The sequence below is a fragment of the Mustela putorius genome, unplaced genomic scaffold (genome assembly GCF_011764305.1).
Source record: "Mustela putorius furo isolate JIRA1106 unplaced genomic scaffold, ASM1176430v1.1 tig00000596_pilon_pilon_pilon, whole genome shotgun sequence".
Classification (NCBI taxonomy): domain Eukaryota; kingdom Metazoa; phylum Chordata; class Mammalia; order Carnivora; family Mustelidae; genus Mustela; species Mustela putorius.
The window spans coordinates 13,545,573-13,810,928 of NW_025421428.1; the positions used below are offsets into that span (position 1 = coordinate 13,545,573).

The window sequence follows — 265,356 nt, forward strand, 5'->3', positions numbered from 1 at the left end:
CTCCGCCCCCATCTCTGCAGACCATCCTCCGCGTGTGCCCAGCCCCCCGTTCTGAGCAGCCGAGAGCTCACAGAACACAACACACAGGATCCTTCTGTTGCAGGAATTCTCTGCCTTTAGTGCCCGCAGCTCTTGGTCCCGCAGCTTCTGAGAATGACGAGGCAGACCTGATGAAGAGTGGTGGACACCAAAGCAAAGTAGATTGAGCAAGCGTGTAAACCTCCCAGAGGCGGGGGCTCTGAGGGGGCTGCCCCTAGAGTTTCTAACTTTAGGGGGTTTTATGAGCTCTTGTGTAAAACTATCTTAAGCAGTCAGGGCTTGCAGAGTCCTGCCATTCGGGCTTTGGTCACATATCTGTCCCCTGTTAGGTTAATGTCAATGTGTTGATGGTCCTTTTTTGCTGACATCTGGTGGCTTATGTCTTAACTGCCCCCTGCCTGTGATAGGGACAAATGCCTTGTGGTTAATTGCCTTAGTTCAGGATGTTTTGCTGAAGTCATTTCTGCAAAGGTATAAAGCAGAATGTTAGTTAGGTCCTGTCTAAGCCGTAAAATGGGATGTTAGCGCTGCTTGATCTTAGCCATCCTGACTCCATATTTTCTTGTTGTGGACTCTGGCCTGACGACCTACCTGTCCAGCTCCCTCCTAACACTTCCTTCAGAAATCACGATGAAGAAAGTAGTTCTTGAGATTGAAGAAAAACAATTGGAGCTTCCCCATTTCTTTCATCTTTGGTTCAGTTTCTCTCTCTCCCTCTTGTCCACTGTTCTCGTGGCTCGGAGCACGCTGCCCTGCACACCCCCTGGCCTCTGGTCCACACAGTTTGCACTCTTTGGTCTTCTGTGAAATGACGATTCGGGACTAGCCCCCCGGGCCGTGTCCAGCCAGAGTCACCTGCAGACAGTGCTCCGCGGGGCTCCGTGGCTGGCCTGGCGCATCCCTACTGCCTTCCTTACTTGAAGTGGAGTGTCACGGGGGACTCCGCGCAGGACACTCTGCCTGTGGTTGCTGCCTGGCACCCTCTCTTGTTACGCTGAGAATGTTTCCCTCTAGTCTTGCTTAATGAAAACTAGTTTTTCCCGCTAAATCAGGAGTGGATTTTGAGTTGGGTCAAATCTTTTTGTAGTCTACTGTGAGAATCATATAATTTCTCTCTTTATTATTAATGTGCATGACTTGTAAATGCAAAATCCTTATTTCTGGGCTTCATTCCCCTCACAGATCTGGAACTGGCCCTACTCGGTGGTGATGCATCACTCTGCCATTTTGGTTTCTTCTTCCTTCTGTCCGTAGTCACCCGGAGGACCCATCTAAGGGGGTCGTTTGGGGTCTTCTCAGCAGACTGTGCTATCGTGGTCCAGATGGTCTGGGAGACTGAATTCAGAATGTTATTTTCTATGCTCTGGGATATCTGAATCATCTCGAGGTTTCTTTTTGCTCAGAAAGCCCGTGGAGCCTACTGTCACCGATGGCGCTAACACCTGGTGGGCTCTTCTGGTTCCTTCTGTGGCACATGAGTTCCTTCTAGAGTCGCATTCCGGTGTTCTACTTCCTGAGTCAAGTGTGATCATTTATATTCTCTCGGAGGATTGTCTACCTCACGTTGATTTTCAGATTTGTTGGCAAAAAGAACAGGATTTAAGCTTTACAGTAACGTTCAATCTCTGTAATCTAAAATCATGCTGTCTTATCGCTAATGCTGTTTCTTTGTGCTTTCTTTCTCCACCTTTCTGATCTTTTTACGTGAGTTTCCAGGATTATCTGCTTTATTTTATTTGTTGAAAGAAGCCTCTACCCTGTTGTTGGTTGGTTCGTCCACATTGTCATTCCTTTCTAAACAGTCTGCTTTATTTTCTCTTTAACTCAGAATTATTTAAAAGAAATTTTAAAACTTCCAAGAGTCGGTTGTGATTCCTGTTGCAATCTTTTAGTTGTGTGTTTCTGGATGTATAGTTTCACAGCAAGCATAGAGCAAGTGCATAATTTTAACTCTGGGGAGTGTGTTGAGCTTCTTTTATGGCTTACTGGTGGATCGTTCGAAACGTTGTTGTGGGCATTTGCAAAGAATGGAGGCAAAATGGTACAAGCGCTCCGGAGAATGACTGGCACTTTCTGGGCAAGTTCACACACACCCACCCTGGAAACCCTCAGTTCCACTCCCCCGTATTTGCCCAAGAGACCTGAAAACACATGTCCGCACAAAGACTTGTATAGGAATGTTTCGATCGGCTTTCTTGATAAAGCCCCAGACCGGAGACAATTCGGATGTCCACCAAGAGAAGGGCAGGCAAGCGAAGTGGGACGTTCCCTGACTGGAGAACTCCTCAGCTCAGAGACGCAATGGGTCGCACGCGCTTGAGGAACGCAGATGAGTCTCCAGGACGCCACGCTGAGTGGGAGACCAGACCCGGGAGGGCACAGGCAGTCGGATTCCACGGGCCCTAGCCAAGCGGGGGCGATACCCCTCTGTGGTGACTGATCCCAGACAGGGGCTGCCACGGAGGGAGGTGGCGGTGCTCGTCTGGACACGGGGCACCAGGGGACTTCATGGAGGGGACGGGTGTTTTTCATGCAGGGATAGGCGGTGGAGGGTGTACACAACGGCCGGGCAGATTTCGTGTGTTACGGATGTGGATGAGATGCCAGATAAGAGGACCAGGACTCTCCGCGTGTGTCAGGCACAGCACACTCGGTGGTGGGGTTGCATTAGCGTCTGAGGACTGTCGTAGCCAAGCACCAGAGCCGAGTGGCTGAAAACAACGGAAATTTGCTCTCTCCAGTCCTGGAGGCTGGAAGTCTGGGATGCCGGTGCCGGCAGAGCCTCGGTCCTTCTGAGATTCGGGGTAGAAGAAGCCTCCCTGCCTCTCCCAGCACCCGGCGGTGGCCGCCCGCCCTCAGCCTTCCTGGGCTCGCAGCTTCCCTGCTCCGTCTCTCTGCGGCTGCCGTCCTCTGCGCTTCTCTCCCCTGCTGGTGAGCCCATCAGTCATCCTGGGTCATGAGCGACTCGACTCCGCTATGACCTCACGTTAATTTGTGTCTTGACTGCACCCACAAAGCCCCTAGTCCACTTCGAGTCGTGTTCACGGGTGCCAGGGGTTAGGACATCAAGCTGTATTTTGTGGGGGGCATTACTCGACCCGTAACATGGGTTCAATCAGCCTTTCTGTTCCAATGCTCTGTGTCTACTGCCTCTTTGCTTCAATGGGTTTTATGTCTTCAGAGCAGTCTGAGACGCCCAGAAGGACTGAGCACACCGGACATTTCGCCGGCTGCGCCCCTCCCTCCAGCACAACTTTTCCTAGCGCTGACCTCCTGTCTTCGTGTGGGGCACTTGTCATATTCGACATGGGAGACACTCTCGGTGCGCTCACGTTACATGAAGTCCGTGGTTTCCATGAGGGGTCCCTCTTGGTGTTGTACACCCCATGGGTTTGGGTGCCAGACGGCATCAGACAGAGGAGTTTCACTGCCCCCCAGGATCCCAGGTGCTCTGCCTGTCCCTCCCTCCTCCCCAGCCAGGGAGGTGATTGATGAGCTCTGAGCTCTTCAGGTCTCCCGAGCTATGCCTTTTCCAGAAAACCACAGATTTTATTTATGTATCGGAAAGGGGAGGACCAGAGGGAGAGAGAATCTCAAGCAGACGCCCCGCGGAGTACAGAGCCCATGTGGAGATCCAGACCTGAGCCCCCCAGGCGCCCCACACACCTGATTTTCTTGATGGACCTTCTCCTATAATATTCTGGCTCCTTGCTAATGTTTTTCAAGCTGTCAGGTAGTTATTTTTCTTTAAAATGCATGTCACACGATCGACGCCTCTTTATCTCCTACCAGGACAATCGAAGCTCTTCACACTTGGGATCATCCATACATTTCGGGCTTACACTTGCCATCCTAGATCCTGATTTCTGTTCGCATCAATTGTTGAGCTTTCTAGTTCCATCAAACTAATCATTCTGCTGTGACCCTTTGTGTGCTCCCCTGCACTCACCGTGACTTTCTTTTCCCCTGCCTCGCTATTAAAGGCACCGGCCGCCATCTCTTCTGTCCCCGCTTTTTCTCATTGTGTGTTCCTCCTGCGATGACACTTGTGAGTCTGGGGTCACCCTTTGGTGGCATTTGGGTATTTTAGCATCTCGTCTGCTTGCCGCAGCAGCCTCCAGATGACCAGCGACCCTGTCCCCCTGTGTCCGAGTCGCGTTGGTGTCCCAGTTTCCCTCGCGAGCCACAGCTGGAGGGCTGCTCCTTTGCATGTTCCCTTCTTGCCTTAGAGCTGGGGAAGGGGGGGCCGCTGGGGACACAGCACAGACCAGCTGAGGCTGTGTGCAGCTGTCCCTACAGTACTGGAGAGCCTTAGGGAGGTGTCGTCTGCTAAAGCCAGGGGGAATGTCATCATCTGCCTGGAGACAGGGAGGGGACAGGGGCAGAGAGTGAGAAAGAGGAGCGTCAGGCCCAGAACCCTGGGCTTCCGGAGGGCTCTGCTCCCTGACGGAGCACAGGGGAGGTGACATTCTGGTAGGAAAGATCCTGGCTGAGCTGAGTAGCGCGGGGAATAAGGAATCAGGGAGTTCTGGGACTGAGCAAGGCAGGAGGGCAGGTGAGTCCTCCTCCCTCAGGTGTGCCTCCGCTCCCTGAGTCGCAGCTTCCTCACCTGTGGCAGGAGAATCCCAGGAGCTCCTACCACATTGCTCTGCAGACTGGGAGGAAGCCTCTGGAACAGTGCTCTGGAGAGGAGTGGGCTATGGTGGTTATCCTGCCCGTCCTCAGAATGTCCCTTCCTGCAACCCCCACCCCCCCACACACACACACAAGAGGGACACCATGTCACGGCCCAGACTTCTTGGGGCGCAGCCGCTTAGGCACCTAGGGGCACTCAGTCAGCATCCATAGGCCACGGAGGGGTCCTACGATCTGGGAGATGGGGAACCCACGTTGGGTGGGATCGCAGGGGGCTGCCAGGGGTGGGGGGTAGCGTTCTGCGGGCGGAGGGCGGCACGGTCCCGCCCACGCCTGGTTCCACCATGACGGTGGTGGGCGGAGCAGGGGTCTGGGCTCTGAGTTCCACCTGGGACCGGGCTTGGTGCTCACAGACAGGGCCAGGGGCGGGGCCGAGATCAGGGGCGGGGCGGGGCGGGGTCGAGCCCGGGGGCGGGGCCGGGCTTGCTGGGACCGGCCTGGACCGTGCGGGTCTGGGAACGCCCGCCTCTCCACCCGGTGGGTCGTCCGGGACCAAGGGTTTCCTCTCCAGGCCCTGGTTCTTGCTCCCCTCGCTCCGTCGGGCGGTGGGGAGTCGGGCCCACCGCAGCCGCCCCCGTCCGCGCCCGGGAAGCCGAGGGGAAGGTCGCGGAGAGGCAGGGGCCCTGCCGGCGGCAAAAGGATGCGAGGAGGTCGCCAGGGTCGCGGGGCCGAGGCCGAGACGCCGCGGACACTGGCCGGTCACTGGCGTCCGCCGGAGCCCGAGGGGCCGTGGTCTGGATGTGGAGCAGCGCGCCCGAGGCCGGGCAGGGGCTCCCATAGCCTCGGGCCGCGACGGGCAGTCGGGAGCTTCCCCGGACCAGGCAGGCTGGGCGTCCCCGAGGTCCGAGGTCCGGATCCCGGTCCCTCGGAGATTGGGGCCCCTGCGAGCGGCCCTCTGCACCCGCCGCTGCCTCTCCCTGCACTAGGGTGCTCAGGCCGCGCGAGCGTCCCTGCGGCCAGGGCGTGGTGGGCCGACGGCCAGGCGGTGCGGTGGGGGCCGCCCCCGCAGTGCTCTGAGGTCCAGGACTGCGCGTGTCTCCGCCCTGGGCCGACAGGTGTTTGAGGGTGAGGGGGAGCATCGCAGAGAGCAGCACCCCCCCAGCATGGGGGACAAGGGCGCGGCCCTGGAGCATGTCTGGGTGTAGCTGTCATGGGTTGTGGTGCTCAGGCTCGCTGTGCCCCCAAATACTCCCCCCTCATTAGTGTTTACTGTGAGCCAGGGCTCTGCTCCTGCCCCTGACCCTCAGGAAAGCTGGGTGGTGAGTGGGCCTCTCATTTACTGGTGGAAAACTGGTTGAGGGAGCTCTGGGTCACCCTCTGGGTCACAAGGCAGGAAGGACCCCCCCCCAGTGGACCCCGGGGTCCAGGTCCTTTCAGCAGCAGCTCCTGCCTCCTGCTTGTGCCCTCAGCCTCCTTTATGGCCCTTTGTCCCTTTTCTCCTCCAAAAATGCATTCACACGGGCGCCCGGGGGGCTCCGTGGGTTACGCCGCTGCCTTCGGCTCAGGTCATGATCTCAGGGTCCTGGGATCGAGTCCCGCATCGGGCTCTCTGCTCAGCGGGGAGCCTGCTTCCTCCTCTCTCTCTCTGCCTACTTGTGATCTCTCTCTGTCAAATAAATAAATAAAATCTTTTAAAAAAAAATGGATTCACGGCATTGATACAGCAAACCACACGGGAATAGTCATGACCCACGTACACCCCTGGGGTGGGGGCTGCAGTCAGGGCGAGGACTTCACGCATCTGCCCACGAGGTCCTCATGCCCCAGGAACTTGCTGTGGAACCCAAAGCAAAAGAAATAGAGAAAAAAAAAATCAAACTTCCTTACAACTTACACCCATTGACAAGTCCTTAGGACAGGCAGAGCGACCTTCCTCTGGGACCTGAGCCGCCCCAGTGGACATGTTCGCTAGAGGCGGAAGGCAGCCTTAGTTTGACACTAGCCCGACCCCCAGGATGCTGTAAAAGTCCCCTTGGAGATATGTGTTGTCGGTCATCCCCTAAGCATATGACCCGAGGATGTACATCTGAAGGGTCTCACGACAGGTTTTACTGGACCCGAGGCGGTGAGCTCTTCCTAGCCGGAGCTCGTCCCTCCAGGTCCTGGGAACCTTGCTTCCAAATTCCTTACAGACTCACCCTCGTCCTAAGGTGCCCCTCACCTAAAACTATAGAATCAGTCTCTCCTCGTGACCACAGTGCAGCTCTTTCTGCCCTCGGGGCCTGTCCCCGAGCTTTAATAAAACTACCTTTCTTGAGCCTACGACATCTCAAGAACTCTTTCCAGACCGTTCACCCCAGAACCCCATTTCGCAGTGTCCTGCGCTGTCCAGGTTGACCTCAGGCTGCAGGGACCAGCGTGCTACCTGCTCTGGGACTCTTGAGGACCAAGGGCTCTGCTGCTGGTCCCCACAGCCCTGTGGTTCCCGCCACTTCTGGCTCATGACTGACCCCATGCAGACCTGAAGACTGAGTTCAGGTCTTTTTGAGAACGCTGGGGAACGATCCCCCTTCTCGGATTCCCTACAGCCCTTATCCCTTTACTCCACCAGTGTTTTTAAAGACTTGGTAAGTACCAGAAGGCCTGGGACTGGGAGGGACAGCTGCCACAGGGAGCCAGGTGAGAAGGTGACCTTGGAGACATGAATGGAGAGCCCCCCGGGGTGTGAAGATGAGGGAGGCAGGCGTGCCAAGAGAGGACCAGTTTGGGGGACGGCTCCCCCGTGATCAGCTGGGCATGTGAGGGGAGAGCGGGAGGGCAAGGGGCTGAGCGAGGGAGCCAGTCTGAGAGAGAGAGGCAGGAAGGGGACCTGGAGGGCCGTGGAGAGGGCGGGCAAGGCGGCAGGCGGTCAGCCGGGTGTGGGGCGACCAGGCTGCTTTGTGGGCGGCTCCCACGACGTCCTCAGCTCCTTCACCCTCAGACCCTGCACCCTGGAGCACAGACAGTGCCGTGCCCCGGAGTCCTGGGAAATGGCAGGGCTCCGGCTCCGGCGCTCCTCTCCTGCGGCGGTCTCAGGGAGCAGTGGGGTCGCTCAGAATTACAAGCCTGACCTCCACTCCGTCTGGACTGGGCCTGCCTCTGAATAACCTAGGGTTTCTCTTCCCGGAGCTCAGAGGCCAGCGTTCTGTTGATGGCACTTACTGTATCTTTTAAAGAATTATTTGTTTGAGGGGGGGAAGGGCAGAAAGGGAGGGAGAGAAAATCCTCAGCAGACTCCTGCTGAGCCCATGACCTGAGCTGAGACCAAGAGTTGGACGCGTAACCTACTGAGTCATCCAGGAGCCCCAGGATGACCTTATTGTCATAGCTTTATCAGGGTGTCATTTGCACGCCATAACTAGCACCTCTTCGAACGGCGCTGCTCCCTCATTTGTAGGCAGTTCACAGAGCTGTGTCCTGAATCGTGGAATGTTCCCCAGAATTCCCCGGTGCCCACCTGCTCCAACACTCCCTGTTCCAACCCACCCCAGGCGACCACTTTCTGTCCCTGGAGCTTCCCCTTTCCTGGACTTTTCATATCGATGGAGTCTTCGACCACGTGACCTGTCGCAGCTGCCTCCTCTGTCTGTGAGAGCGTGTTTTCAAGGTCCCGCCGTGCCGGAGCGGGCTCCCCATGCTTGTTTTCTTGCTGAGTCATTCCACTGTATGGACGCACCATGGACGCACCAAGACGAGGACTCGTCTTCTTTGTTGAATTTTAAGAATTCCTTAATTTGGGATACCTGGTCCTCATTAGAGGGCTGGTTTGCAAATGTTTTTTTTTTTTTCCTCATTTGTTGCCTGTCTTTGAATTTTCATCATGAGGTTTTTGACTGCAAAAGTTTGAATTTTTATGAACTCTATGTATTCTCTGTGCTTCGGTGTCATGTGTAAGAAATCTCTGCTTGCCCCGGTGACAGAAATGTAGTCCTTTGTTTTCTTCTAAAAGCTTTCCGGGGGCACTTGGTTGGCTCATTAGGGTAAGTGTCTGCCTTCGGGTCAGGTCATGATCTCGGGGTCCTGGGATGGGGCCCCAGGCTGGGCTCCCTGCTCGGTGGGGAGCCTGCGTCTCCCTCGGCCTCGGCCCCTCCTCCCACTTGTGCTCTCTCCACCCCCCCCCCCAATGAAGAAATAAAACTGTCGTGCCCTCGGGCGGTCTCGCTGGCTTGTGCTCGTCCTAGCCTCCTGTACCAGCTGTTGTCTCGTGATCCCACCCCTCACTGACCGCGTCCCTCACGACACTGAAGTAGGATTTTGGAAACTCCAAGTGCAGCCGTTGAGTGGACACTTGCCCCTTCAGCCGTGGCGGCGCTCGCCCGTGTGCTCTGGGGCCAGGCTGCAGGGCGCGAGCGTGTTTGCGGTGGTCGCGTCTTCGGTGCCGTCCTCTAGTGCTCGTTTGGGCAAGGGCATTCAGACTGCAAGGTAGGGGCGGGCTCGGGGGAAAGAGGCCCTAGGGAGGCCCGCCGAACTCCGGGATCCGTGGGGAACCCCGGGCCATGTGCTGGGAACACGGAGCCGCCCGCCCTCTCCCTGTGAGCAGGAGGGAAGCCAGTCGTGGATCAGGTCGTCCCGATTCGATTCCGGCAGAAGGCTCCAGCCACCTGCCAGCAGGAGGCAGCCTCGATGGGAGCCGACATGCAGCCCACAGGAGGGAAGTGGGCAGGCTGCCAGGAGCAGAGTGGAGGGACCCGGGTCCCTCTGCTGCTTCGCAGGAAAAACAAAATGCTGCTCCCTTTGCACTGTGGCCTTCCTCCTGATAACACTAGTCTTGGTCCTCTTTGGGCAAGAAACGTGTGCCGCCGTCTGGACCTTCCAAGCAGCAACGGCAGAGCTGTCCCCCACCCCAGCGCCCCCACAGTGGTGACACAGCCTGATGAGCTGTCCCTCCGCCCCGACCCTCGCACTGAGGCCCCCCTTGTGAGTGAGCTGTCCTTCCCACTTACATATGGGGAGCCATGTGCTGGGGAGTGCGGAAGGCCAGCGGGCCTGCCATGCTCTTAGCTTCCACATAGAGAAGGTTCTAGAACTATGGAGTAAAGGCCCATGGCTGGAGGATGGGGACATGGCCAGGATTTGCTCCCTGGAGCAGCCTCGGCTGCACTGTCCACATATAGGGTCCCACTTTGGCCACCGCGGGAGGTCACACGGCGCTGTCCACAGTGACAGCCCTCCTGCCACCCCGTGGGTGTGATTTGTCACCCCTGCGCTGGGGTTAATTCCTCCTGGTCCCGCCCAAGCCCCGGCAGCTGCGCCAGGCACACTGGGCTCCCCGCACGGGCCCCAGCTCCTGCTTCTCTGGGGATGGGTGCACAGCCCTCCCAGGTCCCCCCTCCTCAGCAGTGGCCTGTGATGGCTCTTTCCACAGCCCTGGCTTCCCGAGCCTCAGAAGCATGATTCTAGGGATCAGACGAGCAGGGGCCAGGTAAGTGGGGTGAGGGCAGGGTCACAGCCCGGGGCACTGGCTGTGAGCTGGGGGACAGGGGCTGCTGGGCAGGCTCACGCTGCACCTGGGCAATGCGTCGCTGACCGGGGCCTCATCCTCTTCCCCTCGGGGCTGCCCAGAGCAGCCAGGCTGCTTCTGTGGACTTGACGGGGTCACCTGGGTGGGTCTGACCCCCACCCGTCTGGTTTTAGCTTCAACCTCTCTTCTGATGTCCCACCTTCTGGCTCGGGGCTCACCTGTGTGTCCCACAATGACCCCCAGCTCCTGGCCAGCTGCTGCTCTCAAGACCCAGATTTAGTGAAAGGTGTCACCTCCCCCCGCCGCAGCAGGACGCCTGGCAATCTTCCCTGCGTCCTCCCCCTCCCCCCACACTGCTGGGAACAAGTCTTCCTCTCCTGCCTCTCCCTACCTCCCTGTTCCCACAGAGTAGCTCTGCGGGCTCCCTGCCCTGCTCTAGGTGAGGCTCCCTCATCTTTCAGGCAGTTTCCATGCTGTCTCCCTGGCCCCCGCTGCACAGAGCCCATTCTCCTCCTGGAGCCGCAGCGGTTCCCCGGAACATAACCTAGGAGCCCCTCTGTGCTCTGCTCCCGCCCGCCCGTCCTCTCCAGCTCACCTCTCCCACCGCGGCCCTCCACCCTGTGTCCCACCCAGGGGGCTGCGGCCGTCCTGCACGCACTGTACAGGCCCGACTCCGAGGTTTTGCATGCACTGTGCCCTCTGCCAGGACCACTCCCTCTCCCCTGCTTCCTGTCTGTCTTGTGCCCCTTGTGTCGGCCAACGGCTGTGGGTCACAGCCAGCCAGTTTGTGCAGTGACACACATGGTCACTGTCGGGCTGGCGGAAAGGGCTACTTAAGATGGCGAAAGTCCCCGCCACCAGACCTGAACTCGGAGAACAAAGACTCAAGCAGGAATCTGAGACCCCCGCCCCAGGCTCCTGTGGACCAATGGGACCCCGACGAGCAGGCGAGATATCCGAATAAAGGAAACTTGCCAAAAGACCCCCGAGTCCCCCCCAAGACCCCTTAAAAGCCCCCTCCTCCCTGCCCTGGGCGCGACTTCCCCACTCTGCTTTCCTGAGTTGTGGAACCTCGCCCGCGGGTGCCCACCTCCTCCCGGCGCAGCTTTCCTGGCTCCCCTTCACCTGGGCCCTGAAACTTCACCGGAGAGAACCTTTAATAAACCTTGCCTTAGGGACGCTTGGGTGGCTCAGTGGGTTAAAGCCTCTGCCTTCGGCTCAGGTCATGATCCCAGGGTCCTGGGATTGAGCCCAACATCTGACTCTCTGCTCAGCAGGAAGCCTGTCCCCCCCACCCCCCACCCCGCTCTCTCTACCTGCCTCTCTGCCTACTTGTGATCTCTGTCTGTCAAATAAATAAATAAAATCTAATAAATAAATAAATAAATAAACCTTGCCCTACACCCACTTCGCCTGGTGTTGTGTTTATCTCGCCGGAAAAACTTTACAGTCATTGCCCTCAGGGGCCGCACACAAGAACACAGACATGACAAAGTTAGTTCAGAAAAGCCACTAAGTCAAGGGTAGCAACTACAAGGAGCAGCAATCATGAAGCCTGGCGTGGGGAAGGTCTGGTTTCAGGATGCTTTCACTATAATAGTACCGTCGCAGCCTGGACTTGTCAATGGAGTCAAATCCTGTGCCTGAGGGTCAGAAAGCTCCTACATGTTCCGCCTGCCTCTCTGTGGCTCCCCCAGCCGTGCACTGCCCTGTGCTGCTTCCCAGCAGAGGTCGGTTTTACCCAAGGCCAGGAAGACGGGGTGGGTTTTCCCCCACCCAGCTCCCCACCAGTGCTGCAGGAGAGGAGAAAGTTTTCCTCCACCCTCTTAAGTCCCTTCTCTGGGTCTGGAAATGGACAAAAACAGGTGAACAGGTGAAAAGCAGGCAAAGCGTCTTGATTAATTTGTGGGAGCCTCACTCCCAAGACCATGGAGATCAGGAGAGGTGTCTACCTTTTAGACAAAGAAGCAATGGACATGTGAAGAATGGACAAACATTAGGCTTTAGTTGAGGGCTGGTAAATGGCACAGAAGTAACTAGGAGATAAGGGTGAATTTCAGCAGGTTTGTGCATACAGCCTTGGGGGCCCTATATTCCTTGGCTCTGGTGACAGCACTGTCCTCCCTGTGGTCCAGGGATTAAAGATCCTCATGGGACATTCTGACCTGCTTCCGGATAGACGGGCTGATGGCTGGGGATCACAGGGAACTTCCTGCCTGTGCTCTCTGCAAAAGTTCGTTCAACTTCTGTATTTCATGTATTAAGGTGCCATATTTGGAGTTGTGTGTCCTGCCCCTCACTGGCCTGCTGCTGTACTCAGTCTCTTTCTAGTATCCAGAAGATTGAATGTGCTGCTGCGGAGACCTCCCAGCCCTGGGCCAGGCCCTTGTCCAGGGAGGCACCTGCCTCAAGAGAAGGGTTGCCCACGACTTCCCACGCAGGTGTCCCATGCTAAGGGCGGCTGCCCTTCTCTGGAGAGCGGGTGGGAGGGTGCAGGTTGTATTTCAAGATATTGACTTCATTTCCCGAAAATGACTACCCAGTATCGCGATCATATAGGAGAGCCACCTTAGTGTTTTCGGGAAGGTCCATTCTTTTCCCAGAGTGGTCTTACCAACCAAAGTCACTTCCGGACGGTTTACATATAAACAAGAGATTATTCAAGAAGCTCTGCAGCAGAGAACATGAGGTGAACATTTTCAAGACCTCAGAGCGGCAGAGATTTCCCAAAATCAAAGTATAGTAACCATAGGAAGAAGCCAGTCCCTTACCAACGACTGAAATGAAGAACGGATTTTCCTTCTTCCAGTTCTGGATAGTGCACAGATCTGGGGCTCGATCCCCCCTTAGGCAGTTGGAAGGTGGACCTCCCAGGAAAACTGTCCCTGAGATGGCATGACGGCCTGGCCCTCCCTGCTCACGAGAAGGAGAACCCGCCCAAACGGGCAGCAGCCAGGAAGGAGGAGCCTTGTGCCCGCAGGGATGGCGAGCCGGGCTGGTGCTTCCATCCCTGGACGGATCCGGCAGCTCCATTTCCCGCTCAGAGCCTGGAGGACCCACGGCCGCCACGTGAGATCTTCCTGTGCCGAGGAAGGCGTTGTGCCCTCGGCCTCCTGGCTCACGGGAGCACAGCTGGGGATGACCCCACCCTCGCAGCCCCCATCCGCCAGGGGTGCTGGGGTCCCGTCCACGCTGTCCCGTCCACATCTTCGTCCATGTTCTCTGCACAGGAGATGCACGGAGGGCAGGAGAGGGAGCCGTGGGTGGAGAGCCGGCGTGGCAAGTGTGGCACACGCTAGGAGGCCCCTTGAGTGGATAGGGGCCCAATGTCGGGGCCGAGACCCCTGTTCCCGCGGGGACACCCCGGCCTGACCCCAGACACCACACGGCTGCTTCCTCCTGGGCCCGCACACACCAGGGCAAGGCAGAGAGCTGGAAGACACACCACACACGGCCAATGCATCGCTCACCACCCAAGGCCAGAGAAAGCTTTCCCCGGCCTCCGGTCCCAACCAGGCTCCACGTCACTGGGTCCCACAACAACACAGACCAAAAGCATGCAAGCCGGGGGTGGGGGATGGCGGCAGATAGGCACGGGGGGAGCATGCGTCAGGGATGCGGGAGCTCCCGGGGGAGGCTTCTGGCCCAGGAAACCCTCTGGAGGCAGCGCAGGTCCTCCTACCCCCCAGACCGGCAGGTGTCTGGCCCGGGGACCAGCAGCCCTGGGGAGAACGGGAGGACACGGAGGTCCAGGGCAGGTCCCCGGAGAGAAGGGGACGGGCACCCCTGTCTGGGACAACGGTGGGCAGCGCCCTTCCCAGGCCGCAGGGGCACCCAGCACCTAGCAGTGCTCGACCTGGGACTCAGCCCGGAAACTCCGGCGCGGCGGCTCACGCCCGAAGGGAGAGAGCACGGAGAGACAGTGGGGCCAGCTGGGAATGGAACCGCGCTCATGCCCAAGGACATGGATGCCATCCTCGGTCCCGTCCTCAGGAGAGCGCGTCCTGGAGCTCCTGTCCCAGCGTCGTCCGGGGCACGGGACGCGGGAAGCCCCTCCTGAGACGCCCTCCTGCCCCCCTGCTCCTGGGAACACTCAGAATGGTGGGAGGCGGCGGCGGACAGGATCCAGGATGACAGAGGGCCCAGGAGAAGGAAGGGCAGGACGGGGAGGCACAGATGCACGTGCCCGGAGCCACCGTCCAGGGTCCGGGCTGGGACGCCCTCGGACCTCCCTCCAAGCAGGACTCCTGATGGATGCGCCGCACTTCTGTGCGTTCCCGGCCTCCCTCCCAGATTCCGTCCGTCCGTCCGTCCGTCAGTCCGTCCGTCCCGCCCTCCAGACCTTCCTCTTCTTTCCCTCCCTCCTCCCCTCCCCCTCCCCCAGCCCGACTCCCTCCCCCCTCCCTCGCCAGCAGAGGATCTGGGCCCCCAGCTGGGAACTGAGCACGGCGGCTTCATCCGGGAGCAGCCCCCAACCACGGGCTCCCTGTCCCCGTGGCACTCACGGTCACTGTGGGAGCTGACGGGGGACAGTGCTCAGGCTGAGCAGCGGGATGGGCACCAGGAATCCGCTCCGGACCACGGGGCCGGCCGCACCCAGAGTGACAGAACGAGGCTTCGCCCTGCCTCGGGACACAGCGAGTCCTGAAAAGGGAGGCAAAGTCAGGATCGGCTCGACCTGACGCCCTGGGAGTCCTCCTGGCCCCCGGCCCTGGTTCCTCGATGCAACAAAGAGTGCCTCAGGCAGTGTGGACTGGGGGTTTGGGACACAACTGTTCGGCCCCAGGGACGGCTTCGCGGCCAACATCCCCAGGGCCTCTGAGTTTCCCCACGGGCCTCGGAGGTCCTCTGAGCCTTGCGTCGCCCTCCTTGGGAAGCTCTGTCCGGTCGTCTTGCTGTCTCCTGCCTCTTCTGGGAACCTTCAGGGGCCTCCCCCGCCACGGCCGCCCTCGCCAGGACTCCCCTTGCCCCGTGGCGGGACGCCTGCCTCCGGCGCTGGGCCCCCCACAAGCCCGGAGCACTGTGCGAGGCCTGTGCGCTCGCTCGGGGATCCCGAGGCATCTCCCGTGCAGGGCCCTGCACCTCCCTGCGCTGGGTGTCCTCGGACCACCCTGGGAGGCCCGCCGGTGCCCGTAGCACAGGCAGGGAAGCGCGAGGCCAGAAGGTCCAGACGACCTGCTCCCGGTCCCAGCGCGTGCAGCCTGGGCCGAGGGTGCCCCCCAGCAGAGGGGGGCCTGGGCCCGGGGAGCCTGAGGGAGGACGTGGCACAATGAGCCCGAAGGAGGGGAGGGAGCGCCGTGGGGGCCTTGACCTCAGGCCCACTGGGAGACCACGTCCCACCCGCACCGCTCTGTCCCCAGGGCAGGGGGTCGTCAGGATGTCCAGGCTCCCAGGCTGCATGGCTGGCAGCCGCCGGCTGGCACGGGAGGAGGCACGGCTGGGGGAGGAGAGAGCCCTCCGCGGGGAGGAGGGGGCAGGCGCTCCCCCAGCAGCAGGTGCACGAGGGCGTGCGGCGCACGGGCATCCACGGGACGGCAGAGCCGCGCCACACCAAGTGCCCCAAGGCCGAGGCCCAGACCCTCTACAGCATTGGCCACCACACCCTCTTGTCTCCACCGACACCCCCACTGTTCTGTGTCTTGGCCGCCGCACCCTCTTGTCTCCACCGACACCCCCACTGTTCTGTGTCTTGGCCGCCGCACCCTCTTGTCTCCACCGACACCCCCACTGTTCTGTGTCTTGGCCACTTGCTGTCTTTGGACTTGACCTTCGATCCTGCCTTGTCGGAGCGGCTACCCTGCGTGGACTGAGGTGCTAAACAAGGGACAGAGAGAGCTGGGGGGGATCCATGACATCCCTCAGCCAGGGAGGGACCCAGCGTCCACCAGGCCCCAGCTCCCCCGTGGCTCAGCCTGGAGTCCTGCCCCGGCTTCCTCGGAAGCAGGAACCCCCAGCCCCGTGAGTGTGCGCCCCACTCGCCACGCCGGCTGTCCACCCACGGCTCCCTCTCCTGCCCTCCGTGCATCTCCTCTGCAGAGAACAAGGGCGAAGATGTGGACGGGGCAGCGTGGACGGGACCCCAGCACCCCCGGCGGATGGGGGCTACGAGGGGGGGTCATCCCCAGCTGCGCTCCTGGGAGCCGGGAGCCCGAGGACACAACGCCTTCCTCTGGGAAGCCTCAGAGCTCCTCAGGGAGCCTGATGGCTGGCCTCCTGCCCCACTTAGCTTGGGGGGGTAGTCGCTGGCCCCCACTGAGCTGGCTCCACCTCCTGCCTTGTCCCTCCTTGAAGGCGACTGATTCTCTTGCTGTCGAGGTCCCTGGTCTACCACTGAACTATTCCTTGAACTCCCCCAGATCAGGAATCTGGTCCAGCCCAGGGGCAGGGAAGGGGAAAGTCGACCCCTAGAAGAAGAGGGGGCTTGCTTGGGCCCCAGCTGTGAATCCAAGGGCATAACCTCAGGGTCCAGGTCTACATCTCCTCGGCCCCAAGACGTGGGAAGTCTTTGTCAACAGCCTCACGTGGCTGGTCCCCTGTGAGGGCCTACCTGCTCCGCACCGTGGGGACAGCAGCTCCCCGCGGTCAGGCAGGTGTGCTGAGCCCCTCTGAGGTGGATTTTTATCCGCAGCCTCTGAAGCTACTTCCCTGGGTCTGCCCCATTCCTGGCAGATCAGTCAATGGCCCCACTGGGAAGGCGGGCACCACCTTGAGCCTGGGGATAGGGACACTACACCCCCCAGGCTCGAGTCAGGTCACCAGGGCAAGTCCATGACCAGGCAACGTGAGTGTGGGTTCGCGGCCGGACTCTGTGAGTCTGGTTCCCTCCAAGGATCCTGCAGGTAAGGGCTCCTTCGTGCAAGCCCGGCTCCTGCCCACAGCCTGGGCCACGTTTAGAGCCCCGGGGGGACATGTGAGGACAGCCCGTGTTTGTGCCGTGGGCAGTGCTGCGACAGAGCCACTCGTGCTGACCACGAGCCCTGGGCAGCGAGGCTCTGGCTGGTGATTTCAGTCCCGTCTCCAGGAACTGGAGGAGGATTCTGGGCCGAACCTATGCCCGTCTCAGTCCCTGCTTACGGGACCCAATGCCTCTCTCAAGACGGCCTGGGGAAAGGGTCACCCAGGCCTCAGGACGATCCAAGGGCCTTGGGGAGCTCTCTGGAGGAAGGAAGTTCCGCCTGCTGCAGGCCCTGTACCCCTGGGCTCTCATGACCCCCCCCCCATGGCAATCCTGAAAGCTGATCTGTCCCCAGCCCCACTTTCCAGGGGCTCCGAGGAGCCAGACCACTTGCCTGTAGCCGTGCCTCACATGCTCACGGGTCACCTGGGTCCCATGGCCTCACTGCTCGGCTCCTGCTCAGGGACCTGGGGTCGGGCACTGACTGCTGGGTCTGACCTTGTCGTCCCCCTCAGAGCCGCATCCTCTAAGGGACGCACGGGAGGATCCAGCCCGACTGGCGTAGCCTCGCGACCATCCACTGCACATACGTGTCTCCCCTTCCACTTCTCTGGTTGGAGGGGGCTCCCCAGTAGCCTGCAAGTTGGCGTGCACTGCCCCTTGACTCCACGGGAGAGCGGCCCGGTGTCAGGGCTGTGTCTGTGCCGAGGGGGGTGGCAGCAGAGAGGAGCTGTCATCCGCGGTGACGCGCAGCCTGAGAGGGAGCCGGGGGTGTCCCTCGGTGGGCCCAGGAGAGCCCGTAAGGCTGCTGCACGCACGCACGGTCACATTCATCCCGAGGACGGGTCCCTGCCCCACTCTGCGCCGCACACGCACACACACCTTGATGTCCTTGGTCCCTCCTGCCGGCTGTCCCCACCCTCTGTCATCTCATCCGCTTACTTCTTGATAGCAAACACGTTCGTCCGATGGCGGCGTTCTGTGGCCGGAGCTGCTCATTCAGGATGTCAGCGTCGGAGCTCCCTTTCCAGACGACGGGGGCAGCCACGGGGTCAGGACAGGGACATCGTTCCTCCTGCACCCCAGGAGGCAGCCTGTGAGCCGGCTGGAGGGTCAACACACCAAGGACCCCGGTGCCCGCCGCCCCGACCCGGGACACCCCCGCCCCCGCCCCCACCCCTTCAGGAAACCACAGGGACGCCCGCCTTCCAGAAGGACTTTACACCTGCAAGAAACCAATGAGATGCAAACCCATACTCAGCCCTGTGCAGCCCTCCCCGCTCTCAGCCAGCCCGGACCCTGCAGGACCTGAGTGGGAGCTGGGCTTCCCCGGCAGGGAGGGGGGAGGCCCCCTCCCTCGGTCTCTGGTGGGGACGGGGACCGAAAGCGGGAAGCGCCGCCCGGAGAGGGACCAAAGCACAGGGAATGATCTTCGGGCCCCGAATCCAGATCTCGGCAGCAGGGACAGGAGCACGATCCACAATGCACGCGCCGGCCGAGTTTTCAACAAACCCGTCCTCAGCGTCTGCCTTGAATTTCCGTGAGTTTCTGGAAGGGAGGTGACGGGAGGGAACACATCCAGTAAATTTACTCACGAGGGGTCAGCACCTTGGGCCAGGGGAAAGCATCCTGAAAAACACACAGCGGGACGTGGCTTTGCAGGAGGAGGCGGCGCCCCGTGGGGCTGGAGAGCTGATGCTGGGGACCAAGCTTCTGGGTCCTTCCAGGAGGAGCCGACCCCACGGGCTGCACCCCCGTGTGTCCCACACACATGTCCAAGCGGAGGCTGACCAGCGGCTGCGCTCACACCGCGTCTCATCCTGAGGCCCCATCACGGGGGTCCCGCCCCGGGCGCTACACACAACCGGCCTTGGTCTCGTGGGGCTCATGAATCTCGTCCCCGTGCACACAGGTTCACAGCAGCAGCTTCTCAGAGGCTGACGGGGGGAAGCAGCCCAAACGTCCATCAACAAACAAACGAGACGCCGTCTGTCCACACAATGGAATACGATTCAGCCATAAAAAGGAATGAAGTCCAGGGGCACCTGGGCGGCTCAGTGGGTTAAGCCTCTGTCTTCTGTACAGGTCATGATCCCAGGGTCCTGGTATCGAGCCCCGCATCGGGCTCTCTGCTCAGTGGGGAGCCTGCTCCCCCCCCTCTCTCTGCCTACCTTTCTGCCTGCTTGTAACCTCCCTGTCAAATAAATAAATAAAATATTAAAAAAAAAAAAAAAGGAATGAAGTCCTGATAGATGCTACAGGAAAGGAATCTCGAAAAACCGGGCTCGGTGAGAGAAATGAGACCGAAGGTCCGCATTCTGTAGTCCCACTTCTGTGACGCGTCCGGAGGTGGTCACTCGTGGGGAGGAGCGCAGGCTGGTGGGTGCTGGGGTGGGAGGGAGGAGGGAGGGGGAGGGGCTGCTTAATGGGCTCGGGGTCTTTCTGGGGGTCACAAGAACGTCCTGCAGCAAGAGAAGGATGGCAGCCACGCGACAGCGTCAACGCGCTCGAAGCCACGGAGTCAGGTGCTTCAAACGTTCGGTTTTCTGTTATATGAATTCCATCCTAACTACACCTATTTATTTATTTTTTTTAAAGATTTTATTTATTTATTTGACAGAGAGAGATCACAAGTAGGCAGAGAGGCAGGCAGAGAGAGAGGAGGAAGCAGGCTCCCCGCTGAGCAGAGAGCCCGATGCGGGGCTCGATCCCAGGACCCTGAGATCATGACCTGAGCCGAAGGCAGCGGCTTAACCCACTGAGCCACCCAGGCACCCCTCTAATTTACTTTTTATTTCTTGTCTTTTAACCTAAGTAATTAAATCAGTTTACTCCTGGGGTGCCTGGGTGGCTCAGTGGGTTAAGTGTCTGCCTTCAGCTCAGTTCATGATCCCGTGGTCCTGGGATTGAGCCCCACTTGGGCTTCCCTGCCTGCGGGGAGTCTGCTTCTCTCTCCCCCTCTGCCCCTCCACCCTGCTCATGCTCTCTCTCTCTTAAATAAATACAATCTTTAAAAAAAAAAAATCAGCTCATTTCTCTGAGCTCAGCCCAACTCCAACGCCCCGTCCGCTTGCTTTCCTCCCAGTTCCTGAGCGACCTTTGACAATTACTTGAGGACAACAGTTTTTATTGTATTATTATTATTATTTGCAACAACTGAAGAAAGTTAATGTTGCCTGTGGTGCTGTTCTTTTGTTTAGGATATTAAGATTTATTCTATAGTGAGTTAATATTCGTGGACATTTCTAATTGCGACCACCCTGAGTATTTGAAAATTTGTAGCACCCACTCTCGGTATACGTCACACTGCATGGGTGACCCTGTCCCTTTAGGGGTCGGGATTACTGTGTCCAGCTGATCTGAATGAAGAGACATGAAGAGCTTGAAGGCCATTCAGCCCATCTCCTCTTGCGTTTTGCATGATACACTCTTCGGTGGACAGTCGCTGGGAATGCCGCTTGTTGTCATAGGAAGCTGTCTTACACTGCTTCAATTTTACTGCTGTGATGACCTATTTTTCTCCCATTCTGAGCTTGTCTGACATATTTTAGAATTATTTTATTTTTAAGTGACTTCCACACCCAGTGGGGGCTCGAACTCACAACCCTGAGATCAGGAGTCACATGCTCCACGGACTGAGCCAGCCGGGCACCCCTGGCCTGCTATTTTTCAATCCTTCTGTTGACTCACTATTGCTTCTGCAAGGTCATTTTTCTACTTTGGGCTTCCTTTACAGAGGTGATTGGCTTTTGCGTGTTTTTTTATTCTTGAAGAAATATTTGAGCAAATTCACTGGCACATGTTCTTCAAGTGCACCTGTCCCTGGCTCTCTCCTTTGCACCGGGTGGTATCTCTACACAGATCTCACGCAAATTCCCACGTGGAAACTCATGATAGAGTAAGGTTCTTCCCCGCACGGGTCACGGAAGCAGGATGAGACAGGATTATCTTTCAGAGCAACAGGATTTTCCTTATAACCGAGGGCTGGGTGTGTAGCTTCAGCTTTTACACCCCCGAGTCGGAGAGAACAGGAAGATGTGAGTCTCGGAGCAATGTCGCTGTCACCCCACCCCCACAGAGGTGCTCCAGCCAGGTGGTTGAGTCTTTGTCCCCATGCCGCACTCCGCTTCCCAGGCCCAAACTCCCACACGGGCTCCAGCTGCCATGCTGCCCCTCATATTCCCGGAGCTGACACAGGCTTTGCATCTGCCTCTCGGAGCGGGGACTTACGGATCCTCCCAGAGAGTGACGACCAAGGACATCGGCTCCTCACTGCATTTTGCTCCCGTTCGATTCCTGCTGGCTTCTGCGCTGTCAGGGGCTGTGTGGGTCGGGACGCCAATGCCTCCTACTTACAACAAGATCGTCTTGTTTTCTGCTTTTATTTTCCTCGCTGGCTTTGGTGCCTTCAGAAAGAAGAAATACCAGCTTCGTGCTGACTTCTTCAGGGTGGACGTGCCCTAATCTCTTAATCCCCTTACCGCTCAGCCCCACAGACTTGTCATCCACAGCTTGCCACGGACAGCCAAGCCTGATGTAGAAATTTGCGCCAAGAGCGCTGGCCGCCAGCCTCTGCTCAGGAGGCATCATCCTCTTCAAAGCATCCTGGCCCTCCCCCTGAACCCTGAGCAGGTTGCATTTCGGTGCCCACTGGAAGTTGGGTGCAGCCGCGGGACTGGTTTGGGCCAGTGAAATGGGAGAACATGTGGCGCTTGCAGACAAAAGCTTTCAGATCCCACGTGGAGTCTGCCTGTTTTCTTAACTGGTGAACTTTACCAGTTGAGCAGACCAGTTTCAGGTTCCCTGCAAAAGCACGAGGAGCCGGCTTCCTCATCGCTACATCCATCTTGCCTTCCTATCTCTAGACCTGCAAGCGGAGTCGGACCCCAGCAGGCCCCGAGTACCCAATTACAAGGTCAAAACAGGAAGGTCGAACTCACTAAGGGAACAGAAACATTTGCTACTTTATACTGGGAAAAAAAAATCAGCAAAGTATGTGGGAACTGATCCTGGAAGTGCTTGGCCAAAAGGACAGATGCAACCCCAGACTGGCTGGCGCGTGCGACCCGACCAAGGTCCGACGTGCTAGCTAGGGAACTAGGACGGATTCAGTGCTCGCCTCTGCTGCCCACACAAAGCCTGGAGTCCACTGAGGTCTGCACTAAGGTAAGTGAAGCTCCCAGACATCCCCGGGAACAACAGAAAGGTCAGATCCCCATGGAGAGGTAGATGCGGAGGAGCCCGGTCGTGTCACCTGCTCACCCACCCAACAGATGGTCACGGGAGGATCAGGAAGACACACCTTTGCCACATGCAGAGCTCAGACGCCTTGGAAAAGCAGCATGGTGGTTCCTCTCTGAAGCTGGAACGCTGCTGTGAGGCCATAACTCAGCTCCCAGGGCCAACGCAGGTGTCTGTCACGACCCAACAGCAGAGAACATGCAGCGAACTTTTATTTCCACAGGCCACGTATGCAAGGTTCCCATGACTTCCTGCCAGACTAGAGCGGTGAGCTGGATGAGACGACCCACTGGGGTCTGCGGATCCTCAGTCCCCCATCCCCAGGTCTGGCCAACAGACGCCTCACTTGGGCTACCAGATTGGTCACAGCCCCTCTCTGAATTTCTGAACATGCATTAGTTCAACTCCTGGGGCCCCAAATAGGAGGGACGGCCGGCTTCCTTCTTCCCAGCCTCACCCAAAGAACCAGTGCCAACGGGCGACTCCTGCTGACCTAAAAACCACCAGTACTTTGCCCCCAAAATATCTTTATTTGGGAATAGCAGAGAACTACAAATCGGGACGTGCAAGCTATAACACAACCACCATGAAGTCCAACAAAGGAGGATGCCACAAGGGGCTGTCCTGACCTGAATTCCCCCGGGCAGGAGCAGGACTTCAGGGCGAGGGCAGGTCCTCACCGGCTGAGCCGCTGGGCTGGTGGATTTCTCGTCGGAGATGCAATGTCCCTCCTTCCCTGTTGGGTCCATCGTCATGATTCCCTCTTGAGGTTACATCTCCTGGGGTTTGTGACAACAGTTCTCCCTGGAACCTAAACGCGCATCTCCGGCAATCACCCCTGGACTCTAACAACTAAACCCTGCTGCAGCCGACATCATGCCTGGGAGGGCACTGGTTCCTTGAGACAGAGCTTGCTTCATGGACCAGGCGGTGAGTTCTCGTTGCTGCCCTAGATGTGGGTGGCCAGCCGGCCGCTTGTGTCCAGACACAGCACTCTGGGTCCTTAGATCAGCTCCCAGCCCGCATCTAGATCTCCCCGATCCACTGGAGTTCCACTGGTGTTTCTCGGCCTGAGAGAGGCACCACATAGCCTCTGCCTTTGTTTGTGGGCAGATTTCCCCTGGGAGACTCGCAGCTCCGTCACTGGGGGCGTCAGCACCCCCGATGGAGGCGTCAGAGCCCCTCCATCCTGCCCTGACCTACCTTAGCCTCTGCGGGGCTGTGGATCCTCAAGTCCGCTCTGGCCAGGATGGCCACGCCAGCCTTTCCGTTACCGTCGATGTACTGGAGCTCCGCCAAACAGTTAGGAATGGCTTTACTGAGGAATGACTCATGAGCCACGAACCCCCGGTCTTGCGTGTCTGCAGTGGCTCTGCTCCCCTGCAGGGGTGTGTGGAATCCCTCCGCCTCCGTGGGCGGCGCGCATCGCCCTGCCGGGTCCTGGCTCCCAGCGGTCCTTGTCTGCTGCCTGCTCCGGCAAGACACCCTCCACCCGCCCCGGCTCCCCCTTCCTCCCGGACGGCGCACCCCGCTCGTCCTCTGGCCACCAGCGTTCTCTCCACCGAACACTTATTTATTTCAGAGAAACAGCACGGGCAGGGAGAACCGAGCGAGAGCAGGAGAGATTGTGAGCAGACGCCACGCTGACGGGGGAGCCTGATGGGGCCTTGATCCGAGAGCCCTGAGGTCCGGACCTGAGCCAAAGTGAGAGTGGGGGGCGCCTGAGCCACGGAGCCACCCGGGGGCCCCCAGCGGGCATCACGGTCTTAACACTTCCCGTGTGGCTGTTCGCCTTTAGCTCTGACTTCGCTGCTCTTGCAGAGACTCAGGACGGCGCCCTCCCAGTCCCAGCCACGCCGGTCCCACCCTCTGCCCGTGGCGAGGCCGGTGCCAGCCTGGACTTGGGCTGCAGCAGCTCTGAGCTTCCTCCCTTCCAGGGGGGCTTTGGACGGACACGGACAGTCCCCAAGGCCACACTTTCCCGGCTCCTGTCCACACGGCAGGGGAAGGAGGAGCCAGGGAAGAGCCCCTCAACGCTCGCACCCTCCACGCCTCGCCACCCCCCAGACTTGCGGGCAGCTTTGCGGCCTCCCAAGAGAAGGCGGGAACCTGACCCGGTCAGCCCCTTCCAGGCTCGGAAGGACCCAGGCCTCTGTTCTCCCCCTAGCCCTCCCCCGTGGGGGGGTGCTAAGCCTTCCCAACCAGCTTGTGGGGGAGCCCACGGAGCCCCCGACCGCCGAGGAGCGCAGACGAGCTCCCGCCGCCGGCCCACGAGCTGGGAGGGCAGCCCCCGGGCCGCAGACTCATGCCAGGCCGGCCCGTTCCAGGTCCTGGGGCAGGATGCGGCCCTTCCTGCGGGCCTTGTCCAGGCGCCGCTGGGCCCGGGCCACCCTCTTCTTGCGCAGGTTCCGCCGCCTCTTGTCCTGCCGCTGCTGCATCTTCTCCACCACGTGGGCCGAGCGCTTCTCCCACCTGCGCTGCCGCTGCGCGCGCCGCTTCTCCTTGCGTCTCAGGGCCTCCTGCAGCCGCTGCTCGTCGTCCCGGATGCGCACGCCCTCCGCCTTGTACAGCAGGTTGGTCCACTGCATCTTGCTCTCCAGCTCCCGCGCCTTCCCCTCGTCCCGGCCCCGCAGCTCCTCCAGCCGAGCCTGCCTGGCCTGCAGGCGCTCCAGCAGCTGCCGGTAGTTCCTGCCCGTCAGCGGCGCCAGGTTCCCCTTCAGCTTCTGCCTCTTCTCCTTCCGGCGCTGGACCCTGCTGGCCGCCTGCTCCACAGTCACCTCCACCTCGGAAGGAAAGGTTGCGATCCCAGTGAATTACAGCTTTACAGTGCCTTTCCCGTGACCGCTCACAAGCACCCCGTGGGCAGGGACTGGTCACGCTCTGCCGTACGACCCCACTTTGCAGACGGGCAGCTGCGGCCAGAAGCCACCCAACCAGGCCCGGGCAGAGCCTAGGTGCCCCCACGCCACGGCTGCGTCCGGCCCTCACCTTATTGAAGAGCAGCCCCGCCGGCACGCCCTCTGGCAGCGGTTCTTGGGGCAGCTCACAGGGCAGATCGGCAGCCTCCGCCGCCTCCGCAGCCTCCGCCGCCTTCTCCTTTGCTCTCAACTCCTTTCGCTTCCTCTTCCTCCGGTCCCGCTCCTGCTTCCTCCGCCGTCTTTTCTCCAAAGCAGCAAGAGACAGCGCCGTGGTGTGGCCCTGGAAGAGGCAACCAAAACTCACGTGGAAGGTCCTCCCAATTTGGGGGGCCCTGCTGTGGGGCGTGGAATCAGAGCAGGAAAGCAAGCGAGGAGACTGCTGCACAGGACAAGGTCCCCACTGACTTCCGTGTCCCCTGTGAAATTATCCATCACTCAGAACACGAGGGACCCTCAAAGGACACTAAGACCCCTGAGTAAGAACCACAGCTTCCCGTCCCCAGGCACATGGTACCAGGGCACTCTCCAAACACGGTTATTGTCTCTTCCTCACGGTCCCACAGGAAACACGTCCTGCATCATTTCACAGACGAGAACAGACCTAGCGCAAGCCACCAACTCGAAAGTGGCATCAGGTCAAAATGACTCTGCCCGTGCTGACCGCGGCACCATTCTGCTAGTGGCCTATCTGACCTCTGTTCTCTCATCAATGGACTCTTCCTTCTGCAGGCTGACAAGGGAGCCCTACACGAGCCGATGTAGACCTGCACGCGGGGCCAGGCCTGGCGCTTGGACCACCCCTTAGGAACGATCCCTGGGCTTGTCGCAGGACAGATGCACAAAGAAGCTGGAGGACCATCCACGCACAGCAAGAGGTCCAGGGCATGTCCCCAGGAAAGGGCAGCTGGAGGCTGACTGAGAAGACTACACTGCGAGCAGAAAGAGGCCAAGCTGGTGCAGCTCTGACGCTCCTGTCGAGGTCACCTGAGCTCAGGCCCTCGGCGACCTCACAGGCTGTCGTGGTGCTGCGGGAACGGAGGCGCCGCCTGGGGCTCAGCAAAGGCAGCTTCCCTGAGAGAAGAGGTCGGGCCTCCCTCCGAGAGCACAAGGAATCTGTAGCCGGCACAGACCGTACAAGGCGGGTGGCCGTGGAACAGAAGCTCCCGGAGATGATGCAAACCATAGCTGATCTCTTGCCTAACAAAGCTGCCAAGACCCTGGCAGGATCTGCTGCAGGGGTGGGAAGAGCAGCTGAGGTCCCTCCCGCAGCCCCACAATGGCTGGCAGAGCTGGAGGGACAACCCCATAGAGCACCAAGGCACCTTCTCCTCCAGGCAGAGCAAGGAAAGCAGCGCGGTCAACACTGCCCCCTGCACCCCAGCAGCCTCCCTGCTCACCTGGCCCCGAGCCTCCCGGATTTTCTCATGGAGCCGCTGCCGCACCACATCCAGGGCAAACAAAGAGTCAGGCTCTGCGACCAGGGTTTCTGCAAGGAGAGGCAGGGAGCTGAGAAGAAACGCCTCCCTGACCATCCCGTCCATTCTCCCAAGGCCCAGCTTTGAAGACTGAGCCTCCTCACGCTGCCCACCGCAACCCACCCTCCCCGCCCCGCCCCCAAACCTCCAGGGCCCATCCACCTACAGGGCAGTCCAGTAAAGTCCACTCCACTTCCTCAGGCTGGACTGGCCCCCAGGCCGTCCTCCAGGACAGAACACCCTCGTGCAGTGTGACAAAACACTTCCTACAGGTCAAGCCAAACCCATCTCTCATTTCTTCCCACCTCTGCAGCCTCGGCTTCCCTGCGTCTCTTCACAGGTCGGCTCTCGTGACTCCCCTTCAGACACCTGCAGGCCGTGAGGCTCTGCAGGGCAAGCTGCTCCAGGTTTGGGACGTGACCCTGACCCTCACCAGGCCCAGTTGCCAAATGGCCAGGAACCACGATGTACTTCTGGGGGTCTCATCCACCCACGGAGCCCCTGGGGTCTGTCCTGAGAGCTCCCTCTGTATAAAGTCTCAAGCTACTCCAGTGTGCCTAGCACCACGTTTTCTTAGGATCATAGAGGACCGCACAATCACCTGAAGTCAGCTGGCCCTGCTCCCCATCCCCGTGTGCTGGGGACCGCGTGGAGGGGAAGGCCTCTCCCTCCTCACATACTGCTGGCTTTCTGGCCCTGGAAGGTGCTGGAGATTTTTCCCCTAGAGCCTGGGTCTTCAGCTCCACGGCCTTTTCCCGCTCCTGGGACTTCTTCTGTGCTTTCCTCCTCTTCTTTTTTGGGGGCCCAGCAGCTTCTGAGCCTCGAGTTCTGCCGGCTGAAACACAAAGTTAAAAAGCACTGCAGCCTCAACCTTCGTGACCGACTCTACTGGCAGGAAAGGTCTTGCAAAACCTCTCATCCCTAAAGAAGGCTGACAGTGAACCAGGAAGGAGGACCCACCCTGATCTGCAGAGCTCAGACCCACCAACCCTAGAAAGCAAACTGGCCACACATCTCCAAACCCTGAACAACGTCCACACGTGTCCCTGCAGTCTGCTCGTGAGAATCCATCTGGATACGCACAAAGACGGCCTCAGAACATCATCGGATGCTGTCTGGGGAGAAACTGGGGGAACCTAAATACCTAAATACAGCTGCAAGAGCTGGCCGAGGCCGGCCGCGTGACAAGGTGCTGTGCGGCCATCTAAAACGGCGACGCCGGGTTCACTTTAACATCAAGTAAGGTTGCCGTTTACACAGATAAAGTGACTGCACGAAGGGGAGCGTCCTAATCCGTAACTGCGCTCATTAAATAAACACTAAAAAACATAAACCTAAACTATAACCAGCTGCTGAAAAGAGAAACTCAATTTTTTAAAAATTACCTTCTCGACCCTTTTACTTTTTTGGTTTCTCAGATTTCATTTGTTTACTTGAGAAAGTGAGCGAGCGGGCCGGAGCCAGGGGGAGACGCGGAGGCTAAGCTGGCGGCCAGGGGCGCGACTGGCTCCCAGGACGCTGAGATCGTGACCGGAGCCAAGCGCAGGTGCGTCCCCGGCTGCGCCACCCAGGCGCGCCCCAGCTCCGTGGTCAGCCCTGTGCACCGGACACGCGCCGGCGCCGCAGGAGGACAGAGGCTCCCTGCCAGCCCCCGCCACTCGCCTCCCCCCGGCCCGGGCAGCACCCCCGGCCCGCCAGCCTGTGTCAGCTGCGGAGGAGCGACTTCCCGCCGCGGCCCGGAGGCCTCCCGGCGCCCTGCTCGTCCCTACGCGGCCCGCTCGAGCGGGCACCTCCTCCACGCCCCGCAGGAGCTGCCCGCCGGGGAGCAGGCGGAGCGGGGTCCCCCGGAACCCCCGGCCGATGCCCACGGCAAGCGGGGAGGCAGCGGCAACGGAGACCGCCCTCGTCTGCCTTCCCGGGACCTTACGGGCGTGTCCCCCGCGTCCACACGCCGGCCCAACGCAGGGCTGCGGGGTAGCGTGCGCGGCACCCCCGCCCCAGCCCTCCCCGGCGCGAGCCCGGGCGGCGCGTTACCGGACGTGCGCCTCTGCGGCTCCGGGCTGGGCTGGCGGCAGATCTTCCTGGCCAGGCCCTGCAGGTAGGCGTCCTTGGCCAGCAGCGAGGCCATGGCCGCGCCCTCCGCGTCCCTCCCCGGCGGCGCACGCGCTTCCCGCGACCGCGCGACTCCCCGCAGAGCGCCTCGCGCCGCGTCCCCCACGTCGGAAACCGCGCGCTGCGCAGGCGCTGCCGGCCGAGCGCCGAGCCGCCGGCGCGCGGTGCTCGATTAGCCAGGCCTGGCCCCGCCGGAAGAGGGGTCCGGGGCGGGGCGCAAGGCCTCGTGGGCCCTGCGCGCGGCCGGGGCGGGAGCCGGAGCCCCCGCTCGCCACCCCCGCCGCGGACCCTGCAGGCGCTCGGCACCTGGGGGCGACAGGCCGGCCGGCCGCGGTCCAGGCCTCTGGGACTCGGTCCCCCAGCGGAAGCGGGCGACAGCTGGCGACGCCCCCCATCCCCGTCCCTCTGCGCGCCTGGCTTCGCCGGTTAAATCTGGCGGCGCTGGGACGCGGCGGGCCGCCCCGACGCCCTGTGCGGGGCGCGGTGTCCGCGGCGAGCCGGCGTCCCGGGGGCGCCGGGCAGCACGAGCACGAGCCCGGCGGGAGTCGGGGTGGCCCGCGCTCCGGAGGAGGCCCGGGAGCGAGGGCGCTCGGGGACGGCGCACCGGGCGTCGCTGCGGACAGTCCGCGCCGAGACGTCACCCGCGGGGTGGGGTTCGCCTGCAGCTCCGCTCCGGTGGCCCGCGGGCCTGGGCTCCTGCCGCTCGGGGCGCTCCGAGCTCAGCCTCTGCCGCGCGTTCCGCCCTAAAACTCGGAAATAAGTAAACACCCGGGAGGGGAGGGGAGGGGAGGGCCAGGAAGGGTCAGCAGCCCAGCCTGGAGACCCCTGCGCCGTACTTACGTCGTGGCGGGGACGGGCTGTGACAGCTGGGAGCCGGGCGGGAGCCGGGCCGGGCCGGGCTTGGGTCTATAGATCAGCGCCCCAAAGCCGTTTGAAAAGGCTTCCGAGAAGTTCGGTTGGAAGCACCAAGGATCGGACTTTCTGCCGCTCCTGGGTCACGGGCCGCCGTGTGAGGAGCGGCTGGCTTCGTCGTCGTCCCGCTGGGCTTTCGGCGGACCCAGCCGCGTGTCCGGCTCACTCTCGAGCCGCCAGCACCTTCTCTGGCGCCGTCGGTTCTGACCGTCAAGGCCAGTCGCGCGAGGGACACAGATGGGGGCGGCGGGGTGGTGACGGCTGCTCCTTCCCGTCCCAAGTCCGGGCTTCTCTTCTCCGTCACCATCTCGGGGAGGTCTTGGACGCTCTCCTGAGGGCTGCCCTGGACAGGGAGTGGTGGATGCAGCGGAGTAGCCACAGGGCCGGGAGAAGAAAGCCGGTTCCGAGTGCAAATCTGCATGGATGGGCCTTGATTGCCAGTTCCCTTCTCTGCGAGGCTTGTCTGGAGGTGATCTGCCAGCTGCTCTGCCTCTTCCTGAAATCCTGTCCTCTCTCCCACGAGTCTGGGAACCCCAGATGACAGGCCTTCCTCCTACCCACCTGCTCCCTGCTCCTCGCTTCCCTTTCCCGCCAACTCTTCCTGCACAGTGACCCTGCTCCGGGCTTCTGACTTGGTACTAATGACCCCCCTGAACTCAGACGCATCTCCATGGGTAACCCCGCCTCCCCCCACAGCCTTCTCTCTGTTAGGGCCACTCCAGGCGACAGGCCTGGAAGCCACCCTGCCTCCCCTCATTCCCCACATCCAGGCCTTGAGCAAACCCTTTTGGCTCTCCCTTAAAAAGTATACCCCGGGGGCACCTGGGTGGCTCAGTTGTTAAGTGGCTTCCTTCCGCTTGATCCTGGGGTCCTGGGATCGAGCTGTGCATCGGCTCCCTGCTCGGTGCGAAGCCTGCTTCTCCCTCTCCCACTCCCCCTGCTTGTGTTCCCTCTCTCACTGTGTCTCTCAGTCAAATAAAATCTTTAAAAAGATTTTTTTTTCAAAGTATACCCTGGGGTTGGGGGGGCTCCGTAGGCCGGGCAGGTGTTGGTGTGTACTTTCTTCTGGCCCCGAATCTTCCTCTCTCTGCCCCCCCCCCCCGTTCGTGCACTCTCTAAAATGGATAGATCTTATTTCTTTACTTACTTTTTAAGATTTTATTTATCTGACAGAGAGAGCACAAGTAAGGAGAGAGGCAGGCAGAGAGGGAGAAACAGGCTCTCTGCTGAGCAGGGAACCTGATGCGGGGCTCAATCCCCAACCCTGGAATCATGACCCGAGCCGAAGGCAGATGCTTAACCAACTGAGCCACGCAGGTGCCATGATAGATCTTTTTTCAATAAATAAATAGCATATCCAGAAGTGTACTTGATGCACTCCAGGCCACCACCCTGATCCTGTTCCGGATTTCAAAAGACTAGAAGAAACAGCAAGTAAATGCAAGCACAATAAAGACGAGTATAAAAAGACGTTTGGAGAGCAACCGGGGAAGTCAGTATGTGTCACGATCCCAGATGACATTGTGGGATGATTGTTCCGGTTGGGCCCAACGCTGGCCTTGGGCCATGGAGAGCGTCGGTTTTCTCAGGCAAGCGGGCAGGTGTTCAGAGGGGCGGTGCCACGAGGCCTGCAGCTGCCGTTCGTGGGGTTTACAAACGAGAGCGCAGATGAAGGTGCAGAAGGGGAGTCCAGAAAAGCAGCCGTGTGGGTGTTCTTTATACCTTCGCCAGGGCTTTGAACGGTCTCAGAGTAAGACTCGTGGGACACAAAGGTGCTACGACTGAGACTACCTAGGCTTTAGGGACGAGGAGGCCACTGCAGACCCTAACACATGGAGCTTGGCCCGGGTCATGGAGACAAAACCTGCCCGAAGCAGGCTCCAGGGGAGCTGCAAACAGCCCATTTCTCCAGTGCATTCTGCTGCCAGGGCCACGGGCTGGAGCGGAAGAGGTGGTGGCGGAGAGCTGCCTCACTTTAGGAAGGGGGAGACCACTTCATTTTCCAACGGGAACAGCGGCCCGGGCCCAGGAGAGCGTCACACCGGTGGTGCAGAGATCCCGCTGCTCGGGTGTTTGGAAACTGAAGACCTGAAACCCCAGCACCAGGTTTGGTCCTCTCCTTCCAGCCTCTTCCCCACAGGGGCTTCACTGGCTGTAAGCCCTGTGTCCTTCGTTAGTGATAATACAAGTTTTTTCTGCAATTAAGGTGTTTTGGGAAGAGATCATTACCTAGTTTCTCAATAGGAAAACAACTTCCCCAGGCCACCCCAGAAAACCAGGACTAGAGCCAGGGCTGGGCCCCGGGCCCATGCTCCAACCTGCACGATGCCTCTTCTTGGCTATGGGGGTGGGGTGATGTGTCTCAGGGACCCAGCATAATTCAGCTTGTGTCCTTGAGACATTTGGAGGCTGTCACCTCCCCACATACCAGCTGAGGAGCTCAGGCCTGCTGGTGACGGCACAGGGTTGAAGTCCCGGTTCTGGTGTGATTCCCCACCACTGAGCCTTGTGTGAGGCACGGGGCCCAGCACTCCGTGGGTTGAGTCCTGATTTCTGCCGCTTCATTCCCCAGCTCTGCGACTGCAGACACAGCGCTTCAGCCCCTTTGAACTCCCCTGCTCGGCCCAGTAGCGCAGCACACTACAGCACTGACTGGGTAGGATGAGGACGACAGCCAGAGATATGGGCACCTGGACTTCCTGACGTGCAGTAATGGCAGTGGCTTTTCAATCACCAAATATTAAGGACCTTCCGGGTCTCCGGCAGTTCTAGGCCATGGCAATGCAGTGACGGTCCCACACGGACCACATCCCTACCCAAGCCCAAGGCTGTGCCATCAGAGCCCAGAGCTGCTCTCCCAGGAGCCAGCGGGAAGCTAAGGGTGGCCCCAGGGTGGGCCAGGACTCACAAGAGAGCGCCAACCGATGCACACGGGCAGAGCTGTTTTTATTCAACTGTCTTATTACAAAACTATCAAAACACATATGGCAGAAATTAGGAAGGTCCCAGTCCTGGCTTCCACAAAAGCGGGCAGGCTGATCTCTCCCTGCCACCACAGCCCCTGGGGACAGTAAGCTAGTGCAGGGACCCTGAGGACAAGGCAGTGGGTGTGGCGGCTCTGCACAGGAGGCCTGCCCTGGGAGGGAGAGTCTGGACTTGGCCAATATGGTCCACTCTGAGTGCCTCCCTACAGCTCTTAAGTAGCAGCACATCCTCCTGGCCCACTCCTGGGGCCCACAGGACTGTCCAGGAACTTTCTGCCCAGCAGGCCAGGAGGGTCATGAACAGAGGTGGCCACTCGGGAGGTGGGCCACCTTGGAAACGGCAGGGGGAGGGCGGGTGGCAGTCCCTGGGCCAAAGCTCCCAAGGAGCCCACCGCAGCTCCCCAACGGGAAGCAAGGCTAAAAGAAGCAAAATTGTGGTGAGCCTGGAGGGAACCCCAGACCTCAGAACCTAGGGGTGCAGAGAGGGGACACTGGGAGGCTCAGGCGTGCTCCGTGGGGCCAGGGCCGCTGGCATGGGAGTGGGCAGGGGCCGCAGCCTGCAGGGGGCCAGCGCTGGGCTCCGGGGACGCCAGCACCGGGGCCGAGAGGCCATCGGCGGAGTCTGTGTCGAGGTCCAGCCTCCAGTACGCTTCGCACAGAGGCCGGCCGTTAGCTTCGCAAAGACTTGAGCTTTTCCACCACCAGAAACCCAGGGAGAGACAGCAGCAGGCAGAGATGGACGGAAGCCGGGGCGGGGTGCAGGGGCGGAGAAGCAAGACAGAAGCAGAGTTAAGAAAACATAGACCACACCCCAGACCTGCCTTTCCCCTCCTCTTCCCTGTGCTAGCGCCTCTCCAGGCACACGTGGCTACCAGGGGCACGTGGGGCCGCCCTTACTTCTGGGTCCAGTACAGCATCCTACCGGGTGCGGGGCTCCAGGACCGGCCTCCAGCAGGCTGTGTGACCCTCCCACTGACCGACCAAGTGTGTTTCACAGCTGACTAGCCACAAGCTTGAGGCAGCCCGTCCCACTGCCTCCCATCCCGGCTCCAGACGCCCCAGAAACGAGCGTCTGGAGCTTGCTAAGGCCTCTCCGCAGTCACGACACTCCGCGAGGCCCCCAATAGCAGACCCTGTCTTGTTCCTAGGTTCTCTGCCCAACAGGACCTCTGCCTGAACAGGGGGCAGGACCAGGGGCCCTGGGGTTCCGTGCTGCACCGCTGCACCAGCCAGACGAGAGGCCCGTAGGCCCCGAACTCGGTCTCCCTGCCTCTGACGGGGTCAGCAGCGTTGGCCTGGCTGTGCGCAGCAAGACCTGGGTGGGGATGCAGGGGAGGAGCGTGGCTCACCAGAGCTGTCCAGGGGTGGCGAGAGCCCCAAGGCCCCACACCTATCTGACCCCAACCTCACTCCCTCCCTTGCTCCTGCCTTCGGCGGTTTGGGTGCAGAGTGGCATCCCAAGGAGAGCAGAGGGCGAGGCAGAGAAAGAGCGAGTCGTGAGCAGAGAGCGGGTGAGCGCAGACCCGGGCATGCAGGGCACGGCAGCCTGTGTTGGGGCTTCCGGGGAGGGCGCACAGCCTGGTGGCTGCGACTAAGCCCTGACCTCCCAAGGCCCTGGGGACAGCAAGGAACCCCTCTGGGTGAACCAGACACTCGCAGGGCAGAACGTGGGAAGGCTGGCCCTCGGGGCCCTGGGTTCTCTAGTCTTGTCAAAGTAACTGTGGGCATGTCCCTCCCCAGCACCCCAACCCGGCCTTCAACAAGAGGCAGGAATAAATGCTTGTCCTGGAACCACCCAGCCGCCAAGCCCAGCCCTTGGGGGCGACAGGAAACAAACAGAGGGACCTGAAGGGATTCTGCAAAATCCACGGGGCTGTGAACCATGTCCCCTGGCATGGTCCGAGGCACAGACGGCACCCCCACCCCAGGGACCCACTCAGGACCCTTCTCTGCAAGCTTGGTGTGTAGGAGGTGCTCACAGGTTTGCTGGGCTGGTGGGTATCAGGGACCAGAGGTGGCCTCAGAACCCTCTGGAAAAATCTAGAACCACTCCAGCTGGACAGTGGCACTGTCCTTCCCACAGAGGCCAAGAGGGCCAGGGACAGTGAGGGCCAGCACTGAGTACAGAGCAGGGAAACCAAGGCCGAGACCACAGACCATGCTGGTTATGGGCATCTGTGGCCCCAGCATGGCCTTTGTGGGGCAAAAAGGAGCATCTGAAAGCCACCACAGTAAGGACGTGTTTGTCCAGGCAAGGGCATGGGGGACACTGCTCCGTCTGAACTGAGACTTGACTTCCTGTGCTGCTAGGGACAGAGGTGCGAGGCCTCCCTGTCTCCAGCCTCAGTCTCCCTCGTGTCTGTTACACCTGGACACCGCACTCTCGTTTCTCCAAACCCCTCGCACTCAGATGACTCAGGTCTTAGGATTCCAAGTCATGCACGAGGGCTGGGGTGACAGGTCTTGCCCACTGCTGTATCCCTGGGGCCCAGCATGGGCCTAACGTGTAGACAGGCTCTGGCCTGTGAACCAGGAACTCGGTGGTCTGGGTACCCCAGGCCCAGATTTCGAGGCCATCCTCTGCTCAGGTTTCTTCCTCCTTCCCAACCGCCCACCACCATGGACCCTGACACACATGCTGAAGGTCCGGGATGCCCACACGGAATGAAATCCCTAGGCAAGCACTGGCGTCCTGCCCATTCTGGGCATCAGCCAGGGGAAGCTAGCCTGGGCCTGGTGGGAACGTTTAAACAGCTAAGAGAGGTGCGCAGGCCCAGAGTGAGGCAGGTGGCAGCCCCAGCAGGAACGCTGGCTCTGCCCTCCCCTCTGGGGCTTGGCCCACCCCTGAAGTCCTGTGATTTTCATCCTGCCGCCCGGGAACTGGCAGGTGGCGTCAATTGTCTGTCCATCACTCGCTCTGATGTGCGCTCTGCTCTGAGACCCGGGCACGCGTCTGTGCCAAGAGCAGGAAGGGTTTGCAAACACGGGGCCTTCAGGGCTGCAGGCCGGGCCGGGGCCCCCAGCTGTGCTCCGCGCAGGGTCCAGCCCTATCGGTACCTGGACGAGTAATACTCCTCCTCCAGCTCGTACAGGTCGATGGAGACCTCATCCCGCAGGGCGATGAGCTTCCGGTCGCACTCCTCCTGCAGGGCTCGCAGCTGCTGGTTGCGCTGGTCGATGGCCTCGTTCACGGACGGGAAGTCGTTGAGGATGAGGAACTGCTTGAGGTCAGACACCAGCTTCATCAGGGACTCACCGGCTCGGACCTGCGGCCATCAGAACCAGTGCAAGGTGGTGAGGCATGCGCAGAGGCCTTGTCCCCACGGGCCTGGCGCTGGGCGTGGCTGCCATGTGCTCATCTGTCGAGTGGGACTACAGCACCGACCTTCGGGGTCATGGTGGAAGCGGGCAGCGCGAAGGACAGGGTCGGGGCTCCCACCCTGACTGCAGGACGTGCTTCCAAGGCAGGCGCCCCCAGCTTCCCAGCCCCCCTCCAACCACTTGGCTGCTGCTGTAGGGGTGCTGACCTCCCTTTACATGGGTTATGCTTCTCAAAGCCACAGGCGCCACAGCTAAAACTACCGTCCCGTGTGGCGGCTGCCTGTGTGCCTCCTCGGGGGAGCGAGCAGGCCAGTTGGGCATTTCCTATGACTTGCACCCGAGAGCACACATCCATGGCAACGTTTGGCCCCTGTGTTTGTCCCGTAACATAAGGAAGGACTAAAACGCACGTCTTGGTTTGTTCAGCAATCTGCTGTCGCTCTCGTGTTGAATCTCCAGGAGCTTTACTGGGGGCAAGGAAGCGTCTGCCCCTTGCTCTCCAGGACAGATGGGGCTGGCTACTCGCTGCCCCTCGCACAGCTGCCAGCCAGCCCTCCTCTTGAGGGGAGTCTCCCGAGAAGTGGTTTGCCCGCCCCCACCCCCAAAGGTGGGACCAGACTCCTGCAGTCCGGGTCCTGCCCTTGCCACCCAGTGACTCACGATGTTGGCGGCGCGAACGTGCATCTCATAATTGTCCTGCTCACCCTGAGTGGCCCTCGACACCTGTGTCTCATCCTCGATCTGGAGGGCAGACAAAAAAAAAGCCCGAAATTGGCAGGTGCCCCTGCGCAGGGGCACTGGCCCACTGCAGGACACCCACGCCTGCTGCCTCCTGCCTGCCATCCGCTCTGCCTTCTTCAGGCCCTGCTGGCCAGATCTGGGCTGGCCTCAGGCCTCCTTGTTCTGTTCTCACGTGCCCACGGGCACTTTTGTTGGGAAATGGATGCCCGCGGACCCTGACTCTGCCACCTGCAGGGAAGGAAGTCTAGGTCACGTCTTCTTGCGGGTGTGGAGCCCTCTTAGGTACAAACAGGGTCAGGAACTCAGATGCGCAGTAAACTGAGCTGCTGAATGCACAAGACGCGACGTATGTCCTCTGAGCCACTGTTTCCTGAGCACTTTCCAGACTGCCCGACACCACGCTAAGGGCTTCGCCACAGTCATCTTGAGGAGCACCATCCTGGGTCTGCAGGTGGGCAAAGCTGAAGCAGGGACCGCTCGGAGCGCGCACCCCACGTGTCTCCCATAGTAAACTGAGGAGCCTGGGGTGCCGCTGCCTGGCCTGGCCCGAGGGCAGGCTACTCCCACTCCCGCCCATCCGTGTGGACAGGGCTTCCTTACCAGACCCAGGCGGGGGACAGGGCACCCTAAAGTGAGGAGCTGGGTTCCTGGGTTCAAATCCTGGCTCTGACGGCTGTGAACAGAATGATCTTGGCAAATTACTAAGCCTTCTGAGCCTCAGTTTCTACCTCTAGCAACGGAGAGGACAGCAGTACCTGCCCCACAGAGCTCTGGTGAAGGATAAACGTGATGGGACACGGGAGCTCTCACAACGCGGCATGACACAGTGAGCGCACGCTATGTGCAGGCTAGCTCGCTTCTTCACGGCTCTAACCCTCCTCCCGGGGCTACAACAGCCGCAAGATCCAGCCCCACTTGCTGCGGGGCAGCCGGGCAGGGGTGGCCGACCCGATCCGGACACCCTGTTCTCACCACCCCGAGGGGCCTTCCCCAGCAGTTCTCCCTGCTGCGCTGGGGCAGGACAGCAACCGCATCTGAGCCGGGGTCAGGCCCCACGGCGATCAATCGATCAATCGCTTTACACAGTCACCCATTCACCAGGGGGGACCTTAGAATGCAGGGGAAACGGAGGCACGGGGAAGTGCGGTTCCCATCCAGACCCTGCGCGGGTTTCGGGGCGCGGCACAGGGCAGCCTGGCCACCTTACCAGGGCCCTGAGCCAGCTGGCCTGCGTGTTTCTCGGTTGCTCTGGTTGCTACTCCCCGCTCCCCTGCTGCCCTCCCCAGTATTCCCCCTGAGCAGACACAGGCCTGGCCTGTGCGTTCTCCGCCCGGGGTTGCCGCCTGCCGCTGGCCACGGAGCACCTGCGCCCTGAGAGCAGACCCCCACCCTGTGACCCCTGACCGCAGCGGGCCGGCCCCCGGCCTCAGCGCGGGCCACCCCCTAAGCCCGCCCCCTTCCCTGTCTCCGGGCGGCAGGAGCCGCCTGCGCGCCCCACCTTGGCGCTCTTGATGATCTCGGTGAAGTTGTCCATGACGGACTTGACGTCGTCCTTGAGCCGCTTGTTGTAGGACTGCAGCAGCGTCTCCTTGCTCTGCGGCAGGGCTCGCTGCTGGGCCATGGCGGGGCCTCCGGCGCCGCGACACCTGGGAGCCACGGTCCGGCGTGAGGCTCCGCAGAACCGCGGCCCCCGGCGGCCTGCCGTGGGCCACAGCCGTGCAACCGAGGGCTCCCGGGCCCGGCCGGTCAGCGCCGCCCCCCGTCCCCCGCCCCCCCGGCCGAGGCCTCCCTCGGGTTCCGCCCCCGCCGCCCCCCCTGCTCCAGGCCGGGACCACCCTCCCTCCCGCCCCGCGCCGGGCGCCCCGCGGCCGCACGCCCCGGACAGACCGGCCTGGGGCCTGCACGCCGCCGACCGACCGCACTCGGGGCCTGGGAGCCTCTCCGTAGCGGGGGCGCCGGGGGTCACACCTGAGAAAAGACGGAGACCCCGCCCCCACGCCCGCACCTGGTCCGCAGAGCCCGGGGTGCAGACGAGCGCGCTCCCCCCGCGGAAGGCCTGGCTCCCCGCCGCCGGTTCCGGGGCACCGTCCCCGACAGGAGGCGGTCGAGGGCCGTCCTGTCTCTTTAAGTTCGAAATCCCGCGCAGGCGCCAGTTCTCGCGATCTCCGAGGTCGCCTACATATTACCCACAATTCCCCGGTTTTCCTCTCTCTCTCAGGAACTCAAGATGGTGAGCGGCTTCGCGGTGGGCTCTGTCGGGCCCGGGCCCGGCGTCCATCCGCGGCCATCCTCCTCAGCGCGGGGCTGCGCGGGGCTTCCTCGGCCGTCCCGCGCTAGGGGAGCCCCGCGGGGCCCGGCAGGGAGGCCCCAGGCCGGGTGTCCCGGCGGCTGCCGGGAGTGCGGGCGGGAGGGCCCGGGCGGGGAGTGCAGCGCCGCAGTGCGGGGCTCGCCGCACCCTGGGGGCCGCCCCGGAGGCCTCGGCTGTCGGCTCCGCGCCCGCCGTGCGCCGGGCTCGTAGGGGCTCGGGCCGTGGGCGGCGTCGCGGGCGGACGGGGCCACGGGGCGCGCGGGGCGGGGTGCGGAGCGCCGTCGGTCCCCGAGCCGCGGGGTCCCCGGGGCGGCGGCGGCGCGCGGACCCGGCCCCAGCGCGTTGCGTGTCGCGCAGCCGAAGGGGAAGAAGGCGAAGGGGAAGAAGGTGGCCCCGGCGCCCGCCGTCGTGAAGAAGCAGGAGGCCAAGAAGGTGGTGAACCCGCTGTTCGAGAAGCGGCCCAAGAACTTCGGCATCGGTGGGTGCGCGCGGCGGGGGGTCGCGGCGGGGGGCGCGGGGTCCCGGGCGGGGGTCCCGGCGGGGTCCGGGCGGCGCCGGGCGCAGATGATGTGAGCGGATATTTGCTATCCGAGCCCCGTGACGACGCGCACGCCACCAAGATCGCTGATGCCCCGGCGCGGCGGGCGACCCCGACCCCGACCCGACCCGGCCCCCGCCCGCGCCCACCGCCCGCGCCCGCCCCCGCAGGTCAGGACATCCAGCCCAAGCGGGACCTGACGCGCTTCGTCAAGTGGCCGCGCTACATCCGGCTGCAGCGGCAGCGCGCGATCCTCTACAAGCGGCTGAAGGTGCCGCCCGCCATCAACCAGTTCACGCAGGCGCTGGACCGCCAGACGGGTGCGCGCGGGGCGTCCGGGGGCGGCGGGACGGCCGGGGGCGGCGGCCTGCGAGCGCGCGCTGACCCGCCCGCGGCCCCGCAGCCACGCAGCTGCTGAAGCTGGCGCACAAGTACCGGCCCGAGACGAAGCAGGAGAAGAAGCAGCGGCTGCTGGCGCGCGCGGAGAAGAAAGCGGCCGGCAAAGGGGACGCCCCCACCAAGCGGCCCCCCGTGCTGCGAGCCGGTGAGGGGCGCGTCCGCGGGGCGGGGGGGGCGGGGCGGGGCGGCTGCCGGCCGTGATGCGAGCGTTTCTGCAGCTGGAGTCGCCGTGAAGAGCGAAATCGAGCTTTTTAACCCTGAGCCGCAGCCGCGCCCGGAGCGCAGCCGCGTGGGCGCCGCGGCAGCCCCGCGCCCTGCTCACGCGGCTGTGTCCTAGGGGTGAACACGGTCACCACGCTGGTGGAGAACAAGAAGGCCCAGCTGGTCGTCATCGCGCACGACGTGGACCCCATTGAGGTACGCGGGCCGGGCCGGCGCGTTGGGCCCAGGCAGGGGGCCGCGGCCGGGGCGGTCAGCCTCGGCTCGGTGTGGGAGGACGAGAGCCGCTGAGCCGCGAGCGCCGCCGGGGCGCCAGCCCTGCCCCGCTGCCCCCTTGGCCAGAACAGGCCCCGGAGCTGAGGCTGTCTTCCAGCTGGTGGTGTTCCTGCCCGCGCTGTGTCGCAAGATGGGGGTTCCCTACTGCATCATCAAGGGCAAGGCCAGGCTGGGGCGTCTGGTCCACAGGAAGACCTGCACCACGGTGGCTTTCACGCAGGTCAACTCGTGAGTATTCGAGGGGCCCCGCTCCGGGGCAGTCCATAGGGTCAGTCGCCCCCTCCCCGGGGTCATTTAATTCCTAAGGACGAGACAGGCTGCCTTAAAGGGGTGCGTCCGCCTGGACCTTTGCCAATGATGGTGACGAATTTCTTCACCTGAACAAGCCGTGTGGTCGTGTTGTGTCTGAGGCAGAGGGCTGGGGCGGGGGCCGACCGTGAAGCCCCCCGCTCTCTGGAAAGCTGGGGGAGAAGCGAATGACCTCGTTCCCGGCCTTTCTAGGGAAGACAAAGGGGCTCTGGCGAAGCTGGTGGAAGCCATCAGGACCAATTACAACGAGCGATACGACGAGGTAGGCCGCAGCCGGAGGCGGGGCGCGCGGCGAGTGGGGAGCACGGCCGGCTGCTCCTGGGCAGTCCCGCTGACAGGGACTTGGAGCAGCCCGTGGGAGACCGCGGGACGGAGGCCACGCTGACCCCTCTGTCGTTGCAGATCCGCCGCCACTGGGGAGGCAACGTCCTGGGTCCGAAGTCGGTGGCTCGCATCGCCAAGCTGGAAAAGGCAAAGGCCAAGGAACTGGCCACCAAACTGGGCTGAACGGTCGTGGCTTGATTTTCTGTACATACAAGTAATAAAAAAAGTTGTCTTTCAGCCACTGTGAGTCGGTGTTTGGGGTGGATACAGTTGATCGTCTCCCTGTCCGTTTGGGGTGGTGGCAGGGGTTTCCCAGCCCAGGGCAGGAGGTGGGAGACCTGGGGGACAGTTGTGAGCAAGTCGCTGCAACCTCTCAGTGGCACTTGGCCCTTCAGCGCTGGCCGCGCACAGGTAGGGACGCAGGCAGACGGCGACAGGTGTACCACGTAGAAGTTTATTTACACCAAGAGATCCTGACCCCGGATAAAAACAAAGCTCGGAAATCAGGGACTGCGGACGCCTGCAGCCGGGGCACCCTCGCACCGAGCTCACGCGCCAGGAGTCCGGCGTAGGAACTTGTTAAACCACAGGTAGGCTGTCGCGGCACAGAGTCCGTACCTCGGGTGGAGGAGAGAGACGGTCAGCGTGGGCAGGGGAGAGGCCGAGGCCCAGCGGGAGACCAGGACTTACCAGGTGACGATGTACTGCAGGTGCTCGTTCCTCAGAGTGACTCGGGTCTGCCCGCCAACGGGTCCCCCGGGGACTGTGCTCCCTGCAGAGTCCGTGGGCACAGCGTCCGTGATCACTGCCACCAGCCATGGGTCCCCCACAGCACACTGGCCAGCAGCTGAGAGCTGTGCAAGCCCGTGACCAGCCCCGCGCTGCTTTCCTTGGTCCCTGCCAGACCTCCCACTCTCCCGCCCCCGCTAAGGTGAACCCAGTAGGAGGGAGGCACGTGTGGGGGCAGAGACGGAGGTAGAACCAGGTAATCACAAACACTATGTGCGCCTCTGGGGTGGGCCGGTCACAACGTACGGAAGTCCGCGTCGATGAAGATGGGGTCTGCGCCTGTGAGCCTGGCCATGGCCTCCAGGTCCCGGTAATGCCAGTGGTTCCTTTCCGGATTGTTCTCTGGGACAAAGGGCTTCCTGGTCTCTGTCAGCCTCACCATCCCAACGAGGTCTACTTCTCCCTGGATCTAGGGAGGAAAAGGAGGTGGCGCTTCAGGGCCTGTGGTTTCTAGGGAGCCTGCTCACAAGGGACGGGGCGCACCCTTTACCTGGCCTTTCTGCCGTGTATCGGGATGCACCTTCTTCTTGGGGACAAACCCTCTGTTTACCAGGATGGTGATTCTGCAGTGACAGAAGTATGCTCTTTCAGGGGGGGGGAAGGGCTCTGGAGGAAAGATCGTCCCCAGCCGTCCTTGTGAGCACAAGGATGGTGCCTGGGAAGTTTAAAATGGGAGAGGCCCCCTTTCCCCGGTCCGGTCTTGATGACCAGACCATCCGCTCCCTAAAGACTGATCTCCAGGGTCCGCAGCCCCCGACCCCGCTTCCCTCTGTGCCTCACCCAGCGCAGCGGCCACGTCTTGATCCCCCCACCCATGAACAGCAGTAGCTGCCTTGTATACCTGCCTCCAATACCCACTCGGGGTGGCGGAGAGACCCTCCCAGACCTAGAGCTGGGAGGCTGCTCTAGTTGGTCTTGCAATGCCCCCTTGCTGGACAGGTTGCCCTCCCAACTCCAGGGCAAGCCCGAGGAGTCCCCTGGGAATCCTTCCCTGATGCCACCTCCTCCAGGCAGAGCTGGCCGGTTCCTTTCCTTTCGAGTTGTCTCGCGAGACCGTTTCTCCGGAGTGGCTGACGTCCTTGGCCTCCCCAGACAGCAACGACTCCGTACGGAGTCGGCTTGACAATGTAGGAAGCACAGATTCCAAGCTCTCAAGGGATTGAACCTTCCTGGGTATCTTGGGTTTCCCCAAGGCCAGTGCGTCCCTGCATGTCCCACTCACCCCAGGTCAGTGCAGTGGAAGGGGGTGATCACATGGGCACCGCTCTCGGGTGAGGAAGAGAGACGGCCGGCCTCCCGGGCCTCTCGGGCCGGGTCCACCATGGTACGAGGCATCATGTACAGCTCCTTGGAGTGGTCAAAGTGCCCTCTGACCTTCACTGGCCTGTACTCCAGATTTTTCAGTTCCATTGGGCTACAAGGGAGTGGGGAGAAGTGAGGGTGAGGCCAAGCCGGGTTGGACCCTGCACATCACAAACAGCACACACGTTTGCTCCCCTAAAAGGAAAGCTCCGTCGACCATATCTGTCCCTCCAAGACTGCCTCAAAATGAGGAGGCAGAGGCAGTAGAGTCATTCGGGCCACTCTTTCAAGATAATGCCCTCAAGTCAGGACACAACATGAGGGCGCACTCTGCCCTCGCCCACCAGGTTAGAATCCTGCTATAGGGGCCGTCAGCACTGGGGGATGCTCAGGTACAACATGTCGGGGGAAAAAGGTAAAACTCAGGATCAAAAATACTTTTCCAAGTATTAAGTATCTCAGGCAGCTTCCCAACAGTGGTCAGGAAGCCCCGTAGGACAACTGGTCCCACCCCGGTCTAAGGGTCAGGATTACAAGCAGAAGCCAGGCCCCGCTGCTGACCTCAAGCCCCAGGCACAGCCACACACTCACTCTGCTGGCAGCGGGATGGGCTCAGCAGCAACTCTGGACTCCAGCTCTGCGATCAGCTTCAGCTTCCACCTTCGACGCTGCACCTGTGGGAGCGGCACAAACGTAGCGGATGGCGACAAGGTCACGCGCCCCGCGCCAGGAGAGCTAGAAGCCAGTCTTTACCTGCCACGTCCCCAGGCCAAAGGCAGTCACAGGAATGAGAAGCAGAAACCAATGGAGGAAGGAGTCCTCTGGCGCTTTCGTGGCAGGTGCCTGGGCTGCAGAGCTGCCCCGCCTGCTTGGCCCCCAGGCCAACCCTAGGAGGTTCGGGACACGGGCACGGGGTCAGAGCCCTCCACGAACAGAACGGGAGCAGCCCGTTCCTCAAGGAGACGCCGCCTCTACTGCTGGGGAGTGGCCAGACCACAGGCGGCGGCCAGCAGCCAGCCTGCGGCACCCTCTGTCCAGCCCGGCTGCTAAACCGGGGCTGGGTAGCCGGTACACTCAGTGGATGTTTGCCGACTGAATACAAGACCCAGGGCTCAGTCCCGGCCGTGCCACCAGCCGCCACCCCCGAAAACAGCTCCGCCTTCCTCGCGAGCTGCGGCGAGCTCCACGAGGACGCACCCGCGCAGACCGCGGACCCGCTCGGAGAGCGGCTGCAGGAGCACTCCCCGCGGCCTGCTCTCCACGCTCGGAGATGCGGACGCCACGACGCAGGCGAGAACACCGCAGCGTCGGAGCGGGGCGGGCCTCGCGGCGGCAGAGGCAGGCCCGGAGCCCGCTTCTCCCCGCACAGCGTCCCACGCCGCGGCAGGTGCGCGCGCCCTCCGCAGGCCGCGGGTCTCAGACCCCTCTCGGCCGGTCCGGCGCTGGGAATCGCGCCCTTCGGGGCAGAGCGCGGGGCGGGCGCGGGAGCCGCTCTTCCCGGGCGCCCGGGGCTCACGCGAGCGAGTCCTCACCTGGGCGCGGGGGCACCGCAAGGACGCTCCTCCGGACCGCGCGGGGCGAAGCCTGCGGAGACGGGGGCAGCGGCCGAGCTCGCGCCAGCCGGGGCGCGGGCCCCCGAGCCCCCCCGACACAGCCGCGCGCCGCGCGCCCCGCCCCCGGCGCCGCCGCCCGCAGCCCCAGCCACCGCGCGGCCGCCGCCATGGCCCGCCGGCACTTCCGGCCCGGAGGCAGGTGCTTCCGGGTCGCCGCCGAGCCCCGCCCCCGGCGCACGCGGCGCGAGCGCAGCCGGCTTCCGGCTCCGGGAGCCGCCGGGCCATGGCGGAGCTCTCGGCCGACGTGCGCGCCTTCCTGCGCGAGCACCCGAGCCTGCGGCTGGAGCCCGGCGCCCACAAGGTCCGCGGGGCCGGGGGGCGGGCGCGGGCCCCGCCGTGAGCCCTGGGCCCCCCTGACCGCCGCGCCCGCCCTCCGGCCCGCAGGTGAAGTGCGCGCTCACCGGCCACGAGCTGCCCTGCCGCCTGCCCGCGCTCCAGCTCTACACCCGCGGCAAGAAGTACCGGCGGCTGGTCCGCGCCGCCCCGGCCTTCGACTACGCGGAGCTCGAGCCGCACATCGTGCCCAGCACCAAGAACCCGTACGTGCGCGGGGCCGCGGCCGGCGGGGTCCCGAGTCGGGGCGGGCGGTGGGTGGCGAGCCCCGCCCCCTCCCCGCCGGGTGCGCCCCGCTTCGGGTGGGGTAGGCTCCTCCCGGGGCTGTTCGGTGTCCGCAAGGCCGAGGTTGGTCACCCGGGCTCGTCACTTTGGGCCTGGACAGCGGAGCTGCAGGGCTTGCGCGTCGTCACCCGAGGTTCTGGACGGGGCCAGCCTCGCACACGGAAGGAGAAAGCGGTGGAGCCGGACCCGCATGGCCGGCAGTGGGCGAGGGCAAGAGGGCGAGGGCGGCTGCTCCCGTTCATCCCGCGCCTTGCCGGCCTGGTCTCCCACGTGCCTTCGCTGGTCCCCGACGGCGGCCCAGACTGGCCAGGCCTGCGTTCCGGGGGAAGGTGGGGGGGTCGCAGCTGCCCTGGGTCAGCGCTCTGCACCCCCGCTGCAGAGTGGAATCGTTTGGGGAGTTCTTAAGAATCTTGCTGCCGGGGCCACCTCGCAGGCCTCTGCTCTCAGGCTCTGGGGATGTCGTGGACGTCCCCGCCGACCGCGCTTTCCCTGTCCCCAGGCACCAGCTGTTCTGCAGGCTCACCCTGCGGCACATCAACAAGTGCCCAGAGCACGTACTGAGGCACACCCGGGGACGCCGGTACCAGAGAGCTCTGCGAGAATGTGAGTAGCCACGAGCGGACTCGGCCTGCCTCACTCCACAGGTGTTTGGGGGATGCGTGCCCCCTGAAGGCAGAAGGGTCTCAGTCACCCTGTGGCTCCAGCTGGTGGTGCAGCGGGCTCCGAGGTCACTACAGGCAAGCAAGTGCTGTGAAGGACGTGTGCCACCACGAGGCCCCTGGGGAGGCTGAGTTCCTGGGTGCAGACTTCAGGGACGTGGGGAGTCGAAGCAAAGACTCAGGCAAGGGCAAAGGCAGAGCAACGCTTGGCTGCAGGAGCTCCTAGAGGAGGCCACTGTGCCACCTGCAGGTGGGGTCAGCAGGGTAGGTGAGGACAAGAACACAGGGCCTTGGAGGTCAGGACCACATGAAGGGGGGAGGCATTGAAAGACCCTTTGTGTGTCAGGGTCACTGTGGCTCCAAGGGGGGTGGGGTGGGGTGGAAGAGGGGCCGCTCAGTGCCACGCAGTCAGGTGAGGTGACCGTGGCTGGGGTGACAGGTGTTGGCAGGAAAGATGTACCCAGGGCAGGATCCGTGGGTGAGGGAAGGGAGAAATCAGCCGTGACCCCCAGATTCCTGGCTCGAGACCTGGGGTGGTGTAGGAGAGTGGCTTTGTGGGAAAATGAAACGTTGCTGTTGGCGCGTGGCATGGAGGGTGACTACTGGCAACGGGGCAGCCCGCGGATGATGGCACGCCACTGACACAGAGGTGGCCTTTGCGTTCCTGAAGCCATGGAGGAGGGGACAGGGCCGGGCCTGAGCGCGGAAGGAGCCCCCGAAGGAGAGAAGCAGCCAGGTGGGGCGGTGTTGGGGGCAGAGGTTTCGAGAGGGGTGGACTTCTCGAATGTTCCTGAAGGGAAGGTGGGGGGACCAGATGGGCAGAGTCTGCTGGGTTTGGGCCTGGACACCGGCAGGATGAAGAAGAGCGGTCTGAAGGCTTTGTTTCCCCAAACATGAGACCGTCTTCACCTAAGGCCAGTATTGAAGGACACTGTGGAGGGTTGAGAGGCAGGGATCCTGCGCCCAGGCAGAGCCTGAGGGCTGCTTGGTGTAGGCGGGAAAGGGAGGGCTGGGTCACCCCAGGAGCAGAACAGTCATCCCGACACTGGAGTGTGTGGCTCCCAGGACCGGTGGCCAGAAGGAGCCAGAGCCTGGCAGCCGAGAAACCTGGCTGGGGATGCAGATGGGAGACACTGGGCGCAGAGGCCAGGAGGCCAGCTGAGACCACAGAGTGGGTGGCAGAGATGAGACAGAGTATAGGACCTTGGAGGTGGGCAAGGGTGTGGTCCCTGAGGGGGCCACACTGGACAGGAGAGCCAGGCCCGCACGGGGCATGTTTCCCAAGTCAGGCTTGTCGAGGCCACCCTGCTCCTCGTTGGGGCTCTATTTCTATCCACTGCTCTGGGCCATCGGCCCAGGTCCCACTGAGCCCCACCATGCAGTGTGGGGCCCCAGCTGGCATACCAGAGGCTTCCGGGAGCTAGGCTGGGGCTGGGGGTTCAGTGCTCGAGGCCCAGCACGCCCCTGCATCTTCTCACTCCACAACCTGCACCCCTGCTGGCCTCCTTCCTCTCCTGGTAGAAACTGTGGGGTACGGGGCTCTGGTGGAGCTTGGCTCCGCACTGGGGGACCGCGGCAAACCCAGAACCAGGCAGTGTGCTGGCCTGTCCCCCAGATGAAAAGTGTCAGAAGCAGGGTGTGGAGTTCGTGCCCGCCTGCCTCTTGCACAAGAGGAGGAGGAGAGAAGACCAGACAGACGGCGCCGGGCCACGTCGTCCGAGAGAGGCCTTCTGGGAACCGGTGTCTAGCGACGACAGCGCAGCCGCGGGGGACAGTGACGACAGCATGACAGACCTGTACCCACGTAAGCGGGGCCGCCCCCACCCCTCCCCGGAGGCGTGGATCCTGGCTGGCTGGTCTGTTCTGAGCTCTCGGCAAGTGGGCTCCAGCCGCCATCCGTCTGTCCGTCCCACCACATCCTCAGGTCCTGGGCCCTGGCTGGCCACTCCCGCCTCAGCCCTGCGCGGTGAACCTCACCTGAAACAGCCCCTCCCCATTCCTTCCAGCCGAGCTGTTCACCAGAAAGGACCTGGCAGGGACGGAGCCTGGGGACAGCACTGAGGACTTTCTGACCGAAGAGGAGGGCGAGGAGCCGAGGGGCGCCTCAGGGATGGGCCCCGGGGACGGAGAAGAGCCGCCACTGGCCCAGGCGCTAGTCCGCAAGCGGCGGAAGGTGAGTGGCCGCTTACCTGGGCTAGTTTTCTGTTTCCTTAAACGTTAACAAGAACCTTGTTTTTGCAAATGAAAGTAAACAGGAGCTCAGCCGGCTCTGGCCTGCCGAGCACGGGGGCCGCCTCCTGGTTTGAGGCTCTGAGGGCTGCCAAGTGCTGCGGGGAGCCTGGGCCGGGGGGCTCGAGAAGTTCCAGGCCTGCTGTGAGGCTGGCGCCCTGGGACTGCTGGGGGCAGGCTCACGAGCTGGAACTCTCTGTTCATGTTCCAGAAGCAGTTGAGCTCATCGAAGAAGAAGTCTAGGAGTCATCATCGTAAAGCTAAAAGCTTCAGCTCTTTTAAACAGTCCTGTTCCTAAAAGGCCGCAGACAGCGCGTGTCGAGCACCGACGAGAACTCCTCAGCCACCGGCCCCGCGCTCCTCTTCCAACCGCCCACGGTGTGTCCTCTCAGCCCCCGAGGTGCCCCAGGGCCTTCTCCCTCCACGGGGGCTGGGGTCAGTCCCCCCGGCGTCAGGCGCACGCTCCCCACCCCCAGGGAGCAGCAGGGACCCCGAGGGAAGAGCTCGGCCCAGACGTGGCTTCTCAGTGCTCCTCAGCGAAGCCTAGAGGGTCTGTCGCACTCACTCGGTGTCCAGGGAGAGGCCTGGACAGGCCCCGCGCCGGCGGGACAACACCAGAGGATCACACTGCATACAACAAATGCCATTATTTATTTTGATGTTTCCAAAAATCAAAACGTTTTCAAACACAACTAAGATATAAAATACAGCATAAAATGAGATCTATACCTATTTCCCACATAAAGCAAAAAATTTTTCAGAAATTGTTTTGTCAAAGCCAATTGGTAGATGGTATTTTTTTTCCTCCCTGCAAAGGCGTCCACGCTGTCCCAAGCAGCGGTCTGCTCAAGGCCTGGTGAGCCCAGAGCCTCCAGCACAGAGGGTGACCTCTGACCGTACCCCCCAGCCTCCGGGGGTCAACCTGTCTCTACAAACCACTAAAGGCCTTGTGAGCACGGGGCCAAGAGGGACCTGGACCCTGTCAAAAAGGGTGTTGAGGAGGAACAGCCTTGGCTGAGCGTCATTTGAGAGGACTGTTGTGCCGTGCTGATGGGGAAGGGGGTGGACCCAGGGATGGCCCCGCCCAGGTGGAGACCTGGAGTCAGAGCCCCCCTTCCTGTGGGGAGCATCCGAGAGCCGGGAAGTAGAAAAGCCTCTGTCCGTAAGCCATTGCTTCATCTTCAAAAGGCCAGAGGGGTGTGCAGGTGGGATGTGGTTCGGAACGTGTGGGGATGGGCCTCCACAGGGGCTGGGGCACGGGCTCAGGTGGGCCCCTGACGGGGTGTGCCACCGCAGCCCCTGGGGCTACAGAGCCAGGCGAGCCTCTGGGAGCTGAAAGCAGGGCAGGTTCCCCGGCTCACCCTGGCTCCTGTGTGGCTGGTAGATGGGGCTCCCAGTCTAGGACTGGCCCCCAGCATCCCCAGGGGTGACCCTCAGGCCTGTACATGGGCGAGTTTGGTCAGCCTGCCCCCAGGAAAGTCGGGGGAGGCACCGAGGTGTCCCACTCGCCCCCCGCGGTGTCGCTCCGGCCCAGCAGGTGGAGAAGAGCTACAGGCGCTCGTACCCCCCAAGAAGAGAAACGCAGTGTAAGGCAATGTTAGAAAACTTTAAATACAGGATTAAGATCCAATCGGTAAGGCATCACAAATCTTAAAAAGTAATTTGGGCTGCATTCAGCATAGCAGATAGACGATCTGAGTAAGCGACAGCCTAGGGAGGGGGTAGGCCGCGGCTGCACAGCCTGGGAAGACCCCCTCTAGCTGGGGGAGAACCGCGCGGACGCCCAGCCGCGTTGGAGCTGGGCCCGCGGCCTCAGCGGAGGCTCTGTGCAGAGGTTGGGGTGAGGTAACTGGTCTGAGAGCCCGCTGTGTCGCCGCCCGGCCCCCACGGCTGCCACCGGGCCCACACCCCTCACACGGGAGCCAACCTGCAGGTGTGTGGCCAGGCCAGGGTCAGAGCATGGGTCCCTGCGGGCTCCAGGGGCATCCGAGGACGTGGAGCGCCTCTGTCCCCACCTCGAGCCACTAAAGCTTCTGGGGTGGGGGGGCAGGTTGCCCTTTCAAACATCAGCCCCAGTCTGAGGCGGTTTTCTGACGAGGGACCTCCGCCGTGAACAGTGGCCACACCCGCCCGCCCAGGCAGCCTCATTCTTTGGGTCTGGGTCTCAAGGCCGTCACCGGCCCCACGAGTGTTACAGTGCGGGGCAGGGGCCACTCGGAGCCATGGGTGCAGTTTAAAACTGGGACTTGGTGGGTCTGATGTTGGGCTGGGCCACCCCGAATCCTTTCGTTTTAGTTAAAAACGTAAACTGAAAGCATAAGAAGAGGGAGACCGCTCTGAATGATACACAAATGTATCTGCTCACAGTACAGCTGGAAGCCCCCACCTGCAGCCCCGAAGCAAACTAGGACGGGAGGCCGTGGCCGTGGCCGTGGCCGAGCCCACCACTCGCTCCGAGAAGCCGAGACCTTGCCTTGGCAGGGGGAGGGGCGGGGAATACTGCCTGCCAGCCGGCCGGCTCCAACAGTCGGCTACTAGGTTAGGGGTCCAGAGCAAATTTAGCCATCAATTTTCAGGTGTCTGCAAAGAAACTCTCAAAACATCTGTGCCTTTACCAAGGGAGGGGAGAGAGAGGACACGTGCACGCCGGCAGCTTTGTCAATCCGCCCCGAACCAGTCCTCGGTGGCCACGGGTCTCAGCCAGGCAGGGAGGGGGTCTGTTACCACTCCTTCTTCTTCTCGTCCATGGAGACGCCCCCAGGGCCCAGGGCCACCACCAGGAGCAAGCCTCCAATCACCGACATGGTCTGGAAGAAGTCGTACTTCAGGAAGTCGTGCATGGGCTTATAGACAGGAATGGTCCAGAAGGCGTTGAAGTACACGTTGATGGCAAACAGCCAGACGACAAGAGTCAAAGCAGCCAGCTTGGTTTTAAAACCGATGGCCACTAAAATCATCAGAGCTGTGCCCACGATGTTCTGGAGAATCTGCAGAGGTTGGAAGGTAAGAAATCCCCCCAAAAAGGTGAGGAAGAGACATAGTCTGTTTTATAATCGGGCAAGTTGCAAGTGCCCTGGTCACTGCGGTCAGGTGTCAGGGTGACGTCACAGGGGGCATGCGCTCACCCCCCCCCAGCGGGGGCGGCACAGAGAGAGCAGTGCTCCGAGGCAAGCCGGCAAGCCGTGGGGGCAAGGTCAAGGTCAGCCTCCAGCCAACCGGCTGTGATCTACGACACACCCAGCTCCAAGCCTGTGGGCCCCGCAAGCTATCGGGGTAGTTCTGCCCCAGAGCACCTTAGAATCGGGCTCCCCCAGCCATGGCACCAGGAGCCCCTCCCGGGGACCCTCCCGGCCAAGGCACCCAGCGGGCCCTCCAGATGTGCACTGTACGCTCCTGGGGACAAGACAGGCCCTTCTGCTCTGAGGCCGACCCCTGCTTGCACACAGCACGCGTCGGGCGAGGGAGGCAGGGACAGTCTGTGAGGAGCCTGGGTGGGCAGCCCGGGGGCAGCCTCGGGGCCGGCACACCCACGCCGGGCCCTCCGGCGGGGTCAGGGGGACTGGGCTTCATTTGTCCGCTCTGAGCCCACGAGAGCTTGCCGGGTTTTCACTCCTTTTAACAGGATCAGAGGCTGGCTTCCTCGGAGCCAACTCGCTCCGACGTGGTTCTGACGGCCCCGACAACCGGAGGAGGAGGTGGCGAGCAGCGTGCCTCCCGAAGCCCAGGAGACCTGCCCATTCGAGCAAGTGGGACACTTACGGAGAAGAAGCCGGCGTCGAAGTGCAGCAGGGTCAGGAACATGAGCACCAGCAGGACCCGGCCCCCGAGCTGCATGTACTGCCTGGGCGAGCTCTCGCGCATGCTGGGGACGCCCGCGAACATGCTCTTCCCCTCGGAGCGCGACTCCGCCAGCAGCAGCAGCAGGCCTCCTCCCAGGGCCAGATTCCTGCGAACAGACACGCCAGGCGGGTCGCTACGGCTCACCGGGCCCGACACACGCCCGTTGCACCTTGGCGGGAGCACGGGAAAGGCCCTCGGGTCCCTCTCTCCAAACCAAGTCGGACCAGCTGGGTGACCGCTTCCGCCCGCAAAGGCCCCCCACGGCTCAAGACAGACGCGTCTGTTCTGCCCAACAGGGATAGGAACCTGTTCACACTCGGGCCCCGTCCTAGCCCTGGCTCTAGGGGCGACCGGCCTGTGAGCAAGAGCTCACTCGGGGTCTCCTTCCCTCCCACATGAACACAGGCTCAGGCGAGATGGCTTCATCCGGGCCTGGGCTCAGGGGCGGGGAGGGGCACCCCTGCCAACACCCCAACAGACCCTAAGCACACTTGGACCCAAAGACATCCCCTCTGACTGCTGGTTCCGGAGTCGAGAGCCATGAAAAGAAGCTCGCCATGGGGCACACACGTACCTCATCAGAAACTTCAAGTCCCACAGGATGCTGTAAGCAATCGTCTGGAGGAACAGAGGAGACAGACAGGAGCTGGAGTCAGCATTTCTAAACCCACTCGGCTTTCTACACGATCGACGGGGTGTAAGCACGAGCATAAGATACACCAACGGTCTAGGGCCCCAGGACGGCTCCGAGCTCAGCACCCCGGCTCAGCCGAGCCAGCACCTGCTCCCCCGGAGCCCACGGTGGGCTGGGGCACTGAGGGTCACACACTACAGGTCGCACAGCTCACGGGGCCGGCCGGGCGCTCTTTATGAGGGAAATTGGTGAGACAATGTCGTGGCTGTAGCCAACCCTGTGGTTTGTCCCCCGTCAAAGGAAACTCAGGGAGGCGGCCCGAAGGTGGGTACCCAGAGCCTGGCAGCTTCTCCGGGCACCAGCCTCTCCCCCTACAACGAGCCTGCTTGAAGGAAATTCCAGTGACTTCTCAGAAAAGAGCAGGCAGTGAGCTCAGGGGGGAGGGACTCTGAGTCCCCCAAGCCACCTTTGTGCAGAAGCTCTGCTCCCGCCACCGCGAGGAGGAGCGCGCCCGGGCCTCGCCCCCGCGTACCTGCAGCGCTATGATTCCAAAGAGCCCAAAGCAGGCGTACTGCACGAGGTTTCTGCTCAGCACCAGGATGCAGCCGGCTGCAAAGGACGAGGGCAAGGCTCAGCGGCTGCGGCCAGACCCCGTGAAGCGGCGGCCACACCCCGTGAAGGGCGGCCCCACGAACCACCCCGAAGGAAAAGCAACTTCCGGGAAACCAGTGCGAGGCACAGACCACACCCATGTCAACTGGACCTTGCTTAGCAGAGACACCGTTCCAGAAAGTGGTCCCTTGCTCCAGGGAATGGACCCCTTTCCAGAGTGGGCGGGCCCTCGGAAGCTGCTCTGGAGAGCTCCAGGACGGCCTGAAAAGGCCCCTCTCCTGCCCCGCAAGGTACCGGGGGAGGGGCTGCCACCAGAAGAGAGTGGTCAGGAGCAGAAGACCTGAGGCCCCCGGGAGCTGCTCTCCAGCCTAAGGCTCTCCCCTGCCCGTGGTCCTTCCCTCGCCCTCCCCCTGGGCTCCGACCCCTCCGCTCCTCTCCCGCCCCCAGATCGCCCAGATCTCCAAGCGGCCCAGAGCACCCGCCCCGAGGCCCGCTGCCAGGCAGGGAGGGAGGGAGAGCGGCAGCCGCCCGCAGAGACCCTCAGTGTGTGTCCCCCACCCGCCCTGGGGCACACGCGCGTGCATCCCCGCACTGCCGCCCGCGCCTGGGGGCCACTCACTCAGCTGTCCCAGCAGGTTGAGGAGCACGAAGGCTGAGGCCAGCGCGTAGCCACAGCCCCACGTGGTGTCGATGTAGTCGCGCTGCTCGCCCCACTGGAACCACATGCGGACGCCGTCCTCCAGGAACGTGCTGATCAGGCAGAGGCGCGCCACGTGCGGCAGGTACTGCTTCGTGACCCGCAGGAACTGTGGGCCACAGAAAGCCCGCTAAGGCGGCTGTGGGCCGGACACCGGACACCCCCCAGGCGCAGGGCCCCTCAGCACCTCTCTGTGGGTCTGGGCAGGCCATCGGCCTGTCTGGCTCAGACCCCCGGGGTGACGGCCACCGCGCCCTCCTGTGGTGCCCTGTTGTCTCGGCACCCGTGTCCAGGCAGCAGTGACGGTCGACAAAACGAGGGACGGCCACCAGACACGCGGTTTGCATTCTCAGGCAAGGGCCTCCGTGAATTAGGATACCTCGTGACAAGCTGTGCGCGGGGCATCTGCCCACCTGCGCCCCCGGGCACGTGCACAGAGCCCTTCTCTGTCATGGGCCGTCCTGCCCCGAAGGGTGGGGAGTGGCGTCCCAGGCCCCTGCCCACCGCTCCAGCTGCAACAACCAAAACTGCCCCCAGACAGTGCCACGTCCCCTGGCGGAACAAACGGGCAACCTGAATTCCCCGGAGGGGAGGGGCTCGCTCAGCACCGCACCTACTGCCGCCGCCTGCTGGTCACACGCCGCCTGCTGGTCACACACAGCTGAGCGTGGCCCCCGCACCCCAGCGACGCTCAGGCCCCCTGTAGACGGGAGCCAAGCGCACTCTTGAGATGACAGGCCGCTTACATGACAGCCAGGGTCCCGGGCCTAGAGGGCCTCTAGGGTGACCCAGTGGTAAGCTCCCATGAATACATGTGGCCAGGACCTGTAGAGCGACTGGGAGCGCCCACGGGGGGCTGGTGCGACTCACGGCTCCACGGCCCTGAGTGTCCCACAAAGACGCTGACAAACGGACGGACGACTGTGTCAACAGCAGCGAAATTCAAGTTCGGAAACTCGGTGGCAAACAGAGAAAAGAGGTTTAGGACTTCCTCCTGCCCTGGGGGGCCACGAGCAAAGGCACAGCGAGGAAACAAATACGCGAGCTGAATCGGGGCACCAGTGTCCCTCGGGTCCCAACTGCCACTTTCTCTTTCCAACCTCGAGAAGAAGTGCAAAGAGAAACCCTACAACCCAGGGTGACCGCGGCCGTTTGCGGAAGACCAGGACCCGCCCACGGGAGTGATGTGTCAGGCAGCGGGTCCAAAGGGCATCTGTGGGTCTGACCCCACAGAGGGACAGTCACATGAACGTCACCGTCCCCCTTAGAGCTGATGAAAACTTACTGACTGGCACCAGGGAAAGTATATCTGGTTTCCAAGAGCCTCTCTTAATTGTTGGCATTTTGAAAAGCTGCTTTCCAGTTCTAGACACAGCTGATGCTCCGGGCCACGGGGCAGGAGCCTCTGGCCACTCCCGTGAGCCTTCAGCGGGCACACTTGGGCTGGGTCAGCAGAGGAGCCTCCCCTCCCCCGCCCCCTGGGCCACAGCAGACAGGCTCACCTGGGAGGAGGGAGCAGAAGGAGCTTCCAGCCGGCCGGCCCTTCTCCGCACCCCTCCTGAGCTGGACTGAGCCCCAGGGTGGCGCTTCTGCACCCGCCTGCTCAGCCCTTGACCACAGAGGTCACGGTGAGAGACAAGACACGCCTGGGCCATCGACCAGGCACATCTGCGAAGCCGAGGCTGGGCCCGTGCCCTGTGTGGCCGCAGACGAGCCCCATCTGTTTGGAGGCAGGGACCGGTTCTGCTGTCCCCCCCAAAGTGAGGAAGGCTGTTGCTAAGACTTTCCAACTTGAGTGAGCAGAGGAGAAAAGGAAGGAGAAAAACCTTGTTTGGAAAGAGAGGCCTCGAACGCCCCCGTGAACTCGGGAGTCTCCGCAGCGCACGTACGACGTATGGACATTCGGCATCCACACGCCCCGATGTCAGGCCAGTGGGGCACAGGGACAGCCGACGCTTCAGGGGCCCAGATGCTTTCCTAAGGCCCAGCAAGTCACTGGTGGACTCACCCCCTCATGTAGTCCGCAGAGACACAGGGGTGGAGCCGTGGCGGGACTCCAGGGGAGGCGGACCCCAAAAAGCAGGCAGACAGACATCAGGGGGTGCTGGGCTGCCTCCGAGCTGGAGCTGAAAGCCGCTCCTGTGCTCCCCAATGAGGACAAAGGAGCCCGCGCCCCTGGGCTTCGTTCGGAGCCCTCACTGTCAGGCAGCCCCACTGAGCACACGCACTGCTCCGTGGCAATGGCCCAAGAGACACAGGCAGTGTTTAAAAGCCTCCGAGAGGAGTCTGTACCCCTAATTTGAGTGTCTGGGTTAAGAGGATTACAAAGCAACAGAGCGACTCCTCCCTTCCCCACGAGATGTACTGAGGAGACGCTCTGAGCTTGGGGGGAAAAATGCCAAAATTCAGGTTATCTCTGCTGTGAACTAAGCACCTATCTGGTTTTCAAAGTCAGGTGGTCGAGGCTTTGAGCCGACTGTTTTTAAGTCACACTGCTCCAAGATTTTATGGATCTGATAGAGTGTGTGTGCCCAAGCAGGGGAGCGGCAGGCAGAGAGAGAAGGGGAAGCAGGTGTGACTGCTGGGCCACCCAGGCCCCGGAACATTGGCTTTTTTCTCCCGTATTCAGTCCGAACAGGTGCTTATGAGGCTGGCTGGTTTAAAAAGGTTCTGGAGGGGCGCCTGGGTGGCTCAGTCGGTTAAGCATCAACCTTCGGCTCAGATCCTGGTCTCAGGGTCCCCAGGCTCCCTGCTCTGGGGGGAGTCAGCTTCTCCCTCTGCCCCTCCTCCCTGCTCATGCTGTCACTCAGGCCCGTGCGCTCTCTCTCTCTCTCTCTCATAAATAAAAAAATCTTAAAAAAAAAAAAGAAAGAAAAAAACCTATGCTTAAACACGAGGTCAGACCCAGTTTGGGGCACCCGGGTGGCTCAGTCAATTAAGCGTCTGCCTTTGGCTCAGGTCATGATCTCGTGATCTCAGGGACTGGACCCCGCAATGGGCTCCCTGCTTCTCCCTCTGCCTGCCGCTCCCCCTGCTTGTGCATTCCCTCTATCGAATAAATAAATAAAAATCATTTTTAAAAAGGGTTTAAAAAATAAACACCAGGCCAGACCCAATTTTACGGATTCCCTGAATGTGTGTCGGTCACAGCGGTTCAGACTTGGCCGCTGAATCCACATCATGCATCTGTGGACAGCATCCCCTTGACAGATCAGGGAAGAGACCGAGTCAGGCACCCAGCAGCGCCCAAGAGCCCAGCGTGGTCCCTGTCCGGTGTGCGCACAGCACCAGCGTCCAACACACCTACACGCCCTGCAGAACGCTGCCACTGATGGGAGCAGGTCGTGGCCAGAGAGCCGGAGGGGGAGACTGAGCAGGGACAGACCGCCCCCCTTCCCCGAGGCCGGCCATCCTGCCAGGCTTCTCACAGGCATCTCCAAGAACCCCACCCCCAAGCACGATCTGGTTCGGAGCAGGGAGCACCAGAGGCACTTGGGCGAGACGGAGAGCGAGACTCACTGACGAGGGCTCCAGTTCTGGAGGGGGTTTCAGAAACATACCCCACCTGCGGCCTAACTCGTGGTCACAGCCCACAGCCTGCGGCACAGAGAACGCGACTGTCTCCGGAGTAAGGACGGAAGCGACTGGAGGGACACGGGGCGCAATTCCTGGTGGGGAGCTCAGAGGAAGCGGAAGAGGACGAGTCACGCCTTCTGATCGGCGGGGAGCGGGGCTGCCCTTCTCACGGACCACATCAGGCCCACGCCTCCCAGGTGATTCGGACTGGTGGCTGGTGACTTCCCTCGCGTCAGGCTGGGTCAGGCTGAAGCAAGAGTTCAGGGACTCACACGTGTCCATCCGCCGTGACCTCAGAGCTGCTCAGAGCTGCCCGTGACCTCAGAGCAGGCCTCCCAGCTGCTGTCTGCGGGTTCCTGCCGCACCTCCAGGAACAAGTGTCAGCAGGCCCTGGTGTGTACCAAAACCCCACATGACCCAGCGCCCACGCTTAGGAGCAGCGACAGGGCCCACAGAGCAGAACAGAGCTGTGCCTCGTTCTCCAGGAGGCGCCTCGCTAACCGCATGCCCCCCCGTCTCCACCCTGCTCCCCAGAAGAGGCAGGGCGGCTCTCCTCACCTCCGAGGACGGGCAAGCGGGAAGCATGAGCCCCCCCGTGCCTTCCCTTACTCCTGATGGCGTGAGGCTGGAGGCCCCGGGAGGGAGGGGGCGCAGCGCCGAGGAACGAGGTACTCAGAAGCCACCACCGGCCCGGAGCCTTACTCACACCCAGCGGCCATCCGCACAGCTGACCCAGAGCCCTAACACCTGTGCCCTTCGTGCACCCCGGCCCTGTTCTGTCAGGCCATCCTTGCTGCCCAAGGCTTGACCACAGGCCAAGGGGAGCACCTGGGGGTCAGAGCTCCCAGGACTGGCTCACTCATGCCAAAGACAGGTAACCAAGAGCCCCCAGGAGACCAAGGCTCCACTCAGCTTATCTGTCACCTTGGTGATGAGCTGCCAGGCCGCACCCGTTAGGTGCTAATTCTCCTGCTGACCGGTGCAGAAGAGCTCCGGGGTTACGCGGTGCTGAATGGCGGCGAGCGACACAGACGTCACTCCGGACTGCTGAGCTCACTGCTCTCCGGCTCCTTCCAGCCTGGTCTCAGATGGCCTCTGGATGCCTCGCGTCTGCAGAGGGCACACTCAGCATTTTTCCTAGAGCCTGGCTTCCTGGGAGCGGGTCACTGTCCCTGGCTGCCCGGGGTGAGGAGCTTGATGCCAGGAGTGCGGCTCTCCAGGGGCCTGCCATCCAGAACTAACCGAACAGCTGACCCTGTGCTCTCCCCTCTGTGGGCCTGAAGGAAAGGGTGCGGGCCAGCCAGGAGGCCAGGAGCCCAGCCTTCGGTACTGAGAGCTTGAGCCCACTGCGAGCCGTGCAAGACCACCCTCCCCGCTGCTGAAGGTGTAGACGCTGTGGACAGCCTCGCACACTTCCAGACGGGAACAGTGCTACACACGGATGGCCTGGCCCAGAGTGAGTGTCTTGGGCTTTTGGTCCTAAGTACTGTGGGAAACACAGGCCTTTTTAGGTTCCCTCTCACTAGCCCAGACTTTCAGGCCAAACTCTGTCACTTGATTTGTGCTTTTGTTTTCTGAAGGCCGGGTGAGAACGTGGGTGCATCACGTTACCTGATCGGTGCCTTCGGTATTTCCCCATTCCTTTCGAATGAAATCATTTTCAGTTCTAAAAGACTGGACTCAAGCATCTTTATCATTGGCCGCTTTGTTTTAATAGTAGCGGACCAACGCGAAAAACAAAAACGCCGGCAGCTCGGCCAGGTTTTGTCCCCGGGAAGCTGTGACCTGGGATCTGCGCTCGGATCTGCCCACATCCTGCGTCGAGCCTGCCTGTGGCAGCAGAGGCTCCTGACTTTGGTTTTGAAGTTTTGAAGACTTTGGTTTTGCCCTCCCAAGTCACCCGCAAGGGGGCACGGAGATGTCTTCGGACATCTGCTGCCACCGCTCAGTTGGGCCCCAGCACGGAGAAGCCGACCGTGGGAGCCCGGGCGGCCTGACGCCCACAGCCCCGGGCCGCTCCGGGAGCCAGGTGTGACGCGCGTGCTCTCTGATGAGGCCAGTCCTTCTCCCTGCTTTTGTGCCAGAAGAACACCAGGCCTCAAAAGCTTGTCCTGTGTAGCACAGGGCAGACCCCAGCAGGCCCTGCCTTCCTTCCCAGCAGAAACGTGGCGCAGGGAGACCCTGGGTCTCCTTCAAGGGCCTTTCCGGTTCCAAGATTCTGCTTCTTCCATTTCAAATAAAACGCATGGAGAAAAAGAAGAAAAGATTACATAAAGAGATTTTTAACTTTCTTTTTTCTGTAGGAAAGTTTATCATCTGATCGTTGGCAGCAGCTGGTTAGAGACATTTTAGCTAGATTCGGTTATGAAATGCACTTGCAAAATCAGGGTTCTCCAGGCTGAAGAGCGAGTGTACAGAGCTCCCACGGCGCCCTCGGCTGAAAGGAGCCATCTTCTTCGGGAGTTGCTACTTGGGGAAATGAAATCGGGCCACGAAAACCGTGTCAGTGAAAACCGACAGGAGAGGAAGGCCTGCTCGGCTCTTGAGAGCGCTCGGGGAGTGGTTTTTGCGAAGGATACAGTTTTTACACTGTCTGTACACACAGAACCCTGACCTCAGGGAAAACTGTTTCTTCAAACTGATACACTCTTTTTCGGCCCCAAACTGGTCTTCAGACACCAGCGCACAGGAAAGTGGTGGAAGCAGACCACACTAGAAGATTCGGCCCTCGGGGAACAGCGGAAAGCCTGCTCACCCGCACCTGACCCGAAACACCTTTATCTCTTCTAAAATCATACAAACCCATGCGAGCCTTCCAATAAGCTTACGCCTCGGCGTTCGATGACTCAACACGACCTCCATAAAAATTAAAAACTTAACCTCACCACTGTTTCCTCTGGCAAAAACCGCAAACGCATCAAGGGAACCAAGGAACGAAATGGCAACTGGGCGAGACCCGGGTCGGCCTGGCAGGGATGAGGCTGTTGACCCACAGACCCAACGGGATACTTTCACAAGGGAAAGGGACACTACACAGCCGAAAGCTTAACCGAGAGAGGGTGGCAGCGCTGTCCTTCCCCCTCTCTGACTCGGTCCATCCGGTGTGCGTCCACTGCCTGCTCCCGCCTCCCTGCTGCTCAGGAGGCCGCCCGTACACTCTGGGAGGGGAAACCAACCCAGGAAGACGGGCTTCCCCCTCCCAGGTCTGTGTGCAGATAGGGACCCATTCAATCCGGTCCCAGGGCAGAGTCCAAACAGGGAGGGAAAACGCGGGAGGGTCAGAGGGACCCCACGAGCCCAACACATCTGGGCTTCGAAGAGCAAAGAGGAAAGCGCCCAGACGGTCTCTAGCGGGGCACACACCAGGGCGCCCCCTCTCTCCGGGAGGGCCCCCCAGGCCTCCAGGCGGACCAGCCCCCGCTCAGGACCGGAGCTCCCCACCCCGCCCCCTAGGAGCGCCGGCGAACCGGGAAGCGCGCAGGGACCACCCCGACGGTTCAGAAGGGAAAGGACGCTCCGGGTCGCCAGACTTGGCCCAGACCAGCGGCGCTCCCAGGACCCCAGGACCCCGGGCTCCCTTCTCAGGAGGGGGCGAGGCAGCCCCCTCCACGCCCCTCTCCTTCTGGGAGCGCCCGGGCCGCGTTCGGGGGGCGAGGCTCGCCGACCCGGGCGCCGACGCACGGCCCGAGAACACTCCCAGAGTCCCGGCGGGGAGGCGGCGGCCAGGGCGGGCCGCGCCGGGAGGCCGGGCCGGGGGAGTCCCGAGCCGGGAAGCGCGACGAGCCCGGGAGGGAATGCCCCGGTTGGGGGAGGGGAGCGATCCCCCGGCGGGGTCGGGGGCGGGGGGGGGCGCGGCGGGGACGCGGCCCAGATCTCGGGGCCGCCCTCCGGGGTCGGAGCCGGCTCTGCGGGCGGCCGAGGGCTCGGGACCCGAGGGGAGGGCGGGCGGCGGGGGTCGGGGGGCCCCGCGGAGGGCGGCTCGGGGCGGGGGCCGGGGGCGGGAGGCCCGGCCGGGCTGCAGGCCGCACCTGGTCGGCGACGTCCTCGGCCGTGCCCATCAGGTCGTTCTGGCCCATGGCGGCGGCGGGAGGCTCGGCTCGCTCGGCTCGCTCGCTCGCTCGGCGCTCGGCCCGTCGGCGCCCGCGCCCGCTGCGGCCTCCACAGGAAGTGCCCGGCGGCCGGCCTCGCTCCTCGTCCGCGGCTCCAGCGGCTGCCACGTAGGCCAAGCCTTAAAGGGGCCGCGCCACCCGGCCCGCCCCGGCCGCGCCTTAAAGGGGCCGCGCGCCGCCCGCCGCCGCCCCGCCCGCCGCGCTTGAGGCTCCGCCCGCCGCGCTCCGACCCCGCCCGCCGGCCCCGCCCGCCCCGCCCCGCCTGGCCCCGCCCGCCGCGCTCGCAGGCCCCGCCCACCCTCCGCAGGCCCCGCCCATGGCGCGCTCCGCGGCCGCCAGGCCCCAGGGCCATGCGCTGGAGGTGCCGGCGGGAGCCCCGGAGCGCGCGGTTCCGGCGGACGCACCTGGGGCAGACGGTCGCCCCCGGGGTGGGGGATGGGGTGCTCCCCGGGACGCCATCTCTCCGGAGCATGCTCAGTCGAGGGTCCGCGCGCCGGCTAGGGCTGGGGACGCGCCCCCAGCGCCCTGCGGAGGGAGGAGAGGCTGGGAGTCTCCCCTGGAGACACTATGGAGAAGTACCAGGTGCCGAGCTCTTCCCTGGCGGGGAGGCAGGGGCGACAAGAGCCCGCCGGTTGGGGGCGAGCCAGGGACCCGGACCTCCGGCCACCTCCCCACGCCCCTACTTCCTGGTTTACCGGTCACTGCGCCTGGAGAGGTGGCCGATGGCCAGGTACCACCCCGGGTCAGGGTCTGCCTCCAGCAAGGAGGGTGACCTCGGGCCCCTCCAAAGGTGACCTCCTGGGTGCCCTTTGCCTCCTGGGGTCTCAGTTTCCCCCTCTCAAATGATGGATGAAATGCAGGACTGTCCACCCCCATCTGTCTGAATGCTTGGTGCTAGGGAACTCCGCCTCGCCCTCCTCTGCCTCTCCTTGGGCCCGCCGGGACAGGGCACCCTAGAGCGTCCAAAATTCAGAATTCGTAGTCCCCAAACTCCAGTACAGGGCATCCCTAGTCCCAGGGAGAAGGACTTGGGTCTTTTCCAGGGCCTGCCTGTGAAAACATGGAAGACTTGAAAAATTGACAAAACAAAAGGAAAGCCGCAAAATGAAAATGAATGAACATTTAATTAACTGCTTCTATACATAATACGTCACCTTCATTAAATGTTAGATTCAGCCTTTGTAAAAATGTCATTAATTTGAAAACAATTTGTAGATTAGATTTTTCTCCCTTTGTAAGAACTCCCATTCGTGTGGGAGGAGCCTCCAAGTCAGCCAGTGATGAAGGCGGTGAGTTTCCGGGCCGGAGAATTCGAAAGGCAAAAGCACCTTTTCAGGAAGAAACAACAGCTCCCACCTGAGACACAGTGTGTTTTACTGTTTGACCTGCCTCTGATGAGGGCCTGGGCATGCACCTTCTTAGACTGGCGTCAGCTGCTCAGGACATTGGCCCCCCGACCCCCTAAGCTGGGTTCAGGCCACGCACGGGCTGCATGACAGAATCCAAGACTTGCCTGGACCCTGAGGGTCCCCAGACTCGGTTCCGCCTCCTGCATTCACTCCTCTGCACTTTGCCAGGCCTCTTCCGTCCTCTGACATGTAATGCCGGTGTCTGCCCCACCCCGGTGGCCCCTGGCCTCCCTGCACAGAGCTCTGACACGGCAGCCCTCTCTCTGCAGGTCTGGTTCAAAGCAGAAGGTCCAGACTCAGGCCGCCTCACTTATTAGCACGCTAGCCCCAGACACAAGGACCTTGCTCCCTTCCTCCGGGGTGAATGTGAGAGAGCCACAGGGTTGCTCGCAGGTGGTTGTGGGGTGCTTGGCACCCGGGCCAGGCCACCCACGGCGGTGACTACGCACCAATGATGGGCTAGTTAGTTTTTTGGTTTGGATGCTGAGTTTGGAGGGGGTGCGGGAAGCCGGGGTAAGAGGTGGCTGGAGACAGTGACTAAAGCTATGCCCCACGTGGGCTGATGCTGGCTCCTAGGTGCCCACGGGTCCCTGCTGCAAGTTGGAGAAGCCGTAGCGGGTGGTGTGGAAGGAGCTCCCGCATGGGCCCCAGAGAGATGGGCCCGGGTTTCTCAGGCTCCGGGACATTCCCTTCTCTGCGCAGTGTGGTGGAGACGCTTGCTCCGCCAGCCTGCAGGAGAAGCCGGGGCAGGAAAGGTGTCAGGGCTGAGCACACTCCCACAAGGGGAAAGCCCGTGCGCATTTCCTGAATGCTTCTCTTCCTCTTGCTGATAGATTTTGGGCCGGATGAGTCCTGGGGCCTTGGGAGTGAACCTGGTGGTGGAGGAAAGAAAAAACAACGTCAAGCTCGTGATCAAGCAGGTGAGAGGTGGCCCTGGGCGTGGGCCTGGGCTCCCCAGACATCCACGCATGTCCCCATGTCGGAGAGGGGCCTCCCAGTGTGACAGCAGGTTCCTCTCTGCCAGTGGACACAGAGAGGGGCCTCCCAGTGTGACAGCCGGTTCCTCTCTGCCAGTGGACACAGAGGCAGATCCCGGCGAGAGTAGCCTTGGGGGCGGCCTGAGGTTGCTTGGGCTTCCGGGCGCCCCTGACGCTCTCACCTGGAGAGCGTCTGCAAACCGCCTCCCCCACCATTTCTTCAGCACGTGCTTCACGCCAGCCTCATCCCGTTCAGCCTCCCGCCAACCCTGCAAAGCAGGAACTGGGGGCCCCTCTACAGCCGAGGGTGGGGAGGCTCGGGGAGGCTGCAGACTGGCCAACGGCACACTGCTCCCAAGAGCATTTGAATTCAAGCTACCTTTTTACCAAGGGGAGCCGGGCCGGCGTGGAGGAAGAGGGGGCAGGGGCTGGCCCAAGGTCACACCAGGCTAAGGGCAAGACCTCGATGGGCCTTTCCACCACGTCCTCACCAGGGCTGGCGTGGCAGGGTGGGGTACGAGCTGCAGAGGGCGAGCGCTTTGTGTGTCCAAGTCAAGGCGGTTCAGCTGAACAGCAGTTGTAGAAGGGAGCTGCGCCATGAGCGTCCCTGGTACCCTCTCTTGGCACATGGTGGTGGCGGGGGTACCGTGGCACTGGGGTTGACTGTGCACATGAGGAGCGTCGCGGGCATCAGCTGCCAGGGCCACCCCTTGTTCAGCCTCCTGCCTGTGGAGCCACTCAGCAGCCTCTGGCCGAGGAGGCTGGGCTTGGAGTCCTGGCCTTCCTCCTGCCCCACCGCGGGCTGGCGGTGCGGCCGGGCCCCACTGTCTCATGGGCCGGTGAGGCTGGAGCCCACTGCCTTCTGGGCAGTCAAGGAGCTTAGTAAAAAGCCAGCCAGTCTTTCTTTTTTCAAAAAATGGGGGTGGGGTGCAGGTAGGGCTTTGTGTTTCTTTCTGGTCTTTTCCCTGAGCACGTATAAACTTTGTCTTGACAAGAATGCTGCGGAGATGGTTAACGTACCTTTCCCCACTCAGTGTCTTACAGACCCTATCTCATGCCACAGACACGGCTTCCTCCTCTCTTGGCTCTGGCAGCCACGTGCCCCCACTGCTCCGGGTGCTGGAACTGACCAGGCATGCCCTCCTGTACCATAGGCACTTGGCCTATTCTTGATTTTTCACTCTGCGTAAACAACTCTGATAAGCAACTTTTTTGAGGATCCATGGTATCCTTGGGGTAAATTCCTAGGGGTGAGGCTTCTAGGTCAAAAGATGGGACATTCTGGAGGCTTTCAGTGTGTTTCGGCCAAAGTCACCTATACATACGCATGAGTTCTGGCACAGGAGGAACAGAAGACGTATCTGGGGTCTGTAAGGATCTGGGAATAAGCCACTGTCTGCATTTTCATCTACGATCACCCCCAATTACAAGGGCTCATCATTTGGCAGCCTTATGAGGAGGAGCTCTGGGTGAGGGCCTGGTGTTAGATGTGATAATATGCCCCTGCGGTCAGCCACCAAGTACGTTGGGAGACTTGAAGCCTGCTGCTGCCCTGCCCACGGATCCCGCTTTCCCTCTCCATGCATTCCCCCGCTGCCCCACATTCAGGGACAGCGACAGTCTTCCCAGTTCAGGTAAGGAATGAAGTGGTGAGGTCGATACTTTGCCAATCAGAGCAGAGCTGTTTGGCTCTAGTGGCAACACATTATTTTCTCCCCTGCTTTCAAGATGGTGAGAATGGATCTGCGAATGATTGGTCAGAGTTTGTATTACGCTATCCTCAACTTCTCCTTGCCATGGGAGCAAAGGTGTTCTAATCGCTGAGTATTTTTGGATCCTTGACTTAGGAACATATCTAGGCCTCATCGAGTGCCACGTGGTAGAAGCCTGGCACCCCTGTGAATAATGATGGTGGTGATGGTGATGATGGTGATGATGGTGATGATGGTGATGATGGTGGTGATGGTGATGATGGTGATGATGGTGCCGGTGATGATGGTGATGATGGTGATGATGGTGATGATGGTGATGATGGTGCCGGTGATGATGGTGATGGGGGACAGTGCTGATGGGGATTGATGACAATGGTGGTGTGGATGATGGTGATGGTGGCAGTGATGTTGATCGTGGTGACAGTGGTGAAGATGATGATGATGATGGTGATGGGCTGACTACACATTGACTGAGTTAGGCTCTTGTACCCCTACAGGTGGAATGTATCGATGAGCATCAGGCCAATGAGGCCCTGGAGGAGGTAATTCTCGGGGGGGGGGGTCCCTCTCGAGAGGACACGATGCAGAGCACACAGAGATTGTTCTGTCCTCTCCTATGGAGTGATCGGATAGAAGCCTCGGTGGAGGCGTGGAGGCAGGGTCAAAACCAGATTTTGCCCCATGCTGTGAAGCCAGAAACCCCAGGTCACGAAGGGAGTCTGTGCCCAAAACATTCATTTCTAGATCAGGCACGGACAACTTAGAATATATGTTCTCCGAGAATACAAGGTTTCAGTGTTCCCTAGGGCCCAGGGCTAGTCTATCAAGAACCATCTTTTTTTTTTTTATTTTATTATTTTTTTAAAGGTAATGGGAATCTTTTTTTTAATATTTTATTTATTTGACACAGAGAGATCACAAGTAGGCAGAGAGGCAGGCAGAGAGAGGAGGAAGCAGGCTCCCCGCTGAGCAGAGAGCCTGATGAGGGCTCCATCCCAGGACCCTGGGATCATGACCTGAGCCGAAGGCAGAGGCTTAACCCACTGAGCCACCCAGATACCCCAAGAACCATCTTTTAAAACATTGTTCCTTCATTTATAAAAATATTAGTTACAGTAGAAAATGTGGGAACTCTAGGACTATCATCGAACAAAGAAAATGCGCATTCTTTTCCGTTCCCTCAGTCAGCCCGTCACCCCACCGAGAACATCCTGATTTACAATAACAGCAGTGGCAGCATGGGCACTTGGATTTGCTGGACAAAGGCTCTGAGCAGTGTTTCTTTGTTTCCCTTGAATCTCCCCTGACCCACATGTGTCCTCCCAGCGGATGGTTACTTGTCTGCCTTCTTTCTGGAATCCCCGGCTCCCGAGCTTTGCCAGCAAACAGCTGTCCTGTCCACGGTGTGCCCGCTGCACCGTCAAGGGGCCGGGCACATGCTGGTAAAGCGGAGACTGTGGGAGACCGCACCAACTGTGTGGGCCCTTCAAGCACCTTCAGCCGGGAGCGGGGCCCTGGGGCCTGGAGTGTGTGCCACGCAGGAGGCGAGCTGGGCGCACGTGTGACCGTGTCCCACGTCCCTTTGGCCACCACCTGCTCCAGCTGCCCCTGACAGGGCTTTCTTTCCTCTGCAACAGACACTTTGCCTGCACCAGCTCCCCTTAGCCCCCCTGAGGCCCCTGTGAGGCAGATACCACCGTCACCGCCGTTTTCAGATGAGGCTGGAGGCTCAGAGACGTTGAAGAGCCTCTCTTCGGTCACACAGCACAGCCAGCAGCACATGCTGGAGAGACAGGCCCCCAGCAGGCTGTCTGGCTCTGCAGCAGCAGGCCGCAGCCCCTCCTGGCCACCCGCTCCCCAGCCCTACGCGGAGCTGGAGGCGGTGTCTGTGTGGGGGTCCGTGACCCAGAAGCAGGAGCTGAGAAGCGGGATTGCTCGAACGTCTCCACTTGCTCCGCACTTGTCCCCGCAGCTGATGCCGCTGCTGAAGCTCCAGCACGCCCACATCTCCAGCTACCAGGAGCTCTTCCTCATATGGAACAGTGAGGTGGGTGCGAGGGACGCCTTACGGCTCAGCGGCCATTCGGTGGCTCCGGGAGCAGGTGGACTGAGCTCAGAGCACCCCAACGCCATGATAAGCCCCAGGGCCACAATGGCAGGGACTCTAAATGTGGCCACCCTGACTCAGCACGTACTGGGGAGCCCTGCAGGGGGCCAGTAACAGCTGAGGGGGAAGCAAACGTGAAACAAACAAAACCACAGCCAAGTGGGGTTCAGCTCAGGGCCCTGTGAGCCCCCGCGCCCCGCACTTTAGCCCAGAGGTTATAGGACTTCTTCTCTTTACAGCGATCCAGAATCTTGCGAATTATTCCAGATGAGACAGGGTTCGAATTATTCCAGATGAGCAGGGGTGGGTCGGAGGGCCCGGAGGTGGAGAGGGCCGCAAGGCTTCCTGGCTAGGGTCAGACCGTAACTGGACGTCCCCATTAGGGTCCTCGTCTGGGGTGGACAGCCACAGGTTTGAGCAGGAGTGGAGGGTCCCCTCATACACGTGCCCCCTGTCCAGCTGGGGCCTGAGAACAGCCTGAGGGAGGGGCCGTCACTGTGTGCACCCTGAATATTTCCTGAGCACCCCGTAACACTCTCGAGGAACGCTCGAGGGGGACACTTGACTGTGGAAGGAAAGCAGGGGCCTCTGGGAGCACTGAGCTGAGGCCCCTGACCCGGTCCACGGGAGCCCCCTCCAGGCAGGCTCCTCCGAGGAGGAAGCAGACCGAAGCTAAGCCCTGAAGAATAGAGAGTCACCCTGGGAAGAGGCACAGGCATCTGTGACTGCCCCGGCCAGGAGGCCAGGGCTGCTTTCAGAAAAGTCAGAGGAGCTTCGTGTGGCTGGAGCTGGGGTGGAGGGGGAGGGGGCATCAGTGAGGCCTGAGGCGTGAGCAGGAGCTGCCCGTGGGTGTGAGTCCCCACCGCTGACCATGCTCCCGCAGCCGCCGGGCATGGTGGCCCCAGCGGAGGCAGGCCCCGGGGCAAGGAACCTCGCCGAGACGCCCAGGCCTGGGCTTTGGGCATCAGGACGGCGGCATTTGGCTAAAACCTCATGTCCCCATCAGATTTCCTCTCTGTTCCTCTGCCTGGTGATGGAGTATAACGAGGGAAGCTTCCAGAAGATCATCGAGAAGAAGAGGGAGACAAAGATGATCATCGACTGTGAAGTAAGACAGACTCTAGGGGACGCCGGGCCTGGGGACCATGATGCTACTGGCCAGGTTGTTTCTTACGTTTACGTGTGGAGGGGTTTGCATGGTGGACTGTGCACGAGTGTTCAGTGCACAGCTCAGGTCACTGTACACAGGCAGACACTCATATAACCCCTGTCCCCGATCGAGATGCAGAACCTTCTGGAGCTCCAGAAGTCCCTGGCCCTGCCCGCGGTTGGACTTCTGTCTCCAGAGACTCTTCTGCCCGCCCTGAAGTCCCCAGTAACGGACTCACTCTCATAATGGCACGTCGCCGCTGTGTCTGGTTTTTTATGTGAGTGGATCAGGAAATGGTCCCCAGCATGGCTGGGCACTGCCCCGTTGTGTGGTCACCTCGGTCTGTGCGCGGCCTAGCGCTGTGAGCCTGCGGGGTGTTTCCAGCTTGGGGCTGCTGCCATGAACACTGCCGGGCGTGCCGACTCGTGGACCTAATCACTCATGAGTGACCTAATCACTCATCTTCTCTGGACAAAGCCCTGGGCGTGTAGTTGTTGGATTGTAGAGCAGTGCCAGTCGACGTGCCAACGATGTGGCTTGGTTGACTTGGGGGTATTCCCAGCACAAGGGGTAAGCCTTCCAGTGCCTACTTCCTGGCCAACACTTCAGTCTTTTTCATTTTAATTGAAAATTGCATTTTAATTTGAGTTATTATGAGTAACCACAGGGAGTGCTTTTTAGCTACTTGGCTTTTGTGTCTGTTCAAGTCTTCTGTCCATTTAAACAGTGGGGTTGTCTGTCTTTTCTTATTGATCTGTAGGTGTTCTTTACATACTGCGGATATGGGCATCCAGAGTGTCTGTCTTTTCTCAGTCTGTGTCTTTTGATGAACGGAAGTTCTTTTTTTTTTTTTTTAAGATTTTATTTACTAGAGAGAGCGTGTGCACCAGTGAGGGGGACAGGGAGAGGGACACGCAGACTCCCCGCTGAGCAGAGCGCCAGATGCGGGACTGGATCGCAGGACCCCGGGATCCTGACCCTAGCCAGGGCCGGACACTTAACCGAGCCACCCGGGTGCCCCCAGAAGTTCTTAACTGTAACGAAGGGAGTTTATCAATGCTCCTTTTATCATTAGCACCTTTGAGCCGGTGAGAGCCTGCCCTCCAAGGTCATGAAGATATTTCCCCTTGTCTTCGGAGCTAGGTCATTTTTGGTTTCACATTAAGCCTAGGATCCACCCTGAGTAAATTGTGTCTGCTTTTGCTCTGGGCCCCCTCTGCTCAGCAGGCCGCCAGGCATCATCTCACCCCCGAGGGCTTCTTGAGGGCCAGGCCACTCCTCTCCCAATGTGGACCTCAGGGGTAGGCTCTGGAGTGGGTTTCAACGTTTCCGTTGGCGGCGGAACCCTTTCAAGCACAGGGTGTTCTCAGACACCCAGCAAGGAAGGTGAAGCTTCTCTGGACGAGGGGCACAGGAGGACGGGTGGCAGGTACAGGGAAGAAGCCCGGGGTTCCACTCACTCAGCCCGTCTCTGACACCCTTGGGTAGAATCTAGGGTTCCTCGGAACCTGGTTTGAAAATCCCTGCCCTGGAGACTGGCCAGGTCTCGCCTCCGACACACGGGGTTTCCAGAACGTTCTTTGTCAGAGCTCTTTTCCTTCTAATGACATGGCAAGGCAGGCCCCAATGTAGGCAATAAAGGCTTCGCTATCTCTGATACCCACAAGGGGTGGGGCCCGGGTGGGGGTATCTCCGTGTGGCTGCAGGGGTGTGGGGTCTGGAAGCAAGGGCGTGCCCCGTTGGGAGAGCCCTGCGCACGTTAGCCTGAAAGGGACCCGAGGCAGAACTCTTTTGCGCTGGCTCTGAGCGCTTCAGCAGCGTGGGGCCCATCTGAAGAAGCAAGAACATTCCATGATTCCCTGGCTGCTCCTTGGGTGGCTGACCTGCCTCGGCCAGTTGCTGCCGGGAGTCCCCCTCCCCCAACCCTGGCGTCTCTCACTCTTTCCCCAGTGGATGCAGAACGTGCTGGGCCAGGTTCTGGACGCTCTGGAGTATCTGCACCAGCGGGACATCCTCCACAGGTGACCGTGGGGGCCAGGCTGCTGCAGGGCAAAGGGCCCAGAGTCCCCTCAGGTGCCCTGCCCCAGGACCTGGGAGCGAGGCAGGGCGCAGCGCAGCCCCAGAGAAGCGCGGGCACCTTTCCAGAGCCCCTCCCGGCCTTCTGGCGAGTGCTACCCCCTCCACGTCACCCGCACTGATTCACCCAGCATCGGGAGTGGACGTGACCGGGCAGGTCCGTTCTGAAGTGCAGGGGGAGCGGCCAGATAACAGCGCCGGGAAGCAGATTAGGCTGCACGGTCCCGGGGCTGAGCCTTCGACCCGCCCGTGGCAGGGCTCCAGCGTCCACAGTCTGCAGGGGCTGGCGACGGCCGCAGACTGGCTCAGTACCTGATGTCAAGGAGGGAAAAACCCATGTGGACCCCATGTACAAAGAAAATGCCCACGATTTCGTGTTCACGGCACCAAACGTTACGAAATGGTTGAAAACCAGTCCCCAGAACAAACGCATAGCTGAGATCCGGAAGGAGGCAGCAGATGTGAGCAGAGGAACGGCAGAAGGGCTGGAGCGCTCCTACGTGGAGCTGCTTGTTTGGGAGTTTAAAATAACTGAGTGTATTTTATTTCTGCAGGAAACACTATTTTAAAAGTGGGCCGCGAAGGGGGCATTTGGGGAGAGGAGGGCCGAGCTGGGTGTGCGGCCGGGGGGCTGTGGCCCACAGGCCGTGGGTGGGAAGGCAGGCAGGCCCCCAGAGGACAGTCCCCCCTCTTGGTTTCAGGAACCTGAAACCCTCCAACATAGCCCTCGTCAGCGACAGCCATTGCAAGTTACAGGACCTGAGCTCCCACGCACTGATGACGGACAGACCCAAGTGGAACATCCGCGCGGAGGAAGGTGGCCGGGGTCCTCCAGGGCTGCGGGACAGCAGCGGCTGGGGGTGTGGGGGAGAGGCCCTGCACCGGGGTGGGGTCGCTGCCGGAGTCCAGAGGGAGTGGCTGGAGCTGGAACAAGGCAACATCAAACCTTCCCTTTCTTTCTTTTTTTTTTTTAAGGTTTTATTTATTTATTTGACAGACAGAGATCACAAGTAGGCAGAGAGGCAGGCAGAGAGAGAGAGGAGGAAGCAGGCTCCCCGCTGAGCAGAGAGCCCGATGCGGGACTCGATCCCAGGACCCTGAGATTATGACTTGAGCCGAAGGCAGAGGCTTTAACCCATGGAGCTGCCCAGGCTCCCCAAACCTCTCCTTTCTCAGAAGGTCCCCACAGACCCCCCACGGACTTATGTGGGTTCCAAGGACACCTCCTTGCCTGGGTTGTAATTACCAAGCCGGGAATTGGGTCCAATTGGGGAATCAGGGTCCAAAAGACACCCGGAAAACATTCACCTTCAAGGGAAGAGATGGGGGGCTAGTGGATGCCACACACCGAGGAGAGCCGATTTCTTTCCTGAGTCCTATAAATCACTGAGGCGATGGCAGCCGCAGGGAAGCAGGGGAGATGGGTTCTCCCTCCCTTGAAAACACAGTGGGGCCGAGGGAGCTGGGCTTCAAGCCTATACCCGCTGTCCTGGGTGGAGAGAGGAGCCGTAGCTGAGACTTTCAGGGTCCCGCCCCAGAGGCTAAATGCGTGGGTAGGCGGACAGCTGGGCGGATGGGTGAGTGGCTAGATCTGCCGGAGGTGTGGGTGGCAGGGGTCCTTGGAGTCGGGGGTCCCCCGCTGTACCGTCTGGGGGGAAGGAAGGTCCGGAGAAGGAGGGCTGCCCAAGGGCTCAGGAAGCAGCAGACCAGCGACCCTCTCTTTTGGCTCCTTGTCTGGGGTTCAGGTTTAGAAACGAGGGTGGGGCAACCAGAATTCTGCCTCCAGGTTCTACCTTTAGAGGAGCAAGGTGTTTAAAGAGGGGGGAGGTTTCGGCCTTCTTGGCACACGCCTCTTTCGAACCACGTGTGCAGCCACGTTGGGCACGAAGACGTGAGTGTGCGCACTCGGGCCGACCTGGCTGCGCACGAGCCCTGGTGGGCGGCCTCACAGGCTGAAGGCCAGGGCTCTCTTCCTTTTCGCCCACGGACCGTTCGTCTCCACCGCCCCTTCCCTTCTGAGCCGCTTGCTCCCCCGCGGAGCACAGGCCTCCTGCGTCCGACACCTTCTCCCGCCAACAGACCCTTTCCAGAAGTCCTGGATGGCCCCTGAAGCCCTCAACTTCTCCTTCAGCCCCAAGTCGGATGTCTGGTCTCTGGGCTGCATCATTCTGGACATGCTCAGCTGCTCCTTCATAAACGTGAGCTGCCTTTCGGCTGCCCCCTCTGCCGCGCCCCGGACCCCGCACCCCGCATCCCCGGAGAGCTGGCCCCGCCCACCTTGGCTCGAAAGGGACACCTTCCCCCGACCCGCAGCCTCCTGCCTTGCTCCGCACCTCCACGGTGGTGAGGCACCCCCGCCCTTGGCCTTCGGAGGCCTGGCACGTTGGGGACGATGACGGAGATACACCACCCCATGGCTAACCCGCATGGGGGGCTCCCTGCCTCCTTGTGGAGGAGAAAAGCGAGTTCACGTGCCCCTGCTGGCCCACGGTGGGGTACAAGCCAAGGAAACGACCCTGGTGGGCCTGAACGCGCCTCGGGACCTCAGGCAGCCGTGCAGGCTCTCGTGGTGTCTTTCCACCTCTGGCCCTCTTGCCAGCTCGCCCCGGGGCACCGTCTGGGTCAGGCCCACGAGCAGTACTGTCCCCTCAGAGAACAGAAGCCATGCATCTGCGAAAGTCCCTCCGGAGTGACCCAGACAGGCTGGGGGGCGTCCTGCAGACCCTGGAGGAGAAGAAGATCCCCAATGTGAGAAGCTTCTGTTCTCTCCTGCCTTTAATGCTGCAGATCGAGCCCTCAGAGCGAGTGACAATCAGGTGACCCTGGGGGCTGTGGTTGTATTTTAATCTTGCCACGTGTCTCCCGCCATCTGTCCACCGTCCCGCACGCATTGCCACTCGGTGAAATGCGCTGACCCCTCCGGGGCCCACTGGGCTTTCCCAAGCGTGGTCTGTCTCAAAGGGCAGTAGCAGCACGCACGCCTCTGAGCGCCGGAGCCCACAGAGCCGGCCTCTCCCTTGCGCGGAGGCAGAGCCCCGGGGACCCGAAACGTGTTCTAATGTAGTCGATCTCCCCGTGAGAAGGAAGAAAGAGACACAGCGGATCTGGCCTGGGTTCTTCATGCCAAGGCGGTTGTCAAATCTGATCCTTCAGTGTATTTTATGGAGGAACGGTCCCCACCTCCCTGCGCTCCCGCACCTGCTGGGTGCGCTGGCACCGGCAGGAGGGCGGCTGCAAACAGGAGGGTGGAGGTCGGGCGTCCGCCTGCCTGGCCAGGGTGTGCCGGAGAGCCCAGCGGCCGTCTCCCCTCCGCTCCAGGGATGTGATCATCACCTTCGTGAGCCACCACTTCCAGTCCTCCAGTGTCGCTCTGGCCCTGCACCAGCAGGTGGTCCCTCCCTTCATCACTGACCTGCTGCTGGAAAGTAACATCGCCAGCATTTTAGGTGATGCTGGGGACTCAGAGGGGGAGGGGGCTGTCGTCTCAGCTCTGGGACAGGGAGGGTGGTCAGTGCCTCCCCCCCCCCCCGCTACCACACAGTCCCCTGGACTGCTGCACTGCTCGGACCCTTGGCCAGTGTCCCTGTAGGGGCTCTGCCTGCTGAGGTACATGGGCAGGCCTCATTGGAGGGTACTGCTGGCCCAGAGCTCACTCACCACTCAGCACCTCGTTTCCACGTGCGCCCCTGGTCGGGGGCGCCTTGTGGCTCCCAGCACAGGGATGGCACAGTCGCCACCCCAAGGTCTTGGGTGAACCGTGGGCCTAGAGGCCACCTTCAGGTTCCAGGTGGGCTCCCCTCGCCTGCCCCCTGCTCTGGGTGGTCTGCTCACTCTGTTCTCTGCCTCTGCGGCTCCCTGCACGGGCTGCTGGTGAAGGGGACGATTCCCCCCACCTGCCGCCTCTGTCCCCACTTCTGGGGAGGGGACACTCATGAGACCCTAACTTCTGTCTTCCTGCGGCTCGCGGCCGGGTCGGGGGGCTTTGTGGGCAGGCAGCTGCGTCCCACGGAAGCCCACCCCCCACCGGCTCAGTGGCCCGGAACGAGTCGCCCTCTCTGAGCAGCACGGGGCCTGTTGGTGGCCGCTCCCAGGGGGTTCCGAGTCAGCAGCGGGATGAGGAAGGGGTCCCCAGTGTGCGTGGCTGGACACTGTGGCACACTGTGGGCACTGGGGTCGTTCTTATGAACCAAAGGCAAAGAGCCCTGCGGGGAGGCCCTTCCCCGAGGCCAGGGCTGACTCTGATCAGCGGCTCGGCCTGCCAAGGGGGGTGAGCGGGGCGCCAGCTCATGGCCGGGCGCGGACCTGTGAGCGGCACCGGCCTCCACCCCGGGCCCTGGGCGCCTGGCCCTGAGGAGGCTCCTGCCCACACTGTCCTCTCCCCCACAGAGGTCATGCAGAGCTACTCCAGCAGACCTGAAGTCCAGCTCCAAGCCATGAGGAGGCTCATAAGAATGCCTGCAGATGAGCTAGGTAGACCCCCACGTGCCCTACTCCCGGCTCGCCCTGTGGCCCAGGCCTCTGGGAGGGGGCCTGGGCTCCCCTAACACCTCCGAGGCCTGCTTGTGTTCCCCCTGCTTGGGATCCTTCCGGTGTCACCCCTTCTGCCCAGCAGAAGGGGGGATGGGGTGGCCGTTGGTGTGGAGTGACGGGCCCTCACGGGATCTTAGTGGGGGTCCCATTCCTTCCACGGTCCCCACGGGGCTGGCTGGGTGGTTGCGGACTGTCCAGCACGGGACTGAACGGCCCGGCGTGGGGCCCGTGTGCCGCATGAGCGTGGCTGTGGGATAAACTGGGTGCTCGGGGGATGGATCCGTCACACCTTCCCAGGGGCCGCCAGTTACCCCCCACCCGGGACAGCACCGTCCCTCAAGGAGTATTTGTACCTTTGAAGTTTTGCCAGAACAGTGTTTCATAAAAGCCCTCCATTCAACTCACCTCACCAGCCGGACAGTCACACTGGCCCCTCCATCCGTGCATCAGGCCTGCACTGTCCGTTTGTCCTCCCCACCTGTCAACCGTCTGTCCACCTGTGCACAAGGTCTGTTTCGGGGGCTGTGGCCCCGGAGATGGCAGAGGCCTGGTTCTGGCCCTTAAGGCAATGGTGGAGACTTCATACTGGCCCCTCACCTTTCCCTCTTCCTTGTCCTGCCCCCAGACCCCTTCTGGACCTGGGCTGTGGCCAGAAGAGTCCACGGGAGGGGAGACTGTGCCTTCCGGGAGGAGCTGAGGGAGGCGGCCTCGCTGGGAGGCGGGGCAGCTCCACTGGGTCTCGTGGTCCGCACGCCTGTTCTCGCGGGGAGCCTGATACGCAGGGCCGGGGGTCCTTCTCTAATGGTGCAGAGAAGGGGCACCACGGGCACCGGACCCTCCGCTGCCTGCCACCACCTCTCACTCCGCGCGTGCCCCACAGCCAGAGTCCGTGAGACCCACAGACACCCACGCTTGGGCAGTTACAGCCGCAGATTCGAGTCAGGCTGGGTCCACAGCAAGTGGTTCTGTCTCTCTGACCGTGTTTCCTCCTCTCTGAGAGCGCGACAGGAGGACTCTGCCTCGGGGGGCCGCTGGGGTAGGGGCCGCCCGGGGCAGACACATCCGCGCTTGTTAATCATGTTCCTCACTCGCCTACTCCCCCGTCCAGGGGCCCGTGCATGAGTCCCAGCAGCATCGGGCTCTCTGGTCTGGTCCTGACGCCCTTCCCGCCCCCTACTCCTGGGTCGGGGCTCAACCTTGCTGCCCCGCCCTGCCAGGTCTGCCGTGGCCGATGGAGCTGGTAGAGCTGCTGGTCGCCATCATGAAGCAACACGAGCGGATCCTCGACGTGCAGCTGTGCGCCTGTTCGCTGCTGCTGCGCAGCCTGGGTCGAGGTGGGTGCTGAACGCGTGGAGTAAAGGCTGGCCCTGGCCCCTTGTCCCAGACCCAGCGGAGCCTTGGAACTGGCTGCAGGGGCCGCTTACTCACCGGCCGTGCGGGCTGGTTAGGTGCCCGCCCCTCCACCCTTGACCCCACCCTGCAGCCAGCGCCCGCGGGGACCTGCTCCGGGACGAGGCTGACCTTGGCTTTCTTCGCGCCAAGTGGGGGCACTACCCACCTCCAACCAGGGAGGGAGCGTCCCCGCAGGCTACCTGGCCCACGACCCCCGGGTACAGGAGGTCACCCTGGGCTCTTCCGTTCGCCCAAGCAGTGCTGGTGCAGGACCGGGCCGCCGAGGTGCTGAGGGACAGCTCCGTCACCCCCGTGCTGCTGAGCAGCCTGTGGGCCCACCCCGAGTCGGAGCCGCTCCTGGTCATGGTCTACAGCCTGCTCACCATCATCGCCAGCCAGGGTGGGTCTGCTCTGCCCTCCCCGCTCGGCCCGGGGGCCGGGGGCACCTGCGTCCCTGAGGTGGCGCGGCCACCCGCCTCCACGGGGTCCATTCCACGTGCCCGTCCTTTTGTCTCTTGATAGGAAGCTTCCGGAAGTTCGACTGTCACCTGCTCCCTCCACAAACGTGCAGACGGGGACCAGGTGCCACCGTGGGCTTCACAGGATGTCTTCTGCCTCATGCATCTCCACCTCACGGGGCACCTGGGGTCGGGCAGACACCAGTCAAGCAGGCAGTGGGCGGCAGGACTGGGGATGCTGCGGAGGACCAGGGGCCGCACCCAGCTTGCATTGCTCCCACCTGCCTCCTTGGGTCAGCACGCTTCTTCCTAGTGGACAGCTGGGCCCACAAGCCCCGGGACGCTTGCCTGGACCTCTGTGGCCGGAGTGGGGGGTGCCTGTACTCTGCTCCTCACCCTGCTTGACTGGATCCCACTTTGGGGAGTGAGCAGGGGTGTGATGGATGACTGGTGCAGATCAGAGCCGTCAGGCAAACTGGGTATCGGCTCACCCACCAGGAAAGACAGACACTGCTCCCACCTTAGGAGGACCCAGGAAGCCAGTCCCAGCCCAGTCACGGGATGGGCAATACTGGGACTGGGGATCCAGGGGATGGACCATGTCCTCTTGTTCCGGGGCCCCACACTGGGTATGACTGGCCCAGGAGATGCCCAGAAATGCAGGATGCACGTGCCTGCGGTGGGCAAGAACCAAAGAGGGAGGCGGTATTCAGGGAAGGCTTCCTGGTGGAGGGGCTTCTCCGTGGCCCTAATTCTGGGGCCTGCCCACAGAATCGGCCTCAGAGAAGCTACAGAAGGCCGGGCTGTTCAAGCACATCCTGGAGCACCTGAGCACCTTCTCCACCAACAGGGACATCTGCATCAATGGCCTGAGCCTGCTCTGGGCCCTGATGGTGGACGGTGAGGGGCCCCTCTTCCCACTCTCCTGCTGGGGGGGGGGCATCCTTGCTGCTCCCTAATTGCCTCCGACAGCCCCCACGGCCTGCCCCTTAGACACTCCAGGAGCAGAGCCCACGAAAAGGCTCTTCTGAGCCTGGCAGCTGAAGGGGAAGGGGGCGCGGAGGGGGGCCGCCCCCAGCAGAGGCAGGTCCTCATGGACTCCAGGGGCTCCTGCTGTGGGAACCTCTCTACCTGCCGCACATCCTGGGATTTCCATGGGCGGTCCCCGATGGTAGCCAGGCTCTGGCACCCTACTCTCACTCTAGATTCCGAAAAGGGCCCCTGGACTGTGCTGCTTTCTCTTCAGGCCCTGTCTCGGCCCTCCAGCCATCCGGGCGTCCGTTCTGAGGAAAATAGTTTCTGGCCCCGGAGAGCCTGGGAAACCAGAGGGCACTGTCCATACCCAAAGTGAAACATCCCCCAAGACCAATCGCGGACAGAGTCGCTGAACTCAACCCCCGCTTAGCGGCCCTCTCCCTGACAGCTTTGTCCTCCCTGGTGGGGGCCAGAGGGTGTGGGGCGATGTATACAGCAGGCACTCAAGGGCTAGGTGTCTCTGCCATCCTGTGCTGGTTCCAGCGGTCATTGTGAACAAGACCCCTTTGGAGAAAGCCCCCGTCCTCCTCATCAAGGTGCTGGCCTCCTACCCCGGGGACGCAGAGATGGCGGAAGCTGGCTGTGCGGTCTTCTGGCTGCTGTCTTTGCTGGGTGAGCAGCGTGGGCGGGGAAGTGTGTCCCCCCACCCCATCCCAAGGCCACGAGGCCTCAACCAGGCCCTCTGCAGGTTGCATCAAGGAGGACCAGTTTGAAGATGTGGCAGCCCTGTTCCTGCGAAGCATCCGGCTGTGCCAGGACAGAGTCCTGCTCGTGAACAACGCCTACCGGGGGCTGGCCAGCCTCGCGAAGGTGTCTGGTGAGCCCGGCCATGGACGGGGCTACCACTAGGAGGTGGGGGCGACACTCAGCAAGGCGTGTCTGCCAGCTGCCTGCAGACCCAGCCCAGGAGCAGATTCAAAAAAAGGGGAAGAACAGTGTATAGTTTCTTCATCCAGAAGTTGCCATGAAGACTTTCCATTTTGGTTGCACACTATACTGCCCAAGCACACGCTGGGTGTGCACACGCAGCCCTAGTGGGTTCAGCTTCTCAGAGCACCGCAGGGGCCAGGTCCCCGCTCCGTAACAGGAATGTTCTGCTGTTGCTCAGTGCGCAGCGCCTGGCATGGACAGGTTCGCGGCACAAGGCTTCACAGACACTTGGGGCTACAGACTACACAAGGCTGCCGGCTGGGGTGTGAGCGGGGCTTCAGCCCCTTTGGTATCTGGTCCCAGGGCAGATGCACAGGGTGGGCTAGGCTGGGAGACGAGGGGCGGCCGGGCCTTTGCTTCTGAGCCTGAAACTGTCCAGGCCCAAGGGAGTACGGCCACCCTCAGTACTGGGCGGCCGGTACTACTTCCTACTGAAGAAGGTTCTTCCTTCCCGGTTGGACACCCGGGGCTCCAGGGTCTCCCCCAGCCGCCCACCTCTGGGGAATGGGAGGGGAGGCCGAGGTCCTGAAGACAGAAGGGATCCGGCTCAGGATGGAGGGGGTGGTCCGAGCCCAGGGCCACCCACTGGCTGGGAGACTCCAGAGGGTGCAAGGGGTGAATGTTCACACAGGTCCCCAGCCCGAGTCAGGGTCTAGCCCAGCTGGGGGTGTACGTGTGCAGTGCTGGGGTTCTCCCCCACCACGCCCACCCTGTAGGTGCCCTCTGCCATTCGATCTTGTGTTTCCTGGGCCCCCAGGCTGACAGCACCCAGAGGACAGGAGGCTTCTGCTGGGAGAGGGAGGTGGGGTGTACACGTCCCACCAGGGACACACGGACTTCAGCTGTCCCTGGGCGGCAGGAAGCTGACCTCTGCCAGTGGCTGAGGTCCTTGCTATGCTAAGTGCTTTGGACTCTTTCAATGACCCTGAAAAGTCGGTACCGCTGTCACCCCACTCGCTAGAGGACACCAAGGCACAGGCAGCCGGGTAGAGTGCACACCCCTCCCCCCAGAGCTGGCGGCCCTGCAAGTGGTCGTGCCAGAGGAGGGCGGCAGTGGCCTCGACCTCCTCCAGGAGACGTACCAGCTCTACAAGGACGACCCCGAGGTGGTGGAGAACATCTGCATGCTGCTGGCCCACCTGGCTGCCTACGGTGAGGGTCCTCCTCCTCCTCACCACGCCCCCCACACCAGTGCTGAGGCAGCCCACTCCCAGCTCTAGCCACCGCCACTTCCTGGTGGTTCAACAGGGGTGCTCGCTAGGCTCTGTGGGTGATGCCAAGTCCAGGGAGGCAGCAGGCGGGTGGGCTGGGCGGAGCCTTGGGGCGGTGGGCCCAGCCTCGTCCTGCCGGCCTCCCCAGAGTGCCCCTGCGGAGACTGTGGGCCATCAGGCTGGCTGCGCGCTGACCTCAGGACCCCCCTGCTCTGCCCACAGAGGATATCGTGCCAGAGCTGGTGTCCAGTGGCCTCCGGCCCCTGGTCAAGGACATCAAGGAGCGCTTCACCTCCAGCCTAGTGAGTGTCCGCGGGCCCCAACCAGGCCTCCCACCTGCCTCTCCAGTCAGATGCCGGTGGCCCGAGTCCAGGGGCCCAGACTCAAATCTCCATGTGTATGGTTTCTGATGGCTCTTCTATCTCCAGGAGCTGGTTTCATACGCAGAGACGGTGTCCCTAAGGCTGGAGGCCGTCACGCCACCCAGCTCTGCGCGAGGACAGTCGGCTCTGCCCTGAGGCAGATGCCCCAAGCCCCTACCCCCACCCCCCCTCTCCTGCCCTTTCCTTGTATGTCCCCAGAGCTGCCCGCTGACTGGAGTCCTCCTGAGGCCTGGGGGGGGAAGGTCCACCTCAGTCCTCCGCAGGGTGAGGCCCAAGGCCAGTGCCTGGCGTGGAAGCGTCCCGGGGGCAGTGCTCTGGGGGCCTGGCTCGGCAGGCGTCACGCAGGCCACGGTGCTGGCCTGGTCAATGCGGCGGCTGGACGCAGCCGTCCTCAAGGGCAACAAAGTAACCTCCAGAAGCTCCGCCTCCAGTAAAAACCTGTATTCGTGTTCAGTACCCTCTGCGGGCTTGGGTCTTCCTCGGGCAGCAGTCAGGCGGCTTGGTCAAGTCTGGTGCTTTGGGCACTCAGTGCAACCCCCAGCTCCCGGCCGCTCTCACTCCTGGGCCAAACCCACACGAGGCTCCAGTCCAACAGCCGGGACTCAGCACGTCCGTCTCAGAAGGGGAGAGGCCCCGACTTCTGGGAGTGACCGCCGTCGCCGAGCTCAGACAACCTGAGCCTCACCACCGCAGCTTGGGCCCTGCCCTTAAACTCGGGGGGAGTATAGGTGGGGTGGGGGCGGGGGCTGACGGGAGGAATGGCGGCCTCAGAAATCCTCAGCCACAGCTCAGCCCCACATGGGGCCGGGCCCGCGAGGCCAGGGCTCTTTCCGTGACTCAAGGCAGAGGAAGGAGTGGGCCCTCCCCCCAGCCAAGGAAGGCGCGGACAACCCCGCAGACAACCGGGTACTTTCCATGCCCGGGACCTGGCACATCCCCAGCAAAGCTGCCACCAAGCTGCGGTGACAGCATGGTGCAGGCGGCCCCACCCCCGTCCTGCCAGAGCTCCAGGTGCCCCTCCTTGTCCGTCCCCACCTGCCACCGCCTGGGACAGACACTCCTGCCCGCGCTGCCCGGCCCCTGGGTGCGGGGAGGGGCACCTGCTCTCAGACCACAAACTCCGAGGGAAGCAGCAGTTCTCAGCAGCAGCCCGCGACCTGCCACCAGGACGGAGCATGAGTTTCGACCGAGATGCCGCTCTGGGCAGGCCCGAGTTGTCCCATGTTTGGTCACGACCGCTTGCGGACGGAGACGCGGCCACCGTCTGGGGCGGGGGCTGCTGGGCGCCTGTCCTGGGCTGTCCTCTCCCACTCCTTCTTCACCAGGATGTACAGTCTCATTGCTGTCTGGGCATCCTGAATCTAGAGCACACAGACCACTGTGACTGTCCCTGCAGGTGACAAGCACAGCCACGGGCCACCCAATCCCCCAACTGCCCGAGCACTAGACACTGGGCATGCACAGGAGAAAGCCAAGCAAAGCAGGGGTCAGGGACTTGGTCCTGGCCGGGCTTTGGGACCTCCGGGGCCCCGCTTACGGGAGAAGAAAGGAACCCAAGTAGGGGCACGGACAAGGACGCTCCTTGTGATGCACAGACACACGGACACGCAGGCGGGAGGGCGGGCTCTGAACGGGAGGCGGACCGAGGCCACGATGTGGGGGCCGGGTTCCACAGGCCTGCCTGGTGCCCACACTCTTTGGCCTCAGCCTTGGAGCCTGTCACCAGGCCCAGCGGACCAGCCAGCCTCGGCTACACCAGCCTAAAAGGCCTTCAGTCTGGATGGGGAGCTTTGTCTCCAAATGACTGCAATAATGGTAGTTTTTGTGTTCAGTGTTTAGCAGCTAAACGTGAACACTCAGGATGCAGTGAATGTCCTGTGAGCCCACTCTTGTCTCCTCAGTTTTACAGACCCAGGGCCTTCCAAAAAGAAGTCCTCCAGGCCCCTGACCGGGCGCCTTGGCTGCACGGTCGGGGATGGCCTCCAGTCCGGAGGACTCGCACCCCAGGACACACTCACCGAACAGTGCTCGGCCTCCTGCACCCTGATCCCCAGGAGCTTCTCTGCAAGCAGCTTCAGAGACGGCCTTCCACTCTGCCGGGGGAGGGGACAGCACAGCGCGCGCTGGGGGGCAGCCTCTGCAGGCTCTGCTGGCGCGAGGGGTGGAGGGGTGGGTGCCGCACCAGGCCAGGGGTAGGGCCAGTCACCTCAAGCCCAACCCAGGGCCCCTCAGTGTGCCTTCACCGGAGGCGTCGGGGTCCCCCCGGGCTGGAGCCGGCCGTCGGCCGGAGAGGAGGGCCCGGGAAGGAGCCGGCACCTCCGCCGTTCAGCCCCAGGCCTCCGTGGCAGCAGGTCCGCGGGCAGCTCCTTCCTCAAAGCCAGGGCTCTCGGCACAGAGCCGGGAGAACCTGCTCTCGCCCACAGAGACCTCTGAGCGCAGCACTCAGATCTCTGCTTTTCTTTTTAACCTTTCAAGAGTTAAAAAGTGACCCAAAACCATAGACCAATCCCCTTTACCGATACGCCGTCAGGAACCAGAGCCCACCACGACACAAGCGGCGGTACCCCTGCTTCCTGTTCATACCTTCACGTGACTCTTGAACGGTTTGTATTTCTGAGTGTCCCGAATCTTCTTCTTGGGGTGGTCGAGAAACAGCACCTGGAAGAGGAGGCTGAGGGTCACGGCGGTGGGACCCCCTTCTCTCAAGTCGCCTCCTATGAGGATCCCTAACACGGAACCCGCTCGAGCGGGAGGACACCGGCGGGAACCGGCCGTCCGAGAGACCGCCATCGCGCTGTGCACGGACGGTGCTTGGCCGTAAGCACCCGGTTACTAAGGACGCAATCCTGAAGCTGGGGACACGGAGACCAACAGCCACCACAGGACCCGCAGGCATGAAGTCCCCACGTGGTGAGCCGGCGTCCCATGTGCGGGAAGTCAGGACAGTGGCGGGCGGCGGCGGCTCCTCGCACGACCTCAGGAGAGAGCTGGCCGCGCCGGGAGGGAGCAGGAACCGCCGGGAGGGAGCAGGAACCGGCAGGGCGGTGGCCGTTGAGGGTTTACGGCCCCACCTCACACTGCGTGGACGGCCCACTGTCTGCTTCCACGGTTCCAAATTTTCACAAGGCAATGCAGACCGACACTCAGGGTTGCCTCAAACATCGGAGAACTCCCGGGTTCCCCGGAACACTATTTGAGAAGCCCCACGCCCAGGAAGGAGCCTCCCACTCTGCCTGCCCTGCGCCCTCATCAGGACAGGCGGCTCTGCTCTGCCTACAGCAGAGACCCTCGAGAAGCAGAGGCCGGAGGCCACCGCCTCTGGGGCCCCTGGAGCTTGCCTGCCAGGAGGAAGACCAGGAGCCCTGGACGGTCTGGTGGCCATGGAGGGGTGGCCGCAGGGGATATTCCCCACAGACGGCGGCTCTGACCTCACAGGAGCAGTGGGCCCCGGCCAGCTGGGTGACGCGGCAGCGGCCTGGCTTTGTGTACTGGAATGTGCTAGAGTGCCGGGCACCGGGTCCAGGGGGCATCCCGCTCTGCTGTGAGGACGCAGCAGACATTTCCCCTAACTCACAGTGCCTCAGCTGCCTTTTAGAGAACCAGGAAACGCCAGGCACTCCTCCCAGGGCATGGGAAGAGCCCGGAGACTGGAACCTGGGGCCCTCACTGGGGCCGAACCCTGGACGCCGTGATCCCCCCCCCCCCGCCCCGAGGAGCCGCCGCCCGATGTACCTTCAGGTCGTTGTGCAGCGCGTGTCCGACCAGGATCCGGCCCTTCAGCAAGTCAGCCACTTCCTGCTGAATGACTTCCAGCCTTTCTCCTGACGAGCAGAATGAAGACGCGGCCGTCAGCGCCGCGCGCCGCGCCGGGAGCCCTGCACGCCAGCCCCCCTGCAGCCCCCTCTGCGGCGCTGGCAGCCGCGCGACAGGAACGCTCGTGTGGCATCTTGGGAGAAGCAGGCTCGGGCTGCGTGCTTTCCGTGCTTTCCGAGGGGAGAGAAAAAGAACAGTGCTCCGCCCGGACAGCAGGAGGCTGCTCCAGACCCTGGGGCCCAGAGGCGGAGTGGCTGGCTCTCCCGGCAGACGCCCCCAGGGCACCCCCGCCCTCACCGTGCCTGCACCCCGTGACTCCGCCTGCCCACCGCCCCACCCCAACAGAGGAAGTTAGATCGGGCAGCCCACCCCACGCAGGACCTATCAAGCCTAGAGCTGAGGGGCTGGCCAGGCCAGGGCACCCCTTGTCAGTCAGGTGTGCAGAGGGAACCCAAGAAGCAGAGAAAGGAGACCCGAGTGGGCCAGGAAGGAGCAGTGTGGCCTGGATCCTGAGAGCTTCCAGGACCTCTCCAGGCCCCTAACCTTGGAGTCCCCCTACGGGGTCTTTCTGGTCTTATTCCCACAGGACGCACCCACCAGAAAACCCTACAGACTCCGCCCTCAGGATGCGTCTGGGTCTGGGGGCTCCCCCGCACCAGGTCACCTGCAGCACATGCTCCCGCTCCCTGTTTCCACCCGCACGGGCCCGGAGTCTCTTCTCGACGTCACGGCCAGAAGGCACCTGCTAGAACCTGAGCCAGACCTCTCACGGCTCCGACCCTCCCGTGGCTCCCCGAAGTCCTCACAAAGACGAGACCCTACGATCTGCCCCGCATCTCCTCCTGACCCCACACTGGCATGGGGTCAGCCTGTCTGGGTGACACAGAGGTGGGGACACCAATGTGTCCGCGAGATTTCTGCCCACAGTCACCGCAGCCGAGGTAAGACTGTCGGGCCTCCGGCTGTGGCGGGTGCTCCAAACAGGAGGGGGACAAGAGGAAGAAAGCGGAGCTCCCGCCAGCTCAGTCCGTAGAGTGCATGACTCGGTCCTGGGGCTGTGAGTTCAAGCCCCGTGTTGGGTATAGAGGTTACATGAAAAACTAATAAAAAAAAAAAAAAAGAAAAAGAAAAAGAGAAAGGGAGAAGGGACCCAGGCACTGCCCTTCCTCAGGCTCATGGGCCTGGAGGACCCACCCTGCGCGAGGCTCTCCGGCCGTATCCCGCTGACCGCCGTCCTGTAGTCCGTCACCGGCTGGCTGGGCTTGACGTACTTGTCATAGACACACTTCCCGTACTGGTTCACAACGGACACTCGGGCGGCGATGCTCTCCTCCCCCTGGGGGCCCACGCCCACCATCTCACAATCCATGGCTAAGGCTCTAGTCAGGCTGAAGGGAGCCAAAGGTTCCAGCTTAATCAACATGGCGGGACGCAGCCACGGGCACCGAGAGCTCTCCACCCACGGCCACGGCCCGCGGGGCAAGCTCTCCTCGCTCAGGCTCCTCGCGGGATGGGGCGCGCCTGCCCAATTCAATTAGGGTTCAGCCAGGGGCCAGGGACGGAGCTCCCGCCCAACCCCGCACCCTCTCGGCCGAGAGCCGCCCGCAGTCCTGGCCCTGCGCACCCGCCGAAGCCTTGCTCCTTCACCAGCGAGATGCTGCTCACGCTCTGCCCCAGCCGCTTTCTTGCTATCCTGGCTGCCTCGGGGCCCAGGGCCGCTTCGATATCCGCCGGGTCCACGTCATCAAACCAGATGTCTTCTCTACAAGGCAGAGAGGACAGGCTGCGCGCTGGTCCCCGGAGGTGCTGGTGCAGCGCGGGGGTGGGGCAGTGGGGGTGGTCTGCGGCTGCCGCGGACTGACCGGCGCAGGCTGCCGCCTTCCTGTTTCCTACGAGACCGGCTCCTCACCCCCAACTCAGAACCACAGACAAAGGCGGAAACATAAGAACGTTTACCTCGGAAACGCCGGTCTAACGACTACCGATGCTTGTTTCTCAATTGAGAAAGTAGCAGGTTCATCACCAGACATTCAGAAAACACAAACGCAAGGACCATGAAATGGCAAGAATTCGATCACTGAACCACCAATTCAGGCCATGAAATGGAAACAGACTCCCCCTCCGCACCGGGCGGGAGTGAGCTCTAGTGTCCTCACATCGAGGCCTGAACGCAGACGCTCCTGCACGTGGCACATCCCTGCCTGGTGAATTCTGTCCTTTGGGCTCAGCTCAATGTCACGTCCTTAGAGATCTCTTCCTGACCCTACTGAGCGGACGCACTCCTCTGGCCATCAGCTGCATGAGCTGCTCCATCCTGGGGTCTGCCGTGACCACGCGCGCAGAATCCCTACAAGTATCTCATTCTGGCCGTGCCTTCTGCCTGACATCAGCCTCAGGGGGGAGGGCGCCCCTGGCACAGGGACACACGGCAGGCAGGCCAACCCGTCTTTCCTGGACCCTTCAGCGACCCAGGCGACTCACCACCAGCCTGCCTCGCAGACAGGCCACCTCCAGCTGAGCCACTGGTCGTCCCTGCGTGAGTGACCCTCCCCTGGGTCTGCTCAGGAACCACCAGGTGCTGACCCAGCGCCCTGCATCTCACAATCTCCCGGTCCCCGCCCAACACCACAGATGACCACACTGGGGCGGGGGGTCAGGAGCTCGCCCCTGCGCACCCGACTCGCCAGATGCGGGAACTGCCCTCAGGCTTGGGTCCTTCCAGCTCTGGCGTGTGTTCACCCCACAGATCTTTACTGGAGGCCTGTTAATGAGGGCCAAGCTCTGCCCTAGGCCCTATCAGGCCCTGGAGATAGAACAGTTACCGAACACACCCTGCCCTCATTCTGCCTCCAAGGACACGAGGAACAAGCCAGGGAGCAGTGTGGGGTAACGTGCTGGAGGGCGTGTGCTGGCGGGGAGGGCGCCAGGCTAGGCCTCCTGGAGGAGACGGGCCGCAGGTGCTGGGGCTCTGTTCTCGGAGATGAGCCCAGGGGGTCACTGGCCATATAGGGAGGCAGAGGGGACTGGGTGGGCCACCTGTACTCACTCCGTGGGCAGGGCCGGAGGCAAGGCCAAAGTCTCCTCCTTAGCTTTCCGCTTCTTATGCTTGAGGTCTCCTCCTGGAGAAATGCTGCCGTCTGTCCTTTTGCTGGCTCCCGTCTTGCTGTGCTCTGCTCCGCTGGCCTGTGTGGGAGGTGCCGGCACCTTCCTGTCCCTCAGTGATCCTGAAGGGACAGAGGGGACGATGGCCTGGGCGGCCGCGGTCTCCGTCCCCATCTCGCGTCTCTGTGCTGCATCGGGGACTGCTTTTCTCTTTCGTGCGACAATCCTGGGTTGCTTTTTGGATTCCGTCTGAGAGATAAGAGGCTTTTCCGGGGCCTGGGTTGTTCGTTTCAGGAGCTAACAGAACCCAAAAGAAAATACACAACACGTCTCAATTTGGAAATCACGCACAAGATGGAAAACACGTGTACACACGTGTACGTGCACCTCAGTCACAGTGACGTAGCTCTGCTACCCGCATCCCGGACACTCATTTTCACACGGTCTAGGAGGAGCCCTTCCTCATGCCCATCTGAAGCCGGTTGTGGTGAAATGGCTTCTCCACTTGTCTGATTACAACGAGGAATGGATACCTGCTTCCTCGTTCCTACAAAACTTCAAAGCGAGTTTTTCATCTAAGCACCTCCTGAACCACTGAGCAGGGACTACCTGACCTGGAGCCCGAGGGCACTATGTGCGACCCGTTTTCCTATTCACGGTTCATCAAGAGCTACATCAAGAGCTACTTCTCAGGACGCCTGGGTGGCTCAGTTGGTTGGGCCGCTGCCTTTGGCTCAGGTCATGATCCCGGGATCGAGTCCCACATCGGTCTCCTTGCTTGGCAGGGAGCCTGCTTCTCCCTCTGCCTCTGCCTGCCATTCTGTCTGCCTGTGCTCGCTCTCTCTCCCTCTCTCTCTCTGACAAATAAATAAAATCTTAAAAAAAGAAAAAAAAAAAAAAGAGCTTCTTCTCCCACTGATGAGGCCCTGGAGCCACAGTGGAGGACAGTGTCTGTCACTGTAGAGGACACTCGAGTGACCGGCTCTCCAGCGTTCCACCAGCCCAACCTTCCCCCGGTGCTCCGTTCCCAGCCTGGCTGTTCTCAGCCACAGTGAAGACCCTGGTTATGTGGCCATGAGACAAGACACGAGGAACTGAGTTTCGACTTAACCAGTTCCCACAAGGTTTAAGATTTGGGGAGGGACAGGGTGGCTGGGGACGGACACTGGGGAGGGGTTGTGCTATGGTGAGTGCTGTGAAGTGTGTCCGACTGTGGATTCACAGATCTGTACCCCTGGGGATAATAATACGTTATAAGCCAGTTTAAAAAAAAAAAAAGAAAAAATACACATGGTTTAAATGCAAAAAAAAAAAAAGGATGGACGGATTTGGTTCCTTGCAGGACACAGAGAAAACACGAGGCTCGCCCGGTCATGACCACCTGCGCACGCACTTCATCTTGCTTTACTTTCCTGGGAGAAAGAGGGGCGTCACGACTCGAGAAACCGTACGGAACCCGGGGCTTCCCCGCGGAACCGCGTCGGCGCTGCCCCCGGACGCGGCATCCCGGGACGCGGCCGCCGCTCCTGCGGTCCGCCCGGCTCACCCCGAGGAACACCGGCCCCCGAACGGGGCTCTGCCCGGCGCCCGCCACGCTCCCGCCGGGGCCGGTTCGGACGGCCCGTTCCCTCCCCCGGAACCAGCCTGGACCCAGCAGCGACCTCCGAGGGGCCCCGAGCATCACGGCGGACCCCGGCGCAGAGAGGGGCGTCGGCGTCCGGAGCGGGGCTGCGGAGCGGGGCCGGTGCCGCCGCGCGGGCCGCCCTCCCGGTCACGCCCCTGCCCTTTCCGGGCGCCCCTCGTCCGTCCGCCGGGGACGCCAGCGGGACCCCGCGGGCGGGCGACACGGACACGCACGGAGAGGAGCGGGCCGGTCCGCACTTCGAGGCCGCGCGCCGCGGGCAGCCGCCGTCCAGGCCCCGGGGCTCGCGGCCTCCGTCGGGCGGCCTCGCCGGGCCCCACCCGCCCGCCCGCCCGCGCGGCCCCGCCGCCCTGACCTCCCGCAGCGCGCGCCAGTTTCGGGAAAAGTCCTCCGGCGCCTTCGGAGGCCGCGCCACGACGGCCCCGGGGCCGCCTCCCGGCGTCGCGCCCGCGTCCCGCCCTCTGCTCCTCCGGAGGCTCCTCTTCCCGCCCCTCCTCCGAGGGGGCTTGTGTCCGGGCCCCGGCTCGGCCAGGGGGTCGCCCGGGGCGCGCCTGCGGGTCAGCGCCTTGGCCATGCCGCCGCCGCCGTCCGGGGCCCCCGCGGCCCGACGCTAGAGCGCGAGCGGAGCCCGCAGCCCGGGCCCGGAGCCGAGCTCTGCCCAGCGAGCGCAGGCCCAGGCCGGCCCCAAACCCCGACTCCGGGGCCACCCGCCTCCCGCACCCCGGAAGCGACCCCGCGCGCGCCGCCGCACGTGCGGCCCCCCGCCCCCGGAAGTGCTCTTCTCTTCCCGACCCGCTGGAAACCGGGCCTCCGCCCCTGGTTCCGCACAGCCCGGGGCAAGACGAGGCTCTCCGCCCGCCGGGGAGAAGGGTCACCGGCCCAGCGAGCGGCGTCGGTCTCCATGACTGAGGGTGGGGTTCGGGGAGGCCTCGGATCCTCCGAGAGCGAGGGAGGGGACAAGAAACGAGGACGCCGGAAGGGAACTGGGGGGCCGCAGTCGCTGTAGCACCGCGGCTGGGCCGGCCGAGCGCAAGGGCGCGGGCGGCCGCCAGGGGACGCTGGGCGGCCGGGCCTGGGGCGGGCGTGGGCGGAGCCGGGGGGCGGAGCGGGCGGGGCATGGCCACGCCCCCAGCCGGGCAGCCCGGGCTCCGCCCCTCCTTCCTCAGTTTCCCGAGTGGGGACGGAAGGTGGACCCCAGCGCAGCGCGGCCGCGAGGCTCTTGAGCCACAGCCGACGGCAACGAGGAAACATTGTAACAACGCTGGGAATTATTCTGCGCAGCGGCGGTGAGAATCAACCACCGGCCGCCCTCTGCCTGGCCCGCGGTGCCTCGGCGTCCCGAAAGTCTCCGCGTGGGTCAGCGCGCGGCCCGGGGGCTCCAGGAGACGGCTCGCACGCCAGCCCGGGAATTCGGGTACCCGCAACTGCCGGGCAGCGGGAGGAGGTTGACCCGGGGCGTGGGGAGGGGCGCGGTTACCAGACCCCTGCAGGATGCCCGGGGACGTGGGAATGGCCGGTAAGTAAGAACTTCTGTCTCACGTGCCCGACGCGTTAGTTGCAATATCCGGGGCATACTTAGACTAAAACAAGAAGTATTCGTTGTTTATCGAAAATGGAAATTTAACGAAAAGTCCTGATTTTTATCCTCTGAATGTGGCCACTCTATGGGGGGGCGGGGCCGCTTAGATCGGGTCACAAGGGATGGCTTCTTTGAGCAGGTGACATGTGAAACCTGACGGGGGACCAGGGCTCAGAGGGAAGACCGCAAAGCCCTAGACGCGTCTGAGGACGGGGAAGCCAGCCGGCGGGGCTCAGGCTCTGTGGCCAAGGGGAGACAGGAGCAGCAGGGCACGTCTCACCTGTGATTCCAGAGTCTCGGAGGCTGCCGGAAAGGGTTTGGATATTTTACTCTTAGGGCAGGGGAAGCCATCGATTGCTTTAAAGCTGGGGGGTGACGCAGTCTGACTTGAGTTCTTAAAGGATCACTGCCACCGTGTGAGAAATGGGACGGGGAGGGCGCACGGACACGAGAGGGCGGGGAGGCCAGGTGGGAGCCATGACCGATGCCCAGGCCTGCGGTGATGAGCTTGGATCAGGGGGCAGTGTGTCCTTCTGGGTGTCCAGGGAGCAGTCACAGAGACAGTCAGGCGCCCGCAGCACCGGGGAGAGGTAAAAGGGGAAACGCAGAACGGGTGGGGAGAGCCTAAGGCGATCCCACAGATCTGGCCTGGGAAAGGAAGGCGAACCAGCCCGGGATGGAATCCTAGCAGCCTCCGGATAACAGAGGACACCAGGGCAGGGACCCTGCACAGTCACCAGCCCGGGATGGAATCCTAGCAGCCTCCGGATAACAGAGGACACCAGGGCAGGGACCCTGCACAGTCCCCCGCTAGCTGTCAGCTGAGTCGGGGGGGTGGTGTCCTGGAGGTGTGAGGGAGCCGGAAATAGTGCTTTGGAGAGTATGACTGAGAACCTTCCAGAAAGTAGAGTGGGCTGCCAGGTGGTCTGTGATGCTGAGGGCAGCGTGGTGCCACGTGGCCTGGTTCTGTGACTGTCCACCGGGGCCAGACGCAGGATAGTGAGTAGTGAGGGGGAGCAACTGAGGCAGAAAATGTCTTTGAGACGTGAGGGTAGTGGGGGGCCCGGGATCTGGGTGAGGAAGGGTGGAATGAAACAGGATCACTTATATGTCAAGGGATTTCAAAATGGAGCCAGGACTCCATTAAGGAGACCGGCCATATGCCTGTCCTCACCGGTGGACACGTGACCTCTTGAACTGGGCCAAAGTGCAAATATTCCAGGGACCAACCCTGAACCCTTCAAGCCCCCCCCACAGTGAGAGACCGGCAGTGACAGCCTCAGTGCAGATTATGTCATAAGGCTTCCCTTTTTGCTGCCGACACCGATCACAAATTGTCTGTAAGCAACACACCCAAGCGGCCTATCTTAGCTGTGAATCCTTCTGAGTTTTGCTCCCTAGTGGGGCCTTATTTGGGTCGTGGCCCAAATCTCGGTGGCCTGGATAGCAATTCTTCCATTCCAGATAAATGAGCTCGTGTAGCAATCGCCTCCTGATGATTTTAGCTAGACACAGGGAATGGGGAGTGGAGAGCAGGACAGGTCACGGGGTGTCGGTCGGAGCTGGAGGGCGCAGCCTGCCTTCAGTCAGGGGACAGTAACCCAGCCTCGGTTCTAGAATCACGCCTGAATCCACATTCCCATGATCCCCGGTCCAGTGCTCCTTCCTGTGACTTTGCTGCTTGGCCCAGCCCCATCCCAGGGTGTAGGATCCGCTGCCCTGGGCCCGGGACTCACCTCGTCCAAGAGTCTGCGGGCTGCCCACTCCCATGGCCCCTGCCCCGAGAGGAAGCTCCCAAGAGTAAACACAGCCTCATCTTCCCGCCCACCGGGGTCTACCACATTCCACACCGTCCAGATGTCCAGTCACAAGGCTCTCTCCCTGGGCTGCAGGCTGGTTTTCCTGAGGATGAGGGAGCCTCACCCCTGGCAGAGAGGCTTGGGGGCAATTCTCACTTCTGCCCTCTTTCTCCTGGGCTGCTGGGGACTTTCCGATTTCCAGCAGGTGGGTGAGTCTGCAGGCGTCGAGGTGTTGGGGGAGCCCTGGGGCCGGGAATCTGAGTGCCTCTGGGTGCCGAAGGAGGGTGCCCTGGGGAGAGAGGGAACTGCCTGGGGTCTTCCCTCAGCCTTGGGGTTTGCCCCTGGACAAGGGGCAGATCTGAGCGTGGGGTTTTGGGGATGGAGTGTGCTCACTGAGGAAGGAATGGGCTTCTCCATTCTGTGTCCTCCTCCCCCAACCCCACCCCGATTGCCCCTGCCCCTTGCCGCGCCTCTCTGCCACCCCCTCTCCTTCCCCTTTTCTCCCTCGTCCTTTCTGTCTTGCAGCAATTTCTTCAGGCTTTGGAGCCGGAGGAAGTGACTTCTTATTTCGGCCCTGAAGCTACTTTAAAAGGCACTTGTCGTGGGGTCTTCTTGGCAGGGGGTTCTCAGGGTCAGGGCTCTGTTGCGGGGAGGAAGCCCAAGAATCTGCCATCATTCCTGTTAATCAACTCCGGACTTCTGCCAAGTCCATGAAAGCCGGTCTGGGTGCTCTGGACCAAGCTGGGGTTCTGACCCCAGGCTTCTGCTCGGTATCTCCAGGAAACAGTTACTGATTAGCTGGCCCCTTTTGCCCCGGGGCCTCCCTTGGGCTAGGGAAGCCACAGGAGCTCTTGTGGTTTCTGGTCATGGATGGAAATATTTATCCTTTCTGTGAGAAACAAGATAGGCCGTGGCTCAGGCCCAACCAGAGCCTTCCTGTTGCTCTGGGCCCAGTCTGTGGACCTCTGTGCGGTGCCAGGCCCCTTTCCGAGTTGGGCCATTGATCTAAAGGCTCCTGGGGACCAAAGGCAGGGTGGGCTAGTCAGGGTGGAAAGAAAATATGGGATGTGTCTCTTGTGCCCAAATTGTCTGTAGCCTGGGTCAGCTGCGCACGGAGCCCTGCTTGGGGCCACCTGGGGGTGGAAACTTGTGAATCGGAACCCCAGGCCCTTGGAGCTCTTCCCCTCCTAGGGCCTGGGGTCCTTAACTCCTCCGGGGGCTCCTTAGGGGGGAGGCAGGTGGGTGGAGAAGGCTGGCAAGACTGGTCTCGGGCACCTGCTTTTCCTAGAGGCTGGACTTGGACCTGCTCTGCCCTGCTCATGGCGCCCATGAAACTCCTCATGGGTCGGGGCTAGTGTGCTGAGTGAGCGCTGGTCTGCCCCGGGGCAAGGCCCAGATGGGAGAGGCGACTTGCACTCTGCCCTCCTCCCAGCCAGAAGGAGCTGAATTTGAACCCAGGCACCCCCTCCACCGGGGTTCCAGGCCGGCAGGCATCTCCACGTGCCAAAGGGAACGGATAGGGCCCCCTCTGCAGGGCAGGAAGAGGAGGGCCGAGCAGGGCCGAGCCGGGCCGAGCAGGGCTGAGCCTCCTGTCGCCTGCAGTGCCTCCGTTCCGTGTGGCCCCTCTCAGCTGCGTCTGTGAAGACAGGCCCCGGGGGTTTCCCTGCATGACCCCACGCTGCTCCCTGCACGCCTGGGGCCGGCGCATCGCCGTCTCCTTCCCGCCGGAGCGGAGCCTCCTGTCCGGGTCCTTCACCAGCGAGCGCGTGCTGAATGCCTCCCTCCGGCTACTGAGGCGGCTCACCCACCTCTGCTTCACGGGAGGCCGCCCCCTGCTGCCCCCGGGTGCCCGGGCCAGAGTCACTTACTGCTCGGGCGGCTTGGTGAGTGGGAGCCCGGCTTCGCCTCGGGGAGAGGCCGCACTGAGGGTGTGCTGGGTCAGGGGGACCCCACGGTGCCCAGCCAGGTGTGCCAGAGGACACCGCGTTGGATCTTTGCCTCACGCCAGGCCTCCGAGGGCGTGTTCCATGGAGGTTCGGAAAAGCGGGCTGAGTTCCCTGAGGCCCCTGGGCTAGCCGGTGGCAGAGCGAGGCGTGAACCGGGGGGACCACGGAACGGACAGAACCGGGGCTTGGCGGTCAGCCCTTTGAGTTCTGATTCCGGCCCTGTCCCAGGAGACTTGGACCAGTCACTCGATTGGATCTCAGGGTCTTTAGCTGAGAAGTGATGAGGACTGGTGTCCGGTGGCCGTGTAAATCTGTCACCACGCATCCGGCCGGCCGCGGCCGCTTACGTCATCACGTGCCCCCCCCCCCCCCCTGGTTGCTGCGTTGCGCGGCCCGGCGGGGACCGGGACATAAACCATTCCTGGTCAGCCTGGGACTCCTGGTGACTGCTGTGCTGTCTGTTAGCATGGGCCTAGCTAGTCCCTGGAGACACTCCCTGTTTCTGTACATGTGGGACCCCGCCAGTGTCTCTCCAAAGGCCAAGGCCACGACCTGAGGGAGGACTGGAGTGTGGTGGGGGTGGGTGTTGGCTGCAGGTGTAGAAGTGGGCACAGGTCCTCCCCAGCTGTCCCACAAGGATGGGCTTGGGGGCACTGGACTTGGAGAGGAGCCCTGGACAGAGCTCAGGACAGGTCTGTGCCTGGTGCTGTGACGTCCCAGAGAGGCCCTGTCACGCAGTGGGGCCACTGGGCTCAGTGCCATGCTGTTCTCTCTTCTCTAGGAGGGTGACATCCTGGTGGGTGCGGACAGGTTCTACGTCCAGCCGGTGAGGAGGCAGCACCAGGAGCTGGTGCTTCCCTGGGTTCGTGCCCAGCCACACCTGATCCACAGGCCTGTCCCCAAGGTCCCCACAGTCCCCGAGGCCCCAGAAGTCATCCAAGGTACAGCCTCTGGGAGAGGAGGGTGGGGATGCCCTCGGGGACAGCTCTGGGGGGAGGGCCAGCTCTCCCCGATGCCCAGGGAGCCATGCAAAATGCCGCAGCCGTGACTGAACCATCTTCATCAGGATGTTGGGGCGCAGGGAGGGCAGGGGAGCACGTGGCTGGCCATCAGCCATGCCCCCAACTGTCTACTTGGTGAACAGGTAGACATTCAGCCTACAAACAGCCCTTCCTAGCTCACACAGCACGCTCACAGACACACATTGTTGGCAGGACGTCACTCGCTGGTATTGGTTGCTAGCGCGGACGGGAACACGGGCCCCAAAGACAGAGAGTGGCCGCTCGGGGCTGACACGGTGGCTCTGGGCATGATCCCAGTTGGAGATGGCCCTGCTGCCTCCCAGGCCTGCTTGTCCAGCCCTCGGGCTGCCTCCGGGTGCAGGCAGGGCGCTGTCCTAGGCAGGCCTTGTCATCTTGGAATGAGCCTGTTCTGCTGGCCAGCAGGTGCCCAGAGAGGCATCAGGGATGCAGAGCAGTGCCCGGGGCTTTGGAGAGACATAAAGGACCAAAAGGCCACGCAGTAGCTCCCTCCTTGGGCGCTGCACTGCCACCAGGCCCTTTCAGATGCTCCGGGATGCCTGGTCACTACGGGATCTGGCCCTCGGGGTGGGATCCAAGACCCAGCAGCCTCTCGGGCTAGCCACCACTAGTTCTAACAGTTGTCGCAGAAGGTGACCTGCGACAGCTTGGGACGCTCAAGTCTCCTGAGGAGTCAGGAAACCCCTCTCCCGGAGGTAGGGGCTGAGAGTGGGCCCAGCCCAGAACCGCTCCCCGGGTGTCCACCCAGCTGGGGGGCAGGGATTGCCTGCCCCCCACATCCCCCACGTGAGAGCTGACCCCTGTCTCCCTGAGTTCTGTAGCAGGAAGTAGTAGGGACCGGGCTCACACGGTGTCTCCGAGCCTAGGAAGGACCTGGGCATGGGGGTCCAAAGCCACAAGTCATCTTCCTTCTAGAACCTTCTCTGTCAGCCCTGCTTCCTCCCTCAACAGGCCATCTTCCTTCCCCTCGCGTCCGGAGACGGGCTGCGGGGAGTGTCCTGCACTTGGAGCTGCTGGTGGCCGTGGGCCCCGACGTCTATCAGGCTCACCAGGAGGACACCGAGCGCTACGTGCTCACTAACCTCAACATGGTGAGTGTTCCTTGTGCAGCGGGCTCCATGGATGGCGCCGGCCCCAACGCGTGGGACTCAGGAGCCTCTGGACACGGCGCCCCACGCCAGGAACTTGGGTGGAATGTGATGGAGCTGGCTTGCCTGGGAGCTTGAACTCAGGCTGAACTCGGTGTAACCCTCAGGCTGGGTCATGCTTACGGCCCAGGACTTTGTGGGGGGGTGTGTGGCCTGCACTTTGCTTCCTCCTTCCCTCCCTCACCTGCAGTGGAGGTGGGTGAGGGCCCAGGACCCCCTCTTGGGTCACTAGTACACCCCACGGCCTCTTGCTACTTGGGTCCCTTCTCTCCAGGGGACTCTCAAATCTGGCCTCTGTCCTGAAGCCCATTTGCTCCTCGGGCACCTCGGCCAGCAGTGCCGGCCCTCTTCCTGTGGGCACCCCACTGCGGCTGGCCTCCCCTTCACTTGGCTTTAGGGGTGAAGGTGGGTGGAGGGTACGTCTCCCACTGAGTGGTGTCGGAGAGACCGAGTCAGGAAAGGAACGTGAGACCCGTGCCCGCAGCCGGAGGGCACGCGTGGGACACACACATGCGCGCGCACACGCGTGCACACACACACAGGGACTGCTCTAGGCTGCCACGGAAGCTTCGACAGTGTCAGGGAGAGTGCCGGCCCTGGGGGGTGGGCTGCCCCTACGAATGTGCCCTGCCTCGGGGACGGCCACCTGTTTGGGCAAAAGGCGAAGTCCCCCAGGCTGACGGCCACAGAAGGCTTTCCCTCCACTCGACAGATACGGAACCTGGGCTTCTGGGCTCCCTTAGCAGCATCTGAGCAGTGTGGGAAGGGAACGGCGGTGCTCGGATTCCGCACCGCGCTCTCACGGGGCCGTGTGTCATTCAGAGGACGAGCTGGTGCCAACAGCCACGCGACAAGTCAGCCGCGATCAACATCTTGACACACGTGGCGAGAGAGAGCGAGGAGGCTGGCTGGGGCGTGGGGAGGGGGCTTCTCTGTGGGGTACCCAGGAAAGGGCTTGTGGAGGGAGGGGGCCTCGTGCCGCCTCATGGAGACGTGCAGGTTAGACAAGCCGAGAACAGTTTCAGGTGGACGGACAGAAAAGAGAAAGGACAGGACGAATCTGGTGAGAGAGAGGCAGGGTTGGAACGGAATGTTCTAGACTAATAACAATGGTCTGTGTCCCGTTGTTTCAGGGGTGTGTGTGTGTGGGGGGAGCCCGAGCAAGGGGAGGACAGGAGCGCATCTGCCTGTCCCCACGGCCGGCTTTCCGCCCGGCAACTGGCGTCTTCCCCCTGTGCTGATGGAACGTCTTCTCGACTCCAGCGCGCCAGTCGGGCCACGCCAGCCCACACGAGTCTCCCTTCTCTCCTGCCCCCCACAGGGGTCAGAGCTGCTGAGGGACCCATCTCTGGGGGCTCAGTTCCGAGTACATCTAGTAAAGATGGTCATCCTGACCCAGGCCGAGGTAGGTGCCGAGCTGGGAGCCCAGAGTCAGCAGAAAACCCATTTCTATTCTCTTTACCTCTTCCCGTGGGTCTCCACCTCGTACCAGGGCTGCGGTGAGGACTGAGATGCGGGCGGCCCCCGCTGAGCGCCGCTTCCGTAAACGCAGCCTCTCTTACTGGGTCCCCCAGGATGCTCCAAGCATCACGGGCAATATCACAGCGTCACTGCTGAGTGTCTGTGAGTGGAGCAGGACGGTCAACCCTGAGGACGACGCAGATCCGGGGCACGCCGACCTGGTCCTCTACATCACCAGGTAGCCGCGTTCCCCGGGGGCACCCCCGCCCGCCTGGGAGCTGCCCCCCCTCTGCAAAGGCAGTCCGGCGGGCATGCCTGCACCATGCGGATGTCTGTCCTCTCTTCCCAAGGTTTGACCTGGAGTTACCAGATGGTAACCGGCAGGTTCGAGGCGTCACCCAGCTGGGGGGTGCTTGCTCATCCTCCTGGAGCTGCCTCATCACTGAGGATACTGGCTTTGACCTGGGGGTCACCATCGCCCATGAGATCGCACACAGGTAGGCACCTTGTCCCCAAGCTGAGGCCTAGGAGCTGACTTGGGCTCCCAGGAGGTCACGTCGGGGCTGGCAGAGTCTGTTGGAAGGAACCGATAGCCTTGGCCACAGTGGACTCGGGACGTGTGGGAGGGACAAGGGCTGGGAAATCTGATACTGCTTGACTTCCAGGTGACTAAAAAACCCTTTTCTCCCCAAAAAACAAGCAAGATGAACTTAACAATTAGAAAATAAGTTTTTTAGGAAATTCAGGTAAAGAGAAAGCAGACGGTCAAAATCCTACCACCCAGAGAGAACGTCTGTTCACATTTTGTTTTAGTCATTTCTTACCCACACGCACCATTTTTTATTTGCAAAATTGGGATTATATTGTATATTGTCTCGTTACTATTTTCTTAACGGAGCAATACATCCCGGACGTCTTCCCCAGGGTTTTTATGATTTTTTTGGTGCACATTATTTAAGCCCACGCTGTCGGATTTTAGGCTGTTTCCAGATTTTTCCTGTTACGGGCGCTCTGCGTTCTGTAGGCATATCTGTGCTCCGGTCTAGCGTCACTTACCCGAAGTGGCGAGTTTTCTCCAAGATCTTTAAGTCTTTTCATTATGAAAGTCGCGCCCGCGTGCAGCGCGGAGACTCCTGAAGTAAAAACCTGGGTCTGTGCCCCTTTCCCTGGGCACCCACCGGCCCAGGCCTTCCGGCCCGTCTGAGCTCTGTGCGGCCCCCCGCACCCCTGCCTCTGTGGGCGGCTCAGGTGCCCGGTGAGCCTGGGCTCCTCGCCCCTACATCAGCCCCAGCAGTCCCACCTTCACCCCGGTTCCAGCCCCTGCACTGGACCCTTGACCCCCACCTACCCACCCCGCCTCCACAGCGCCCCGTCCTCTCTGACCTTTAACCCCACCGCGTGACTTCCCTCGACATTTTTAAAGCCTTTCGATGTTTATTAGCAGAGAGAGGCAGGAGGCTCTGGCTAATCATTGGTGCTCTCTCGGCTGGGAAACTGAGGCCGGGCTCTCTGGCGGCGGGGTCAGGAGGCCGCTGCGGTCTGAAACCCCACGGCTGGAGGGTCCGCCAGGCCTGGACTGGGGGGGGGGCAGGGCGGGTGGGGAGGCGAGGGGACCCTCAGCGGTTGCCTCCGCGCACAGCTTGGGCGTGGAGCACGACGGTGCACCGGGCAGCGGCTGCGGGCCCAGCGGCCACGTGATGGCATCCGGGGACGCCGCGCCCGCCCCTGGCGATCTGTCCTGGTCTGCCTGCAGCCGCCGGCAAGTGCTGCAGCTGCTCAGGTAGCTGCGTTGCTCACCCCGCCCTGTCCTCCCCGTGCCCCCATCTCCACGTGGGGCGCACCCCCACTGGTCCCCCAGACCCACCCCTCCCTCTGCCCCAGCCCTGCCCAGCCCGTTTCGTCCCCTCCGGTCCTGTGCCTCCCTCGCGTGGACCCCATCACCTGCCCGGCCCTCTCCTCCATCCTCCCCTCCCCCCATGTACCGACCCTTCCCCCGCCCCTCCAGCCTGTGCCCCTCCCTCTGTCCACACCTCCTGGTGCCCCGCGCCCTCCGTCCCGCCCGCTCCTGCGTCCACCCCTCAGTTCTGCCCCATCCACGCCCAGCCCCCCGCCGTTGCCTCCACCCTCCATCCGTGCAACCCTCGTCCGTCGCATCCCCCTCCTCACCCCTGCATGGGGCCCCTCAGCTCTGGATTTGAGCCGCCTCCCAGCCTGGGCCGCTCCTGCGGGTTCATGCTGAGAACTCCGGTCCTCCCCCGCTCGTGCCCTCTCCCCTTCCCGCCCCCACCCGTGTCCACCCGCAGCCTGAGCCCAGGTCTCGTCGCAGCGCAGGACGGGCGCACTGCTTGCTGGATCTGCCGGGGCCGCAGACGGGGACCGCGGGGGGCCCTCCCCCGGCGCAGCCAGGCCTCCTCTACGGCGCAGACGAGCAGTGCCGCGTGGCCTTTGGTGCTAAGGCCGTGGCCTGCACCTTCACCAGGGAGCACCTCGTGAGTCATGTCCCCCCCGGTCCACCATGCCGCCCGAGCTCCCTCCACCTGTGCCCAGCTCATGCCCCACTGCGAGCGCCTGCTGGGCCAGGCTGGGTCACTTGTTAAAATTCTTAATTTTTTAAAGAAGAGTCCCCATGTTTGCTCCTCATTTTGACACATTCATTCCACAAATTATGTAGAGCAGACCCTAGCAGGCTCCTGACTCTGTGCCCAGGGAACTTCAATAGGCAGGAACTAAAGGCTTCCAACCCAATGGGAACCTGGAGGGCTTCCTGGAGGAAGTGGCCTCCAAACCAAAGCCTTTAGCAGCCGTGTAAGCTGGCAGGGGAGGGGAGATGAGGGGATGAAGGGGCCAGGTGCCCCCAGTGCAAACGTCCCCCTGGGCTGACAGGACTTTCATGGGCCCCAAGCACCTTTGCCTTCATGGTCCCTTCCTCTACATGAAATGTTGAGACTTATTATCAGTGTTTTAAATATTACGTGAGTACTGTAAATACAGTTCTATTAATATTACATATTAGAACATCTTGGATCTCAAAGATCATCTTCTTCTTTTGATTTTGAAAGAAATGAAATCGTATTTGTGGGCCCCTAAAATGGGCCCTGGTCAGCATCCCTGTCCCGTGGAGAGGTGTGCTGTGCCCTCTCTCCCTCACCACCCGCGCCCACGGAACAGCATATGTGTCGGTGGGTCCTGTGGTGTGGGGGTACAATTAAGACTGGAGGCGGAGCCGACGGGCTGTGGTGACCCCGCACCGGGCGCTTGTCTACCCTCGTAGGACATGTGCCAGGCTCTGTCCTGCCACACGGACCCCCTGGACCAAAGCAGCTGTAGCCGTCTCCTTGTTCCTCTCCTGGATGGGACAGAGTGCGGCATGCAGAAGGTCAGAGCAGGACCGAAGGGATGTTTGAGTGTGTGAGTGTGTGTGTGCGCGCGCGCCCGTGCGTGTGTGCCCTTGCCCGCATGCACGCGGGGCCCCGAAGCCTGGCTGCCTGATTTCCTGGGGTGGGGGACAGGAGGACCGGTTAGCTGAGGCAGAGGGCCCCGGTGCTGCTCTTGGCCACCTGGTGGGGAGAGCTGGGCCTCAAGATGCTTCCCGTGTCCCCGTGACCTGCCCAGCCTCTCCGCAGGGCCTGGAAGGTGGGACGGGTTTTCTAGGTTTGCAGGACCACTGAAGACTGACAGAGCGCCTGCCAGGGGCCCGCGGGGGATCCCGAGCCCCGCCCTCCCCACACCAGTGCTGCGTGTCTTTTCCCCCCTCCCTGGGTCTGGTGTTGTCCCCCGTCCCACAGAGGAGACAAAGGCTCTGAGTGGCCGTGATAGCGCGGCTCGGCTCCCTGACCCAGACTCGCTCTCGCCGGCTGTACCAGGCAGCGTCTTCCTCTGCCCTGCAGACCGCAGGGCCTCTGCCCTTCCTCTCTGCCCGGCGTGGCCAGACTCTTCCTGTCCTCTAGCCTGGGGTTAGCATTGTTTCCTGAGCAGGATGGAGGCGCGGGGGTCCCTGCGTGCACACACCTGCGTGGGTGTGGGTGTCCTGGGGGTGTGCCCTGTGGCTAGGGGGTGAGCATGGCTGTGGTGCCCTGGATGTGGGATGGCGTGTCCTTCTCTTGCAGTGGTGCTCCAAGGGTCACTGCCGCTCCCTGGCGGAGCTGAGCCCCGTGGGGGTGGTGCACGGGCACTGGTCTAGCTGGGGTCCCCCCAGCCCTTGCTCTCGCTCCTGCGGAGGAGGTGTGGTCACCCGGAGGAGGCACTGCAATAATCCCAGGTACCACAGGGAGGGGGCCTCCTTCAGGTCAGGGAGGGGGCCTGCTCCACGGTCCCTGGTTGGGGGGGCAGGGGGTCACCTGTCACCTCTTGTGTCTTGTGGACATTTTCAGGCCTGCCTTTGGAGGGCGTGCGTGTGTGGGTGCTGACCTCCAGGCTGAGATGTGCAACACCCAGGTAGGCCTGCTTCCCCCGGACAGAACGAGAGGCTCAGGTCAGTGGTGCCGGCCCCGGGGAGCCAAAGGATTGGGGCGGCTGTGATTTGTGGCTCACGCCAGGGCGCTTTGGAGAGCGGAGTGCTGCTGTGTCTCTGCTGGGACCCCAGTGGGTCCTCCAGGTGTCGTACCTCTGTCCCCACATGCCACCGCCCTCCCTGGGGGCACCCCCTGCCTAAAACCGTCCCTTTCAGTCCAAGCACAGGTGAAATCCACATCATATCAAATCACCCGTTTTGAAGTGTGGAGCCCAGTAGCGTTGGTCCATCTCTAGCACGTAAAGGAGAACCCCAGACCCACGAAGCAGTCACTCCCCTTCCCCAACCTCCAGCCACTGGCAACACCGGTCGCTTTCTGTTTCCGTGGATTTGCCTGCGCTGGGGCGTTTCATAGAAGTGGAGTCCCACGGTGGGCGAGCTTTCGTGACTGGCTTCTCTCACTCAGCATCACGTCCTCAGGGTCATCACGTGCGGCAGGTGTGAGCAGTGCACTCCTTTTTGTGGCTGAACAACCTCCCCTCGTGCAGACGGGCCTTGTATCACCTGTTCATCCGGCCGTAGGCATCCGGCCCGTTTTCCCCTCTTGGCTGTCGTGAATCGTGTTCCTGGGAACGTGTCTGTCCATGGACTTTGGTGCCAGTTTTTATTTCTTTTGGGCAGACTCCTAAGAGAGAGGTCCCTGGGTCATAAAGCATTTCTACATCCGTCCAGTTCTTTCTTTGAGGAGCCCCCGCCAGCCGGCCCAGCAGGGAAGCTACTCTGCTTCCCCCCCGCAGGGCCGAGGGTTCTGGTTTCCCCACGTCCTCCCCTTCTGTCCATCCTCGCTGTCCGTGGTTTTGATCATGGCCATCAGACTGGGTGGTTCCTTGGACCTTGCATTAAGATCCGCACCCGGTGAGACCTTCCCTCCCGCCTTCTGCAGGCAGACTCGGGGCCTCCCCAGCCTGGGAGGGCGCAGTCTTCCCCGGAGCACAGGCTCGGGGGAAGGGAGCCGGCGAGCAGTGCTCTGTACGTCTGTGTCCTGTCCTTTGTCCTGGCAAATTCTCCCGGATTCTTGCATCGGCAGAGAAAGGCTTGTCTCCCTCAGTGTACAGAGCAGGGAACCGAGGCGCAGCCAGGAGCTGGGCTCCAGCCCACATAGTGACCCGGTCACTGCATGGTGCTTTGTGGTCCCCAGTGGCAAAGGCCGCTATCCTAGGTGCCCTGCCCCAAGCCCCCATCCCGGGGCCCCTCCTGTGCCTGTCCTCTGCCTCCTCCTGGCCAGGCCTGTGAGAAGACCCAGCTGGAGTTCATGGCCGAGCAGTGCTCCCAGACGGACGGGAAACCGCTGTATCTGTCCCCAGGCAACGCCTCCTTCTACCGCTGGGGCCCCGCTGAGCAGTACAGTCAAGGTGCGGCTGGCCCCGTCACCCCGACGCCGTGGAGGGCCGGGCACCGGCTCCGGCTCTGCGTCGGTCGCATCATGTCCAGGCACCACCCCTTGCTGCTAACAGGCCTGGGGCTCAGCTTTCCCATCTGTAACACGGAGATGGGAGCAGGGCGCCCTGCGCGGGGAGCGGACTCAGTGCGATGACACTGGGGCTGTGCCAAGGACGCTCCTCGGCTCGTAACTCCGCGACGCTGCTCCGCCCTGATTGCGGTCACGGCCTCCGGAGACGGGACCCTTGCCCCCAACTCACAGGAGGAAGCGGGGTTGGGGTGGTGGCCGGAGGCGCGGGCGCGCCGGGGGTGCTCTGCGGTCTGTGGAGTGGCCGTCCCTACACTGGGGCCCTGTTCCTCTGCCTCCCCAGGGGACGCTCTGTGCAGACACATGTGCCGGGCCATCGGCGAGACCTTCATGGTGAGGCGTGGGGACCGTTTCCTGGATGGGACCCGGTGTGTGCCAAGTGGTCGGCAGGAGGACGGGACCCTGAGCCTGTGCGTGGCGGGCAGCTGCAGGGTAGGCGTGTGCAGGCAGCAGGATGCCCTCCCAGCCACGGTGGCCTTGGGGCCAGTCCCATGGGAAGTCAGAGGCTCAAGGGCTCCGGGGGTGGGGTGAGGGGGCGTCTGCGGGCGCTGGCCACCATGAAGCTGCGGCGGAGTCTGCACGGCTGCTCCCAGGGCGCTGGGGTGGCCTTGGAGCCGGCCGGAGGTTCGGAGGTTCGGAGGTTCGGAGCCCTGCTGTGACCGCGGGCGAGTCCCTTACACCTGCTTCCCGCGTCGCCCTCGGAAGCTGCGAGGGCCGCCCGTCAGAGCCTCCAGTGTCACCCACCCGTGTGTCACCGCCACTGCTCTTTCCACAGACATTCGGCTGTGACGGCGCGATGGACTCCCCGCAGGTGCGAGACGTGTGTCAGGTGTGCGGAGGGGACAACAGCACGTGCCAGCAGCGGAATGGCTCTTTCACGGGCGGAAGGGCCAGAGGTAGGGGCTCCCCTCGGGATGGGGATCTAAGGATCTAAGGATCACCTGCCGCTCAGAGCCCCAGCAGCGAGCCCAGGACCCTCCGCGTGGGCCTCCGCCTGCCTCCGCCTCACTCCTCCTCTTTGCCGGCCTCCCCGAGCAGCTGACCATTGGCTGAGGCCGCCACGGGCAGTGGCACTTCCGGGTAGCCGTGCTAAGACCCAGACAGGGGACAGCGAGGAGTGGCCTGGCCTCGCCTCTCCTCCCCGAGGAATCCTGTCCAAGGGGATGTTATACTTGGGAAGCCTGCGACTCAGCTCAGTTTCTGAAAGAGGTCAAGTCGTTCACAGAGTAGGCGCTTGGAGTCCCCCTCCCTGTGGTGGGCCACATGCTGAGCCTGGAACCTGGGATTCGGTCCCTCCACCCGGGCCAGGCAGCCCCCTGGAAGGTGACCGTCCGGCCTGGCTTGGATTGGCCCCCGGTGACAGGGGACCCTCTACTGCCTGAGGCAACCCCACTGTTAGCTTTTGGCCTCAAGGTGCCTCCCCCTGCCCACCCGGGACATCTGAAATCCCCCTTTCACTCCAACATCTGTGACCTGAGACCCCCCCACCCCTGCTGCTTCCTTCTAGAGTATGTCACGTTCCTGACCGTGACCCGCAACCTGACCAGCGTACACATCACCAACCGGAGGCCTCTCTTCACGCACCTGGGTGAGCTGGCCCGAGGGCGTGCCCCTGACAAACCAAAGCTGAGAAAACACCGTCCCCCAGATGCCCTCACGACTTTTCCTTCCTAAGATTCTATTTACTTACTAGAGAGAGAGAACATGAGTGGGGGGCAGAGGCAGAGGGAGAAGCAGGCTTCCCGCTGAGCAGGGAGCCGAGCTGGGACTCGATCCCGGGACCCCGCGGTCACGACCTGAGCTGAAGGCAGGCGCTTCCCCGACGGAGCCGCCCAGGAGCCCCCAGACGCCCTCACACTTCTGACGCCACCTGCAGTTTCGGGGGTTCCCTCAGCACCGCCAGGTCGGATAAGTCCCCAGGAGGACCCCCAGAACACCGAGAGCGTTTCTATGTGTGGATCTGGCTTGTTCGAGGGCGAGGAGATGGTGAAAGAAACCAGAGCGGAGATGCCTGTCGGGCGGAGTCTGGGAGGGCTCGGTGTCCCGCACCGGAGTGTGGCGGTGGGCACGGGCTGTCGCCAAGCCCAAGCTGCCCCGGGCTCAGCGTTCAGTTTGATGAGGACGTCGTGATGTCAACACGACGCACGGCCGAGCGACTGATGACTCACGTGATGGCCTCGGTCTCTAGGTTCACAGAGGAGACCAACCGAAGCTGCTGTCCGGCTTCGCATATTTGGTCTTTCTGGCCTGGCCGGTCCCCACCTTAAGCAAAGACACTCCTGTCTGTGTGACTTAAGTCCCTTCCTGGAAGCCCAGGGCAAAGGCCACACCTGTCTCTGGGCAAGGCCGCCTCCTTTCCCACTTAATGCCACAGTGTGTCTTGATGTCCGGAGGGTGCCCCTACCTGCCCTTGACATCTGGAGTCGGGGGATGGTCCTGGGGGCCTTGAGCCCCCGAAACCTGCCTGCAGAGCTCCGTGTAGGCAGACTTGGAGAGAGGGCAGGTCCACGGTGCTCACCAGGTTCTGGACAGAGGTGCAGGGCCACCGATGTGTGGTCAGATGCCTGTGGGCATCTGGGAAGGTGTCCCCTGCCTGCCGCCGAGACTGCCTGGCCGGCCAGGGCACCGGGCAGACGGGCTCCCTGGGAGGGCTGGGGCCCTGGGAGGAGAGCTGTGGCCCTGGGGATTCATCCCCATGTTGCCACCATCCCATTCGTTAAGTCAGGACCTCTTCCGTGAGAGGGCCAGCGCCCCAGCTGCCACAGGTGTGGGGGAGGCAGACCCCCCGCCCACAGCCTCGCTCCCCCACAGCCGTGCGGATCCGAGGGCGCTACGTCGTGGCGGGGACTTCCAGCATCTCTCCCAGCACCACCTACCCCTCCCTCCTGGAGGACAGCCGTGTGGGGTACCGAGTGGCCCTCACTGAGGACCGGCTGCCTCTCCTGGAGGAGATCCACATCTGGGGACCCAGCCAGGACGACGTGGAGATCCAGGTGATCTGGAGGGCCTGGGAGAGCCGGCGGGGCCTGCTCCTGCTGTCACCTGCCCCTTGGCTCAGCAGTCCCATGGGGGCGCACAGAAGTCCCTGCAGTTCTGAACGTGGGCGTGCAGGGGTCGTGCCCCCCCCCCCGAGGGCTGTGGCGCGGGGGTCTGAGATGAGCTGACGCTGCGGGCCCAGCAGGGAGAGGATGATGTGTGCGCAGGGTGCGACGTGAGGAGGAATGAGGGGAGGGACCCCACGTGCGAGGAGCCTGGAGGCTGCACAGGTCTCCAGGGCTTCGGGTTTCCCCCCAGGATACTGGGGTGTTGGGGCCAGAGCTGCTGAGGGGGTTCTGGGTAAAGCGCAGGGGCGATCAGGCCTGTGTCAGGCCTGGCCGAAGGAGGCTGTGGGAAAGAGACAGTGGGATGCCCAGATTGGAGACCCACTGTGGGGGGTGTCCCTCCTGGAGCAGGGGCAGCCCAGCTGCTGGAAACAGGGAGACCCCGAGGTCAAGGGCTGGGGCCCGGGGACGCAGGTGGACTAGAATTTGAATCCTGCCTCGGCAAGAACTTGGCAAGGGAATTGACTCTTCTGAACCTCAGTTTCCCCATCTGCAAAATGGGGCTAAGAATACATACATTATGAAGTCAGTGTGAAGATCTACCTCTTAAAGGGGCATTAAGCGTGCGGTGGGTGTCCAGCGCCCCACACGTGTGTGCCCCGAGCGGTGGCGGCTGCAGCCCACACGCTTGCTGGCTTGGATCCTGAAAGTGCCAGCGGCTCGGGATGCCCCCTCCTAATGGAAAGTGAGGGCTCCTCCCCCACTGCAGAAGTCCTGGGGCAAAGGGGTGGGTGCCAGGAGGGCCAACCCAGCAGCCAAAATTTCTCCCAAGCTTCGCGGTCCTCCACAGAGCTTGCCAGGTTCTCATCCTGTCTCTGCCGCCGCCCCAGACCTCAATCTTCCCCCGTGAAATGGGCCACCTGCCTCTGAGGGTCAGGGGACGCGCGTGCCGGGCAGTGTCGGCAGCAGTCGCTGGTCCCAAGGAGGCTCTGGGTGGACGCTGGCTCTTCCTGGCTCTCGGCAACAGAGCTCCTTGCGTGAGCTCCTCTGCTCGTGTCCCCACGTGTGCTTTGCAGAGAAAGGCGCTTGGTGAAGTAGGTGGACGTTAGCATGTGTTGGAATAGCCCTGAGGAGAGGCCTGAGGTTGGTGGCCCTTGACTTTGGTCTAGCAGCGCCGGCCTCTGCCCCACAGCAGGAGAGACAGCAGGGGCTGCCCCAGAGTCCACCCAGGCTACAGGGAGCCCCCCGTGGACTAGTGCGCTCCTTTCGTGACTCCCCATGCAGCCCAGGCCACCCACCTCCCGACCCCCAGCAGCATTGTTCCCAGGGCCTCGCAGCTGTGTCTGCACGCTTTGCCGTGTGTGTGCAAAACACAGATTCCGGGGCTGCTCCGAGCCACTGCGTCAGGACCTGCTGGGCGGGCCCGACAATCCCCATGCTCACGGAGGATGATGCCGTGTGGCCGGATGAGGACTTGTGCGGACAGGGGCTGGAAACTTGGGGCCTCTGGGGCTCTGCCTGGCCCCACTCCGGGGCTGGCCTTGGACACAGAGCCCCAGGACCGGCCGAGCTCCCTTGGGGAGCCCAGCGGAGAAGGCCCCCAGCTCTCCGTCTGTCTCCGGCAGGTTTACAGGCGCTACGGGGAGGAGTATGGTGACCTTGCACGCCCAGACATCACCTTCACCTACTTCCAGCCTAAGCGGCCACAGGCCTGGGCATGGGCCGCCATGCGGGGGTCCTGCTCCGTGAGCTGTGGGGCAGGTGAGGCCTGGGCCGGGGCTCACCTGAAGCACAGTTTGCTCCCTGCAGGGAGGTGGCCCAGCCCTGCTCTTCCCTCCCAGGGCTGCGCTGGGTGACCTACGGCTGTCTGGACCAGGCCAGGAACGAGTGGGCGGAGGCCGCCCGGTGCGAAGGGAGCCAGCAGCCGGCAGCCTGGTCAGAGTCCTGCGCCCCCAGGCCCTGCCCCCCATAGTGAGTGCCGCCTGCGCTCTGCCATGCCTGCCGGGCTCTCGCTGGCTACGGCGGGGCCCACGTCCTGACCTGAGATCGAGAGTCAGAGGCTCAATCGACCGAGCCCCCCAGGCGCCGCCCAGGTCTCCCCCCTGGGGACACCCAGGGGGCCAAGGGGCTGAGTGGGCTGTCCCTGGGCCATGTCCAGGAACCTGCAGGGACATAGGGTCCAGTGCAGAGCAGGGAAGCCAGTCCGCTGGAAAAATCTGCCTTTCTCTTCCCGCCTCTCCCAAGCCAGTCCTCGAGGGGACAGGGATGGCCCCGACACTCTGTCCCTCTCGTCCTCAGCTGGGCAGCCGGAGACTTCGGCGCGTGCAGCGTCTCCTGCGGGGGAGGCCTGCGGGCGAGGGCGGTGCGTTGCGTGGAGGCCCAGGGGACCCTCCTGAGGCCGCTGCCCCCTGCCCGGTGCAGAGTGCTGGCCCCAGAGCCGGCAGTGGTGGAAGCCTGCAACCTCCAGGCCTGCCCGGTGAGGTGAGCGCAGGGAGGCAGGGAGGCGACTGCCCAACTCCAGTCAGGGCTCAGGGCTTGTCCTACACCCAGCCCTACTCTTGCAGAGTGTCCCCTCACACCTAGGACTCTGGCCGGGCCCCACCGTCCCAGAGGGACCAGCTTCAGAATTACTGTCCAGGAGACACTGGGCCGGCCATTTCCCTCTGTGAGCCCCCAGATCTTTGCTCACACGTAAAGCCATAAGTGTCCCTTTGTGGTTACTGTTGCTGTCCCCATGGTGCCTCCTTTCCCTTCAGGATCTGAGCTGACAGTGGCTTCTTCTGAGTTGCTGCTAACTGGCTGGGGCACCAGGGCAAGTCCCTTTCCTCTCTGGGCCCCAGTTCTGTTACTGGTCCAGTGGGGAGGAGCCTGGCCTCGGTCACTGGTGGCGCAGGCATGGCTCGGGCTCCCTTGCCCCGGTCCCGTGCGCGGCAGACCTGGGAGTCCCCACCCTTTCCCACGGAGGCCGCTCCTGCCTCAGCTCAGCTGGCAGCTGCCCCCTGTCAGGGCTGGCTTGGACTCGGAACACGGTTGCCATCCCTCACCTGGGTGGCCCGATTCCGTTTCTCGGCACCTGCTAGTGTGTGAGGAGTGATGGTTCTCTCGGGTCGGAGGCCCACCTTCCTCTCTGGAAGGCCCTGGGTCCAGGCCTGAGTCCCCGCCCCCGGGCTACCAAGTGGAGGGCCCGCAGCCGCTTGTCCAGCACTCTGGGGAGAGGCCTCAGGGTTTTGCTTCTTTGTGGGGCTCCTCCTTGAGTGCTGGGGTGCTGGGGTGCGGGTTCACTGCCTTTCTCCGCCCCAGGAGCCCTACAGCCCGAAGAGAGGCAGGGTGTGCTGTCTGTCCTGTTCTTAGGCAGGAGGGCTCAGACGCGTGCTCGCCAGCCTGTGGAGCAGACCCGGCTTTGTGGAATAGGACATGTGTGCACAGGGCAGAGGGCCTGGCCACCGCGGGGCCCTGCCCCACAGACGAGAAGCTGCCTACCCAGGAACCCTGTGTGGCCACAGCATGTTCTCCAGAACCAAGCGATGTGAGTATCCTGAGCACAAGGGTACCCTGGGCTATTGGGGGCTTATCGGACAGGAGAACAGGGAGCACTGAGTACCCTTGGCCTCCTGGCCAGAGCGCAAGGACTGTCCTGCAACGTGGCTGTGTACAGGACCCGCCTCGCCCAAAGGATGAGCCTAGGGAGAAAGCTCTGGGCCTCGTCCCCCCTCCAGCTGGCAAGCTGGGCTTGGGCCCCAGACCCAAGCATCCCATTATGATGCAGCTGCTCTGGCTCTGAGCCCCAGCCTCAGCCCTGCCCTGCTGTGCTGGTACAGAGGCCAAAGTGAGTGGGGTGGGGGCGTCCTCAGGCAGCCGGAAGCAAGTGTTCATGGAAAGGAGCAGTGGGAGGGGCCTTTGGGGCTCTGCTGACCACGCCCCCTCTCCTGAAGAGATTGGGGTGGGTGGGGTGGGGGACCTGGTGCTCAGGGATCCAGAGGGGGAGACCCAGACCGAGACCCAGCAGCCTGTTGCTTGTCCCCCACAGCCAGACCCCCGGCCTCTGGAGGAGGAGGCCACATCCCCACCGGGCGGCGCTGGGGTGGGGGCTCACGCCGCACACATGTGGACTCCCCTGGCGGGGCCGTGCTCTGCCTCCTGCGGTCGAGGTGAGGCCCCCAGGGCTCCTTCACGAACTCTTCCCCGCCTACCTTTTGCCTAGTTCTAAAATGCATTTGAACTGGCTCAAGTTCAAATCCAGACTAGGTCAGAGAATGCAGACTAGGTCAGAATGTAACATCATATACAAGGGATTGGGGCAGGTCTTCATCGCTTGGGTGAAAGGCAGGAGAGACCATAAAACTCGGCGGTGTTGGCACCCACATGTACTTCTTAAGGTCTAGAAAGTCAGCGAGCAAAGGGCCCCAGACAGCTCTGAGCTTCCTGGCCGCCGAGTCAGAGGAGCAAGGTTTTAAGATACGGTGTGTTCTTGAACTACAGGCCTCGGCACTTGCCCAGGGAAACCTGTCCGTGTTCAGAATCAAGGCAGGGATTCTTTTGAGGCTAGTCCTAAAGCAGAGATTCACTGAACCGGACCCTGATACCATCGTAGTCATAAACACAATACGGGATGATCAGAGCAGTTCTCACCGAGTGACAGAAGCAGAGCTGCCGCTGGGGGTCCTGCCACGGGCCAGGCCCTTTGTACCCCACTTCAAAGTCCGTATAATGTCCCTGTAAGTGAGGCACCATCAGATGAAAAATCTGAGGCTCAGAGAGATTAAGTCACTTGTCCAAGGTCACCCAGCTGGCAAGTGGCAGAGACAAGAGTTGGATCTTCTGGAGCTCTCCAGAGAGCGGGACACCCGTAGCTCTTGTCAAACCCTCCTCTTGGGGCTTGGGGTCTCTGCTTCCTCCCCACAGGCCTGAGGGAGCTGCGTTTCGTGTGCATGGACTCTGTCCTGGGGACCCCTGTCCAGGAAGAGCTCTGTGACCTGGGAAGCAAGCCTGGGAGTCGGCAGGAAGCCTGTCGGGCTGCCCCTTGCCCAGCTTGGTGAGTTGAGGCAGAGACTATGCGGTGGGGGTTGGGGGTTGGGGAGAGGCAGCAGCCTGGGTCCCTGAGGGAGGGAGGCATGTCACCCCGGGTGTCACCTCGGACAGAGCGACAGAGCGCTGGCCTTCCTGCCGCAGGTGGGAGACCCGAGCCTCGGCACCGTGCCCAGTGACCTGCGGACGGGGCTGGGTGCCACTGGCTATTCGGTGCGTGAGGCTGGACCAAGGCCACCCTGTCCCCCTGCCTCCCTCCGAGTGCTGGCGGGTGCCCAGGCCCAGCCCCGTGCAGGACTGCAGTCCGAAGCCCTGCCCTGCCAGGTGGGCGCCTTCCCAAGGAGACGGGTGGTCCTCAGCCCCTCCCTGTAAGCTGCTCAGTGCCCTCCCCTGCAGGACACCGCACTGGTGTCTTGGAAGGCTGTGGCGGGCTTCAGGCACGCGGGACGCTGTGAGCACACGTGGCCGATGGCTCGTCAACCCTTGCTCTTCCCCAAGCGTCGCCCGCCACGCCCGGGGGCCGTTCTGACGGTAGGGACACGGCAGTGAGCAGTGAGCTCCGGCCCTCCTGGAGCAGAAGCCTGGGGCGGTGGGGAGATGGAAGAGCAGACGGACCCGGAGACACAGTTTGCCGTTGGCATTGGTGTGGTGTGGCAAACACAGCGGCAAAGAAGATCGGGAGTGCCAGCCGGCCTGTGGGGGGCCAGCATTCCTATTAGAGACACAGCGGGCTTCGCAGTCCCCCTGGGGTGCTCTGTCTCTCCCCCGACTGCCCTTTGAACAAGTTTGTCCTCAGCGTTCTGTCTGGGAAGTGGGCCTTTCGGAATGTTCTCTCTCCACTGTGCCCAGCCTCTTGGTGGAGACGCAAGGGTGCCCCTCAGAGAAAGGACATCTCCAGACCCTTCCCAGTCTGCGGAAAGGAGGGGCGGCCCCGCTCCTGGGTTCCCCCCAACTCCGGTGTGTTTCAGGTGGAGGTATAAGCTGGCGGCGTGTAGCGTGAGCTGCGGAGGAGGGTTTGCGCAGAGGCTGCTGTACTGTGCGCGGGCCCACGGGGAGCATGAGGACGAGGAGGTCCTGCCAGATACCCAGTGCCAGGGGCTGCCGCGCCCGGAGCAGCGGGAGGCCTGCAGCCCAGAGCCCTGCCCGGCCAGGTCAGCAGCCCCAGGGTGTCGAGGAAGGAGCTTAATGTTCCAGAGTGTGCAGACCCCAGTCCAGTCACCGCGGGGCTCGTGGGCTGGCTCCAGCCCGGGAGGTGGTCCTCGGGGAGCAGGAGTCCCTGGCGGGCCGCCCTAGGGGTCAGAGGTGACCTTCCAACGAAACGCAGACGGGGCTGCAGGTTCTCGTCAGGACTCGGTTGTGGGGGGCGCTGGAGGGGTCTCCGGGAGGAGGGAGGATGCGGAGCCCGAGGGTGGTCCCACCCCCAGCCGAGGGTGGTCCCAGCTGGGGCACAGGACCTAACAGCTGAAGCCAGCGAGGTCCCGAGGTGGGGTCGGAGCCTGCGGGGGGCCCATTTCTCCACCAGGGGCGACTCTGCCTCCCACAGGACATGTGGCAATATCTGGAGACATTTTCAATGTCACGGCTAGGGAAAGGGGATGCTAGTGGCCTCCGGTGAGCGGGTGGAGGCCAGGTGCGCGGTTGAACATCCCACACAGCCCAGATGCCCCCACGATAGGACTGCGGGCCCCCGAGGTCAGTGGTGCCCAGGAGGAGAAGCACGTGTGCTCTGAAGGGCGTTAGGGGTCTCGGTCGGCTTCAGTCCATCTCCCTAGTGTCTAGAACAGTGCCAGGCCCGCCGAAGGCATGGTTGCGAGGTGGTATCCCAGAGCCAGGGGCGGCCGGGGTCACGACGGAGGCCTCAGCCTCTTGCACAGGCTCCCGGGGTTCGACCCCGGCTCTGAAGGATGTCAGCTGTTGCCGTTTGCTGACCAGTGGCAGATGAACACGGCAGAGACGGGTTTTCCTCCTCCTGGGGCATCTTCTCCCCATCCCCGTCACTGGGAGAACGGAGGATGGTGACCCCCCCTGGGCTCAGGGCTGCGTGCCGGGCCTTGGTCTCTTGCAGGTGGAAAATCCTGTCCCTTGGCCCATGCTCAGCGAGCTGTGGCCTCGGCACCGCCACGCGCTCCGTGGCCTGTGTGCAGCTCAGCCAAGGCCAGGATATGGAGGTGGAGGGGGCAGCCTGTGCGGCTCAGGTGCGGCCTCAGGCCAGCGTCCCTTGTGTCATCACCGACTGCACCTACCGGTGGCATGTCAGCTCCTGGACACAGGTAAGCATTGGGGCCGGGGCTGGGGGCACGTCGGCCCAGGGTCCTGACGCGTGGGCACCCTGGGGGCTTTGACTCATTGTGACCCCTGAAAGGAAGGAGGGGTACGGGGGGAGCAGGCGGCCGGTGCCCGGAGGGGTGAGACACAGCAGGGCCTCGAGGCCTGAGGGGCACGTCCGGACCGAGGTCTGGAGACACCAGGAGATGAAGGGGAAGGTGACTCCGTCCCACACCTTGGTCTCTCTGGGGCCGTCCTGTGCCCAAGCACCTCACAAAGTACTAGAGAGACTAAGGAAAATAGGGTAGGTCTCCCGCTGGAGGCCCTCACTCATGGTGTGGAGCGGGAGAAGGGGCCAAGCAGACAGCCACCACCGGCATCAGTCAGAGGACTGTGGGCATCGGGGTCACGCAGAGACGGGGACTTGGACCAGGGCAGTGCGGGGCAGGAGGGCAGGGTGGGGGCCGGCTGCTGAGCCTCAGTCTCGCCATCTGTGGAATGGAGACACGGGCTCGCCTCCTGGGCTGTGCAAAGATTAGATCAGCTCACACGTGGCCAGTGGCCACTGCTGTCCCTGACACGCTCTGGCGAGGTCCGCCGCAGCTCCTGCTCCTCTTTCCTGGCAGTGCTCGGTCTCCTGCGGGGATGGCACCCAGCACCGGCATCACGCCTGCATTGGACCCCAGACCCAGGCGCCCGTGCCGGCCGGCTTCTGCCAGCACGTGCCCAGGCCAGCCACAGTGCAGAGCTGCTGGGCCGGACCCTGCACCGGGCAGGGGACTCCCAGTCTGGCACCCCGCCAGGAAGCCACTGCTGCAGACCTGGCTGTGGCTGCTGCTTCTCTGGAGCGGCCCCAGCCCCGGGCCCCAGCTTCCTGGCTTCAGGGGCTCCTGCCTGGGCTCCAGGAAAGCCCAGCTGAGCCCAGTTATGTTCTTCAACCTTCCCGTCTGGGCGGCCGGCTGGCTGTAGGAGGGGTGGACGGAGGCATCTCCACTGGGAGAGCTGGGGCCAGCTGCTCGTGGGACCCCCCTGGGGCGGATCACTGGAAGGCCGGACCCAAGGCATGGGCTTGGGTGGTGGCGCTCGGGGCCGTCCCTCCTCTTCTACTCTGCTTCCACTGGCAGCGTTCAAGCTCACTTTTGTTATCATCAAGGGAAAGGGAACCTGAGGTTTCGTGGGGTCAGACCCAGGTCCGTGGGACTCCAAGCCATGCCCTGCTGTATACACCACCTGCCTCTCACCAGGGCATCCGGAATCGGCTCTGGGCCCCAGATGGAGATTCCGGGACCCATGCAGCTCCCTCCCCTGCCCTAAGCCTGCTTCTGGTGGGGCCTAGGAGGGTGCTAGCCCCCCACCTGCCAGGCTCCTCCCCAGTATGGAACCCCCGGCCCTGCTGCAGGTGTCCGCCCCCCGGAAGCCCTGTTCACCCGGGCTCCTGCCCTCTTTCCAGGTGCCTGCGGCTGGCAGCACCTTGAGCCGACAGGAACCATTGACATGCGAGGCCCAGGGCAGATGGACTGTGCCGTGGCCATTGGGCGGCCGCTGGGTGAGGTGGTGACCCTTCAGGTCCTGGAGAGCTCCCTCAACTGCAGGGCTGGTAGGTCTCGGGCCGTGTGCACAGCTGCTGCCCAGCGTCAGGCCGCTATGCGCTGGGGAGCACAGCTCCCGGCTACCCCCGTCCCGACACGATGTGCCACAGGCAGCCCCACCTGGAATCCTCATGGCCGTCTGTGGACGGTGCGGGCTGGTCCTGTTGCACAGATGGGGAAACTGAGGTTGTGTCTGGGGACTTGGAGTCACGTAGCTGGCATGGGAGGGACCCGATTGTGGCTCTGTCTACCCCAGGCCCCCGTGCTGCTGACGCTCACCGCACGGCCCCTTCCTAGGGGACATGCTGCTGCTTTGGGACAGGTTCACATGGAGGAAGACGTGCGGGAAGCTGTCTGGCTCGACCTTTAGCTCCAAAACAAACACGCTGGTGGTGAGGCAGCGCCGCACGCGGCCTGAAGGCGGGGTTGTGCTGCGGTACGGGAGCCGGCCTGCCTCGGGAACCCCCCACAGAGGTACGGGGGGACACCAGAGCCTTCCCCCTTCTCTGCATGCAGCCGGGTGGGCAGACAGGGCACCCATGGAGATGGAGGAGGACCCACGGCTCCCCAACCCCAGGACGAGGTCCCCGCATATGGGCATGTGTGCCGTGTCCCTGCCTCCCTCGGGCCTTGCAGCGACAGGGGTGGACGAGGACCCTGACATCCTCACCCTGTCACTCAGGCTGCCACCACGGACCCCCGCCCTGGCCCTGATGTCCTTCAAGACCCTTAGGATCCTCTGTGCGCAGCTTTCCCTCCCCCCGAGCTCTGTTCTGGTGCACCGTGCTCTTGGCTCAGCCCCCATAGAGCTGCTGTGTGCACGCGTGCTTATACGTGTGTGCGCGCACACACACAACTTCACGGAGGGGATGGCATCCCACGGCCCTCCTGGTGTCCTCTCTGGTGTCCCATGGCCCTCTGGAGGCCCCTGGGGACTTGCTGTCCCCCAACAGCCGGGCTGGCTGAATGTGGCTTCCCTAGCCAGTTCCAGAGGTTTCTGGGATCCCCCTGGCTTTGCCTCTACAGAGACGTGACGCGGTCCCCGAACTCTCAGTGCCCTCACTGAGAGCACAGGCTGGCCGCCCCTTCTCACCGCTCTCCACTTCCTGGTCTTTTGCATGTGGGCTTTTGCTCCCTGGGGGCCGGGGGTACAGGCAGGCGCTTCCCGTGGGTTCCTAATAATGGCAGTGGCCTTTGTGACAGGCTCAGTGTTAAGCACTTCTGCACGCGTGACGTGACCTAAGGACTGCTCTCCCAATGCCTGCTCTTGTTCACTTTACTCTGTGGAGGGGGGATCTGGAGCTCAGAGCACTGAAAGCCTTCGCCTAGGGTCACACGACAGAGCGTGGTGGAGGTGGGGTTCAGCGGTGGCTTCTGTAGGGGAGGCTTGATCTTGACAACACCACTGTATCGCCCCCCGTCACTGCTCCCCAGCTGTGAGCTACCCTGGCCTCCGGCATTGGTGGTCTTTCTGGGGGCTCCTAGGACCTGAGATGGTCCCCACCGGCCCGTCCACCTGCTCTTCTCTGCAGACTGTGACATGCAGCACTTTGGACCCTCGGGTGAAATCGTGAGCCCCTCGAAGAGTCCCGATGGGAGCAACTTGGGGGGCTGCCGCATCTTCATTAACGTGGCCCCGCAGGCCCGGATTGCTATCTATGCCCTGACCACTGATGTGGGCTCGGGAACCGGAGCCAGCTACATCTCCGTAAGGCCACCAGGATAGGGACAGGAATGGGCTGAATTTTGCTGATTCGAGATAGCTGTCCCCGGGGATGGGAACCGTGGTGCTGTACTAGAGGACCCCCTGACTTTGCTCAAAGACCTGAAAATCATTAGTGAAAGAATAGGAGAAGAATTTCCTCCACTTACTCACCAACAAACGTTTACTGAGTCTGCGCAAGAGTGAAACACAGACCTTTTCTGATGTAGTCTGTTAACTCAGGCCTGAAGCATAATTTTAGACCCTGTTGCAACTTTTCCAGAAGAGGCCAGTCCCTCCCCGCACGTGGTTCATGTGTTCCGAGAGAACTGTCCTCTGCAAGGTGTCAGCTCCCCCAGTGCATGCAGCCTGGCTTCTGGAATCCAGCTCTAGCACCCTGGCTGTGTGTCCTTGGGGAAGTAGGACAACTTCTCTGAACCTCAGTTTCTGGGGTGGAGCAATAGTGTCTTCCTGATAGGGCTGTTGTGTGAAGGTTAAATGTGACCCTGAGTGTATGATGCTGTGTAGGATTGTGAGCTGGTTGTCATTGTGGCTGGCCCTTTCCCCTCAGATCCGGGACACCCACAGCCTGAAGACGATGACATTCCGTGGGCAGCAGGCACTCTACTGGGAGTCAGAGGGAAGCCAGGCTGAGATGGAGTTTAGCCAGGGCTTCCTGGAGGCGCATGCCAGCCTGCGGGGCTGGTACTGGACCCTCCAATCTAGGGTGCAGGAGCCTGGCTGGGCCTCGCTCTAGCTTCCTCTCCAAGGACATTTCTCTAGGGACCTGTGGACGCAGTGGGATGCCTCCTCCAGGTCCTGGAAGAGACAGGAAGGAGGCTGACATTTATGAGCACCTGTTCGGTGCCCGGCGAACCCGAGGGTTGACTCTGGTCTCTGAGTGCTTTCCAGTCTGGATCCCTCCAATCTTAAGTGTGTCCTTCAGGGCCTTGGGAAGCAGGGACTGGACTCCCTGAAAAGGCCTCTCTGTACCAATAAACGGAATGTGCAGTCCGAGGAGCGCTTTCTGCCTACCCTGTCCCGTCCAGCTTGAAAACCCACCCTACGGCGCTGCCGAGATTCCTGGCGGCGGGCGGGTCCGGACCCATTCTTGACCTGAGCAAGCCCCGCGCCACCCCCAGAGGTCTCTTCTCCTGCCCAGGGAGGAGGACAAGGGACTGTGTGGACTCGAGAATGGGCCCGACCCGGCGCACCTGCTCATTCTCTGCGAAGCCCCGCCCCGTGCTAGTCCCGCCGGAGGATCGGACCGCCCACACCCCGCCCCCTATGCTAATGAGCGCGAGCCCCTCGGGCTCCCCTGGCCCCCGCCCTGCGAGCACCGCCCCCTATGCTAATGAGCGGCCGCCTCTCCCACAAGGCAGCGCGCCGGGCCGACGCGGCCGGCTCCGGAGCCCTTTGTGAGGGCGGCGGACGACGCCAGACGGCGGGACCATGAGCGGCTCGGGCGGGGCGGCGGCGGCGGCCGTCAGCTCCGCGCCGCCCGCGCAGGACGAGGGCATGACGTGGTGGTACCGCTGGCTGTGCCGCCTGTCGGGGGTGCTGGGGGCCGTCTGTGAGTACCCGGCCCGGGGGAGGGGCCGGCCCCGCCGCCCACCGCGCATGCGTGTCCGGCCCCGCCCCTCTGGCGCGCCCCCGCGGGGGGGGTGTGGGGGGCGCGCGCGGGGAGGACGCCGGGCGGTTGCTATGGTTACCGGCCGGGCGGCCCGCGGCCGGGCGGCTCCGGGGAGGTCTCGGGAGGGAAAGTGCGCTCCCGGGCCGCGTCGCAGCGGGGGACCCGCGGCCTCTGCCCCGGGGGCGGTCTCCGAGACCTCCCAGGGGCGGCTCGCGGGGCGCCCGCCCAGCCCGGCCCGGACGCAGCCTCACCTGTTGACTTGGGCGGGGGCGGCCGCGGCCTTCCCCTTCGGGCGAGGGGTGATACGTGGGGCGGATGGTGCCAGGGCACAAGCGGTCCCCGAGGGAGGCGCTGAGCCGAGGGGACGCGGCCTCTCCTCTGGGTGCTCCCTGTCCATCCGGAGGCCGGCGCGTGCCCTCTGCGGCCGCTGGGCCTCAGCCGCCCCCCACCCCCGTCCCCCGCAGCGCCATCCCCGGCGCACGTCCCGTCCGGTCCCGACAGGCGAGCGGGAAGGCAGACTGCTGCAGTAAAGATCCCGCGCGGGTCTTCGAGCGCAGATGCGCGTCCGGTGGTTGACCGCGGGCTCTGCTCTCCCCTGCCTGCGGCCCTCGCTTTGGGGATTGCTGGAGGAGCGGGCACCTTCCCCGGGCTGGAACCAGTGCCCGCCTGGCACCGCGGGCTGGGGCAGGGCACATCCTGATCGAGTCTGCCAGTAGGAACACCTTTCAGGGTCCCCTTCGAGCCCCACAGCCCTGCAGGGTGGGTGCATGCTGGAAGGAGGTTCAGGAGTGCGGGGGGTGGGAGTGCACGGTGCAGGCAGGGCAGGCCCTCATCCGGAGGCCCTAACCGCCCGGCCTCTGAGCCCCGGTCACTGCTGGGGGAGCCCGCATGTTTCTGACTCTGACTCTGGAGGGAGACGGGTGGCTGGAGGTCAGGCTCTAGCTAAGATGCTCTCCCGTTTGGTTAGCTGTTTTCCTTGCTGATCAGAGCGGGCCGTAGCCGGTGCTGGAGGCCAGTGGGAAGAAAGCAAGGTTCTGAGGGGGGCCCGTGGGCCGTCACCTTCCCACTCTCTGGGAGGCAGCAGCCCTGCCGACTCCCTGGTTACGCCCTGGTATCCCTTGCAGTTCTGGGTCTCCAAGTGGAGTCCCTGGGCTGTCCCAGGACTTCATGGTGTTGAGGCTACAGACGAAGCCAGGAGCAGCTAGTGGCATTGCCTTGAGATGTCAGTTTCACCTAAAATGGCAGGGGAGGGGGTCGTTATGCAGACACCAAACAGCTTCCACCCCCCCAACACAAAGCACGCAAGAGTTTTAGGGATGAGGGGTGCCTGGCCTGCGCTGTGGGTGGTTTGTGCGACTCTTGATCTTGGGGTTGTGAGTTCAAGACCCACATTGGGTGTGGATGTTACTTAAAAATAAAATATTAAGAAAAAAGGCTCAGAAATGAAACAGGAATTCAGATGAGGGTTGTGCTTCTGGTTGGTCACTTCAGGGTAGGGTTGCCGTCCTGGCTGGTGGGGACCTGAGAGGGGCATTTATGCAGGGTCCCCGACAGTCCTGTAGAGGCTGTAGGCTGGGAGGAAAGAGGACCGCCCAGGACGCCTCCCTCACTTAGCATCTTCCAGCCTTGATTGTTACGGGGCTCCTGGCTGGAGCCTTTCTGTCTGGGTTGAAACCTGGTTTTCGCCCAGTGCTGGCTGTTGGTAGGACGGCGGGGGAAGGGTTGGAGCTGGAGGGGAACTGCTGGCTGCCGCAGGTGTAGACCGCTGTCGGAGGAGCCCAGGCATAGCCGAGAGCAGGGCAGAAGCAGTACTGTGTTGTGGCCACTCCCGTCCACGGCTCTGGTGGGGGGTCTTGCTGCCTGAAAGCCTGTGTGTTATGTTCAAGGGGAATGTCTCCTTTTTAGAAGGCAGAATGCACCTCTGTCCTTTCAGGAGACCTTGGGGACACACAGGGCAGCCCCTCTGCAGTTCGGGCTCACTTCCTCCGGTTTCTCCACTGCCCGCAGCCTGCATAGGTCACAAGAGAAAACAACAGGAGAATTCCAGGCCCAGCTGGGGATCAGGTGCCCAGGAGCTGCTGCAAGTTTAATCAACTGGTTGCCAATTGCTGCTTCAGGGCCCAGCGTCCAGCCCCACCCCAGCGAGGGCCTGGGCTAGATGCCTGGCTGGGAGCCAGGGCCCCGGAAGTGCCCAGTTGGCGCCGGGGAGTTCCGGGAGAAGCGGGCCCAAGGCGGCTGCTGTGTGCGGTGTGTGCGGACGAGGCGGCTGTGGCACACCCTGTCCGTGGACGTGGTCGGGAGCGCAGGGCCAAGCTCCACATTGGGCATCAGGACCTGGTGTTGCAGGGGTGGGTGGGCCGGGCTGTGGCCTGTCTTGTGTGCAGGAGCGAAAACAGGCCTAAAAAAGGGTCGGGAACAGCCGGTGAGCCGGTCACAGCTGGCGCGGTCTTCTAGGCCTGCCTGATCCCGATTTCTGTTCCAAGACAGGCAGCCCTTGTCCCAGCCAAAACCCAAGCCACGTTTCCTGCGTCAAAGGGCTGCTTGTGTGGCCAGCCCGGCGAATGGGGCGCCTGCCTGGCCCAAGCCCTCCGGACTCTTGTCTCTCTCCATGCTCTGTACCTTGTGGTGGGCGTGGGTAGGACTGGGGTTCAGAGGCCCTCCTGGCCGTGGACAGGACAGAGAGGGAGGTGCCCTCCAAGCCAGCCAGCCACACCCTCGCTGTGCGGCCTGGAGCCAGCTGCTCCAGCTCTCTGAGCTGCAGCCTCACCGGACGCCCAGCCGTTCCGCTGGTCTCACTCGCCTCGGGTGGCACAGGGGAGACTTGGAGGTGCCGTCGGGGGGAGCAAGCGTCGGGTGTCCGAGGGGTCTGCTGGGGGTCCTTCCTAGCAGGCTCTGTCCCTTCCTCCCGCTGATTCCTGCTCCTGTCTCGCTTCCAAGCTTGCGCCATCTCAGGCCTCTTCAACTGCGTCACCATCCGCCCTCTGAACATCGCGGCCGGCGTGTGGATGATGTGAGTGGCTGGTGGGGCGGGGGGCGTGTGGGTTCTGGCCGCTGGGCAGGCCCTCACCTCCTCTATACCCTGCCACCTTCCGTTTTCCTGGTGCCAGGCCAGGCCAGGGGCACACCAGGCCAGGCCAGGGGCACACCCACCCAGGCACCTACTGGGTTTAGGGCTGGGGTCACCAATGTGTTCTGAGCGTCCACTGAGCCAGACCGTGCCGGCTCCGCGTCTACTACCCTAGGCCTGCCATGGGCAGGGCAGGGTTAGAGCGGGCGCGGGATCTGGCGGTCGGAGCACCCTAGATGAATTCTCTGCCCCCCTCCTGCCAGGGTAGCTCCATCCCGGGGGAGGGGAAGGCAGGGGTGACACTGGCCAGTGCAGCTTTGGCCACATCTAAGCCACCCAGTGCATGTGAAAGGTGGCTGTGCCCCAAGGGTGGCCTGTGCCCAGGTGGGACCTGGCGGGGAGGGGCACGGAGGTGGACACGATGGGGCCCTGCCCTCAGAGAGCTCAGGCCGGGGCGGAGGCTGGCTGGGGTGGGACCCAGAGACGCATGGGGGACGTGGGGGTCAAGGTGCTGGCCTGAGGCTTCAGTGGGCAGAGTCCAGAGGTTGGCCGGCCTGGCTGGGGAAGGGCGGGAGGGGAGGCTGGGGAGGGGCCAGGCGGGGCGGGGGGACTGGGCTGGTGTGGGTTGTGCAGAGTCCCGGCTCTTGGGGCACCGGCAGCTGGAGTTTCTGTCGAAGGTAGGTAATGAGTGCCCGGTGTCTGCGACTGTGCCCCAGTCACGGGGAACTCGAAGACCAGAGCAGACACCTCAGTCTTTCCCCACGGGTTAGCCGACCCGGCCGGAGCACAGGATGGCGGGGGCAGGGGGAGAGAACCCTGCACCACAGGGCTTGCCAAGCTTCCTCTGCCCTGGGTGGGCTTGCCGACGGTCAGTGCTCAGTGACTGTGGCCTGACGGACCTGCTCCTCACCGTCCTTGGCGGACAAGCCGCTGCTGGGGACAGCTTTCTCCGTGCTGACGGCCATGTGGGGGACAGGGGTGGTGACGCTAGAAGCCGAGTGGCGGCTGGCTCTCTGCCCAGGGCTAAGCGTGGAGGGGCTCACTGTATGCTTATGGTGGCGCTGTGACGCGGGGGTCTCGTCTCCTTCAAGGACAGAGGGTGAAGGGAAGACCGGACCCTGCCTCCAGAGTGCTGGCTTCGGTGAGGGGGGCTGGTGTGCGAGCGGCGGCTCCGCAGAGGCCCTGAGTGGGGGGCGTGGGGGGCTCGGGAAGAGCGGCATTCGGGGGCTGGGTATCGGGGAACCCCGTCCCCTCAGGCCTGTCAGCCTGCCCCCCGTTCCCTGCCCTCCAGCATGAACGCCTTCATCCTGCTGCTCTGCGAGGCGCCCTTCTGCTGCCAGTTCATGGAGTTCGCGAACACGCTGGCTGAGAAGGCGGATCGGCTGCGCTCCTGGCAGAGGGCGGTCTTCTACTGCGGGTGAGGGGCTGGGGAGGGCCGGGCCGGCGCGGACCTTGAACCCCCAGGGCCCCTGACACGGTTTCTCAAAACTCAAGGACCCGAAGGGCAGGCGATGGCTGGTGGCCCGCACGGTGGGGGGTACCGTGGGTGAGGAGGAGGCCGGGGGAGCGTCGTGCAGAGCCCTTGGGTCAGGGCCGACGTGAAGTGCCACCCAGCGAGGTGGGAGCGAGCCCACCGCCGCGGTGCAGACGCGGGAGCCCGGTGCCCTGCGGCTTGCTGTGTCAGAGAAGCGCGCGGTGCCTGGGATGTTGGCCCATCGTTTGGGAGTTGTTAACCAGATTCTGGTAGGTTCACAGGATGTGTTTGTGGGCAGCCCCTCGGGTGCCCTGATGGGAGAGCAGGTTGTAGAACAGAAGCGGTCGGTCACCTTCCCACACGCTTTCCTTTGACTTTCCGCCTTCTCACACCGGAGTCCGTATGTTCGTATGCAGCCTTGCCCACTTGAGTCACGAGTCACGAGGCTGAACTAATTTCAGGATGTGCCTGCCACACAGAAGCTTCTAGAACTGGTGCATGGGAGGCCCTCGGCAGCTTCTGGGAGCAACACCAGCAGTTACTCGGATTTAGGTTGTCTTTGAAAGAAAAACGGAGATGTTTATTCTAGAGGTTTCTTCCTTTTGTTAAAGCCAGTGGTTTTTTTTTTTTTTTTTTTTTTTTAGATTTTATTTACTTATTTGACGGAGAGAGAGAGAGAGAGTGTAGAAGCAGGGGCGGCAGGAGAGGGAGAGGGAGAAGCAGGCTCCCCGCCGAGCACAGAGCCTGACTCGGTACTCGATCCCAGGACCCTGGGGTCATGAAGGCAGAGGCCTGACTGACTGAGCCCCCAGGTGCCCCCGAGGCCAGTGGTTGTGACAAGACCAGACACACATTCATTCGTGCTAGAGCCCTAGCTCTAGGGAAACCTGGTCTCCGCCACAGAGGAATGCGGGGTCTCCGTGCTGCCTGCCGTCATGTCCTTTGCCTCAGTCTTTATTTTTAAGAGGAGTATTTTAAAAACACGAACAGTAACCTCTGTTCGCTACAAATGATTTGGAAAATATTGGAGCCCCACTACTTGGAACCTTTTGGTCAGCTTTGGTCTGCGACTCTGCAGGCGGCTTTTTAAACCTGTTTCTGCCATGGTTATAACCGTTCTAAGTAAATTTGTCCCGCTTTTTTTCCACTTTGTATCGTGATGTAAACATTTCAGGGTCACCACAAAGACTTTATGATGTTACTTATAATGACGGGAGTGCTTACCACATTGCGCACATCATGCTTTTCTTAATTGGTAAACCGGGGTCCAAATCAGATCCCGTCGTGGCAGCCGGCAACGTGCCAGAACCCTTCCTGTGACGCTCCTCTCGGGATGTATTCGCAGCGGGCACCTACTAGGTCAGAGGTCATGGTCACCGGAGAGGCTTCAGTACGCGGCGACCTTGCTTCCCGAAGAGCTGATCCGAGTTTCTGTCCCTCTCCGGCCTCCCGGGGCTGGGCACCATTTTACATCTGTGTCCGTGGTCGGGGAGGTGAGATGTTTTTTCAGACGTTTCTGCTGACTGCGTTTTCTTTTTTGGGAATGGTCTAGTTCGCTTTTTTACCTATTGGCCTCCCAGCGCTCTACTTAGAGAGCTCTCCCCTCCTGCGGGAAGGCCTCCCGGCGCTTCGCTACACTCTCGTAGATGTTCTTCCAGCCTGTTTGCCTCCGTCGTGACGGAAGATTGTCCCCGCGGTCTTTCCGTGCATGTGTCATTTCTCCTTTTCTTCTGTTACTTCGGGGTTTTATGACCACGGTAAAACCTCACCATCACTTGTCCCTCCTGAAAGCGTCAGGTGGAATTCAGCGGGCCGCCCAGTCTTACCTTCTCTGTATACAGGGTGCGCCTGGGCAGGGGAGGCCTCTGGGCACGGCCCGGCCCAGGGAAGCCCAGGACAGAGAGCCTTCCAGGCACGGCGTCTTCCTGGCCTGGGAATCCCAGCCGGCCCCTGACTCAGCCCCGCGGCTGCTGGAGCCAGAGCGGACACCTGCCGCCAGGTGGCGCCAGACGGAGGTCTGGACCCGCCGGAGCTGGGGCTGCTCCCACTGGGAACCTGGCAACCTGGAAACCCCATGCCTTGTGCGCTTGCAGCTTTGGGCTCCGTCCCAGGGGATGTGGCCGGTTTACCGCAGTCCAGCGAGCGGCCGTGTGTTTGGTGCTGACGCTGTTCCGGGCATCGCGTCCTTACCACGGGAGGAGTTCGGGAACTTGCCGAGTCGGAAGCCACTAGGGGCTGGACTGACCTGAGATTTTCTGGTCGGCCTGTTTTCTGGAAAGGGAGACGGACTCTCCCAGTGCTGTTTCGCCCTTTGGGTACCTCAGACCTTTTGAACGATCTGACGAAGGCTTACGTCCTCTCCCCAGAAAGTACACAGGATTCCGCAGACAAATGCACATGTGTCTAAGGGCTTTCCGAAGCCTGGCCATGAACTGGTGTCGGGACATTGCCAGGGACCCTTCCCAGCCCTGGTGTCTGGGAAGGGGGTCTGGAAGCGGTGAGGCAGCCACAGGGCAGGAGCACCCCCTTGACCTCTGTCTTTCTCGTAGGATGGCCATCATTCCCATCGTCATCAGCCTGACCCTGACCACGCTGCTGGGCAATGCCATTGCGTTCGCCACCGGCGTGCTGTATGGACTCTCTGCTCTGGGCAAAAAGTGCGTGTGCCTCTCCCGGCCCTCGGGAGGAATCCTGACATCCCGCCTCCTGAAGTCTCTCAGGGAGGATGGTCCGAGTGGGGCCCCTGTTACCCCTTGCAGAAACTGAGGCACAGAGGTTGTCAGCGACGCTCATCAGCGTCCCCAGGGTGTTCAGCTCTAGGAAATGAGAGTGGGAGGGTTCATGGGCTTCCGGTGGCCTGGCTGTGCCTCGCCTCAGCCGACAGCAGGGATGGCAGGTCTGTGGCTCGGGAGAGCCTGTGTCACACTTAGAGGGGGACGTGTCTGTCCTCTGAGCAGCAGGGTCTCTGGGGAAAGCAGAGCCCCGTAGCGTGTCCCTGCAGGTTGTGCCTTGGTCACAGGCTAGGGATCTGGTGGTGGCAGGGAGGGCTGTGTGCCTGGGGTCACTCCCCTCTGTGATGCTGACGTGTTCTCTCCCCAGGGGCGATGCGATCTCCTATGCCAGGATCCAGCAGCAGAAGCAGCAGGTGGACGAGGAGAAGCTCACGGACACCCTGGAGGGGGAGCTGTAATGTGAGCCCCCTGCTCGCCGCTCTGGTTCAGTGCGGACATGTCCTGCAGGGATGAGACCTGGGGCACTGACCCTGGAGGACATCCTGGAAGAGGAGCCTTTGGCTCCCTCCAGCCCCCCTACACCTGGAGTCCTATTCTGTCTTCTCCTCCCTCTAGCTTGGTATCTCCCGGCCCTGGGCCTCCGCCCGCAGCAAGAAGACTGGCGGTGACAGCGGGCAGCCTCCACGGTGACCCAGGCCGCAGGGCTGGAGGCAGGGCGGGGCTTGCCTGGTCCCGCTCCTCCCAGCCGGCTCGGCTCAGCTGGAAACATGCTGCCGTGTGCATTTCCGGACGCCCACTGCCAGCGGAGTCCCCGCAACCTGCTGAAGGCTTGGGTGGGGCTTCCCCCACAGATGCTGGGCCTGTGCCGAGCGGGGAGCCATGTCACCCTGGGCCCGGGCATTGGGCAGAGTGAGCTTCCACTTGGCTCTCCAGGCAAGAAAGTAACTTGTAGGCTGAGTCATCTGGGCCCCCTCTGTCTACCTGTCATCGGGACAGCGGTGCCGTGGCCCATGCTCAGGCACCTACCACTGCCCAGGTTCCTCCCCGCCTCTCTGTTCTCCGTGCGAGCCCACAGCACTCCCGAGATGCTTCCTGAGTGTCCAGAACAGCCACCTTGGCAGTGGCTGGACAGCCAGGGACTGCTCCCTCCCCCGGTTCCCCGGAAGCTTGCACAAGCCGTCCAGCATACTTCTGGGTTCTGGCCTGGGCCTCCAGGTTCTCCCTCCAACCCGCAAGGCCCTGGTGCTGAGGAAGTGAGGAGGGTAGGCTCTCCTTTGTCCTGTGGGTCTGTTTGTCCATCTTTCTGGTGTGGTCCTGCCACGTCAGCCGTGGCCCAACCGAGTTCATAGGGCTGAGTTCAACCCACCAATATTGCTGCCGGCCTACCCCCCGACCCTGCCTTCGGGGAGTTTCTTGCCTTTGAGAGCTGGGCAGAGACCAGAGCTGCCTCCACCACCATGAGCTGTACCCGGACCACCCGGGAGCAAGGCCTGTGCGGACGGTGCGAGGAGGCGGCCCTGCCTGGGCTGTGCGCCATCGCCCCCGGCCTCCCTCCACGCCAGCATTCCGGTGTCCCCTGCGTGTGTCCGCCTCAGCCCGCGGACGGCTCTGCTCAAGGGACCAGCCCCCAGCCGCTAGGCCTGTCCGATGGGGCCTGGCCAAGCCCGGGCGGCAGTGGGCACAGATGGGTTGGTGTGGAAAAGGTCTAGCTCTGCTCTTCCTTCTCCCAGGACCCTAGCTGTGCCGGCTCCCAGCCTGAGCTCCGCCCCAGCCCTGCTTTGTTCAAAGCAGCCCTAGGGCTGTGTCCAAATCCTTGCTTCCCGGAGACAGCTCCACTCTGGGGGGGGGAGGGGCGCTGTGCTTGTCAGTGTTGGACCGAGGGAGGGACATGTCACAGGGCTTCTGCTCAGCAGCGGCCCTCAGCGGCCTTCCAGAGAGCCCACCAGGCTGAGCCCCAGGGCACGGCAGCTGGCCGGCCTGGTGGGACACGTGCCTTCAGGGGTCCCCTGGGACCACCTTTCTCAAGCAAGCGCTGGGTTCAAAGGGCTCTGGGTTCTATACTCTCCAGGCGGGCGGGGGTGTGCGTGTGCGTGTGTTCTGCGTGTGCTACAAGACCTGTCTACCTCCCCAGAGGAGCAAGGGCCCTGCCTGCCCCTCTTGGCTCATTCTTACCGAGGCAGTGGGATGCGGGGGTCACTTCTGCCCAGCCCTCCTGACCCCGCTGCACAGGCCTCGCTGGCGGGGCTTCCTTCTGCAGGGGGAGAGGCTGGCTGTGTCCAGGAAGGCTGCACCTCTACCCCATCAGGTCGAGTGGGCTCTCGAGGCAGGCGCAGACCCTCCAGCCCGAGTCATCGGCCGGGTCGGACCTGTCACGTGCCCGGGGTTCCCAGCGAGCCCGGCGAAGCAGTCTCGGAGCAGTGACCCCATCCCTCAGTGTGGGGAGCCGCCTCGCAAGGAACATCCGTCCGGGTGGCGGCAGGGGCCAGACCGCCCGGTTCTGTTCCCGCCTCCACGGGTCTGGACTCTGTCGTCTTGGGGTCCTTTCTTCTCGCAGTGTTCGGCTTGCGTTTTGAGCAATAAAGCTTGGTGTAGGCGCACCCTCGCTTGTGCGGTCTGCCTCTTCCCTTCTCCCCCGGGGCCGTAAGCGCGCAGGCTGGGACCACAGGCCCTGGGAGTAACTGCCGTTTTATTGACCGTGTGGCTGGCCCTGTCCCACTCCTGTGCACAGCCTCTCAGCTGAGGAGCATGGCTTGCCCAGGGCACACAGCTGGGGAGGGCTGGAGCCTGTGGGACAGAGCCGTCCTGCGGCCCACGGAGGGGGCCCTGCCTGGGCCGGTAGGCCCTAGCGACTGTGGCTGAGGGTTTGGGACTAGCTGAGCCTGGCTGCTGGGCGGGCTCCCCCATTTGCAGGAGACCCCATCATGTCACTCCCCAGGCCAAGAGCCTGACTGACTGTGACAACAACAGGAGGACACAGTTTGCGGACGGGAGCCCTTAAGCCCCGTTTCCAGAGATTGGGTAGGGGCAGGAGGAAGTGTCAGTGCTGGGTCCTGGGCCCTGGCCTGTGGAGGTCCAGAATGCCCCCTGCAGCGCCCACAAGCTTTCAGAGCGGCGGGTCTCTCTTCCTCGCTGGCATCAAGTTGCTCCATGATTACGCAGATCCGAACGAAACGGCGCTGTCCCTGTGTGCAGCCCTCCGTGGCCGCGTCCTCTGCAGTAAGGAACCCAGCCCCGTGTCACCCAGCAGGGCCTTGTCCTGGTCCCTGGTCCCCGGGCTGTGGGCTGCCCTGTGGCCCATGGCCGCCTCCCTTGCCAGCGGGTCTTGGCCGATGGGCGTGCAGGTGGCCAGCTGCTGAGTTGGGGCCCAGGCCGGACAGGGGAGCTGCGGCCTGGAGCCAGAACATGCACGGCGGGGGCCTGCCGCGCTTCTGTCCGGTCCTCCTGTGCTCCGTCCGGCGGCGGACGGCTGCTGCCTCCCCAGCTTGGTGTGCAGGCTCGTGGCCAGTGCAGACGCCCAGTGGTTTGCCCCCACCATGGCAGGGCCCCTGACCTAGTGCAGGAAGGACCTCCTCCCGGTGCGGAAGAAGGACTCAATCTGCTCCAGCGACCGGCCCTTGGTCTCAGGCACGCAGCAGCCGGTGAACACCAGGCTGGCCACACAGACAGCGGCAAAGAAGAAGAAAGGCACGTGCAGGCCAAAAGCGTTCTGGGGGTGTGAAGGGGACGATCTGGTCACACGGGGTTCCCGGGGCCCTCCTAGTGTTGGCCAGCCTTGGGGGCCTTCCCCTTATTCCCCTGCTCAGGGCCCTTGCGGGGCTCCTCACTGCCTCCCGTTCAGACGCAAATGCTTTAGCATGGCCCGCCCTGCCGGGAGCTCTGGCCTCAGCCTGGGCTCAGGCACCTGCCTCCCTCCCACCAGCAGGAGGCCCGGCCCCCCAGCCTGGCGGGGAGCAAGTGCCTGCGTTTCCGCAGCCGCCACACAGGTCCTCCTGCCCGGCCCACCCGCACCTCTCCGTGGCTGCCGTGCACACTCCATGGGCTCCCCAGCCCTGCCCTGTCCAGCGGGCTACACCAGGGGAGGCCCCCGCCCCAGCCGCCCGGGTCAGATTGTCCCTTCTGGGCGCTGGGCATGACATCTGGTTGGCTTCCGGGCCTGCTGGGGGTTTGGACCAGCAGCGGGGAGGATGCGGGGCGGCCAGCGGGGACCCTGCCAGCGGGGACCCTGCCCGGAGACCCAAACTGCCCCCCGGACATAAGGCCCTCTGGGCTCGCTCGTCCTGGCCCGGGAGGACCCGCGGGACACTCAGAGGACTTGGCTGGGAAGCCCGACCCCGGTACTCACCACCACCAGCAGGAAGGACTTGGTGAGGGCGAAGGCGGTGAGCCAACTGACGAGGACGCAGAGCCCCGAGGCCACGCCGCGGGCTTGCAGCGGTAGGATCTCCGACATGAGGAGCCAGGTGATGGGTCCCCAGCCCATGGCGTAGCCTGCCCACAGAGGACCAGGGGCCTCTGTCGCCTCCGCGGAGCTGCCGAGACCCCGCCCCGCCCCAGCGCCCCGCCCACCGGAGCACCAGCCTGGCCCCCTCTGGCTGGCCATCCCGGGCCCTGGACCCGCAGAGTCCCTGGGTACCTACCAGTGATGAACAGCATGGTGGCCACCAGGGGCACGAGGGTGAGGTAGCTGGACGAGGTGGCCAGGGGCGGCTCTGTGTCCCCCAAGGGCATGCTCTCGAGGCCCACAGTGCTGTTGGGAGTCAGAGGCTTTGGACCGAAGTGGACGTACAGCCCGAGCGTCAGGTTGGCTGCAAACATGATGGTGGCTGTGGACAGACATGGGGCCCTCGGGGGGCCAGGACCCTCTGAGCCAGGTGCTTCCTCCGCAGAGCCCCTCAGCACTGAGCGCCCTGGGTGGGCCAGTTCTCATCCAGGCCGCCACCATGGCCTTGACCGGACACTTCCCGTAGAGTAAGTGAGCTCCGCCTGCACGTCCAAGCTCGGGTCATACCCACTGTTTGCTCCCCTGAGCCCTGCAGACCTTCCTGGGGTGGCTGGTGTGTGCCGGGCCCCATGCTGGGCACTGGCGGGGGGCAGGACCCACAGAGTAGGTGTGACAACCCACACCTCCACCCCGGAGCTCCCAGCCACAGTGCCCTCTGCCTGGGCCAGCCAACGACCAGGAGCTGCAGGAGGAGGACGCAGGAGCTCACCCGAGACAAACAGCAGAACCTTGCGGCCAGCCAGGTCCATGGTGACGGCGGCGATCAGCACGGAGAAGAGCCTCACGGCCCCCACAATGGCCGCATCGTCCTTTGGGGGCTGCAGGAAGGAAGCCACGGGCGCTGGGGGGGCTCCAGCCTGCCCATCCCACATATCCCCCAACAAGGGGCCGCAGGGCACTCAGGTCCCAGGCCAAGGCTACAGCTCCTCTGGAGCACTGAGCTGCGGGGCACTTCCTCCGGTCACCCAGCCTGGGCTGCAGGGCTCCTTGGCCAGGACCCAGCTGCCATGCCCACTCCCGAGGCCCGGGCCCGCATGGAATCCCAGCGCCGCAATGACTGTGGGACTGCACTGTCACTGATCTTTCAATCTCCTCTCCCTCGGAGCCCAGGGCCGGCCGAGGCAGGCACACCCCATTATCTCCCTTCCACAGAGGCGGAAGCTGAGGTCTAGAGAGAAGAGACTTCCCTCGGCGAGTGGCAGATGCTCTGAAGCTGGGCTCCATGACCCCCCAGAACTCAGCACTTCTAGAAAACAGGTACCTTTGGAAGCCCGGGTATTTTAAGACGTAAGTGACTTACAAACATTATTCTGAGAATGGGGGTGTGGCACAAACCCCGCCAGGAGACCCTGGCGGGCTCGGCACAGTGCATGCACCCCTGACCCGCGGCCGTAGGGAACGGCCTCCTGGGTGCCGGGGCCGGGCTCTCACCAGCAGGACGGCGGTGCTTTCGAAGATGGGCTGCAGATAGACCAGGATGGGAGTGACGCCCATCAGCTGCTGCAGGAAGCGCATGAGCAAGGCGATGAGGACGGGTCGGTACATGTGGGGGCTCCGGGCCTCGGCCCACGACATGTGGGTGCTCTAGAAACAGGAGGCTGCCACTGGGCTGGGGGCACTGGGCCAGCCCCTCCAGCAGGCACCACCCTGCCTTCGGCTGGGTGGGAGACTCCCTCCTCCCTTTCCCCAGGAAAGACTCTGTGCCCAGAGGCAGTCCAGGCCACGCACAGGCTGGGGGACCCCCGCCCGAACCCCAGGCTCTTGGATGAGTGGGTGGGTCAAGGCAGACTTGCGCGTGCCAGGATCTCTGCGTGCCCAGGCATCCGCAGCGAGGAGCACCGGCTCTGGGTCGGGAACCACAATCTCTCCCCTCCCCGCAGCGCTTGGAGGGGGGCTCTTATTCCTGTTCCCCGGGAAGAAGCAGCCGAGGCCCACCCTCCCACACCTGTCTGCGGACGTTGTCCTGGATCTGCTCGAACTCCCAGCGGATGTCCGTGTCGGTCCCGCGGAGCCAGGCCAGCGCCCGCAGCGCCTCCGCGTCCCTGCCCCGTGAGAGCAGGAAGCGAGGGGAGTTGGGCATGAAGCTGAGCAGCAGGACCATGACGAGCACCGGCCCTTCCCCTGCCACGGCCAGCCAGCGCCACGGCAGCAGGAGGCCTGGGGGTGAGGACAGGGTGAGGAGCTGTGGTCCATGCCGGACAGAGTCCCCTCCTGCCGAGGCCTCGGAGCAACCCCATCTGCTCTCAAGGGCTAGCCCCGGGGCCGCCTCCCATAGGAAGCCTACCTTGGTTGCCCCAGGCCTTTGTGATCTAGACCAGGAGGGACCCCAGGGATTGCTTGGCCCCTAGCACAGGGCCCAGCACATAGAAGGTGGTCCTTGGAGGGTCTCAAGGCCCATGGCAGGGTGATGCGGGGGGCAGCCTTAGCAAGCAAGGCCCCAGGTTTCTACCCTAAACCCCCACCCCATCTCAAACAGATGGGCTCCGATCTCTTTTCTCTCTGGACCTCCCCCGTGCCCACAGAGAGGCTGGGCATTGCCTGGAGGGACACAGCACAGGGGGATGGGGGGTGCTAAGCCAGTCTCTTATCCCCCAGCACGGGGCTTGGTTTGGGGTGTATTCACTGCCTTTCCAACCCGGTCACCCGCCGCCTGCATACAGGAGGTGCTCAGTGCTCTTTTGGATGATACTTGCCAAGGGCATAGAGGGACAGAGATCCGAACACGGCCATGAGCTGGGGTGTGGCCCCCAGAGCCCCACGAACACCTGGGGTAGCGATCTCAGACACGTACACCTGCAAGACAGGTGGGCCCAGCCCACGCCGTTGGTGAGATCAGGCTCCCAGGCTTGGCTAGGATGGGAGAGGTGGCCCCAGTGAACCTTGGGAAGTGACAAGTGGGGTCTTCTGGTGGGACTTTGTCCTGACTGTGACTCAGGCCATTTCCCTAACGGTCCAGTGGGCAAAAGGTCACCTCTGAAATAGGGAGCTGGTGACGGGGGTGTGGGAGGCCCACGGGCCCCCAGACTCAGCTCCTCCCGGGGCCCCCGGCCGCCTGCTGGCCTGGCCCCTGACAGGGTGTGTGTGCAGCTGTGGGAGGAGTCCTGGGGAGGGAGAGACTTCCCCTTCCCCCGTTGCTCAACACAGATTTTCTTCAGTTGAGCAATGTGTCTGAGTATCGGGAAATGGGGTAGGAACTTGAAGGGGTCCAGCGTGAGGTCGGCTGGGCATGTGGGGACAGATTAGCTATCCTGCTGCAGGGAAGCTGAGGTTTCCTGGCAAACATATCCCCACTGCCCGGGGGGTCGGGGGCCGGGGGTGGCCGGGAGACTGCAGCAGCCGTGCTCAGCACAGTGCTGAGGCAGTGAAGGGGCAGGGGTGGGCAGTCCTGGCCTTACCGGGATGCAGGCAGCTGTGAGGCCCCCAGCAAAGCCTGTCAGCGTCCTCCCCAGCAGCAGCATCCAGAAGCCACGGGCACCTGCCATGAGCGCGTAGCCGGCTGCCGACGGCACAGCTGAGAACATGATGCTGAGCTTCCGGCCCAGGAGGTCGTTGAGGACCATGGCGCTGAGGCCTCCAGCCGCTGCACCCAAGGTGAATATGGACTGTAGGAAAGGGGAGCAAGGCAGACATGTGTGGGCATCCAACACTCCAACCCCCCATTGGAGCCTAGGGGCAGCCGCTTTTCCAGGCTGATCGTGAGGTAGTGAGCCTCCTGTCCCCAGAGGTGTGCAAACATCACACGCACAACCATTTGTTAGCAATGCCACCATGGGGAGTCCTGTTCTGGGGAGTAGGTGGGGCCACTTGTCCAAAGTGGTTCAGCTCAGCCGAACGTTTAAATGTCTAATACTATCATGGCAGATGGGAGAATCCTGTGACCCAAAGCCTCCAGCATTTTCAGATTTGGGGGTTCTTGGATTCCTGTCAGTGTAGTGAGTAGGATCCAGCCACTGACTTGGGCACGTTGCTCAGCCTACCCAAGCCTCAGTTTCTTTATGGAGACACCAGGAAGAGCCCCCTTATAAGGATGGCCCTGGAGCCAACCTGCTCTCGTGGACGGGGCCCAGTAGCACACTCCTGGCACACGCCGAGTGCTCAGCACACACTAGGTATTGTCTTGGCTGCTCTGTTGTGATTGTTAATTGGAAGCTACCGAGATGGTCCTTCCAGCATCCCGGGGCTCTCAGGGCCCTGCTCTTCCCTCCCACGTGCCCACATTCAGTCCTGGGGGCCCCCTTGCCCCAGCCAGTGCCTCTTCCCATTGGCATCTGATGCCTCTGCCTCCCACCATCCAGGGAGGTACCCCTCTGTTGTGGCAGCCCGGCAGGGGGTGGGTGTGGGAGGTCTGGGGCAGGGGGAGACCTGGTGGGCCACCTCTCTGCTGTCTCCTTCCTTAGCGACTACTTCCTCCTGTTTCAGAGCAATCCTCTGGCCTAGCTCACCCACTGCTCCTTCCACAACTTGGCCAGGATGGGCGAGGAGGAAGGCCAGGGCCCTACAGGGGGACCCGAGCCTAGTGGGTCCCCACTCACCCCGCTCTGCCCGTCTCCAGCTCCGAGCATGGCTCTTACCCCAAACCAGGATGCCTGGGTTTTGGTCAGGATCAGGTCCGGGTCCAAGGAGTGCTCCAGGGCCGGGATGACAGGGGACGTGTAGACCAGGGCGTACCCGAAGCTGAAATTGCCCAGCACCGCGGCAAAGGTGGCCAGGAACACCCTCCTGTTCTGTGGGGTCCTGGTGGGTGGGGGCGGGCAGAGCGATGAGGTCCCAGAGTTCCTCCTCCCCCCGCGGCCGAAAGGCTACGGGGTCCTGGGCCCAGGGGCTGCCGGCTCAGCCCCGGACGGCCGCGCGGACCCCGGGCTCGGCCGAGGGCTCCTGGAGCCTGAGTGTCCGCTCGCTGGCAGAATCCCCAGGGCGGCCCCCGAGGCCCCCCGCCCCGAGGCCGAGACGCGGGCGAAGGAGCGCCGCTCTCCCGCCAGGACCTCGCCCGCGCAGCCCCCGCAGCCCCCGCAGCCCCCACAGCGCGCCGTGACCTTAGGCAAGCGCGCCCCTTGCCCTCTCGGGGCTTCCCTCCCCCTCTGCGCCGGTCGGGGCTGGACCTGCGCCGGGCGGCGAGCGGCTCCGCACACAGGACCAGGGGGTCCGGGGCGGGGGGCAGACGGGCCCTCGCGGGACAGCGGCGGAAGGTCAGAGCAGGCCCCGGGCGGAAGCCGGCCCCGCCCGCAGCCCCCCGCCCCGCGCCTCTCACCCGCCCCGCGTCCTCTCCCCCGGCGACGGGGACGCCTTCTCGGGGAAGGTGTCATAGTCCGGGCCCTCGGCCCCCAGCAGCGGCTCCTGCATGGCCGCCCCCGTTCGCTGGCTCCGTGCGGGCGCCGCGGGCCCGGGCGCTGGAGGGCAGCTCGGCCCGGGAGACGCTCGGGGCCGCCGCCGCTCGGAGCATCCGGCTGGGGCTGGAGCCCCGCCCCTCGGCCGCGATTGGCTGCGAGGCGGCCCTGCGGCGCCGGCGCCGACCAATGGGACCGCGGCGAGCCGTGCGGATGCTCGGATGCGGGCGCGGCGCAGGGGCGGGGGCGGGCGGCGTGCGGGGCTCGGCGGGGCTTTCCCGGGGCGCGGGCCTGAGGGCGGGGCTCTGGTTAGGGTGCGGGGCTCGGCCCGGCTTTCCGGGGGCAAGGGCTGGGGAAGAGGGTGCGGGGCTTTCCTGGGGTGTGGGTCCGGGGCTGGGTGCGGGGCTCGGCGGGGCTTTCCCGGGGCGCGGGCCCGGGGGCGGAGCGCGGACAGTCTTGCCAGGGACACGGGCTGCCGGGAGGGGGACGGACAGGGTGCCTGCCCCGCGGGGCTTTCTTGAGGCGGCGACCACCGGGCGGGGCCAGGTTTTAAACGGGCGTGCCCTGCAGCTCATGGGTCACTGGAGACCCCTGGACTGGCCCTTCGGATGGGAACCCCCCTGCGGGCTCACGTCTGGCCAGCCCGTGTCGGGGTCCAGCGGGATACCAGCACTCGACCTCGGACTGCGGCCCACCCCAGGCCCAGCCCCTACAGACTGGAGGAAACAGGGCCAGAGAGGCCAAGCGACTCCCCAAGGTCACACGGGAAACACGTGTCTCCCTCCGAAAGAAGGCCATGAGCTCTGCTTTCTGGACTCCCTCCCAGCTACATGGCTACATGGCTGCCCCAGTCACCGCCGGCCCTGCCCCCTCGCCTCCGGGGGTGAGGCGAAATCAGGCTGAGGAGTGCGCGTGGCAGCATCCCGCATCCCGCATCACGGCCCTGGCCCTGCGGGGTGAGGGCTGGGGTGTGGCGGTGGTCCCAGTGGCACAGATCTGCATTTTCTCCATTTCTGGTCCTGTTTGGTTGCAGAAATAAGTTGGGCTTGTTGAGACTCATCCCAGCAAGAAGATAAAATTAAAAAATAAGAAAAGTGGAAACTGAACGTTTCCTGGAGGCTCACCCCGGAACAGTAACGTGTAGTGCGGCGAGTGCCCGCCCTGCCCGCGGACCTTCCCAGAGACCGGCGGGCTCACACCCTGTTCTGCATGGATGTGTCACGTGTGGGTTTTCATAACTGATCCTCTGTTGTTGAGCATTTGGGTCATTTCCAAATTTTAGCTATTGAAACTATATCTTTTTTTTTTTTTAATATTGTTTAATTCTAAAAGAGACTGCGTTTATCTGAGAGAGAAAGAGAGGGAGTGGGTGCCAGAGCAAGGGTGGGACAGAAGCAAAGGGAGAATCCCAAGCAGACGCCATGCTGAGTACAGGACTCGGTCCCACAGCCCTGAGATCAGACCGAGCCAAAGTCAAGAGTGGGTCGCCCAGCCGGAGTCACCCAGCTGCCCCCAGTAAATTGTTTTTAAAAGGAATCCTGTAATTCCCTTCTGCTACGAAAGTACAACTAGTAGAACAATGGAGAAAGGCTTGGGAAAGCCACATCCATCACCCGTCTGGTGCTCTGGGCGCCCTTGCTCCGTGGTCCGTCCTGCGTATTTTCCCGTCGTGTGCGTGTGTGCACTAGTGTGAGACCACTTACAGCACATGTCAGCGTTTTCCTGCTGTGAAGGACCTGGGCTTTGGATCCAGGCAGAGCCAATAAATGGTGCCTCCTCCGGCTGACTCGGAACAAGACGTGTCACCATGTTTTATCCACTGAGATGTAACGGGGTTTGCTCAGCCATTGCCTTCATGGGCATGAAGGCGATCTCACACGTTTGCTTTTAAGATCAGTGATCATCTGTGTCCTTAAAGGATGATTTCCTTCCGCAAGGATGTTTGTCTAGTCTTCGGGCCTCTGTTAACCACTGCCCCCCCATGGGTCTTTCTCTCCTGACACGTGGGTCTATCGCAGATGGGCTGCTCGGGGACCCTGGCTCTGGAGCAGCGTGGGGCCCTCCTCTTCCCTGCCCATCGGTGCCTGGCCCGGCAGATGAACACAGCCGGGCCAGGAGGCCCCTGGTCGATCTGAATTCAGAGCTTTCCCCTCTCCATTAGCTTCTCTCCCCGTGAAGTCTGGGCTCAGAAGCAGAGGAAAGCACTGGTCTGGGCATCCGTGCACCTGGATCTGCAGCCCATCTCTGGCCTGGACACACCCACACCAGGGACTGGTTTCCCCGCCCTCAAGCTCCAATCCCTCCCCGAGGGAGGCCCCAAGCAGCGTGGGTTCTTGACAGGAAGGGCCCCTAGGTGATTTCAAGCTGCCACTGGTCTGGGCCTGCCCTGGGGAACACCGCAGCTCCGTGCACGGGAGACCACCCTGGTCCAAAGGTAGATTCCCGCAGAGCCCCCGGGGTTGGGAGGTGCTAGGGGAAGACTACCCCCGGCCCCCGGGCTCCTGCACCATCTCCATCCCGGGCTTGGTTAGCAGAGGACCTGGTGCCCAGTCTGGCCCATATAGAGGAGGACCCTGGGGACCAGGACAACCTCTGCCAATCTCTGGGACTTCTTGAGAACCCTGCCTTCTCTGAGCCGCAGGATGGATGGAACCTGGTGCCCCCTCCCGGCTGCCCTCTGGCACAGGGCGGCGCGTGGTCCTTGATGGAGCTCTTCCTGCACCTTGACAGAGGTCCCTCCAGACCAGTCTGCCAGCTTCCACGTGCCCAAGAAACTGGCTGAGCTGCATTCTGGACCCCCGGGCACAAGGACAAAGGTCTCAGAGGGGGGCTGTGGCGCTGAGCCTGACTCTCCAGCCCCAGTCCTCTCAGGAGGGGAGGTACGGGGGTGGGAGGGAATGCCAGGCCCCACCCCTGCTGGCTCCTCCGGGCCCTGTCCTCCCCTTCCCTTCTGCAGAGGAGACAATGGGGTCTTGGGGAGTCACTGGCCAAGGTCACCTATGGGGCACCCCCTGGCCCTGGGTCCTCCTGTGCCTGGAGGGCCTCCCAAGGGGCAGGGGTCGGAGAGAATCCCTCATGTCCTCGTTCCCACAGATGGGCCGGCCGGAGCCCCCAGGGGAGAAGGTCTCTGACGCCCAGCCGGCCGGCGTCCCCGCTGCCCTCCACCCTGCCCTTGGCGACGTCATCCCTGGTCCCGAGGACTCGGACCTGGTGCCCTCTGTGACCCTGGCTGCGGCTCTGGTCCTGCTGTTCCTCCTGCTCTTGGCCTGGCTGGTGTGGGACGGGCTCCTCCGAGGCTCCTGCTAACGCGGCTTCCCAGGCAGAGGATGGGGTGTCCCTTGGCTGGGCCGGGCACGAGTCAGGAGGGGCCTAATGGGAGTGGGCCCAGGGACAGGGGTTGGCGGGTGGACGGCTGGAAGGCAAGAGGGCGGGGAGGCAGCTGGGCCTCCCAGCCACATCCTGGGCCAAACCCTGTGGCCTTTGTCTAGGGCAGCCCCCAGGGGACCCCAGGAAGTTCCCAGGGCCTTCCCGCTGGAGGGCAGGAACCTGATGAGCCCTGGACTCTGCTGTCCAGCGCTGCTGAGCCTCAGGCAGCTGCAAATGCTCAGGCAAGCGGAGCTCAAATCCCCCTCAGGCAGGTTTGCCGCGGCGTGGGGGTCCTCACGGGGGCACGACCACCCTGGGGGCTGTGAAGAAAGCCAGGTGACCCCTGGGCATCTGCGGGATGAGTCCGAGTGAGTCGGGAAATGAGAGTTCCAGCCCAGGCTCTGTCCCCGAGGGGCTGGGACCATAGACCATGCCCTTGTCCGTTCTGGGCCTCAGCTTCTGCAGGCATCGTGCCTATTCCTGTGCATTGTTGTGAGGCTGAGCACGGCGTAGGCAGTCTGTGGTCACCTCTGCAGCGGACACTGTCCCTTTCGCCTGCACCCCTTCCTCCACCGGGGACCTTGGGGGAAGCCCCCCTCCCCTCCCGAGCGCCTGGGCCGGCGGAGCCGCGATGCGCTGGTCTTGACTGCCACCTGGTGGCTGAAGTAAGAACAGCATCATCTGCCCTGGGATCCCCTTGGGCTCTTCCCAACGAGGAGGAAAAGGTGTTTCGTTTTTTAAAGTGGAAACATTTGAGCTTGTGGATAAGCCCAAGTTTTGTTACTTAAAAATTCTTTTACCATGTGCTGTCTCTCTCTGTTCCCTTCATTTCTGTGTGACAATTTTACAAAAAAAAAAAAAAAGGCATCGGGAAGGGGGTGGAGGGGGTTGGTGACAGTCAAGCCCAGGGTCAAACCCAGGGTCCTGGGCGTCCTCCTGCCCCCCAGGGTCCCTGCCTCGGGCCTGACAAAGGAAGACATGCACTTCTGAGGATGGGACGTTCGGGTCGGTACCAGGGGTCCTCAAAGAGCACAGCTTACCGAGATACCATGTGCCAGGTACGGGGGGCGGGGGCCGAGTGGGGCCCCCAGAGCACACAGGGTGGCTCGGTGCTCTCCTCCTCCTGCCGCCTGGCTTTCCCTCCCTCGGGGAAGGGAAGGCCTCTGGGGTGCGCCCCAGCCACGCACCGTACAGGAGGAAGGAAGGAATGGGGGTGTCTCTGCTGCTCCCCCGGCGTCCTGAAGCCAGTGCTCACGTGTGTCCAGGCTGTGGTGCTGGGAGCTGCAGACTCCCGCCCATGCCGCATGGGTCCCACGGCCCGGCCCAAGGCCCGCACAGGACCCCGCGCGCCGCTCACACGGAAGGACCCACACCTGCGGGGAAAGTATTGACCTGTTTTGTAAACATCACCATTCCCCGTGGGAGGTTTTCCTGCGGGGGCAGCCAGATGCCCCAGGTCAGGACCGTGTGGACTTTGGGTGGGTAGGACATTGCGAAAGGGTCACAGGCCGGCCTGGGGACGGGGCTGGACGAGCCCGGGGTCTGGCAGGCTGCTCCTGAGCTGTCTGGCCCAGAGTTGCCAAGAGCAAGCGGCTTGCGTGTGCACGAGCGTGAGTGTTCGTGTGCCCGTGTGAACATGTGTGTAACGTGCATGCGTGTGCGTGTGTATACAAGTGTGTAGAGGCGTGTGCGTGTGTGCTCGCGTGTTTGCTCCCCGGGGCCTCCTACAGGAGCGTGCACGCGGAGTGAAACGGGCGTCCTCGCTCCCCGGCCGGCTGCTGGCCGCTGGGGCTCTGCAAGGCCGGGCCGAGGGTCCTTGGGAGAGTCCCGCCGCGGAGCCGCCTTCCCTCGTCCGCCCGCAGGGCCGGTGCAGGCAGCGCGGTCACCTCTGATTTCCCAGCTCCTTCCTAGACGGGCCCCTGCTTTTATTTGCACAGACCGTGTGCTTGGCTGGAAACGCAGGTCCCCGTCCTGCCGCCCGGTGGCCCCGTGAGCCAGTTCTGACCCGGAGGTGTCGACCGGAGCAGCCGGGGAGGGTCGCACTTCCTGAGGAGAGAGGTGTGGGGTCCCGCGCAGGCTGGCGCGGCTCATGTTGGGGTGGGTGGGTCCGGGTCGCAGGGAACAGCAAGCCCAGCCTGGGACCGGCCTCCGGCCTCCTGCCTTCCGAGAGGTGAGGACAGAGTGTCCGGTCAGGGCTGGGGGTCCCAGGGTGGGCAGAAGCCTCCCTCCCTCAGCCGAGAGAGGGACAGAAGAGCACACCGACGGGGGTTGCGCAGAGGACACAGCATCCTTCTCCGTGACTCAGGGAATCAGTCCTGAGGGCCAGGCCCCAGCAGAGCCCCAGCGGAGGTCCGGCTGCATGCCCACTGGGGGACATAATTGAGCACCTTCTGGGGGTTTCAGCCAACCTCCTCCATCAGGTGTATCCCGCTTTGGGCACAATAGGGAACAGAGAAAGGCCAAGTGAGGCTGTCGGCCCCTCCTCAGGGCATGGCTGTGACCCCTGCCTCTCCTGCTCCTGGGTCTGGCACAGTAGCCAGAGAACCGGGGGTCAGTCCCTGCTGTGCGAGCCGGGGGAGCCCCGCCCCACCGTGAGCCTCCCTCTCCTCTTCTGTTCGTGGGGGGCGTGGGGACGAGTGTGCAGACGAATGCCGGGGAGCACCGAGCCAGACGCCCAGTATCCTGGGTGGGTGCCCATGACCCCACCTGTCTGCTACCGGCCCTCCTGGTCCCGCGAACCAGCCCAGCGGGAGAGGAGGCGGGTGTGGACACGGGGCTGATCCCCGCCATGTGCCTCCTGTTTATCTTTGGCCCCCGGGCTGCCCTGGGGACTCCCTGCCAAAAGCAAGACTGAATTTTGAATCTTGTTTTGATGATGGTCTCGAGTCTATAAAAAATGTTCCAGTGGGAGACCCAAGGGCAGGGCGGGGAGCGGGGACTTGGGGTCCGCGCTGTGGCCAGCACCCCCTCCCCACAGCCAGGGTAGAGCTTTGGGTGCCTGGTGAGCTGGGGGAGTGCTGGTGAGCGAGGCTGTTCATTTGCGGCGGTCGATGTTGGTGCGTCTAGAGCATGAGTGTGTGCGAGCTTGTCGTACAGTGCGGGGGGGGGGTCCTTTCCCTGCTCCACGGGCGAGAAAAGGCTGTGACAAAATGACGTCCCTTCCTGTTTGACAGGCCGGCTTTGTCCCCGTGGCCCATGTGCCCGCGCCCACTCCCGCCTCGGATGATTCTGCGGCACGCGGTGGCTAGTTCCCGCCGGGCCGTGGGATCTGGACCCGCCCCACCGCCCCGAGGGAGCCCCGTGGGGGAGCTCAAAGGGGCCGAAGGGCTCAGTGGGCAGGGGCAGGACAGGCGTGTGGCGGGGTCAAGTGGCGCCGAGGGGAGGGCTGCTGTTCCCAGCCTACGGGGGGGACCAAACACGCTCCCCGGCCGCGAAGTGGCCCCAAGCTCCGGGCATCGGAGCCCGCAGGGCCAGCCAGGCGGCGCGGCTATCCCGCCGAAGGCCCAGGGCGGGGAGAAGCTCGGAGCCGGGCGAGGACAAGGCTGCGACCAGCAGGTAGGACTAGAGCATGAGACTGCGTAGGGTGTGAAGGAAGAGAAGTCAGGCTTTGGGGGGGGTCCAGCCTTGGACACCCAGGCCGGGCCCGTGTGTGTAATGACACGCGTTGACGCCACGTGTGCCTGTGGCTGTGTGTCTTCCGTCGCTGTGTCCACACCTCCTGGGGCTGGCTTCCAGTGGGCCTGTTGTCCCAGATGGCCACAGGGGTTTGGGACTATGGCCACAATTTCAGGGGCAGACGCAGATGAGGTGCCTGTCCTCGCCTGCCCCCCGACCTTTGAAGGCTTCATCTCGGAGGTAGGCAGCCTGTCTGTGTGAGGGGCTTGGCCCACAGCAACTCCGTGACCCGGGGGCCGGTAGAGGGCTGGGGTCTCACGGGACCCTCTGTGGGATCCGACGATTAGCTGCCCACGAAGGCAGCCCTTTTGAGAAGCCGACCGTCTCTTGCCTGTTAGGAATGGGGTTTCTGCTGTGGGCCTGGAGAATGGATACCAGGTCCCTGCTGCCCTGAAAGGGACTGGTTTGTGGGCGTGGACCTTCTGGAACGCGGTGGGGGGTCAGGCCCCCTCTGTCCAGGACATTCCCCTCGCCCTTTTCCCCAGATGCAGCCTGGATGGCACCTCCCTGTGGCCACCGGGTGGGTGACCCACACACTGTGGCTGCCTGGCTTCTCTCCACTTCTGCTCACCACGGTCCCGCCACTGTTTCCTGGAGTCCCGAGTCCCCATGGGAGTGGTGACCCAGAGGAACACACGAATACGGCAGCACGGGGCCCGCTGGCCTGAATGTGGCCCCTGCCTGTCCCAGATGGCGGTCTGGTGCCCGTCTCTGGAGGAGGACGGCCCTCGTGCACTCCGTGGGCCAGGGCTGGAAGGTTCCAGCGAGCTGCACTTATGTTGCGGGTGTGGGGAAGGTTCTCCAAGATTGTCCTGCAAGCCCCTCCCTGCCTGTGGACGGACGTGACCCTCTCCAAGGCCAACAGCCAATGCCTCTGTTTGCGGACACTTCCGGGCTTTCTCGGCGCCCTGAGCCCACAAGTCCCTCTCTGCAGGGACTTCTGCTGGGACAACAGATTTTGTGCCCTTTGAGTTGTCTGTTGGGCAGGACTTGCTGAGTGAAAAGCTCCATGGGACAGGGGCTGGCGTGCCTGTGCGAGCGACCCCACGGCGGGGACCCCAGAGAGCTGCCTGCCGCGGAGGTCTCCACGCCGCGCCGGGAGGGTGGGCTGGGGGCTCCGGGGCAGGAAGGCCCGCTCCCGCTTCACCATCTTGCCTCTCACCGGCTCATTCCCGAGAGTCCAAGTCGAGCGCGGGCGGACCTCTCTGCTCTTTCTGAGACACAGGCCCCTTCCCCAGGCTCGGCTGTTTTCCCTCCTTCATTTCCAGGTTCAGACTTAGGTATCGGAGTCAAGTGCTCCAGCCTGGGGACCGGCCCCTGAAAGGCCAGGCGGGGGTCTTCAGCTCGGGGGTGTCCTGGCGTTCACACCTCTTCCACTTGCACTGGAAACGCGGGGGTCACGCATGGCTCCCCCAGATGGGCCCCTCAGTGCTGTGAGGACGCGGCTCTGGGCGCGCAGCCTTGTAGCCACGGGGGGCTGACAGCCGGGGTCCCTGGGACCGCCCAGGGCTTCCTCGGGCTCTGCCTCGGGGCCTCGCCCTCCGGCGTGTTCACTCCGCCCTCGGGAAGGGCAGAAGGGGGTTTCACTTGCTTAGAAGCCCACAGCGTCTGTGTGGGGTCAAGGGCAGCGTCCTCACTGCTGCTCCCGCCCCCCCCCCCACAGGTTGGCCAGCCTGAACCGCAGGTTCAAGGATTGGAACGGGCCCCTGGCCTCTGGGAAGCTGAGCTGCTGCCGACTTGGCCTTCCCTTTGGCCGGAGTTGGGTTCCAGAGCAGAGGCCGGGCCTCTGGGAAGGGCTCCGGGGGCCCAGCTGCAGACTGGGCGGGCAGTCCTGCCCAACGGGGGCTCCTCCTGGAGCTCGGGTCCACCCAGTCTCGGCTGGGGCTGACCCGCAGGTCTGGGCCGTGACGGGCTCAGGAGAGAACACGGAGGCCCTGACCTAGTGTTTGCATGTCCGCAGGGGACAGCGTCTCGGACTTGGGGGTGGTTTCATCATGTGGTTTATTCATCCACATGTTTGGGTTTTCTACGACGCACAGGAACGACCGGGGTCATAGGTGAGAAAGATGGTTGCTTTGAGCAAGTTAGAATCGTCACCCGTGTGTTGCCGGTGTGGTGAAACGGGTGTCATCTCCACGTGGGACAGGTCTGTATCCGTCCCAGCCGGGCCCCGGAGGGGAACCGAGTCCATGCGGCGGGGCGTGGGGGGCTCCGTCCGTCGGGATAGGCCCGCATGGATCCGCCCGTGGGAGCGGGACCCCGCTGAGCCCGAGGGATGGACGGGGGAGGGTGCTCGGGGAGGGGCATCGTGGGGGCCATGGAAGGGCCCGTCTCGGAGGGTGAGTTGGATTTTAACAGGCAGGGAGCAGAGGCGTCCCAACGGTGTCGCAGGTGCACGCCCGTGTCCACACGGGGCGCAGAGTACCGGGTGCTGCCTAGCAGGAGGGGAAGCCAAAGGGCCGGTGAGGGCGGCCCGCGGGGAGGCGTGTGGGCCTGGTGGGCCGGCGGCATGGGGCCCCGTGAGGTTTCGCAGCTGAGGGAGAGCGGGGACGTGGCCGCGGCCTCTCACCGGCCATGAGCGGGGAGAGCCACAGTCTGAACCAAGCGTGGCCTCAGCCCACAGCGGCCGGCCTGCAGGAGGTTGGAGCCGGGCTCCCCCACGGCCTCAGGGCCCCGTGGTGGCTCCTGGATAGGTTGATGAGAACCGGGGTGCAGGCTTCCAGAAGCCACCAATCCCTCTTCAGCCTTATTTTCAGACACTCTGGGACACCAGCCCATGGCCCTCCCCGCAGAAGTCACCCAGCTTGGGAAGACGTCCAGGGAAGAAGCGCACACATTCCTCTGGATCGGGGCTAGAGAGAGATAGCCTCCGCACTGCAGCCCTGGGGGCAGGCGGGGACTGCTTTGTCAGGCGGGGACACGCCGTCCCCTGGCCTGGCCTGGCCTGGCCTCCTGGCGCAGGGCCCGAGCTGGGAATGGCGTCTGACCCTGTGTTCCAGGCGAGGCTGGGGCAGCGTCCTCAGGACACAGCTGTGCCCAGCTGTTTCCCGAATGACATAGTCCAGAAAACCTACACCCCCACTGCTCCCAGCTCTGCTGACCAAGGGACACAGGTGTCAGGGCCCTTTTGGGGGCATGTGACCCTGGGGGAACAGGACAGAGGCCAAGACCTGCTTGGCTCGCAGAGTCTGGGAAAACTGTTGACTTCCTGAGGCCTCCCAGGTACATTGTGTGGCTAAGAAGGCTAGGGGATGGCCTTGGCTCGGGTTCCTAAAGTGAGAGGAGAGGCTGTCTTCCAACAGAAGAATGCACAGCAGCCTGGTCACGGCCGCCAGCGTCCGCTGCAGGAAGACCCACTCTGCGGCTGTGATCTCTGCCGTCCCTGAACCCACAGGTGTTCTGACTGGAAGACCTTACCCGAGTCCTTCTGGGGGCCCTTAACAGGGGAGGGGAAACTATGGCTTTCCTTCAATCCACGGGCTTGGCCGTGGGCCTCGGGCAAGTCACAAAGCTTCTCTGTGCCTTGGGGTCCCCAGGGGTTTAGTGGGCTCCCTCCTCCTCCCTGTCAGAGGCACAGGCACTCAGAGGAGGGCTGCCAGCCTCAAGGCCCGGCCCGCGTGGCCAGTATGGGCACAGGGCCCTCCGGAGATGCAGGCTTCTGACGGCTGCCACTGGCCTCTGCCGAGGAGGGCTCTGCAGATGTACTCCCACTCCTCTGCCCGCTCCCCGGAGTGTGAGCTTCCGTGGGCAGGGCCAGGTGTCTTGTTCATTGCCAAATCTCCAGGGCCTCAACCCTGCCTGGCCCGTAGGAGATGCTCAGTGAGTATTGGATGAGTGAATGAATTCACCCATCACTAACTCATTTGTTGAGAATGGCACAGTTTGAGTGCCTAGACCCTGGAGCCCGATAATCCCGGTTCTGAGGTTTGAGTCTCTGACTTACTGGCTGTTGAGCGAGTTAATGTCCCTGTGCCTCAGTTTCCTTGTCTGTACTATGACGGGAAAAAGATTTCTGTTCTTACCAACATGAAAAGCAGCTACAGACTCAGGCTAGGAGTCTGTCTTCTGTTGGCTGGGAGGTGGCTGGGCCTTAGGGCCAGGACGGGGAAGGAGGGACACGGGGAGAACGCGGTACACTCACGCTGGCTTTGCTTGAAGAGGTCGGAGGACGAGGCCACCATGTCACTCCGGAACAAAGAAGCCAGGGGTCACACACGGGGGCCTGGGCGGCTGTCGGTCAAGCATCCGACTCTTGATTTCAGCTCAGGTTGTGATCTCAGGTGGTGAGATCGAGCCCCACATTGTTTTCCGTGCTCAGCAGGGTGTCGGAGAGATTCTCTCCTCTTTCCTCTGCCCCTTACCGCTGTGCTCTCTCTCTCTCCCCAAAATAAATAAATCCTTAAAAACAAACGAACAAACAAACAAACAAGGAGAAGCGTAGTTGTAAGCACGGAGTTTTACCGAGTGTGGCCTCCGGCCCTCCCCGCGGGGCCGTGTGGGGACTGGATGCTCTGGAGCTGAGGAAGGGGTGTTGCTGGAACCGGGTCACTGGTTGGTCGCCCCAAGCAGGACGTCACAAGGCTGGGAGGGATTGGATGCTGGTCTTCGTATTTACCGGTGGTGATGGCCGAGGAAGAGTCTGTCTTCTTATGGGATACGGGGAGCTGAAACTTTCCTGTTCTCACAGGTAAATGGGAGCGTCATTTTTGGGCTCTCTCTGGGACTAGGGACAGAAGACAAAATGCTGAGACTGGCCGTGGCGGGGTGCCGCCGAAGGCCACCTCCATGGGCTCAGGTTTCCTAAGCGCCCCGTTCACTGTCGAGGGGAACTGGAAACCGGCCGACCTTGAGGGTTTGCATCAACAGTGCCTAGCTCAAGCCCGGGGCTGGCAGAGGAGGGAGAATTCTCTAGAACTCATCGTCCTAAGCTGGCCCTCATGTGTCCACGCGACCTGAGTTTAGTCCCTCAGCTACCCCCACACCCCAGACGAGAGATCTCAGTCGAAAGGGATCTCAGACGGGGAGGGACCTCCTTGTAGGGTGGAAGCAAAGGCAAACCCTTTGCAAAGGAATCTGCCTTCATCTGAGGCCTCGGGAAACTTCCAGAAAGTTCCACAGCTCCAAACGAGCCATTCAGAGTAAAAATTCACGAAATACACATGGAAACAAGGCACCATGAGCAAAAGCTGACCGGATCGGTCGACCATAGGGTCAGATCAACAAGAAGATCCAGATACTGGGAATACCGGACCTCGGAAACAAAGTCAAAGTGTTTTCGCTTTGTTTTTAGAGGGGGAGGGGCAGAGGGCGGGAGAGAGCATCAGGCCGGCTCTATGCCCAGCACGAAGCCCAGCGCAGGGCGCGGCCTGAGGTCCTTTCCTGAGCTGAGATCAGGAGTCGGGGGCATGACCGCCTGAGCCGCCCAGGCGCCCCAGGATCGTCGTCTGGAGCACAGCCGGCCATCCCAGTGGCGCCCAGGGGTGTCTCCGTGAGCTTTGATCTCGCGGCGCTGACCGTTCGTCTCACGTGCTTGTTGGTGATTCCTGAGTCTTTGGTGAAGTGTCTGCTGAAATATTTGCCATTTTTTTTTCTCCCGTTGTTTATCTCGTCACTGAGTTTTGAACGTTCCCTCACGTGTCCCGGATACGAGGCCTTTATCATATGTATTTTACAAGCATTTCCTCCCAGCTTGCTGCCCTTTTTTTTTTTTTTTTTAAATTTCCTTAATGACGGCTTCTGAAGGACCAACGTTTTAAATTTGGATGAAACTAGCTGACTGATTATCTTCTCGGACGGACCACGCTTTCGCTGTCCTATCTAAGAATCTTTGCCTGACCAAAGGTCGCCAGGATTTTCTCTTATGTCTTCTGCTGGAAGCTTTCTGATTTGGGGAGTGAATTTTGGGGTGTGGTGTGAGGGAAAGGTTGAGGTTCGTCTCGCTGGCATGTGGACATGGGTCGGGGCCAGTGTCCTTTGTTTCAAAGGCCATTCATTCCCGGGGGGGAAGGTTGGACGAGCTCTGCCCTGCTGGCTGGCCGGGACCACTCGGTAAGGGTTCAGATGACCCCGCGGAGCTCGTCCGATGGCCTCCCACAGAATGTGAGACGCAAACACGCCGGGCTCCCGAGGCCCATCGTGAAAACTGACCCCGTGCTGGGGCACAAAGCCAGTATGAGCCATTTTTCCACGTTGGTGTCTCATAGACTGTCCTCAGCGCCCGTGAGAAACCAGCGCCCCCAATCTGCGGATTAAGAAAGAAGACATCCTAAGGAAATCAGAGCAAGGGGGCCGCAGTGCCTGTCTCAGAGGGCGATGGTGGAGATGCTCGAGTCCGTACACAAAGAGCAGCATACGGAAGGGTCCGGAAGGCCTGGGGCACGCCGAGGGCCAGACTTTCATGCCTTCTGCCTCCTGCCTGTCCTGCTTCTCTGCGGACGCATGCACGGGTTTATAAGCCTGCGCTGGCTGTATGGTCAGCTTTGCACCAGGCTTGGTGGGGCCCTCCCAGCATTCCCGTGCAGTGCGCTGGGCAGGCCGGCCGGGTTCCCTGCGCGCTCACGGAAGGATGCAACACCCGGCGGCTTGGATGGTCCACAACGGAGTTCTGCCTTGTGCCCTCACACAGCAGGACAAGAGGGGCCATGAGCGGCAGAGGACGGGACACGGGACTGGGGAGCACGCACCAAGAAAGAAGTCCCAGCTCTGTCCATGTGAGACCTCAGGCTGACACTTCACTGGCCCTGTTTCCCAGTCTGAGCAATGCGGACAGCCAAGATGCGCCGGGATGAGGACGTGATCACAGCCTTGAGAGCCCCTTCCCGGCTGTAACGGGGCTGATCGCACAGTCCGGAGGACATGGAGGTCGTGGGGCCCAGTGCAGAGGAGCAGGTGTCGGCAGGAGGTTGTCTGTGTTGACCTCGTGGGGTCTGCCACTCTGTGATTTCTGGAACTGGCTGGAGGCCCCAGGCCGGGATCGCCCTCGGCCCCTCCCCTCCCGGCACCGGAAGTCAGGGCTGTTGGGCTGAGGCCGGCGTCTTCCCAGAGCCCAGGCTGGAGCCGGCAGCAGACAGGCCCTTATCTGCTGCTGCTCTGAGGCCCGCTACTGGGGGGCAGGGGCCCGGGGGCTCTGCCAAACATCTTCCAGATGTGGCCACAGCTACCCGATAGCCTGGCGCTGGCTGGGGCCGTCAGCCAGCAGTCTCCTGTTAGCCGAGCTGTTAGGAAAACAAACCCCGTGAAGGCAAGGCCGGTGGGGACCCAGCTTCTCGGGAGGGAGAGGGGGCGACTGGCCCGACACACAGATCTAGGCTCTTGCTGGCCTCCTCCTTCCCTGGGGCCTTCTGGCGGGAGCCTGTCCAGCCCGCCCTGAGCTTGGGGCGGCTGCAGCCGTTGGCTGGCTGCCTCCTGGGTGGGGATCTCAGTCTCTCGGCCGAGGGCTCCCTGGAGGGCTCCTCTGCGGTGCACAGGGCTGGGTGATGGGAGCTCATGTGTCCACTCATCCCCGACGGCAGCTCGACAGTGTCGCCGGTTTGCCGGTCAGATTGCAGGTCCCGTGTGCCTCCGCCAGCCTTCCCGAGCCAGGATGGGGTTTCGGGCAGCGGGGGGTCGTGGGAGGAGGGGCCAGCCCACCCACTGCCCTGCTGGATGGTCCCAACAGGATAAGCAAGGGGCTCTCCTTCTGGAGGTGTCGGGGGCTGGAGGGTGACCAGGGTCACGTGGCCCTGGGGAGTGAGCACTGCAGAGACATCTCCTTTCCAACCCTGGCCCCTCCATTGTGTTCCTGGCGTGCGGGTCGGCAAGGGGTCGAGGCCAAGGCTTCTGAGGTTACTGGTGAGCCATTTATCCCATGCGGGCTCTTCAAGGAGCCGTGAGTCTGCCCTCGCCAAGACATGGAAAAACCCACCCATTCCTGTGTTGAGAAATGTTTGGTAACTGCGTGGGGAGTGGCCGACATCTTCCTTCGACCCACCGATGGGACCTGCTCTGCAGAGCCTTCCCCGACCCTTGTGCCTCACTCACCTCTGTCTCCACTGCCCCACTAGCGGGTGTGCCGCGGGAAGGCAGAGCCCGGGGGTGGCTCCCGGGGCGGCGGGGGGGGGCTCCCCACGAGGCCCCTAGGCTCGGACAGCTGCTGGCATGGGTGGCCACTGTGGGCACCCATCCCATGGCCCTTTCTCGTGCAAGGCTGAACCCCAAGGCCAGCACACACCTGCTCTGATGTCCTGTTCACGGGCTCGGGTGACGGCACGCCCCACCCCACCCTGGAGGGTGGGCAGCCCAGGAGTGCGGCTCCTCCCCCTCCCCCTTTGGACCCTGAGCATGCCAGGCGACACCCGTGTAGCTCCCTCTGGCCCTGGATCACAAGCCAGAGTCAGAAGCAGGGAGAGCCCAGCCGTGGAACCCTTCCCTCCGTCAGGGCAGCCGTGGTTCTCTCGTGGCTCTGATGGCAAGGAGGCAGGAGGGCGGGGGAGGTTCGCGGCACAGAAGACGGTCGGACTCAGAGCTGTGGCACAGTGAAGCTGGCATGGACGAGGCTCAGGGGCCAGGCATCTGCAGGCTCCCACGGCTCAGGCCACTTTGCTTTTTTGGTTTCAGATTCGAACCTGCCTCTTCCAGGCAGTCTTCCTTGCTTACTTCCTTGATCCATAACAAACACTTGTTTCCTTGGCAAATGGAGGCATTTGGTGCCATATCTGGGGTGAACGTCTCCTGGTGATAAGGGCCCCTTCGCTTGTTTGCCCGTGACCACTGGTAATGGAAATAACGGCGCCCTTTCTTACATGCCATTTATCCAACACTGTGCTAAGTGCTCTGTACTCAGTGACCTCATTGAGTCTTGGCAACGACCCTGCGGGGTGGGGTGGGCACTGCTACAGAGGAAGCCGCTGAGGCCGAGGGAGCCGGGAGGGGGCTGGGAGCCCGTGTGCGGTCACGAGGGGAGAGGTCCACCCTCGTGTCTGCACCTGACCCCCCAGCCCAGCCTCCTGCTTCCTCTTTCCCAAGACCAGTCTAGCCAGCCCTTGACTCAGTTTACCCCATGGGCCGGAGTGGGCCTGCAGGCAAGGCTGCCGTCCCTGGTCAAAGGCGAGGAAACCCGGTGTGGAGATGGGTGTGGAGATGGGCCGACATGGGCCGCAGGGCCCCGTGCCGGGAGGGGTGTCCGCGGTGGCACGTGCCCGGTGCGGCCACTAAGCAGCTCGTGTTCTTTTTTATTTTATTTTTTTAAGATTTTATTTGTTTACTTGACAGACAGAGATCACAAGTAGGCAGAGAGGGTGGGGGAAGCAGGCTCCCCGCTGAGCAGAGAGCCCGATGCGGGGCTCGATATCAGGACCCTGAGATCATGACGCCCAGCAGCTCGCGCGGCTGACCAGCCCCCCGGTTACGCCCTGGGCCTTCCGCCGGCTCTGCAGAAGCGTCTGGCCCACATACCGGGCACTCCTTCCCGCAGCAAACCATTGCCTTCCTGCGGGTCCTGGGCCAAGCCCCTGAGGCCGAGCCCAGGGCGGATTCCTGCCCGGCCTGCTTTCGCTAGCTAGAGCTCAGCCCCGTTGGCGGCCCCCACGAGGTAGATGGGGAGCTGTAAAGCCTTTTTAAAAGGGGCAATAAAAGTTTTGGGTTTCAGATGGTCTTACTGAAGAAGCGAGGAACAGAGACAGGAAATGTCGGTAGCAGCAGACGCCGGCCAGAGCGCACAGACCGCCTCCTTCCCAGCACGCAGGCTGCTGGCTCCTCCCGGCCCCACGGCCCTCGCCTGGCTCCCAGCTCCCGGGGAGACGCGGGGGCCCCACATACACTGTTTCGTCTGCGTGGTTGTAAGTGTTTCTAACGCGTCTCCGTTTGCCGCGGTGGAGGCGGGCCACGCCCCTCCAACGGAGCCCCACACGCGAGTGTGCGTGTGTGTGCGGGAGGTGGTGTGTGCTTGGGCCCGGGGCACACGAGGTCTCCAGCAGGGCCATCCGCTGAGTCCGCTCTGTGCTCCGCAGGGCCTGGAGCCCGGGGCTGGCCCCAGAGAGGCCCGTGTCCCCCGCAGCCCCAGGCTCAGGGGCGTCCAGCAGGGGGAGGACGCAGCCCTGTCCTGCGTCCCACACGCTCAGCCCTTCTGCCCGTGTCACTTGGTGTCACTCAGGAGCCCCAAACCACACGTCCAGGGGGCTGCCCTGCTGCTTTAGTTCCCAACGGGCGTGCCGTCCCGAGCCACAGCTGTGGGCCGTAGCCACGGGGAGAGGGTTGTCTCATGAAGTACAGGGCACTGTGTCAAAGTCGAATTTCAGGTCAACAGTGATTCTTGGTTTAGGGTAAGCATGTCACGTGTACACACGTCCCAAATACCCCAGGAGATTTACGCAGGCAAAGTCATTACTTTTTATCAGAAATTCATGCATAACGAGGTGTCCGGAGACCCTGCATCACTGCCCCTGCAGCAATTTGAATTTAAATTAATGAAAATGAATGGATACTTAGCTCCTCTGTAGCTCCAGCCACGCGGTGGGAGAGGTGGCGAGCAGCGGGCGAGCCCGAGGGCCCCAAGCATCTCTCGGTCTTGAGCACCGTCTACCACCCGGTGCTCCGGGTTAGCCGGCGGCTAACCTCTGGGACTCCACGATCGCGCCCCGCTGGAGGCAGACTCAGGACTTCTGGTTCCCTAATCCGGGTGGGTGGTGGGTCCTGTCCAGAGCCCCCAGGGATCTGGGAGGGCCTGGGAGGTCCTTGCTGGCTCCCGGTGCCGTGACTGTCCAGTTCTAAGGCCTGAAGAGCCTGGGCTGGGCGGCAGTGGGGTTTGGCACTGTTTGATCTGAAGACCCTGACCTTCTTCCTTGTTAGTTTTGAGGTGAAGGGGCGGCCATTCTGGGGGGGGGCTCCCTTTTCTCCCCCTCCCGGGCCTCATGCCCTGGCCCTTCTAGAGCCACCAAGATGTCAACGTGAGCCTTTGAGCTGGAGGAAGATGCCACTAGGAGGGGAGTGAGACCCTGGGGACAGCCACCTCCGCAGCCAGGGTCCGGAGGCTGGGACCAGCCACTGCGCCCCGGCCCTTCGTGTCCTCATCAGCACGGTGGGGTCTCCATGGCGCTGAGCCTGCTCGGAGTGGCACAGCGGGCCTAGAGCCCGAGAGGCGGATGGGGCTGAGGGCTGGAGCGCGCCTCCTAATTGTCCATGACTTACAGACTTGGCCGGGCTCCCGGACAGCCTCATAAATCAGCGCGGCCACAGTGAGTAGCCTGTTCGTGTGGGCCTTACGCGCTTGGCAGGCCCCTCGCCTCCTCCCTGCTTGGGAGCACGCTACTGCCTCCCATTTTCCATGGGCCGCCGCAGACCCGGGAGCTGGGATGTGCTCGCGGGGCATGGGGGGCGCTGGGGGGGCTGGCGGAGGGCTGGGGAGGAAGCCGCCACCTTGGGGATGCCTGCTCCCAGACTGCTCCCCCAGGCCCCTGGTGTGCCCCTCAGCACCTTCCCTTTCCCTGCCGCGGGGGTCTCCCCTCGTGGAGCCGGGAGCCGGGCCTGGTGGGAAGTCACTGCAGGGCGCTCTGTCTCCTCCTGGGTGAGCACACGCATGTGGCCTGCACGTGTGTCTACAGTACATGTGAGTGTGCCCACATCCCCCACCAGATAAGAAGCCACTGGAAGCAGCATCTGGCCATCGTGGCGCCGGAGAAGGCGGGGACACGTCTGTCTGGGTGGACGGCACCGGAGCACGGAGACTCAGTTTCCTCATCTGGGAAGCGGAGCTGTGGCGCATCCCTGCTGCCCGCCGGGACGCAGATCCAGCGCGAAAGAGCTGAGCGGCTGCTCTGTCGTCACCGGCCTCCAGCGACAGAAAGGGGCTGAGCCGGCAGGAGGCCTTGGGCGTCCAGTCCCCCACGCGCGGGACCTCTGGTTGTCAGGGAGGCTGACAGACAGAGGGGCCAGGCTGAGGGGTCAGGCTTGTCCCCAGCTCTCTCCTGGCCCCGGAGGTGAGCAAGAGGTGACTTTAGGACAAGCTACGGGCCGCCCTCTGCCGTGGGGCTGGGTGCGCCTCTTCTGGAAATACAAACAGGCCCCAGACAGGTGTAGGTAACTTCCTGCCTGACAGATGTGCCCACATCATTCGGGAAGCTGGGGCTGCTGGGGAGGCTCAGGTTTGTGAGGTGACGTCTGGGAGGCCTGATCCCGCCCCCGGGGCTCAGTGCAGACGGGCTCGGGGCCGGGGCTCGCTGGCCTCCCACTGCACTGCGGCCAGCTGGCCCCGGGTGTCCAGCTGTGGGCCGCTGGCCTCTCCTCAGGTTTCCCTGCACCCGGACCCCCTCCCCACACTGGCTCTGAGCTCGGGCGGAGTGCTGGGGGTGCTCCGAGGACCCACACAGGTGCTCATGCCTGCCCGTGGGACGGCTCCCGGGTCAGGTGGCGGGTACGGCTCTGGGACCGGCGGGCTGGGCTTGGGGCCCAGCTCTGCCCTCACTGGCTTGGGGCCTCAAGCCCACCATTCCCTCTGAGCCTCAGGCTTCTGTCTTTAGAGCGGAATGATCGTGCTTTACTGCAGACTTGTCTGATGGATTAGATCAAGGGCTGAGTACACAGCTTTGGGAACCAAGTAAGGCACTGGGGAGTTTCACAGGTCTCCATTCCTGAAATGGCTTGATTCAGGGACCTGGCTGAAGGGCTGGCCACACGGGCCTGGGCCAAGGACAGAACTGCCCCTCTTCTGGCGTCGGGAATCCCGACCGGGTGTGTTCGGAGCCGGAGGGCACAGGGCATAAGTGGTGACGCTAGTTTCCAAGAGAAAACTGATGCTGTGAGTAGGGGGCGCGTGCAGAGCCCCTCTGCGGCCGGGGCTGGGCCGGAACTTCTGGGTGACGAGGAGAGGGCCGATGAGGTGGACACACAGGTTCCAGGCTTCTGTAGACACAGCTGTTGGCCATGACTGTGGAGACGCAGCAGCAGGAGGAGGAGGGTAGGGGAGGAGGGAGGAAGGTCTTTTCTTTCCAGCATGAAGTTTGGCCAAAGTGGAAACCTAGTACCTGGGGTCTCCAGGAGCACTCAGGGTGGGCCCCAGATCCCTGGGGACCTCTCAGGCTCGGAGGAGACGTTTCTCCGGGGCGCTCCTGGGTGTGAGATGGGGGGAGGGCAGGGGCTTGTGCGGGGGACAGGGACAGGGGCGGGCGGCCATGTCAGATACAAGCGCAGCAAAGGGTAGAGCAGTCCAGCTTGGCGGGGGGCCCTGCGCTTCCGGCCTTCTTGTTGACCTTGGGTAGCAGGAGGATGAAGGACATGGCCAGGGCACAGTGGTAGAAGCTGTGAACATAGGTGTAATCCCAGTCCTGCGGGGGCGGGAGGGGGGTTGGGCTGTGGCCCCGGGCTCCGCCAACCCTCCGTGCCTCGGGGCACCTGCCGGTCCCCCTCCCACCGGATCTGGCCGAGTACCTCCTCTAAGGGACCTCCCCTCAGCGTCCAGCCCGTGGGCAGTCTTTCCCGACCCCAGCCCCTGGGGTGCTGGAGGGAGAGGCACCGTGTGCTGGGCCTTTGACTGGGAGGCTGGGCTGCTCCCCCTCCCCTTTCCCCTCCCCCCCTCCTCCCCCTCCCCCCCCTCCCCTAGTCCTGCAGGTGCCCCAGCCTCAGGCCCCATCTTGCTGGGTCCCTCCTCTCAGATCCCCGCAGACAGCGAGAGCTGGGGGCCGACGGGCCGTGCTGTGGTGGGAGGGGGGCCTCCCTCCGCCCACCAGGAGGGACAGAGGAGGCAGCAAGGGGAGCTGCCGAAGCCCCCCGAGGAGCCCCGGTCCCCGTACCTCGAAGAAGAAGCGCAGCATGAGGGCCAGCGCCCCGAAGCAGAGGCCGGGGCCTATCTGCTGGGTGTAGACACTCTTGTCGGGGTATAGACACTTCTTCTCCTTCATCTGCTGCAGCTGCGGGGAGAGCGGCCGGGCAGGGGTCACCCGGCAGGGAGGCCGTTCATGGCTGGCTGGAGAGCTGGCCCCAGGCACCCACGTGTCCCTTGGCTACCCTCGGGCCGGGGGATGGGGCTCAGGGAGGTGCCCTGCGTGCCTGGTCCTGCGGCGGCAGGCCCCAAGGGAGCCCCATCCTGGATGGCTTGGTTGGGAACCCCTGGACCAGTGTGCCCAGTGAGGACCGCCCCCATCCCTGCCTGCCTCTTTGGGCTAACAAGATAACCCTTGCACACACACCCCTGCTGGGCAGCGGGGACCCCCAGGGGACCAGACTCAGCGAGGGGGTATTGGAGGGCTTACCCCGCCCACCATGTGGCCCACAGGGATGCCCGTGTTGGGGTCCGACAGACCCTTCAGTGGCTCGTGGATCAGGACCCATGGTAGTGCCCCTGAGACAAGCTGACCAGCGCAGGACTCTCTGCTTGCCCAGGTGTGCACGTTAGTGGGAGGCGTGAGCCGGCACTGACTCCTACAAGGATGGGTTCACGCACACGGACAACACGCAGTAAATGAGGGACCACACCCGGCACCTTCCAGCCCCTGGGGCCGAGGTGCCTCAGAGGGCCGCTGTTGGGGATCTCAGCACAATGCACACCGTGGATCGTGGACCCCTCCCCCGCAGGGCTGGGGCCCCCCACAGCCACACACACCTGCTGCGGGGGAGCCCCGTGCCAGTCGGGGTGGGCTGGCCCACCAGAGTCTGGGTGCGGTTTTCTGGAATTAGCCATTGCTGATAAAACATCAGGCCCCGCGGGGGCGCAGACGGCAGCTGGGCGCGGTTGTGGGGTCGGGGTGTGGTTGGCCACGGCCCTGTGCCTGCCCAGGGTCCCGTCCTAGCCTGGCCCGGCCCGCGGCCCCCACACCCGCCTCTCTCTGCTTCCCCTCCCTGAGGGCTGCTGTTCCCAACTCGGGCTCGAGAAGGGACGAACCTCTGGGAGAAAAATCCACCCTCATCCCAGGGAGAAACTGCCCTTGAAAATCCAAAATAAACTCCATGCTAAATGGTCTGAAAAACACAATTTGAGCCCCAGATGTAGGGAGCCAGGCAGACCTCTTGGCTCCCGTGGCGGATCCACAGCCCGAGGGCCGTGGAAGTCGCCGTGGTGCTTTCCACGGAAACTGGCGAGTGGCTTCCATTCTGGCTAATTACAATCAAACACAGATCCAGGCCCGCCAAGTCCTGCGGGAGGAACAGCCCCCCGGGGCAGCCTGTCCTACTTCCTGCCGGGGAGCGAGCCTGCACTATCGCAACCCGGGCTCTGTGTTTATGCATTCCGGCACGTTCATTAACGCGGTCTCTCCCGGGACACGGCAGACCCAACAGGCCTCCCCCGCTCTCACGGGCAGCTCCGGGGGCCTCCTGGGTCAGCCTTCCCCCTTGGGGAGGCTGGAGGGAAAAAGAGGCTCCTTCCTTTCTCTTGGGAAGTCAAGGCCCGACTTCAGCCGGTGCCGCGTGACTTCTTGTTGCTTGCTGACCTCTGTGAGCCCTACTTCCCTCATTAACTGAACGGCAGGACGAATCCTCTACTCCCTGCTGTGGGAGGAGCCGGACTTTATTTTCACTCCCGCAGCTGTAAAACGGGTTGATGGACACCTTCTGCGCCACCTGCCCAGCCTGACCCCTGTTCCCAGAGAACGGCCCTCCCGCTCCCTAGGTGGCCTGAAACCCCTCCACCCCATCCCCTGAGGCCCTGCCATCTGGGCCTTAATTTTGGGTCCTTGAGTGGGTGTGTGCCAGCACATGGAGTTGGGACACCCCGAGATTCCAGGTGGAGCTCCAAAGGGGCGAAAATGTAGCAGAAGGAGGTCACCTTGGGGCCTGCGCTGCTGCATGGCTGGAGAGTGGGTGCAGCCTCAGGCCGGCCAGCAGGCCGGGCCTGTGTTCTGGTCCCTGCAGGGTTCAGCTCTTTCCCTTCTGGGGTCCCAGGAAGTGCCCCTGGGTCCACTCTGCTCTGGCATCCCTTGTCAGCTGGGGAAGCGTGGGTGGCTTTCAGGCCTCGCAGCCAGGAGGGCCTTGGTACAAGAGAGCTGTGGGGAGGCCTGGGGACTGTGTGTCAGGACCCCCCAGGGGACCCAGTGAAGAGATGGCAGAGTTGCAAAGTCTGGCTCAGGCTGCCTCATCGCTTAGGGGCTATTCCAACTTCCTGTCCACTACACACCACAGCCTCCCTCCTCAAGGCTCTCCGCCTCCGTGAAGTCCTCCTAGAATCATCTAGGCTTTCGCAACTCTAAAGCAGTCATTCTCTGCAAAGAGTAATAATGATAGTGGCTGTTGCTCCCACGTGTCGAGCACATTAGAAGCCAAGTTCTATGCCAACACTTTCAGATACATTAACCCAACTTCTTTGAACCAAACCTCTGAAGCAGGTACTGAACTGTTCCTATAACAGCCACTTTCCAGACATGGAAACCAAGGCCCAGAAGTGGAGTCACTTGGGTTAGGTCCAGAGCTAGTGGGGACGGACGGCACAGACGGTCCGTGGGGCCGGGGGCCCGGTGTTCCCTGTCTCTGTGCTCTAGCGGAAGCCCCGAGACAGGGACAAACGGAGACCCCGAGGTGGAGGCGTCACGGGGGCGGGTGTCCCCGTCCTCCGAGGCGCGCATGGTACGCACCCACTTTGTGGCAATGATGAGGACAGCCGTGCCGATGGGGCCCGAGTACACCCCGTAGCCCCAGCGGTCATGGTGGATCCGCACCGCGATGGTCAGGACGCCAAACATCACGAAGGTCGACCTCTTGGGTTCGTCAAAGTCGGCCAGCGCTGTGGGTGGGGGAGGAGCCGGGAGGGGTGAGCAGCCCCTCGGCCTCCCCCCCGGCCATGGCTCCCCCAGACGCACCCCAGAGGCGCCCCAGCCAGAGAGACCCCCAGGGCCCAGCCCAGTCACCCTGAGGCCTGAGCTCCGGCTGGGTGTAAGGTACAGACGGGGACAGAGCTGCGTGGGGGTCACGGGCAGGGCATGGCACACCTGCCCCTGAGAGCCCCAGGACCGAGGACAAAGACACGCAGGTAAGAGACAGGAAAGATGCGGGTCCTTCACGGAACCTGGACAAGTACCAGGGAGCCCGCGCGACGGGGCCCGTGTGTCCTGACGTTGCCTGTAGACGGCGCTAAGTGAGAAGAAAGTTGCAGAAACTACACTTTTGAGCAATTCCAGCCTTGGAGAAGCCTGAGCTGATGGTGGTGGGCACGGCGGCTGGTAAGGGCCTCAAGAAATGCCCTGGGGGCAAACCCTGGTGTGCAACAGCGGTCTCCCAGGCAGGGGGAGCTGGAAGCCCCTCCACGGGTTCCAGGCCAGGCCCTGCCGCGTGAGGCGCTCCGGACAAGGCCTCGTTCACATGGGGATTGAGCCGGAGGCAGGGATGGGGATCGGGACGTTTAAAGACGGTGCGTCCTGTCTCATCCATTAAACCGGGCTTCGAAGCCCAGGAGAGGGCAGAGACGCTCCCGGTGCGGTGGGGGCAGTCAGAGGGCTCGGCTATTTCTGGGAGCGGCAGGTGGATGGTGGGGTAGGGACACTGGGCGACAGGGCGCGGCCACTCACCCATCAGCGAGACCCACATGCTCAGCGCGGTCCCGTAGACACTGAAGTACTCCAGGACGTCGTGGCGCATGAAGCAGACCACCGACAGGCCGGGCCCGTCGCAGGCGTGGTGCAGCTGCTGGGAAACCGCGGCGGTCAGCGGCTGGAGGGGACAGCACAGGCCCCAGCCGTGCCCGGCCCCTGCCGCTCCCCGCCAGCCAGGCCACTCGCTAGCCGCGAGACTCAGGCAAGTCATTTCGTGCCTCAGTCTCCCCACCAGAAAAATGGAGGTGCCGCCAACCACTCCCCTCATGGTGTCTTGTGGGGATTCGACAAAACGTTCCCCTGAGGGGTTGGGAGCCTCAGATGTGCTCAGAGCCCGGCCGGGCCTCTCCCGGTGCGTGTATGACGTGACCACACGGAGTCCAGGCATCAGTCCGTGAAGCCCGCCGAGGTGGGGACCCCGAAGACGCGCCCTGCAAGTTCCTTCAGCACCTGAGTTTACTCAGAGCAGGTGTGTGTGCGTTCCCTCAGCATCTTTGGGTATGAAGCTGTGGCCTAGTTTTTGGATGCCCGTCAGCCCTACAGGGGCCTGGGAGGGCCTTCTCCTGTCGTGAGTGGGCTGTCCCAGCGGGGAGGTCCTCAGATGTGAGTGGGCACCGGAACCCTGCGGGGGGGGGGGCGGTGAGGACTTGCGCTGCTCCCCCCGCAGGGCTGGGTGGCGTCCGAGGTTTGCACTGTTAGGAGTTTCTTGGGGTGCTTCCAGCCACCCTTGTGGAGCCCATTGTTTAGCTCCAGTTTCCTTAAGGTCCTGGGAGACTGCGGAGACCCCCGTGTTGAACACGGCATGGCACGTTCTCCCGTCTCCTGTAGTCTCCCCAGCACCTTATTTAATAGCAATTAAAAAAAAAAAGTTTTATTTATTTATTTGACAGAGAGAGAACAGAGTAGGGGGAGAAGCAGAGGGAGAAGCAGGCTCCCCATGGAGCAGGCGCCTGACATGGACTCGATCCCAGGGCCCTGGGATTGTGACCTGAGCCAAAGGCAGACGCTTAACTGACTGAGCCACCCAGAAGCCCTTTAATAGCAATTTTTAAGACAGAATACCTTTGTGGAGTATTCTCAAAGCAGTCAACTGAATTCTTACAGAAAACAACAACTCTCTCCTTTTGCATACACATTTCATCACTTTAGGTAATATTTAATTATGTGATGTAATTATTTTGACAAGTCCCACGGGTGTAAACGAGTTTGGGAACCAGCACAATCAACTCTTGGTGAGCCCGGCTCAACAGGAGGGAGGGGGCGTCCAGGAGATCAGCCCAAGTCTGGAGGCCCAGGGATGTTAGAGGGGGAGCAGGAGCCCTGGGTCGCCCAGTGAGTCAAGTAAGTCGGGCTTGACTTAGAGCTCCTATTGGTTACAATCATAGGTGACCGAAAACAAGGGTGCACCCAGGAGGCATGAATAGAGGTATAGTGTCCAGAATGAGGGAGGTGACAGTCCTACTTCTCTGCACCCTGGTCAGACCCACCAAGAGAACAGGGTTGAACTTTGTATGCTGCACCCTTTGAAGTGATGCAGGGAAAGAGGATGGAGGAGAGCAACTAGGCTGTGGACATGACTGTCTAGCTGGGGAAATATAAGCTTCAGGTAGGGCCTGATCAAGGTGCTCAGACCTTGGGGATAGGGCAAGGAGAAGGACTCTGGATGCGCACAGTTCTGGCAGGCAGAGCTAGGCCCTGTGAGTGACATGGATATTCTCCTGCTACTTCTGGAACTACATCGCTCCCCACACTGCCCAGCCCCATCATCTGGAGCTTCTGCTCCCTGGCCTCTCCCTTGTAGGACAGATCACCATCTATGATCATAGACTTAATCACTGTGAGATTATTGGGAGTGTCCGCCTCGGCCCCATGAAGGGCAGGAGAGCTCTGTCTCAGCCTGGCCAGGCGAACACAGGGTCGGGGAGGCAGACTTTGGGGTGGTTGGGAGGGCAGCTGACCCAGGAGGCGGCTCCCCCAAGGCCCTCGGCTCATCTCGATCAGGCAGGTGGGGAAGGGGAGACTCAGAGCAGTGCCACCTGCCAAGGGCGCTGGGCAGAGCAGTGCCTGGCATCTGGCCCCCTGCCTGTGAAGCCTGCCTCTCTCGACGCAGGGGTGCACTTGGCCCATGATGGGGCTAGCAGAGGTGGAGTGCGCCGGGGGTCTGCTGGGAGATAGCACAGCCTCCAGAGGCCCACCTAACGGATCCCTGCTTGGTGAGCTTAGGTGGGTGGCCGGCAGCCTGGGGCCTCCTCTGTCGAACAGGGACGAGAATACCCGCTCTCGGGGACGGGCCGGGGGACTCCGTGTGATGGGGCAGATGGCACCGTGTTGGACACAGAAGTAGCGACGGCGGCAGGAGGCTTCTGGCCAGAACACGGAAGAAGCCACATTGGAGGCAGAAAGGGTAATGGTGTCGCCTGGGGCTCTGGGAGAAAGGGGCTGAGTGGGGCTTTGAGGCCCGAGGACATTTGTCACAGGAGGCAGCTGCTTCTGCCACTCTGGGCGGGACAGGGCGGGACAGGGTGGGCCTCTTAGGTCAGCCTGGAGGCAGCTGGGGGCCAGCCCAGCCCAGCGGGGAGGGGCGGCCTGGCATGTCTGTGGTTTCCGGGGCTGGGTCTAACATAGACCTGGGAACAAGACCCCCAGCTCCTCTCCCCGGCCCTAAGACCCTTGTACCCGCGGAGAAGTCCCAGGTCCACTCTGTGTCTGGGTTTCTCATCTGTCAAATTGACTTCTTGGAGCTCACCCAAGCAGGGCTCCCTTGTGGAGCTAATGGAATGGCATTGGACGAGATGCCTTGAATGAGCCGAGAGCCCCAGAGCGCATCTGCGACACTCAGGTTCTTCATCTGTCCAATGGGCTGGTCACAATCCCAGGCTCACGGGGAGCCGAGAGGACTACATGAGACAGTGTGTCCACAGCACGGGCACGGCCCAGAGCCTGGACCCTGGCCCACAGCCAGAACCACTGCGCCCAAGATCTCTCCCACCCGGGCGTGGAGACAAAAACCTTAGGCAACCCCCAGTCCCAGGTCCTGCTGCCTGAGGGGGCACCAGCCCATGCGCACACAACCTCCCCCGTGGCAGATGAGCGCAGGTTCGGCTCACGAGGAGGTCGGCGTGACAAGTGCACGCATGTCTGCAAACACGTGCGTGTGTTCACAGACCTGCCCGCCCAGGGCTGCCCCGAGGACCCCGACCCTCGCCCACAGAGGCCTGGCTGCTGGAGCAAGGCCAGCCGGCGGTGGGAGCCGTGCGAGCTTTCACATGTCTGGCGCTGCCACAAGGCAGTGGCTGGGGGAACGCTCGCCTCCCTGGTGCAAGCTTCTTGCGGGGAGCCAGGCTGCAGAGAAGGGTGAGTCTGACTGGAGCTGGGGCGGCAGACCGTGGCGGGGGAGGACTCAGAGGGATACAGGTCGGCCCAGAGACACAGGTCGGGGATGGTTAGAGGGATGGGTCGTCGATTAGGTCGGTAGAGCGATGATTAGAGGGAGAGGTACGTAGGTCGGAGGGTAGGACCCACAGATAGACCGAAGCTTCAGGATGGGAGACAGAGCCGCAGAGACACATGGGGGTCCGGGGGACAAAGCCAGACAGGGAAAGACCAGGAGGTTTGGCCCGAGAGCAGGTTCTGTGGAGACAGAGCTCCAGAAATCCAGAGGGACCCAGACACAGACACTTAGAAAGGGAAAAAGGCAAAGGTGGAGAAAACCCACAGGAAAAATGCAGAGGGAGAGCGTGCTGCTGGGAGGGAGGGACGGACGGACAGTCGTCAGCCTGTGCGCCGAGGAAGAAGGACTCGGAGGGAGACACGGGCCTCCGAGAGCAAGAGACGAGCAGATGTGAGCAGGCCCTCCTGAACCGGGGCCAGCCCCGGAATTCTGGAATCAGAATCACCCAGGCCCTCCACATTCCCTAAACTCCACTAACCCCCTCCCAGGCCTGGCTCAGCCCCTTCCTCGCGGCCCAGCTGCCCTGTGCTTGTAGCTGAGAGTGTGGTAGGAGCGGTGGTGGCGGAGGGAAGGGGGGGCCTGGGGTGGTCTGTCGGCAGCAAAAGGAGGGGCCCCCCCAGAAGACTCGAAGGGCTCGTCCTGGACCAACCGCCGCTGACCCACTGCGGGCTTGGTCTTGTGCGCACCAATCCTAGGGTGGCTTCCCGACCCAGACGGGGAAACTGAGGTCCAGAGAGGAGGAGGGGGGCCCCCCAACCCTCTCTCCCGGTCTCCAGACTCTTTCCTTCTCCTCCAAATCACTTTTCTTCCTCCCCGGTGTAGGCAGGTGATGGAGAGATGACCCCTTCCCTGTGTCCCTGTGCCTTTGGGCGAGTGGCCCAGACTCACCGCTACAAAGAACATGGTGAAGAGGTAGACCATGGCCTCCATGTGGAACCGCCTCTTGGCAGCGATGCTGATGGTGGGGAGGAAGGCCAGGCTGCTGAGGGTCGGCAGGAGAAGCTTCGCCACGAGCGTCCCCATGGGCCGGGGTGGAGGGGAGGGCCCAGGCCTCCCGGGTCCCCAGGGCGGAGGAAACCAAAAGGGACGAGTCCTGCTCCCTTGAACGGGGGCTCGGAAGGCAGCTGTGGTTCGAACGCCCTGGAGGGAGGCAGGGACAGGAGTGCATATGTGAGAGCCCAGGGATGGGGTCCAACAGCTGAGATGCCACGTGACCAACACTTGTCTCTGATTTTTTTTTTTTTTTTTTTCTCGAGAGACCAGAGCTGTTGGTTCCAGGAGACCACACTTCTTTTCTTGCCTTCAACCTCGGCAACAACCTGGCAACAACCTCAGAGTAAAGTGGCCCTGAGTAGAACCCTCAGCTTGCAGCCTCTTTCTGTCCTGGCCCTCTCCCCCGGGCCCCAGGGAGCTGCCAGCGGTCTCTGCTGCTGGAGCCCCGTGTCTGCGGCGGCTGAAGGACAAGGTGTAGTCGATTCTCGTCACCAAAGAGCCTCGCCGACCAGCACGGTGCTTTGCCAGCCCACGCCAGGTCCTGCCTGCTCTTTCCCCACCTGGGTTTCCTTGGCAACTGGACTAATGAGACAGTGTTTTCTCCTCGGCTACATTGTTTCGCATCTGTAGCAAACGGCCGGGCCATCCCTCTCTCCTGGGCTCCCCCGCGGAGGCCGTAGCTGGCGTGGCAGCCTCCCTCCGCTGGCCTTGGGGAAACCAAGGCCTCCCTTCCCTTGTTGTAAGAGGTTTTAGGGGCACTGTCTGGCAGGGTGTCCCCTGTCCTCTGGCCTAGGAATGATGGCGGTGGTGAGCTACCCAGGCAGACTCTCTCCAGCCTGATCGCTTGTCTCCTGGCTGGTCTGCTTTCTGCCCGAGAACCCTCTTTAGTTCGACTCTTTTTTCATCCTGATATAGTTCACATACGACAAAGTGCACGGTTGGATGAGTTCTGACAAGTGCACATAGCGATGGGACCACTGCGTCTCCCCATCAGCCTAGGGTGAGCCCTCGTGCCCTTGGCCAGCATAAGCAAGCGCTGCTCTGTCGCACGCCTGACTTGGCCTGTTCCAGAATTCCGCACAGATGGGACCATGTGGTGTGCGTTTGGGGTCTGACTTCTGCTCCAGCGACAGAGCGTCCCCGAGAGTCGCCCACGTTGTGTGAGGTGGTTTCTTTGGTTGCCAGGCGAGTGGGGTTCTGCCACGTGGACGGGCCACGCTTCTGTTCTCCTGAGAGCTGGACCGCCGAGGGCGACCACGCAGGGACAGCAGGAACACAAGTGACAGGAACCTTTCTGCGGTTTGCAACAACGCATCGGTGGTGCCATTTCCCACTTCGGAGCCTTCCAAGGCGCCTACCATCCCTGGGGTAGTGTCCACGGGTCGAGGAGAACCCCAGGCCCCGTCGGCCCACACACGCGTGGGTCTCCGCCACACTCTCAGACCCCGTCCCTCCTCTACGCCCCCCCCGCAAGCACATAGTTCCTTCTCCTCCTCTTTCGGCCGTTGGCTCGATAGCACCGTCCGTGGGGAGGGCCGTGCCCCCCGCCTGGCGTCCAGGCAAACCGAGGTGCTCCTGTGCCGGGCCCGAACCTGGCACACCGTAGGTGTTCGACAAACACTGGCTGAATGAATGACTTTGTTCAAAGAATGAATGAAAGTCCAGGGAGGCCAGGCTCCTGCACATTTCAGTCTGGCACCGAGGAGCCCCGTTCCCTCTCCAAATGGGAAAACCAGATCCTGCTCTGCGTGCGGCTCTGGGCAGGGCAGGAGGCGGCGACCCCACGTGGGCCATCCCAGAGGCCTGCTCTCCCTGCCCACCTCTCCACCCCTCCGCTCCTGCCCGCACCCAGCTCCCAGCCCCCGTCCCCGGAGGAATACAAACCCCGTGGTGTGGAAACGGGAGTAGATGTCAGGTGCTCAGAGAACCCTCTGGAGCCACACCCCGCGCAGAGGCAGGAAGACATTCCACAGTTGGTTTTGTGCATGAGTGTGTGTGTGTTTTCTTTGCAGCTGTGAACTCCAGGGCCAGGGCTGTAAGCTTGGGAAAGGGGAAAAGAGAAGGGGGAGGTATGGGAGGAAGGCAGGGGTGCGGTTGGTTGGACATGTGTTGCAGTGATTAAAGCAGAAGGGGGTGGAGGGGGGGTTGCCCCAACGTGGGGAGACAGGTGACCGGGTCTGGGGCAGCCTGGGGAGCCGCTGCAGACCGGCCGGAAGTCCCAGGCCAGCGTGGAGGTGGGGACGGTGTGCGTGTGGCTCCCTCCGAGACCTGGCCGCCTGGAGACCGACCAGCTGGCTCGGGGGAGGGCGTCCAGCTCTGAACAGGACTGAAATGACCCTTGGCTCTCCCTGCAGCTGGCGAAGCCATGGGCCTGGGGGCCGGGAGAGGGGGAGGCTGAGTGGGAGACCCCGGCCGGCCGATTCAAGGGAGCAGAGAAGTGGGGGTGAGGGGCTAGGACAGGGCGGGGCTGGAGGCCCACCCCACTGGGACACCCCACCCACTGGGCCGGATCCACCCACGGGCTGGAGTGACCAAGGTGCAGCCTGTCCCCGTCCTCTCCACTTTCCTGTGACCTCCGTCTGCCGGCCTGCCGTGGCCACCCCCAGCCCACCACCCCCCAGCCCGCCACCTGCTCTAGTTCTGGCCACACCCAAGCCCAGAGGCCGCACACCCTCCTTCTGCCTGGACGCTCACTGCTGGTGCCTCCCCCTTTCGTCCTGTCGCCCTCAGCCTCTCCTGACCCCTGCCAAGGGGAGGTCTCTGCCTTCTAACCCCACCACACTGTGTGCGTCTTGAAGGCCGCTCGCACACACGCAGACACGGATACAGCGCCGGCTGTGTGTAGGGCCCTGTGCCAAGCACTCTTGCTGCTTTGTCCTGTCGGGTCCCGTCGGCAGCTGGGGGGTGGGGTGGGGGGTGCCGTGTCTCCCCTCCCCATTTTACCGGGCGGCAGACCGAGGCCCAGAGAGGAGCAGGTTACTGGCGCAGTGCTGGGGGAGGGTCTCCGGATGGCCTGGCCTCCCCACCCAGCCCGAGGCGGCATCCCTCCTCCGCCCAGCAGATGGCGCTGGCCCTGGGGGGACCCTGCAGGCGGGGGATGGGGGGGCAGCCGCAGGGGGAGAGGGAGCCCACCGCTCGTGCCCCCTTCCCGCGCCCCCTTGGGCCATGGAGCAGGCCGGGTTTTATAGAGGTGCTGAAATGCCTGGAATGCCACCCAGCTCCCGTCTCCCGGACAGCTGTCTGTCTGCTCAGCAGGCCCGAGAGCCAAGCCAGCTGCTGCGCCTGCGTCCTCCAAATTTTGAACACCCAACCCTCGGCTCTCGGTCACTCCAGAGTTCAGCGGCCCTCGTGCCCTGGCTGTCCGTGTAGGGGCCTGCTGGGGCGCCCCTGCACCTGGCCAGAGGGGTTTGGGCTTTGATGTTTTCCCACTTGTTCCTTGGGGCCCCCCTAATTACCCCCCGCCCCCAGACTGCCAGGCAGGGGGTCTGCTCCGTGCACGTGTGCGGGTCTGCAGCCGAGCTTGGGGTAGCAATCGTGCCTTGCCTGCAGCCGCCTGCTGAGGAAGCCACCCCCAGCCTCTGAGCGCCCACCGGTGAGCCAGGCTGAGGGCTCCGTCCCTGCCTCACAGGGTCGCCGGGACGCTGATGAGAGTGTGGCCCTCTGAGCGGTAGCCCGGCCACCGTCAGGCCTCGGGGCTGCGTTTCCCGGGAGCTCCCGTGGCGGGCTCACTTCTCAGCCACGCCAGGCTTCTCACGCCGCAGTCCTTGTTCCTTATTTGGGTGGAAAGGAGCCTCTTGTGGAATCTGAGAATCAGAGAGGCCTACACACTTCCTGGGTGCCTGTACTGGAGCTTCAAGCCTCGGCCTGACAGAGCATGCTTAGGGCTTCTGGCCGAGAAGGAAGGACAAGGAAATGAAGAAGCCTGTTTTGGGGTCCAGCTTCCCACCTGCTGACCCCCAGGAGTTGGCAGGAGGACATTTTCCCTGAATGTCCAGCCCCGGGCCTGGGGCAGAGAAAGCTGTCTTCTGCCTCAGGCTGGGCAGGAAGCTTATGACAAGGGGCTGGCTGCCACTGGGGCTGCTCTCTGGGGCCTGGTCCTCTTCTGGGTCTGGCCAGTGATCGCCAAGCTGGCCAGATGATCCCTCTGGCTGAGGTCCCCCATGCTTCTGAGCTCTGCGGCAGACGCTTTCCTGGACGGGACAGCGCTCGGCTGCCAGTGTGACTGTTTGACTTCCAGCACCCCCAACCTGGTCACCCCATGGCCACCCAGTGTCCCTCCCCGGCCCTGGATCTTTTCTTTGCCCTGAGCCTGCTACTTGCTGTGTTCCGCTGCCTCTCCTCGGCATCTGGTAGAAACATGCCTGTTTTCCTGTTTCCAGGCTTCTCCCCAGACATCCAGAAGGCTCTGGTAGAAAGACCGTCTACTAAAACACAGGTGTCTGCAGCACCCCTTCCCTAGCCGGGGCCCCAGGGAGCAGTGGCCCAGGGTGGGGTCCCCTGGAGGAATCAGCATGCCAGCAGGGAGCTCTGCCTCCGGAGAGCGGAGGACCTCTTGGCTTCAGGAGCGGCCACACAAGTCCAGCCCTTTGTTTATTGAGCCCCCAGTATGTCTAGAACATGCTGGGCCTCAGAGGTGCTGTGTGAGCCAGGAGCAGCCTCCGCTCTGTGGGGTCCCAGCTGAGGGTCCGGAAAGAGCATTCTGAAGCCTCAACAAAGCCCTGGAACACCTGGGGGCTTCCCAGAGGAGGTGGCCCCAGCAGATCCTCTGGGGAGCTGAGTATGTCCAGAAGGGTGCAAAGAGTCGGGGGCAGGGCCCGACATGGGGGCCCAGAGTCCTCTCTTACAGTGACTCTCCAGGGAGCCCAGACAGTTTGGATCCCGGGAGGGACAGAGCCAGGAGGGAGTGACCCCACTAGGTGATCTGTGGGGCTCAGTGCAAAATGGGGGACCTTTGTTCAAAAAGCAGGATGAAACTTTTTCTTTCCTCCATGGATTCACGGGACTGATTCTGTCATTTTTTTTAATTTGAAGTTTGTCGTGTTCCTTTGGGCACGAGGATACTTTGGGGATGAGTGGTCACCCTTCCAAGTACCCAGGACCCCATCCGGAGACATTCAGCCCTGCTCCGGCCCCTTGGGGGACAGAGGGCGGCTGTGGTTGCTGGGTCCGGGCTGGGGGGGTGGGGGTCAAGAACCCCAGAGGTGGAGGGAGGCGGGCCGAGGCGCTAAGGCCCAGCGTGTGCTCCATCGCCCCGTCCCGTGCCACTTCCAGAACACGGATGCAAAGACCGCATCATTCCGACCGCCAACATGGTGACCGCAGAGCCCCAGCCCCGAGCGTGGGTCCCTCTGAGCACGGGTCGAGCCGCGGAGCGGGTCCTGTGTGGCCGCTGGGCGGGAGGCTCCTCGGGCATCTTGGGTTCCTGCTGTGAGCTGGGCCCTGAGGGCACCAGGAGGCCCGGCCTCTGCAGAGGCCTCTGCGCTCGGAGCACAGTGAGGCCTTCGGGGAGGTGCTCCCTGCTTATCCTTTGTTCGTCACCCCCCCCCCAATTCCCAGGGTCTTTGGCGGCCCCAGGAGCCTTCCCTGGCTCCCGGGGTCTCCCCCAACATCTCCGGGGACACTAGGAGGTAAAGCAGCAGCCGTGGGTTCCCGTGGGTCTCGACTGGGGGGGCTCCCTGTGTTGCACGGGGGAGGGCCTGGACGGGCTCCTTCAGGTGGAGGGCGGGGTGGGGCGGAGGCCGCGGGCCCAGGGTCAGGCACCTGCGGGCGGTGGCGTAGCTGAGGGGTGGCAGGCGCATCTCCCAGGCGCTGTCCCGCCGGGCTGAGAGGAGGCGCTGGGGTGTTTGTGTCGGCTGGCTGTGGGGTCCCTCCCAAGGGAAACCATTAGTCACCCTGGCGCTGGCTAGACGTGGAGCCAGAAACGCTGGGAGTTTCGGGACCACGCCAGGGGGGTGCAGGGCCCTGGCGCTTGGCTGGAGGGGAGGGGACGGCGGCTGAGGCTCCGAGGGCGCCCTGGCCCTGTCTGTCGGGTGTCTGTGGGGCGGGGAGGGGGTGCAGGCGTGGGTGTGTGTCCTCCAGACTGCCCCAGAGACCGGCTCTGTCCTGTCTGTGCTTCAGCACACGGACCGCAGGGGGCAGTGTGGACCTGGGTTCAAGTCTCCATCACAGGGACTAGCCCAGCAGCCCCGGGGCGGGGGGGGGCACTGAGAGGAACAAGACCTGCCCCCCCACTGTTCTTGGTGGGGCGCAGGGTAGCACGAATGCACGTAAGAACCCCTGCAGACAGAGAGGATAGGTCAGGGACAGTGGGGGGGTCCCTGCTGTGCCACCAACAAGATGTGTGACCCGGGGCGTCATTCAACCGTCTCACAGCCTCAGTCCCTCCATCTGCAAAATGGGGACAGTGAGGATGCCGGTCTCAGAGCCCTGGGTGCCCAGGAAGGACCCCATGCAGGATGGGAGGCGGTGTGGCCCTACTCTGACTCCTTCTCCACTGCTGCTGTTGGGGGCCAGACACCGGGCAGAACTTCCCCAGGGCTGGAATAACCCTCAGCCACCCAGGACGCCGCTGAAGGAGGAGTTCACCTCACAGTTCCTTTGGCAAGGGACGGGGAGGGAGGAGGAGGTTCCCTAGGGGCCGCTGGGGCCTAGGCCACCTGCACAACTGAGGCAGGGGCTGGATGACGTGCTCCGGAGACCTTACATGCTGCTTCCACCCCGACCTTGTGTTTCCAGGAAGGTGGGCTGGTTGGGGTAGAGGTGGGGGGGGGGGTTCCAGGCCTGGCTTTGGGTATACAGTTTGCAGAATCTGGGGTCTGCCTGAGTTCCTGGGGGCTGGAGCTCACGCCGTGTGCTCCTGTGCTCTGCCCTCCACTCCATGCTCTGACTCAGCAAGAACACAGGCCTGGAGCCCCACGTCTGGCCTGCCAGGGGCTGCCCGACTGGCCCAGGCCCAGGCAGGCCGCTGGGCCCTGCCAAGCCGGTGCTGCGCATCTGCACAGAGTTCCCCCCACGCCTCCCCCCCACTGGCCCTGGCCATTTCAGCTGTCTGGTCGGCAGACCACCGGCACCCCTGCCCCTTCCCTGGAGCCCTCCGCTGGGGCCACTGGGTCTCGCTTCCTCACCCTACCTGCAGAGGCCTCTCCTGTCAGGAGAACCTTTCTAAGGCCGTCTGGGTGATCTGGACCTCACCTTTCCCATCTGTAAAATGGAACTGGGCGACTGGACACCTCCTACCACCCAGGGACCATGGCGGGGAGAGTCAGAGACTGGGCCCCTTCCCGAGGCAGCAGTCAGACAGACCTAGGCTGGGCTCTGCGTCCACCAGCCTTCCCGTGACCCCAGGCCGGCGGCTGCTCTGTCTGGACGCCCCAACACACGGTTCCCAGTGCTGGACCCGGGAAGGCGGCCTCCCTGCTTGCTGCTCTGGGCTGCTGCCGAGGCAGCAGTCAGCAAGCAGCTGGGCCGGCCTGGCTGGGCTCCAGAGGCGCGGAGCGGGTTAAAGTGTGCGCCAGGCCGGCCGGTGGCGGGCGGGGGAGCAGCCTGGTGGGAAGTGTGAGTTCCTCCCTGTCTGCCTGACAGCTATAAAGGCAGACTGGCCGCAGAGCCGCCACTGGGCTGCACGCCTCCCTGGGAACCCCCTCTCCTGGGTGCTCTTTGAAGTGGAGGCAGGAGGCGGCAAGGGGAGGAGGAGGAAGGGCGCGGAGCCCGCAGCTCTCTGCACTCTGAGCCTCCCCCGCTCGCAGCACCTGGCGCCGCCTGCCCGCCGTGGCTCTGCCCCTTTCCCCAGGAGGACAACCTGCTGACCCCGGGCCAGGTAGGCCACTGCTGCATTTCCTCTTCCCCACGCAGCCCTCCCAGGGCCTGGGTGCACTCCGGGCGGGCTGAGGGGTGCCGAGCATCCCCTAGCCCCCTCGGGGGAGCTGTTATGTAACCAGAGGAGGGCTCGTGGGGAGGGTGGAGACCCTCAGAGCGCAGTGAGGGCGGCCCCTCAGCGCCCAGCCTCGGATGCCTGAAGCTCTTGGCGAGGCAAGCTTCTGCTGCCGGCCAGTGGCTGGTTTTGGACCCCAGGGAGGGATGGATCCCGCGTGAGCCGGACCTGGCCTGTGGCCAGCGGTGTCTGGGAGCCTTAATGAAAACCAAGTGTGGGGCCGGTTCAGCACCTGTCTTCAGCCCGGCAGGCAGGAGCTAGGGCACCGATGAGCCAATGGGACCGCCGTTTGGGGGGGGCGGGGGCTGCAGATGGAGGCCTGCGGGGGAGGGGTGGCGGGCAGGGTGGGGAGGTGGCGGGCAGGCAGCAGGGGAAGTGGGGGTCGCTAGGACTTGGGCTCCGAACTCCAGGGTCTCCTGCTGCCTGGTCCCCGCAGAGACATTCCGAGGATGCACGGGGGTTGGCGGGCATAACCGGGGATCTGCAGGTGCTTGACCTGCCATGGCTGATGGAGGGGAGAGGGGACAGATCTGGAGGGGGCTTTGGGGCTGGTAAGGGTGGGGACAGCTTTCACACCTTCTGCCTTGGGATCGGCGGGTGCAGGGAGTCCCTGTGTTTACTCTGCTCTGTGGCTTCAGGCAAGTTGACTTCCTTCTCTTGGGTCCAGGCTCTAGGGGGGTAGGTTTGCTGGTTTCTGAAACCCCTTCTCGGCCTTGCTGGCACGCGACACTTCGGACCAGAGACAAATCTTAGAAGCTGCAGAGGTCCCTGTGCCTCCCGGGAGGCAGGCGTCCACACAGAGAAACCAGATAGGGGAGCCAGAGAGCCCAGGAGGCCGGAGGCCTTGATTTGACCCCTGGAAGGAAGGTCAAGTGGTGTTTGGGGCTGACAGTGCTGACTTGTCAGGAAACAGACGGTCCAGTAGCTCTGGGCTGTCCTCACATCATACTCCGGGAGCAGAAATGTCCATCTTGGTTGGGGCAAGTAGGGGCACAGATGCCCCGATTCTGCCCAGCCTGAGATCCCTGAGGGTCCTGGGCCCAGCCCCCTCGAGGGCAGGGGCAGGGGTGGCCAGGGAGGGGAAAGGCCAGGCAGAGCAGGTGGCCTCCGTGGGCCCCTCCAGCAGCCCCACGTGGCTGGCGGGGGGTTTCCTCTCCCATGCGGGCAGCCAGCCCTGAGGGGATGAAAATCCACAGGAGTTCTCACTCGGGCTGGTTCTGCCAGGCAACGAGCTCTGGTGTTTGGCTCCTTCATACAGTGGGTGTGGCCTGGGCCTATGGCCTCCTCAGCTGTCCGTGGGGTTCTCCACAGGCACTACCTGAGGGGCTCAGCTGGTCCGAGGCGAAGCACGGAGCACGTCCCTGCCTGCCCTTCGAGGGGGGCGGGTGCGGGGAACAGGGGCCGCAAGCGCATCTCCACCCATGACTTGTGCCTGTGCAGACATCCTCAATCACCCCCCGACCTCTCCCAACAGGCCACCAGGCAGCCACCAGCAATTGATTCCAGATAGCCTCCCGGCCTCTGCTCTGTGTGGGCCCCGAGGACTCTCCCCTCTTCCTCATCAGCCGTCAGAAGATCTGGGCCTGGCCTAGCAGTGACTGTGGTCTTGCTTCCTAGGATGGATGGCGGACGGCAGCCTTCACTCTGGGTCTGGTCCCTGCTGGCTGGGGCATTGCTGGCTGGGGGCATGGCACCCACTGGGGCCACGGTGAGTGGCGAACAGCGTCCCTCACCCGGAGGGGCTGAGCTTGGAGGGGGTGTGGCCGGTGTGGGGCAGGTGTCCAGGGATCCCTGCACGCATTCCCAGAGCCCCAAGCAGCTCCCAGGACAACCCTTACAAGCCAGACCCCGGCCACTCAGATCCCTCTCTGATTTGGCAGGATGAGGTTGGAGGGAGCCGAGGGCTCCCTTCCAAGAGGGGCCTGGAGCAAGGCGTGTAGAGGGGCCTGCAGAGCCCGGGCTGGGGCCCAGGTGCTCGGGACAGAGAAAGCAAGGACGCTCCCACCAAGCCCCCGGGATGTTTCAGACTCAAGAACGGGAGGACCCATGGCCCACAGCTTCCAGGGTCTTCCCTCCAAGACCGCCCTGGAGACGTGGGCCCGGGGAACGAGTGACCCAGCCGGTGGGCATCTGGGGACCGTATACTCCCGACCAGGGCACGGGGATGGCAGGCCAGTCCTGCCCGGGGCTTCAGCCTTCTAACCGTCTGTGGGGACTGCCGCCCAGGACAACAGTCCAACGTCCAACAGCCTGGAGGGGGGCACTGACGCCACCGCCTACTGGTGGGGAGAGTGGACCAAGTGGACGGCGTGCTCCCGCAGCTGTGGGGCCGGGGTGACGTCCCAGGAGCGACACTGCCTGCAGCAGAGGTAGCGGCTCGGTATGGGGGTGGGGCAGCAGGTGCCGGGGGAGTTGGGGTGGCTGGTGGGGGTCGTCTCAGATGGGAGGGGGTCTTCTGTTGGAGGCCTCCCAGGCCAGGTGAACCACAGGCTTTTCACGGGCCTGTCAGGGCTGAGGCTCTTGGGCGACTGTGTCCCGGGCTCCATCTTGCTCCGGGGTCGTGGGGACAGCACTTTCATGAGAGCAGGATCCATTTCTTGGGAACCCCCGCTTCTTTCTCTCCCTCGCCCTCTCTTTCTTTTTAAAAAGAGATTTAGACCCAACGTGGGTTTGAACTCATGACCCCGAGATCCAGAGTGGGTGCTCTAGCAACGGACCCAGCTGGGCGCCCCTTCTTGGGGTTTTTCAGTGAGGGGTGAGGTCTCCCTGGCTTTCTCTTCTGAGGACATGAGTTGCTTGAACATGGGGAACAGCGTACGGCCCAGTGGTTACCGTCAGACAGACCTGGGCTCAAACCTTGCCTCTGTCGCTTCCTAACTGGGTGACCTTGGCCAAGTGACTTAACCCCTCTGAACATCGGTTTCCTCATCGGTGCTGTGGACATCACTAGGGCCTTCTACCTACCAGCCCAGGGCTGGGGCACAGTAAACGTTCTTGGTTTTACTCTGAGTTCTGTGTACAGAGACCCTGGGCTCTGTGCCCGGAGTACAGAGGGGAGTTGGATAGCATCCCTCGCCTGGGCTGTGGTGGAGCCGTGAAGGTCAGAAAAACTAGGGGGGCTTCTGGGGCCCAGCCCAGAGGCCATCTGGAGTAGGAGTAAGGTTGGGTGCCTGTAGCTCGTGGCTCCCAATCCTAGCTCAGCCCATCTTCCCACCAGGAGAACATCCGTCCTAGGCGCTGGGAATAGGACCTGCACGGGGACATCCAAGCGGTACCAGCTGTGCAGAGTGCAGGTGAGGCCCCCACCCGGTGTGATTTCAACACCCCTCCCCCAAGCTCTGTCCTGGGCCTGCCCCCTATTTCCTGCCGAAGAGAAGGATGGTGAGGCGTCCTGGGCTCCAAGCCCCCTTCCTGCCTCAGATCGAGTCTGTCCTGCACCCGCTGTGCTCCATACTCACAGGGAGGAGGCTTTGCTTCGGGAGGGGGCTCAGAGTGGAGCCTCACGGTTTGAGATCTCTGGCCACGGCCCCCCACTCTGCTCACAAGTCCTGTACCAGGTGCTCACCAGGAGACAGGCAGTCACCAGGCGTCCCCGTCCCCACCTGTGAAAAGTTCCACGGCAGCACACCCCAGCTCCCCCAGGCGCTGGTGCTGTCAGCCCCCCCAGGAGGGAAGGGGGGGTCAGAGGCACTGACACTGGCTTAGCCTCCAGGTGGCTTTCAATGGGGTCCGAGCTGGTCTGCACCCAAGCTCCAGGGTGTGGGGCAGAGAGACAGCAAGGCTTTGGAGTCTCTGTAACTATGACCCGGTATCCCTGTGGCTGTGTCTCTGCCTATGCACACGAGCAGGGAGTTAGGGCCTGTGTTGGCGTCTCTGGTCTGTTCCCTCCTGGCTGCCCATGAGCTCCAGAGGTAGACCCACCTAAGCCCGGAGTGACCAGCTTCCCCCTGCTCCCAGTCCCGGGGTTCTTCTTCTATGAACTCAAGCCCCCCTTCAGTCAGTGAGCCATGTTCCAGCACCGTGGCCATAGCCACGGACACCGAGGTGGGCCTCTGCTCAGGGACACAGGGCGAGCAGGCGCCAGTGCAAGCCCTGCCCACGCCAGGGCGCCTTCCCCGCCCCAGCGCGTCCGGGGAGGAGGCCAGGCTGGCGGGGACACGGCAGGACCCTGCCCAGTGCACGAGGAGGGACGGCGCATGGACGTGCTTCACGGACGGCAGCTGCCCTTTGCTTGTCCTTGCTCCTTCCAGAGAGCAAGTGACACTGAGGGAGAACGAGAGGCCATCATGTGGGCCTCGGCTCAGGCCCGGCCATCCCGGCTGCAGCTGCTTCCTGCTCAGCCCGGACAAAAATGCCTTTGTCAGGCTGAGCTCCTCCTGGAGCCTCCCGTCTGTCGCCCTGCAGGACTGCCCGCCGGACGGGAGGAGCTTCCGGGAGGAGCAGTGCATCTCCTTCAACTCCCGTGTGTACGACGGGCGGACGCACCAGTGGAAGCCCCTGTACCCTGGTACCCGGCCTGGGGCGGCCCAGCGGGGGGGCAGAAGGCAGGGGCGTGCCCCACCCCCCACCCGATGGCTCCCTAATGCAAACCGGTGGGCAGGCAGGAGGGTGACACCCGGAGGGAGGGGGCTCGTCCAAGGTCACAGGCGACAGAGAGCATGAGCTGGTCTCTCTCACTCGTGGAGTAAGTGCCGGGGGCCCTGGACCCACAGCGCAGGGCCAGCCGTTGGTTCCGACCTGCTGAGGAGAGGGACCTGCCCTCCACTTGCGAGGAGGCAGAAGCTGGAACTCATGGACCCCAGGCTGGGCCAGAGCCCCCGCATCTTGGTCTGATTTTGCCACTGAGACCCCGGGCCAGCCCCCTCACGCTCCAGGCCCGAGTTTTTCCATCTGCGCCATGGGTGGGCGGAGCTCGGTCTCCGTGGAGGGGAGGGGGGGCCCCAGGCCCACCGCGCCCCCCACCCCCGCCCCTGAGAGCCTCCGTCTCCCCTCAGACGACTACGTCCACATCTCCAGCAAGCCCTGCGACCTGCACTGCACCACCGTGGACGGCCAGCGGCAGCTCATGGTCCCCGCCCGCGACGGCACGTCCTGCAAGCTCACCGACCTGCGGGGGGTTTGCGTGTCTGGAAAATGTGAGGTTGTTAAACATTGTAGCAAAAGTCCTGCTGGCCTCGGTGCACTGAGCGCCCGCCTGTCTGCCTGTGGCCGTCGCGGCGCCCGGGCCGGGTCCCGGCGCTCTCCCAGCGGCTCTCTCCGTCTCCTTCCTGCAGCCCATCGGCTGTGACGGGGTGCTCTTCTCCACCCACACGCTGGACAAGTGTGGCGTCTGCCAGGGGGACGGGAGCAGCTGCACCCACGTGACCGGCAACTACCGCAAAGGGAACGCCCACCTCGGTAAGAGCCCCGCACCCAGGGCCCCCCGGGAGCCTGGCCCCGAGCTGCTGAGCGCCTCTGCGCAAGTTCCCTTCCCTCTCGGGCCCCTGATCCTCCCCACTGGGCCCTGGGTGGGCCGGCCAGGTGCTCCGGGAGACCCCCCTTTGGCTAGGAATCCTGGGCCGTTCTTTATTGAGTACCTACTGCGTACCAGGCGCCTCAGGGCACCCTTGGATGGGGGATCATGTTTGACCATTGCAGCAGCCCCAAAAGGGGGAAACTGAGGCACATTTCCCCCACTTCACAGCTAATGTGAGATTTGAGTCTGGGTATGAGGATTCTGGGGCCTGAGCCCCTGAACCTGAGTTTCAGGGGGCCGAAGAGGTGCAGAGGCCGATTCCGGCACTGAGTCAGCCTCGCCCTTCCCCAGGCAGCGCACGTCCATCCGTCCGTCTGGCGTGCGGGTTTGGTGTGGCTCGGCTGGGGCTGGTGGGGCGTGGCGGGCAGCTAGGGGGGCTCAGCGCGTGACAGTTTGTGGTTTGGAACAATGCACTTTAGCCCTCGGTGTGGAGCTGACTGCATTTCTGGGTCTCAGTGAATACTCGTGGGGTCAGACTGGGGAAGGCGGGGCGCGTGAAACCCAGCAGGCACATGGGGAAACCGAGGCCCGTCATGGGAACGCCGGCTCAAGGTTCTGGAGGGAAGCTGGGCAAGTCTGGAGTCGGAGCCACCTCGGCCCCGGGGCCATGGGGACCCCAGCCGTGTCCTGGAAGTCCCACTCCCCACAGGAGGGCTAATTTCGGAGTTAATGACAGGCTGTGGATGAGAGATGGGCAGGCCGCACTGAGGAGGGACAGGATAACGGTAGGAGGGTCTGAGATGGGGGACCCAGAGCCAGACAGCCAGCGGGGGTCTGAAGAACACACAGCCAGGGGGCGGGGGGCTTTCTGCCAAATTCCGGGGCATGGAGACAGCAGCGCATCTCCCTCTGAGTGCCTAGGGCCATGTTCTGGGGGCTACACGAAAGCCTGGGAGACACGGTCCATGCCCCATGGAACTGCCCCCTTGAGGGGCTAGAGGCTGACACTTCCAATCCTGCTGACATCTGCTGGGTTGGTCCTGGGTGCCGGGCTGGGGCTCTCACACCTCAGAACATTGCCAGAAAGGGATGGGCACGCGGCAGGTGCAAACACAGAGAGCAGCGAAGAAACTGGCGTGAGGTCACACAGCCAGAGGTGGCAGAGTGGGGTCCCAGCCCAGACAGCTTGGCTCTGGGGTCCAGGGTCCTAAGAGCCCCCCCGTATGCTTCCTGATAAAGGCGGGTGTGCTTACCGTGGCGCCAGCCCTGCCGGTGCAAAGGCCATTATTAAAGGTGTAGGAACCTTGTGGGCCGGCTGCTAATTTGAGAAGGAATTCTCTGAACCCTACAGTTAGAGAAATGGCCATTCACCGAAGCCTCCTCTCCCGCGCTTTCCCCACTCTCTGTACTACCAGTGTGCAGCGGAAACACTGCCAGGGCGAGGGGGCTAGTGCGCACCTCCCACCCCGCTCTCTCCACGCCCAGCCCAGCACTCAGGGAGCCCGAGCTCCGCGGCCATGGGGGCGGCCAACACCGCGGGAATGGGCTCCCGCTGCAGACCACAGCCCCCCTGTCCCCCGTGCCCCGGCCCAGAGCCACTTAGCACCCTCTGGCTGGGAGGGGCCAGCTCAGGGCTGGGGGAGGGGCAGGCCTGCAGGGGGCGGAGGCAGATGCCCGGGACTCTCCTGGGACACAGGTGTCACCCTCCGCAAACCTGATTTCTGAAAGCTCCATCACCAGTGTTTCCTGGGAAATGTTTCCATCTCCAGGCTTTTAAGATCTTTCCTCCTTCTCCTCAGACCACCCTCTACTCTCTGCTGGCAGTACCTCTCTCATCCTCAGACCCCTGTCCCCCAAGACCCTAGGTCCCGTCATTGGGGGTCTCTGCGGAGGGTCCCCATGGTTGCCTCCCGTCCTCTGCAATGGGCCCTCAGCTCAGTGCCTTCAACCCATCCTTGAAGGCAGCAAGTGTTTGAAATCCCTGTGATGCTGGGACAGCATGGGTTTTTAAAATAATCGTAGTGACAGGACCCTCAGGGCGAGGCTCAGTGCCCTGCAGAAACCACCCCACGGGCCTCGAGTGGGAGCCAGTGTCCTAGATGAGGAGACAGAAGCCCAGGGGCTCAGGGCCATCTCAGTGGCACAGGGCAGCGTAGGACCTAAGTCTGCGGGCCCCTAGCAGATTTAGGGTATCTGTGGCCTGTGGGGTCTGTCCAGAGGGGCTACGGCAGGGACTGAGGAGTGTGGTCACCATGACCTTGATAGGAGAGGGCCATGGAACCTGGGTGGCAAGCCAGCCCTCCAGTGGCACAGGGCTTTTCTGAGGGCCTTGGAGTTGGGTCTTGGGTCTGGGTGTAGACGTTCATGGAGGGCTGCCCCAGCCCCTCACCCCCAGGAGCACGGGACGGTGGGGACTTCCCAGCCAAGAGGTGGCGGCCGTGGCGGACCCACTGTTAGCTCTCATCCCGTTTCCCCCAGGTTACTCTCTGGTGACCCACATCCCAGCCGGGGCCCGAGACATCCAGATTGTGGAGCGGAAGAAGTCTGCTGACGTCCTGGGTACGTGAGTGGGGCCTGGTGCTGCCTGGCGTGGGCTTCGGGTTTTGTAGGCCGTGGAAATGTCTGGATGCAGGAGGGGCGCTTGACCCTGGACCTGGCCCACAGGAGACGGTCAGGCCCCAGGAGCCAGAGCTTGACCTGGGTGTGTGTCTATGTGTGTCAGGGGGGTGCTAGGGAAACGGACCTCACCCCCAAGTGTGGAAGGCCCTATCCTCAGAGCCACTCGACAAAGAAGGGGCCGGCGAGGACAGGTAGCGAGTTCCCCGTCCCTGGAGAGCCTGGCACAGGCAAAAGCTGGAGGTGGGGTTCTCTGGCTGCCCCCCACCCCAGGGCACAAGAGTGAGACTCAGGAAGTGAGTAGGTTGAGACAGAAAAAGAGCAGGTCGGTGGCCAGCAGGAGGCCACGGGGCATGTGAAACAGAGATTCGCTTCAGACTCAGGCCTGGTGGCTCTCGGGTCCAGGCGCTTGCCGCTGGAGGGTCTCTGGGAGGCCGCCGGGCCGGGGCAGGGAGGGGCCTTCAACTTGAGGATTCTGTAGTGATTAGCGTGTGTGGCTGAGGTGGGGAGGCCCCAAGCTGGTGACAATTTCTGGAAAGTGTCCCCGTGTAGTTCGGAGAGTTGGCCTGGCAACGTCCTGGTCTACACTCCCGGAGGGCAGCCTGAGGCCCTTCTGGCTGAAGTGGGTGGGTGGGCGCGGCCGCTGGTAAGCCGTCCTGCACCTGGCCTTGCCCGGGGCGGGGCAGGCCGGGGACCCCGGCAGGGAAGCCTGCCCCGACGCCTGGCTCACTCCCCCGCATCTCAGGGCAGTGCGTGAGAGCCAGGACGGGCGGGGGCACGCCCACCCTTCTCGGGGGATGCCGTGGGTGGGGACTCTGCCAACGGTTCCCCAGGAGGGACCTGGCCTGGGCTCTCCGTCCTTGAGGCCCCCGAGCCCTGCCCCCTTGCCAGTGGCGCTGCACACTCCGGGCCCCAGGCCCCGCCACCCCAACTCGGGAGCCAGGCCTCTGCCAGGCTGGTGGCTCTGTCTCCCACTGGGAGGGTGGCGAGGCCCGGAGACGCTGCGCTCTCGGAGCTGGCTGCAGAGTATCGCTCTTGAACCAGACGTGTGGAAACAGCAAGGACAGCCTCGAGCCGAGGGAGAACCGCAGGAAGGAAGGTCATTATTGTCAGGAAACGGGCTTTGGAGGCCAGTCGGTGACTTAACCCTGTGCTCATACCTGGCTGCAGTACGTGCCCCAGGGCGCAAAGCCTGGGTGGTCATTCACGCTCTTTTCTGATATTGCTACCTCGAGGGTGTTTTTCCAGCAGATGAGTCTTGCTTGTTGCTCTGCCTGATAGTAAATGACTGGCCAGGCTCCTCTGCCCGGGTTGCATCAGGAGCTCTGGCAACGGAGCTTTTCCCCGCCCTCAGGCCCGTTTCCGGACCTGGCTCTAAAGACAGCCTCTGAAAGGCGCGCCATGCCGCAGCATGCAGACTGTCTCCTCATTCCCGTCCCCTAGGCCCAAGGCCCCCAGCCCCTCTGCCGGCCCTCCACAGCCCAGGCCACCCAGCGGCCCCAAACAATCAGCTCTGGGCAGTGGCTCCGGCCTCTGGGGCTGGCAGGAGACGGGTGCTGAGGGTTGCACGCCCGTTCCTGCTGTCCGGGCGTCATCAGGCCCGGGTCAGGCCCTGGGAGTGGCCGTCCTTCGGAGGTCCTCTTGCCAAGCGTCCACCCACACCCCGTCTCAATGAGAGGGTGACTAAGCCTGTGCCCAGGCTGCCTCCTGCCACACTGAGGAGAACGGACGGATCGTGTAAATGGTCCTGGTCACGGCAGCTCTGGCCACAGAATGTCAGGGCTCCCAGGGACAGCAGGGAGCCGGTCGGCTGGCAGTAGTCCAGCCCCGAGCCAGCCAACACCTGATGTCCGCCGTGTACCTTCCCCAGTCTCTGAGCCCTTCTGGTCCTCCTGGTCCCTTAGCCCTGATGCTGCTCATCGTGCCTCTTTAGAGGTGGCTGGACGGGACCACCAGGCTCCAGGCCAGCCCGATCCATCTCCTGGACAATTTATGCTGATGGGGAAAGTATGTTCACTCCTCCTTACTGTTCCCAGGGCAGGACCGCGTGCCCGATGTGGTCGGAGCCTCTGCCTGCCTCCCTCGCAGCAGGGAGTGTCCCGGGGCGGGTCACTGGGCTGAGCTGGCCGTGGCCGCCTGGGTGGGGGATGCGGGGCGCTCCACGTCCCTCCCCTCCTCTGGCCCGGCCGGCTCAGGTGACGGGGCTTCGCCCTTCCAGCCCTGGCAGATGAAGCCGGCTCCTACTTCTTCAACGGCAACTTCAAGGTGGACAGCCCCAAGAACTTCAACATCGCGGGCACCGTGGTCAAGTACCGGCGGCCCATGGACGTCTACGAGACCGGCATTGAGTACATCGTGGCGCAGGGACCCACCAACCAGGGCCTGAACGTCATGGTGGGTGAGCCGGGCCGGGGCCGGCGGCGTCGCGGGGGGTGCCTGGTGCCCGCGCATGGACGGCCCTTCTGGCCCGCGAGGCAGGGTCTCCCCGGTCGCTCCCTCGCTCATCCGCCGCCTGGGGCCTGTTGGTCATGTCGTCTCCAACAACCCGTTAGTGCGTCAGCTCGTTTACCGGTCACTGCCCGGCCGCCGCCGTCTCAGCCCCACGCCGGGGTCGGCAGCCGGTCCGGCACTGGCTCGCGCGTCCGTCCGCTTGTTCCTTCACTCACTCTTTCATCGGTCACTCACTCACTCATCCGTGAGTTGAGTCACCACGGTTGTTGGGGACCCTGGGTCACCCTGGGTCGTCGGGATCCGCGGGAGTTGCTGAGGACGCGACGCTAGTCAGGACTGCGGGGAAAGGGCCCCCCCACTCCGCACGGGTCTACCCCCCCCCGGCCTAGTTCCCTGCCCCGCTCCACTGCCACGGGCATTCTTGCCAGGTCCGCAATGTTGATGTGGGACCAGGGCAGTGCTGGTGGCCCCTGTCCCGTCCCCCACCACCCCTGCAGGATGCTCCTGGCTTCTGGGAGCAGGGCAGGGAGGGAGCCGAGGGGAGGAGAGAGCTTGCGCCAGCTCTGCTCAGCTTACCACAAGCTTTCCCATGGCCACTGTCTAGAACTGAGTGCCGTTGCCGCTTGGTGCCCCAGCATCAAGCAAACGGGAGAGGACTTGTCACTGAAATCAGGGGACATCCGGTTGGGCAGTTCTGACATTTTTCAAAGTCTGGTGGCTGCTGTAGAAGCCGAGGGATGCACTGGGGCAGAACCCGCCCACCTGACCTGTGTGATTTCCAGATCCCACCAGGATGCGCCCCCATATCCCCCCTTGAGAGGAGAGGCCTGGGCACGTGGAGCCAGTGACCGGCGCGGGCCCAGGCTGGTCTGCGACACTGCTGGGCTGAGCCAGGTCAGCCCGCCGCCCCAACCAGTCGTTCCTGTAACGGCTGTGCGGAGCCGTCTGGAATCGGGGGCTGCCCCCCGCTCCCCACACGGCTTCTTGGCTGAAGAGCTTCCCAGGATGGTCCCAGAACCTCCTGGGGGCCACAGACCTCTGCACCTTCCGTGGGAGCGGCCCCTGAGGCAGGCCGGCTGCCCGGCTTCACCCCAGCTGGGGGAGCTGTGTTGCAGGTCGGGGTCCCAGGACCTTGGGACAGAGGTCTATGGGGCAGGGTTGGGGGTGTTCTCAGGAGACGAGGTGTGGCGTCTCAGCTGACCCCCCGGGGCCCTGGGGTTGCAGGGACCCCTCAGAGCCGTGTCAAGTTGAGGCAGAAAGGCCGGAAGCTACTGGGGGAAAGGGCGTGACCTTGGGAGAGGCAGGTCTCTGGCTGAGGTTAGTTCCTGGGCCAGGTCTTGCTGTGAACTGTCCAGAGACACTCTGGGCATCTCACTGAACGGCAGGGCCTGGGGACACGGCGCCACACCTGCTCTGTCCGTCTGCTCTGTGGAACGGGCTTACCTGGGCTCTAGAATTCTGGTCGGCTTCTTCCCAGGGAGCCTCCCAGGAAGGCTGGTGGGACGGACTGCAGCTCGTCGGCGCGTCACGGGGCTGCTGCGGCTCCTAGAACGTGCCTCCTCCCCTAGCCCCTCCGGCCAGCCCTCTCCTAGTCTAGGTGGCTCACCTGGCCAGGAGTCCGTGTCCCTCTTACCGAAGGGGTCTAGGCTCCCCTTTCTTACCCAGTTACCATCCGAAGTGGGCAAGGGGGAGCCGGAGGGGCCCCAGCGGGGAACCGGATACGTTCTCTGCCCCTAGGGTTGAAGCATCCTTGGCGGTCAGGGTTAATTCCCCGCCAGGGCGGCCGCTCCTTTCCCGATGCCGTCCTGACATGAGGCTCCCAGGTGGACCAGGTGGTGGTCAGAGCTCACAGTTGAGTGACATTCTTGCCGTGTCTCCTGCTGACAGCGTCCCCCACCCCCACCCCACCGCCGGCAAGCACAACCTATAAACCTGCAGACCCTCGAGCCCCAGGGCACGGGAACCCCAGATGCCCGCAGGGGCCGAGGGAAGGGTGACCACTGCGGTGTCCGTTCTGTTTCCCAGACCCATGCAGTCTGCCCACTGGGGACCCGGGACATGGTGTAACAGAGTGTCCCCCCGCCAGGCCCCCCGTTTCTCGGCACCTCGTTCTCAGGCAGGCAGCATCTGCGTGACGCAGCCTGGGGTGGTCCCTGTGGATCTCAGGATCACGTGCCCGCCGTGGCGCCTCCTTTGCTAGAAAGTAGGTCCCTTTGTCCTATGCAGTGTCCCTGGCAGCCTGTCTCAGCGGATCAAAGGCCCTGTGAGCCCTCGGGTGTGGGCGTGAGGCCTTGAGGGCGGGAAAGGCCACCTCAGCATCAGAGAATCAGTCACTTCCCCTGCTGGGATAGAACGTGGTCTCCAGCACTCGCCTTGCCCTGAGAGAGCCAATGGCCCCTCAGGGCTGCAAGCTAGCTGGAGGGTCAGTGCCAGATGGCCAGCACCTGACGGAGGGACTTCCCGTCGCGGAAGTAGCTAGAGCTGGCATGGCGAGTGAGCACCTTGCCCTTGGGCTACGCCTCGTCTGCCCCTTGCCACCATGGCTGTGCGCATCCCACACCTGCCGTCCGTGGGCGAACGGATGGCAGAGGCTGGCCTGGGTCCACCTGTCACATGGTGGCTCAGCGCCCCCGTGGGGACACTCCCCGGCATCTGACGCCCACGGATCGAGCCCCAGCATCTCCCCCAGACCTTCCCCTCCGTGGTCTTACACCTTGGCCAATAGGACCCCAACCCGCCACCCAAGCCACAGGCCACCCTGCCACGAGTCAGGACATGTCCTCACCTGTGCTACTCTGCGTTTGCTACAGAGCAGGGCTCGCGCCGCACACACAGCAGGAAGCCCACTGGGAGGATTTCCCTTGGGGGCAATTTTGCGAAGCCGCCCCTGAATGGGGTCCTGGTGAAGCGGGTCCCGTTTTCAGCTCATGCCCCACACGGAGCGGACCCATCCGGGCTCAAGTTTGGCTGTTTTTCTCCTCCCTGACTTCGTCGTCATGGCACCCACGCAGCGGCCGCTGTGAGCGGTAGGTGCTGGGTGGGGGCTCCGAGGCCGAGGGTTTTCATCAGCTGCGATCCAGCCTCTGCCCGGATTGTGCCTCGTCCTGGATGGGGCGATGCCGGCTCCCCGTGGACCGCTGCCGGGCCCTCCCGACTGAGTAACTTGGTCGAGTTCGCGCTGGCTGCCCCGGTCCCTTGATGTCCTGGGGTCCCACGGGTCCATCTCTAGTAGGGCCCAGTACTGTGTCAGAAGCTCTTTTCCAAACAACGCATATTGCTCCAGACAATATGGAAGCTCTTTTCCAAACAACGGCCTTGCTCCAGAACGCCGGGGGACTCCTTTGTCACTGCCTCGTGGAGGCCGGCCGCTGCGGTCCGCATGCTGTCTCTCCCTAGCTCTCTCTGTTACTGTTTGCCTCACTGCCTTGCCTGCCACAGAGCCCTTCTCCCCAGGACCCCACTGAGGCCTGGCAACTTCCTCAGGCATCCAGGATGCGGGTGGGATCAGCATTCCCGGATACGAAATACGCTACGTCCCAAATTCGTCGTAGGGAGGAAGTAAGATGCAATGGTGTGATCTTTACTTTCAAGGAGTGTCCTGGCGCGCCCAAGGCCACCGAGTCCTGGGGTGTTTGCCGGTGGGGGCTGGGCACTGAGTCTTTATAGGGTTGAACATTTGATCCTCCGGAATACAGATGCTTTGCCGAGGCCTCCTGGACCATTTCCTGGTCCGCTGGTCCGGTAGACACGATGTTAGCTGTGAAGAAGACCCGTGTGAGGTTCTGTAGAAAGGTCCAGACCCCCTTGCACTGTAGGAAGTCGGGGAGCGGGATTTGCTGAACACTGCCCTGGGGCAAAACTGCCAACGTGTACTGTTGTCCGTCCCAGGAACGGAAACCACTCCTCCCTGGTCGGGCTCGAAAAGAAGGCATTTGCCCCATGAGCGGCCACATGCAATCAGCTTGGGGTCATGTTAATCTGCTCCAGGGAAAGCGCCGTCTCTGTGGCAGGGCTGCCGCTGGGGCCCCGGCTTGGGCGGGTATGGGGGGTTCTCCATCGCCCTCCTGGACCTGTCTTGTTTCCATAGGGGCCAAACTGTTGAGTTCGGTGGGGGAGGTGGGGCCACTGCCTCGTCTTCTTCAGGCTGCCAGGAGTGGCCCTAATCTCTGTAATTCCCCAGGATGCAATATTGTCTTCGATTTGCTTTCTCAGATGGGGATGGGGAGGGGCTTGGGCTCATGAGCTTCCGCTTAGCTCTCCCCGCTGTAGTAGCTCTTACCTGACGGGCTGAGGAGCCGACTACCCGCCATGAACTTGGGAACCGGGGAAGCCTTGCTTCCAGCAGATACACAGTGAGCCAGACTTGGGCCATAGTTGGGCCACTAGTCCCCCACATGCCCTCACACTCACAGGGGGCAGGGATGATGGCTTGGGTCCCTGATTAACCGTGACAACCCGGACCCTGGTTCGCTAATACCGACCCATTTCTCCAGCGAACCTTAACTGTCAGTGACGGTCGGCTCTTCGGGAGAAGAGCAGGGGGCGTCGTTACCCTATAAACTTGTGGCCTTCTTCCAAGGCCCTGGCCGTTGGTCAGTGGTTTGTGGGTATGAATGCCGGCCCTGGAAATCCGGTGGAGATGGGATTTCCTGGGGCAGCTGCCCTCAGCCCCTTGAATATTCATCTTCGATTCTCTTTCGAGCTTATAGATCAAGAAGCTGGTTTTCTGGGCCGGTTTGTTTGTCCCCTGGGAGACCTTTGTCCTCCTGGCTGTGTGCAGAGGTCTCTGTGGGACAGGCCTCCTGGCAGCCGGCCTTGTTGCGACGATTGTGGGGATTCTGGTTATACGACGGTGTGTCCTGCCGTCTGCTATGGTCTGTGGACACTGAACGGCGTCCCTCCTTGTCCCTCCAAGTGATGCCAGCGCGTCCTCACAGGCACAGTTCCTTTCACGCTGGAGAACAGAAGGTCCCCCCGGGTGCTCCTGCGGGAAACGGTCACTCGGAGGGATCTGCCGCCTTTCCTTAACGCCCCCACCGTCGGCCAGGGCCTCACCCTTCACTTAGCGTTGGCCTCCTTCCTCTAAGCCTCCTGGACCTGCCCCAGCGGCAGGTTAGCACTTTCTCCCAGAGCTACACCATGGGATTTCTGGCCTGTGGTGAGAATCAAAAGCAGATCGGGTTTTAGTCGGCTTTGTGACTCGTAGAACATCCTCTGGGCACCTGCCACGGCCTGTACCTGGGGAGGACAGCTCCCTCTGCCCGTCCCGGGGTGTGCCCCTGCTCCCCAGGCTTTGGGTCGGGCTGCCTGAGGGGTGAGGGGCAACCTGGGTGGAACCCCCTTCTTTGGGGGAAGGGCTCCGCTGCAGGCCACGGCCGGAAACGCGTCTGGCCGCTCGGGACAAAAGTGCATCTTTGCCCTCGGGGCTGGGGGCGCGGAACCTCGGCGCCCCTCCAGGCTCGTGTGGAAGGGGCGGGGTCCCAATTCCTCTCCCCCGCAGGTGTGGAACCAGAACGGCAAGAGCCCCTCCATCACCTTCGAGTACACGCTGCTGCAGCCGCCGCACGCCCGCCGCCTACAGCCGGTCTACTACAGCTTCTCCGAGCCCGCGTCTGAGAGCGCGGAGAGCCAGGAGCTGGACGGCGCCGCGCTGCTGGGCTTCCTGCGGCACAACGGCTCCTTCTACGGCCAGACCTCCTCCGAGCGCCTGGGCCTGGACAACCGGCTGTTCGGCCACCTGGGCCCGGGGATTGAGCTGGGTCTGAGCAAAGGCCAGGAGACCAACGAGGTGTGCGAGCAGGCCGGCGGCGGGTCCTGTGAGGGGCCTCCCAGAGGCAAGGGCTTCCGAGGTAACCAGGAGCGACAGGCTGGGGCGGGGGCTTCCTAGGAAGAAGGGGGTCTTCTGTCCCCAGCAGCCCCGCAGACGGGAGGCTTGCTACGTGTGTCTGCCTGGGAGAGGCAGGCCTGTTTCAGATAAGCTCACGTGCTGAGGTCCAGGCCAGTGGGAGCTCTGGGGGGACCCTATTTAATCCACGGTGGAATCAAGCAGATTTTCCTGCCAGAGGGTATCCGGGCCGGCTTGCACACGCACCTTTACTTGGCACCCTGCACCCCGTCCCTTGGGCAAAAACCTGCCTCTGGGGGGCTCCCGGTTCGGGTCTTTGCTGCCGGCCACACCAGCCCCCCTCCTACCCCCTGCCCCCATGGGCAGCCCTCGCGCCCACACGAGGGAGCGCTCGAGAGTGAGCTACCTGTCTCCCTCATAGACGGCAATGCCACTGGGACGGCTCTCGCGGGGGACAAGGATGACCAGGAGGTGGACGCACGTCTCCCCTCTCAGCGGCTCCTCTCTGCCAATGTCATCTCCGATCAGCTCTTGGGCGCAGGGTCTGACTCCAGGGAGCTCCCCTTCAACGAGACTGGCAACAGCATCTTCGCGCCGGGCGGGCCGAGGAGCTCGGCAGCCGAGAGCCTGTACGCGGACTACGAGGAGAACGGAGGAGGCGGTGCTTATCTGCTCAATGGGTCCTACCTGGAGCTGCACAGCGACGGCATGACCAACGTGTCCTCCGAGGCCCCGTTCCCCAACGCCAGTGCCAGCCTCCCCACGTTGGCCGGGAACCGGACACACAAGGCCAGGTAGGGCTGGAGCTGCCGGGCGAGGCTCGGTGGGTGAGGCCAGACCCTGGGGCGGAGGCGGAGAGCCCTTCCTGCGCAGGCTCTTGCCCCCTGGATCTGAGGAGGCGCCCGAAGCCTGGGTTTTAGAGAGCCTTTCCCGCCAGTTTGGCCCGTGAGTCAGAGGGGGTGCCGAGCGCCCATGTGTGACCCCAGCTCTGGTTCAGGAGAACCATTCTGAGGGGTCATCGTGAGCCAAGCTCGGGCCAAGCATCCACGCGCGTGGAAACACCTGTCACAACACTGTGTTCGGACAGTGATAGGGACCCAGAGGGAGTCGTGCCGGGGAGGCCAAAGGCCTGGGATCCGGCGGGTGCTCCAGGCTCCTCAGTGCATGTGGAGTGGCTCGGCTCGACCCTCCCTGCAGGCCAGAGAGGAGACGGGGAAAGGTCCAGTGGGGCCTCGGCGAGCGGCCAGACCCCAGAATCAGGCCTTGGGAATAAGTCCTTCTGCTTCAGGGGCTGGAGGTGCCCCTGGGATATGTCAACCAAGGGCCTACCTGGGGCCAGGGCCCCAGAGCTAGGGACACACCTGGAGACACCTGCACAGTCACAGCTGGCTCTGGGTTGGAGGCTGTTGGGAGCAGCGTGGCCCCAGGCCTGCTGCTATCCCGGCCAGGAGACAATCCCTGGTGACAAGTCCCTTGTGCTGTCGATGGCCACCATGGAGGGTCTCTTGCTGTTCCCCAGAAGCTCGGGGAGCAGCTCCAGCTGTTTCAAGCGGAGCGAGTCAGGCTCGGCTGTCGCTGGTGGAGGCGGCGGGGCAGGGGTGCTGGAGGTGGGAAGCACTTGGCGGTTTCTGTTTTGTCTCTGGAGACCCACCCGAACCCCCGGCTTTAGACCCCAAACAGGAATGGGGCTGAGGGTGCGGAGGTGGGCTTCCTTGGGACCCTGGAGGACTGGGTTTAATAGAAGGTTTGGGCTTCACTCACAAGGTGACATGGTCGGGGTGACCCTCTCACCCATGAGCCTGGGGACAAGAGCCGCAAAGTGGCCCCCCTCTGGGTGGAATTCTTTGCAAATGTGGACAGTGAAGCTTCTGAGGCCGCCCTTCTTCCCGCGGGGCCCACCAGGGCTGTCTGCCCACCTGCCTAGAGACCCGCAAGCTTGCAGGGTATGGGGCCTGGGGGCACGTGGGACCCAGCGGCGGGAGGGGCGGTGAGCTTTGCTTCTAGGAGCACGTCGAGTCAGAGAGCGGGGTCCAGGGGCAAAGGGCCGGTGTTCACCGCGAGCCAGCACCTGGGGGGGCAGCCGGTTCCTGAAGCCTCCGAGGCTGGTCTCCATGTCTTTCGCTGCCCTCTTGTCGGCTCCAGGCCTGCCCGGAGGGTGACGGTCTATCCCCAGGGGCAGCCCCGGATGAGGACTCGGGAAACAGAACCGGCAGTAGCGCGGAGCCTCCAGCACGGGGCCGGGGTCCTTGCAGGCGCCGGAGACGGTTGGCGTCCCTCTCTGAATGGCCTTCTCGGGGCGGCGCAGAGGCCCGGCTGCCTCGTGCGGCTCACTGCGCGGAGAGAGCTCAGGAAGGCGCATCGGGGCCCCCGGCCACCGTCCCAACTTCCTGTGTGACTCAGGCGTGTCTCCTGTCCACTCCCGGCTTCCGTTTCCGCATCCCCGAGTGCGGGGCTAGGAGGACGCCCCAGGGCCTGCCGGTTGGGCAGCCCGGGATCCCCAGGCCAGACCACGAACACACGAGCTTTTGGGTCCTTAAGCCACGTATTCAGTGTCTCCCCTGCCCCAAACCCAGACGACTGTTCCCCCTTCCCCTGCCCCGGGGCCTCCTGGGCCATAGGGATTGATAGGATTGATTGTGGCCACTCAGCCAGCCTGGCCGGTCCCAGTCGGACCTGGGGAGATGCGGCGGCGCCAGCCCCAGCCATTGCCCGTCAAAGGATGCTGCCGCGGGGAGACCAAAGATGGTTTTTGGAGATAAAGGGCCCAGGGAGGCCGTGGGGGAAACCAGCAGGCCAAAATAGCCCGGCCGGCGCGCTGTCCAAACACAGGAAGTTGTGTCTGCTCCGAGAGGCCGAAATCAAAGGGGCAGCTCAGAAAGGAAAGGTTATTTTCATCTCTGCCGAGCAGCCACAAACAATCAAGGGAGGCCCCTTGGTCACCAGGCGCAGATGCTGGGAACCAGCACACGGGGACTTAGCACCCCCCACCCCCCCCACTAGCCCCGGAGCGGGCAGAACGGCACCAGGCTTGCTGGTTCGCTTGTAAACAAGAGACTCGGCCACTGTCTGAGCGCGTCTGGCCGAGAGGGGCACTCTCTTCCTTCCAAAGGGAGGCAGGAGAGGCGTGGGTGGCGCAGAGATCCTGGGGGTGTTTTCCTCCTGGGGCGCTCACTCCTTCCAAGAACAGAAGCTGGCAGGCACGCTGCGGTGTTGGGCACGGGCGCACTGGGTTTTCTAGAGGGGCTCTGGTGGCCTGATGTGGGCCGTGGGAGAGAGAAGCGTGGGCAGCACCTCCAGAAATACAATTTGTGTTTCAGCCCCGAAGGGTTATTTTGAAGCCGGCTGCTCGCTCTCTCTCTCTCTCTCTCTCTCCCTCGTCGGAATGAGTCACGCAGCCTGCTGGCTAAGGAGTGTGTAATTAGTTGAAGATAGTACAGCTTCCCCATGGGGGGGTGGGCACGGGTGGGATCTTTTCATCTTTCTTGTTCTCGGGGAGAATTTAAAGTCACGGAAAGGGGGGCACCCGGGGAGCCGGGTTCCAGTCCTCCCAGCCAGGCACTGGGACGGGGGCTCCCTGGCCCTTCCTCCCCGGAAGACTTGTGCAGGGCAGCTGGGGCTCCCTTCCAGGTTCCTGTGGGTCCCTTGCTCTGAGATGACAAGGTCTTAGGTGGGTGAGGGGCCCAAGCACTTCTCGCTCTTAAGGAGGAGGAAGGGAACCTCCCCCCCAACCCGGAGGTCCGTGAGACGGAAGGGCTGGCTGTTGGCTGTGAAGTCACCAGGTGAGGGGCTCGGTGGCTTTAGCGACATGTGCCTTCAGGGCCACGTTCCCCGAGAGTGGACCGTGGGGCTGGTCCACGCAGCAAACCTGGAAGCAGAGCGAGCTCCCAGTTGAATCCAAACCAATGTCTCGGTCGCAGAGGCGACGGGCAAGCCCTTCAGAGCATGCGCCCCGGGACCTGTACTGAGCCCGGCCACCGAGGGAGCCGCAGGTCCCCGTGAAGGGACCTGGGAACGTGCCCACGTGGACGTCTCGTGGAAGGGTGGCGGTTCGGGGCAGTCGTCAGCCGGCCCCCACGGGCGTGAAGGGCAGGGGCGCGGGGCACCAGAGCAGTGTCCGGTGTGCCAGCGGCGCCCCACGTCCCCTCCTGGGGGCCGCCCTCCAGCGCCAGCGGCCACACCTTGGAGCCGAGTCTGGGGCGCCGCTTCCCTCCTCCCCCGCTGAGCCCAAACCCGGCCTGCACGTCGGATACGGAGGCCCCAGCACACCAACTGGTTCAAAGAAGCAAACAGTCCTAACAATAGTTGGCTTCAGCCGCCCGGGCTCTGGCCAAGAATCATAGCTGGTCGCTGGCACGGCCTCAGCTCCCTCTCCCTGCACAACAGCCATCTCAGACCTGGGCAGAGGCGTCTGGAGGGGACCGGCCACTCCCCTGTCTGCCGCTGGGCTTTGCTGTTTTGATCCTGGGAGGCCGAACGGCTAGTGTCCCCGTTCAGGCTGCGTCCTGAGACGGCACGTTCTCAGCGTGGAAGGGGCCTTCTGCGTCCCTTGCGGGGGAGTGGAGGAAAGCAGCTCACTTGCCCGTGCTGGGAAGTGACAGCGGGGAGCCGGCACGTGTGCGGGGAGCCGCGGCCATGCGGGTGAGCCCCGAACTCGCCCCCAGCCTGGAGCCGGGGCCGCTGCCGTGCCGTGTGCCCGGACGGCCCCCGGCCGAGGACAGAGAGAGGCCAACGTCTGCTGCTCCCAAAACGTGCCTCCCTGCGGTGCCGCCTCCTGTCCCCTGTTCTGGACAGCACACGGGCTGACTCGGACAGTGTAGACTCTGCCCGGGGCCAGGGCAGGCTCGCTATTCCCTGAGGGCACAGCCTGGGGGCCCAGAGCCCCTCCGGGAGTGCTCACGCTCTTCTCCACACCTTTCAGGACCAGGCCCAAGGCGCGCAAGCAGGGCGTGAGCCCCGCAGACATGTACCGGTGGAAGCTCTCGTCACACGAGCCCTGCAGTGCCACCTGTGCCACAGGTACGGGCCGCCAGATGGGCCACACACGCTCAGCCTGCCTGCACCGGGGTGGGGTGGGGTGGGGGGAAGCTGCGGGCCCCCTGCCCCCGGGAGCTTATCTCCTGATTTCCTGATGGGAACGGCATTGTGAGGGGACAGGAGTCGGCGTCCTCCGGCTCCCAGGGGCCGCACCAGACCACAGTCCGGCCTGGCCTCCTGGGGCTCGTGCCGGCTGCCCCCTGCACACCGTTGTCCGCTGTTCTTTGTATGGCATTTTGTTAGGGCGGACGTCCTTTTGGTTGAAAGTTAGACCGCCCAAGTGGTAAGGATTTTACTTCTGTTCACAGCAGTTTAGGAAGGGGAGCTCGACCCACGGGGGCCGGGGGCAGAGTCGAGGACCCTGTCAGGGGAACAGGTGGGAACAGAGACCCACCCCCAACCCCCACCCCTGCCTCGGTCGCTCCTAGACAGACAGACACATGTGGTCAGTTACAAGTGTTGAGCTGAGGTTCGGGCCCGCGTCTGTCTGCCCACATGGCTGGCCACCTCCGTGCTGGGACCCGGGCTTCCCTCCCCGGGGGCTGCTACATGTTCAGAGTCAGACCCAGGGCCCGCGCCCGTGGGAAGCATTGCAGGGAGACCCCAAGGGCCGCCTCGCCCGCGCCTGCGACTTCATATTTGGGTCAACACCCGGGGCAGCTGCTCGAAGTGTGTGATGCCCCAACCCCGTCCCACAGCCCCACATCGGCCTCTGCCATCTCTGGCCTGTGGGAGGATGAGGCAGGCCGCGGGTGGTCAGGGCGGGCTCACGTGCGCCTCCTGCAGCCCTGGTTAGCATAGGAGATGCCCGGGGGAGGAGCTCGCACATGGGCACCGCCTCCACGACGGCCACCCTCCGCTGACCCCTAGAGAGCCTCCTCAGCGGGCTGACCCGAGGGGGCTGGGCACGTGGGGGCGGGGGGTCAGGTTTGCCAGAGGCTGTCTCAGCAGTGCACAGACGGGGTCGGACAGAGCCGCCCGGTCTCCCCGGGACGCTGCGGGTGTTGGAGTTGTCCTGACATTCTGCGTCTGGGAGCCTCTTGTTTCCCTCCCAGATGCAGGGCTCCCTGCGGAGCTGACAGCCCTTGAGATGGGGGGGGCAGTGCCTGGCCCTGGGCAGAAGACAGTCCCCAGCAAGGACACAGAGCCACTTTTCCTGGGTCACAGAGTGGCCAGGCAGGGGGATGGGCTGGCTCTGCCTCTTGTGAACCAAGGGACACGGGAGGTTGAAAGAAGAAAGGAAACGGACAGACAGAGCGGACAGACAGGCCGGGCTCTGCTCTAGGACACGCTCTCCTTTACCCGAGGCTGGCCAGGAGCGAAATGAAGGGCCCTGGTAGGGGGTGAGCTCCCCATCACCACGAAGGCACCCAGCTCGGCCCAGGTGGCCGGAGGCAGAAATGGCCGAGTCGGGTTCCTGCTGAATAGCCCCCCGGCCACCACCTCTTGTACACGCCACCGAATTCGAAGCTTGTGACTCTGGCCAGCTACTCTGGAAACCCCATTCTGTAGGGTGCCGAGGCCGGGCCAGGTGGTAGTGGGGTCACACGCCTTCTGGGGCCCATGGACTCTGTGCGGGATCACAGGCACACAGTAGGGGCCCCTTGGCACCTTCGGGGTGAGGGCTGGGAGTGGTGGGTCCGGTGGGCCCTGAGCCCGGTCCCCTGCCCGTGCAGCACGCCCATCTGTGTTTCATGAGCCCAGGCTCCCTGCTCGCTTTGGCTTAAAGGGAAGGCCCCATGCGTGAGGAGGTTTGAAAAGCTCTGCACTCGAGACGGACGTGACGAAGTAATCTGGTACCTCGACTCACCCAGGCTCTCAGGGACGTTCCCAACCTGGGGATGACCACGCTGAGGCCTGGAGAGTCCGACAGTGTTCCTGCGAGCCTGCCGTGATGAAGGAGACAAGGAGCTGGGTCTTGAACCCCAGTACCTTTTGCTCCAGCCCTGCCACGTTCCCGGTCAATGGTGAGGTCTGAATGGGTAGTCAGGCACTTGGCAAGGGTCTGCAAGTCCCCAGCGCTGGACCTCCCTGGGCCCCTGAGCTGGTGTCTCCAAGGCCTGGAACATTACCAAGCAGACTTGGCCAGGAAGGGCCCCCTCCACCCCCCACCCCCACCGGCCCCAAGAGAGGGCAAAAGACGACGCAGCCCAGTGCTGGCCCCGAGGAGCGAGTGATTGTAACCTGGCTCGTCCTCTACGGAAAAAAGAAAAAAAAAAAATCCCCTTGTAGGCTGCTTCCCAGGCAGTTTCGTTCCATCCAGGCCTGGGGCTTGGAGAGACGGCGGCTTTCAGACACGCGCCGCCGGGAAGGGAGGGCTGGGGCTCTCCATCAATGGGGAAATAGGTTTCCTCCTGGGGCGCCGGCAGCCCCATTGAGGAGGACTCCACTGTCTCCGTTACTCAGGGAGGTTGGGTCTCCGCATCTCTCTCTCTCGCACACACACACCAGCAGCAACAGACCCCAGCCCCACCGGCCTTCACCGACCCCCTCCAATCTCCCCGCGTCATCCTGCTTCCTTCGCAGGGACACAGCCGCTGCTCGGCGCGTGGGGCCCAGGTGTCCGCGCAGGTGTCCGCGGCAGGGCTGCCCGGGCAAGAGGACCAGACAGGTTGGGGGGGGTCAAAGAACCAAGAGTAACGGGTGAGAGCCGGCCCGTCACACAGGGTCCCCCGAGGGGATTTACGGGGTGCTGGGGCTCCAGGGAGGGGACACACATGGAAGTGGCTCGAGAACGTCCCAGAGAGTCGGCTAAGGGTTCCGATGTGCCACAGGAGGGCAGGGAGAGTCTGAAGACGGACTGTAGCACCTGGGGGCAGCCCGGCGGGGCCAGAACGACGCGCGCTTCAAACACGGCCGTCCGCCCACCGGCCCGCTCGACGGGGATGGGGGCCGCTGAAGGAGTGAAGTCGGGGACACGTGGCTGCGTTTCCTCTGGGCTGTAAAGGGCCAGTTTGAGCCCGGGGTTTGTGACAAACGAGGTGGGCGCTCGCTCTGAGCCGGATGGCGCCGGGGTGGGGCTGGTGACGAGGGCTCAGACCCGGAGGCACAGGCGCGGAGAGTTCAGGTCCATGAAGCCCTCGTCCCTGGGCTCTGCTGCTGTTCTAGAAGCCGGTTATCCCCAGTGCGAGCGGGGGGACCTCTGAGAGGTCGGGTGACCTGTCTGTGCTCGCGTGGCCCACCCGCTGGTCTCCAAGGGACTCGCCTGGGGCTCACGGGCCCTTCCTGTGTCCTGAACCAGGGGTCCTGTCGACCTACGCCATGTGTGTGCGCTACGACGGCATAGAGGTGGACGACAGCTTCTGCGACGCCCTCACCCGTCCGGAGCCCGTCCAGGAGTTCTGCGCCGGGAGGGAGTGCCAGCCCAGGTACCTGCCACCCAGCGCCCTGGGCGGGGGGTGTGGGGGCAGCTGGGGGGCGGCTTTACCTCAGCCCCAAGGAGCAGCAGGAGTTAGCTAGCATCCGGCCCCCACCACCGGCTTTGTGGGTGGGGGGCTGGCGTGGGCGTCCAAAGCGGGTCCGCCCTGTCCCACGCTGCAGCACAAAGGGTCAGAGACTGGGCCCTCAGCACGTTCTCTTCCCAGTCATGACCATGATGGGGTCCCCAGAGGAGCGCAAGGCTACACACCTCTCCCCCTCCAGCTGGCCTCATCTGGGCCCTCTGTCTCCTGCATATCTGTTCCCTTCCAAGAAGCTGGTTATGTGCTAGGGCCTGCCCTTACCCCCTGGGAGCCCTCATGGGGGGCAGCACAGGGCTCGGGGACACTGAAGCATGATCTCGCATAGAAGCAGGGAGGGCACTTTGGGGGGAAGCAACAGTATAGGCCACGGAACAAGGCCAGAACATGGGTCCTGAAGTGGCGGGAAAGCCAGGGGTTGTGGGGAGGGTGGGCGGGGGAGGCAGGTGGAGGCCGCGTGGGCTGCTAGGCAGGCTGGCGGGCGCAGGCTCCGGGCACGGGCCCCCATGCCTGACCTTGGGTGACTCCTGGGGGGCTCAGGACCTCCACCCTGAGGCCTCACCAGGTCCCGGGGATGGGGGGTGCTTAGGTCGCCGTGGCCGTGGACGCGGTCGGGGGTACGTTCCCCCCGGGGCCAGGGGTTGCATGGGGTTCCCGCTGCAGGGAAGGGGCGTCTCTGAGGGCGGCCCCGTCCCGAGGCAGGTGGGAGACCAGCAGCTGGAGTGAGTGCTCGCGCACCTGCGGCGAGGGCTACCAGGTCCGCATCGTGCGCTGCTGGAAGATGCTGTCCCCCGGCTTCGACAGCTCCGTGTACAGTGACCTGTGCGAGGCGGCCGAGGCCGTGCGGCCCGAGGAGCGCAAGACTTGCCGCAACCCGGCGTGTGGGCCGCAGTGGGAGATGTCCGAGTGGTCCGAGGTGAGCGCGCGCGGCCGAGCGGGTCCGCAGGCCCAGGGGCCGCGCACGGGGCCGCCCTGACCCCGCGCTCCCGCGCCTGCCCGCAGTGCGCCGCCAAGTGTGGGGAGCAGAGCGTGGTGACCCGGGATATCCGCTGCTCGGAGGACGAGAAGCTGTGTGACCCCGACACCAGGCCCGTGGGGGAGAAGGACTGCACGGGCCCCCCCTGCGACCGCCAGTGGACTGTCTCCGACTGGGGCCCGGTGAGGGCAGGGCCCGGCTGGGGCACGGCGGGCTGGGGAGGGCGGCTGCCACCCCTGCCCCGGGATGGTGGGTCCCCGCCCCTCGCCCTGCGGCCCCTCAGTCTCCCTGTTTGTCTCGAGTAAGGACGTGGGGTTCGAACACCCAACCAGCTGCCCTCCCTGCTATTGTGAGGAATCTAACCCTTTCTTGTGACCTCCCCGTCTGTCTGTCTCTGGGTCACAGCTGCTCAGCTGCTCACTGGGGTCCCCTGGGGGTGTTGGGTACACAATGACCTTTTTAGGTATTTTAGGTGTGCTTTTCTGCGTCTGTTTTTCACCGAGCATGGAATATTTCTGTAATTAGAACAGAAAATGTTATTTAAAAAGTGGTAGCCATGGCAACTGCTCCCTCCCCCACGCTGCTGCTGCCCGGGGAGCCCGGGAGCCGGTCCTCTCTGGGAACGCAGCAGGTGGGGGGACTTGGAGAGGGCCCCGCCCCTAACCCCAGCCTCCCCCCTGCAGTGCAGCGGGAGCTGCGGCCACGGCCGCATGATCCGGCACGTGTACTGCAAGACGGGCGACGGCCGGGTGGTGCCGGAGTCGCAGTGCCAGACGGAGACCAAGCCTCTGGCCATCCACCCCTGCGGGGACAAGAACTGCCCCGCCCACTGGCTGGCCCAGGACTGGGAGCGGGTGAGTGCCGGGGGCCAGCAGCCATTTGTTCCCGTGACCACCTCGTCTGCCCTCTGGACCCGTGGTTCCCACCAAGCTGCTGCAGGGGGCCCACTGTTTGCCGCATCCGCTTGGGACAAATGGTCATGCGCCATTCTGTTTCAAAACAGTTGGTTTTCTGCACAATTGCTTTTGATCCAATGTGTCTGGGGCCCGATGGTTTTCCACCAAAGAGCTCACCCATCTGCCAGGGGCGCCTTACGGACCGGGCCGTATCGCGCAGTCGTGTGTGCGATGTTCTGGTCCTCCTGGCCTCTGGCCTCTGACCCGGCTCCATCTGTCCCCTGGCCCCAGTGTAACACCACCTGCGGCCGAGGCGTGAAGAAGAGGCTGGTCTTGTGCATGGAGCTGGCCAACGGGAAGCCACAGACCCGCAGTGGCCCTGAGTGCGGGCTCGCCAAGAAGCCCCCCGAGGAGAGCACTTGCTTCGAGAGACCGTGCTTCAAGTGGTACACCAGCCCCTGGTCCGAGGTGAGCACGCCGCCGGCCCCTGCGCTCGCGGCCGGCCCTGCGTTCCGGTCCTGCCGTAAGCGGCCCTCACTCACCCCCGCTGCGCTCTCCCCATGTGTCCTTAGCAACAACGCCTCTCCTGGGCCCCCAGACCTCTCTCCACCTAGTGACCCACCCAGGGACAGTGGGGGGGGGCCACGAGTGGTCTTTGAACGTCCCTGGGGAGGGGCAGAGAACGGGAGCCCCGGGGCCAGTGCGGCTGCGGCCAGGCCATGTGACCGGGGGTCTCCAGAGCCTCCGGCCTCCGTGTCCTCATGGGCACTCATACTGTGGGGAGCAAGGGGGACACGAGATGGACACTGCGGGGTGTCGTGTGGGACAGGGAGCCTCAGGCACTCAGCCGTGATGTTCTGCTGTGTTCCTCAACATACACACCCCAGGCTTCCATGGTCTTGGTCGCTAGGATGATGGAGGCCAAATGCCCCAATCTTAGAGTTCAAGGTGAAGACTTGGGGAGTAAGACAGGGTGAGTCTGGGGGCTCCACGAGTGCCGCGCCCCCACATGGGCTCAGGGTTCCCCTGGAAAGACTTGAGGTGACGCCAGTCTTGCCCCACATGGGACCTCTGCCTTCTACAGCGCCCACGCACGCTCATTCAAGAGCAAACCTCCACTCTGCGTCACCCACGGGAGGACCCACCTGGGGAGAAGGAAAGGGGCTGAGGGTGGGGGTCAAGGTCCGCCCTCCCCTCCCTGGCCTGGCTGGGCCGGAGGGTCGGGAGGGCCTCAGGTGGGGCTGAGGGGCTGGTGAGGGAAGAGCCAGTTTCAGAAGACGGGGCGGCTGCGGAGGTGGGCCCGGGGCCTGGCAGGAGCGGGTGCTGTGCTGGGGGGTGGATACCAAGACCTGGAAGTGAGGGGAGCCACAAAGAGGGAGCAGGTCCCCCGCAAATGGGCTGAGAGCTGGGGGGGACATCCCCGTATTGCCCTGTTGACGATGGGTGGGTGCAGGGTGACTGAGGCGTTGGACCTCTGGTGTTCTGCCCCTGCGGCCGCCCCCCAGGATGCGGGCTCCACAGGCGTTCACTCCTCTCCAGTCCCCCCCGGGCGGAGGGTGCCCTCCGGGGACACAGTCAGAGGCTCCTCAGGGTCCCCGCCGTGGGCGGTCCTCTGTGCCAGTGCCCATCTGACCTCCTCTTGCCCCCGACGCCGGGAGGGGCTGAGTCTAAATCAGTTAAGTGGGGTGAGTCCAGGGCTGGGGCCTTCCCCCCGCTTGGACCCCTTGGGGAACCGAAGGCTCAGGTCCCAGATGTGCCTGGGTGATGCGGGGTCACCCAGAGCCGGGGGAGCGAGAGGGATCCACCGCCCGTCGGATCTTGGCAGGAGGCCGGCGGGGCATCTGGGGTCAGCAGATGTCCCTGGTGTTCAGGGTAGCTCAGCGGGGTTTTCCAAGGGGAACATCTGGACGGGGGAGCCGCGGGGGGGAGTGGTGACTTTGGAAGATGGGTTTAATTGGCCCACGACAAACACAGTTATTTTACTGGATTGGAAACCAGTGTTCTCCGTCAGCCATGGCCCCGTGAGTCTGGAGTGTTCTGTTCCATGGGCCCTGGGAAAGCTGAAACCGAAGGACCCACCCAGGGACAGTGAGGGGGGCCATGACTGGTAAAGCTGGTAAAGCTGAGCAGCCCTGGGTGGGGACGAGTGTCAGGCCTTGTGACCCCCACCCCCACCCCTGCCTGCGCGCTGCGACTCAGCAGCCTGGGGGGAGGGGTGGGTTTCCTCTTTGGCCTGAAGCCCTGTTTTGCCAGGTGGGGAGGGGAGCTTAGGTCATGCTGTCCCTCTCATCAGTGCACCAAGACCTGTGGTGTGGGCGTGCGGATGCGAGACGTGAAATGCTACCAGGGGACAGACATCGTCCGGGGCTGTGACCCGCTGGTGAAGCCCGTCGGCAGGCAGGCCTGTGACCTGCAGCCTTGCCCTACGGAGCCCCCAGGTAAGAGGGGGAGGCTGACAAAGGTGGGCCGAGCCAGAGGCCGAGGGGTGAGCAGGTGTCCGTCGAGGCGCCAGGAGGACTCAGTGGTTTAGTGGCTGTGACGGCAAGTCCTACGGGAAGCAAGGCTCCCCCCGCCCGCCCCCTGCAGAATGGCTGAGCCTGGCTGGGAGGTGGGGTGGGCAGGGCAGCAAGTGAGACCTGACGGGGAGCCGCGCGGAGACGGGCATCTGGCTTCAGGAGGTGGGGCCGACTGTGGGCGAGGTCCCCCAATCCAGGGAGGCCTGGCCTATACAGGGCGCACAGCTCAGGGGCCGGGCGCAGGAGGCTGGCCGGTGCGGGCCGACGTGGGCTTGAGTGCCCGGAAAAGGGGCCGGGTGCTGGGCTCCGTGGGGGCACCCGGGAAGGTGATGAGTGGCTTCGTGCCTGCTCAGCAAGAGGGGACGCCTGTGTGCCTGCTCAGCAGAGGGGACGCCTGTGTGCCTGTGGGCCTCCTGGGAAGTGAGGTCAAGGTGTCCTCCCGCCCTGGCTCTGGCGTTGCCCTTCCCGTGCACAGGTCAAACCCTGGGGGGGGGGGTACTGGGCCCTCCTGGGGAGCTGGGGCAGGGGCAGGAGAGGGCCGGCAGAGGAGTGGTGCTCAAGGGCCCGAGGCGGGCCGGGGGGCCCCACTGCCCCTCACCTGGGATCATGGGCAGGTAGGGGCCACCTGACCCCGGGGGCTCCGCTGCCTGGACCACCCGCGAGGAGCCCCAGCTCCCGCAGATGGGGAGATGAGGTGGGGGTCTGGTCCTGTTGAGTTCTCACCCCCCGGCCGCCTCTGATGCCCGCCTCCCCTCCCCCACACCGTGTCCCTCCCCTAGATGACAGCTGCCAGGACCAGCCTGGCACCAACTGTGCCCTGGCCATCAAGGTGAACCTCTGCGGCCACTGGTACTACAGCAAGGCGTGCTGCCGCTCCTGCAGACCCCCGCACACCTAGGCCCTGTGCCGCCCCTCGGACACCCGAGCGCCCTGCCCCTGGGGGCCCCCCACGGACACCCTTCCGGAGGGCGCCTGGCTGTGAAGACCCGCCCTGAGCCTCTGTTCTCCCCCGGGGGACGGAGAGCACTCCAGCAGAGCCGCCCCTGCCTGGGAAGGCGTTTCTTTGTGGTTCCCACCGGCAGCCCCCGGCCCGGCGCCCGGCCCCACCGGAGGAGCCTGGGAACGTCCTCTCCCCCTGCGGGGCGACGGGGTCGAGGAGGGCTGGGGTGGTCAGGGGGTCCAGAGGCCACCTCGGACCCGGATCCCGTCTAGGGGAGCTCCTTCCAGAGGAGTCGTATCTCGCACGAGCATCCACTTGCCTCGTTACACGAAGCTGTCACGCGCACGAGGGACCCGCTGCACTTTACGCCCCGGGAGGAGGCACTGTTTCTCACGCTAGGGTGTGGTCGTCTGTCAGTACTCCTGTATGTCAATAAAGTGGTCGTATTTATGGTGGCATCACGGGCTCCTGGTGGCTCCAGCAGGAGGTGGGGTGGAGTCAGGCTCGGAGAGCCGGGCTGTCTGGCCCGTCCAGCTGGCGAGTTCCGGAAGGTTTGCTGAGGCCACGGGCAGAGCTGCAGCGTCTCCCTGGAGCAGGCCCGTCGGGGGCAAGCAGAGAGATGTGGGACCCCTGTGGGGGTGGGGGACTCTGATGTACTCAGAACCGAGCCAGTCTCCTGCCCACTCGCTGGTGTGGAAGCTGGGGACGGGGCTCGGGGGGCTGGAGGGATTGCGTGTCCTGAACCTCGGGAGAAAAGCCGCGCCTCTGGGTGTGTGCAGAGAAATCAGGCAGGTGGGGCACTCAGGAACGCCCTCCGTCGCTACTATTTCTGGACCTCGTAGAAGGGCTACTTAATCTGGATTTGGCGGGGGGGGGGAAGGGGCCCCAGGAGGGCTTCCCGGAGGAGGTGATATTTAGGCCAGTCCGGCAACAGGAGTCCTTCCCCTGGAGGAAGGGGTGGGGAAGGGCGTGCGGAAGAGGAAGCAGCAAGCACAAAGCCTCGGGGTGGGGGGTGCGTGGGGAGATGCCGAAAGCGACCTGCTCTGGCTTCGGTGGAGGGAAGGAGGACCTGGGTGTCCACCCGTCGCTGGACGTGAGAGGGCCGCAGGGCCCAGGAGGCTACAGGAATTGTCTCCTTCAGGGACGGGTGGCTTCCCTGGGATGCACAGCCTGCTGCTCCCCAAACCGGGGCCAGAGCAGGGTCACCGCACGGTGTTCAGGATGGCATTAGGGGGGCTGTTATAGGGGTGGTTGGTAAAGGCCACTGAGGCCGTGGGGTCCCCAGCTCAGCTCCAGGAGAGGTGGGTCACCTCAGTCCAGGGGTCTGGGCCCCCGATGCACCCTGCTGCTGTGCCCTGTTGTCACCCTCTCCTCTCCCAACCCCCACCTTGGCCTGCCCCCCCCACCCCCCGCTTTCCAGCAACATGTGCCGGGCTCTGTGTCACACGTGCCCTGAGAGCCCCGTGGAGCGGGCATCCATCTCATCCCGCCGTGTTGCCGCTAGCCCAGGCCCAGAGACCACCCAGCCCGTCTCCTCTGCCCTGTGCTCCAGGACCTCAGAGTCTAGGCCAGGGGCTCCCAGCTCCGGCCCATAGACACGACTGCTCTGGGAAACACCCTGAGACGCGGCGTGCTGGGGCCGACCTCGGATGGGAGAGGCCAGGCCGTCTCCGCCCGGCACGGGGCTGCATGCCACCCCTTCCCAGGAAGTGCCGGGGAGGGCTCTGGGCTGGCCTGGAGTCCCGGGGGACTGAAGGTGGCGGCAGTGCGGTGGTGCTGGAGATGACTTTTATTGGTTTTCGCTTATCCCAGGGAGCACCCGCTCCCCGCAGGTCCCCTCAGTGAGGCTGCGTGAGCTCACACGGAGGGGTGCTTATCTCATTTCAAGAGGATCTATGAATCTACACAGAGACTAGAGACCAGAGAAGGAAAGAGGAACCCGGAACAGGACCGCTGCAGGGAGTGCCACCTCCCGGGGCTCGCCCCCCACCCCAGCCCACCCCCCAAGCAAATGCACAAAACAAAGTCATGGGGTCCCACAAAGGCGGGGAGCTTGGGCTGTGGGAAAGTTGGGGATGGATTCCACGGGTGTGTCCAGACTGAGGCAGGAGGAGAAAGGAAGAAGGAGAAATAATCCAGAAAGCTAAGAACAGTTCCGTCTTCCCCAGCTCTGCTCACGCCCGACCACTCCACCCTTTGGAGCCTCCGGCAAGAAGCAGGTGCTCAGGCTGCCCACAGCTCAGGGACCCTCAAAGATCAGTTTGCTTTTTAGGAAGGGGCTTAACTGGGGAGCTTGGCCTGTCTCCCAGCAGACAGGGGCGACCTGACCCTGGGGGCTCCGTGGCAGGCCCCAAGAGGACAGGGGGCTCTGGGGCCCTGCTGCAGAGCAGGAAAGGCTGCCTCTGGCTGGGTGGGGGAGCTGCGTTCCCCATGCCTGGGGCCCCTAGGTTTGGACCATTTTCCTGGGGTGGCCGTTGGGCATTGCTTCCCCGGCCGGAGGGAGCGAGCTGGAGGGTGGGCTCCCAGGGGGACCCTGGCCCTGCTGGGAGGCTGGCGGTGAGTGGGCTCACTGGTCCTCCATGGACCGAGGGCAGGATCATGGGCCTTCCTCCCAGACCCCCCGCTGAGACACAGGGGCTGTGTGGGAGAGCTTGGGGTGTCTCCCCTGGGGACCAGAGCTTGAAGGGCCCCTGGAAGCTGAAACCCAGTGGGTGGGAGGGCCTGTCCCAGGCCTCACGGAGAGATCGGAGGGCTTTCGGGTCCTGATCCTTGCTCTGTCTGCTCAGCCCCCCGGAGCTTCGGACCTGGGCGCGTCCCGAAGGGTGCACGCTCCTGAGGGAGGTGGTCGGCTCGTGGCTTCTTCCTCCCTCTGGGCCTCTCTCTTTCACCAGAAAGCCAGCTGGGGCTGGGAGCGGCCCCTCCAGCTCTTTGAGGGCAGAGGGCCCGGCCCAAAGAGAGTCTCAGCAGCCCGGCACTGGGAGCCAGGGGTGCGTGCGTGCGGGGGAGGGAGGCGGAGGCGGCGGCCCCCTCCCAGGACAGGATACTTGGTCTGTACCTGCTTCCGGGCCAGTGGCATTGCGGCTGCCGCCTCCTTGTTGAACAGGTGGGAAGGCCCAGGGATCGGGGGACGGGGTCAGCTTCCCAGGCAGGGATGGCCCCATTCCGGGGCAGGGCAGCCTCACTGTCGGGAGCCTGATGTCTCTGCCCTGGAGCCCTGCCCTGTCCTGCGACCTGCTCACCCGGGAGCCTCGGCTCACCTGTGCCCGCCTGCCCCGGGCTCGCAGCCCCTGCCTCTGGTGGCCACCCGGGTGTTCACTGCGCCTCACCCCTGCCGTGAGCCACCAAGCTCCCCGGTGGCCCCCCGTGGTGACAGAGAGGTGCGGAGGGCTGGCCTGAGCCCTGGTCCCGGCCTAGGGCCAGGCCGGTGTGCCCCGGACACCCCACCATGGTCTGGGGAGCCGTGGGGCGGGCGGCGCGGCTCAGACGTCGGTGCTGACGCTGCGGCTGCGGGAGAAGGCCTCCCGCATGGCCGACAGGCGGCTGGGGTTGAGCGCCTGCAGCCCCCCAAAGCCCCCGGGGGACAGCTCCGCGTCCTCCTGGCCGACGCTCTGGTAGGCCACGCGCTCCCCGCCGTTGCGCACGCCCTCGTCCTCGGGCTCCTGCAGGAAGAAGGTGGGCGGCTCGTAGTGGGAGCAGCTGCGGCAGAGGGCGCGGGCCTGCGGGGTCTTCTGGCTGAAGGAGGTGCAGGCGGCCGGGTAGAGCGCCGGCCCGTTGGTCAGCACGAGGCTGCGGCTGCCGGGCGGCGGGGGCAGGTGCGACACGGCGAAGTCAGGCTCCTCCTCGTCCTCCTGCGGCTCCTCCTTCTTGCAGCAGTAATACTGCGGGCGGAGGCGGGTGAGCTCCGGCCCCCGCCCAGCCCCCACGCGGGGCGGCCACGCTGCGGGGAGCACGCTGCGGGGAGCACGCTGCGGCCAGACCCCCCCACCCCACCCCCTCCGAACACGGCAGGAAGGACCTGGCTGGTTTCATCCCCGCAGGAGGCAGGGCAAGGGTCATCGCCATTTTGCCGGTGGGGAAACTGAGGCACAGAGGGCTCAGGCAGCCTGACGGTGGGTGCTGGGTTGGGCTGCCTTGCTCTGCACTCAGGGCTTCCCCTCCCCTTGGGGAGATGTGGAGGGCCCAGGGGCTCACCCGCGCTCCCCTGCTCGGCAGCTGCGTGCCCCTGGCTAAGTGCCTCACCCTCCCTAAGCCTCCTGGCCTCTCCTAGGTGAGGTGCCCCCGGTGGCCCCCATCCTGAGCCCCCAATCTGGGTCCCAGGCCAGGGCCGTCTGCTTTGCCCCTTCTGCAGGACCTGACCCTTCCCCTCTTCCCGGGCCCCAGCCCTCGTGGGTAGGGTGGGGGGCTCCCTCCTCACACCCCCCTCAGCGCCCGGGGGCAGTACCTGGAGCCGACAGTAGCACAGAACGGCGATGATGCAGAGCAGAATCACAGTCGCCAAGATGCCCCCAGTGATGACCACGGTCCCGGCTGTCATCCGCCCCCTTCTCCATCAACAGCCTGCAACACAGGCCACCGGCGCCCCTGGAGCACCCTTGCCAACTCGCGGCCGAAGCAGCCCTCCCCCCTTGGGGAGTCAGGGAGATGGGCTGAACAGGGGGGGGGGAACCTCGAAACCCCAGGGCATCCGCGCAGGAGGGAGGGGCAGGAGGAGACCCAGGCCGGCTCTGCCCTCCCTCTCCGGGCCTGGCCTCCACACCTGGACGGGCCGAGGCTAGCCGCACGCCCCGGCCTGGCTCCCGGGGCTCCCAGAAGATTCCGGGAGGGCGGGCGCCCTCCGGCACTCGGCGTAGCACGCTCTCAGGGAATGGCGCCCTTCCAGCACGGCTCTCCCGAGCTCACGCATTTTTAAATTCACCCAAACACAGTCAAGCCGAACATATGGTTTTGTAACCTAACAGGATCTTTCTTATTTTTGCATATCATTACATCTTCTCCCGCGACATGACTTCGAGGCATAGCCCATCCTGTGACATGACCGATCTGGTTTCTTATAAAAATTTTGTGTTGGGGTAAAACGCGTATTGCGGTGGTCTGAGAAAAGATATTCCAAGTAGATGTGTTTCAGTAAGCGCTGTTGTGGCTAAATGCTTAGAAGTGGGCTTTCTAGGCCAAAGGACAAGGCCCTTTGTAAACTCTCCGTCACGGCACAAGTCGCAGACACCCAAACAGGACGGACGTGCGTCCTTGGCTGCGCTCCGGTTAGCCGTTCCGACCGTCCAGCCGGGCGCCGGCGAACCCGGTCTAGAACGAAAGCTCCCTGCGGGGAGCAGTCACGGACGCCGATTCTCACCAGGGCCTGGTCCGAGTTACAAAGGTTTGACGACGGCTTGCAACGTTCCGGGGTGGCGAGCAGGGCTCTCCCGCGAGCCGGCGGTCGCTAGCTCCTACACACCCTGCTCTAATTTGCCGTCGCCTCTCTGCAGGGGTATGGCGTGCGGTGGGGGCGAAGTTAAGGGTAGTACAGGAAATCCCAGAGCGCATCAGTTTAGTGCAAAGTCGGGCAGATAAAGACTTAAAAAAACAAAAATACCCGGTCTGTGTTCAGCTTCCCTCTATCAGCTCCAAAATGCCTTTCTACAGTGCGTTCAAATCAGGCTCCAGTCCCATTTGGCTTTTTCGACTCTAGAACACGTCCGTTCCCTCCCTCTCCTCGTCCACTCCCCGCCAGGTTGTTTATCGAAGAAACTGGGCCATTTCTCTGACCTGGAGCTGGCTGGGTCTCCTCCAGTGGCCGTGGCCGTGGCCCTGTATTGCTGTTTTGTCCCTACACTGGCTTCCGGTCACATCATCTCCAGGGACTGAGACTCCGTCCCTCTCGTGGTCGTGTCAAGAATAACCAGTGGGTTCAGCTGCTGTGGGCCCAGCTCCTCCACCGGAAAGTTTCGCATCGGCCCTTCCACCTGGTTGAATTAACAGCCTGTGGGGTTGTCCCCGAGACCCATTATTTCATCAGGGACCGCAAAGAGTGACCTTTTGAATACTATGATTCCTTCTGCTTTTCTCAACTCTGGTCCCTCTCTAAGGAACTCTCCTCCCTAAGACCTACGTGGTTATCCTAAAACACAGTCTGCAGGGAAAGGCCCGGAAGTTCAGTTCTGTATCAGTTTTCACAACATGTTGGGTCCCCGAGAGCTGTGTGGTGGTTTCCTAATATCACTGTGATCTTGTGGATTTTTATATATTGAATGTACTTTTTGGGTGTTCAAAGGATCCCAGTGGGATTGTGGGTTTGGAGGCCCCTCCATGTTCACTCCTATGTCATTTGGATGGGACCCCCCCAATCCTTGATAATAGTTGACTTTTAGGCTTGTAGGTTCCAGCTCATCTTAACTTCGGGACCTACGGTTCCTCTGCCACAGCTGGGGTCTCTTAGTGGGAAGGGGTTTGTAGAGAACATAGTCTGAGCACTCGGGGTGTTAGCTGCCCCTGGGTTTTTATTGGTTCTAGGCTTTTTCAGATACCAGAGCCAGGGAAGGAATGGATACACACACACACACACACACACACACACATATACATGTATACATATATATGTTTTAGGAAGAGGAAAATAAAACATAAGTCTATGTTGACCTTATTCCTTATTTATTTTGCCCTGCTATATACAATAATTTTGAAATAACATCACCAGTATTTTTACTAGCACGTCTACTGAATGCAACACGATACTTACTGTGTTCCTTTTTTGTTCTTACCCCCAAGGGGTGGATGGTAAAAAGACTATCTCAAAGTCACTTGAAATAATTCCTAGGATGGCTTTTCCAACTCGATACTCAGACTCACTTATTCCAGTGAGTTCTTAGGTTTTTTCCCCTTAATCGATATAGTCTCTGCCTTGTAATGGTAAAGAACATTTGGGTCCAAAGTCAAAAGCATAAAACCAGGTGCATTCGGAGAGGTCACCCTTCCTGGCTGCCCCCTGATCTGTCCCAGAAGGAACAATTTTACTTAGTTCTAGGTTTACCACCCATGGCTTCTTTCTAAAAATACAAGCGAATATACCTTTCTTTCCTTCTCTTAAGCCAGAAGAGCATTCGGCAGATACTTCCCGCCCCTTCGCCGCCTCCCCAGGCCGCCCATCCCTGCATGGACCACATGCGCCCTGGTCACACGGAGCACCCCCAGGGACCCCTGCGGAGCCTGGCTGCTTTTCTGGGCTCCGTCGTGCTCTGTAGCGTGGGGGAGCTGAGCTTCCTGAGCCAGGCTCTATGGGGCACCGTTCCCATTATTTCCTCCTTTTTACGGTCACAGGAACGTGCAACGAAGAGCTTTGTGGCGTGCGCGTTTCTAAAGTTTTTGGATAAACCTTGCCAAAGACTTGCTGGAATCTGGGCCCATTTTTCCCCCTTCCAGGAATGTGTGAGATTTGACATGGGATTTTCATTCGGAGACTCAAGATCTGAGCAGTTGGTGCATGGGAAGGGAGGGCCCGGGCCCCTGCCCCGGGGCAACCGTGGAGGGAGGGGTCCAGCAAGGGGGAAAGGGCAGGGGTTTCCCTGCAGACTCTCCGGTGAGCTGGGGAGGGGCCCAGCACCCCGTCCACAGATGGCGGGGAGCACAGCCCTGCACTGACGTGGAGAGTGGGCTGGGCTGGGAACCCAGACTCTGGACAGACAGACAGACAGACAGTAAGGCAGATCTGGACAGACGCAAAGTGATGACACAACGAGACCCAGACTCACAGACAAACTCAGACAGAGGTGCGGACAGGGCCCAAGCCAGGAAGACAGAGTGCAGGCCACAGCAGACAAAGCAGGAGCCCCGGGGACCCCCGCACTCCTCGGCACCCTGCCGGGCAGCTCCCACCCGCCTTGGCCCCCCAGCGGGCGGAGGCCAGCTGGCCTGCTGGCCCTGCCAAGGGTGCAGGCCGACCTGGGGCCGGATCCAGGGAGCTGGGTGTGCAGGCGAGGCGGCTGGCGGGGGGAGGCTGTGTGGGGGCCAGGCCTGCTGTCCAGATGCATTTCATGCTTTTCCCTGAGGTGAGGCAAAGCAGAGCCGACAGCCGCTGGCCCGACTCCCCTGCACCCTGCCCTCCTCTGGGGCTCTCAGGGCACCACAGGCCTCCTCATCCTGGCCCCGAAGGGGCCAGGAAGCGGCAGGGGAATGGACCCCAGGCGGCCCTCCCTAGTGTCCATGGCGCCGTAGGAGGGCCGAGCAGGCCCTGGCACCCTGACTTTGCAGACATGAGGTGAGGTTCGGAGATGAGCGGCGCCATTTCCCGCGGCCCAGCCAAGCCCCAGCACCCCGCCCAGGTGGGCTGGGGCGCACCATTCCGGCCCACCACCCCGAATCCGGGGCCTCCCAAAGGGCCCTGGCCTCTGCACCGTCCTGCCCAGCACTTGCCAGGTGGGACCCCCGGGAGACCCCGCGGGTGTGGTGGTTCCCACACCCACACGTTTGAAGATGAGCAAACCAGGGCTGCCGGGGGCCAGCGCTAGTCGTTCCGGGGCCCGGGCGGAGGTCAGACCGGCCGCAGCATCACGTTTTGGGGCTGAGCTGGGCCCCCATTGCACCCCACCGTGCGAAGCCCTGCAGCCCGCGGGTTTCCGGGCGCTACCCAGCCCCGCTCTCCTCTCCAAGCCTGGTCCTCGGCCGTGTGTTTGTATCCCGCCTGCCCGCCCTCTGGCCGTGACTCGCCGGGGTCGCCGTGGACGTGTGTCCCAGGCTGAGCCAGTCCTTCTCTCTCCCCCAAGAAACGGGCCCGGGACCCAGTCCTGCCCTGTCCTTGCCGGTCATCCAACCCAAGGCAGAGAGACAGGTGCCCTCAGCCACGCACGCAGGCCGCCCGAGGAGCTGGCCCTGGCTGGGGGGAGTGGAAGCGCGCGGTGCCCAGAGACGGCCCGGCCGCGGCCCCGACCGGCAGAAGTGCGACTCCGTCCCCGCATGCGCACAGTGACTCTCTGTGTGACCGTGTCACCTTGCCTAAGTTTCTGTTCTTTATGTCCCAGAAGATGATTTCGCTCCTGCTTGGTCACTGAGGGCACTTACTCAGCTCGCAAGAGTCAAGAGACGCCGCGCAGGGATCGAAGCTCTGCTGGGCAGTCCAGCGTCCCCAGGCCCCGGCACCCCGCAGACGCCCTACAGCCAGCCTGGCTCCCCCCTGCTAGTTGTGCCTCCGTTCTCGCCTGGCCCAGCGGTGACGTCAAAGGTCCCACCAGGGCCGGCGTCCTGCGCCCGGATCGCTACCGGTAACACACATGTCCCTCCCCAGCTCTAACTGCTCTGTCAGGTCCGGGAGGACGTTGGGGGAGTGGCCGTGGTGGCCACAGGGCCCCTCTCCAGCATCTGAGATCCCGGAGGCCCCTTGCTCGGCCTGGCTCTCGGGGTCCCTCCAGCGGCAAGCAGCCTGCTGGCGTGATGGGAAGGGTGCCGACCCAGGCCGGGCGCCCAGGGCTGTCAGCAGCCACGGCTCCAACACCAGGGCCACGTCCAGCTGGAGCGTCTCCGTCTCGCTCTGCAGATACACGCATGCCGAGGGCAGCAACACCCGCGGCGGGCGCCAGTCCCGGGGCCAGGCCCGGCCAGCAGACGCGCACACGGCTGGCGGGTCTGCCTCAGCCCGCGCCTGTCATCCGTCCACAGCTAACTCCAAACACCCCCTCTGAGGGACATGGCCTCCCTCGGGCCCACCCTCCTGCTACCCTCTGTCCTGGTGGTGTCCATCCCCAGGACGCCCTTCCAAGACCCAGAGCATGCTGCCACCTCCTCCAGGAAGTCTTCTTGAATTTCTCAATCCTGGGAATGCCAGGGCTGGGATGTCCCACTCCTCTACTTCGTGGTGGAGGCTGGGGACAGGGAGGCCGAGGCCAGCGACGGGGAGCGGGTGTGGCTCATCCATGACCTCACACGTGCGTCAGTGGAAGAAGGGCTGTCAGACGCGTGCTTCTCCGACACCATGGGGACGAGCCCGAGAAGCCCTCATCCTGCCCAACACGGGGGTGGAGGCAAGTGAGGAAAGTCCTGCCATGTACTTGCTGGTCACCCTGGGTCAGAGGCCCTGGGCCTCAGTTTCCTTATCCTGTAATGAGGGTATGCCCGGGTTTAGAGGCCAATTTCTGCAGCTCTGGACGTGAAACATCTAAGTTTGTGTCTCTAACCAGCCCAGCCTGCCGGGGGCTGGGGCGATGGACACGCAGGGCAGGCGCTGAGGATTGCGAAGGTAAAACAGCGTCAGCCATGGATCGGGGCCGTACAGCAAGACGGCATCCCCCAGGGCGGGCAGAGCAGAGAGCTGTGGGCTCATCGGGTGATGCTTCCCCGGGAGCCTGGAGGAGATCAGGCTGCCCCGGTGGCCCCTGGGCACCTCTGTCCTGAGCATGGCAATGCTGAGGGCCCAGGAGACCAATGGAGAGCTCTGGGGGTCAGGGCTGCTGACAGGTGGCCTGCCCTGGGGTGACCCCAGGGGGCTCCCTGGAAGGAGGGGCTGGCTGGGCTGCCGGAGGAAGGGGATGGCTGTGGTGGTGGTGGGGGGTGGCGGATAGCAAAGCAAAGGCGGAGCAGAGAGGTGCTGGCAGACCCAGGGCCAGCCCGGTGGACTTCCTCCCCTGAAGTCTTCACCACCCTGCCGGCAGAGACGGTTTGGCTGGGATCGCGCTGAATTGTTCATCTGCCCCTTGGGACCATAAATGGTTTTAAAGCTTTATAAACAGCTTTGCTTCCCTGTCCCCACCCTCGGTTTTTACAGGGACAGGCTGTGAGATGGGGCCCGCCTGTGTGCCCCCGCCCCCACCCCTGGCGTCTGGGGAGGGGGCTGGGCCGGAGAGCCAGCGGCTTTAGGAGCTCTGGTTGTCTCCAGAGCAGGAAGACCCGATGGGCTGGTGTCAGGGCTGGTTTGCAGGAAACACCTGGTGGCCCAGCCAGACGCCAGCCTCCACCTGCCTCCCCCCACGGAACCCCCTCCCCACAACCACCTTCCTCTGGCAGAAGACCCCCGGGCGGCTGCCATCTGGACCACACGTCCTGCACCAAGTTTCAGACTCCTGTTTTCCTGTTCCTCTCGCCCCGCCCCCCTGCCAACTCCCCCCAGCCCCCCAGCCCCAACCCGTGCAGGGTCATGAAAGCTTCTGTCCACTGCATTCACCTTAGATGCCCGGTGCTCCTTTAGGAGCCAAAGAGAAGCCGAGCCCGGCACCCTTGAGCCCCAGCCGGGCCTCTGGCTCTTCTCCACCGGCGACTTCCAAACCCACCAGGTACCAGAACGTGGGGGCGCCCGGGACACACGTGGATGCCCGGGCCTCCCTGAGTCTGTAGGGGGCCCTTGGCATCGGCTTGTGGGACCAGCAGCCCTTCCAGCCAAGCGATGAGGTCGCCACTCGCTTCCAGATGGGGAAACCGAGGCCGGGGGAGCCCAGCAGAGGGTCCTGCCTCCCTGTAGGCCTCGCCCCGTCCCGCTGTCTCGTCGAGGGCTTATGGAGCGCCGGCCCGCCTTTTCCTGCACAAACACGTCTGTCTGGTTACAAAAGCGCTCCTGCTACCTGGAAGCCCAGGGGCCCCGTGGTCCTGCGCGAGAGCGGCCGCCGAGTTCCTGTCTAGACCTCCTCCACATTTGTTCCTAATTTCACGCTCCGCGGGCTCCCGGGTTCCTGTGTTTGGTAATGAATAGGCAGGGCACTTCTCAGCAGCTCTGCGGCTGGTCTCAGAGATACTCTCCAGAGCCTGGCTTGGCTGGGCCGGGTCGGGCTGGCGGCGGGGCCTGGAGGCCTGGAGGCCTGGAGGGGTGCTTCCCCAGACCATAGCCCAGCTGGTGCCGGGCCCAGAGAATATCCATGTGGTGGGGGGGTGGGCACGGGGTGGGGGTTGCCTAGAGCCACCATGCGCGGCTGGGGAGCGGGTGCCCTGGGCTGGCCTGCCACATGCCGTGGGCACCTTGAAGGACTGCCATGAGGGGCACAAGGCACTGGCCATATCTGGGGTCCACAGGCTTCCAGAAGTTGTCCCTGCTGGAGAGCCCCCCGCCAGGGTCAGCACTGGGGAGCAGGACCTTGCCTGGGGTTCCTGGTCTGTCCCCACCACCCAGCCCAGAGCGCACAGCAGGTGCTCAATGCTCAGAGGAACTTTGAGTGAGCGCAGGGGGGTGGTGAGTGGGCCGGGGGGTGGTGGTGAGGGGGTGAGGGGGGCTGGGAGCTCTCGGGGAACGAGGGGAACTTCCAGGACAGACCCAGGCAGAGCCAGGAGCCCTGGGCAGTGGGACGAGGCGGGAGACCCATCCAGCTCCTTCTTCCCCTCGACGCCCCCCCCCCCGCACGGCTGCCCCACCGCGCTCCCCAGGCCACGTGGGAAGCGGGGAGCACATGCATCTCTTTGCAAAGTGACCCCACGCACACAGTCCGGGGGCAGACCGCTGCTGGAGAAACGAAGCCTCCCCCTGAGCAGCGACGTCTGGTCCCTGTGTCCCATCCGGGCGTCCCCGGATGCTGCTGAGGCTGCAGAGGCGAGGCCGTGTGCTGCAGGGAGAGCACTGAGTGGCCACCCCAGGCCCTGGGTGGCTCAGGGGCCTGAGCCGCGGCCAGGAATCTGGAGGGAGTTGCTCCGGGGGGCCGCACTGGCACCGGCCAGGCGCTCAGCCTCCCCACTGCCTGGGAAAGAGGGCACCCCCAGCCTGGGGGCCTTCCTGCCTCCTCTGGCACGGTCCCCAGGCAGTCGCTATCTCCTTCCTCAGGAACCTTTGGGAAGGCCCTCCTGGCCTCTGTCATGGAGCCCTGCCAAAGCCACCCAGATCCTCCTGGTCCTTTGGGGTACCTTTGGGGCATGCAAACCTGCCAGTGGAAGCCTGGGGCCCTTTCATGAGCTAGGCTATCACACTCACAGCCTCCAGAGCCTGATCAAGATTAACAAGTCCGAGCTGTCCCATTCCCGTTGGTCCCAGAGCCCCCACCTTAGCACAGTGTCCTGCTGGGCCAGAGGAGGGGACACTCGGGGTACATGGGGGGTCCTATGGGGATCAGGCTCAGGGGCATATGTTGCTGTCCCCTCTCTGTGCAGAGGAGGCTTACCCAGAGTCACCCTGGACATCTGGCACAGAACCAGGGTTGGGCACAGGTCAGCGGCCCTGAACTGCCTCCTTGGGCCCCAGAGTAGTTGGGGGTGGTGGGGGGGAGGAGGCAAGGCACCCACTGTCTGATGCTGAGCTCCGCCAGGTCCGGCCCTGGGGTCCCAGCCACCCCCAGACCTCTCCTGCCTGACCTCCCGTGGTCTGGAAGACGTACGTGTGTCTGTGCCAATCGATGCTCACGGTTCGGGCCCAAGCAACTCCAGCGCAGCAAAGACATTGGCCCGTCAGCAGAGAGGCTGCCCAGGGGTCCCCTCCGCCCATGCTGCCCTGCTGGGCTTCCTCAACCTGTCTGGACAGGCCACCGCTTCCCTCACACACTCCGGGTGGCTCCCAGGTACCCACATGAGAAAGAAGCACATGGTCCCGTCCTGTGCCTGGTGGGACGCGACCCTCTGCGCCAACATCTCAGTCCCTCGCAGTCCGGGCAGGTTCACCCTCACCCCATTTTACAGACCAGGACACAGAGCCAGAGCCATGCACAGGGGTCACGTGGTTCGGAGTGGGGGAGCAGGGGGTAAACCTGGCTGTGCTGCCCCAAAGCTGGTGTCTTGTCGTTCCCTCCTCCTGGCTGCCCCCTCCAGCTTGCCCAAAGGTGGGAGGGTCAGGACAGGCTGCGTTCACTCCTTGCCCCACTGAACTCCGAGCACCGTGAAGGTAAGACCCCGGTTGGCCACGTGTCCCTCGCCCTGTCACCAGGGGTCAGCACAGCGCGAGGATACAGCGAGGGCTCCGAGATAAGTGGGATTGGAATGGGGTTGGGTCCGGGGGCAAGTCCCCACTGACCAGGCTCTGAACTTGGGAAGGCAGGGGTGGGGTCTCGCCACGGCGGCCCCTGCCTCCCGCACCTGCCTGCCCCCCACCCCTGTGTCTCCCGGGAAGGGTGAGCCTCTGCTCCGCTGTTGCTGGGCTGCCTTTTTCTCTCCTTTAACAGTAACAGTGGGTAGAACCTGGGTTTGCAAAACCCCTTCTGCTGGTTGACTTAAACGTCGCTTTCTGCTTTCAGCTCCTCGTCCGAGCACAGAGCGCGGCTCCTGGGCCAGGTCAGAGCGTGGGAGGCGCAGGGACGGGCCCGGCCGGGACTTCCATTTATTAAACACACGCCGCGTCCCAGCGCTGAGCGGAAGGCACTGCCTCGAAGTGTCCCTTAACCGTCACAGGCACTCACCGCCCAGGCCCCATGCGTGTCCCCATGCGAAGACAGGGACGCGGAGACACAGAGATCACGGTGCGCCGGGGTCTGGACCCGAGGATGAAGCACGGGCAGGATCTGATTCCAGGCCTTTGCCCATTCCTGCGGCCCGGCTCCTGCGGTCTGATGAAACCCTAATGACATTTGGGAAAACCCTCGTGGCCTCAGCCCGGCAGAACGGAGCAAGCGGGGCTCGGGGATGCTCCGCTGGGCTGCAGCTGTCCCACGGGACCCCTGCAGGCCGCCGGCCGTACCCCTGGGCGGCACAGCTGCCCAGAGCAAGGAAGCAGACACCCGGGCAGGGCCCAACAGCGGGTCCCCGGTGTATGGGCCTTTCTGCCGGAGGCCCACTGGCTCCACGCCCCGCGGCTGCTGTCCCGGGGGAAGGACAGTGACCTGTGGGAACACCCCAGAGACTGGGGATCGCTAAGGCACCCGGGGGGGGGGCAGTCAACCACACCGAAGGAAGCAGTCATTGTATCCCTGACCCCGGCGTCATCTAGTACATGTCCAAGGCCGACCCCGACCGTTGAGGACTCCTGTCTGCTGGAGCAGCACCTGTGGGTTTGGGGCAAGAGAGGACCCTGGACCTTTCGGTCACCGTGCAGACCTGCTGGGACCCCGAGAGAGGCCCCAGCTCTGAGCTTCTCTTGCCCCCTCTCCTGCCTCAAGGCAGAGGCTCAGCCTGGGTCCCCCGTGGCAAGGGCTCCAAGAAGCGCAGGGCCCAGTCGCCGGGGGGTCCTGGCTGGCCCTCCGAGGACTAGTGCAAGGGCCTCGGCCCTGCCGGGGCTTCGGGGTCTCCCTGCTCGGTGAGGGAGGGTGCGGTGGGGCGGGACAGCATCGCCCACGGCTCCCAGCACCGGACACTCTCGGCTCTGGCCCCTGCCCCCTCCATTCCTCGTTTAGGACAGGATGCTCGGCCTTGGGCCGCTGCGACATGCACCCCCCTTCAGCCCAGCTCCCCGCCAAGCGCCAGCCCCTCGGGGGCCCCAGCAAATCGGAGATCTTCACCTGGGTCGCACCCACCGTCACCGGGGGGCTCAGCACCACTGGGTTCCCCTGGAAGGTACGGCTCAGAGCCCCGGGCGTGTCAGGGGCCGCGGAGCACAGGTGGGGCAGCCGTCCTCCATGATGAACCCCGCCCGCCCCGGAGAGCAAGTCTGGACCGGATGTCCCCAGTTCCTCTGAATAAAGCCCACACTCGGCTGGGCTAGCCCCGACCCCCACCTTGGCCTCAGGATGGGGACCGCGCCATGGATACATATGCTGGTCCCAGGTCTGTCCCTACCCTATGGTCTCTAGGCTTGGGACGCCCCCGGGACCACTGCTCACTGCCTCCCAGGTGGCTAAGAACTTCTGGTCCTTTGGGACCGCGCTCGGGTCCTGCCTTCTGCAGGAAGCTTTTGCTCCCTCTTCCATAGGCCTGGCCCGTCTTCTGCATCGAGCTCAGTGAGGGATACGCCACTGGCCTCCCCTTGACGCGCGGGCCCTGGCGAGCAGCAGGAACTGCATATGTGCCTGTGGAGTGAGTCACCAGCCAAGACCGCGCTCCTGGGAGCTGAACGCCGGGGCAAGGGGGGAGGGGACATTGGGGCCGTGGGTGAATTTCGGGGGAGAAGCCCAAACCAGCTATGGAGGGGCTCCTGTGTAGGGACAAGGGGAGCCTGGAGACTGCAGAGACCCTGACACCATTAGTTTCTGCCCCCTGCTCTGGCTGTGTGCCCCGGGGGAAAGCCCGCGGCTCCTGGAGAGCTGAGAACGCTGACACCTCCGTTTGCGGCACTGGGTAGGGGAAGGCGCGCCTCACCCCATTCAGGCCTCCTCCTCATCCTTGGGGTTCACAGATGAGAGAACGGGGGTCATGGACACGGTGTCCCCGGCCCAAGGGCACCTGCGCACGGCTGGTGGGAGGCAGAACTGGGGGTCGGGTCTGGTCGTGGGGGGCTTTTTCAGAAAGGCTGGCTGCCTTGGGCATCTCAAGGGTCGGACAAGCAACTGGTCCATCACTGGCAGCCGTAGGGGTCCTGCAGCCCTTGGCCCCTGTCCCCTGCAGGGGCGGTGGGTATCTGCAAGCAGTTCAGGGCAGAGCATCAGCAATCAGGAGGGCTTCCAGGAGGAGGCAGGGTGTGGGGTGGGGAGCCAGCTCCCTGTCACAGAGAGCCCAGCTCTCATAGAACAGAAAACCGACTTCTCTGACCCCAGCTTCTGCCCTCCAACCTGGCAGCCTGCGGACCGTCAGCTCCTGAACCTGCCTCCGGGCCTATAACTCCTTCCCTCAGACGCCCAGTGTCACCCGGGAAGCTGGTGAGCCCAGAAGCCCGGCCCCGGCCAGACCTACGGATCAAGAGCCCGGGCTTTAATGAGGGCCCCAGGGCAGCGACAGACTGACCCCAGGCTGTACATCAGGACCACCCAGGCAGCCCACCACCCAGCCCCAACTGAGCCCAAATATGGGAGCATCCCCGGGGGTGGCCCAGGACCAGGTCTGTTGGGTCAGGAAGGTGGACACCCGTGAATGCCCTGAGCCACCTGCCATGCTGGGAGCGCTGCCCCCCAGGGGCCCAGGCAGCACTGGGAGTGCCCCCTCCCCGGGAGCCCAGGAGGGGCTGGGCCCTGATGCAGGCTCCCCCGCGTGGCCCTCCCTGGTCCAGGAGCTCCGGGTAGCTGTCTCCATTCTGTGGGGCTGGACACCCCCATCACGGTGAAGCCCTGCTCTGCGGCCCAGGTGAGACCCCCGGCTCCACTCGACCGACCTCCCTCAAGTCCTGCCCCGTGGCTCCAGAGACACCTGCCGCCTCCATCATGCCCTCTGGCGCCCCCTCACCCAGGCCGCCCTCCGCATCTCATCTGAGCCCCCGTGGCTGTTCTGTTAGGGAGCCCTCGCCACTGCCACCCGAGGCCCGGCTCGGATGCCTCCTCCTCCAGGCAGCCTGCACTCATGCCAGTGGGGCGGGCCTCTCCCCCTACTCCCGGTGCGCCTGGGAGCCGGAGAGACCTGGGTGTGAATCCGGACTCTCCTCCTTCGTGGCAGGGTCTCTCGTCTTTAAAACCGGACGTTCACGCGGGTCTCCAGCCCCACGTCCTCGCTCTCCCTCAGCCCCGTTCTGCATCCGCTGACGTCCGGCTGTGCCAAGCGCGGCAGTGACCGGGACCAGGGAGCAAGACTGTCAGGACAGATGTGCACACGCGACCCGGAGCTTTAAATGCTGCCGGGTCCGCAGGGGACGGCGGCTTTGATGGAGCCCGCACCGACCTGCTGTCCTTTTCTCTCTGTTCGGAAGCCCGTGGCTTCTCTGTTCTCAGGCTGCGGGCTCTGGGGCCCAGGTGCCTCAGCACCCAGCTCAGGGTCGGGAGAGCCCGGGGCACTTTGAAGAGTCTACTAACAGGTATTATCTTGATGATTTTTTAACGAGACAAGGCCCCACACGCAGACGGCGCTGGGTTATCTTCCTGCTGTGTCTCAGAGCCGTGGTTTTCCTCCGCGGGCACCCCCACGCTCCAGCCAAGTAGCCCCCCAGAACCCAGGCCTGCGCATGACTCTCCTGGTCCAGGCCCCAAACATCTGGGTGTTCCCGGCCCTCCGAGCTTGTCCCTGGGTTCCTTCCTCACCGTGGCATTTGCTGTCCCTGCCCTGCCTTGGAAACCCGCCTGGCTAGAGGATCGTTCCCTGGGCCTCCCAACCACACGCTACATGGTCTTGCCTCTGGGACTCTGGCGGTATTCCATGGGCCCTGAACTCCCTTCCAGTTCTGCTTATTAAAATCTCTGGCTATCAGTTGGCACGCTCCTTGAGCAAGCCTTTCCTGCCCTCCAGATCCTGGGTATGGCTCTCTCTTCTGGGATCTACTAGCATTACTGTCTATACTATGTCCTTGGCATTTATAGCTTATCAACAATTCAACAGCAAATATTTATTAAGCTCCTGTTGCGTCCTGGTTTCTGCTCTGGGTCCCTGCATTTGAAACAGGAAGTGCAAAGGCCCAGAGACAGAAAAAGCAAGGCGGGCTCCGGGAGCTGGTGCATCAGAAGTCGCGTGGTGCCAGGGTGGGTGGTCGGCGGGGTCTGTCTGCCCCCGAACAGCCTTCACGGAGCCCTTCTGCCTGCTGCAGTTCGGTGTCTTTTCCTTCCTGAAGTGCTTTCTAGATTGTCCATCCTCACCTTGGGAGATGCACCAAGTCTACCTGAGGTCAGAGAGAGAGCCCTCGGAAAGGATTCTAGAGAACACTGCTCACGGCCACACGGGTCCAGGAATAGTTCCTGCTCCCAGCTCTTAGAGGAGAAGTTCGTAACACAGAGGGGCCGGACCGAGGGATGCTGCTGAAAAAAAAAAAAAAAAAAAAAAAGCCAGAGCAGGAAGAATCAAACCATTTCCAAATAACAGCCACAGCCCAGAACGGGGCTGGCAGACAGGCACAGGGTGAAACTGGCCACGTGCGGCATCCAGTGGAAAGTGACCTGGCATGCGAGGAAGCCCACAGAACAGTCCATAATAAGGAGGAACGTCAGTCCCTCAGGACCAACCCGGCAATGGCACAGGCGACGGGCTTAGGAGGCAGGACGTTAAAATAGCTCTGGCGGCGGTCACTGCCGTGGTCCGAACTCGGGAGGAGGAACTGGGTGCATCAGGTAGAAACACAGGTGACACTGGACAGAACCAAACCAAGTTTTCAGAGATTATAAAAAGCCTCGTCCCCCAACGACAAACACACCGGATGGGATTAACGTCAGATTAGATGCCACGGAGGAGATGGGCTTGGGGACGCGGGGAGCAACCGCCAAAGGGACACGGCGCAGGGACAGACCCTGGGCGAGGGAGCAGGGCTGCGGGAGGTGAGGGGCGCGCCCGCGGGACCCGCACCCCCACGGGGAGGTGCGCGGACAGACGGCCCGTGAGCAGAAACGCCGGCTGGAACTCAGGTCCGAAACCCTCCACGCACCAGAAACACCCGGGGCACGAGGGGCCGCTCTGAGCAAACTGTCAGGACCGGCGGCGATGTGGACATCGAAGGAAGACTAGAACCCTGAGCGACAGAGGGGGGCAGCGCGCGGACGTCCTGGCGAGGGCGGTGGGGCCAGGAGACAGCAGGCGGCAGCGGTGAAGTCGGGAAAACGCACCGACCCGGAATCTTCGATACAGCAAAGATCTTTCCGAAATTACGGCGAAATAAAGAGCAGCATGAGGACCTCTCTTCCTCCTGGCTCCCAAGTCCCGGGGGCAGGGTCACAGCCCGGCTCCTGGCCAGGGCACGCCCTCTGGGTCTATTGCTGGAAGATTCTTAATTTTCATTGCGTCTGGGTCTCTCGCGGTCCAGCCTGAGCGCGGGCCGGGGAGTCGTGGGGGAAAGACTCTGCTCACGGGGGACTGCGTGGAATCAGGCTTGTTTCAGGTAAGCCCAGGTGAGCAAGCAGCAGCCCTCTGAGGGCTCCCTCTGCAGAGGACCCCAACGTCCCGGCCCCACAGCGTGGGCACAGGAGGCGCGAGGCACGTTCTGTAGGACGACCTGTGCCATGTAGTCACCTCCCCTATCCCCACAGGAGTGTAAGAACCAAAAGGACATCCACATAAGGTCTTTGAAAACAATAAACCAGACACACACACACACACACACACACACACACACACACACGTGCTCTGGCGGTTCACAAGGTTCCCGCGGTTTCCACGGGCGCCGTCGTAAGCTGCGTGCACCGAGGGAAGGAAGTCAGCTCTGCTTACCCCAACAGGCCGGGCGCCGGGACCTGGCCGCTGGCGGGAGAGAGGGAGCAAGCTGGAGGGTCCGCGCTCTCCCGCGCTCTCCCGCGCACCCCGTGATCCCTGCCCCCTGAGTCTGGACCGCTGCCTGCTGTTTAAGACGAATTTTCAGGAGCAGCATCAACTCCGAACACAGCCCTGTGAGTTAGGAAGACAAAAGTCCTCATCCTGATTCACAGGGGGGTCCCCCAGGGAAGGGGGTCGGCGGGGCAAACGGCTGGGCTGTGGCCGCACTTGTCCAACTCCCAGGGCCCCCTCCTGTGTCACCACTGCGGCGACCCTGTGCCTGTTAGCTGCCCTGACATTCCTGCCGCAGCCAGGCCGGCCCAGAGCCGATGGTAGGGGGCACGGCCACCTCCTCGTCCCAGGGCGTGCACATGTGCGTATAGATCGTTAACCTTAAGAACATGAGAGCTGGTGACTGTCTTAGCAAAGCGTGTGCTCCCGCATATACGTATGCAGCACGGAACGGCCGCTCGGACTGACCGATGTTTGTGCTGTCGCTTGCACATGTTGAATTGCAGTTCTCGCTGTGCTTGGATAAATACACGCGTGTGCATGTGTGTACACGGCACGTGTGCATAGGCACATGTGTGTGAACAACAGAGGAGCTCAGGCAAAGGTGGGCGAGTGACCTGGAGGTCCCAGAGGGACTGGCCGGACAGTGCAGCAGCTGGGGGATGCGCTGTGGGCTCCACTGCCCCCTGGGCACCCCCCGGGAGTTCGGATGCCATCCACGGGACCCGAAGCCTACCAGGGAGACCCCTGGATCCCTGCCTTTGTCTGAGGTCAGCGCAGCTCATTCAAGGCAGGACCCCCACCCCCGCCTTGGTCCTGAGGCTCAAGGCAGGGTCTTGAGCCGGGTGGGGAGCCAAAGGCCTGCTGGAGCCTGGGAGGCCAAGCCGAGGAGACGGCAGGGCAGTCCCAGACACCGAGAGCCGTGAGGCCGGGCGGGTCGGAACACCTGAATGATGGCACTTGCAGTCTAAGGGTCCCCCGCTTTCCCCCTTAGACTGGGACTTTGGACGTGACCTGGTCTAAGCACCTGTGCAATGAACCCCGACGGAGATCTCCCCCTGGAAACCGCAGTTCATCCAAGACCGCCAAGCGGAGTGGCTGGACACACCCTCGGGGAGGGGAGGGGGGCAGCACCGCCTCTGGCTCCGGGCCACATTCCAGGGGTCTCGTCAAGTTCTCTCAAGTACAAGCCACGAGGGCCCCCAGGGGGCCCACCTGTGCACGGCTGTCCTGGCGGCCTCGGGGGGGGGGGCGGCGGCGGTCAACCCTCCGCCCAGCACCCACCCCCTCCGTTCATCTGACGCAGGTGGGCCCTGGGCCCGGAGCACACACCCACCTGTGTCCCCTCCACCGGGCTCTATCGCTACCAGTAAGTCAGCGGCTCCGCTGGAAACTTCTGGGGGCCGCTCTGCCACCGCAGCAGTCTTGGGTGGCCCGGGCTCCAGCAAAGACCCTGCCTGCAGCAATCTGTTTCATATCAACTTCCCTCCGTAAGAAAACTGGGCTCAGCCATTTCTCAGGGAGTGTAGGCGTGTTGTTGAAAGAGTGCGTCGCACAGATTAAGTGGTGGGTTTTTTTTTTTTTGTTTTTCTTTTCTTTTTTGTTAAACCAGCAGTTGTTGTCAGTGAAAAATGGCAGCATTAACCCCAGAGGCCTGGCCGGGAGCTGAGGCCTGACCGAGGGAGACCCGCCAGCCCCAGGATGGCCCCCACCAGGACATTCCTGCTGCTGGAAAATGCCAGGCGCTGCCCGGAGGAGACCTGCTGACGCCCCGTGGGTCAGCCGGCCGTGCTCCCGCCACGGGCGCTTACGTCCATTTCTGGAACATTCTGAGTCCCTTCCTCGCTGAGGAGGCTCTGCGTGTTTGGAGGGCGCTCCTGATGGGAAAAGAGATGTCGTCTGGGGCTATAAAGGTGGGGGGGGGTCTCGGTCCAGGGGGAGGCCAGGCAGAAGCCGCTCTAGCCCCTGGCAGGCGAGGAGGGGGCTCAGAACAGCACAAAACTTCCAGCCGTCCAACAATTATCTACCAAGTGCTCCTATCTCTGTGCCAGGGGCTCGGCTCACAGGCGGACAGCACCAATAGGTGCCCCCCCCACCGGAGGCTCCTCGTCCCGGGTGCAGGGGGAGACGAGTCGGGAAGCCCCACAGAGCCAGCGGAACAGCGGGTCCAAAGGTGCGTGCCATGGGCTGACCTCAGGGAAGGTGACGAGGGGTCAGGGACTAGACCCTGAAGCGTGCCAGGGCTGCCGGGACCCACACTAGCCAGGAGAGGTGGTCCAGGCCGAGAGGGCAGGAAGCAGGAGGACCCCAAGGGAGGAAGGTTCTGGGCGTGTTCCAGAGCGAGCAGTGAGCCGACAGGTTGGGGGCTAGCAGGGCTGAGGCAGGCAGGTCCCTCTGGGCCGCGGCTGGGGTCTGGGCTCTGCCCTCGGCCGGGACTGGACGGAAACAGGGTACTGACTCCCTGCTGCGCACGACAGCGGGGAACCTGAGATCCACCCGGGGAGCCATGCAACGGGCTCTGCTGCCCCCCGTGCCCAGAGACCCCAGCATCTAGCACTGGGTTCCTTCCATCACTCTCCTACGGGGTGTCGAGGAACCCTCACCTCCACCCCTGCGGGACGGGCACAAACGTCCTGTCTCTACGGACCAGGAAAGCAGGACGCAGAGCGGCTCAGCAATGCCTCTCGGCTCACCAGCTGGGGGGAGCCTGCGCTGGGAGCTGGGCTGAGCTGCGGGTCCTAACCCCCTGTGCCCGTCCGAACAACCTGTGGGTTCGGCAGCCTTCTGGCCGCGCCCCCTGCTCCCACCCCTCCCTCTTGCCCTGCCCCCAGGTCTCACGGCCAGTGGTGGGGAGAATTCTGGGGGGGGGGGGGGACTCAGGGAAAAACAAGACAGCCTGTGACAATAAGACCTACCACGGAAGTGATTATGTAAGACGCTGCACCGTAAACCCAAAATTTCTTTTTTGAAATAGAAATCTGTTTGGTAATTAGAGGAAATGCTCGTGTGGGAAGTTTCACGAAGGTAAAATTAAAGTTGACTGTATTTTTAATTTTGTAAATGGGTTCGCACTGAGCCAGGAGCCTTCTGTATAATGAATGTTTTAACCAAACAAACTCCAAACACAGGTAAATACCAGAAGCTCGCAAATTGACAATGTTACGAAGAAGTTGCTGTTTTTCTGCAAAACACGAGACTTTTTCACTGTCTTCCTTCGAACCAAAATTGGTTCGTCATATCCCAGAATGAGCCCTCACAAAGCCATTGCTGGTTTCACAAAGTGTCCAGGGGGAGACTCTGATTGCAACAGACACACAGGTCGCAGCCCTAAATGTGGGTCCTTCCTGAGCCAGTGGGGTCTGCTGGGCTCTGGGAGCGGTGGGGGTGGGGTGGGGTGGGTGGGGAGTGTCCTGCCGAGAGAGGGCGTCTGGACGAGGCACTTGCCTTGAAATCTGAGACATGAGCATCGTTGCTTTAGGAAGGCTCCGGAAGGTAAAGAGGACGTCCATTTGCCAACAACAAATGGAAGAATCGGACAACAGGGAGTAAGTGTGACGTTCAGACACGGCGAGGTGAGCCCCACCCCCAACGCAAGTGTCGGGGACTCAGTAAAGATGCTCCCCGGCCTCCACCCATGCCCTGGGACACACACTCCGGAGCTCCCAGCAGCCCCCGTTCCCGCTCCCAACAGTCCGGCAAAATAACCCCAGCCAACGCTAGGGGGACGCACGGGAGCCAAGCACAAAGCCAAAGCCAGGCTGGTGCTTTGGAGCTGAGGCCATAAGGAGGGGTCTCCCGCTCTGCCTTGGGTCCCTCCCTCGTCGGCAGCACCGGGAAGGTGCCGAGCCTTTTCGAGCCGAGAGGCCAGATAATGAGGAAAGGCGACCTCAGTCATAACAGATTTGAGGCTCAGAGCCGATGAGACCACGGGGAAGTGGCCAGCTGGACCCCCACCCTCGTAGGGGGCGGATTGCTGGAGAATCTTCTGTGAGTCACTGATTACCAGCCCAGGTCAACAGACCTGCGTCCCACATCCCAGTGATGGCAGAAATGCCCCACCTCCCCAGCACTCCCTCCTCCTCCCTGCCGGCTTAGCTCAAGTTCCACCTCCAGGAAGCCCTCCCTGACTGCTCCGTCTGGCCCATGGGGTATCTTCCTCGGAATCTGGGGTGCCTGCTGCCGCACACCCATGTTACAATCCATCAAGAACTTCCGGAGCCCTGCTGTCCCGTTCTGTTCACAAGCGCACACCCCCTCAGGCCCCTTCCGCCGCCAGTTCCTCTCCTGTTGGGCTCACACCCGGGATCAAGTGAATAATGCCATCCAGCACACGCGAAAACCCGGCGAACCACAGGCCGGCCCGCTAACGTGGGGCCCGGCAAACCCCGAGAAGGTGGGTGTGACGCCGGAGAGGGTCTGGATCGGCCGCTAAAACGGCAAGGGAGGGACACACGCAGAGGAGCCCCCGGAAGACGCGGGGAGGGGGTGCTGGCACGCAATCGACTAACCTGCCCAGCGCGGGTCGGGGGCGTGGTCACCGCGGGGACGCCGGCAGCGTTTCCTTCGTGAAAAAACAAGGAATGCAGGGTTTGATTTTTTTCTTTTTGAGCTGGCATAAATGGATTTTATCTAAAAATCCCTTTAGTGTATTAAAACGTGCTCCAGATCAGCTGGAGACGTGGTGGCTTGGAGGAGACTGTCACCTGCGGCAGCTTTCTGCAGGTGGCGTTGGTTTTCTGTTTCGGTGAGCAGTGCGTTTTCCAGAACATTGTGTCTCAAACTTCACTGAGCACAGAAATCGCCGGGGGAGCCTGCTAGGGCAGAAGGTCCGGAGGGGGTCTGAGAGTCTGTGCCCAGCCAGCTCCCGGGGACGCCGACGCTGCTGCGGATGGTAGCCACACCAGGGTAGCACGGCTCCGAGTGCCGGCTCCCATGGGACGCGCCACAAAGTGCTCCGGAGGACGATTAACAACAGGGGCGAGGGGAATAAGCGGGGGGGGGGGGCTGTTCTCCGAGGATCCAGGCCAGCAGAGGGCCCCACTGGCCAGCACCAGCCTGGGGGCGCCCTGAAGGGCCACCTCTGCCATTGCTGTTGCTTTGCAGAAACTGTGGATCTGGTCGGGAAGAAGCCAGAGCCAGGTGGTAGACGGCGAGCATGCAGCATGCCCGGACCACCCTCCCCAGTCGGCCCGCGGAGTCCTGATCTGGCGAACGCTAGGTGGTAGATGTTAATATCATCACTGCAGAACCCAAGGCCCAGAGAGGCTAAGTCACTTCCCCAGGGACACACAGCTTGGGGAGAAACATAGCTCTGGCCAGCCCCAGTGGCCACTGCTCTCACCCACTCCACCACTCTACCAACCTGTTCTCGTGGCCAGGGAAGGTGGCAGACGAGGCTGCAGCCATGGGAGCCTGGCCAGCCTCCACGGGGGCCTCCCGACCGGCCCAGGCTCCTCCCACCTCTGCCACCTGGGAAAGCTGAGCACAGGGGTCTAGTGACCGGCTGGGCACGACCTGGGTCCCCGCCCCTGAAAGCCCCCCGAGGCAGGCAGGCCATGTGCAGAGAACAGGCCGTACCACCGAGCCAGGCTGTGCCGGGCACTTCTGACGCTGCTGCTGGAACACCACAGCCCCCTCGGGGGTCCGGGACCCCACCCCGCGCAGAACGGTGCTCTAAGGACACTATTGGCTCAGTCCCCAGCTCCTCCCACCACCCAGTGCTCATCCAAGCGCCTCTGCCTGGGTTAGATGGTTGTGGCTTCCCACTTCTCACGCTCCCGGTCCGGGCCGACGTCGCTTCGCTCCCGACTGGAGGCAGGGGTCCCCTCCAGAGCCTTCCTGCCTCCAGCCTCGCCCTCCCCAAGCAAGCCCTCACACCGCAGCCCACGAACGTTCTCTTGAGGCCGGACCTGGCCGTGTCCCTCGCAGGCTCGCGATGCCTGCGGTTTCTGGGGACCCTCTGAAGAGAGCCACCCCCAGAGCAGGGCTTCCAAGCCTTGCCTGCTCTAACCTCCTCCTCACTCCCCGGCTCCAGAGGCCCCAGGCCCCTCACCAGGATGATTTCTTTCATCCTGCAAGGCCCCCTGGGAAGTAGGGGCCACAGTCCCATTTCAGAGCGCGGCCCAGGAAACAGCAACGCCAGACTCAGAGATGAACCCCAGTGCGAGTTCAGGGCTCTTGCCGCAGCCTAGTCTCACCCGGGGACAAGGTGGCCCCTAGAATTCCTCCTCAGACAGCCCCCGGCCAGGCGGGCTGGGCCGAGCCTGGGGGAGGAATCCCCAGCTTGAGCCTGTTCTGGGGGGGGGAACCTCATTCCCAAAGGAACAAAGAGCTCTGAAACGAGAGACCAGCGCGCCCGCAGCCGCGAGCCGGTGGAGGGAGAGGGGCCGGCAAACACGGGAGGGGCCAGGCTTGTCAAATCCCCTCTGGAGCAAATCCAAAGGGATCGGGACACCACAAGGAAAACCAGTGCCAGGAGGAGAGCAGAGCCAAGCTGAGAAGCCCGTCGTCCTGGCCTCCGCGGAGCAGACTGTGGGAAGGCTCGGGGCATCCAACACCTCGGGCAGGCCCAGTTTCTCAGTGGCCGCCGTGTGCTGTGGGGGAAGCCAGGGGACCCTCAGTTCTGCACACAAGGAGGCTGAGCGATCTGCCCAAGTTAGCCCCAGATCCACTGTCCACCCCTCCCCCAACAAAGTGCCTCTTACTGACGGACAGACACAGACTTGCTTACTGGGGAGACAGTGGCAGGGCCAGGAGCTCCGGGGAGGACAGGACAGGGGCCCTGTGGCCACTGGGCCTTGCTCCTTGCCTGGAGGCAGACACAATCGACAGACAGGTACTAGTTCTCTCCCGCAGCCCCGCCTGCTCCCTCACCCGTCCTGAGCTCTGCCATTACGCCTCACGGGATCTCACTGCCTCACTCTGTAGAGCAGGCCTGGAGGCCTCCCTGTGGGAGGCGGGTCCCTGCTGTGTAGCCTCCGGCCGGCCGGGCCATATGGCTCCCCCAGCACCAGCACCAGCGCTCAGCGATGTAGAGCCGGCACCCAAACAGGCAAGGCTGGGGGGACCGCTGGAGTGGGGGCCTCGGACTCAGGTCGGCCCCGAGAGTTCAAGACCCTCTGAGCTCCCTCGATCCTGCAGCTCCTCCCAGCCTCACCGATCGGTCCAGGGCTCTGAAGAACAGAGTGGTAACGGCTCATCAGGGACATAACACAAGCCACTCCGTCATTTCACAGCTGACACTGTGAGGGAGAGTGACTTGTCCAAGGTCATCTGGAAAGGTGGACGGAACTGGGCAGCTCGGTCTTGGCTCCTCCGGCTGTGCCCGCCCTTTTCCCCGAGCATCATTACTCACGTTTGACGATTGTGCCGCGTAAGGGAACTTGAAGCCTTGGAGGCTGCGAGGCGCTCTGTGGTAGGCGCCCCCCTCGCTCCCCTGGAGAGGCCAGGCTGGAGAAGCTGCGACACTTCTGCAGGCCAGGCTCTCGGCAGAGAGCGGCAGTGAGCGCTAGAAAGACCAGCCGATGCTCCCCAGAGCTCCCCGCGCACCCATCCCCGGCACCCCTGGGCGCGGAGGCTGAGAGAGCCTGCAGGTCCTTCCCAAACCATGCAGGAGGCCAACTCCAGGCCTTCCGAGTGAGTCCCGACCAGTGAGCCCACTGGGAACTCGAGTGGCAGGGAGACCAGAAGTCGGGGGGACCCAGGGCACAAGGATCACCCTGTTTTTTTCACCCTGTCATGCAGGCGCCCCACATCCAGTTATATGGAAAGATGAACAAACCCCACATTGCCTGAGCCCCAGCCTGGGGAGCAAGACGCATCTGTCACAAGTTCCCAGCTCCCGAGCTCCCGAGGAAGCTTGTGGTAAGTGCACAAAAGGCCAGAGTCAACCCCTCCCCTGGGCCCAGGGAGGGCCGGCACCACCTGCTTTGGGAAGAAGAGCTCTGGTCACCGAGGCTCTCTCCTCAGTGCCGCTGGCAGAAGGGGGATGGAGGCTCTCCTAGCAAGTGGGAAATTGCTGGGTTTGGAGGTTCTCATGCTGTCTGGAAACGCCCCCCCCCCCGCCCCGACGGAGAGCCTGTCCTGGCGTGAGCAGAGAGGAATGCTGGGGGGGGGGGGGCTGGCAGACTGTCCCCGTGGGCTCTCCGGAGGCTCTCCGGAGGTCCGGCGTCCTGAGGAATGTGAAAACAGGGCAGGCAGGGGCTGAGGCCTCTGGAACACTCCCTTATCCTCGAGAAGGGTCAGTGAACTTGACCTTTGAGATTCTTGTCACTGAGTCATGGGCGCTGGCCTGAGATGTACCCTGGCAGGACCATTAGTGGCCACGTGGCCCTTGGCTTTGGGAGCACTGGACACGGGTGCGACGAGGTGGCAGAGCCGGCAGGGTGGACAGGCAATCTCTCTCGGGTCTTTGGGGTTTGGAAGGTCTTTTTATTCCTGGCTAGGAAAACGCAGACGCCAGTCTGAGACTCCTCTCCCACATTCAGCTGAGATTTCAAACAGGCAAAGGTGCGTGTGAGGCCAGTGGCGGTGACAGACGATGGGGGTTTCAGGTCAGCTGTACCATTTACTGGCTGTGTGACCTTGGACAAGGGACCAGATTTCCCTGAGCCTCAGTTTTCCCATATGTCAAATAGGGCCAATGCCCCTTTCTCACGGGTGTTGGGTGAATTGCATGAATGATTACTCGCAGGTCGGATGCCCGGCAGGTGTCTGGTAGAAGGCAAAGCCTCAGCAAATGGAAGGTCTTAGTTCCCGGCAGCAGAAAGAATGGGGCCCGGCTCCTCTTGGAAACTTTCTCTCCCCGATTTCCTTCATGGCCAGGCCAAGACAGAGCCCAGGCGTCCCTTGGCACAGTGGGTCCCCCGCCTCCCTCGGGCCCTCGCTGCCCACCTGGGTCCCCGTTCACGGTCCACAGCCACCTCCCCGGGGGCGGGGGCGCACTTCCAGGGCAGATGGAGATGGGACAGGTGGTGTGGCGGGGCCGCTGCAGGGGGCAGGGGCCTGGCTCCAGGCTGCTGCAGGGGGTGTTCCAGCCCAGGTGGGTACCAGTCGGGGCTTCCCTTCCTGCGTCCTTGGCGTCCTGAGCCCCCGCGCCCCGCGACCGCTCGGCTCTTACCTTGAACCATGGGAACGGCGCTGCCCCGGCCGGCCGAGGACTTGGGCGCACGTGACGGGGCGGTCCGGCGTCCGTCCCGGGCAGGGCGCAGCTACCGGCGGCCGCTCCTGCCCAGGCCACGGGCTGCGGCGCCTGCTGGGGCAGGGCGGGCGAGACTGGCGCTGGGGAGGCCCGGAGGCCCGCGGGAGACGACTGCGTGCCGGGGCGGGAGCCCCCTGCCAGCTCCGGCTGCGGCCGCGGCGGCTCGGGACGCGCAGGCTGGCTCCTTGCGAGCGGCACGCGCGGCTCCCTCCTAGTCCCCGGCGCGGGGCGCGCGCTGGCGGGAGGGCGCGCGCCCGAGCCGGCGGGGAGCGCGCCGCCGGTCCCGCGCGCGCCGCCGTCGGGGGCGGCGGGGAGCGGTTTGGGAGCTGTCCCTGGTGCTGACGGCTCATCTGCCTGGGGCCGAGGCCAGGCCGAGGCCCTGAGACCTCCCGCCGGCCTGGGGGGCGCCCCGGTCCCCGCCACGCGTCCTGCGGGGGCTCCCGTTGCTCTTCGCCTGCTTTCCGGCGCTCCCCGTTTCCACAGCGCTGGGATTGGGAGTCAGGCTGAAGCTGCTGCTGCTAACCCCACAGTGCGACCTTGGGGCAAGTTCTTCCCAGGGGAGGGGGAGTCTCTGGTCCTGAAATGAGTCATGCAGGTGCCTGTCGGGGTGGTCTGAGAACGCGGGGCAGGGGCGTCCAGGGGCCTGACACACAGTGAGTGCGCAGCAAACGCTGGTCTTTATCGTGGTTTGTTTCCAGTTCCTGGCAAACAACCAACCACCTGGCCAGGGAGAGAAAGGGCAGTGCTTGTCCCCCTCTGGGCTGGTGGGGCTAGGGTCTGCTAGCTGCCTTTGGACCTCTCAGGGCATCCATAGGGGAAGGGAGCAGACGTCTTCCTTGGGACCACAAAGCACGGAGTTGGGAGCAATGGCTGCACCTTGACGGAGAACAGATAGGGCCGATTCCTTCCTGACACGAGGTCCCCCCACCTGAAAGGAGTCTCCGAGAGGCAGTGAGTGACCTCGGCCCCTGCAAGTAGATACTCGAGCAGAGGTTGAAGCCACAGGGCCCCTGGGCTGGAAGGGGTCTGGAATGAAATATTAGAGTATGTGGAGCATTAAGAACCATGCCTCGTACATTGAAAACAGAGTAGAATGTTTGCTTTTTTGACTCTGAAGTTCTTTGTAAGAAGCTATATCCTGGTAGGAAGAACCTGTGACTTCACTCCCATTCTCGAGATGAGAATACTGAGGACATGTAGAGGGAATCAAATGACCAGCCCAGAGATCATTTCCACCTGATAGGTGGGCTAAGGAGAGAACGGGAAGCAACTTGCTCAGCGTCACACCCCAGGACCGAAAGGGTGAGTCCTTACAGACCAACACATGTCCGGCCTGCCACCTCACCCTGTCAGGTCCCCTGGGCACGGTGACTGCCCAGCTTCCCAAAGCTGTTCAAGCCATCCTGACTCTAGAGAGTTTCCTTATAGCAAAGCGGGTAGGTACCTCATTCCACTTAACTAATGGAAAGAGCTGGCGTCTGCCCCTGTGAGTACTTCTGTCCCTTCCAAGCGGGATAATTAAACGTCACCTGCCTCATTTCCTAAGGGATCAGTGGCTCTGCTTGATTCATTAATTAACTGTGTGCAGTACCTGCTTCCACCAGGCACTAATTTCATGATAAACATCCCTCATCGTGGGCTCAGTACGTCCCAGACACGAGGCTGAACGCGTTGCCTGCACTGTCTCATTTAAATCTTCTCAACAATCCAGTGAGACAGACGCTGGTAGTGCCCTCAGTCTGCGGCGAAGATCGGAGGCTGGGGAGCTGCAGACCAGAGCGGGGCTAGACTAAGTCCCAAACACGTGCTCATGACACCCTCCTTCCGGATTTTTGATGTTCTCCCCAACCTAGGAAAAAATATGGGAACATTAATGGAAAGTCCATATAAGGAGGCTGGGTGGGGGGGGGAGTGTGAGAGATGCAAACCAGCCAGCCAATCAGTGCCCAAGGAGTCAGCTTAGAAATCCTTTAAATTGACATTTTCTGTCAAAATCCCGATTATGACAACTGAGCCACTTTTTTTTTTTTTTTTTTTTTTTTAAATTTCAGGACTGCTTAGATCCTGGCAAACGTGTGCCAAGAATTTTAAAAGGAGCATCACTGCCAAGTCCTCTTCACCAGCCATCTCCAGCGGCCTTCTTCCCACGTCTGCTTTCCATGCACACGCCGCAGAATTCCCCAGCTGTGGTCTGGGCAGCTGCAGACCTCCGGAGCTCCTGACCCCATGAGGCACTGATTTCTTTCCCATGCTCTGCAGAGGTGGGCTCCGGAGGCATGTGACGATGCCCTCAGAGCCCGTTTTACTTAATCCAGGATGGAAAACACAACATATAAATTAGAGAGCCTTCTTACTCTCCCTTTACCGGTGGTCACCGAGGCATGAAGTAGCTGACCACTGGTCCCGGGGGGGAGGGGGAAGATGCACTGCATTGAACGGATTTCCTTTGGAGAACGATATTCCAAGGTCACCATTGAACTCACTCTTCCTGTGACCGAGCCATGGCCTGGCTCAAGGAAAAACCCCATTTCCAAAAATAACAATGGGGGGAAAGTGAGGAGTCCCTGGTCCGACTTGATGGGAACAATCCACTGTCAGGTTTCCTTGAGCAGCCAGTTTTCCTGGTGCTGGCGACAAGAGGATTTGAGCTACACATAGTTCTTTCAGGTTGGCCAAAAGCCGTCGTGGGGGTGGGAGGAGCGGCTCCGTGCCACCCCACCCCTCCCCGGTGCTCCTGCCACCACCATATGCTTCCTGCTCCATGACAGCTTCTGCCGATGGCGGCTACCACGGCCGCATCACCAGAATCTTTCCCAGCACAGAGCGTCATGGACAACACTCAGATCCAACAGATGGCCGAGTTGGTTAAAAAGCCCCAACCCGTTCGAACACGTGTGGCTGTTTACAAGGGTTCATTTTCCACTGGGGCCAAATGGAGCTTTGGATGATCATCCCTGTGCTCTAAAGACAAGACCTTCGTGTCCATCCACTTTCTTGGGGGGCCAGGGTGGATCGCTTGTAGGGGAGGGGCCGTGACAGCCAATGCCCGTTTCTCTCCGGGGCTCCGCCGCACTCCCTGACTTGACGTCTAGGAATAAATCATGCCGGTGACTGCGGGTGCGTGGGCCTCCTGATCGTAGCCGCACACGGAAGGTAGTCACGTGTCAACTCAGACGGAGGAAATTGTGCTCTTGGAGGGAAAGGGTGCGCATGCAGCTGCTGCTTCTGACCTGAGTCTCATCGGGTGGGGACACCGGAGAGCCAAGTTCTTGACGAGTCATGATTCGGCCCGGATACGAAGAATGGCCCGGAGCTTTTCCAATTCCCTTTCTGGGAATCCTCAAGAGGGAGTGAGTTCACCATCACTAGACGTGTCCAAGCAGCAGCTGGCTGACCTCTCATAGCAGACAAGCTGGCTGAGCTGGCCCCCAGGGGACCCCTCCGGTCTAGGAAGTCCCTGAGGTTTCAGAAGGGGTGGCTGATGGCAGCTCAGCCGGGGCGCCCCCCTGCCTGGCCCCCATTCCATCTGCCCAGCGGCTCTCAGGCCACCAAAAGGGGCCCCATGTGGATGGAGTCTTCCAAGTTCTTCTGTCCCCAAATAGGCACTGGGCCAAATGACCCAAATGGCTGCTGTTTCCACCAGCACGGACTTCTGGAAATTGCTGGTGCCTTTGGGCAATTACTAAATTAACCTTTGTTTGGTCTTTGAATTGTTTTCTTTCCCTGGTCTGCACTCCTGGCCCTCCTGAGGGGTTTTGCCTTTGATCGAATGGGCTCTGTGTCACTTACATCACTGAACCTGTGTCCACCCAATTCCACAATATCCATCAGGCCAAGCCCATTTAGAGAGTAGATTTGGGGGGGGTGAGGGGAGCTGAGCAACGCCATGACATTGTGATTATTTTGTGATGTTGGCGAGGCAAGGCGCACTCACGTTCCAGATCAAGGGCTCTGGGCGGGGCATCTTTTAGGTGTGACGGGAGAATGACAAGACGGGCAGGAGAGCGAGAGGGCGAAGGTCAGATGCGGAGCCCGTGGGGCCACGGGAATGGGCCGCTGGGGGTGCCCGTGGGGGCTCGGGCACACGCCGCGCGGTGTTTCCATCGCCTTGGTTTGAACAGACAGCCTGTCTGTGTGAGCCGGAATTACTGGTGGTTTTCATGACGGCAACATTGTACAACGTTGTGACAGCGAGCTTGATAGCTCGTTCTTGAGGAATCTGCGAGGATGATGGATGAAGGCGAGGCGGCGCCCACCGTCGGGGTCCCCCGGGGCTCCTCGGGTGAGTCACCGTTCATCGTGACACGTCCTGCCGAGGGTGGGGCGTGAGGCGGGGGCTACGGGAGAGTCTCCCGTCTCCTCCGTGTCTGGGAGTGTTTCTCCCGAGGAGCGTTCCCAAGAGCGCTGCTGCTGTCTGTCATCTTCGCTCCCCGGCCGGCTCACTCACCACAGCTTGAGCAGATGCCGACCGCGCGAGCCCGGCCGCGCCGGGTCATTCACGTCGGCGCACCGTGGTGGGCGACGGAGCGGGGGCCCCACAGCCGGGAGGTCGGAGTGGGCGAGGGTCCGAGGGCTGAGGAGACGGGGCTCCCTGGGTCGGGCGGCATGGGCCCCGGGACAGGACTACACACGTGGGGTGAGCTCACTAGTGCGCGGCTCTCCCGACAGCCCGGGGATGGGGGGCAAGGAATCTTGCCTTGTTTTACCCGTCTGACACCGGAGAAGGTGAACGGCCTGCTCTAGGTCACGCCGAGCCCCCCAGCCCCCCGTCAGACTCTGAAGTCTGTGTGGAGCCCGTCCTATGCTGCCAGGGAGGCCCGAGTCTTTCCTGCTGAAAAACAGGAGATAAAAATAAGACATTGCCTATTTGGACTGTAGGGTCCTAAAATTAAAGCGATCTCCCCATAACCTGTCTGCTTCTGTTAGCACGGGCTTCTGGAGGAGGCGGAGTGCTGCTCACTTGAACAGAAGGGCGAAGGTGATGTGACACGGGCAGACGTCACACGTGCCGATGCTGTGTCATGGGAGGTGGGGAGAGCAGGGCCTTCCCGTGGGACAGTCTCTAGGGGCCACGGCAGTCACGCCCCCCCGGGGCCCTAGAGCACCCGACTGTCTCTGGGGCACAAAGATGGAAAACAAGGGCTTGGCCGTCGCTGTCTTATCAGACCCATCCCTGCCAGCAGCCCCTGCTGCCGTGGCTGACGGGACAGGCTTGGACTGGGGGCCAGCAGGAGGGAGACTGTGGGAGCAGAGGAAGAGGGGGGGCCATCGGGTTAAGATGCGGAAGCAGAAGGAGCACGACAGACCGAGGACAGGGACTAAGCCGGTGCTCTGCAGTCAAAGGGGCAGGGTGAGGTGTGGGACCCCAAGGCTCCCTCCTGCCCTCACCTGGCTGCCCCCCACCCCCATGTCTGGGTGGCCTGGGGAGGCTCAGGAGCCTCACCTATGGTCCCTACACAGTACCATGACCTGGAGATGCCCACGGCCCTCTCATAACCCCCCAGAGGAGGGCGGAGGATGAATTCATCCTCAGGAGCCCCCGCCTCGCTCCTCTCCACCCAGCCCCTGTGTGCACTGTTCGTGGCCCTGATTCCAGGCACAGTCTCAGCCGTGGGCTGCCTCGTCCCCTGTCCGTCTGCTCGGGGCCGGAAGAGCCGTGAAGACAGAGTTTTGCCTTTTCTGTTCTCCACTGTCTCCTAGGGCCAGCCTCGGCACGAAGGCAGGAGCTGGAGGATCTGTGCTGGTCCAGAATTTTCTGTACCCCCGACACAGGGTGACCAGAAGCACACTGTCCCTTCGCTCCTCACACCCCCTCTGGGGACCACTGGCCACTGAGACTGTTCCTGCTGGACTGACGAGGAAGTGCAAGTGACCAGCCAGGCTATCGAGGTCCTGAGCAACTCAGGGGTGACTTGTGACCAGAGCCCCGTGTCCCTGTCCTGGGGCCTCCCAGGAAGAAGGGGCAGAGCCCATCTGAGCCCATCAGCCCTGGGGACTCTTGGATCAGCCTGAGACCCCTCAGCAGAGCTTCTGTGCCCCCGAATCTGTCCTGCACACATCCCAGGGCCCCGGTGCTTCAGGAAGCAGACAGACTGTTCCCCAGGTGGGGGGTAACCTCAGCTCTCCAGGCTGGCCCGGCCCACCATCCCTCCCCAGGCCCAGCCCTGCCCTCTCGGAACCGATGTTCTAATGGGTCTACTGCCGCCTCCCGGGCTCAGCCCGCAGTCTGGGCTGGTCCCGAACTTGGACCTAAGGATGCAAACCTGGTGGTGGTCAGACCGACAAGCTCCGCACTGCAGTGGGGCAGGGCCACGGAGAGACAAGAGCTTAGAGGCGGGCTGGAAGGGACCGGGTCCTGGCCCTGCTCCCGGGGTGGGTGCGCGCCCTTCCCACTCAGCTGCCGTCGAGGCTCGGCTCCCCCAGGTGTGGCTCTGAGCTGCACAGATCCGCGTACCACCGAGGGTGAGGGCGAGGGGAGCCTCGGCTCACCCAGACTCGGCGGGGCCCTACCAGCATGATGCGGCCAACCTCGCAGCAAACCCTGTACGGAGTACCAATCCCCCGTCTCTTCTGGCCTGGAGCCTCGGTGCTGGTGTCTGGAGCCCTGGTCCCGGGGGCTTCCTCCATCCCGGGGGATGGGGGGTGGGGGCCTCAGCGGGACGGCTTCCTTAGCTCTGATGGGGCCGGGGGTGGGGTGCTGGTATTTACTCGTGGCCCCTGCCCGTGGCCGCTTCCCACTGACCAGCCCTGGGACTCCACAGGCCTGCCTGGCAGGCCTTCCCTCATCCCCTGGGCTCTGGAGAGGGCTTGGCATTCTTGTCTTTCCCTTGGCAACACTCTGCTGTGTGCGAGGCTCTGGGGAGAACATCTGGAGACACGTCAGCAGGGGCCTCCGAACTGGGGCCGATGGAGGCTCTGCCCCCGACCTGGCCAGGCGCCAGGCCGCTGATCCGCTCTGCGAATCGCGGTCAGAAACGTGGCAGGAAGGGGAGGCCCCGGCAGTAAACTCTGCCCTCCACGTGCCCTCCAGCACCGTCCCTGGTCTTGTCGCTGACCCCCGGCACCCCAAACCGGACCCCTCCCCACAGCTGAGGCTGCAGAGTGGCTCCTGGGTGGGGAAAGGGACCTGGACCGCTGTCCTCATTACGAAACCGTCATCACACGCAAGCACATGTGCCCTTGCCCCGAGCCGGCCTGGCCTCTCCCGCTGCACCATTTTCCTTTTGCTCTGTTTTTTGTTTTGTTTTGTTTTAAGGTTTTACTTATTTATTTGAGAGAGAGAGACAGAGACAGAGAGGGAGAAGCAGGCCCCCCGCTGAGCAGGGAGCCCGACATAGGACTCGATCCCAGGACCCTGAGCTCATGACCCGAGCGGGAGGCAGAGGCTTCACTGACTGAGCCGCCCAGGCGTACCTTGCTCTGGTTTGTTGTGGTGAGAAGCTGGGGTATTCACACCACCAAGAGACCAGGAGACCCATGGCTTGTGTTCCCCAGAGGCAACATTGCGAGAGACTCATGTTTGAGAGATTTACATTTCCCGTCCCTTCATGGGGAGCCTCCTCCAGGGCTGCCTGGGTGAACTGCGCTTCCTTCCCCTGAAACCTAGGGTTGAGGACCCCCTGCCCTCGCGTGTGGCGACGAGTGGCTCTTACAAGGGGCTCAAGCCGGGAACCTGGGTGGCTCAGTCCTTAAGCGTCTGCCTTCAGCTCAGGTCGTGATCCCAGAGTCCTGGGATCGAGCCCCGCGTCGGGCTCCCTGCTCGGCGGGAAGCCTGCTTCTCCCTCTCCCACTCCCCCTGCTCATGTTCCCTCTCTCGCTGTCTCTCTCCATCAAAAAAATAAATAAAATCTTTTTTTTTTAAAGGGGTCCCGGGGGCTGTGTGTCAGAGGCGGGTGGTGGGGGCTTTTCGAGGGACACTCTCTTGCCCCTTCCCGGCTGGCGTGGCCCGGATGGGGAGAGAGCTGGGGGGCGTCCTCGGGCTGTGGCTCCTTCACTGTGGGGCCAGTGCCAGGTGGTGTCGTGTCTGTCCGTGCCACACACCAGCTCCTCTACCCCTCCCGGCCCAGTCGCGGCCTCTCCCACGCGGCTTCCTCTCCCTGGCCCACTCCTCCCTACAAACTGCTTTCTGAGGCTCCTCGAGCCTTCTCGTCCCGGGGCCCCTGCTGGACGTGCCTTCCCCTCCGCCGTGCTGGACAAGGCCCGTCTCTCACATGCTCACCAGTGCGGGTGTCAGTAATCCGGGCTGTTTCCTCCCACTTGTCGGCGGAAAGCGCTCTCGCCAGGGCTGACTTAGCGTCGTCCTGCCTGCCGGCGAGGTTGAGAACCTTCCCCACGTCTGCTCCCATCACCTGCCCGCTTCCCCGTTCCCCGGTTCTCGGGTCCCACGCCGATGTGCACACGCTCTTTACACACTCGGGACAGGAATCCCGCGCCTGCTTGACGGGACCCAACTCTCTCCTCCCAGGCGGGTGTTCGTCTTCCCTGGGGTTCAGGGTCTGCCATGGAGGTGAGGCCGCCAGCTCTCCCGGGCGCTGTCTGCCAGGCTTGCTGGGAGGCTCGTGAAAGTGGATGGTATTTTCTTTACTGTTTGAGCCATTCTGAGCTGATGTTTGGTTTTTAACCCATGTAGGATTTTCGTGGATATGAGCTATAAGTTTACCTGGTCTTGTTTGTGTTTTGTTTTGATGCACGAAGAGCCAGGCGTCACCAGTTCCCTACTGAAGTGGAAACTGCATCCATCAGACACCCAGGGGTCTGGTCTCGGAGCCTCTACTGCCCTACGATCCCCGCACCCGTGTGTTCGCCGGCACACGACACGTGCCACTTTCCCAGGACCCCGGAGCCGCGGTTACGTGGAGGCTTGCCAACATCCTCTTACTCTGCTTCATGGTTTTTTTGAGTTCTTCTCTTCTGAATGATCTGTATAATCCACCTGGGAGATTGGGAACCCTGTAGGGGCCCTAATCAAGCCTGGATTGAACTGCAGATCGGCTGGAAGAAACCCTACATCCGGAGACGTGGACCGAGAGTGGCCGAGATGCTCGGACCAAACAGCCTCATTCAAGCCCCAGCCCTGCTGCCCCCCGCTGTGTGCCTTTGGACAAGTTGCTCGACTTCTCTGGGCTTTGGCTTCCTCAGCTGTAAAATGGGGTAATAATGAACCAATACTGCTCCAAGGGTTGGTATAAACAGTAAGTGAGCTATCATACGGAAAGCGTGTGTGGAAATCAGACAGCATCTCTGCTAAGGTCCAGAGCTACTGCGTTTACTACTAGGAAGGGAAACAAAACGCGGCCAGTTCTGCTGTGACTCGCCCTTGACTGCAGAGTCTATCTCTGCTTATTAGAATCAATATGCTGGAGCTTTGTCTTTGCAACACGACAGCTCCCACCAGGAGGACAAGGTTTTATCTTTGCTTACATAGATTTTCCTTTTTATCCGACAGTAAAACTTGGAAACCGACGTTCTGCATGTCGGCTCTTACGGTCTTCAGAAGTTTTTAGTAGCATAAAGGGATCTCGAGGTCCGAAGGTTTGAGAAGCGGAGCTCCGCCTTCTCAGAAAGGCCGGGAAAGCTTGGACAGCCTGAGTAGAGGCCAGAAGGCGGCGAACACAGTCAGAGGCTCCTGCTGATCGAAAAGGAAAGGAGAGAGTCTTGCTAACCTGCGGAAGGGTACGGACATGCGTCGGCAGCAGGTGTCCTATCCCGAGGCTGCCTGCCCCCGGTCCCCACGCAGTTGCTTCCCCGAGCCTGGCGAGAACGCGGGACAGAAATACAAGACACAGACACGGAGCCTGGAGACGCCGCGCTGGGACAATGCCCTGACACTCGGAAAATTCCGCTTCGTAAATTCAAGCGAATCCAGCGGAGATTTATCAAGACGATTACGAGTTTAACAAGGTGGCCGGTTACGAAATAAACACTTAAAAAAAAAATCAATGTTTTTGTGCCTGTTATTTTAACCCAATTAGCTGTGAGCTGAGAAACGGCTTTGATGTGAGGGGAGGTCAGGCAGCTTGACCGAACCTGGGATGGGTGTTAATTTTATAAAAACAAAGCAATCGTAGCACAACAGTCGCATAGGCGGTCTGAGCGGTGGGCACACGAGTCTTTGTAAACTCGTTCTGCGCAAGTTTCTTGTGTTTGAACCTAACACAATGACAGCGAGAGGTGCTGATAACAGCGGAACGACCCAGACTTCGCTCGAGTTCTGTTCGGTTTCATCTCCCCGTCGATGCCTGCGTCCTGCCTTCCTCTTCCTCGGGTTAAGATGTTGGCGCTGTCAGGTCGAGTCACTGGATGTAGCGCTGTCAGGAAGGGTGGGGGTAACATCCCCGAGCTGGGTGCTGGGTTGGGCGGCATCTCCTCTCCGGACGTGGAAGGAGGGGCCTGCGTCTCCTGCCGCCTGGTGCTGCCCACAGGAGAAGGGACAGGGACCCGCTCCCACGCCTCCGCAGGTGCGTCCCTGCCTTCCTCACCGCGGCTCCGGGCGCCTGCGCGAGGCTCTCTCCGGGAACACGGGGACCTTCGCTCTGCCCCCGCCCACCTGGAAACGGGCTGCGCGTCTAGAAGGGGCCTGGTTCGCTGGTCTGCGCCCGGCCAGTTCTTGGAGCGGAACGTGGGCGTCTCTCTGTGGCAGCTTCTCCTCTCTGTCCTCAATGTGTCACTTGGGGAACATCTATCGGATGGCCGAGGGGCGTCTGGCGCTGTCCCCAAGGTCCCGACTTCTGCCTCGTCTTTCCGTGACTTTGCCCTTTAAGACGAGCTCCTGGCGCGGCACCTGCCCGGTCTTCAGCCGATTTGCTCCTCAGATGCCTCCTTTCCGCTCCCAGCCCATCTATTTTAAATTCCAAGATCTCTAATTAGTTCTTTTATATAAAAGCCCATGCTTGCTTCATGGATCCGATAACCCCTCTTATCTCTCTAAAGGTAGTAATTATGCGTATTTTAAATTCTCCTTCTGTTGACTCAATCAGTTTGCTCCCCTGGGCGTCAGGGTTTCTGTCTCGGAGGCGGCGGGTCTCTTCCGCGGGGCTGCTTGCCTCGCGTGCTCGGTCACGTGGCCGTCGCCTGTTTCGGCATCAGCTTCCCCGCGGATCTCTCTGCCGCTGCCGCGTCTGTCTCAAAGCCTCTGATGGAAGACGGGGAGGTCCGCGCACCCAGGCGGGGAGGGCGGGGAATGGCTCCCTCGGACTGGGGGTCCCTTGCTTCACCGAGGTCTGTGGTTTCCTGGTCACTGTCCTCCTATGGTGACCACCCTCTGCTTTAATCTGGGGACTTGGGGGCTCTCTGCCGTCCACGCCGGTGGGCAGGGAGCACGCAGACCGTTGCCCCCACCCCACCCCTGTGTCCCACCTCCCCGACTCCTGATGGGGGCGGCTCCAGCTGCGTCGGCAGCTGCCCAGTCTGGGCATCTCTTGGAACGTGGTCCCCTCCGATTTTTTTTTTTTAATCTTTCTGTGATTCCTACAGAATTCCGATCCCCTGAAATGACTCATTTGTTCAAACTAATTTTATCTAGATTTTTTTCTTTTACTTATTTTTCAAAATTTTTTTTCTTTTAAAAACTTTTTTCTGACCCTTAGTAGGACCGGGGAGGGGGCATGTTTAGCTCCTCATGTGACGGAAGGCCCCGAGTACTATTAATCAGCCTGCAGAGAGCGTCTTGGCCCCGGATGCCCAGCGGGCCCCTGGCCAGAGCCGGGGAGGCTCCACAGGTCCTGCATGCAGGCCAGCCCCCAAAGCACACGGCGTCTCTTTTCTGCAGAGGATATTGTCAGACTGAGACTGAAAAGGGGGTCTTCCTGGCATTCTTAGACTGCACAATGGAGAATAACCAAGACGCCAAAGCCACACAACTCATCGGTGACTCCTGGGGCCTTCCTCCGAGCGAGGGATGTTCCTTTGCTCCCTGACGGAGACGCCGGCCTCCCCGGGGTTCTACTGCCCCTTCGTGTCAGTTGACTACTCGGTTTTTCTTTTTCTTTTTTTTTTTTTAAAGATTATTTATTTATTTAATTGACACAGAGCGAGATCCCAAGTAGGCAGAGAGGCAGGCAGAGAAAGAGGGGGAAGCAGGCTCCACGCCTAGCAGAGATCCTGATTGGGGGGCTCGATCCCAGGACCCTGAGACCATGACCTGAGCTGAAGGCAGAGGCTCAACCCCCTGAGCTACCCAGGCGGCGCCCTGACGACTCCGTTTTTAAAAGACCGGCCTCCGTGCTGAGATGTTCTGAGGGACAACAAACAACCAGGAGACTGCGGCAAAGGACGCGGCCAGACGTGGTCCTCCAAGGCTCCGGGATGGATCTAGAGCCCTTAGCAGTGACCACACGGTGACCGACGTCCCAGTCCTGCTGTCCGGGGACGGGGGCACGAGTTTTCTGCAGTGTGACACTCAGACACTCAGCCCTTCCGAGACAACCTGTTGCTCCAGACACCGACCAAGTGCCTCCGGAAAGACGCCCACCCGCCTGTCCTCCAGCTCCCGCCACCCCCTCACCTCCTACGTGCGGCAGATCTGTGTCCTGGTGGTTTTAATTCGTCTCCGAGCACCCCCCCACCCCCGTCTGGTGCGTTACTGAACGCGTCTCTCCCTAACTTGATCAGCTGCGGGAAAATTGGATCAGGGTGGGCAGATCGTGTCCCGTTCTTACCACGTGAATGTCAGAGGCCCCCGGGCGTGGGGACCTGCTCATTTCTACAGCTTCCTCTTTGAAAAGCAGATGGCCAGCCTTGGGCTTTATTGAATTTGTGTTTATGTATGTGATGCATTTGACCGTAGCCGGAGGGCGGCTGCCTGGTCCAATAGCAAATTTGGCCCATCAATGAGGTTGAAACCTACTTACCTGTAAGCAGCGGTTTGTTCTGGGGACGCGGCTTGGTCTTTGGGGTAGCAGAGACAAGCCAGGTTGGACGAGCTCCTCCGTCAAGGCCTTCGAGCCTTGGAAACGATTGCGGTCAGGAAGCCCGGCTGCTTTTGCACCCACCCCCTTCCCCACACCCCAAATTCCACTTCCAGGGATTTATCCTGAGACACCACAGGCCCCAGCGCGAAGGATAGCCATGCACGAGTGTTCAGCGCACCACCACCGCCCCTGCTCGTTTAATTAAAAAGCAAACCCAAATATTTGTCAACGGGGAGCTGGCACATGGATCGGAGCCCCGCCGTGCTGGAACCCTTGAGAACCGGCCGAGCGAACAAGGCCGGGCAGGTGTGCGAACAGCTGCTGTGTGTCCACACGGAGGCGGAAAGGGCGAGGGCGAGCAGCACTGACCCATCCCCAAGAACACGGGGTTCCTGGGGGAGCCGGCAGCCCCGTTTCCGCCGGGAGCCTCCAAGAACTGCCAACGACCGGGACCGGAGCCGGTGTTTGCCCCAAAACGACACCTTCCCGACCACCAAGTGTCCGTCCGCGGATGATGGGCCCACAAAGCCGGGTCTGTCCACAGCGCGGAATGTCACTCAGCCTCCGAAAGGAAGGGCACAGTGACACCAGCTACGGCGTGGGCAGCCTCATCACGAGGCAGAGTAAGGCAGCTATGAAAGGGCAAATCCCGTAGGATTCGGAGAAGCCCAGAGTGGGCGGGTCCATGGAGATGGAGAGCACAGCGAGGGGGCGGGGAGGGTCTGCGTTCCACGGGGACGGCGGGACTCGGTGGAGGAAGACGGAAAGTTCTGGACACCGGCAGGGGGGACAGCTGCACAAGAGTGGGAATGTGCCTCACGTCCCCGTGCACCTACAAACGGTCGCGACGGTGGGTGTTATGTCACGTCATACACGCACTACACAAATAAACAATAAACCATGAATGGGAGTTAGAAGATCACGGAAAGGGACGTTGAGAAGGGATTCATGGAACTGTTAGTAGTAGTGACGTTCTTCATTTAGAGATTTTATTTATTTGACAGAGAGAGAGAGAGAACACAAGCAGGACATAAGTGAGGCTTGGCAGGCAGAGGGAGGGAGCCCGAAGCGGGGCTCGATCCCAGGACCCTGGGATCACGACCTGAGCCGAAGGCAGAGGCTCAACCCACTGAGCCCCCCAGGCGTCCACATCCAGTAGTGGTTGTTTTTTGAGGAGGGGATTCTGGGGGCTTTTACTTGCCCTCTGACCCATTTGGGGCACCTTTGCCTTTGAAGGGGGGGCTGTCCCAGCAGCCCGGCCTCTCCTATGACCTGACTCCATCACCGCCGTCCCCCGCCCCCGGCCCAAAGTGAGATAAGCCACCAGGGGCAGAGAGGTTGAGTCCTGTGTTCCTGCCTGTCTCCCTCCGTCACTCTCACTGGGGTGAAACCCCGTTCCCGCGGGTGACGCTCATCTAAATGCCGAGGGACAGCGCTCCCCCGCCATGTCCCCAGTGTCCCCCAGATGCAAATATGGCCGCTCTGCGTCACCTTCACCTGGGGCAGGACCTCTGATGCAGTTTGCACTGAGCCTGGGAGGGGCCGCCACGCAGCCTCCCTGAGCTGATTTCTCAACGTGCCTGCGTCTGAGCGGGCAGGGGCCCGGGGGCTGGGGGGGGGGCGCTCCGAACCTGCTGCCGGAGTGGTGTTTGTTTGGCTGAGGCTTAAGGAGTGGGGGCCAGGCCAGAGGGCCCCCGGCTGGGTGCTCCGGCTGTCTCTTGCATCCCACGGGGTGTGGCAGCCCCAAGCTGCTCCGGACCAGGGAGGAGCGTGGGGGTGTATCCCCCAGAGGATTCACCGGCCCCCAGTCTGCCCCCCACAGCTCCGTGTCCCGCCTCTTGCCCAGCTAGAAGGCTGGATTGTCCCTTCCCAAGCCGAAGGGGCACAGCCTGCAGCCACCCTGCGGTCCCAGCGGAGTGGCCTGACCTGACCTGGCCCACAGGGCTTACGGCCACCGCCGCCCCTGCTTCCGTTCCCCGCACTTGCTCCAACCTGGGGGCCCGGGCGCCAGCCAGGGTGGGCGTCACGTGGCAGAGCCATGGGGGTTACAGCAGAGGGTGACAGCCTCGGAGAGATGCGGAAAAGCAAAGGGCTTATTAAAACGCTGAAATTGGTTCCGAATGAGGTCAGCCATCGAAGCGCCTTGGAGGCGAGCCAGGCGCTGAGCCGTGAGCTGTGTTTATTTCCCCACAGCATGCGGTGACGCCCCGGGGCCACCCCCAATCCCTCTGCTTCTGGAGGGCAGATGGGACCGAAACACTAGGGCTGAGCCCGAGGGCCGAGGGAGCAGGGGTCAGAGGGCGCGCAGGAGGGAGCCTTGCGGCACAGCATTTGCTGCGTCCGCCGGGCCCCCGGGGAGGGCAGGTGGGTCACGGGTTGCAGACTGGGGCTGGAGGACCGCTGAGCGCGACTTCCTCACCCCGGCTCAAATTGCTGGTTTGTAAAAATCCATTAATGCAGGGAACCGCACATCGCGGCAGAGGCCCTGCGATTGGCCCGGGTCCCTCTCACCCCCCCGTGGGGCGCAGAGCCTCCCCAGCTTTTCTGCCTGGTTGCATTTCTCATCCGAGTGTCCCTTCCTTCCTCCGGACTCCAGCGGAATGTCCCTGACCTTGGCCGCCTCCCAGGGCAGCACCCTCCCCCTAACGCCACCCCTTGCTAGAAGTGCACTTTGGGGTCCTTGACCTGGTACTTGGTCTGGCCCAGCCCCAGAGGCAGGTTGTTAACCTCTCCAAGGCCCAGTGCCCTGGTATCTGAGGACAGTCATGTTCCGGCCCTGAGGCTGGGGGGCAGGGGGGTGGCCCAGAAGGCAGCTGGTGGCAGGCTGGGCGTGGACGCGCTTTCTAGCGCTTTCTAGCGCTCGCGGATTCCTAGCGCTCCGTAATTATGATTTCTGCCACCGGCTGCCTCAGCCTTGTCACCTGTGAGGGGAACGCCGGGACTCCAGCCCAGCTCCGAGCCGGAGAGAGACGGTGCCTTCGGAATCCTGGTAAAAATAAACGTGTGTACAGAGGACTCTGCTGTTTACTAAGAGCGTCACGGGCCTTCCCTCCTTCAGGAGGAGCCGCTCCAAGCATCTGCGCATCTCCCCGTAACCAGAGAGAAACGGAGGTGTGCTCGGCGGCCTGAAGTCCTGCTGGGGGCTGACACTGCCTCCCGGGAGCTCCTGACCCCCGGCTGGGCCGTTGCTCCCAGGCCGCAGGGGTGAAGCCGGACAGAAGGTAGATAGTTGCTGCGCCCCAGTCCTCTGGTGATCTGGTGGAGAAGGGCTTCCCCAAGGATGCCTGGCTGGGAGCCGGCAGGATTCGAACCCAGAATGCTGACGTCCAGGTCGGTACACCGCGAAGGCCTTGGGGTTTCAGTGCCCCAGAGTGTGGTGCCTCTGCTCCTTCTGCCTGTCTTTCAGCTGGACCACCTGGCCTCTCCAAGGCCGCCAGGAGGCTCACTCACAACGGGACCCCCGCATTTGGCCTGTACTGATGCCTGGGCCCCCCTGCAAAGAGCCAGCCAGCCCCACCCACTTGCCGTGGCCACTCCCTGATCCCGGTGGGGAGTGTCTAGAGCACAACTTGACCTCAAATGACAGACATCTGCTTATAGGGCAGTTTGGAGAATGTGGACTGCCTCTCTCCGGGAGAACTTCAGGGGGCCCCCCCTCTTCTGTGCAAGGCAGCTCTGCCCAAAGGCCTCTGGTCCTGAAGCCAGACACCCCCAGGTGCCCCCCGACCACCAGCACGCGTCCTCCCCGGCCACCGTGTCCCTCTGCAGCCTCCAGCAGGCTGGAGCAGCCCGGTCTGCCCGGGCTCCAACTCCTCCCTGTCTGTGCTCGGTGTCTGCGGGTGACAGATTCTGGAGAGGGTGTGCCCCAGGGCTTCCAGGGCCCAGCTTCCCCCTGCCCAGGCCTGTGGGTGGACCTGCCGTAGACAGGAACGGTCCATGGCCTCCGCGTGGCTTCCTTCTGCCTGGTTTGGCTTCGTAGGGCAGCCGGGCTCTCATGAGGCAGGACGTACTCCCACCAGGGCCCAGGGAAGCTGGAATGTTCCCTCGATTTCATCTTCAGGCAGATACACTCATTCCTTCCTAAGGAACAGGGTTCAGAGCCGACCTGAGCCAGGCACGACCTGGTCTGGGTTGGCCTCTGCAGATGCGTGAGGACTAAATGTCTGCCAGCTGGTGACATCTCCGTGAGCCTGTGGTTGGGTTCTGGGTTTCTCCAAAGAGGGCAGGAAGAGGAAGAGGAGAAAGAAGGAACGGAGAGCCGGAGAGAGGGAGCCAGGAGACTGGAGGGAGGGACCAGAAGTGAGAGCAGAGGGCAATCAGGGAGAACTTCCTGGAGGTAGCAGCACAAGTAGTCCACTCTGCAGAGGAAGATGGGTGGGGCTGGGGTGCTGCACCAGGGCTGTGAGCCCCAATGGATCTGTGCAAAGGCCCTGTGGTAGGTGTTGGAGAAACAGTGCTATAGGCCAGCTGGCCTTGGAGGGTTCACTTTCAGGTTGGGCCCACGCTAGGCTAAGGGATGTCCTAGGTCTAGGAGTTTTGGTGCTAGGGAAGCAGGCCTGTTGCTTGCACCCTTTTCTTTGTCCCCCACCAAGGCACCCTGTGCCATCTGGCCCCGCCCCCCTAGCGACACACCCGCTCCTGTTGGAGCAGCCGCGGCACCAGCTGGAGCGTGTGAGGAAATAGACAGGCGACAGAGTGGGAGCAGCAGGCCATGGGGAGAGTGTCTCAACACAGGGACTATGTGGGGACCGTCTTTTATTTTTAGCCTGAAATTGGTCCACCCTCCAGCCTCATAGAAATGGCTCACTGGGCCAGGCCCTCAGCAGCAAAGTCTCGCTACGGGGGCCCATCCTGCTGGCTGCTCCGGGACAGGCAGGACCAGGCCTGCCTGCCTGGTGGTCAGCCTGGTGCCTGGCCGGAGGCATCTGGAAGGCCTTCTGGCTGAAGGAGGGGCCCCTCTGCGGACAGCACTTTAGAACGTTAGGAGGGAAGCCAATCAGCCAGTCGGCTCCAATTCCCACTGATGGCGCCCATGTGTCATTAGGCCCAATTAGGAGAGTGAGGAAGGCAAAGGCTTTGCCCCAGGGCACGCGCTGGTGGGCGGGTCACCAGGACAATTGAATTCCCCACCAGACAAATGTGATTAGCAGTGCAGCCTGGGCCCACCCCCCGGAGGGCTGGGGCATAAATGTCCCAGTGGGGCAGCCGAGCTCACCGCGCAATGCAGGTCCCCGGCCCCAGCGCCCGTGAGGTGGCCTCCATGTACGGCACGGCGGTGGCTGTCTTCCTGGTCATCCTCGTGGCCGCGCTGCAGGGCTCGGGACCCCCCGAGAGTCCCTTCCCCTACCGAGTACACCTGGACCCCGAGGGGTCCCTGGAGCTCTCCTGGAATGTCAGCTACACGCAGGAGATGGTCTACTTCCAGCTCCTGGTGCGGGAGCTCAAGGCTGGGGTCCTCTTCGGGATGTCAGACCGCGGGGAGCTGGAGAACGCTGACCTGGCTGTGCTCTGGACCGACGGGGACACTGCCTACTTCGGGGTGAGTTGTGCCCTGCCCCCGCGCTCCTGACCTTGTCCCTCGCCGGCCCCCGCCCGGCCTTCCTCCCGCACGTACCCCACCTTAACCCAGCAAAGGAAGTTCTCCTGCCTCTCCATCCCCGGTCCCTCTGGTCTTAGCCAAGTCCGTGTCCCAAGCTTGGGTGTCTCAGGGCTGCCCATTGGAGGACAAAACGGCAGACAGACGCCCTCCCTGGTGTCCGAGCACACACCCCGGCACAGCAGGCCGTGCTTCCGAGGCACGCACACCAGGGGCGCACACACCGCGTAAATAAAGGGACCGACTGCCCCCACCCTCAGGGTGGTGGACCCCAGGTCCCCCACCGGTGCCAACACCACCCAGGACTCCCGAGCCTCGCGGTCACACGTGGCCGGGCGCCACGCCAGGCGTGCACACCCAGTGCCCAGGACGCAGCCCTCGCAGCCCTAGCTCGCACACGAGGGTGAAGTGAGCAGGTGCGGACGCTCCCCCCCACCCCCGCCCGGATGCGGAGCAAATCTACCCAGCGGACCTGAAACAGGGTGTGCTTTTGACTCCTGGTCTCCAAACTGTACCCCTCTTCCTCCTGGAAAGCGCAGAGGAAGGGGAGTTTTCCCTGCAAACTGGAGATGGAGAGGTTTTGGGACGCATTGCCAGGTGATGGGGGCCCAGGGGGCGGGGCGGCCAGAGCCTCCGTGGGGAGGAAGCACCCACCTCTCCCCACCAGAGCAGACACGGGAGGGTTAAACATTTTTTTTTTTTTTTTTTAAATTCAGGAGGCACTTTCTTTATCTGTAAGCAGAGGGCTTTCCTTTCTTCACTCAAATGGGGGAACCTGTAGGAGCTGTGCAACCAGCTCCTGGCCGCAGGACTCGGTTTCCCTATCTGAGGAGTGGGGACAGTAATCCCTCTCCACAGTTCTAGGTTGTGTGAGCTCAGGCGAGCTGGCAGCGGCTGACATTTCTGGAGCCCAGCAGTGCTCCGCCCAGCCCCCACAGAAACTCAGCCGGTGCGGTACAAGCTGGGGACAAATGCTTGGGGCCCCCCAGATAAGATAGGTGGAGGTATGGGTGGGGGCCCAGATCTGGCCGGCCGGGCTGCACTGCTCCGTGTCTCATGCCGGGGGCAGGGGCTGCGTCATAGCCAAGAGACCTGGGGCAACCCCAGCTGTGCACCATCAGCCCTTCCCAGTGGAGTCCCCAGGCCCCTGAATCAGGAGCTCTAGCTCCTCTGGGGACAGCTTTTCCTGGCTGCCCCGAGCCGGGGTGACTTCGCCCTCCCCCACACTACAAGATTAATTTGCACAACAAATTCCTGTGCAAACAAATGTCAGACTTGTTTTTCCTCCGTGGCCCATATGTTCAACAAACAGATTCTAGATTTCCAGCCGAATATCAAACTAACTTTCTACCTCTACAAAATGAGTCTGCGACTGAGCAGTGTCCCTTAATGGGTTTTCCTCTAGGGGAAATCTTGCAAACTCTTTTTGCAGGTTTCTTTTTTTTTTTTCTTAAGGAAATGAAGACAGCCTGCTTTAGGTCTGGTACAGGGTTAAAAAGAATCCTAAGGCCAAAGGCTTGTGGTGCTCCTGAATGGGAACAGAGTCCTCTGGCGGCGGACCTGGGGGGCCTGGGGGGGTTCTTCCCTCCCTCTGAGCATCCCCTGCACTGGCCTGAAGGGCCCTGGATGGCTGGGCCTGACAGCCAGGTGCACAGGAGTCGGGGTGGGGGTGGGGGGCAGGTCAAGGTCAGCCAGATCCACCACCTACTAACGTCCTTGCAAAATGCATTTTGGCCCTCCCTGGGCCTGAATTCCCTCCCTGCAGGCAGAGCTAGGGCTGGGCGAGGGGAGCAAGATGCCCAGGGCACAGTGTTTAAGGTGAAGCTCGGTCTCAGGGGTGTGCAAGGTCCGGGTGGGCCCTAGGGAAAGACAGCCACCTTGAACCCCTCCATTGGTTTCTCCCTTGCTTCCCAAATCTGGCCCAGCCTCCAAGCATCCCCTTTCTGAGGCTCCAGGTGCTGTTGGGACCCTCTGCAGACCAGGGGAGTGGTATGTGTCCAAGGCACCCGTTTGCCGTCCTGGCAGATTCTTGGGGTTCAGAGGTCTGGGCACCTGCTCAGGGTTGGCTTCTCTGGGCACACCGTCCTGGCATGCTGGGATGTCCAAGGCCCGAGTCCCCACATGGGGTCTCAGAGGTGTGCGGTGAGATGTCCCTGTCCCTGCCCAGCCCCCGTGAATCCTGGCTGGCATCTGAGAGCCCTGCTTCCAGGAGTAGAGGAAGCCAGTGGGATTAGAGCTTGGTTTTGCCATTTCCAGGCAGATACAGAAAGAATGAGTGACCCCCCCAACCCCGGGAGCACTCATGGGACCCACAGGGCTTGAGCTCCGGCCCTGCTGCTTGGCCCTGGTGCTGATGGCGCTTGTCCCTGCAGGATGCCTGGAGTGACAAGCAGGGGCGGATCCACCTGGATTCCCAGCAGGATTACCAGCTGCTGCAGGCTCAGAGGACTCCGGAAGGCCTGTGCCTGCTCTTCAAGCGGCCCTTTGACACCTGTGACCCCAAGGACTACCTTATTGAGGTGGGTGGGGACCCCGTGTGCCCAGGAGATCGTGGCGTACCCCGAAGACCTAGGGCAGCACCCCTGGTCCCGTTATGCAGACAGAAAGCCAGGGAGGGATCTCAGAGGCCCTCGGTGAGGACAAGGGACCGGCTCTGCCATCGGCCTCCGGTCCCTCCAGAGGTCCTCCTGATGGACACGGAGCTGAGATATTTCTAGATGCGGGTCCTGCCCTGAAGCCACCAGGATCTTGTTCCCAAGCCTCGTTCCCTCTGGTTCATCACCTTCAGATGGAATTCTGGAAAGAGCCCAGGAGACCTGGTTTCACAAACTGCCCTTTTGCCAATGGGCTGCAAGGCTTGGGACAGGTTCCTCCCCCTCCAGACCTCATTGGTGACCTGCCTGTAAAGTGCGGGAGAAGCAGGGTGACCTGTAAGGCCGGAGCAGTCCGGGAGTCTGGGAGTCCACAGCCATCGGGGATCCGAAAACCACAGGCTTCCCGCACTGCTCCAACACCCCCATGAGGGGAAACCGCCCATCTTGGCCTTGGGGACAAAATTCTGTTAGGTTTTCTAGCATACGTTGACCTCGGTCACTGTGTGTGACCTTTCCAGCCTGGCCTCAGTGGCTACGTGTGCCAGAAAAAGAGACTGAGGCCCAACCGGAAGGCCTGGCTCAGGGACCCCCAGCATGCTGGGGACAGAGCTGGACCCAAAGCGTCCTTCCAGCACTCCGTGGAGTCTGCGCACCCCTGACCCCCTTCTCCACAGACGAGGCAGGGAGGGGCAGGCGGAGGACCCTCTCCAAGGACTTGGCACAGCGTGCAGCCGCAGCACACGTGCCGCTCAGGGCCTCGGGGTGCCGGGGGGGCCACAGCCTGAGGCTCTGATGTGTCCTCGGACGGGAGCCTTCACGGTAGGCCCAGGTTTCTGTAAACTCAGAGAGCAAAGGGGCTGCCCACCACGGATACAAACACACACACACACTCTGGTGCCCAGAACACCCGCAAGGCGTTTTCAGGCCCACATCCTAGACGCAAACCCAGGCTTACAGTCCCGGCAGCACAGCGGGGGAAAGCCCAGACTCTCACCTCCTTGAATCTGTCTGTGACCTCTAGCCCAGTGCCCACTAGAACTTTCTGTGTCTGCCCTATCTGGCACCAGCCGGACAGTGCAGCCCTCCGAGCTCAGCGGGACTGTTGAGAAGCCCTGGTCCGGTGTTTTTCCTTCACGTGGCTATGGCTCCTCACGCCCAGTTGTCATTGGACCGGAGGGGATGACCCACACCTGGTCCCCTGTGGCCCTGGGGATGGTGGATATCTGAGGTGGGGGCCCATGGTGCGGCCCAGCAGTGGCTAGAGGAACTAGAAGTTTCGCAAGTGTAGATAGATTGTGTTTGCAAAGAAAAAATGTATTTGGCGCCTGGTGCCTGCCGTGGGCTGGGGGTGACTGGCCGGGGACAGAATCTCAGCCGGGTCCGTGGGGAGCCTCGAAGACCCCCTCCTTCACAGAGACAAGAGCCGGGCGTGTCACCGGCCAGGTCAGGCAGCAGGGACCTGGCCGTGCCTGGTTATGGGAGCCCAGTGCTGGGGTGGGGGGTGTCTGCGTGTCTCCGCTGCAGGACGGCACCGTCCACCTTGTGTACGGGGTCTTGGAGGAGCCTTTCGGGTCGCTGGAGGCCATCAATACGTCGGGGCTGCGGATCGGGCTGCAGAGGGTCCAGCTGCTGAAACCCAACATCTCCATCCCGGCCTTGCCCTCGGACTTGCGCACCATGGAGATCCGTGCCCCAGACGTCCTGATCCCTGGCAAGAAGACCACGTACTGGTGCCACATCACCGAGCTTCCAGATGGCTTCTCTCGGCACCACATCGTCATGGTACCTGGGGGGAGGTGGACCCAGGGCCTCGTCTCGTCTCTGCTTCCCGCGGCGCCTCCGAGGCTGCTGGAGAAACATCCCAGCGTCCGTGGTTCCGCTGGCCCCAGGGGTCCCCTTGCTGTTCACCCCCCACCCTCCCAGGGTGGCTGTCCTCTGGCCCCTGCTGCCCAGACTGGACCAAAGGACGCTGATGTTTTGATTTCTGCGTCTTCCCCTGGGACTGGAAGAGCCATCTGTCTATCAGGTCATATCACCTCCTGTGAAAAGGCAGCTCACCTCACAACTCAGTTGTTCTAAACACCCACCAGAGACACCACGTGAGGGCAACAGCTGTTGACTGCCCCGTGTCCCTAGCCCTGGGGGACGGGGTGGGGGGACTCCCTCCATCTCCACAGTAGCACACTCAGTGGAGAAAGTGCAGCCCAGAGAGGTTGTGTGAGTGCCCAAAGTCACACGGGAGTGGCTGGCCTGTTCCCCTGGGCTCGGGCTTAGCCTCAGGGAAGCCTCTATGTCCTGGCCCAGCCACGGCCACATTCACACGAGGACAGCTGCCTTCCTGTCCCCGCCTTATCGGGAAATGGCTTGCTGGGGTCCTCGTGCCCTCGGCTCTGTTTAGGGTTGGTGGCTCCCCCTTCAAAGCCCTGAGCCCCAGAAGCACCCCTGGAAATTGCTTCCCTTAACCCTCCCATTTTACAGATGGGCAAGCAGAGGCCCACGGTGGGGCGTGGCTGTGGGCGAGCGGGCGGGCGATTGCGGCCTCAGGCTCGGTGCCCTCTCGCCCCCCCCAGTACGAGCCCATCGTCACCAAGGGCAACGAAGCCCTGGTCCACCACATGGAGGTCTTCCAGTGCTCCATCCAGTTCGAGCGCGTCCCCCCGTTCAGCGGGCCCTGCGACTCCAAGATGAAGCCTGATCAGCTCAACTACTGTCGCCACGTGCTGGCCGCCTGGGCGCTGGGTGCCAAGGTGCGCCCGCCCCTCCCCGGGGCCCTCCCCACCTGGGTCCAGGGCGCTCCAGAAAGTGCTGGCGAGGCCTCCAGAGACCCCCGCCCCTCATGGCCCCCAACCCAACATTGTCTCTTGTCCACCCCCTTGGGCCACGAAGGCTTTTTCCAGCCTTTGTGGCATTTCTATAGAAACAAAATTTGAGCGTTGGTCCTTGGTGCGAATCGATCTTGTTTCCCCACTGGACTTGGGGTTTGTGCACCTGGTGGTCCCGGCAGGCAGCTGCCAGGGCCAGATGCCACGGCCTCCGCAGGCTGCACCCGTGAGGTTTCCATCGGCGGCTCCCACCGAGGCAGAGGAGGGCGAGGCCAGGGCCATGCAGAGGGGCTGGGGGTTAGGATCGTCCCCGGGACACCAGCTCCCCTACCCCCTGACCTCGAGTCTAATAGGGGTATCTGGGTGGACTGGTAGTGAGCTGCCCGTCAGTGGGAGAACACGGTTCTAATCCCGCTGCCCCGCCAACACCCCCCACCATAGCTCAGGCCGCGACAGCTGGGTGGAACCCTTGTGAGACACGCCAGTGTGCCTGGGTCCGACTCCCTCCCCGACCCGTCCTCCGCAGGCCTTTTACTATCCGGAGGAAGTGGGCCTTGCCTTTGGGGGCGCCGGGTCCTCCAGATTTCTGCGCCTAGAAGTTCACTACCACAACCCGCTGGAGATCCGAGGTAGGCAGTTCTCGGCACACGTTTCTGCCCCTGCCCCTGTCCTCCCTTGGGAGTCCTCGGGCTTGGGCGTGCCCCGTCGGGGGCGTGACTGGGGGGTCTGCCCAGCACGGAGCCCCCCTCCCCGTGGTGCAGCCTCCTCACCACTCGTCGGGGCAGGCGCCCCTCTTATGCCTCTCCCCTTGCTCCTCTCCTGAGACTGTAGTGGGCTCCCCGGGCGGGGCCCCTCCCTGCTGGCTCATCCTGCTCCCCACGCGGCGGGGGCCCCGCATCCCACCTTCCCCACAAGCACCCTTTGCCAGGCACCGCCCTCCAGAGAAGGCAGGCACAGGCTTCTTGCGTGTCCATCTGCTGAGGAGGAAATTAAGGCCCGGGGCTCAAGGGACCCCCCACTGGGGCCACGAAGTGAGTAGGGGGGCCAGGAGGTCTGGGTCTAGGCTGACCGTGACCTCCGTCACACAGCGGTGGCTGAACGGCCCTCGAACGAGCAAGGTTGGTCGGACTCTAAGCGATTCCTTCCAGCTGTAGATACTGGTCTGCTCGGAGCCCACATGGCCCACCCTCCTCCACCGCTTCCTTGCTCTGTAGTGGGGTCCACAGCTCAAGGTCTGTGAGGAGAGGTGCCAGACCGGATCGCTGTCCCGTTTCCCGGGATGTCCCACTTCTCTGAGGCTGCTCAGACCAGTAGCTGCCTCTTGTGCCCAACTGCCCCTTCCCAACAGAGTGACCGCTGGGACCCAGGCACGAGATCTCTGCCCCCTCCCCACAACAGGCTGGGCTGCCCCGTGGCACCTGACAGGACGGCAGGGGCAGGCCACTCCAGAGCCAGCAAGGCCCCTGCCCAGAATCCCCCCTCCGACGGCCTGACGCCTGGGAGGCACTGCCCCTGGGATTATCTTCAGGTTAAGGGAAGAGCCCAGGCTCACCCCGGGGGCATAGCTGGCTGGGTGCCCTGCCCCCACTTATCAAAACACATCCCAGCAGAGCAAACGCACACTTGCATGTGAGCCTGCATCTGGGATTTTCAAATCCATGTTTTCGGGGCAATGGTGGCAAACAGGCTTTGCTGGTGGGGTCTTCTATGTATGGGACCGTCCACAGTGCCATGGGCTCCCTGTCGGAGAGGTGTCTGAGGCTGCCCGGGGCCCGGCAGGGCTGTGCTGTGCGAGTTTAGGGAGGTAGGTCTGCTCTGCACAGCGCTAGCTGCTGGATCGCCCCATGCCTGCAGACGCATAACGGGAGTCGATGTTTAGGATGGTGATGCCAGTTGTTATGGGGTCAGAAACCGAAATGTTTCTGTCTGCGGCACCAGCCCCTTCCACCGCACGCGGCCACATAGCCCTCTCCCTCTCTCTTTCTTTAAAAGGACGTTTATTTTCATTTGTGGAAATGAGGGGCAGAAACAGCCTGAGAGATGAAAGCAGGAGCTCCAGCCTGGGTCCCGCCACGTCCCTCCCAAGCCTTGTGACCCCTGCCGCTGTCCCGAGCCTGGGAGAGCTCCCACACCCGGCTCCCGGCTGCATGTGGCCACCGGGTGTGCTCTGCCAACGGCTGCCAGCGAACTTCCCGCTGGAGGCGTAACTAATATTTTCTGCCACTGCTGGAATTATCTGCAGTGTGCACGGAGAAGGGCCGAAGTCAGCTGGGGCTTTCGCATGATATGGGATTTATTGCTCATTTAAAACCTGAGAGCAAATGGATTTTTGAAAACTCCTTAAGCGTCAGGGAGGTCTGTCTCTTCCTGATTATCTGGTTATATTTATGGATCCTTTGCCAAATATAAGGATGCTCTGTCACTTCACAAATCTGGAGATGGGCCGCTCGGCTATAAATATCAAAATGCCACAATTATTTCATTATTTAATCCCCATCTGAATTTTAACCAATTGCCTCTCTTTTTTATTATTATCCTCTGATGTAACCGGCCCAGAGACACAGCAGCTGAGTTTGGACATTGCGGGGGGCGGGGGCGGGGGGCGCCGGAGCAGGGAAGGGGGGGCAGAGGCAAGAGGGGACGTTCTTGGCTCCACCTTGAGGTGACGGGCAAGGAGACTGCTGGGCCCCTGGCAACGCTCTGGGCTCAGATCCCAGCTCTGCCACTTTCCAGTCCCGCGATCTCGGGCAGAGTATTCAGCTCAGGCTGCGAGACTCAGTTTCCGCATCTGTAAATTGGGGAGGATGACCCTTCAGTTGCGTGGGCTCCCCAGCTCTCCCGTACATGCTGAGAGGTTGGGCCCGTGGCCAGGGCCCTGAAGTACTCGGGGACTCGGCTGACCAATTTCAGGCAGGGGCACAGCGGGGGCCACTGGAGGCCACGTGGTTGTGTGGCTGTGCCCGTGGCTTCTGGTGTCCGTGACCTCTGACCATCAGCTTTGTGTGAGCTCCAGGAGGCCTGCCCAGGGAGCTTCACAGACTCTCCCATTAACAAACCACAAGAACCAGCAGGTGTGACCGGACAGTTCTGGGCAGAAGCACAGCATTCTCCTTTGGAAGAGGCTCTTGACTTTGAGCCCAGAGAGGCCCAGAGAGGGACAGCGACTTGTCCAAGAGCACACAGCACCCTGTTGTTGACCAGGTGGAGTCTGGGGCTGTGCACGAGCCAGGGGCCGGAACAGCGGACACCGGCCCTGCTCTAAGGCTCCAGGCTCCTGCACGATGTCGTCAGATGTGTCCCCTCGGTGCACCTTGAACTTCTGGTGGTCTTCAAAGGACTCAAGTGGGAGGCTGTGAGAAGGCTGCATCTTAGGTGCCTCCTGTCAGCTTCAGCACGCAGATGCTAGCGCTGCCCCCCCACCCCGGCCGGGCACCGAGACTCGTCCGAGAGACGGGGCAGCCATGGTTCCCTGCCCTCCCGTTTGCACAGACACCCCCAAAGGTGGTCCTGCTGCCGGATTCCCCTGCAGATTCCTTTGCAGGTGGGGAGGAATGTGGAGTCTTTGCAAAGGCAGCTGAGGAAGTGCCGGCTTCCCAGATGTCCTGGGATATCCTGCAGATAGTCTGCAGGCTGCTCAGCCCCAAGGACGCAGACGCTCGGTTTTAGTTACCCACCTTCATCAAGACTTTCCAAAGCATCCACTTAGTTTTCATAGAAACAATGTTTCTTTCTCTCTACGTGGGTGTCGCACAGGGCGTGTGAATGCCTGGCACAAACAGGTGTGGCGACCGAGGCAGCTGGTTTCTGGGGTGCGCCACAGGTGGGAGCGGCTGTGGGCGCCAGCGTGGCCAAGGGGACCGGGGGGCGTGCCGGAGCCCAAGCATTGGGGCGAGGGCACCTCCGCCCACCTCCACCCTCTTCCTCCCAGGTCAACGAGACTCCTCCGGCATCCGCCTGTACTACACCGCCAGGCCCCGGCGCTTCGAAGCGGGGATCATGGAGCTGGGGCTGGTGTACACGCCCCTGATGGCCATCCCCCCGCGGGAGACGGCCTTCGTCCTCACCGGCTACTGCACCGACAAGTGCACCCAGATGGTGAGTGGCGCGGGGCGGGCTCCTGCCGTTCCGTCACCCCAGCTCTCCGGTAGAGGTCCTATGGGTGGTGAGGGCGGCTTTGGGGCTTTGGTTCTGCAGCCCTGCAGTTTCCCCGCTGTCCCCCCTCCCCTGTGCGCGCCAAGGAGCCTCGCTGTGGGCCTCCCTCTCTAGCAACAGCCTGCCTACTCCGGCCGGTCCGAGCCAACCGCCTTGAAACAATGTGAGTAAAACCATCGGGCCTTCCGATTCCCAGGGTAGGCGCTGTGGGGGGCTAGAGCCCCCCTCAGCTGCAGGCCCCCCTCCCCTCCTCCCCAGACAGTCAGACGATACATTGTTACACGCTCTTGTATGTGGTGTCTGAGAGCAAAGCAGCAGAACAGGAAAACCTCCGTCTTCTAACTTGCCATCTGGCGGCTGCGTGCCCTTGCCCTGCATGGTTTCACGGGGCGCCTCCCCAGAGTTGGACCTCTGAGCCCAGGGGCCACCATTCTCAGGGCTACGGGAGGGTAGATGGGGCGCAGACCCCCGAGCAAATGCCCCCCAGGTGCGGCAGAGACACCCCGATTCTGCGCCCTCGGTGCTCCCCTGCCTCACCCAGCCCTGCCTGTGCTGACCTACCCCCGGGTCGCCAGCGTGCGTCCCGTCGCACCTGTGGCAAGAGGCTAAAGGGAGGTCCTTGTATGCCAGGAACACGTTTTACCAGGTAGATCCCATAAATTGTCATGCGCAGAGGACATGAGCTTGAATAAATCTCACAAAAACTCCAGCCAGAAAGCGCGTCCAAAACTTCCCACACACGGCCCCGGTGGGCGCACGGGTCCCACACCTGCCCACCCCCCACGTTATCCATATTTCTAAATATTCCCTTTCACTCTTGTTCAGTGTGAGCTCCCCCGACTAAATTGTAGAGTTGAGGATCTTTTCCTCCGTCTCTTGGTGGATGTTCTTTCCTGTGGATAACCTCTTCGTAACCTTTGTCTGGTGTTCCTGGTGGGTCTCATCTCGCTATTGGCTTCTGGGTTCTTTTTTATGATGTCTGCGAATGTGCCGACACTTTCTCCCACACCATACCTCTGCGTCCCACAGCTCGCTGCTAGGGACGTGCTGTCACCCGCTCTCCCAGCAGGGGACATGAGTGGGGCTCACTGGGGCCAGAGTCCTGGCAGGTGCAGGGCGTGGAGCTGAGCGCGGCTCTGTCTGACCTCTAGAGCCCTGCCCACCGCAGCAGGCTGCAGGGGTGAGGTGCAGGGTGCACATGCCTCTCCAGGGAGCTGATTCTCCAGTGGACTCTGTGCTCCTCGTGGGCTCCTGAGCTTGCAGGCTTCCCGCCATTAGGAGAGCAGACCACCCGGACCCGCAGAGACGGAGCTATTAGCTGCACAGGAGAGGAGCTCCTTTTGTCCGAGACCAGCCTCTGGCACTCTTTCCCGTGTCCCCAGAGCACCCATCAGTGACACCTCCTGCCATGGGAAAGGCTCCGTGGCCTGGGCCTGGAGCTGGGGGGGGTGACCTACTCAGGGTGCCCCAGGGAAAGGGGCCCCAGGACACTGTGAGCTGTGCCCTAGAGACGGCGCCTAGGGAGGCTGGGCGCACAGACCTGTCAGCTCTTTCCAGTCTCCAAATACTTCACAGCAGGGAAAGGACTTACTCTTCTTCCCCTAAAGACAGTACGTTCTTCTTGAAAGTGGCGTCACGTGGGCTGCTCCTTGAAGGGACCCCACGGAGCCTGGCCTTACCTCTCCTTTAGAAGATCCCTGAGGGGCAGAAATTCGGCAATCGAAAGGCTGGCATAGTGGAGAGCAGTCGAGATTCCCTTATCGAAATGGACCGGCCAAGGGGAAGCACAGCTTTGGGGACCGGGGGCCACGGGACGGCCCCTCTCTGTGCCATCATCAAGCTCCCGCATCTCCGGGCGATCGGCCAGAGCTCGGGGCCCTGAGAGCCCGCAGGGGCTCCTAGGCCCCACTTCTAACTGTCACATGTGTGGCCACGTGGTTCCCTCGTCCTCAAATCATTGCAAGGGGGCCCGAAGTTTCCCTAAGGCCGAGGCAGGACAGCAGCGGGTGGAGGGCACGAGGCAGACAGAAGGCCCCGCCCCGGGATCACCCAGTGACAGAGCCGCGGCCGCGGGGGCGCCCTGAGCCGCAGACAGCGTGGACGGCAGCTAGCGGAGCGCGGTCCCGTGCGGTCAGGGAGACAGGTTGAAGAGTAGCTTCAAGTGTGTAATCCACTTAGGAAAGGTTCGGTCTCAACAAAGCTCACCTCAAGTTCTCGAAAGCGGCATTTGTCTGGGAAATCTCCTTAGGCGTTAACAGTGAACAATGGCGTCTCGAAGGGACATGGTCAGTGCCATGGCCGTGAGACAGGGGCAGGTGCCCCGGGGGCTGGCCGGAGGCCTGCGGGCATCACCTCCTGGTGGGTGCTGCGTGGGACGGCCTCGCCCCAGACCCGAGCCTGTGGAGCAAGGTCACATCGTGCTCGTCTCGGTGGCCCCCTGCCCGGGGTGGGCTCCCCTTAAAGTCCGTTGAATAAAAGGAGAGTGGACTGAGCAAGCTTCAGGGGTTCCAGAGAGAAGGACTCGGGCTGTCCCCCCCCTACCCCAAGCCTCCTGGGGCTCCTGGCCAGGCAGCAGATTTGGAGGCCCAGGGCAGTGACAATGACTTCACCCTGTGGGCAACTCAAGCCCTACTGAGTTTCCAGAGGGACCCTGGCCGTCCAGGGAGAAAGACGTCGTGCCCTGTGGGCTACGGTCGATGCCCGGAGCCAGTGGGAGGGCTGGGGCCAGGGCGCCCTGCGTGCTGGGCCCTAACCCTGCCGCCCCCGCCCCGTAGGCCCTCCCGCCCTCAGGGATCCACATCTTTGCCTCTCAGCTCCACACGCACCTCACCGGGAGAAAGGTGGTCACCGTGCTGGCCCGGAACGGCCAAGAGAGGGAGATCGTGAACCGGGATGACCACTACAGCCCTCACTTCCAGGTAGGGGCTGCTCGGGGTCTGGTGGGGGGGCTGGCAACTTCTCTCTCCCGCGGCCATAGGAACACCCCGGTAGCGGGTTCCCTCTCCTGGGTCAGGCCCCAACACCCCAGAGCACACAGCAGCCAGCCCTTCCCTTCTGGGGATTCGGTCAGGGGAGGGCTCTGACGGTAGGTCCTGGCGTGCGGCTGGCTGCAGATTCGAGGGGACTCGGGCAGCCCGATGGTAAAGTCTGTCCTGGGTAACTACCTTCCTGCTCTCATCCTTCCGGGCTGGAGGCCGCACTTAGCCAGTCTTCCTTCCCCCCGAGGGGCTGGGAGCACAGTCCCAGAGAGCCGGGGAGGGGAGGACAGGGGGCTGGGAGCTGGGTCTGAAGTCTCCCCTTTGCCCACCCAGGAGATACGCATGTTGAAGAAGGTCGTGTCTGTGCACCCGGTGAGTGCCCAGTCAGGAATGGTGAGGCTGGGAGGGCTGGGAGCGCCCCCCAGAGGAGAGACAGAGGGGTGGGGGCCGGCAGAGGCCTTAGGAAGGTTTTCTAGACCCGCATCCGTGCAGGGCAGGGGCCGGGCTCAGCCCACAGTGAGACTCGCCAGGACATCACAGGGAGGCCCCAGAGGGGCCCAGAGGAGGCAGCACCCAGGGCGACCTGCGTCCCCCTGCCCGACCAGCTGGCCACAGACCCTAAGAGGTACAAAGAGAGACAAGGGCATGGGGGTGACTGGTGGGGCCCCGGATCGTGCAGAAGAACGCCAGGTCAGGTACGAGGTGGCCCAACTTCACCCACGGGCTGTGAAACAGCCAACCAGTCTGCACTGCTGCGATCAGGAGCACAGAAGCCAACAGATAGTCCCTGGGCACACCCACATTTTGACCCGCACATGTGGGGGCCCAGAGAATACCACAGGGTTCCTTAGTAATAGGCTGATGACCACGTCACCTGACATAGGCAATAGCTCG

At 62.7% G+C, this 265,356-nt stretch overlaps 17 protein-coding genes, 2 long non-coding RNA genes and 2 other non-coding genes across 48 annotated transcripts in view; 11 read left to right on the forward strand and 10 right to left on the reverse strand.

Moving 5' to 3' along the window:
• Positions 1–11,582: 11,582 nt before the first annotated feature.
• Positions 11,583–19,132, reverse strand: LOC123392794. 2 transcript variants are annotated; one of them, XR_006607471.1, is made up of 3 exons: positions 18,012–19,132; positions 12,946–14,818; positions 11,583–12,844 (listed from the first exon to the last, which is right to left on the reverse strand). XR_006607471.1 is itself a non-coding variant. In XM_045082676.1 (3 exons), exon 3 carries the CDS (start codon positions 13,778–13,780, stop codon positions 12,785–12,787), a length of 996 nt encoding a protein of 331 aa, XP_044938611.1. In that variant the 5' UTR covers positions 13,781–14,818; positions 18,012–18,144; positions 18,378–19,132; the 3' UTR covers positions 11,583–12,784. The 2 variants fall into 2 exon arrangements, 1 of the variants encoding a protein (XP_044938611.1); XM_045082676.1 differs by having other exon boundaries at positions 11,583–14,818; positions 18,012–18,144; positions 18,378–19,132.
• Positions 19,133–22,820: 3,688 nt separating this feature from the next.
• SURF6 (surfeit 6) lies at positions 22,821–29,449 on the reverse strand. Its single transcript, XM_045082677.1, has 5 exons — positions 28,738–29,449; positions 27,305–27,538; positions 26,626–26,714; positions 25,299–25,508; positions 22,821–25,093 (listed from the first exon to the last, which is right to left on the reverse strand). Exons 1-5 carry the CDS (start codon positions 28,829–28,831, stop codon positions 24,614–24,616), a joined length of 1,107 nt encoding a protein of 368 aa, XP_044938612.1. The 5' UTR covers positions 28,832–29,449; the 3' UTR covers positions 22,821–24,613.
• Positions 29,450–32,657: 3,208 nt separating this feature from the next.
• MED22 (mediator complex subunit 22) lies at positions 32,658–38,907 on the reverse strand. Its single transcript, XM_004757031.2, has 5 exons — positions 38,779–38,907; positions 38,272–38,419; positions 36,693–36,773; positions 35,769–35,977; positions 32,658–33,401 (listed from the first exon to the last, which is right to left on the reverse strand). The coding sequence occupies exons 2-5, from the start codon at positions 38,392–38,394 to the stop codon at positions 33,212–33,214; spliced, it is 603 nt and encodes a 200-aa protein (XP_004757088.1). The 5' UTR covers positions 38,395–38,419; positions 38,779–38,907; the 3' UTR covers positions 32,658–33,211.
• RPL7A (ribosomal protein L7a) lies at positions 38,889–41,383 on the forward strand. Its single transcript, XM_045082684.1, has 8 exons — positions 38,889–39,003; positions 39,439–39,559; positions 39,790–39,939; positions 40,023–40,163; positions 40,356–40,435; positions 40,611–40,741; positions 41,015–41,084; positions 41,225–41,383. Exons 1-8 carry the CDS (start codon positions 39,001–39,003, stop codon positions 41,327–41,329), a joined length of 801 nt encoding a protein of 266 aa, XP_044938619.1. The 5' UTR covers positions 38,889–39,000; the 3' UTR covers positions 41,330–41,383.
• On the forward strand, positions 39,641–39,713 carry LOC123392836. The gene has a single exon (XR_006607517.1). It is a non-coding gene; the product is annotated as a small nucleolar RNA SNORD24 (small nucleolar RNA).
• LOC123392835 lies at positions 40,211–40,284 on the forward strand. Its single transcript, XR_006607516.1, has one exon. It is a non-coding gene; the product is annotated as a small nucleolar RNA SNORD36 (small nucleolar RNA).
• Positions 41,384–41,579: 196 nt separating the features above from the next.
• Positions 41,580–44,974, reverse strand: LOC101671645 (surfeit locus protein 1). Of its 2 annotated transcripts, XM_045082678.1 has the most exons (8): positions 44,770–44,974; positions 43,991–44,124; positions 43,829–43,911; positions 43,158–43,349; positions 42,426–42,498; positions 42,182–42,344; positions 41,837–41,918; positions 41,580–41,764 (listed from the first exon to the last, which is right to left on the reverse strand). In XM_045082678.1, exons 1-8 carry the CDS (start codon positions 44,957–44,959, stop codon positions 41,695–41,697), a joined length of 987 nt encoding a protein of 328 aa, XP_044938613.1. In that variant the 5' UTR covers positions 44,960–44,974; the 3' UTR covers positions 41,580–41,694. The 2 variants fall into 2 exon arrangements, with proteins under 2 accessions (XP_044938613.1, XP_044938614.1); XM_045082679.1 differs by lacking the exon at positions 43,991–44,124 and having other exon boundaries at positions 44,770–44,898.
• A 53-nt stretch (positions 44,975–45,027) lies between these two features.
• Positions 45,028–49,133, forward strand: SURF2 (surfeit 2). 2 transcript variants are annotated; one of them, XR_006607472.1, is made up of 6 exons: positions 45,028–45,151; positions 45,235–45,389; positions 45,968–46,071; positions 47,743–47,931; positions 48,052–48,300; positions 48,568–49,133. XR_006607472.1 is itself a non-coding variant. In XM_045082680.1 (6 exons), the coding sequence occupies exons 1-6, from the start codon at positions 45,074–45,076 to the stop codon at positions 48,652–48,654; spliced, it is 780 nt and encodes a 259-aa protein (XP_044938615.1). In that variant the 5' UTR covers positions 45,029–45,073; the 3' UTR covers positions 48,655–49,133. The 2 variants fall into 2 exon arrangements, 1 of the variants encoding a protein (XP_044938615.1); XM_045082680.1 differs by having other exon boundaries at positions 45,029–45,151; positions 48,134–48,300.
• An 810-nt stretch (positions 49,134–49,943) lies between these two features.
• SURF4 (surfeit 4) lies at positions 49,944–61,951 on the reverse strand. 2 transcript variants are annotated; one of them, XM_045082681.1, is made up of 6 exons: positions 61,744–61,951; positions 54,062–54,248; positions 53,363–53,439; positions 52,771–52,814; positions 52,116–52,302; positions 49,944–51,343 (listed from the first exon to the last, which is right to left on the reverse strand). In XM_045082681.1, exons 1-6 carry the CDS (start codon positions 61,789–61,791, stop codon positions 51,077–51,079), a joined length of 810 nt encoding a protein of 269 aa, XP_044938616.1. In that variant the 5' UTR covers positions 61,792–61,951; the 3' UTR covers positions 49,944–51,076. The 2 variants fall into 2 exon arrangements, with proteins under 2 accessions (XP_044938616.1, XP_044938618.1); XM_045082683.1 differs by lacking the exons at positions 53,363–53,439; positions 61,744–61,951 and having other exon boundaries at positions 54,062–54,138.
• Positions 54,249–61,724, reverse strand: LOC123392795. The gene is made up of 2 exons (XR_006607473.1): positions 54,965–61,724; positions 54,249–54,839 (listed from the first exon to the last, which is right to left on the reverse strand). It is a non-coding gene; the product is annotated as an uncharacterized LOC123392795 (long non-coding RNA).
• Positions 61,952–62,156: 205 nt separating the features above from the next.
• Positions 62,157–81,347, forward strand: STKLD1 (serine/threonine kinase like domain containing 1). 5 transcript variants are annotated; one of them, XM_045082690.1, is made up of 19 exons: positions 62,157–62,406; positions 64,067–64,153; positions 66,420–66,464; positions 67,895–67,969; positions 69,036–69,137; positions 71,130–71,200; positions 71,957–72,072; positions 73,335–73,453; positions 73,908–74,071; positions 74,574–74,701; positions 75,642–75,725; positions 77,003–77,119; positions 77,437–77,577; positions 77,700–77,759; positions 78,407–78,535; positions 79,154–79,282; positions 79,359–79,487; positions 80,612–80,752; positions 81,034–81,347. In XM_045082690.1, exons 1-19 carry the CDS (start codon positions 62,392–62,394, stop codon positions 81,219–81,221), a joined length of 2,040 nt encoding a protein of 679 aa, XP_044938625.1. In that variant the 5' UTR covers positions 62,157–62,391; the 3' UTR covers positions 81,222–81,347. The 5 variants fall into 5 exon arrangements, with proteins under 5 accessions (XP_044938625.1, XP_044938623.1, XP_044938622.1 ...); XM_045082688.1 differs by lacking the exon at positions 62,157–62,406 and having other exon boundaries at positions 64,065–64,153; positions 67,249–67,969; XM_045082687.1 differs by lacking the exon at positions 62,157–62,406 and having other exon boundaries at positions 64,065–64,153; positions 67,560–67,969.
• Positions 81,348–81,620: 273 nt separating this feature from the next.
• On the reverse strand, positions 81,621–90,514 carry REXO4 (REX4 homolog, 3'-5' exonuclease). Of its 2 annotated transcripts, none has more exons than XM_045082692.1 (8): positions 90,107–90,511; positions 88,054–88,406; positions 86,632–86,769; positions 86,202–86,395; positions 84,927–85,015; positions 83,778–83,852; positions 83,213–83,287; positions 81,621–82,555 (listed from the first exon to the last, which is right to left on the reverse strand). In XM_045082692.1, the coding sequence occupies exons 1-8, from the start codon at positions 90,323–90,325 to the stop codon at positions 82,424–82,426; spliced, it is 1,275 nt and encodes a 424-aa protein (XP_044938627.1). In that variant the 5' UTR covers positions 90,326–90,511; the 3' UTR covers positions 81,621–82,423. The 2 variants fall into 2 exon arrangements, 1 of the variants encoding a protein (XP_044938627.1); XR_006607477.1 differs by having other exon boundaries at positions 82,417–82,555; positions 83,213–83,340; positions 90,107–90,514.
• A 343-nt stretch (positions 90,515–90,857) lies between these two features.
• Positions 90,858–119,341, forward strand: ADAMTS13 (ADAM metallopeptidase with thrombospondin type 1 motif 13). Of its 12 annotated transcripts, none has more exons than XM_045082685.1 (34): positions 90,865–91,165; positions 91,470–91,645; positions 93,223–93,334; positions 93,655–93,721; positions 94,732–95,012; positions 95,857–96,016; positions 97,067–97,206; positions 98,585–98,668; positions 98,838–98,962; positions 99,075–99,221; positions 100,364–100,504; positions 101,051–101,213; positions 101,996–102,100; positions 102,831–102,982; positions 103,095–103,158; positions 104,460–104,586; positions 104,986–105,134; positions 105,478–105,598; positions 106,210–106,290; positions 107,514–107,695; positions 109,369–109,504; positions 109,585–109,678; positions 110,042–110,224; positions 111,095–111,269; positions 111,771–111,891; positions 112,646–112,775; positions 112,913–113,092; positions 113,737–113,919; positions 114,834–115,038; positions 115,660–115,957; positions 116,484–116,630; positions 116,920–117,096; positions 118,155–118,330; positions 118,896–119,341. In XM_045082685.1, the coding sequence occupies exons 3-34, from the start codon at positions 93,239–93,241 to the stop codon at positions 119,079–119,081; spliced, it is 4,776 nt and encodes a 1,591-aa protein (XP_044938620.1). In that variant the 5' UTR covers positions 90,865–91,165; positions 91,470–91,645; positions 93,223–93,238; the 3' UTR covers positions 119,082–119,341. The 12 variants fall into 12 exon arrangements, 9 of the variants coding, with proteins under 9 accessions (XP_012914031.1, XP_012914030.1, XP_012914029.1 ...); XM_013058572.2 differs by having other exon boundaries at positions 90,866–91,267; positions 109,585–109,714; XM_013058571.2 differs by having other exon boundaries at positions 90,866–91,165; positions 109,585–109,714.
• A 346-nt stretch (positions 119,342–119,687) lies between these two features.
• CACFD1 (calcium channel flower domain containing 1) lies at positions 119,688–129,832 on the forward strand. 2 transcript variants are annotated; one of them, XM_045082695.1, is made up of 6 exons: positions 120,723–122,021; positions 122,895–122,967; positions 124,316–124,441; positions 127,048–127,155; positions 127,598–127,689; positions 127,846–129,832. In XM_045082695.1, exons 1-5 carry the CDS (start codon positions 121,835–121,837, stop codon positions 127,686–127,688), a joined length of 585 nt encoding a protein of 194 aa, XP_044938630.1. In that variant the 5' UTR covers positions 120,723–121,834; the 3' UTR covers position 127,689; positions 127,846–129,832. The 2 variants fall into 2 exon arrangements, with proteins under 2 accessions (XP_044938631.1, XP_044938630.1); XM_045082696.1 differs by lacking the exon at positions 120,723–122,021 and adding an exon at positions 119,688–119,897 and having other exon boundaries at positions 127,598–129,832.
• LOC101693851 lies at positions 127,998–129,874 on the forward strand. Its single transcript, XM_004757019.3, has 2 exons — positions 127,998–128,492; positions 129,536–129,874. The coding sequence occupies exons 1-2, from the start codon at positions 127,998–128,000 to the stop codon at positions 129,872–129,874; spliced, it is 834 nt and encodes a 277-aa protein (XP_004757076.1).
• A 23-nt stretch (positions 129,875–129,897) lies between these two features.
• On the reverse strand, positions 129,898–137,188 carry SLC2A6 (solute carrier family 2 member 6). Of its 2 annotated transcripts, none has more exons than XM_045082694.1 (10): positions 136,980–137,188; positions 136,303–136,465; positions 135,127–135,333; positions 134,425–134,524; positions 133,677–133,888; positions 133,163–133,315; positions 132,441–132,549; positions 131,868–132,053; positions 131,573–131,718; positions 129,898–130,441 (listed from the first exon to the last, which is right to left on the reverse strand). In XM_045082694.1, exons 1-10 carry the CDS (start codon positions 137,069–137,071, stop codon positions 130,382–130,384), a joined length of 1,428 nt encoding a protein of 475 aa, XP_044938629.1. In that variant the 5' UTR covers positions 137,072–137,188; the 3' UTR covers positions 129,898–130,381. The 2 variants fall into 2 exon arrangements, with proteins under 2 accessions (XP_044938629.1, XP_044938628.1); XM_045082693.1 differs by having other exon boundaries at positions 129,898–130,936; positions 136,980–137,187.
• A 16,193-nt stretch (positions 137,189–153,381) lies between these two features.
• MYMK (myomaker, myoblast fusion factor) lies at positions 153,382–166,180 on the reverse strand. The gene is made up of 5 exons (XM_004757014.3): positions 165,922–166,180; positions 161,559–161,673; positions 160,629–160,777; positions 157,857–157,973; positions 153,382–157,391 (listed from the first exon to the last, which is right to left on the reverse strand). Exons 1-5 carry the CDS (start codon positions 166,054–166,056, stop codon positions 157,242–157,244), a joined length of 666 nt encoding a protein of 221 aa, XP_004757071.1. The 5' UTR covers positions 166,057–166,180; the 3' UTR covers positions 153,382–157,241.
• On the forward strand, positions 161,672–164,930 carry LOC106006248. The gene is made up of 3 exons (XR_001180206.2): positions 161,672–162,051; positions 163,845–163,986; positions 164,747–164,930. It is a non-coding gene; the product is annotated as an uncharacterized LOC106006248 (long non-coding RNA).
• Positions 166,181–173,563: 7,383 nt separating the features above from the next.
• Positions 173,564–204,601, forward strand: ADAMTSL2 (ADAMTS like 2). Of its 3 annotated transcripts, none has more exons than XM_004757010.3 (19): positions 173,564–173,842; positions 175,431–175,664; positions 176,183–176,325; positions 177,174–177,249; positions 178,361–178,463; positions 178,951–179,096; positions 179,230–179,353; positions 181,890–181,970; positions 184,246–184,421; positions 189,979–190,327; positions 190,745–191,117; positions 195,242–195,339; positions 198,599–198,725; positions 199,518–199,731; positions 199,818–199,973; positions 200,475–200,645; positions 200,979–201,155; positions 202,981–203,125; positions 203,983–204,601. In XM_004757010.3, the coding sequence occupies exons 2-19, from the start codon at positions 175,575–175,577 to the stop codon at positions 204,099–204,101; spliced, it is 2,868 nt and encodes a 955-aa protein (XP_004757067.1). In that variant the 5' UTR covers positions 173,564–173,842; positions 175,431–175,574; the 3' UTR covers positions 204,102–204,601. The 3 variants fall into 3 exon arrangements, with proteins under 3 accessions (XP_004757067.1, XP_044938633.1, XP_044938632.1); XM_045082698.1 differs by having other exon boundaries at positions 199,620–199,731; XM_045082697.1 differs by having other exon boundaries at positions 175,574–175,664.
• A 1,316-nt stretch (positions 204,602–205,917) lies between these two features.
• FAM163B (family with sequence similarity 163 member B) lies at positions 205,918–233,659 on the reverse strand. Of its 3 annotated transcripts, XM_013058569.2 has the most exons (4): positions 228,917–229,007; positions 228,722–228,774; positions 208,585–208,700; positions 205,918–208,021 (listed from the first exon to the last, which is right to left on the reverse strand). In XM_013058569.2, exons 3-4 carry the CDS (start codon positions 208,675–208,677, stop codon positions 207,623–207,625), a joined length of 492 nt encoding a protein of 163 aa, XP_012914023.1. In that variant the 5' UTR covers positions 208,678–208,700; positions 228,722–228,774; positions 228,917–229,007; the 3' UTR covers positions 205,918–207,622. The 3 variants fall into 3 exon arrangements, with proteins under 3 accessions (XP_012914023.1, XP_004757061.1, XP_004757063.1); XM_004757004.3 differs by lacking the exons at positions 228,722–228,774; positions 228,917–229,007 and adding an exon at positions 233,332–233,659; XM_004757006.3 differs by lacking the exons at positions 228,722–228,774; positions 228,917–229,007 and adding an exon at positions 213,192–213,281.
• Positions 233,660–251,530: 17,871 nt separating this feature from the next.
• The window catches only part of DBH (dopamine beta-hydroxylase), a 19,560-nt gene continuing 5,734 nt past the window's right edge, over positions 251,531–265,356 (forward strand). Inside the window, exons 1-8 of one of the 2 annotated variants that reach the window (XM_004757399.3) lie at positions 251,531–251,859; positions 254,289–254,435; positions 256,035–256,292; positions 257,081–257,257; positions 257,859–257,961; positions 261,261–261,427; positions 264,259–264,402; positions 264,796–264,834. In XM_004757399.3, coding sequence (XP_004757456.1) covers positions 251,542–251,859; positions 254,289–254,435; positions 256,035–256,292; positions 257,081–257,257; positions 257,859–257,961; positions 261,261–261,427; positions 264,259–264,402; positions 264,796–264,834 — 1,353 coding nt within the window. In that variant the 5' untranslated portion in view covers positions 251,531–251,541. The remainder of the gene's footprint in view (positions 251,860–254,288; positions 254,436–256,034; positions 256,293–257,080; positions 257,258–257,858; positions 257,962–261,260; positions 261,428–264,258; positions 264,403–264,795; positions 264,835–265,356) is intronic. The other variant, XM_045082699.1, reaches the window with a different exon arrangement.

Excerpts from the sequence above, each read along its gene's own strand:
- LOC123392794 (XM_045082676.1), bottom strand. The coding sequence starts at position 13,780 with ATGCTCCCCCCGTGCCTATCTGCCGCCATCCCCCACCCCCGGCTTGCA.
- SURF6 (XM_045082677.1), bottom strand. The coding sequence starts at position 28,831 with ATGGCCTCGCTGCTGGCCAAGGACGCCTACCTGCAGGGCCTGGCCAGG. Across the intron at positions 26,715-27,304 it reads GCAGGGCCAGCTGACTTCAG|AAACCCTGGTCGCAGAGCCT; the intron begins GTGATTGTGCGG and ends CTCTCCTTGCAG. Across the intron at positions 25,509-26,625 it reads TCCGGGAGGCTCGGGGCCAG|GGCCACACCACGGCGCTGTC; the intron begins GTGAGCAGGGAG and ends TGCCTCTTCCAG.
- MED22 (XM_004757031.2), bottom strand. The coding sequence starts at position 38,394 with ATGGCCCAGCAGCGAGCCCTGCCGCAGAGCAAGGAGACGCTGCTGCAG. Across the intron at positions 35,978-36,692 it reads ACGTTCGCGCCGCCAACATC|GTCCGAGCCGGTGAGTCCCT; the intron begins GTGAGTCACTGG and ends TGATGGCCGCAG. Across the intron at positions 33,402-35,768 it reads GAGGAGTATTACTCGTCCAG|CTCAAGTCTTTGCGAAGCTA; the intron begins GTACCGATAGGG and ends GTGGTGGAAAAG.
- RPL7A (XM_045082684.1), top strand. Across the intron at positions 39,560-39,789 it reads GCCCAAGAACTTCGGCATCG|GTCAGGACATCCAGCCCAAG; the intron begins GTGGGTGCGCGC and ends CCGCCCCCGCAG. Across the intron at positions 41,085-41,224 it reads ACAACGAGCGATACGACGAG|ATCCGCCGCCACTGGGGAGG; the intron begins GTAGGCCGCAGC and ends CTGTCGTTGCAG.
- LOC101671645 (XM_045082678.1), bottom strand. The coding sequence starts at position 44,959 with ATGGCGGCGGCCGCGCGGTGGCTGGGGCTGCGGGCGGCGGCGCCGGGG. Across the intron at positions 44,125-44,769 it reads TGCGGTGCCCCCGCGCCCAG|GGTTGGCCTGGGGGCCAAGC; the intron begins GTGAGGACTCGC and ends CGAACCTCCTAG. Across the intron at positions 42,499-43,157 it reads TTCCACTGCACTGACCTGGG|AATCACCATCCTGGTAAACA; the intron begins GTGAGTGGGACA and ends CTGTCACTGCAG.
- SURF2 (XM_045082680.1), top strand. The coding sequence starts at position 45,074 with ATGGCGGAGCTCTCGGCCGACGTGCGCGCCTTCCTGCGCGAGCACCCG. Across the intron at positions 45,152-45,234 it reads TGGAGCCCGGCGCCCACAAG|GTGAAGTGCGCGCTCACCGG; the intron begins GTCCGCGGGGCC and ends TCCGGCCCGCAG. Across the intron at positions 48,301-48,567 it reads TAGTCCGCAAGCGGCGGAAG|AAGCAGTTGAGCTCATCGAA; the intron begins GTGAGTGGCCGC and ends TTCATGTTCCAG.
- SURF4 (XM_045082681.1), bottom strand. The coding sequence starts at position 61,791 with ATGGGCCAGAACGACCTGATGGGCACGGCCGAGGACGTCGCCGACCAG. Across the intron at positions 53,440-54,061 it reads CAACCTGCTGGGACAGCTGA|CCGGCTGCATCCTGGTGCTG; the intron begins GTGAGTGGCCCC and ends CGTCCTTTGCAG. Across the intron at positions 51,344-52,115 it reads TCGACGCCGGCTTCTTCTCC|ATTCTCCAGAACATCGTGGG; the intron begins GTAAGTGTCCCA and ends CAACCTCTGCAG.
- STKLD1 (XM_045082688.1), top strand. The coding sequence starts at position 67,703 with ATGCTGGAGAGACAGGCCCCCAGCAGGCTGTCTGGCTCTGCAGCAGCA. Across the intron at positions 72,073-73,334 it reads GAACATCCGCGCGGAGGAAG|ACCCTTTCCAGAAGTCCTGG; the intron begins GTGGCCGGGGTC and ends TCCCGCCAACAG. Across the intron at positions 74,702-75,641 it reads TAACATCGCCAGCATTTTAG|AGGTCATGCAGAGCTACTCC; the intron begins GTGATGCTGGGG and ends TCTCCCCCACAG.
- REXO4 (XM_045082692.1), bottom strand. The coding sequence starts at position 90,325 with ATGGCCAAGGCGCTGACCCGCAGGCGCGCCCCGGGCGACCCCCTGGCC. Across the intron at positions 83,288-83,777 it reads CGTTCAAGAGTCACGTGAAG|AGTGGAAGGCCGTCTCTGAA; the intron begins GTATGAACAGGA and ends CTCCCCCGGCAG. Across the intron at positions 82,556-83,212 it reads AGGAGGCCGAGCACTGTTCG|ATTCAGGATGCCCAGACAGC; the intron begins GTGAGTGTGTCC and ends TGTGTGCTCTAG.
- ADAMTS13 (XM_013058572.2), top strand. The coding sequence starts at position 93,239 with ATGAGGGAGCCTCACCCCTGGCAGAGAGGCTTGGGGGCAATTCTCACT. Across the intron at positions 99,222-100,363 it reads GCCCATGAGATCGCACACAG|CTTGGGCGTGGAGCACGACG; the intron begins GTAGGCACCTTG and ends CTCCGCGCACAG. Across the intron at positions 109,505-109,584 it reads CTCCGTGAGCTGTGGGGCAG|GGCTGCGCTGGGTGACCTAC; the intron begins GTGAGGCCTGGG and ends CTTCCCTCCCAG.
- CACFD1 (XM_045082695.1), top strand. The coding sequence starts at position 121,835 with ATGTTCAAGGGGAATGTCTCCTTTTTAGAAGGCAGAATGCACCTCTGT. Across the intron at positions 122,022-122,894 it reads CAGGCCCAGCTGGGGATCAG|CTTGCGCCATCTCAGGCCTC; the intron begins GTGCCCAGGAGC and ends CTCGCTTCCAAG. Across the intron at positions 127,156-127,597 it reads CTCTCTGCTCTGGGCAAAAA|GGGCGATGCGATCTCCTATG; the intron begins GTGCGTGTGCCT and ends TTCTCTCCCCAG.
- LOC101693851 (XM_004757019.3), top strand. The coding sequence starts at position 127,998 with ATGCTGCCGTGTGCATTTCCGGACGCCCACTGCCAGCGGAGTCCCCGC. Across the intron at positions 128,493-129,535 it reads GTGCTGAGGAAGTGAGGAGG|GTCGAGTGGGCTCTCGAGGC; the intron begins GTAGGCTCTCCT and ends CTACCCCATCAG.
- SLC2A6 (XM_045082693.1), bottom strand. The coding sequence starts at position 137,071 with ATGCAGGAGCCGCTGCTGGGGGCCGAGGGCCCGGACTATGACACCTTC. Across the intron at positions 132,550-133,162 it reads AAAGCACCGCCGTCCTGCTG|CCCCCAAAGGACGATGCGGC; the intron begins GTGAGAGCCCGG and ends TCCTTCCTGCAG. Across the intron at positions 130,937-131,572 it reads AGTCCTTCCTGCTGGTGGTG|AACGCTTTTGGCCTGCACGT; the intron begins GTGAGTACCGGG and ends TCACACCCCCAG.
- MYMK (XM_004757014.3), bottom strand. The coding sequence starts at position 166,056 with ATGGGGACGCTCGTGGCGAAGCTTCTCCTGCCGACCCTCAGCAGCCTG. Across the intron at positions 161,674-165,921 it reads TCACCATGTTCTTTGTAGCG|CTGCACCACGCCTGCGACGG; the intron begins GTGAGTCTGGGC and ends GTTTCCCAGCAG. Across the intron at positions 157,974-160,628 it reads TCATCATTGCCACAAAGTGG|CTGCAGCAGATGAAGGAGAA; the intron begins GTGCGTACCATG and ends CTCTCCCCGCAG.
- ADAMTSL2 (XM_004757010.3), top strand. The coding sequence starts at position 175,575 with ATGGATGGCGGACGGCAGCCTTCACTCTGGGTCTGGTCCCTGCTGGCT. Across the intron at positions 179,097-179,229 it reads GCGTGTCTGGAAAATGTGAG|CCCATCGGCTGTGACGGGGT; the intron begins GTTGTTAAACAT and ends TCCTTCCTGCAG. Across the intron at positions 195,340-198,598 it reads CAGTGCCACCTGTGCCACAG|GGGTCCTGTCGACCTACGCC; the intron begins GTACGGGCCGCC and ends GTCCTGAACCAG.
- FAM163B (XM_004757004.3), bottom strand. The coding sequence starts at position 208,677 with ATGACAGCCGGGACCGTGGTCATCACTGGGGGCATCTTGGCGACTGTG. Across the intron at positions 208,022-208,584 it reads TGTGCTACTGTCGGCTCCAG|TATTACTGCTGCAAGAAGGA; the intron begins GTACTGCCCCCG and ends CTCCGCCCGCAG.